This window comes from Symphalangus syndactylus, chromosome 3 (assembly GCF_028878055.3).
Source record: "Symphalangus syndactylus isolate Jambi chromosome 3, NHGRI_mSymSyn1-v2.1_pri, whole genome shotgun sequence".
NCBI lineage: Eukaryota > Metazoa > Chordata > Mammalia > Primates > Hylobatidae > Symphalangus > Symphalangus syndactylus.
The window spans coordinates 24,339,232-24,627,589 of record NC_072425.2 but is presented as its reverse complement, the minus strand read 5'-3'; the positions used below and the strand labels follow the sequence as shown (position 1 = coordinate 24,627,589).

The 288,358-nt window shown below is 43.9% G+C and overlaps 1 protein-coding gene across 12 annotated transcripts; it reads right to left on the bottom strand.

Annotated features, from left to right (window-relative positions):
• Nucleotides 1-75,248: 75,248 nt before the first annotated feature.
• CDK5RAP2 (CDK5 regulatory subunit associated protein 2) lies at nt 75,249-267,151 on the bottom strand. 12 transcript variants are annotated; one of them, XM_055271295.2, is made up of 38 exons: nt 266,899-267,151; nt 258,531-258,598; nt 254,876-254,943; nt 237,282-237,392; nt 231,905-231,981; nt 225,208-225,331; nt 222,221-222,375; nt 215,925-216,087; nt 214,694-214,747; nt 213,758-213,877; nt 210,254-210,346; nt 203,990-204,208; nt 172,941-173,111; nt 168,910-169,053; nt 158,514-158,614; nt 152,887-153,017; nt 151,262-151,371; nt 149,011-149,148; nt 141,758-141,853; nt 139,667-139,839; nt 134,689-135,106; nt 129,112-129,343; nt 124,849-124,971; nt 120,570-121,137; nt 118,471-118,703; nt 107,406-107,454; nt 104,512-104,681; nt 99,840-99,959; nt 95,836-95,952; nt 93,609-93,798; nt 92,791-92,912; nt 91,447-91,682; nt 90,387-90,465; nt 89,166-89,431; nt 87,086-87,229; nt 80,863-80,989; nt 76,114-76,160; nt 75,249-75,666 (listed from the first exon to the last, which is right to left on the bottom strand). In XM_055271295.2, exons 1-38 carry the CDS (start codon nt 266,952-266,954, stop codon nt 75,610-75,612), a joined length of 5,670 nt encoding a protein of 1,889 aa, XP_055127270.1. In that variant the 5' UTR covers nt 266,955-267,151; the 3' UTR covers nt 75,249-75,609. The 12 variants fall into 12 exon arrangements, with proteins under 12 accessions (XP_055127270.1, XP_063492117.1, XP_055127271.1 ...); XM_063636047.1 differs by lacking the exon at nt 90,387-90,465 and adding an exon at nt 155,009-155,125 and having other exon boundaries at nt 91,446-91,682; nt 266,899-267,146; XM_055271296.2 differs by having other exon boundaries at nt 151,262-151,368; nt 266,899-267,138.
• Between the last annotated feature and the right edge of the window lie 21,207 nt (nt 267,152-288,358).

Below are 288,358 nucleotides of genomic sequence, written 5' to 3'. Positions count from 1 at the left end.
AAGGTCGGTTCCAGGCATGCTCATGCTGAAAGACCTGTGGGACATGGTGGAGCATTCCAGAAGGAAAACTGAGGGGAGAGCTGGGCTGGAGACATAAGCAGGAGAGTTGACTCCATGGGAGTGAATGAAGCTCCCCACGGAAAGGATATGAAGTGACAAGAGGGAAAAGACAGACAGAGTCCTAAAGACCCACCAGCACCCAAGGACTCCCTAAAGGGCTCACACTAGCAGAATACATCCTGGAGATACTTCCTTATTTTATAGGACTTGAGGAAGCAAGCATTGTAATCACAACTGTTTCCAGTTTCTCTGTAAAGAGTTGAAAGGTTTGTCCTTATTGCCCAAGTCAGCCTGAAGCATCCCTCTCTTCTATTTGTTCTCTTCAACTGTTGTCTATAGTAGTGGGCCTCAACCTTTTGGGTACCAGAGACTGGCTCTGTGGAAGACAATTTTTCCGTGGACTGGGGTGGAGGGTGAATAGTTTGGGGATGATTCAAGTGCATTGCATTACATTTATTGTGTACTTTATTTCTATTATTATTACATTGTAATATATAATGAAATAATTATATAACTCACCATAATATAGAATCAATGGGAACCCTAAGCTTGTTTTCCTGCAACGAGACAGTCCTATCTGGGGGTGATGGGAGACAGTGACAGATCATCAGGCATTAGATTCTCATAAGAAGCATACAACCTAGATCCCTCGCATGTGTAGTTTACAATAAGGTTTCTGCTCATATGAGAATCTAATGCCACTGCTAATCTGACTGGAAGCAGAACTCAGGAGGTAATGTGAGTGATGAGGAGCGGCTGTAAATACAGATAATGCTTCGCTCACTCGCCCACCACTCACCTCCTGCTGTGCAGCCCGGTTCCTAAGAGGGTCCGTGGCCTGGGAGTTAGGGACCTCTGGTCTATAGCAAGCTCAGTGCCAAGGACTCCATCACATTTGTGTCCATTTCCCGAATACCTACCCCCAAGTACTGACCCAGCTCTCTTTCATGGGTTTCCCACAAATCCCCATTAAAGTAAAACAACAAAACCTTTCTCCAACCAGAAATGCTGAAGGTAACTGCAATACCCTTACAAACACTGAAAAATCTTCTCCCTCAAAGATGAATCCAGTCTCTTATTTTCATTTTAAATCTTGATCTCCTCCCCAACCCCTTTCCCCATCCCTTCAGCCATGAATTCATGACTCCAGCCTGGATAGCTCTTGACTGAGCACGCCAATGGTTGCAGCCATGGAATCTGAATTCATGGAGCCAAGTGATAGGGAGCCCAGCAGAGTGATTATGGGTACAGACCTGGGTGTTGGAAAGATCTGAGTTTTATCCCACTACTGTCATTTATCAGCTGTGCAACTTCAAGCAAATTACCTCCTGTCTTAATCTGTGCTGCCATAACAAAATACCCGAGGACCAGGGTAATTTATAAACAACAGAAATTTATTTCTCACCATTTGGGAGGCTGGGAAGTCCAAGATCAAGGCACCAGCAGGTTTAGTATCTGGTGAGGGCTCAGTCACAGCTTCCAAGATGGCACCTTGACTTCTGTGTCTTCCAGAGGGGACAAATGCTGTGTCCTCACATGGCGGAAGGTACAAAGGGCAAATAAAGACCTATCTAATTTGCTACAGACTCCTTTATAAGGTTGCCGATCCCCTAATTCCTTCCTAAAAGGTTGCACCCCTTAATATTGCTGCATCGGAGATTAAGTTTCAACATGAATTTGGAAGCGACACAAACATTCAAATCATAGTGCCTCCCCTCTCCAGACCTGAACTTCATCTGTAAAGTAGGAATAAAAGAGAACATTCCACTTAGGATTATTATTAGGATTAAATAAAATAACCATATTACTCAGCATACAATAAGCCCTAGGTAATTAATAAGTCCTAGGTAACTTCTTTGTTCTATCCCTAAAAGGTTGGTCTTCAGTCTTTACAGCACATTCCCTCACTTCACAGAGACAATTTAAAGACTCCCTTGACCTTGGGAAATCTGGAATTTAATCTTGGACGTGTAAGGAATGCTCATGGGTTTGGAATCAGAAAAATTCAAGTGAATTTAATCTACCTCACAAGTTTTGATACCTCTAATTATGCTTACCTCCCATGGTTAAAGTAGATAATAAATGAAAAGTGCCTATCTCAACGTCTGGCAAAGAGTATGTGCTTACAGCTGAAATTTCAATCAGCTTGAAAAGGCAGTAGAAAGAACTTTGAAAGCTCTATGGGAAACAGTGCTAAGAGGGAGCACATAATCCCGAGAGAGAATATAAAGTATTAAATAGATTGTTCTTTTCATTATGGCTAAATTTTCAATGTAAACTTTCAACTTTCAATGTAGCTAAACTAAGTTAAGTCTCTAAAAAATAATTAGCCCAGTTCATTAAATCAGGCTCACTCGACATGGGCCAAGGACAGTTTACATGGGTTTTGTTTGGCCTTGGATGTTGGCGTCCCTTCAGCAGAGTTATAGATAGTTTTGACATTTGCTTCTTCCGTTAAACAAGAAGTTGGGGAAAACACAAGTGGGGCAGGATGGGGGGCTGAGTGCAGAAAGAATTTTTTTTAACAGAAAAGAAATGTCATTTACAGAGCACTATCAGGCATCAGCATTGCAGGGAACAATTCGGATGGGGCAAATTAAGCAACTGTTCCCATGATTAACTGTCTCTGCACAGTCAGTCATGTGACGGTAAATCTGGGTTGAGTGGCAGCCATGTTAACAAACTGGAGAGAAGATTGATGCCCATCCGAGGCCAAGAAATATACAATCAAAGTGAAGAGCTCTTTCAGCCCTGCGCCAGTCAGAGTATAAATATGTATCACTGGCTTCTAAAGTGAGTTATGATTTCATTCTCCTGCTGGTACCTGAAACCTAGAGAGGGCATTTGTCTAGTCCCTGTATCGGGGGTGACAGGTATAGCAACGTGGTCACACAGGGGAGATATCTGCTTGGCAGATAAATCAGGCACAGTGAAGGGACCTGTTGTTATCAATTTGATCTTGGGGGAAAAACATCTCCCTGTACTCAGGCAGTATTGTCAGTGCATTGAATGGGTCCTTCCTTTACTGAAGCATTTGTAGGCACTGTTTTCTCCAATCTGTTGTGTGTCTGGATGAACTGGTGTGCAGCTTTCAATTTCTACACTTCTCACAAGATACCGTCTGGCTTGCCCACGAGGGTGTCAACACCTTGAGGGCAGATCCATGTCTGATGCCTCTGTGCTCCCATCTTTAGTGCAGGGGTTACCATTGCTTGTTCATTTGAAATGAACAAAAAGGTCAAGCCTGAAATCTAACCTCCACCAGCAGGAGAAGAAACACCTGAATAACAGCTCCAAGAACACAGAGTTTATTTTTCTGGGTCTCTGTGATGAGGTCCATGACCTCTGAGTACATCTTCAACATGCAGGGTTCATTTCTTCTCATTCTATTCACTGTCATCAGGCAAGTTTCCCTTCTGAAAAGTTTCCTCTCTGGAGCTTCCCATCTAACCACTGAAGTAACAAATTCCAAATCTCTACGTGCAGCTGAGATCCTTCTCCTGGGCTCTAAACCCATATATCCAGTTTTCTTGAGGATCTCTCCATCTGCATATCAAACTCAGCCTATCCAAAGCGGAGCTCAGCACCCTACATCTCTTCTTCCCACATCTTTGACATTGACATCAATCAATGACATTGTCACTGCCCCAACTGCTCAAGCCAGAAGCCCAGCAAGCATCCTTGATGCCCCCACACCTGACGTGACAACCATGATAAGTGGACTCTAGCAAGAAGTTAGACTCTTGTTTGAGTAGAGTGAGTCCTGGCTAGGACACTCCTCAGAGCTCGTATTCCTGAGATTTTTTTTTTCCCTGTATATTGACAGAGTGGACTTTGCAAGGATGAAGAGCTGACTCCATCCAGTCTCTAGAAAAGAAAAAAGGTTGAACCAAATGAGTGTTTTCCAAGCTAGCTCTACAGATGTCTTTATCTGTAGATGGAGAAACTCCATACTAGACGATCTTTGACTTTGAGAAAGGCTGCAGAGCTTTCCTCTGCTCCCTAAGGCCAACTCCCAGGAGGGAATTCCTTGGAGCCTCGTGTGCTCCCTGTCTCCCATACGGCCTCCAGAGACAGAACTTGAGGCTCTGCTCTCCTTTACCCAATTGTAGAAACCCAAAAGTTAACCCTGAGAAGGGACCAGATAGAGGGAGGGAGAGTAGCCCCGCAAGACGTTGTTTGGACAATTTCAGCATCAGCACATTGTGGTCAGAAGCAAGAGGCCCCCAGAGAGACCACTCCCTCCTAAACCTCTCCCTTTTTTTCACAAGGAAAGCCTGTGACTGGATGCTCACCTAATCAGGGTTGAGACCAGCTGAGCATTGAGGTTAAGAACGTACACAGGCTTTGGAGTCAGACAGATTTTTGGTCAAACACCAGTTCCACTGCTTACTCACTGTGTAACCTCAGGCCAGTCATTTTATCTCTCTGAGCTTCAGTTTCCTCGCCAGTAAGACAGTCCTACCTCATAGGGCTGTTGTGAGAATTAAGTGCAATTAGATATTTACAAGTACTTGGTCCAGTGGCATAAACATAGTAGGTATTTGGTAAGTGGTAACTATGATTTTACTGATGATCACAATCATCTTTCTGTTTTGAATTCTAAGTCCTTCCAGTCTTTGAAAGACTGTTTCAAGTCCTTCTCTTCCCGGAAGCCTTCTTGGATAACTCGTGTCCTGGTCATCTGAGAAGGAATTGGCACTTTCACTGAGCCATTTGCCGGGCCGGGAGATGGGGAGACAAAGATGACACACACACAACTCCCGCCTCCAAGCGAGTTACGTATGGTCCTAAGCAGAGTTCAAAGTCCCTACCCACCACTTCTTCACTGTGTGAAGTTCACTCTCCAGACGCTCAGATTTCTCATTGATACAATGGAGACAATATTCCTTACCATCATCGGTGGTATTGAGGATGGAAAAAAGCTGGCAGGCAGGAAGGCAGTGAGGAAAGGAAAGGAAGGATACATAGGGAGGGAGGAAAGGAGGTAGGAACTAGAAGAGAAGAAAAAAGGGAAATGTGAAGACCAATGCGCTCTGAGATAGGAACGAGTGGATGAATGGATGGATGAAATAATGAACCATGTTTCTCCCTGCCATCTCCAGGTCCCACAGCCAGCCTCCTTTTGGCCCACATGCAGGATACCTGCTGCCTCGTCTTTGTAGAGAGAGATTTCCTTTTCCCCCTCTTACAGCCCAATTTTCAATGAGGGAAACTTATTTGAAGGCCGCTGCTCCGAGAAACGACGTCATCGGACAGACAGCCCGCACCTTCACCCATTTACAGACATTAATAATACATGGCAAAAAGCTGCCGCTTTATTTTATTTTGTCCTCCAAGTCAAGCTCTTTAAATCAAATATTTAAGGAGAGAATATTTACTCACACATCCTCCAGGAAGCATTTCTGATCTTAAAGGCAAATGTGCACCACAGCAATGGAGGGCATGTAGGTACAACTATGGAGTAGTAACTCCTTTCGCTTTCACAAAAACCCTGCAAGGTGCTGCGTTTAGCATCACCAGTTTATAGATAAGGAAACTGAGGCTCAGAGAGGTTACATAAAATTTCCTAAGGTGAGTCAGCTCCTGAGCAGAAGGGCATAGATTCACACCCATGCAGTCTGACTGGAGGCCACAAGATTCCCGATTCATGGTACCGCCTCGCACCCAGCCTAGCTGTGAGGAGCAGGAGGTTGAGATTGATGGGTGAGCCGGCACTAGCCAGGCTAGAGGTGGGTACCCATCCTTGCTGGGGCATGCCACACACCTCTAGGAAAGTGAATGAGCATCCCATGTACTTGACATTACCCAGAGACAGTCAAGTGCAGGAGGTTCGGAATGTCTGCAGTGTGGGCAGGAGTGTGGTAGGAAATGAGGTTGGAGAGAAGCTGGGTTAGAACTGGAAAGACATTGAACACCAAGCTAAGGAGGTATAGCTTTATCCTTCAGGCAATGGGAAGCCATCAGAGAGTTAGGTGGGTTCAGATTCGTGCCTAAGTGAGCAGTTTGGGAGGCTTTGGGGACAATGGATTAGGGTGGAAAAATATGGCAGCAGGGATGCTGGTTATTATGATTTTGAAGCACTCCGATTTCTTGAGAACCTACTGTGCCAGGTCTGTAGTGTATTTTCTCTCTAGTCTTCACCCTGCGAGGCAGGCATAATTGTCCCCATTGAACAAATGGGGAAGTACAAAGGGCATGCCCTGGGGGAAGGTCCCTTCTGTGAGGCAGCAAATTAAAGCTGCTTCTCAGTTCCCTCCCAGGTCAGCCCCCTCAGTGACCGATGACCACCCCTAGTTCCCTCCTGAAAACCAAGAACTGACAGGGATATTTGTTCCCTCACACCTGCCCTCCGTGGGTCCTTCCTGAACACCTACTGTGTGCAGGCTCTGGGTAGGAGTCCTGGGCAAGACACACTTGCTACTGAATTAACCAAAAGGAAGCAGATCACTCTGAATCCTGGACTTGCAGCCCCAGTACCATCCCCACCCCCAACTCCTGTCCTGGGCTCACTAAGCAATTACATCCAGGCACATTAGTGGCCGCCAGCTCAATGCTGAAGTGTATGTTTCCTGCTACAGGATCGCTTGTCGCTGACTCTGCAAGGCCTGCTCTAAGTGCTCAAGAGCGGGGGAAGGGGCCTGGCAAGAGGGAGAATCAGCTCAAGAGTGGACTGCAGCCCTCCCCCCATGGAGCCCAGAGCCCCCCATATTTAAAAAGCAAGAGCTTCTGGAAAGGATTCAGGGTGGGGGGAGTCATGTTTAAATGCACTTTTAAAAGGCATAACATCAGACAATCTTTGCAAGCCACAAATGGAGAGAGGGATGGCCAGGGAAGGGAAGGGGTTCTGGTTAATGGAACAAACAGGAATTGGAGTAGAGAGCAGAATGGGGATTGTGGAAGAAAGCCAAAGCCCCTTTTTGCTTGGGACTAAGATGTCTCAGAGGGATTCCAGGTCTAAGGGACCAATCAAGTTCCATTCATATCCACATCCACATTTATTGAGAATCTACCTTGACATCAAGGTCACACGGGTGGCTGCCAGGATCACCTTGCAGCTTTGAGAATCAAATGACATTAGTTCTGACTCCCAACTCACCGGGCAGGTCAGAGACCCAAAGTCACCTCCTGCCTCCCCCTGGGCCTTCTGGGTGTAGGATTTAGATTTCTCCTGGTCTGCTCCGGCTCCTGGTGTGTGTTTCTGTTGCAATGACTCTGCTCACCAGCTACACACATGGTCCCTTTTCCATGCAGCCTCACCCACACTAGACAAACCCTAACCTTCTCTCCCTCCCCGACCAGCATCCCTGCCCCAAGAGGCTGGAAAGGAGATAGGGGGGCAGACTTTGCTGGCAACTTGCAGAATTCCCAGCCCCTTCCTGCACACACATCTTCATCCAAGACACTGCCCTAGGCCTCCTCTCTTCCTGTGTGGTCTGGTCCCAACCTCTGTCTCCAGCCTCATCACAGCCCATCCACTCTCTTGGTCCTGCCTCAGGACCTTTGCACAAGATGTTTGCTCTGTCTGCAATGCCCTTTCTCTATTCTTCCCCTGAAGAACTCCTACTCAGGTCTCAGCACAAATGTCACTTACTCAGTAAAGAATTCCATAACTCCCCAAGCTAAATAATATTTCCCATCCCCTATCCACCAGTGTGTTCTATTCCTTCATTATTCTTTTGCTTTATTGCATGTATTACCCTGTGTGTGTGTGTCGGTGTATGTAATGTCTGTCTCCCACACCAGACTGCAGGCTTCATGATGGTGGGGGTCACACGTCTGGTAGACGCTCAACAAAATGTGTTGAATGAATGAATGGTGTGTGTAGGATATATAAGTAATTTAAGAGGAGTGATAAGTATCTCTAACACATTGAAGGAAACTTCAGGAAGAAGGCAATGCCTAAGTAGGGTTTTGAGGTACAAAAATTACTCACTGGAGGGCTCAGATCAGAGAGCAGTTGCTGACACTCTTCGTTCTTCTGAAAGAGAAGAGCTTGAAGCCACAGAACAGAATAGGTGTTTGAGGGAACCACACATGGTGTGGTCTGACAGAGGATTTAAATGTGAGAGAAAAAGAGGACGAGGTGAAGCTGGAAAGATGGGCAGGAGACGAAGTTAGAACTTAATAACCAGACAACGAGGCAATGGGGAGCCATTGAGGGATTGTGAGCAGGAGAGTGATGGGATTAGAGACCTGGTTCCACTGGGGAGGGGAAGTGGCCAGGGAGGACTGGGCTTGGGACCACCATCAGATGGCTGTTGCAATGGCAGGACAGTGGGTAATTGGGAGACCAGGGTGTATGCACTGGGGTGAGGGTTCACCCAGGAGGAAGGCAGACTTGCTGGAGGAGATAGATGACCTGGTTTGGGACATGTTGAGTGGAAGGTGCCCAAAGTCATCCCAATGGAGATGTCCATGAGGCCATAGGATCTGTGGATCAGGAGCACCAGGGAGGTACCTGGGCCAGAAGTGCCAGTCTGGGAAGCCAGCTTGAAGGTGGCAGGTGGAGCCAAGGGCATGGGTGAGTGGACAGGAAAGATATCCAGAGGGATAGGGCTCCCTAGCTCCTTCCAGCCCCAACAATCATTGATTTTATGAGCACTGGAAGCTTGGTTTGAGAGAGGAAGGGGAGGAGTGGAGTTCATGCTCTCTGATCCAGACAGAGGAGCTGGAGGGAGCAGAGAGATGGAAGGGGCTTATTATCCTCCATCTCCTTGCACCAGGCATCACTCAGATTGGCATCTGATTGCTGGCACTAATGAAAAGGGCTGCCTGCAGCCTGGCAGCCTGTAATCAGGGGCTCATGGGGTTGGGCTGGGCTGCCAAAGGCCGCTAGCTCTGCCCCCAACCTCTCCAAACCTGGTAAAGGTTTGAACCTGATGCGTCTTCAGTGGCATGTGACTGGTCTGCAGTGAGGACTTTCTTCCCAGGTGCTGGCCCTTCAGAGGGACACTGGCCAGTGGAGTTTTCACTAGCAAAGGTTAGAATCTATGTTTCATGAGGGACAAGAATAGAACTAGTGTGCTGAGGCTGAGAAGAGGAAGTCAGAAATCCCAAGAGGCTTCCCAGGGCCAGGAGAGGAAATGTGAGGGGCAGAGGGTGGGGGGTGACAGTAGAAAGCTCCCTGTTGCAGTGAGTGAAGGATATCTTGCTATAAAGAGAATCCAAATCTTGAAGAAGAGGTAGACTAAGGTGACTCTTGGGGCCCCTTCTCTCCCTTGGATTCTAAGTCTTTACAATTCACATGCAACGTTTCTTTGGGATATCCATTATTGCATCTGATCCCCAAGGTCCAGAAAGTTCTACCTAGCATTTCAGCATATCACCTCAGTCTCAGCTACATTTGCCCACATTCCTGTAGCTGCAAGCATTCTGGAGCCACACATCCCCTTTAACCCAATCCTTCCAGCCCCTCCCTCTTTGCCCCCAAACTGTCCCCTGGCTATCCCATCAGTGTGGTCGTATGCAAGTTGCTTGACACCAAGAGAATGGAAGGTGAGAGCCCAGATTTCAACATTATGCAAAAGCTAATCAATCCTATCAGACTCAGTTAATGCAACTCTCTTGTGCTTCTAGCCATAGTTTTCTGCTCAGTGTTACCAGTAACCTCTGGGAAGACTGCATGGCCATGACTGCCCTTCTTTAAGTCACAGAGAATAATTCAAGATCTTTATAGGAAGGAGTTTTGTTGGGCTTCATTGTCATCCTCACAATGGGGTCCTAAGCTTGTGGTATTCCACCTACATGGCTGGACTGAGCTACTCTGGAAGATGCTTGTGGGTTTGACCTGACAGCATCTCCTACCTCCTGCCCCTTCCCTTTGGCCATGGATGTACTAGATGCCATGGGAAAAGCTCAGTGACCACACATGAGCACTGGCTTCCCCAACCAGGACCCCAGGTGGCAGGAGGCAGGCAGACAGGTGTATGTGCTTCTGACTCATGCCCACTTGCTGCCATCTTAGAATTCAGATCCCCCAGTGGCTGCTGAGGGGTAAAGTTGCTACCTCATAGGAGCAAAGTTTGGACCGTAGGAGAAGGAAGCCAGTAGAAAAATGCTTCTGCCTTCTTCCCTTGGGCAAACTGTTTGAAGCTATAATAGACCCTCTGAAGATGTCTTGCAAAGCTGTTATGAACTGCACAAAACTAGTCAATTCAGTAACACACTCCCTGGGATTGGCAGAACTTCTCTCTTGCCTCACTGCCCTTTACCCCATTCTTTTTTTTTTTTTTAAGACAAGGTCTGACAAGGTCTAGCTCTGTCCCCCAGGCTGGAGAGCAGTGGTGCCATCTCGGCTCACTGTAACCTCCACGTCCAGGGCTCAAGCAATCCTCCCATCTCAGCCTCCCGAGTAGCTGGTACTACAGGCATGAGCCACCATGCTCAGCTAATTTTTGTATTTTTTGTAGAGGCAGGGTTTCACCATGTTGCACAGGCTGGTCTCAAATTTGTGAGCTCAAGCGACCCACCCACCTCAGCCTCCTAAAGTGCTGAGATTACAGGCATGAGCCACCATGCCTGGCTTACCCCATTCTTACTTCCTTGGGATAGCTTTCCCCTGTAATGATAATACAGCCAGCCCTCCAAATCCACTAGTTCTGCATCCCAGATTCAAACAACTGTGGATCAAAAACATTTGGAAAAAACAGACAATAAAAAATTACAATACAATAAAAAATAATACAAATAAAAAGTAGAGTGTAACAACTATTTGCATAGCATTTATATAGTATTAGGTATCATAAATAATCTAGAGATGATTTAAAGTAAGTAGGAGAATGTACATAGGTTATATGCAAATACCATGCCACTTTGTATCAGGGACTTGAACATCCACAGATTTTTGTATTTGTCAGTGTCCTGGAAGCAATTCCCCACTGATATCAAGAAATGACCATATATAAATTGCTGCCTATGGTTCTGTTTCTTTGAGAATTTCAGTTGATGGGTTACAATGTGGCTGGTGAGTTTTTCATCCCTAGAAAGAGGAAATTCTAGAACAGCAATAAGAGACTCCACCTCATTGAATTTCCCTTGCAAGGCCCACCATGGAGTCTTCTCAGGTCCAACTTCAGTGACTTACAAGAGTATCATAGGTCATCTTCAGCTCAGGCTACTCAGAAGGGTATAGGGACACTGCTCACCAGCAGGATGGCATCAAGGGTTCCTAAACTACAGGAGCCCTTGAAGAAGCCCACAAAGCAATATGGCTCAAGTGCAGGGAGACAAGACCCACATCAGGCCGGCTTGAGAACCTACCCGCCCCACAGGAGCCAATATCTCTTGTAACAACTTCTGGGGCCAGGGTCATGGCACTCAGAGAAGCTCAAAAATACGGTCTCCTATCAGGTAACTCTCCCCAGTCACAAGTGGCTTACCAATAAGGGATCATTTCTGCCACAAGCAATACTGCCTGGTAACAAGGTTGACGTATCCTTTTTATCCAGTTACCAGGAGAACAGAGCTACCAAGTTAATGAAAGGTCAAATCTCATGCAAAATGGGAAAGTGCGTTGTTAACCTCTCACCCACACCACTCGTTACATGAGCTCCAGAGGTGTGGAGACTTGGCAAAGGTCTCAGGAGTCCAGGACAGGAAGTAGAAACCATCCTCGGTGTTTCACATGCAGGAAGGAATTTAATACAGGGGATTCACTAGACACAAAAAGGAGCTAACATCCAAAAAGCAGAAAGTCACTGCCACTGCTGCTGACACATCTGCTCTTACCGCTCTGAGCTGGTGAGTAGAACCTGGAATACTAACTCTACCTGCTACAAACATGCGTGTCTCTATAACTTTGCTTATGGGAAGCAATAGCAGGATGAAAATGGTCTCCTTCTCCTCCCTTTTGCCTTCCAAAGTTTCACATGAGTGCATCTCATCAGTGGAACACACAACTTACATTCAGACCTAGCTGCAAGGGAGCCAAGGAAATGCCATTATTCGATTTCCTGGAAAGTACATAGAAAAGGATGAGGATGGATGTTGAGTACCAGGTGAGATATTCAGTGTGCATAGCATATTAGTGGTAAATCCACTCACGATTCCCCTCTTCCAGGCCAGGCTTCTCTTTCCTTTGGCACTTCCTAGTTCATGGTCCTTTCTCTCTGAGCCTTCAAGCACTGCCCCTAGCCCTTCAAACACTCCATCTTCCCTCCCAGCACAACATAATGCAGTAGCACCTGAATGCCCAGCAGCAGAACTGTATGGGTCTGGGACAACGTGGTCATAGGAGGAAAGTGGTCAGATGTTCTTTCTTAAAGCAAATTGATCTTTTTTTCCTAGAATAATGCTCTTCCTTCATTGTTGGTGGTTTTATTTGTTTTTGGACTATTAGTAGTAGTGGCGGTATTACTATTATTATCACTAGTATTACTATTATCTCCTCTTCCCATACTCTCGAATCCTTAGTCTCTGCTTAACTTTTCTTAACCTTCACTCTAACATGGCTTTCAGTGCACAAAAAAGAGAAAGACCGGGAGACTTGGGCTGCCTCTCACTTCCTGTCATGGAATCAACCAGCTTGGGGAAACTTGTGAGTGGAGGTAGGGGCAGGGTTATCTCCTGGCCCCAAGATAGAGGAGGAAGAATATAGAATAGGGGAATTTGAAATCTACTTACTGCCAGGTCTGTATATAGTAGGCTTGAGCAACCAGTAACCCTACTGAAGAAGGTTGTATTAATGGCCCCAATTCTTCATCTATCCCTATATTATGACCCTTGGGCATGTAACTTTGTGGGATCTGCCTATTCCAAGGAGGGGAGGGGTAAGGGCAAATTCCCCATCCCATTAATCTAGGCTTGGGCATATGACTTACTTTAACCAATGAGATGTTAGCAGGCATGATGTGACTAACTTAAGTCTTGAAAAGCTACCTCTCTCATCGCCATGAGAAAGACATGCCCAAGCTAGCCCACTGTTCCCCAGGAGGAAAGGAAGAAACACACGGAACAAGCCCACTCTCAGCCAAGCCTGGCCTGGATCACCTCATCCCAGCCAAGTCACAAATCCATGAGAATGAATCATTATTGTTTTAAGCCACTGAGTTTTGAGCTTGTTATACCACAATTGTATATGGTTAACTGACCCACATCATGGGTCCCATCCTTCTTGTGCCTTCCCTACTGTCTCCCATGCACCCAGCAGCGGCCCCCACCTGCAGGAACCCTGATTTCAGGACTTGTTTCAGACAATGATTCTATTGGTCTGGAGACATCCTTTCTTAATTTAGAAAGTTGTGTAAGTTGGCACTGAGTATTCCAAGGAAGATGTTAGGCCTGAGGCCTTTCTTTCCTCACTATAATCCTTGGCAGACCCTATGTTACCTACCTGAAAAGGCCCACATGTGGCTGGACCAAAAATAGGACATTTTTGGAGAAGGCAATAAAAGTCTGACATATTGTTTAAATACTGTAAATATAAGTTCCAAAAGATGCATGCACTAACCAGATTTATCAATAATAAAAACCATCTCTGTGAGGATGAAAAGTGGTTGTCTCTGGTGAGAATAATTGCGGGAGGCAGCTTTTTCTTTGCTTTTTTAAAAAATCTTATTACTTAATTTTTAAAGCATGTACACATTATTTTTAATAAACAATAATTATTTAAAAAGTAACTTATACATATGTAAATGGTTATATATAGTATATAAAATATATATTTCGAGATATACTACATATATGTTTTTTATGGATGTATGTGTATATATATACACATATTTGGAAAGTCCTAATGTCATGAGAAATGGCAGTTATATAAGTTGAGTAAATTTGGCTTTATGAAAAACTGATTTTTTTAAATGCCTGCTATGGCAGGTAACTTCACTCCTGAATTATCTTCTTCAGAATTCAAAAACACATTTTATCTTATGCCAACTATATTCCTTTTTAAGTTTTTATGCCAGCCACCCTGGTTTACAATGAGATGTCTTTTTTATTCTTGCATTCTTCCCTGTATTATTTTTGCAAGGCTTGGCAAAATGGTTATGGAATGGACTTTCCATCAGTTATCATGATGTTAAGGGCACATTTTTCTGGCTCTGGTGTAAGAAACTTCTGCATTAAACAAATCTCTTCTTGCCCACAAATTTTGAAAATTTAGAGTATAGCTGTTTAGCTACAGTATCGTAAACCATGGCAAGCAAAGCTGCAGTTACTGAGGGCTTCCTACCCATTCACACGTGAGAGGGCAAACTGACCCCACCCTCATTCCGCTGATCTCAGTGACATCTGCCCCTCTGCTCTGGAACTTCCAGGACTGAGACCAAGGTTGGCATTCAAGGTGCTACTAAGAGTAGGTTGTCCTCAAGGCTTCTGAAGCCTGGCCCCTACTTACTTCCTCTCCTATACTTCACTCCAGCCAAATGCACCTTTCCAGTATGTCCCTAAACCATTCCTTGACTCACTCTTTCTTATTCCTAGATTTCCCTGACATTGTCACATGTCCAGATCCTTCGAGGTGAACTACAATAATAAAAACAGCCAGTAATTCGAGCACTTGCTATGTGCCTAAGTATACCTTCAGAGACTTTGAAGCAGCAAACACTTACTGAATGACATATATATTAAGTCCTTTGCATCCATTTCCATTTAATCTACACAACCATCCTCTAAGGTCCACCTCAGGAAAATGAGTGACAGAGTTTATTAACCTGCCCAAGGTCCCCCACCTAGGAAGGAGTGAATCCATACTATGAACTGGGCAGTTCATCATCAGAATCACATTCTTCTTAACGACACTATATTGGGTTCTGGACAGTCGATTGGTACACTGTAAACAATTGTTGTCAAGGAAAAAGGCTATAAACACCTCAAAAAGTTAAGCATAGAATTACCATATGACCCAGCAATTCCACTCCTGGGTATATATCCAAGAGAAATGAAAGCACCTGTCCACATAGAAATGTGTATGCTAATGTTCATAGCGACATTATTCACAATAGCCAAAAGGTGGTAACAACACAAATGTCCATCAACAGAGGAATGGAGAAACAAATTGGGGAATATTCAGACAATGGAATACTATCCAGCCATCAAAAGGAATTAAGTAATGATGGATACTACAGCATGAATGAACCTTGAAAGCATCCTACAGTGGCCCTGTCACTATAGGATGTTGATCAGGGAAGCTGTGCATATGTGGGGCTGGGGGATATGTGGGAAACCTCTGTACCTTTTGCTCAGTTTTGCTATGAACATAAAACTGCTCTAAAAAAGTAAAGTCTATTTTTTTCAAGTTGCTATATTAGTTGGCTAGGGCTGCCATAACAAAGTACCACAGGCTGGGTGGCTTAAACAACAAATTCATTTCCTCGTGGTTCTGGAGACTAGACATCCAAAGCAAAGTGTTGACAGCGTTGATTTCTTCTGAGGTCTTTCCCCTTGGCTTGTGGATGGCCACTTTCTCCCTGTGTCCTCATGGGGTCTTCCCGCTGTGTGTGTCTGTGTCCTAATCTCCTCTTCTTATAAGAGCCATCAATCAGGTCGGATTAGGGATCACCCTAATGACCTCAATTTAATTACCTCTGTAAAGACCCTGCCTCCAAACACAGAAAACTTCTGAGGTACTGGAGGTTAGGACTTCAACATATGCCCATAACAGTCATATATTATGTGATTTCTTTTCCATGAAATGTGCAGAATAGGCAAATCCATAGAGACAGAAAGCAGATTAGTGATCACCAGGGCAGAGAAGGAGGAGAGTGAGCACCGAATGAATCAGGATTTCCTTTGGGGGTGATGAAAACGTTCTGAAACTAGAGAGAGCTAATGATTACACAGCATGATGAATCATAAGCTGTACATGGGTAATTGTATGACCTGTGAACTTCACCTCAATAGAAACAGGTTAGAAAGAAAGGGGCTTCTCTGAGATTCCCATTCTTCCCCCTCCCTCGAGCCACAGTACAAGGTCTCTATGCCTCTTCACCCAGGGGAAGGCCCAGGGCACTGAGAGACCATGGGCCTGCAGTTGTCCTAAGTATGACATAAGATTCAGTCAAGTTTGCCAAAGACAGAAGGAAGAAAATGGCCCCAATTTCAGGAGGATGTAAATGAAACCAAAGCTCCGAGCAGAATATCAATCCAAAGAACCAACTGCTGTGTGTCTGAGACTGGCCAGGTGTGAAGTTTATTCCTTTGTTCTGGGCCCCTTGCCAGCACTTGCTGTGGAGGCTTTGTAAATGCGTCAGGCTGGCCCCATGCTCCAACCTTTGTTCTCTAAAAGGGAAACTGTTTCCCAGATTTTGCCTCAAGGTGGGGAGTCAAAGATGAGGGGTGCAACTACATGAGGAACATGAGCAGACTGTATTAATGCCTCCCTGGGGCTGCAGCCAGGGCCCCGCCTCCTCTACGGCCTCAGTGGGGTTCCATGTGGTCCTGGGTCTCCTTGACCCCAGTGCCTCCCACAGGACATGGAGGTGTTTGCTTTTTCACCTGCCTATCACTCAGCACTGGGAGGCCCTGGAGTGCAGGGATAGTGTCTCATTCTATCTTGGACCCCTGGTGACCAGAACAGGGCCTGAAACAGAAGAAATGCTCAACTGAAGTCAGAGGAAGAAAGAGAAGGTGGAAGAAAGAAAAGAAGGACAGCATTTGATAGGAAGCAGATGGCATGATTAGAAATAATTCATTTGATCTTGGGTTCTAATCATCCCAGGCCTGGTTCCCAGGTGACCCAGGGACCTGACTCCTCTCCACCGAGGGGAGCTAAGGCCGTGATGTACCGAGAGCCTTCAGGAAGCAGGAGGGCTGAAAGGTCCGTTTTTTATGTCATTTTTCTATCTCCAAGTTCATGAACCTGATTTGCTACATCAGACACTCCATCTCCCTCCTCCAACAGCGCCCTCACCCCAGTGACCACACGCTCTCCTGGGTCACCAAAAGTTCCCCTGAGATGAAGAACCCTGGTCCAACAATAACCTTCGCCCCTCACCATGTGCCCCAGAGGTAGAGTCGGAATCTGTGGATCCCAGGGAGGACCTTGAGTCACTCCTCAACAGCCCAAGCCTCAGCTCCAGACTTTCCTGGGAAGCCTTCCTCTCACTCCTTGCTGCTTCCTCTGTGCCTGTAACCAACTCCAGACTTGTTCTGCTCCTTCTGTCTGCATGACAGCCAATAAGTCAAGAAACAAGGAGTTGGAGCAAGGAAGGCAACTTTATTTTGGAAAGCCAGCAAACCAAGACGATGGTGGACTAATGTGCTAAAGAACCATCTTAAAAGTCATGATGCTCAAGCTTCTTTTATATTGAGAAGGGGTGAACAAAGAGGTTGAGGTCAGGAGATAACTGGTGAATATTGACATTTGGGCATCAGCAGGAGTCTCAGGAAGTCTGAGACTTCTTTGTCCTTGCTCGGGTCACAATACGCCCATAAATTTTTATACTTTTATTTTAAACTCTGGGGTATATGTGCAGGCTTGTTACATAGGTAAACATCTGTCATGGAGGGTTGCTGTACAGATTATTTCATCACCCAGGTATGAAGCCTGGTACCCATTAGTTATTTTTCCTGAGGCTTTCCCCCATCCTATCATTTTTTAACATGACATTGTTACTTGTGTGTATGTCCTCCTTATTTCCTCAGGGGTCACTTTTGGGAAGGGACTATTCTCATCCTTACTTTAAAGTTAAACTGCAAACTAAATTCCTCCCATAGTTAGCTTGGCCTACATGCAGAATGAGCAAAGGCAGTTAGTTTGTGAGGTTAGAAGCAAGATGGAGTCAGCTGTGTTAGATTTCTCTCACTGTTACACATCTGACCTCTTGTCTCTTTTGTAATGCCTCTGTCTTCTAGGCATCTCCACCTGGAGCTCCTCCAGGGACCTGGGCACAGGAGGCCAGCACATGTCCTGCCCCCACAAAGCTGCTCCTGATCCTGTGTTCTCAGCTGCATCTCTCAGTTCTCCCAGGTCCTGAGGTCACCTGCAGTGGTTCCCTCTCCCATTCCCATCATCAATCAATCACTGTATCCAGCTCATGATAACTTCTCTCCATCTCCTTCCATGTTCAACTCACCACCATCTTTCTCTAGAACCACATTAACAGGTCTTCCAACCCTAAAGCTTGCTCCCCCTACAGCCCACCACACTATATAGCCAGAGCAGGTTCTCCAACACGATGGTCTGACTGGGGCAACAACCTTCTCCTCTCGGACAAAGCCCAATGTCCCCAGCCCTCCACCACCTGGTACCAACCCACCCTTCTAGGCTGCCGTCTCCCTCTCTTCCAGCCTAGTCTCTTCCCTCCAATCACACTGCCTAATAATGATCTACCAGTTTCTCCCCATGTGAACCATCCTCTTCCATCCCTTTGCATGCACATTGTCTTCTGCTTAGAATATGTTTTCCTCATCTCTATCTAATAAATTTTTCTTCGCCCTAAAAAAAAAATCTATTCAAATATCAGCTCCTATGATGGCTTTTTCAATGTCACAGGCAAAGGTAGCTGCTTCTTCCTCTATTCTCTCATAGTAGAATGTAAAAAGCATTTGTTAGGAGCCACATCACAATGCACCAGAATTATCCATTTATGGTATTTGTCTCACCCATTAGAAGATAAATGCCTTGAATTCAAACTCGGAGTGCTCACATGCTGAAGAATGTGCCCAAGAATAGGGTAGGCGACACTAAGTATTTGTTGGAAGGAAGAGAGAGAGCGAGAGGAAGAAAAGGAGAGAGGAAAAGAGAAAAAGGAGGGAAGAAAAAAGAGGAAGGGAGGGAAAGAGGGAGGAAGGGAAGAAAATAAGGGGAAAAAAGGGGAAAGGAAATGCATAAATAGATGTACAGAAGAGTTTTATCTGCTCATTTGGTTTCCCAGACTTACTGCTGAAGAAATGAGTGCTTTCACTAGAATGGGCCAGGAAATCCTACTTGGTTCCACAGTTTTCCCAAAGAGATCCATCTCCAGAAGACCAAATAAAATACATTGTGTAGATTATATAAATTCAAATAAGCACAGGTTTTGAAGACTGGAAATTGTACAAGACTTTATTTTACAATTGTACAGACTTCTATGTTCTTACATCCTATCAGTAAGAGCCCAGAAGCGTTCACAGTGCAGACAGCATCATCCACCATCTTGGAAACTGAAGCTCTATGATGGTTTTGCAAGTATCTTACAATGAAAAATTTTGGGGGCAGCCCTGTCATGTGTCAATGTGTGCTTAACTTTGGATAGTTTGAAATAAAATTTTCTATGACTATTATTTATTGAATCTTTGCATTTTATGTTGGCCTCCTCATATAACCTTCAGGACGGCAATGGTGTTACTTTGTTCTGGGCTCCTAGAAAACATCCATCACTTGAGTTATGGAAAGAACAAATATCTACAAAGCACCTGCTCTTGGCAGACAGTGTTTCAATCATCTCATTAAGAAATCAAGGATCTGGGAAGCTGGGATCACACAGCCGGTGATGACAGGGCCAGAACTGGAACCCAGGTCGCCAGAGTCCTCCCATATTTTACCAACACCATGAGCTCCTAAAAGCACTTAAATTTCCAACATTAAGTCCTGTGTGTCTAACTCAGCGTAAAGCAAATGCTCTCTAGACCACATGGTCTTTATCTCTGGCTAGTCAAGGATTATATCTCAGATTGCCTTTTGGCATCTGCGCCCAGCATAGTGTCTTGCACATGACAAATGCTAAGTGAACGCCCATTGTTGGCTAGGAGATGAAAGTAGAGGGCCTAGGACTGGGAACTGGAAGACCTAAGTCACATGCAGTACTATCCACTAACTAGCTTTGAGTTTTAGCTGAACACTTGTTCTCTCTGTTTCACGGATTCCAAATCTGTGTTTGGACTCAGTCTTAAGTGACATAGCCAGATAGTCTTTGTTTAATCAACATATTGAGCATGTACTGTGTGCCTGAATGTACCACGTGCTTTTTATACTTTGACTCACTGATTCCCACACAAGATTGCAGGATTCCTTCTACCTGGAAGGGAAACCTCTTTGAGATCAATTGTTTTTTGTTTGCTTTGTATAAACTTGAATTATTTTCAAGTGTGACTGTTTTATCTCTGTGATGGTTTTGCAAGTATCTTACAATGCAAAATTGTGGGGGCAGGCCTGTCCATGTGTTAATTCATGCTAAACTTTGGGTAGTTTGCACTAAAATTTCCTATAACTATTACTTACTGAATCCTTGCATTTTATGTTGGAATAAAAAAATCTGGGAATGGGCCAAAAATATCTAGAAATTACTTGGTCTTTAGGGATATCTAAATGTAATGTGAAAAATGAAATTGCACCTGAAATGTGCTGTAATTCCTTTGTATTTTGGTCTTTTATGGCTAGTTCATGTGGAGCCCAGCTCAGTCATAGCACAGGATTGCTGTAGTGTCATGGGCATTAATTTTTCAGAGTGGAAGTTTGCATGTTTCATGTCTTGGGCTGATCTTGTGAATAGTAAAAATGAGAAAGTAGACCCCTGATTTTTTGAGGTATGTACCTGATGGCCTCTAAGAAACTGGAGGGTAATATAGTCAATGATGGCTCCGGTAAAAAGGAAAATATAACGCAAAAGGAAATTGATTAAAACAATGAGTTTCTACCTTGTACATTGCTGGTGGGAATGTAAAATGGTGCCGCACCTATGGACATCAGTTTGATGGACGCTAAACTTCGAATTACCATATTACCCAGTAGTTCCATTCCTAGGTATATACCAAAGGAATGGAAAATAGACACTCAAACAGATACTTGTATGCCAACATTTATTGCAGCATTATTCACAGTAGACAAATGGGAGAAACAATCCAAGTGTCCATCAACAAATAAATGGACAAACAACATGTGATATACACAGAAGTGTATATATGTATATAATGTGATACACTTATATAACGGAATATTATTCAGCTATAAAAAAGACAAACATATAAATTCACTTACATGAAATAGTTAGAATAGGCAAATTCATAGAGACAGAAAGTAGATGAGAGGTTACCAGGGGCTGAGGGAAGGGAGGAATAGGAAGTTATTGCTTAATGGTACATAGTTTGTGTTTGGGTGGATAAAAACATTTGGGAAACAGATAATGGCGATGACTGTACCACATTGCAAATGTAACTAATGCCACTGAATTGTACACTGAAAATTGTTTAAATGGCAAATTTTGTGTTATGTATATTTTACCACAATTTAAAATAAAATTTGGGAACAGAGAAGAACAGAACTAAAGAAACCCAAATATATATCTGTGGGCTGACTGGAAAAGGTTTGGGATTCTTGATTTATTTCACAGTTAAACTGCTCATGCTTTGTAATATGTTCATAGAATATAAATAACATTAGTGATTATAGAGTATCAATTTCTGTCCCATTAAAGCACTAAAGACTTTCTTTCCAGCTCAGAAGGAGGAGGAGGAGGGGCGAGAGGGGAAAGGTAATGAGGTTCCTGTGGAGAAAACTAGGGGAGACTTTGGAACAAAACCTTGAGCATGAGTATTTATCTGTATTCAACCACTGACTGTCATCTTTATTAGGCATTTGGAGATTCCTGAGCATGAGTATTTATCTATATTCAACCGTTGATTGTCATCTTTATTAGGCATTTGGAGATTCCATCTGTGGTATTGGAAATGTACACCCCACATCTGGACTTTAGCCCAAGGGCAAACTGTAGCAATTACCTGCCCCATGGAATGTGGCCTTTGTGAAAATTAGCACTATAGGGCTGCTCAGTAGAGGAGGAGTTGAAATTTAGATTTCAAGGAGTTAGGGCAGGTGGTTTCTCTTCCCTCCCAGCATACAAACCCCTATTTATTGTTCTGGTCAGAACTTTGCTCTTGATCCTCCAGAGTACACCAAAATACAACGGAAACAAAGGAGTTGGTCTCCCTCAGGTAGCCAAGTGGTGAGAAAATTTAAATTTAGAAGACATGGGGCCAGGCGCGGTGGCTCACACCTGTAATCCCAACACATTGGGAGGCCGAGGCAGGTGGATCACGAGGTCAGGAGATTGAGACCATCCTGCCTAACACGGTGAAACCCCGTCTCTACTAAAAATACAAAAAAATTAGCCAGGCATGGTGGCAGACACCTGTAGTCCCAGCTACTCGGGAGGCTGAGGCAGGAGAATGGCGTGAACCCGGGAGGCAGAGCTTGCAGTGAGTCAAGATCGCGCCACTGCACTGCAGCCTGGGCGATAGAATGAGACTCCATCTCAAAAAATAAATAAACAAAAAATAAAAATAAATAAAAATAAAAATTAGAAGACATGGTATGATAGTTAAAAACAAGTTGAAGGATGGCAATACCTAGAACAATGAGACCATTCACAGTGGTCAAAGGATGCTGCTCCCAGGACTGGCAAAGAGGGAGCTGGTATTGGGATAATTTACACTTTCTGTTGCTTTGTATACAGAATTACAGCAGTTCAGAGGATCATTATCCTAATGTTATTCACCCATAATGGTAGAAAAGTAGTGAGAAAGAAGGAAAAAATGCAAAGGTCGGGGTGGGGGTGGGAAGGAAAAGAAAAAACAAGGATAGATGAAAAAAGTTACAACCAAGTTCTTTTAATAGCGAGATAAAATATGTAAAAGGACACTTAGGGAAAGTGTGGGGAATGCTGTATGTAAAATATTGATCAGCAGGAATCTATGATTTAGGAGAGTGGAAAAGTATTAAGGTGGCTAGAAAAAAATAGTAGTTGGTAAATTCAGGAGAAAATCTGCAGATCAGTCAGATCTTGGAAGGGAGAAAGATGAAACAAGGAGAAAAAGCAAGCAGAACTGTGGAATCGTTACATTTTTTAAATCTCAAGAGGGAAGCCCACTTGGGAGAGACAGAAATCTCCATCAAAGCCAAGTACTAATATATCACTCCCTAGTGCCCTAAAAATAGAAAACCTACTTTACGGTAATGACATTATAATGGGGAAAAGACATAGAAATGAAGACACTGTGCATGTGGGGTATATTCATTTACTTTTGCCACTGTAACAAACCACCACAAACTGCATGGCTTAAAACAACACAAACGTATTATCTTACAGTTGTGGAGGTCAGAAGTCTGAAATTGTCCTCACTAGGCCAAAACTGAGGTGCTTGCAGGGCCACTTTCCTGCAAAAAGGAAAAGCTCTAGGGAAGAATCCCTGGCCTTGTGTTCTCCCCCTGCTAGAGGCCATCTGCACTCCTTGGCTCATTGCCCCTTCTTCCATCTTCAGAGCCAGTAGGACAGCATTTTCAATCTCTCTAACTCTGACTTCTCTTCCGCCTCCTTCTTCCACTTTTAAGGACGCTGTGACTACATTGAGCCCATCCAGAGCATTCAGGATAATCTCCTACTCTAAGGTCATATGATTAACAATGTTAATCCCATTTGCAACCATAATTCTCCTGTGTCACCAGGCACAGTGGTTCACACCTGCAATCCCAGCACTTTGGGAGGCTGAGGCGGGCAGATCACTTGAGGTCAGGAGTTTGAGAGCAGCCTGGCCAACATGATGAAACCCCGGCTCTACTAAAAATACAAAAATTAGCCAGGCTTGGTGGCACATGTCTATAGTCCCAGCTACGCCAGAGGCTGAGGCAGGAGAATAGCTTGAACCTGAGAGGCCGAGGTTCCAGTGAGCTGAGAGCGCACCACTGCACTCCAGCCTGGGCGACAGAGCAAACTATCTCAAAAAAAAATAAATCTCCTCTACCAGGTAACATAACATAGTTGCAGGTTCCGGGGATTCAGATATGGGTGTCTTTGGGAGAGGGTTATTATTCTGCTTCCCGCAAGGGGAACCACACATGGTGTAGTTACCACCATCTATATAAAGGTCTGGAGAGAAGTTTGGGAGGGACTGTGCCACAGAAAAAAAAGATATACAAAGAAAGACTATGACTTGTGGCCAACTTGAGCCTCCAGACTAGGGAAAGGTTTCCCTTCCAAATCCTGTCAATCTATTGTCCCTCCCCCTAGCTGTAGTCAGAGTCTGTTTTGAATCATAAGTTATGTGGTTGTGCATCCAAGTTGCCTAAGCAGGCTGACTCATCACCATCACTGCCGGAAGCAAATCCTTCTCAGTCAAGTCTGGAAAAAGACAAATACTCATCCTCCCAGGACTCCATGTAGGGAAAAAGTAGAGAAACCCACTGCTTAGATTATTCCCCTGCCCTTGCTGTCTTTCCAGAGGGTTGGGCCCATCCAGAGATGGGGAGTGGACCAGGAGTCAACAGTAGGTTTTATTGCTAGACCCTTTGTAAAGATGAAGAATCTAAAGCATAGAGAGATTAAGTAACTTGTTCACAATCAGCTGTCTAGTAAGCTGAGAAAAATAAAATTTGAATTCAGGTCCGTCTGACCACCTCCCTCCCCCCGCCCCAAAAGCTTAGTTGTTTATTCAACAAGTATTTAAGTGTTTACTATGGGTCTGCCTTTATATTGGATTATAAGACTCTAAATGTTTTTACATGACTTCAATTTAAAGGAGAGACTGGCATGTATTCAGACAATTAGATATAGCAGCATAGGTGTTTACAGATCAGAAAGCCTGGGAATAACAACTAACCCTGCCTTGTTAGCCAGGAAGGTTTTCCATAGAAACAGACATCTAAACTGAATCATTAGATTAGAAGAAATTACCCAGGTGAAGAGGTTAATAAAGTCATTCCAAGGAGAGGAAACAGCTTGGACAAAGGCAAATATTTAAGAGAAATCACAGAGTACATGAGAAACCACCAGGAATGGGTGAGGCTGGAGAGTATGGAGAACTGGAGGCTAGAAGGAGAAAAATATGAGAATCTTGGCTGGGGACAAAGGCAATGGTCAGGTATCAAAGGTTCCTGAATGTCTAGCTAGGTGCTTAGACATTCTCTTAATCCTGAGAGCCATGGAAAGCAAGTGGCATGATCCAGTCCACTCCAGGTTTGCTAAAGATCACCTCCACTCTGGCAGCCCCAGAGTGGAGTATGAATTGGGAAACAATCCTCAATCCGAAAGCCAGCTTAGGTGATTGTGGCTGCAATTCTGGTGAGAGCTTGGATTTAAGGTTTAGTAGAAGGATAGAGAGGAGTGAGTGGCAAGATATTAAGGATGGAGTTGGTAACACTTGGGTTCTAATGAGACATTGAGGGTGTGGGAGGTGAAGACATCTGGGATGATGTACCTACTTTTGGCTTGGATGGAAGGAGGTGTCAATCGCTGAGATACTAAAGACAAAAGATATTTGGGGCAAAGTAGAATGAGTTTAACGACAGGCCATCAAAGGCAAGCATTTACTCTCTCTGGCCTTGGACATGTCATTAACCTCCCCAAGTGCCAGTTTCCTCCTTCTTCAAATGGAAATAAATAATACACTTCCAGGGTTCTTGGGAGGATGAGATGAGACGGTGGGTGGGTTTTCATAGACTCTAGAGTGATGAGGAAGGGGTTATCAGATCAAAATGCCGTTCAATTCCGTCAGCTGAATGGAATGGGAGTCCTGTCCCTCTCTGACCCTTCTCTCTCCTTGTTGGGGCAAGCCTGCATTTCTGTGCCAAGAGGTTCATTCAGCACCTCGGAGAGTGACAGGGCCTGCAAGCCTGCAGCCTCCTAGTTCTCCCTAGTCTCCCTGGTTTCCCGGATGGGCGGGAGGGTTGCCTCTGAGAACTAACAAGGATTTGCATAATGGTCTCCAATGTCACTGTGTCCCAGTCCCCTGCCTGGCGCGCTCCAGGCACCTGTCGCTCAGGTTCACAGCCAAAGGGAAGAACTTGGACAGTAAGAAAGGCTGATGTTGACATGAAAAATGACAAAATATAGATCAGCTAGCAATTACCATTCCAGACGTGTTTGTTGTTCTCCAACCCTAGGCCCCCATATGCAGTGCTCAGAACAAATGTAAAGTTTTGCCAGGCCCCCATATGCAGAGAAGAAGCCGCCAGACCGGCCCCACTCAAGTTCACTACCATCCACTCTCATCTGAGCTTCACAATATCCCCTAGAGGCTGCAAGGGCTGGGGTTCTCAGTCCCAAATTACAGAATAAGAAAATAAAATTCTGAGAAAGAAATTACTTGACCAAGGTCACAGAGCTAAGAATCCACAAAGCTCTCATCTTGAATCTGGGACTGTGAGCTCCTGGTCCTGCCTACCTCTTTCCTGTACAAGTGCATTTATTTACTCAACTTTTTATTACATTCCAACATATGTGCCAGGCACTGTGTTAGAACTATTCCAAGTGTCACACACAGAAGCGATTAGATATCACACGTAGAGGAAGGGCATAGTCAGTACATGGTATTATGTTAGAAGGAATAGAAATTCTGCACTCAAGGTTTAGATATGTCTCTTTCTGTGTGAACTTGGGCAAGAAAATTCACTTACCAAGCCTCAGTTTCCTCATCTATAAGACGAGTGTAATATGCATAGTTACCACCACAAATGTTATAAGGATTAAATAACAATATGTGTATAAAGCATCTAACACAGCGCCTGACATATAACTGGCACTTGATGTTAATTTGTTAAATGAAACAATTATTAAAAAGCTTCATGGGAAAGGGAATGTTTTTTAAAAACAGGAAAAAGCACATAACTTGTGTTAATGTTTATATGCTTTGTGGTTCACGGAAAACAGGTTGCTTAGACTTGAAAATGTTAGACTCAGGGGCTTATTTACCCTCTGAATGAAGAAAAAAAAGGGTTTGGGCTTATTAAACAAAGTTTATGGGAAGGCATTGTTTGGACTGACCAAACCAGAATAGAGTTACTCAAGCTGGGTGCCATGCAATCAAACTTTGTGAGCCAGTTTTCATAAAAACTGGAGATTCACAGAAACCTTTTGAATTTGATGGTGGTGAAGAGTCATCATTTTATATTTACACACAGACTCGAATAAATAACTTCAGCACGCAATAGCCCTGAAGAAAAAAATTTCCTCTAGAACCCAGATTGCTCTGTGGAAGAACTTGTAGACAATTGAATGATTCAACTCATCATCCTGCCGTGACACTAGAACAACTATAGTTTAGCTAATTATGGAAGAGGGAATATTTCTCTAAAGGAAGATAGGATAATGGATGCTCTACAGAGAGCACTTCTATCCCCAAAGTCTGTACTTTCACTTACACTAAGTACTAGGACTCTGTCTAACACTTATGCTTTGGCCTGAGAGTAAAAAGACTTAGGCTGTAGTGCCAGCTCCATCACAGATGAGCTGTGTGACAGGCAAGGCAACTAAGATTCATTTAGTTTCTTCATTTTGAAGTGGTGACAACAACATTGTCCCAAGAGCAATTGGTCTACCTAACTGTGATTCTCCCAAGATGAATTTATCCAATATATGCTTATTTAGCACCTGTGTATGCGCCATTCTCTTTTAGGTGATGATATTCTAATGATTATTAACTAATGTTTGGATTCTGCCCCCAGAAGGTTCCAATCTAGTGGAAGAGGTAATGTGTAGTAGATTGTATTATTGTTCAAAATATTTACTGCCCCTCCCTGCAAGAGGAGTATGACTTGAGCATACTGACTCACTTTTCTGATAAATATATGCAAAGGTGATGATGTCTCTTTTGAGAAGAAGCTTTAAATTTTATTATGTGATTGCTCTATACCTCTTTTTCCTGTCCCCCAAGACTGGCAATATTCTAAGTAGGGTTGCACCTGGAATAAAACTGGTGTGGGACAGAGCCACACTTGACCTGTGATAAACATAAAAGCATGAGCAATAACTTAATCTTTATTCTAAGTCACTGAAATTTGGGGATTATCAGTTACTGAAGCATAGCTTGCCCTATCCTAACTGACAGAAATTAATACTAGAAGGGGAGTGATGACCAAAAATTAAAAGCCACTAAAACTATAAGGCATTCACTTCAGAGCTAATAAACAGGGCATCAGGAAAAAATTCACTGGAGGCCATAAAGAAGGTACCAATGATATGCAGTGCTGAAACATCTAGTAAGATTGTTTTTCTCGGCCAGGCGCGGTGGCTCACGCCTGTAATCCCAGCACTTTGGGAGGCCAAGGCGGGCAGATCATGTGGTCAAGAGATCGAGACCATCCTGGCCAACATGGTGACTCCCCATCTCTACTAAAAATACAAAAATTAGCCGGGTGTGGTGGCGGGCGCCTGTAGTCCCAGCTACTCAGGAGGCTGAGGCAGGAGAATCACTTGAACCCTGGAGGCAGAGGTTGCAGTGAGCTGAGATAGCGCCACTGCACTCCAGTCTGGTGACAGAGCAAGACTCCATCCAAAAAAAAAAAAAAAAAAAAATTTCAACAACTTGGAAGGCAGAAAATATACGAAATGAACTTGTGAATTTAGGTGAACAGTTTGGGAAATCCAATATTAGTAGCATTCTTTTGTTGTTATTGGTTGCACTTGACAAACCAGTTCATGAGCTCAGAAAATATTTGGCCAGTTTGGTAACAGAAATGAAAGAGAATAGAGTCCAAAAGTCTAGTATTTGCAAATGGAAGATGCAAGTGCTTTCCATTTCCAACTGGTAATAGAAAAAACTTAGAAGTCCTTTGAACAGCAAAGATTGATTAAAACACAGTCTATTGGTAAAGACCAAATCAAGGTTGTGATCATTACAGCCTTTATTAAAATCTCTGAATTGGTTGAGGTAGTACCCAGTAATTCCTTTCTGTTGGACAAAATGGCTCAGGGAAAAGAGATTAAGAATATGGTTCTTCAACAGAAGCCTGAGGCTCTCAAAGTACCTGTAATTAAAATGAGAAAGATGTGTCTACGTGGAGTGTAGGTGTGGCCAATGGTACATAGCACTAACCAAAATGTTGAGTGAATTGTGCGAGTGATAGAGCCACCAACTTATACTGAAAGACATTGACTGTTCAAGATGTGGAGTAACTCATAGGCACCCAACCTTCCATGGGCAAGAAGCAGCCTCAGAAAGCTGATTTTCTGGCTGCATAGTATTCCATGGTGTATATGTGTCACATTTTCTTAATCCAGTCTATCGTTGTTGGACATTTGGGTTGGTTCCAAGTCTTTGCTATTGTGAATAGTGCCACAATAAACAAACGTGTGCATGTGTCTTTACAGCAGCATGATTTATAATCCTTTGGGTATATACCCAGTTATGGGATGGCTGGGTCAAATGGTATTTCTAGTTCGAGATCCCTGAGGAATCGCCACACTGACTTCCACGATGGTTGAACTAGTTTACAGTCCCACCAACAGTGTAAAAGTGTTCCTATTTCTCCACATCCTCTCCAGCACCTGTTGTTTCCTGATTTTTTAATGATGGCCATTCTAACTGGTGTGAGATGGTATCTCACTGTGGTTTTGATTTGCATTTCTCTGATGGCCAGTGATGATGAGCATTTCTTCATGTGTTTTTTGGCTGCATAAATGTCTTCTTTTGAGAAGTGTCTGTTCATGTCCTTTGCCCACTTTTTGATGGGGTTGTTTGTTTTTTTCTTGTAAATTTGTTTGAGTTCATTGTAGATTCTGGATATTAGCCCTTTGTCAGATGAGTAGGTTGGAAAAATTTTCTCCCATTCTGTAGGTTGCCTGTTCACTCTGATGGTAGTTTCTTTTGCTGTGCAGAAGCTCTTTAGTTTAATTAGATCCCATTTGTCAATTTTGGCTTTGTTGCCATTGCTTTTGGTGTTTTAGACATGAAGTTCTTGCCCACGCCTATGTCCTGAATGGTATTGCCATGATGAGTTCATGTCCTTTGTAGGGACATGGATGAAACTGGAAAACATCATTCTCAGTAAACTATCGCAAGGACAAAAAACCAAACACTGCATGTTCTCACTCATAGGTGAGAATTGAACAATGAGAACTCATGGACACAGGAAGGGGAACATCACACTCCGGGGACTGTTGTGGGGTCGGGGGAGGGGGGAGGGACAGCATTAGGAGATATACCTAATGCTAAATGACGAGTTAATGGGTGCAGGAAATCAACATGGCACATGGATACATATGTAACAAACCTGCACATTGTGCACATGTACCCTGAATCCTAAAGTATAATAAAAAATAAATAAATAAAATTTAAAAAAAAAAAGGAAAAAAAAAAAAAAAGAAAGCTGATTTTCTGATGCCTTTTTCAAAGGTAGCCAAAAAGAACAATGAAAAGGGAAGGATCTCCCAGGAAGTAGAAAGCCATAGAGAACACTAGAAGGAGAGCTAATCCCAGGGAGCAAAACCAGAACACTCCCCATCCTCAAGGTAATGAGCACTCGTGGCATTCACCCAGCAAGAAGGAAGAATTTCTAGGAACCAGTGACTGCTGGGTACCTCCCTCGCTTCCCCTTTCTGAAGAGGAGTGTTGATTGCAGTTATCCTGTCTCTGATCAATCATTGTACATCAGAAGTGTAAGGAACAGAAAACTTGTTTCCAGCTCATAGATCACCAAGTCAAGAGGACTCACATCCAGACCTGAAATAGGGGCAATCTCATGACGCTGGACTCAGTGCATGACACTGTGACTCAAAAAACTTGTAACTTGTCTACCTTAGGGAAGGAGTGGATTCAAAAGGGAAGAAAGTGAACGTTTGTGACAAAGAGAAAAGGATGCAGTAGATATGTTATTACTCAAAATGTTCACTGCCCCTTCCTGAGAGGGGATATTTTCCACTCCCTTGCCATCAGGCTTGGCCATATGACTTGCTTTGGTCAGTGAAATGTGAGCAGAAGTTATATGTGCCTCATCCAAGCGGAAGCTATAAAGAACATCCTGTAGCCTAGTATATCGCTGTTCCTCCCACCATGAGACCAGCAGAGACCCAGATGGAGGCCTCTGCTTTAGCTGGATTCAAACATAAAGATGACCTGGGTCAGGGTTGAGCTGATCTATGATGATTATGTAATATGAGCAATAAAGAAAGTATGTGGTGTAACTGAATAAGAATTGGAGGTGGTTTGTTACTGCAGCCAGATCTAGCCTATGCTAAGTGATACACAAGGTATGTAAATAACGGGGATTAGAGAAGTTGGAGATGTTGTAATAAAAGACCAAAAGAGTGTCAAAGAAGATCAGCGGAGAAAGAGAAAATTCCTGCTAAGAAGATCAGGGAAGACTTCAAGAAGGAGGTGGCATTTGAGGTAGGTTTAGAAAGATCAATAGGATTTGAACACGTGGAAATGGAGAGAGACTCTCTAGAAAGAGAGAACAGCATCAATTCCCCACCAACGTCGGAAAATTCAGGGCATGGATAACTTTCTCAAGGAAGAGGTCCCAAGACTGATTCTTGGGGGTCTGTGAGTTCTTACAATGTTATTTTAATTTTGTCAATAATTCATTTGTATACCAATCCTTAAAACAAGTTTGATAATATCTTTAATTTTATAATCTTCTTCTAAATAGACTTTCTGCATCATCTGGATGGCCACATAGTTTTGGCTTGCCCATTGTGTCCTTTCATCTGGTTGATCTCATTAAGTGATCAACTGAAGTGACAACATTTGGCTTTTAATGCTGAACACTAGAGGTGTATTTATGAGGATCAGTGAGCTCTTCAGTTTCAGAAGCATTGGCTGGGACCAAATAAAAACATAGAGAGCCAGTTTGTCAGAATGTCCAAGAAGAGGCAGAAAGGTTGGCTGAAAAGATACACAAGAGCTGGATATTGAAGGCCCTAAACACTAGACTGGGGATATAATTTTTCAGTTGTCCAGATTCAAACAAAACAATCTCCATTTTTCAGACAACAAAACGCAAGAACCCTCTATGTCACTCACAAGCAACAGTGTATGAGAGTCAGGGAAAGCCTGAGTTTGGCTGCAGTAACAAACAAGCATTCATTTCTCCCATGCACTACGTGTTTCTTACCGGTTAGCTGTAGCTCTGCTCCACCTAGTCTCCCCTCCAGGTCCCAGGCTGATGGAGCAGCCTCTGTCTATTTGGGACATTGTCACTCACAATAGCAAAGATGAGAGAAGACCAAACCACATGCTGGCTCCTACAGTTTCTGCTTAGAAATGGGGCATGTCATTTCTCTCCATTTTTCATTAGTGAGAGGAAGTCATGTGACCAAGTCTGATTAAAACCAGGGCAGAGCAAGGAGGAGCAGCAAATATGTGTGGGTTACGATGTCACCTACCACAGTGAGCCAGAATTTGGGATGCACTCAAAGTCTGCACTTCATGTAACCACCAAAGCTCACACAGGATTTGATTTTTTTGGTTCCCGGAGGCATGAAATCATCAAAGGGAGGGAAAAGTTGAGTCCATGACATGGCATCAGCTGGACCATGGCTGTGCAAGCAGCATCCCTCCCAGGGTCTCTTCATAATAAACGAATAATAAACATTCTACTAAAGTCTTTAAACGGATAGAGGAGTTTAATTATAATAATTTGATTTCAGAAGCAAAAGCTGCTTTTATACAATTACAGTGAGGCAACTTTTAATTAACTTTGGAAACTTTCTTTTGCTTAGAAAATCTAATTAAAAATACGGAACTATTAACATCACACAAGAATCAGGAGGGGGCAGAAATAATATTGGGAAGGTATGGAAAAGAGACATAGAAAAGATGCCTTTAGGGGGTTAGGGTCACCTAAGTTTCCCAAAGCATTCAATAGTTCCTGTCCCTCCCTAAGCTCTTGGAACACCAAGGGAAGTTTTTGCCAACAATTGCTCTGTGGATTCCTGTAAGCAATGGGATCTGATGAGAGTCCTGCCTTTTCTTTCTTCTACTTTCAGGACGCGCCCATTTCTGATGTAGGGAATATGGGGTGGGGAGGGGGATTAGATCTGAGGGTCAGAGGAAATTTCAGAAAGTGAAATGACACTAAAAATTAGCCCCTCCTCAGAGGGGACAGCAGGGGACAGTCTGCTTACTTTGCAACTTACCTACTCCTAACGTGTGCCCCAGGGGATAACAGCATGATCTCAACCACAGTGGTCCAAGCTCCAGCAGAATCACCAGGGAGCTCGTCAGAAATACTACACTGAGGGCCGGACGCGGTGGCTCACGCCTGTAATCCCAGCACTTTGGGAGGCCAAGGCGGGCAGATCACGAGGTCAAGAGATGGAGACCATCCTAGCCAACATCGTGAAACCCCATCTCTACTAAAAATACAAAAATTAGCTGGGCGAGGTGGCACATGCCTGTAGTCCCAGCTACTCGGGAGGCTGAGGCAAGAGAATTGCTTGAACCTGGGAGGCGGAGGTTGCAGTGAGCTGAGATCGCGCCACTGCACCCCAGCCTGGCAACAGAGCGAGACTCCATCTCAAAAAAAAAAAAAAAGAAAAGAAAAGAAAAAGAAAAGAAATACAACACTGATTCTTGGGCCTTGCCCTAGATCCACTGAGTCTGAATGGGCATTTGTTGTTTGATTGGGATATTTTTAAACTTTTAAGTTCAGGGGTACATGTGCAGGTTTGTTATATGGATCAACTCGTGTCACAGTGGTTTTTTGTACAGATCATTTCATCACCCAGGTATTAAGCCCAGTACCCATTGGTTATTTTTCCTGATCCTCTCCTTCCTCCTACCCTCCACCCTCCACCCTCCCATAGGCCCCAGTGTGTGTTGTTCCCCTCTATGTATCCATGTGTTCTCATCATTTAGCTGTCACCTGTAAGTGAGAACATGCGGTATTTGGTTTTCTGTTCCTGCATTAGTTTGCTAAGGATAATGGCCTCCAGCTCCATCTACATTCCCACAAAGGACATGATCTCGTTCCTTTTTATGTCTACATAGTATTCCATGGTATATATGTACCACATTTTTTTATCCAATCTATTATTAATGGGCATTTAAGTTGATTTCGTGTCTTTGGTATTGTGAACAGTGCCGCAATGAACATACGCATGCATGTGTCTTTATGGTAGAACAATTTATATTCCTTTGGGTATATACCCAGTGATATATATGGTTTGGATCTGTGTCCCCACCCAAATCTCATGTCAAATTGTAATTTCCAGTGTTGGAGATAGGGCCTGGTGGGAGGTAATTGGATCACGGAGGTGGATTTCTCATGAATGGTTTAGCACCATCCCCTTTGTGCTATTCTCATGATCGTGACTGGGTTCTTGTGAGATCTGGTTATTTAAAAGTGTGTGGCACCTCCCCCCTCACTCTCTCTTGCTCTTGTTTCCCTCTGTGTGAGACGCCTCACTCCCACTTTACCTTCCACCATGACTATAAGTTCCCTGAGTCCTCCTCAGAAGCTGAGCAGATGCCAGCGCCATGCTTCCTGTACAGCCTGCAGAATCATGAGCCAATTAAACCTCTTTTCTTTATAAACTACCCAGCCTCAGGTATTTCTTTATAGCAATGCAACAACAGACTAATACACCCTGTAATGGGATTGCTGTGTCAAATGGTAATTCTGTTTTTAGCTCTTTGAGGAATCGCCACACTGATATCCACAATGGTTGAACTAATTTACACTCCCACCAACAGTGTATAAGTGTTCCTTTTTCTCTGGAACCTCACCAGCATCTGTTTTTGTGTTTGTTTGTTTTTTACTTATTAGTAATAGTCACTGAATGAGCATTTGAACTTGATGCCCAGGTGATGGCTATACATGCCAAGGTCTGAGAAGCCCCGGGCGAGGCCACAGTCATCTCCAAGAATGATATGCCAACAACCTGCTACAGAAGTCCTTGGGGCATTGTCTAGAAAGCAGATCTCCAGGCCCTACCCCAAGCCTAGTGAAACAGAACCCCTGAAGTTGGGGCTCAGGGACCCACATTTCATACAAGATCTCCCAAGAGATTCTGGTACACACTAGAGTTTGGGACAACTGACATCTTCCAAGGGACTCCCTGCTTGAGGTCAGGAAGGCTGACTGGCTGGTGAGTCCTTCAACTTCTCGGCCTCAGTTTCCTCAAGAGAACAGCACCCATTCTCAGAAGTTTACTGAGTGTCCACTGAGAAAGTGGATGGGAACTGCTGTGTAAATGACAGCTGATTATGTAAATCTGAGTGTTCTTTGCTGAAGGTGATGTTATCATCCCAGGCTGGTTCCACTGAAATCACAGAGACATTAGGGGGTTAGGAGAGCCATTTGGGGGGGTTAGTAGACCAAGATTCTAACCTGAATTCACCACCAACTTACTACAAGGCCTTCAGCAAATTAGACTACCCTGTCTGGTCTCAGTTTCTCAACTTTCTCACCACCAAGCAATAAAGTTGTAAAATGTGCAGGATCATCTAACCAATCTTTGAGACCTCCTAGGGCCCTGGAATCTGTCATTTGCCCTGTAGGTGGAAACCACCTTCCCAGATGAAGACAGAGGCAGAGGGGTCTCTGACAAGAATGGCTTCAAGCCCACTGGGGGCTTTAGGAAGAAGGGGCTGCCTGTTACAGACATGCATGTTATAGACATGTGTTTACAAATCAGTCCCTGGCGTTCTTGGATTCTTCTGAAACTCTAGAAACAAAACCAGAAGGAAAACAAACAAACAAAATTGATTCTCAAGTGGCTCAGAATCCCCCAGCCCACCTGGTCTTGTGCCTGCCCACCAGGCATTCCAAATACAACCAGCTGACCCAGATTCCTGAGCCAAAGGGCCTCCATTGGGGTTGCACGGGGCAGAGCAGTCGGGAGGAACTTTAATGTTACACTGACCCCCTGTGGAAGTCAGAGGCAGCGCCGCTGCTCCCACCTCCAGCAGCCCCTCTCCCCTCCCCCCATTCTCCCAACTGAGCACTCCTGACAGCGGCCCCCGACCCTCTGAAGGAGGACCACCCACCAGCTGCCGCCTCTGAGGCAGAGACCACTGGCCGAATGCAAATGCATCCTGGGGAACCCCCGCCAAGGTCAGACAGAGGACAAAGGGAGGTGCTATGTCCTCCCTTCCAGCTCGCTGCCACCCACCAGCGCACCGTCTCCTGCCTGGACGTCGCTCCCACCTTGTCAGTGGCCTCCCAGCCCCCGCATTCATCCTCCTTTGGGGCGAGGTCTCTTTCCTGCTCAAATGCCTTCGCCAGCTTTCTGTAGCCTAGGGATTAAGTTCAATCCTTGGTCCGGTTCCAGAGGTCACCAGGATCTAGTCCCAACCTAACTCTTGAGCCTCCTTGCCCAGGCTCAGAGAGGCCAGGAGCACCCAGTTTTTCTCTCATCCCAGCTTCCCACCTCGGGCTGCCCCTCTCCCTCCTGACACCTCCCCGCCTGCCCCTGTCTCCTCTTTCCAGTCCCTCCCAGACTTCAAAGCACAGCAGAAATGCTGCCTCCCGGAGACACCTTCCCTGGTCACTCAAGCTCCTTACAGTAGCAGGTCAGAGGCCAGCTTTGCGCCAGCTCCTCCTGCCTCTTGCCAGATGTGCTTCAAGTCACTTCCACTCTCAGAGCATCAGTTTTCTCAGACAGAGAATGGAGATAATAACCCCAGCCCAGCCTAGCTCAGGGGACAGGTACTGAGATGTCACAAGATAATGGAGAGCTCTGAAAATGGTTAAGTATATGCCTACATTACCTGATGTTACAATGGTTTATACCATGGTGGGTTTTGGGGGGTTTTTTGGGTTTTTTTGTGTTTTTTGTTTGTTTTTTGAGATGGAGTTTGCTGTGTCACCCAGGCTGGAGAGCAGTGGTGCGCCCTTGGCTCACTGCAACCTCTGCCTCCTGACTTCAAGCGATTCTCCTGCCTCAGCCTCCCAAGTAGCTGGGGCTACAGGCTTGTGCTGCCACACCCAGCTAATTTTTGTATTTTTAGTAGAGACGGGGTTTCACCATGTTGGCCAGACTGATCTCAAACTCCTGACTTCAGGTGATCCACCCCCTTCGGCCTCCCAAAGTGCTGGGATTATAGGCACGAGCCACCATGCCCGGCCCTGTACCTCGTTTTGCCTTGCATCACGTAGGGATTTTGTTTCACACACTAACTGCAGATAACTGAGAGTGGCCACTGGAGCCAGTGAACGGCAGAGTCAGGCCTGGGACCCCGAGGTCCAACTCTGTGTTAGACGCTGGAGACACCAAGATGTCCGCAAAGAGCCCTCCATCAGTGAAGGAGACAGATTCATGAGGATTACACTTCAGGTTGATGAGGGCTGGGATAGAGGTAGACAGGCACCTAGCAGGGCCCTGGACCCAGTCCCTCGTGTTAGGAAAGGCTTCTGGAGGAGGTGATATCTGAACTGGGACCTGAAGGACCAGGGTGTGTTAGCCAAGAGAAGAGTATGAGGATGGGCAGGAGAGCTACAGTTCTCTGCGTGCAATGACCACAGTGCGGGGACAGATACCTTAAGAGTGCAGTGTGGCCAGCAACGCAGTGGGGGCCTGATCATGCAAAACACTCCAAACATGAGCACAATGGGCCCTCTGCCAGCTTCTAAAGAAGAAAATGATATGGCCAGATTAGTATTTAGATTGGTTCAAAACCTAATATCTGAGAAGCATTCCTCTGACTTCAAGATGCATGGCATATCTGTGACTGGAGACAGGGAGGAGCCAGAGAGAGTGTGAGGCAGTCATTCCAGCCAACAAATTCCCCATCTTTGGGCTCTGATCAGCAAAGGAAAGCCCCACTTAATGCTGCAAGGGGAAAGGCCTGCAGAAATAAGGGAACCACAAATACACTCAGATTCACAGGACCCAAGAGGACCTTAGACATGGTCCCTTCCAAATCCAGCTCCCAGCACCTGACTTCTCCATCCTTCAGCCTCTGCGTGCCGTCATCCCGGGTCAGGGAACTTGCTACCTGCCCAAACAAAGCATTTCCCAAGGAGAAATGTACCCCCAAAGCATATGGGGATGATGGAGACGTGCTGAAGAAAAGGCATTCTCTGAACCATGAGCCAAGAGACGTGGGAGTTATTAGTGCTCAAAGCCCAGAATGGTGAGCGCGTGTCACTCACTCGACCTCCGCCCTGTTCTGCCTGGTTGTGCTACATTCCCCTGAGAACTGCAGGCATGAGATGTCAGTGGAAAGGAAGAATAAAACCCGCCAGCATGAGGCCCCAGGCCAATGGCCATGGCACTCACAGGTGACTTGGGCCAGAGGACACAGAATCCTGTCGATGAGAGTGGGCTTCCGGAAAGGGGAGGTGGCAGCAGCATCCTCAAAGGTGAGTTTCAGAAAAGTCCTTCCGATGTGAAGAAGAGGATGAGTGAGAGGAAATAAACCAGCTGTATGACACCAGGGAGTATTTACTGTGTACCAGGCCATGCCCTCATACACCTTTCACATTTATTAACTCACTTCCTCCTCACCAGAAGCGAATGAAGCAGGTACTTCTATTATCCCCATTTTCCAGATGAGGAAGCTGAGGCCCAGAGAGTTTAAGGAACTTGCCCAAGGCTACCCAAGACTAAGTATGCAGAGTGAGTGGACAAGAGCCAGGCCAGCCTCAAGGAACAGAGCCAGAGCGTGTCAGAGCCCCAGAGATGGGGCTGCTTGAGGGGTAGGCGGCTCTACCTCGTGAGGCTGAGCTGGAAAACAGGACCCAGCCGGAGTTTCCTGCTCTGCCATTCTGCAGCTAGATGAGCTCTGGCAATGGATGTCTCCTCTCAGTTTTCTCAGCTGCAAAATGGGCATGATGAGCCTCATCAGCCAGACCTCTCCCGAGGATGAACAGGAGAAGGAACGCCCAGCCCAGAGTAGGGACCCATGAGGGCTCCTTTCCTTCCCTCCCATGCAGGCAGCCTACTGAGCCCCATGGGCACACAGTCAAATATCAGGAGCTGGTAGTCAAGAGCAACTCCCTTCCGCTGCCGCGTTTCCTGCCTCACAGGCTCATTCACTGCCCTTACCATGGAGGACACCATGGCCAGCATTTAAGAATCGCCCTGGGGTCTCATTGTTGTGTGAAGTGGAATCGTGTTGTGGAGGACATTGTTCATCCCAGGGGGGAGAGGCCCCTCTCAGAGATCCAGGAGTGCCTCTCTCAGCCTCTCCCAGGAACAGCTGTGCCTCCTTTGGGCAACAGCAAACAAGTTGTAGATGCTCATTTTACTCTTTGCTTTAGCTACTAGGGAGCTGAGCCATGTATACACTGTGATCATCCAGCCCTACCAGTTTCCCAGTACCCACCGAAAGGAAAAAATGTGGAGGTCTTTTCTACCAGTGCAGATGGCTTCCCAGCGTACATTTTGGGGAACAAACACTCCCTTGGGTACATCGTATGTTGCTATACTTGTTTACTCCTAGCCCCAATTACCTTATGCTTTTATTCCCCCAAAATAAAAATACACACATGCCATTTGAAATTCCACCCCCTCAGAGATGAATGTTCATGTGAACATTTTGGTGGACCTCCTTCTAGATGGGCATAAAATGAAAGTATAATTTTATAAAAACAACATCATATAATTGACTTAACTATATGTCATAGCTTTTCATGTCAATGAATATAAATCCACATGACTGCACAGTATTCTATAATATGGATTGCCATCATTTATTTAGCCAGATTCCTGTTTCTATGTACTGTAGGCTCTTTCTCATTTTTGGTCATTATAGAGCAAGCAGCCATGGAATTCCTGGTGCGATTATTTCTCCCATTTGTGTGATATTCTTCCTACAAAAAATTCTTAGAAATAGTCTCATGTTTTAATCTGACAGTACTGTTTGCATTTTGTAAGAGAAATATTTATAAAATAAAATAATGATATGTTTGTCCATTTATCAAAATAATAGAATATTATTTTGCCATAAAAAAGGGATGAAGTACCGATACGTGCTACAACATGGATAAACCTTGAAAACATGCTAAGTGAAAGAAGTCAGTTGCCAAAGACCGTATATTGTATGACTACATTTATATGACATGCTCAGAATAGGCAAATCAAGGACTACAGTAGAATGGAAGCTTTGAGGATGATGGCTAAAGGGTATCAGGTTTTCTTTGGGGGAGATGAAAATATTTGAAAATTGATGGAGGGGTGGTTGCACAATTCTGTGAATCCCATTCAATCGTACCACGGAATTGTACAGTTTAAATGTGTTATTTGAATGGTATGTGACTTGTATCTCAATGAAGCTGTTACAAAAATAAAGAAAAAATAAACTGTAAACAAATCTCCAGGAGCCTGAAAGGAGGGAAGAGGCCTGTGGGGGGACAGTGGAGGGAGAGGGGTTGGCATCGCAAGGTTCCTCATCCTGGGAAAGAAACCAGGAGGCTGCATCTCGGCCCCATATGCCAAGGCGGAAGCAACAGTGTCAGGAGAGTCCCTCTGATGTTGAGGGGGCCCGGGAGACATCTGTAGGGCCTCCCACCAACCCAGATGGCTGTTCCCAGCCCCACTTTCCCAAGCAATTGGCTCCCACCAGCTCTGAAGGCTGTGACACAGGCGGAGCCTTCTCTGGCACTCATGTGGTAGATGACGAAGCTCTCTGATTACAGCCGCCTTTGATCATTTCCCTGAAAGTCACTAATAAAAGCCAGGCAGCAACAAACAGAAAAGAAGAGGAGGGAAAAGAGCTCTTCAAGTCCCAGTGGCTGGGAAGGGTGGGAGGAGAAAATAGAAGAAGATTGGGCTGAATTTTGGAGATCACCCGGGGGCGGCTCCTAGTGGAAAGTGGGTATAGCCAATAATTCCACCCGCAGCTTCACACTGGTATCTGCCTCCGAGTGCCTGGCAGATTCTACCATCTGCACTCCAACAGCTGAGAGCACAGGGCAGAGGGCAGTTGGCAGCCACAAGATGCCAGGTAGCCCGCATGCTCCCCTCTTTTCTGTCACCCTCCCAAGAGCCTTCCCCACAGTCAGCCCACTCAGGGGGTAGAATAGCACCTGGGTTTACAGTCCAGGGGGCCTCCAATCCCATTGCCTAGCTCCAGGACCCTGAGCAAGTGACTTTCCCTCTCTAAGCCTCAGTTTTCTCACCTATAAAATGGGAGCGATGGCCACAATCTTCGTCTTATGTCCCTGCATGTTATGAAGATCAAATGAGCCACTAGATGAGTCCCTGAACGCCAGACTGACTGCTCCAGAATCCCTGTGGATACATACTAAAATACAGACACCTGGGCCCCCACCCCAAAGAAGAATGGTTCACTGGAAATGGAGTGGGACCCAGGAATCTGTATTTGGGAGGAAAAAGCTTTTCTAGCACTTTTGGTGGGTGGCCAAGCATGGGAGACCTCTACTTCGCAAACCAACAGATGTGGCCTCTCAGTCTAAGAGGCAGAGATCTGCCATCAAAGACAGTGCTGGTTGATCCTGGTGAGCCCCTCTCAACTGGGCCAAGTTACTTTCTGACTCTGAGCCTCAGTTTCCTCACCCAGAAAGTGGGGGCTTTCACCTCTTTTTCAGGTTTCATAGATTAAGGACATGAAATGCTTAGCACATCGTGGGTCTTCAACAAATGGTAGCTGTTATCAGTTTGTTGTTGTTGTTTGTGTTTTGTTTGTTTTCTGAGATGGAGTCTTGCTCTGTCTCCCAGGCTGGAGCACAGTGGCACGATCTTGGCTCACTGCAATCTCCGCCTCCCTGGTTGAAGTGATTCTCCTGCCCCAGCCTCCCAAGTAGCTGGGATTACAGATGCTTACCACCACACCCAGCGAATTTTTGTATTTTTAGTAGAGACAGGGTTTCACCATGTTGGCCAGGCGAGTCTTGAACTCCTGACCTTGTGATCCACCCGCCTCGGCCTCCCAAAGTGCTGGGATTACAGGCGCTCATTGAGCCACCACTATCAGCCAATAGTAACTTTCAGGAGTGGGATTCGAACCCATGCCTCCAGGGTAGACCGCGACCTGAACGCAGCGCCTCAGACTGCTCAGCCATCCTGACCAGCTTGCTGTTATTAGTTTTATGTTGGCTGATAATTTTATTATTATTATTATAGACCGTTAGTTTAAGTTCAGCTTACTCAGAGCATAAACATCATCATTTTTGTTGTCCTTTACCTAAAATTTTTCCTTAGTCTTTTTTTTCATCTCAAAAGCAATGTATGTTCGGTGTAAAAATTCAAACAATCTGGAAGCATTGAATCCCACTACTCACAGTTCAGGGCATAATCTTGCAGACATTTCTCTATAAACAGGAATAAACATTGCTTTCATTTTATACACACACACACACACACACACACACATACAATTACATTGTACATTATGGGTTATGCTGAAACTTACTCTTTTTTTCCACTTAATCTATCATGGACATCCTTTCATGCCAGCATGTTGATCTATTGACCTACAAGCTAAAAAGTATTCCATTAAACAAGTGTACCATGATTTATTTAACCAGGCCCCTTCTGATCAGCATTTAGGTAGTTTCTGATTTTTCAGTCTTAAAAACAAACCACCAATGCCCATCCTTCAACATTCATCTTCACACCCTTGGGTAAGCATTCCTGGGCATCCATCAGGTACCAGGTGCCTAATACTTAAAATGTATTTATCTCATTTAAACCTCATCATATCTCTGCCAGACTTGACAGATGAAGAGACAGAGAGTCGGGGTTTTAAGTCACATGCTTCTGTTCACATAGCTAGTAAGGGGCAGGGCCACAGTAAAGCCTGTGGTTGGTTGATTGCATTGGTAGCCCCCAGTCTGGTTGTCTCTCTGCTTCCCTGTTCTTTGGTAGACCCTCCTCTGTGGACTGTCAGTGAGGCCATATCACTTACTTCAGCTAATCAGGCAGTAGCAAAGCAGATGCAAGCAGAAGTTTGAAAAAGCATGTTTGAGCTCCCTCCCTCTGACCCCTGTTCAGCCATGAGAACAAGCCCACACTAGTCTGTCAAAGAACAAGAAAATACGGAGAACATCTCATCCCAGGCCATCGTAGACCAGCCAGCCCCCAGCCCCACCTGCCAGCTGATCTAAGACACACGAACAAATTCACCCAAGATTAGCCAATCCATCCCAGATCATCAGAACAGCACAGGTGACCTGTAGACTCTTGAAAAATAATCAATAGTTCTTACATTAATCCACTGAGTTTTGGTATAATTTGTTATGCAGCAATAACTAACTGATACAAAGCTGAACTCTGACTCACAATCCCTATTATCTCCAAGATCCCACTGCCTTTATTAAGAATCAAAACCTTATACATATCTCCTTATCAGAGAGTGCTATTTTTAAAAATCCTACATATAGTCCACATGTAACAGACACTGTGCTGACAGACCTGGAAGCTCAAGATTAAATAAGATATGGCCCTGCCACAAGCAACTGACCGTCCAGAGAGAAAGAAACTAAACAAATGATTATTGTGTACAGACAGGAACCTGGAACTCAGAAAGGGCCTCCAATTGATCATAATCACATAGCACTTTAGTGACGAGGAGGAAACCCAGGCTTCCTGACCCTACTAAATCCAGAGTTCCTGGGACCACTCAAACCTTCAACATCTTTGAGCACTGCTAAAAGTTATGTGCCCACATCCCCACCCCTGGCTACACAGAGCAGCAGCCCCAGAGAGAGCTTTTTCCCAATTTACCGAGTCTGGTAGAAGAGCTCCAGTTTCCATCTAGGGACATTAACTGCAAATTTATATTTGAGGCCCTGTGTGCAGTTTTTTATGCATCCTTAAATACCAAAACATAATTACCAATGTCAATACATAATGTTTATTTCTTTCAGAACCGACATTTTAATTTTCCCAAGCAGGCGGGAAAAATGATATGCATAAAAATAATGACAAATATTAAAAGTCTCCCAAATATGTGACCGAGATCACCCGTGTAATCCTAAATTTAAATGCACCCACGATCACAGCCACATTAAAGGTCTGATAAGCCAAATTAGGTTCCACGTAAGCATAATTAATCTTCTTTTTCAATGAAGATATTACATTAATTTGAATCCCAAAGGCCTTTGGGAAATTGAATTATATAGATAAAGCAAATATTTGACCTTTTGCAGATAATTACTATTTTAAAAAATTCACAATGCAAATGAACACCAAGCAAACCTTGGGTGTTACCTGGCTCTGCTGAAATAAAATTCTTTATAAATATTCAGCAAGCGAAGAGACAGGTATTCTATTCTATTCAGGCTCCCAGCTTTTTATTTCAAATTTGGAAGCATAAAACTCCAGCCAGGGGTCCTGATGTTTATTAACAAATAATTGAATGAAAATTGGCCACGACTGATTATGTCAAATTTGCAAATTATCTGTTATCATTCACAGGTCATTACATTTCAAAAGATAGTAAGCAATGAAGGCTCTTTTCCTACAGTGATGATCCCAGGGCCAGTGTTAAATGGGGCTAAGGCTTGTTGAGGTGAATGACTCGCCACTGTTAGAACAGTCCTTCTGTCACCTCTGAGCCAGGTCCTTGGGTCCCTGGGCAGAGTGGGAAGAAAAAACCTGCATCAGCCCCACCACCGTTCCCTTTTGGCATGGAAGAAAAAGCAGAGGCCTAAGACAAAATCTCGGTCCTACAGCTCATAACCTGAAGGACACTGGGCATCTCTGGGCTGGGTTTCCTGGGCGGTTAAGGAGGAGAATCAGACCAGTGGTCATGACCCATGGGAATATGAAATAAGATCAAGGGTCTTGAATGCTAATGCCTCAGGCACAGTCTTCAGAGTTGGACAAACTTGTGTTTGCATTCTGGTTATCGCACTGATGATCAGGCTTCCTAAGTTTTCCGATCTGTATAATGGGTCTATGACACTGTCAAGGTATCCTGAGGTTCTTATGAAAATGAAATAAGAGCTGGCAAGATGCTGGCAGAAAGTAGGTGCTAAGCTGCTTCTGTGCACTCCCAAACAGAGAATAACTGTGGTGCCTCAGTCCCCTTCCCAATTTCAAAATATACAGCATCTCTGAAGCCTGAAGCAGCACTCCTTGGGTCTAGAAAGACAATCCCTCCCAGAGACTGTTCCTGCAGCTTCTGGTGCTAACCCCTCTCCAGAAAGATGTCACTGCTGCTAATGACTAAACAAACACTGCTACTAACAACTAACACTTGAATGCTAGCCTGTGCACTGTTCTAAGAGCTTTGCATGGATACTTCACTGAATCCTCTCTAACCGTTGTGTAAGGAAAGACTGCTATTATCCCCATTTCACAGATGAGGAAACAGACCCAGAGAAGTTACAGAAACCCCTGACCTGACAGCACCAGGGCTCAGGCCCTACACCCACAACATGTGGGACTGCCATCTGCGCAGTCCAAGAGGCCAGGCCAAGGCCAAGCCACATACCACTGCCATCATGGTCCTGGCCTCCCCTTCCTCTCTCAGTGGACACAAAGATATGAACTCACCCCTCTCCAAAAGCAAAGGCCTTTATGTCTACCAGTCCACCACGGCATATGCCCCAGAGTCTCCGCTGGCCAGGCATGCAGCTCCAGGGGCACTTGTCCACGTGACACAAAAGGGCTGGCCTGAGGATTTACCCTGTCCCCTGTACCATCAACACTGTAGGACGGTGTCTGCCTCTGTTTCTTTCTAAGACCGAGTTACGCGGGATACAGATGGCCTGAGTTTGGATCTAAGTAGTGCTTCCACAAAAAAAGCAGATGCAGGGAGAGAAAGGCAAGAAAGCAATAATGATGCTTTCATGTAGCCACGCCGCTGCAGAGCAGAGCGACCTGCTTTGCCTGGGCGCAGCTAGGCTTTCAGAAGGGACATTCTGCCCTGGCTTTGAAGGATGAGTGAGGGACACTGAGCCGGCGGGGAAGGGCATTCCAGCGGAGGAAGCAGCGGGAACAGAGAGGGAGGTGCATAGAACAAGTATAGGGGTTAAGGGACAGCCTCCCGCCAGCACCTGAGTCATTCTTTATGTGAAGGTTTCTGGCCCCAGGCTCCCCTTAGCCAGAGCACTGCCTCCAGGTCCTCGGCCTTACCTCTGTATCCGTGGGGCTAGTAGGATCCAAAGCTGGCCCTGACTCAGAGCCAGGCGAAGGGACGCATTCTCCCCAAAATGGTATTCACCTTGATGTTCCAAGCTCTGTCCAGGGCATCATTCAAAGGCCCCACTCTGAGGATCTACAGGAAAAGAGGATATTGACCTATTGAGATTAGATAACAAAGCTCCATCAAACCTACTCCCTTCCCCCAGCCCCATCAAGGCAAGTCCAGAGGCCTCAGCTCCTTGGAAGTGTTTACAAAGTCATCTTCCCCGTCATTATTACACCGGAGTTTTCTATTTATCTGATTACAGCAGCATTGAATCTGGCCAGGTGAAATTAAATTTGTGTATTTCCGCAATCATACAATCTTCAGACACTTAATGTCCTAGTCCCAATTAGCCTGCCTCGATCGAGAAGGAGGGGGAGATGTCCTTAATGACAAGAGGGGAATAAACACTCAGAGCCTGGAGTTCTCAGTGATTGACCAGCTGTTCTGAAATGAAAATCCAGGGCCTTCCCGGGTACCAGGAGGAGAGCCTCCTGGGCAGGGATGTGCCAGAGGAGCTCTGGCTGCAGTGGGCAATTTGGTGCTCCCACGATCTGGGGCAGGTTCCTGGGGTTAGGCCTTCAAGCCTGGCAGAGGCATATCCACAAGGAGATATTTGTCTTGGGTCAGGCAACCACTTGACTGTAGATTGCCAGGTAAGCACCACAGCCAAGAAAAGAATCCAAATTAAACCGCAGATTGTGCCTGGACCCACTGCAGGTCCTCATCTGCCCAGCTCCTAGCACTGGTGCTCCTGCAACTTCAATGATCTCACCAAACACTTTGCTGGTGGCTTCATCTGAACCCTTAGCTTTGATGACCATCTAGACCTCTACATGGTCTTCACCCTGGACCTCTCTGAGCTCCAAATGCAGGAAGCCAGGCCTCTGGGCATCTCCACTTGGATAACCAAGATGACTCCAACTGGTTAGCAGTTGGAAGTCAGCATTTTTATTTATTGAGAGCTGATATATGCCGGGCACTGTTCCAAGGACCTTACGCAAAAAGAATCCTATAAGGAAGCACTGTAATTACCCCCTCTTACAGATGAGGAAACAGTTTGCCTCTCTTTTTTTTATGAGATGGAGTCCTGCTCTGTTGCTCAGGCTGGAATGCAGTCGCTCAATCTCAGCTCACTGCAACCTCCGTCCTCCGGGTTCAAACGATTCTCCCGCCTCAGCCTTCTGAGTAGCTGGGATTACAGGCATGCACCACCATGCCTGACTAATTTTTGCATTTTTAGTAGAGACAAAGTTTCACCATGTTAGCCAGGCTGTTCTCGAACTCCTGGGCTCAAGTGATCCACCTGCCCCGGCCTCCCAAAGTGCTGGGATTACAGGCATAAGCCACAACACCTGGTCAGCCTTTCTATATAGAAGATTCTCAGGAAGAAGAGAAAGTCAGCGGGCCACAACCATTTCTTCTCCGCTCCGTAGATGCTGGCCTGTTGCTTCAAAGGAAATCTGAAACCAGCCCAACTTGTTTCTTGCTGAGCTGCCTCTTCAATATTTTGCTTTTTCCTGTCCGGATTCTTGCAAGCTACTTGTTTTTACTTTTTTCCTTGTATTTCAACACATAGTCCAGGATTTATCCAAGCCTGAGTCTCCTTCCACTGGCTTCATCAGGAAGGAGGGGGCTTTTTTAACCTGCACAGCTGATCTTTAATTTCTGCTTTGCGGGGGTGCAGTGGCTTTTCCCTGTAATCCCGGCACTTTGGGAGGCACATGCAGGAGGATCACTTGAGCCCAAGAGTTCAAGACCAGCCTAGGCAGTATATCAAGACCTTGTCTCTACTAAAACTAATAATTTAAAAAAAATTAGTCAGGAGTGGTGGCATGCACCTGTAGCCCTAGCTACTTGAGAGGCTGAGGTGAGAGGATCACTTGAGCCCAGGAGTTCAAGGGTGCAGTGAGCCTTGATCACACTACTGCACTCCAGCCTGAGCAACAGACCAAGACCCTGTCTCAAAACAAAATTTTAAGGCTGGGTGCAGTGGCTCATGCCTGTAATCAAAGCACTTTGGGAGTCCCAGGTGGGTGGATCACCTGAGATCAGGAGTTTGAGACCAGCCTGACCAACATGGCAAAACCCCGTCTCTACTAAAAATACAAAATTAGCCAGGCATGGTGGCACGTGCCTGTAATCCCAGCGACTCAGGAAGCTGATGCAGGAGAATAGCTTGAACTCGGGAGGCGGAGATTGCAGTGAGCCAAGATAGCGCCACTGCACTCCATCCTGGCAACAGAGCGAGACTCTGATCCGAAATAAATACATAAATAAAATAAACAACATTTTTAAATTTCTGCTTTGGGGCTTCTAGTCCTGTTCTTCCTCAAGAACCACCATAATATCTATTATTGCCCCCAAAGTTTCCGTCTTTATCCTTGTATTCTGCCTTCAAAGAGAACTTAAGATCATCCTCTACAACACTGATTTGATTTTCCATAAGGTCGATTTCAACATCAATGTTTCCAGGGATGTTGTAGTGATTCTATAGCCTTTTAAATCCTTGTAATCCTTCCTTATCCATCTCTCTTTATATTTCATCGAAGTATCTGTTCATCTCGGCTTTACCCTCCTTATGATTTTCTGCTCCAATTTCTTAAGAGCCCAGCTTCGAGTGAAGGTCCACACACAATTCTAACATTTTCTTCTGGATCTGGAGAAAACACTTCTCAGAAGTCTAGCCTTTTCTGAGTTTTGAACAATATTCTCATTCATTCATCCAGCAATGTTTTTTCATGGATCCCAAACCATTGCTTCAAGAAGAATACAAAACAACACTGACTTACTCATCCAATATTTACTAAGCATCATGATGTCCCAAGCACTGCACAGAGTGCCGAAGAGGCCCCACCACACCTGCCCCACCGTCACAGATCTTCTCTGACTCTGTCCTCCTGAGAGCCTCTGAGGTGCCGGCTCCCAGGCTAGTTTACAGAGGCCCAAAGGCTTCCATTTGATACAGCTCTTCTAGAAAGAATCTTTTCCTGGCTCTTGACTCTCTTTGAAATATTGAACTCACCCAAACTACAATCCCCAGAATGCCCTTACCTGATTCTGGATACCCACTGTCAAGAGGTCTGACTACTCACTGGCCTGGAGAAATATGAAATTTGTTTCTTGTTGATCTGTGCTATTGACTGAATGTATGTACCTCCCTCAAATTCACATGTTGAAGCTTTCATTCTAAACAAATGGTATTTGCAGGTAGAGTCTTTAGGATGTAATTATTAATAGGTATAGATGAGGTACTAAGGGTGGGGTCCCCAAGATGAGATTTGTGGGGTTTTCATGCTTTGTTTTGAGACAAGATCTTGCTCTGTTGACCAGGCTGGAGTGCAGTGGCTCAATCGTGACTCACTGCAGCCTTGACCTGCCTGTCTCAAGTCCTCCTCCCATTTTATGTTAGTTCTCACACTGCTGTGAAGAAACACCCGAGACTGGGTAATTTATAAAGGAAAGAGGTTCAACTGACTCACGGTTCTGCACTGCTAGGGAGGTCTCAAGAAACTTACAATAATGGCAGAGGCAAAGGAGAAACAGGCACCTTCTTCATAGGGCGGCAGGACTGAGTGAGTCCCAGCAGGGGAAATGCCAGACACTTATAAAACCATCAGATCTTATGAGAACTCACTCACTATCACAACAGCATGGGGAAACCACCCCCATGATCCAATTACTTCCACCTGGTCCTGCCCTTGATTATGGGGATTATGTGGATTGCAATTCAAGGTGAGATTTGGGTGGGGATACAGAGTCAAACCATATCACACCTCAACCTCCCAAGCAGCTGGGATTACAGGCGTGCCACCATACCTGGCTATTTTTTTTTTCTTTTTGTAGAAATGGAGTTTTGCTATGTTGCCCAGGCTGTTTCTCGAATTCTGGGGTTCAAGCAATCCTCCCACCTTGGCCTCCCAAAGTGCTGGGATTACAGGCATGAGCCATTGCACCTGGCCAAATTCATGTTTTTATAAGAAGAGGAAGAGACCCATGCCCCTCTCTCTCTCTGCCATGTGACGATATGGCGAGAAGACAGCCATCTATAAGCTAGGAAGAGAGCACTTACCAGGAACTGAATTGGCCAGCACCTTGATCTTGGATTCCTCAGCCTGCAGAACTGTGAGAAATAAACATCTAAACATCTGTTGTCTAAGCCTCACAGTTGGTAGTGTATTATAGCAGCCCTCTGACTAAGACAGTCTAGGTGGAAGTGCTTCAAGGGCAGGGACCTGATCTGTCTTCTGCACCTTCCACAGACCTACCACAGCCTTATAGATGCGCCATTGAGTCCTAGATGGGACCTGACTGAATGCTCTAATCATGCAGGGGAATGAAAAGGTGACATTTGCTGTCCTTTTTCAGGTCTGGATTTGCACAGCTAATTCCCAGGAGATAGTTCTCATCTCCTTGGGGACAGAGGCAGCTCTCTTCTTGAGCCCTCCCTCTCCTTAGCTGTTGAGGCAGAGACCAAAGAAAATGTGGTCAGCCTGGATCCTGCAGTGAGGAGTGGAAACTGAGAGTAGCCGACTCCAAAGTCAAGCACATTTGAAGCACCACCAATAGCAGCGAAGAGAGGCGGCTGCTGATAGACAGATCCCAGGCCTCTGCCTCCTACACCAAAGCTCCCTGCACTGCACTGTGACCTCCCTACTTTGCTCTAGTGCTTGAGATCTTATCAGAACAGAACTAGCAGAGGCTTGGGCAAGGCAATGATTAGGGGGGAGAGAGGGAGAGAGAGAGAGAGATTGATTTGTGGTCAGTAAGAGAAGCAATTCTTAATCTTCTCAGAGTGAGGAAGGTGATCCATACCAGATGGTTAGGATACAGAAGGCCAAGAACTGGCACGGTTCCTGCCTTTGAGGAACGTATATAATTTAATAGAAGAAAAAAAAGAACAACACATAAACAAAGAAAATGTATGCATGCATATTTGATTATTTTAAAGGTGCACCAATTCTACATGTTTTATAGCAGCACAGGCTGGGCTGTATGGGGTGAAAGTACATGAGGTCTAGAATTTGTTACTCAAGTGCATCCCTGGGGACTAGCAGAAACAGTTTCACCTGGGAGCTTGTTAGAAATGCAAATGCTCAGATTTTACCCCAGGACTACCAAATCAGAATTTGGAATTTAATGAGATCCTCAGGTGATTCGTTAGCACATTAAATATTGAGAATCACTTCTCAATATTCTACATGTTCTAACATGTAGAATCACTTCTCAATATTTAATGGTGGTGGGGAGAGCTAATTTCACAAAGAGAAAAAGGAAAAGAAATCAGGGGAAGTAAGGCAAGTAGAGAGGAATATTGATAGCTGTTATATACCCAAAATATATATATCATTCTATTATAAAGATATAAGTGGCCAGGCACAGTGGCTCACGCCTTTAATCCCAGCACTTTGGGAGGCTAAGGTGAGCAGATCATGAGATCAGGAGATCAAGACCATCCTGGCTAACAGGGTGAATCCCCGTCTCTACTAAAATTACAAAAAATTCGCCGGGCGTGGTGGTGGGCACCTGTAGTCCCAGCTACTCGGGAGACTGAGGCAGGAGAATGGTGTGAACCTGGGAGGCGGAGCTGGCAGTGAGTCAAGACCACGCCACTACACTCCAGCCTGGGTGACAGAGCGAGACTCCATCTCAAAAAAAAAAAAAAAAAAATATATATATATATATATATATGCATGTATGTGTATGTTTATTGCACCACTATCCACAATAGCAAAGATATGGAGTCAACCTAAATGTCCATCAGTGATAGATTGGATAAAGAAAATGTGGTACATAAACACCATGGAATACTATGTAGCCACAAAAAAGAATGAGATCATGTCCTTTGCAGAGACATGGATGGAGCTGGAAGCCACTATCCTTAGCAAACTAACACAGGAACAGAAAACCAAACACCACATGTTCTCACTCATAAGTGGGAGCTGAACGATGAGAACACATGGACACAGGGAGAGGAACAACACATACTGGGGCCTATCGGAAGAGGGGAGAAGTGGGGAGAGGGAGAAGTTCAGGAAAAATAGCTAACGCATGCTGGGCTTAATACTTAGGTGACGGGTCAATAGGTGCAGCAAACCACTGTGGCACACATTTACCTATGTAACAAACCTGCACATTCTGCACTTGTACCCCAGAATTTAAAATAAAATAATAAAAAAGAAAATAAAAGAGGTTGAATTGGCTCATGGTTCTTCAAGCTGTATAGGGAATCGTAATGACTTCTGATTCTGGGGAGGCCTCAGGAAACTTACAATTGTGGTGGAAGGCAAAGGGGAAGCAGGCTCAGCACACATAGCCTGAGCAGAAAGAAGAGAGAGAAGAGGGGGAGGTTCACACACTTTTAAATGACCACATCTCATGAGAACTCACTCTCACTATCACAAGAACAGCACCAACAGGGAAATCTGTCCCCATGATTCAATCACCTCCCAACAGGCCCCAGCTCCGACACTGGGGATTACAATTCAACATGAGATTTGGGTGGGGACAGAGATCCAAACCATATCACTGTTGAAACTGGATCATGGGCATCTGGGATTTCACCATACTAGTCTCTGCTTTTGTATCTGTTTTAAAATGTTTGAAGTAAAAAAAATAAGTAAAAATGAACCAACGAATTGACAGGGGAAAGCTGAGCAAACCAGGATCCAAGACAGCAGAACTTACCGTGGGACTTCTAGAGAGGCTAAAAGAAGGTCCAGGCTCCAAGTCACTAATGCCAACAGCTGTGCTGACCTCGGGGCTGGGGATGGCATCAGGAGATTTGTCAAGGGGCTGCGTTTGGGATGCTGGGGATACCTGCAGCCTTAGAGAACAGAAGGCACTAACGACAAGCAAGATGAATGAGAAAGATGCAGCTCTAGGTGAGATTTCTGGCATTCCAAAGATAAACAGAAAATTTTGTGCCAGGCGCAGTGGCTCATGCCCATAATCCCAACACTTTGGGAGGCCGAGGCAGGCGGATCTCTTGAGGTCAGGAGTTGCAGACCAGCCTGGCCAACATGGTGAAACCCCGTCTCTACTACAAAAAAGAAAAATTAGCCAGGCGTGGTGGCAGGTGCCTGTAATCCCAGCCACTTGGGAAGCGAGGCAGGATAATTGCTTGAACCTGGGAGGTGAGGGTTGCAGTGAGCTGAGATTGCGCCACTGCACTCCAGCCTGGGCAACAAGAGCGAGACTGCATCTCAAAAAAAAAAAAAAAAGAGAGAGAGAGACAGAAAAATTTAAATGCTTCTGGAGAGCAAAAACACCACCTACTAAGGTTATCCACCCTACCGAATGCTGTAGGAAAGAGCAAGGCCTCTATCTTAAATGCCTAGGGCTGCTGTAATCAATGACCACAGACTTAATGGCTTAAAACAACACAGATTTATTGTCTTACAGTTCTTGAGGTGAGAAGCCTGAAATGAGTTTCATTAGAGAGAAACCAAGCTGTCTGACTGCACACCGTCCAGACGCTCCGGAGGAGACTCCGCTTGGTTTCCTGGCCTTTTCCAGCTTCTAGAGCTGTATTCCTTACATTCTTTGTCTCCTGGCCTCTTCCTGCTTCAAAGCCAGCAGCAGCACAGAACACTGCTTCAGTAGTCACGTCATCTTCTTCCTTTCTAGATGAATCTCCCTCTACCTCCCTCTAGGAAGGACACTTGGGATTACATTTAGGGCCCTCCTGAATAGTCCAGGATAATCTCTCCCTCTCAAGTTCCATAATCACATCTACAAAGTCCCCTTTGCCATATAATGTTCACAGATTCCAGGAATTAGGACCTGGATATTTGAGGGGACCATTCAGCCTCCCACAGCTTCTAAATTCCAAAGAAAAGCAGTTTTACCCAGGGTTCTATAGTTCCACAGTTTGGAAAACAGTTCAGTGGTTCATCAACAAATTAAACATAGAATTACCATACGATCTAACAATTTCACTCCTAAGCATCTACCCAAAATAACTGAAAGCAGTCTGGGCACAGTGGCTCATGCCTGTAACCCAAGTACTTTGGAGGGCCAAGGCAAGTGGATCACTTGAGTCCAGGAGTTCAAGACCAGCCTGGGCAACATGGTGAAACCCCATCTCTATAAAAAATACAAAAAAAAATTGGGCATGGCCTGTAGTCCCAGCTACTTGGAAGGCTGAAGTGGGAGAATCACCTGAGTCCAGTAGGTTGAGGCTGTAGTGAGCTGTAATTGCACCACTGCATTCCAGCCTGACCCTGTCTCAAAAAAAAATAAAAAGAATTGAAAGCAGAAACTCAAACAAATACTGATACACAAATGTTCACAGCAGCACTATTCACAATAGCCAAAAGGTGGAAACAACCCAAATATCCATCAATTGATGACAGGATAAATAAAATGTGGTACATCCATACAATGGAATATCATTCAGCTGTGAACAAGGAATGAAGCACCTATACATGTTACGACCCGGATGAACCTTGAAAACATTTTGTTACATGAAGAAGCCAGACACAAAAGGCCACATGTTATATGATTCCCTTTATATTAAATGTCCACAACAAGCAAATCCACAGAGATAGAAAGCAGATTAGTAGTTGCTGGGGGTGGTGAAAGAGAGGAATGAGGGGTGACTGCTTAATAGATGGAAGGTTTCCTTTTAGGGTAAAGAAAAAATTCTGGAACTAGACAGCAGTGATGAGTGCATAATATTATGAATGTGCTTAATGCTGCTGATTTATACACTTTAAAATCATTAAAATGGTAAATTTGGCATTAAAGAGAAAAAGAGTAGACACTGGAAATAATGATATCTAAGGATAAGTTAAGATCAAGGAAAGTGCAAACCAAATTATAAGAGAATCTGCTGACCCTGATGTTTAGAACATTCCCTTTGAGCAGTAAGGGTTTCCAGACATAGAATTGATTACATTCTCGTCTCTACAGGCCTAATCACATCACTTGGTTCTGCAGTGAATATTTCCATAATCTAAAGTATATAAATGATATTTTTATTGGGCTTAAAATTTTAGAACTAACCTATAGAGAAATCATGAAAGACCATTATGGTAATAGAGTGAATATAAATGTCATGAACCTTGACAATGTAAGAATAATTATTAAACAAGAATTGGGTGCAGATGGGAAACACAGAAGAAAGTGTAAATATATGGACTTCTTTATTTTTCATAGCAGAGATCAATACTTACAATCCAAAAGAAATAAATCAAGAAATAGTAGGTTATTAAAACTTAAAAAGGCAATCAGTAGAAGAACTAAGAATAATGTCTGTAACTGCAAAATTCAGTAAAGGACAGGAGAGTTGGAAGGCAATAGAGTGTGCTCAATTCCTCAACTTTCTCAGCAGAGAGGCAACAACTATGTCCAAAGAAGGTGAGTCAAGAAATAGAACTATATTTGAAGCTTCAATTGTTGATAGACATCTGTTTTTGTTTGGTGAGAACACCCCTCTTTCCCTGGGGATACCCATTTGCATGTGTGAGGTAGGGCAGACCTGCCCTTGTGGCCACAGGAGTGGTCACATGACTCATCCTGGCCAATCAGAACCTTCCCTGGGACTTTTTCACCAGCACTGTTAGGGAAGATACTGACTTTAGGCTAGCACTGTCAAGTCAGGAGAATGGCACCCTGGGGCTTTCTGTATCCATCTGCCTGCTACTGGACATGAATCTGCATATAGACTGAAGCAACATCAGAGGTGATGACATTATTGAATCCCTGGATGTGCCTGAAGCTTATATTATTCTTCAGATTTCTGTTATCTTACCCATTGAATTCTCTCCTACCTCTTTTTTTGAGACAGACTCTCACTCTGTCACCCAGGCTGGAGAGCAGTGGTGTGATCTCAGCTCATTTGCGGCCTCAACTTCCTGAGCTCAAGTGATCCTCCCACCTCAGCCTCCCAAGTATTTGGAACTACAGGCGCATGCCACCAGGCCTGGCTAATTTCTGTAGGTTTTTAGAGACAGGGTTTCATCATGTTGCCCAAGCTGGTCTTGATCTCCCAGGCTCAAGCAGTCCACCCATCTCAACCTCCCAAAGTACTGGGATTATAGGCATGAGGCACCATGCCAAGCTTGAATTCCCCTTTCACTTAAAAAAAAAAAAAAAAAACGGGGAAAGCCATTTGGCTCATATGTTCTGCTAATGTGTGGTGCTAACCCAGGGAATCTTCGAGGAAGAAGAGGAGTTCACCAGCAAGGAACTCCAGGAAAAGGTGTTAGAACCACAGCCCAAATGGTGACCCTAAGGCTTTCAGGATCAGGCCACCAATGTTTTTCAGTGGCCAGAACATCATCTGGTAGAGTGATGGCCACAAGGGGTGTGACCAAAACTCGACATTGGGATGGCCAGCCAAAAGTCCAAATCCTGCTAGGAGCAATGCAACTTGGACAAAATTCTTAGCATCTCTGACCTTAGCCTCCTTCTTACCAAAATAGAGATAATACTATTTATCCCATGGGGTTGTTGAGATGGTGAAATAAAATAGGAAAAGGTACTTTATAAACCCTCTGGGGTTTCATTTTTTATGATGATTAGTTCAGTTCCTTGGTCAAACTACTTCTGTTCTCTGACCACAGATTGCATCCTACCCAATTCTGCCTAACCACCCCACAAATATATGCCATAATTCCCAAGTAGTAAGGGTGAGTGAGTGTGAATGACTCACTGCAGGCCCTTCCAATCACTGGAAAGAAAACAAACTCCCCCAGTGATCATGGGTCACTCGGCTACAATTGCCATCCTTTTCTCCTCCTGCTTCTCCCTCTTCTTCCTACTAGGTATTTGCTCTTCCGGTCCTTTCTTCCTTTAACTCTATTTTGCATTTATAAATGCCACCCTCAGCCAGGCGCTGTGGCTCACACCTGTAATCCCAGCACTTTGGGAGGCCGAGGTGGGCAGATCACAAAGTCAGGAGTTCGAGACCAGCCTGGCCAACATAGTGAAACTCCATCTCCAATAAAAATACAACAACAAAAAAATTAGCCAGGTATGGTGGCGGGCACCTGTAATCCCAGCTACTCGGGAGGCTGAGGCAGGAGAATTGCTTGAATCTGGGAGGTGGAGGTTTCAGTGAGCTGAGATTGAGTCACTGCACACCGGCCCGGGCAACAGCGAAAGACTCCGTCTCAAAAAAAAAAAAAGAAAAGAAAATTTAAAAAAATAAATAAATGCCATCCTCATGCAGAAACAGGGGATTTTTGAGGGAGCAGGGTACGATTCAGGTGATCTGTGCCTCTGGATATGGTAAGAAAAACCACCGTAGAAGGAATAGTAATGGCTTTCCACTAAGATAGTGTCACTTGTGAATTAAGTGGTGTCAGGCTCCTTTTGTAAATTTTTATGGGTTTTTTCTTATTATAAAAGTAATATTGTTTTTATAATATTTTTATTGCAAGTAATATAAAGTAATATTGTTTATTACAGCAAACATAGAAAGATAAAGAGGGAAATAAAAGTCACCCGCAATCCAGATTTAAACCCTGTTAACATTTTGGTGGACTCTGTTCCATTCAGTTTTACTAACACCCCTGAAATTATATCACATATTGCATCCTGCTTTCTCCATTCAACATTATATTATGAGCATATCTCCACTTCATTAAAAATTCTCAAAGATTTTTTTTGGCCAGCATCGTACTCCAGAGTACCAAAATCTATTTAATCAAGCTCCTATTATTGAATATTTTAGGTACTTCTAGTTTTTCACTACTGATCACTCAGCATAAATGTTTTCATCAGTTCAATAAGAGGTTTTAACCATTTGTATGCATTGTCATAGCTGGCACATTTAGCCTTGCTGCTCTCTTCGTTCACAGTAACACATCCAGGATGCCAGGTGGCCAGTCCCAAGGGTGCCAACACCACCCACACACGAGACAGTCCCCCTTCCCCAAAGGCAAGGCATTTGCCAGACCTCCTTGGCCTTCCTTGCTTCCAAACCTCACTGAAGGCCATGCCAGTTCTCCCTGATAGATCTCCCCCAAGTTGTGTGTCTCTGGCAGCAGAAGCTGTGGTCTCTGCTCTGTTCTCCTAAAAGGCTCTGGGTTCGTTATGCAAATAAATCCCCTCCCTCTCAGCTCCCAGTTCTAGAAGATAAACGTGTAGTTTTCTAAATCCCCCCAGATCAGGTCTTCCACTCTAACCCGAGTAATAGGTGCCTACTGAATCTGCATAAGTGAGCCACTCCATCTGTCTTCCCTACAAGGGAAGAGGGCACTGGAGGAGGTTAGAGGGCCAGGGAGGACCAGCCAGAAAGATCCTGGAGCGAGTGTCCCACCCTACAGGTCAGGAGATGGAGCTCACACTGGGGGAAGGGTGGCATGGCTCCACATTCACACCTTTCCTCACGATCTGAGCCCGTCCCGCAGAACATATCCACCACATTCCATTATTCCAGGGTCCGGGCTAGGAAAGAGGGAACATGGGCTCTAACTGCAGCTCTGCCACTAGTGTCCTTTGTGATGCTGGGCAAGTACCTTTCCCTCTCTGGGCTGTCAGGAGGGGAAGGGTGACCAAATGATCCTCAAAGGCCCTCCAGGGTCTGATGGCTGAGCTTGAGCCCCACAAAGAATATTCTACCTGCAACAACATGTGGTGAAGGGAGGCAGCCTGCTTCCCAGAGTCTACCTGAGGCAGGGGCTGTGCTGAGGGCTACACCCACTTCCTCCTCCTCAGCCTTTCCATCAAGGGCTCTGGGGCATGAGGCTCACAAAGCACCTTGGAAAGCAGTAGGCTTGAGGCCAAAAGGTGAGGTGGAGACAGCTATCTCCACGTCCTCCCACAAACAATGGGAATAATGGTCACAGGGCCGCTGGGGGACTTGCATGAAATGATAGAAGAGGTAAAAGTTTCAAAGAGTGAATGCTCCTTGTCAGGAAGACCCAGGAGCCAGCTCAAAGGGTCTTCTGCTGGCCAATCTTAGACAATGTGGGCATCAACATAAGGAATGATAGTAATGGATTGTAAATCACAGACTCAAATAAAACTGTGAGTCTGTACAGATGGAAATAAGTGAATTAACTGAAAAGTTAAATTGAACGTTTGATGCAAAAAAGGGATATTGTCATAGTTTCAAAGCACTCCCACAAAATAATTACTAATTACAAAGATAAAAGAAGTAACAGACACCATCTACATCAAGTGATCAAAATGAACACCAGTAGTAATGCAACATATCCAAACTCATACAACCTGGTAGAAGGTACTGAGACGAGGTATCACTTCTGGAATATGCTTCCTAAGAAGCATGACCTGGATCTGATTGCGAGGAAACATCAGGCAAACCCCAATGAAGGGACATTCTGGGAAATAATGGCAAAAATGCCAAGGTCATGAAAGTTTAGAAAAGAGTGAGGAACTGTTCCAGGCTGAAGGAGCCTAGAGATGGCTACATGCAACACTTGTGATACTGATCCCGGAAAGAGTGAGGAACTGCTCCAGGCTGAAGGAGACCAGAGACATGACGGCTGGATGCAACACTCATGATACTGATCCCGGAAAGAGTGAGGAACTGTTCCAGGCTGAAGGAGACTAGAGACATGACGGCTGGATGCAACCCTTGTGATACTGATCCCGGAAAGAGTGAGGAACTGATCCAGGCTGAAGGAGACTAGAGATGGCTACATGCAACACTCGTGATACTGATCCCAGAAAGGACAAGGAACTGTTTCCAGGCTAAAGGAGACTAGAGACACGACAGCTGGGTGCAACATACATGATACTGACCCCAGATCCTTTGGCTGTAAAGGACAATTATTGGGATGTTTGGGGAAACCTGGGTGGAGTCTGAATTAGACAGTAGCAATGTATCAATGTGAATGTTCCAATGGCAATGGTTGCTGTGGTAGGCAGCCTTTGAGATGGCCCCCAGTGAACCTCACCCCCTGTATTCACTCCCTTGACTGAGAATATGGCAGAAGAGATGGGGAGTCACTTCCAAGAGCAGTTTCCAAAAAGACTGTGGTCTTCTTGACTGCTATACTGTGGAAAGCCCTAAGAGGTTTTCCCATCATGGTGATGAACAGAGGCCCTCAGCCAAACAGCCCAGGAGGAACTGAAGCCTCCTAATGACCAGCTCAGTGAGCTTGGACATGGGTCCTTCAGACCCAGTCAGGTCAGAACAACCGCAGCCCTGGCCAACAGTGTGACTGCATCTCATGGGAGACCTCTAGCCACTGGTTAATTTGTGCCTGTGAAACAATCAATGCTTTTTGTTTTGAGCTGCTAACTTCGGGGGTCATTTGTTACACAGCAATAGGTAACTAATACAGATACCCATTATTATATGATTATGTAGGAGAATGTCCATATTTGTATGAAAGACACACTATTCAGGTGTACTGAGGTATCAGATGGCACATAATTCTCAAATGGTTCAGGAATAGAAAGTTCTTTATCCCATAGCTGCAACTTTTCTGTACGTCTAGGATTGTTTCAAAATTAAGACATCTATTGTAAAAAGCAGCAGTGTGCCCTAGGGACATGAAGGAAAGGAACTCCCTTCTGGAAGGTCAGCACTCAGGGTACAAAGGAGTAGACGTAGCAGTGGGACTTCACACATTGTGGTCTCTTTCTGAAATACAAACCACCCTCCTGCCTTAGACCCTTCAATGACTCCTGCTGTCCTCAGGATAAAGCCCGACTTCCTGAGCCTGGCATTCAAGGCCACCAGACCCTCCCTATGGATGGCACCCAGCCTGCCTCGTGCATTCCCTCTACCATGTCACACTCCAGACAGTGCCCATGCAAGCAGCTCCCAGAGGCCATGCTGTTTCTCCCCTTTGTGTTTTGCTCTGCCTTGAATGCCCCACTCCCCCTCTTTCCTGGACAATCCCTAACCAACCTCTGAGACTCACCTTAGGAGCCACCTCCTCCACATCCCATGTGTCATCAACCCCCTCTCCTTCCCCAATCACAGCACAGCAAGTAGCACATGTTGTAAGGAGGATCCATCTCCTCCATCTGACTGTGAGCCCAGCAAGGGCCAAAGCCCTATCCAGTTCCCCAAAGGCACTCAGCACCCAGCCAGCCCCAGCATAGCACACAGTAGGTGCTCAGTTTTAAGAGCCCACAGCCTGACCAAGGCATGGTTAGGGATGAGAGGCCCATAGTCACACTCCATGGGGACCACCCACGCCAAAACTCAGAGCAGTCCAGCCTGGAGTCAGTGTTGGGGGCCCCAGACACAAGTCCCCAGAAGTGGCCTCCCTGCCATGAGCCCTTAGACCTGGCACTGCCTTGCAAAGGCCCCTGGGGATTTCAGACCCTGCAAAGGAGCAATTTGTACTTCAGGCTCGCTAATGAATCCCTGAACGAAGGAATTAATTACTGTCTGTCAAAATTAGACTTCTCCCTTCCTTCGAGATACATCTTCTTTTTATTCTTAATTAATTTTTAAAATTACGACGTCAGTGCAAAGTCTGATTTATCTTACTTTTAGCGTTATTTCTCTGATAAGCAATTTCATTTTATGCCAGGCGCCCTCCTCAGCACCACTTTGTCACGTCAGCTCTCACTTCGAGGGGCTGTGGCAGACCTCCCAGAGCAGGCACCGGAGGCCTCAGATGAGCTGCTCCCCCTCCTGGGCCTCAGTCTCCCCGCTGAGAAATGAACACATGGCACTAAACAGCCTCCAAGGGCCCTTCCGGGCTCATGATCCACTGTTCCATGAGCTTATCCCTCCCTCCATCGCAGGATCTACATGAGGCTTGTGGCCTCACGAATGCACAGCCCTCGAGCATTTATCAGGGGCTTCTGCACTCTTCATAGCACGGACCGCCCCCCCCCCCCACAAAAACCCTTTTAAAGCCAAGCCTGTCTCCCCCACTTTACAGGTGAGGAAACTGAGGCTCACAGAGAAGAAATTGCCAGGACATGTTGGAAAAAATGCTCCCAACCCAGGCTCTGACTCCAGATCTTCACCCTGGCACCTAGATGGGGTCTGCTGCAAATGGTGACTTGGGGGCCTGTGATTGGACCTAGATGCTGCCTGGGCAGGTCCTACGCGACACCATTTGAGTCTGCCCAGTGCTCTGGTAAATGTCTCCCCCCTCCCACCCTTGTATGGAGATCTGCTCCCCTTAAGTCAGCTCCCCACACCCTGCCCTTGTCAGGAATCCAGATGAGAGGCGCTCGCTTCACCCAGGACCCTACTCTCAGCCACAGGGGTGCTTGCTGGGTAGGCTCACGACTCGGTTGGAGCCAACTGGCTCCTTCCCTGGGATTGTTCTCACAGCTGCAGGCAGAGAGCATTCTCCTCACTGGTTATGAAGCTGAGAATGTGTGAGCATGGGCCGGGCCTTGTGGCTCACACCTGTAATCCCAACACTTTTGGGAGGTGAGTGAATTCCTTGAGCTCAGGAATTCTAGACCAGCCTGGGCAACATGGTGAAACCCCGTCTCTACAAAAAAAATACCAAAAAAAAAAAAAAAAAAATAGCTGGGCATGGTGGGGCATGCCTCTAGTCCCCGCTTCTTGGGAGGCTGAGGTGGGAGGATCGCTTGAGCCCAGGAGGTGGAGGTTGCAGTGAGCCTAGATTGTGCCACTGCACTCCAGCCTGAGTGATAGAGGGAGATCCTGTCTCAAAAAAATAAAAATAAAAAAGAAGACAGTGTGAGCATGGATGCTGCTCCGCTAGTGTGGCCCCCACTCCCAGCCCACCCAGGAGAGATGTGAGTCGCCCGTAGAGGTACGGAGCACTGAGTGGCATGGAGAGGTCCTGCTTCCAGCCCCTTCTGAGGCTGTCCCCCCCTTGCCCCTCCCAGTTGGTTACACAAGACACTTAAAGCCCCTTCAAGGTCTAACTTCCTTTGAATGGGGTTTCTGTCACTTGTTACCCAAGAGTTCCAAGTGGTATGATTGGGCTCATAGAGCTGGGAGAAAGGAGGAGCTCAGCCTGATGTGGCGGGAACTGTCTCCAGTGGATTGATGCTAAGCCCGGTGGGGGAAGGGGCTAGAAGTGGATGTTCTGCAACCTGGAGATGACTTGTCCCTGCCTCACCCCAGGATGAAGCCATGGGTATACGAAGTCCTCAGTCAGGCTTAGGCCCCACTGCCCATCCGGGCTCATCTCCCACCCTGCCATCTTTCACGCAGAGTCTCACCACAGCACCCCGTCATGTCTCGTGGGGGTGGGATCTCACCATGCTTCTCCTTGCCTCCACGATTTTGCATACTGGGCCCCTAGGCCAGCCCCTCCTACCACCACCTGCCTACTTGTTATAGACAACACCTCCTCTGGAAGACCCCTCTGGACTCACCACTCCTTGGTCTGCCGTGGCAGTCAGCCTATTGCTGCTCATAGCACCTGAACTGGTCCCCTAGGATGCTGTGAGCTATTTAAGGACCACATATCAGCCTCCCCAGTGCCCAGCCCTGGGCCTAGCACAGAGAGAGTGTCACTCATCAACAAATATCTACTGAGCAGCAGACACCATTCTAGGTGAGCAACACAGAGGAGTCCCTGCCCTCATGGAGTTTATAGTCTATGGCAGGAAAACATGACCAAGGATAAGCGTTACACATACAAAAATCACACAGCACAAAGCCAGCTAAGTGGCATCAGGTACACAGGGGCAGGCTGGGATTATGAATAGGGATGGGAGGTCAGTGTAGTCCTGATTGAGACGGTGACGTCAAGGAGGTGAGAGACTAGATCACGCAGATGTCTGCGGAAAGGGGATTCTGGCAGAGAGAGCGGCCAGTCTTTGAAGCAGAGGATGTCGGGTGTGCTTAGGGAAAAGCAAGGGAGCCCCACGGCCAGTCTGGAGGGAGCGGAGAAGGAGGGGAGAAGGGCTGGTGGCCCCTGGGAATGGCAGGCATATTTGGTTAAGAAGCTCAAGAAGGTCTTGTTGAACAAATTGAATTGAAATTTGAAAAGATTCTTGTAGTCTAGGTAGCAAGAACTACATGAATAATGAAAATGGGGGAATGTCAGTGAAATTTCATGGCTATACGATCAGAGCACAACTGGCGGGAGGACGTCAGGGGAGTTCTGAGAAGCAGTGTCTCCAGCCAGGATGCGAGACTCGTGTCCACCTTGGGGGCAGAGAGGGGAGCAGGAGCACAGGCGGCAGAGGCTGGATTCGTTTCCTAGGGCTGCTGGAACAAAACAGCACACACTCAGCAGCTTGGAGGAACGGAAGTCTACTCTCTCGCAGTTCTGGAGGGCAGAGGTCTGAAACCCAGGTGTCAGCAGGGCCGTGCTCCGTCTGAGGCTCGGGGTGGAATCTGTCCCTGCCTCGTGGCCATCTTCTTGCTGTGTCTGCATCTTCACGTGGTGCTCTTCTCTCCTGTTTCTCCCGTTTCTTGCAAGGACACCGGCCATACTGGACCCAGGGTCCACCCTGCTCCAGAATGACCTCATCTTAACTAATTACATCAGCAACGACCCCATTTCCAAACAAGGTCACATTCTGAGGTACTAGGGGTTAGGACTTCACCATATCTTTTGGGGTGACACAATTCAATCCATACCAGAGGCTTAACCTCCCAGGGACCCAGTGGGTGACTCTGGTGCACCGCTGGGCCTCTCTGGGCACTGGTCTGTCCCCTTGTAAGACCAAGAGGCTGACATGCCATCCCTCAGGCACGCAGCTTGTGTCTCTCCGGCTCCTTTGGAAGAATGTTCTCTCCTCTTCTCACTGCACCACCTCTGATCTCCAGCGCAGCAGCGTGGGGACAGGAGCTCAGATGATTCCTAACTCTATCTTCACCACAAAACAAATATTTTGAAAAGCCTTTTGATGTCACTTTAATGGAGTGTGGAAAACACCATTCAACCCCCCGCATTTTTAATTTCATCCTTTTTGCTATTTTTTTCTCTTTTAAAGCTTGTATTTGCTTTCATGTTACACGTTATTTATTTAGTTGCTTGTCAATTAGTGTCTATTCTCCAAGCGACAAGCACATTAGCAGCTACAGAGATTGGAATTAAAATTCGCGGCCCAGTTGGTGCTACAGTAGCTGGGCCTACCCGACTGAGAAAACAGCACCTCTTTGTCATTTCAAAAGATGACCTTCCTCTCGCTTCTTCCTGTTTCTGGCTTCAGATTTAATTCCTACTCACTCCTCCGTGGTCACTGCACGGACGCAATGGCTTTGAGACAGATTTTTTTCAAATACACAAAGGAAGATGTGGGCTCCCGTTAACAGCAGCCTTTGATGATGGTTACTGTAAAACAGGAGTCAGCTGGATTTGAATAACACACTCTAAATTGCCAGTCTGGGGATTCTAACTCAGACAGCCTAATACTCCACGCCTCCACTCAGCAATTCAGCAAACATTTAGTGAGGTGACATGACGTAGTAGAAACAGTCAAACAGACCCGGCTCCACTATCAGCTCCTCGATTTACTGGGTACGTGACTCTAAGCAAGTGGATTAAACTCACTGAGCTTTATTTATTCTTCTGAAAAATGGGAGAATTAAACCCAGCCACACAGGGATGTTGTACAAACTGAGACTGTGTGTAGAGCTTTGCAATCCGAGCTCCCACGTCTGACTCCTCCAACGAACCAGCGGCATTTGCTTACATGGGTTAATCTCATGGCCAGCAGGACTTTGGAGAAAAAGACCGATGAACCTGGGGCTCCATGGCTCTGGGGTGGAGAGAGGAGGAGACTGTCCCCAGCCCAGCCCAGGCCTAGATCTGACCGCCTTTCACTTCAAGGCTGCAGGCAGAAGGCAGAGGAGCTGTGATAACCCAGCCCAAGCAGGGTGGCTTCAGAACCCAACGACAAGGCAGGCAACCTGGGAGAGCAGTATTTTCTCATTTTCTGTTCTCAACATGCTACTGCACAGATCCAGGCAATGGAGGTATCGGGATGACTTTTCTCTGCTTACATCCCCTTTCCACTAGGATCCCCTGTCCTGTCCCCGCCCAGTTAGATCCTAACACCAGCTCCCCTCTACCACCTTCCCCTGCCCCCGCACTCCAGCCCTATTTGCCATAACACATTTCCCCTCTAACAGAGGAGACCGTGGGCTTGTTTATTACGGGCGTCCACTGCTAAAATCTAAGCAGGGGTCTTTGTTTTATCCCAAGGGCCCAGGACAGTGCCTACTCTGTAAATATTTGTGGAAAGATGACAACTGCAGGTGATGGGGCCTGACTTAGGGCAGGGCGGGGAGATGCAGTGAGGAGCACAAACCAAAGCGATGTTTAGGAGGAAGGCATTCTTAACTCGCTCTGTGCAGCAGGAGCCTCAGGGGCTCTTTTCAAAAACAAGAAGCCCTGCACCTTGCCACAGACTCATCACAACGCAGTCTGTGGGACCAGAATTCTGATCCTCATGCTGACAAGTCCCTGGTAATTCCAACGCAGCCAGAGTTGAGAACAGCCAGGGTTCTCGATGCAACTGAGATGGAGAAACGCAGGCTGAGAAGACACGAGTGCTGATCCCAGCTCTGCCTCCAACTCGGGGTGTCATCTCAGGCAAGCACTTGCCACACTCAGGGACTCATTTTTCCCATCTGGACCAGGAAGGGGTTGAGGCACTGGTGTTCACGGGATGTCCCTTGAAGCCCTAATGTTTGGTAGAGAGACCTCAGAGTGGGGGGTGAGGCTTAGTGGGCTCCCAAGCACTCAGGACCCTGGGGGGCCCATCTTGGCTTGCCCTAGAGCTGACGCATCTGCTTTGTATATTGGGGTTCTACACAAGATTTCTTTCTGAACAAAGGGTTCCAATTCACAGGTGTTTGGGAACCACAGACTGGACACTGGCTGGCACTTGGGAGATGCTAGCGTTACCAGCTCTGGCCTCAGGGCTTCACCTTCCCTGTCTGTCTAATGTGGGGTGAACCCAATCACCCCAAAGTGCCTTCTCACCTGGGAAGTTGGGGTATTCCAGTTTCATGGTAGCAGGAGCGTTGGGAGGAAGAAAGGGAACTGGGTGAAGACAGGAGACAGTGTCTGCTGAAGGACAACTACCATCACCCAACATAACACTCTAATGACGGAGTCTTTTATATGAGAATAGACATTATGGAGCACAGTTCCATCAAGTGAATATAATAGACTTATTTTATATTACAATGCACACTGTAATTACACATTTCAATAATTCCTTCAATACATTACACAGAAGCATTCTGAAGTAATGGAGTCTTGGCACCATATATAATAACGCGCCTAAAGGGAGACCCTGTGGGTGGTGACAGGCCTCCCAGCCGGCAGGGAAAAGCACAGCCTCCTCCAATCCTGGGCCATGTGGCTTCTCACTCTAATCTCTGAAGACTCTCTGGAGGAAGTCCTTGGTCCAAGCATCTGCCCACTGAGAAGAAATCCCTTCTACAACATCATCAACAGCTAGCAGGCAGCCTCTGTAACATATCTCCAGGGATGGGGAGCTCACTACCTCACAGGTTTTATCTATTCAGTGGCCCCTGTCATTAGGAAATTACACACTACAAGCATATGCATATCATCTCTAAATTCATATGATCAAACTTGTACTGACTGAGGCACGAGATTCATTTGCCACTGCTGTCATAACAAATTAGCACAAACCTTGTGGCTTAAAACAACACACATTTATTATCATCTTACAGGTCCATAGGCAGAAGTCTGACATGGGTCTCGCTGGGTTAAAATCAAGGAGTACGCAGGACTATGCTCTTTTTCTGGGGCCTTTAGGGGAGAATCTGTTCCCTGCGTTTTCCATCTTCCCGAAGTCACTTATGTTCCTTGACTCATGGCCCCTCCCTCTGTCTTCAGCCACTGTCTGATCCTTTCCCTGGTGTCACATATCTCTCTGGCCACAGCTGGGAAAGGTTCTTCTCCCTTAAGGAATCACGGAATTAGAGTGGACCTACCTGGATAATCCAGAAAGATCTCCCATCTCAAGGTCTTTAACTTTAATCACCTCTGTAAATTCCCTTTTGTCATATAAAGCAACATATTCACAGGTTCCGGGATTAGAGTATGGACATCTTTAGGGGCTGTTGTTCTGCCTACCACAGGCGCTATTTTATCAATACAATACCTAACATATTGTGACTTCCTCTTCATCTGTACAAAGGAGATCATACCGCTTTATGGCATTAAATGTGACTCTACACCTGTAGTGCCTGGCATATACATGTTTGATGAATGGCAAACAAATTCAGTGAACTGAGGTGAAAGTATCAATGATATGATCTACTTTGTCAATATCCTTCCTAAAGCAAGGCGCAGGAAATGATCACAAGGCCCACAGAATGGTTAGACAAGTCATGGAGGTCTGACAAGAGCCAGATAATTCACCTCTCTTGTTTGGACTCTGTATCTCTATTAATGCAGCCAAGGCATCATTAGCATTTTAGGCTTCTTTGGTCTCAGTTAACTTAGTTGCTTGTAGTCAATTAAGATCCTAAGACCATCTCCAGTTACAAGGGATCATACCCCGTTATAGGGAGCCAAATTGAGGCATAAAGGGTGAAGCCCCAGAGGTGATGCCTGAGGTAAAGATGAGTAGGAGTGAGTCAGGCCCAGGATGTGGGAGACGGACATTTCAGAACAGTAGACGCAGGTGCAAAGCCCAGAGCTGCAGGATGCAGAGGAGGTGCTCTCAGGGGCCTGCAAGAAGTGTGGCAAGAATAGCAACCTCATGGATGGGGGCGGGGGAGATCACCAAGGACAAGCCCCGATCTATGGGAGATGAAGGCCAAGGTCAGATGGGAAGGCTTGGATGCAGTGGAGGAGTGGGGACTTGGTCTTGGGAGGGTTTGCAAGCAGAGAAGTGACATGATTGTCTTGCAATTGAGAAGATCATCCTGGATGTGGGCAAAGATAGTGAGGGGTGGGGGCGTGCACAGGAGGCAGGGAGACCCCCTGAGAAGGCTGCTGCCTTTGCCCAGGCCAGAGATGCCCAGGCTGGCTGCAGGCAAGCGGCGTAAGGAGGAGGTGGACATGGAGAGGAGAGGAGAGGACAGAGTGGAGAGAAGAAGGAAGCAGAATCCGCTGGGCTGGGGAAAGGACAGGATGGCCTGTTGCAGAGCCTGGAGGAGCTCTGAACTCAAAGACAGGGAACTCTCCAGGGAGGGGAGGCTTTGGTAGAAAAAAGGAGGTGTCGTTACCCCCACCTTAAAGGTGAGGCTGGAAACTTTGGCTGGGAGAGTTCAAATCACCTCTGTTTCTGTGACACAGCCCGTTGCTAGGCAGTTGCTTGGACCACTGTCCTGTCTCCAGACAGAGGAGCTGCCTGCGGCTGGGTCACCGGCTCACTCTAGCGGTGGGGCCTGGAGACTGCATGTAAAACAGGAGTCCCAGGTAGTCCCCGGGGAGGCCACCCCCATGGCCCCGTCTTAGTAGAAGGCCGGCTTCCTTTCTTGCCATCAGCCTTCCTGCAACAGCAGCGAGAAGAGAGTGGGCTTCTGTGTCCTCAACAGCCATGGGGCTCACTGCCTGGGTGATGACCGAGTCCCTCACCCCCTCCCCTGACTGGCCTCTGTTCTAGAGTTTTCTTTCTGCCTCCTCCCAGCGCTTTCTCCTTCATCGCTGGAATAATCACCATTGTTTTCCCAATGCCACACACACAAAAAAAGGCCCAAATCTTCAGTACCTTGTATCCAACCTCCTGTTTCATGCCCCGGCCACACTCCACTACCATGGGTCCCTCAGTGGCCTCCATGCCTTTGCACAGGCTGTTTCCTCCCCCACCCCAACCCTGTAGATTCTGCCCACCTTGAAAGATGCAGTTGGCATTCCATACTGTTCCATACTTTCCGTACTGCTTTCTCTGTGGAGGTGCCCACACCACTGGCTGGGCCAGAAACCTGCAGCATGGACCCTCTCCTCCTCACCCCCGCCGCCAGGGAGCGCACACACTCACTCACACACACACACAGACACACACACACACACACACACACACACGGGTCCCCAGGTCCTCATAAGTATCCCAAATCCACCCTGCCTCTCTGTTCCCAGCCCCTGACCAGGTGAGGACACTCCAGCCTGCACCCTGGACACTCAGCAATGTCCCCCAACCCCTTCCCAGACAAAAACCTACCCGTGCCTCCCCTGCTCCTCCCAATGACACCCACCCGCCTCAAGCTGCCACTGGAGGCACTGCCTATGCCACTGACTGACTAAGCTCTAGCCAGACCAATGCGCCACTCACAGACCCTAGTCCCTGCTGTTTCCTCTGCCTAGGAGCCCCACCCCCACCCCTTCTCCACCCCACAATTCCCAGTTGGCCTTTTCTGCTCACCCAGGGTCACCCCAGGACACCTTCCCTGCTCACCTCCAAGGCCGAGTAGGAGCTCATTTTCTGGGTGCCCACGGCCACTTGTGACCATTTATCACGACCACGGATCACCTGTGTGCTGGCCTGTCTCCCATGATTGACTGGGAGTGCCTCGGGGGCCCGCAGGGCTCTGGCAGCTCTGGGAGCTCTGGACTTGGGTAGGTGCCAGCAGATGTTGAGTGTGTAACTGTGACTGTCTCCAAACACCTTCCTATGCTGAGTGTCCACACCTCGCCCACCTGTGTCTCCCTCTCACACCCACTCCACATTCTCCAGGTGGGCTCCCAGCCACTGGCTTCCACCACAAAGGAGCCCTGGGCCTGATCACTCTCTGTCTGTGGCCCCCAGCCCCACCATCGTTTTGGCTGAAGAGGAGGGCGAGGCCAGGGCGACCTCATTCTCTTATTTCTCTGTGTCTGCCCACACCGTTGGCCAGTGTCACACACGAGCTGGGACCACATGCTGCTCTGTTTGGAACGAGAAGGTGGCATTAATACAAACAGAGGATCGTTTTAGACCTGAAAACGTGTAATTAAGCTCTCCCGTGAATGCCTGTTAACAAGGACGTGCTTTCGCATTTGAGAGACGCACGTGTGGGAGGGCGCTTGGTAACCACCATGCACTTAGTCCCATTGTGATCCAGTTGGAGGGGTGAGCCCTACGCAGTGCTGCCCTCTCAGGTCAGGCAGGGCCGGCAGCTTCCCAGGGAATGGGGTCAACAGGAAAAGAGCGGACTTGGGCAACCCTGAGGACAAAGAGGTCTAAAAGGTTGAGTCAGAAGAAACTCCAACTGCCTGCCTCCCAGCGAGGATGAGACCCCTCTGGGCCTCACCAGGAGCAGGGCTGGGCTTTGGATCACTGGCAGGAACCGCCTGAGTGTGCCCCAAGTGGAAGCAGACGCTGCCAGTGTGGGCTGCACTCCAGCCTGGCCAGCCGCCTGGGCACCCGCCGTACTAAACTGCACTCCCACGCAGCGGCAGGTAGCTGGGCTCTGCAGCCTGTGGGCCTCCATCTGAAGCTGTGTGATCTTGGGCGGGTCACTCTGTGCCCCAGTCCTTCATATGAAAAAAGCAGTCCCTCCCACCCAGGGCTGTCACGATGACTGCCAGGCTCCCAGGACCCCAGGTCTAAGCAAATGTTCCCTATTCACTATATTACTTGTCTGTTCTCCCGACCAACCTGAGTTCCTCCAGAAGGAGGCTGGCGAAGCTTTGGCAATGTTTGCTGAGTGAATATATTTGCTGGCCCTGTCCCAGGCAGCGGCGCTGGTGTGGTGAGCAAATCACATGAGGTCTGTGTTCTCACAGAGCTTCAGGTCAATGACAGGGAGAGGAAGAACCCAAAGTCACACAGCGGCCAAGTGCCAGTGAGGGGGGATCATCACTCTCTGATCATGCAGAATAGGGGCTCCTGATCGGGAAGCTGTCTCTGACTAGCAGGAGAAGCCAGGGTGAGAGCATGCTAGGCAGGGTGCAGCTTGTGCAAAGGTCCTGTGGACAGAGACAAAAGCCCTAAGAGACTGGAGCACAGGGAGCCAAGAGGGCAGACAGGGGGGCTCAGGGAACTGAGGGCTTGCTGACCACACTAGGTGTGGTGAGAGGCATCCCATATTTTAAACAAGGGGGATAATATGATTTGCTTTGCCTTTTAAAGAATCACTCTAGCTGTGGTATGGCAGACATTTGGAGGGGTGGGTGGATGTGGGAGGCCAACTGGAAAGCTATTACAGTAAGCTGTCCAGGTGAGAGTTAATGGTCACTTGGACCGAGGTGGCAGTGGAGATGAATGAAGCGATGGCCTTGGGAGATACAAGTGGAGAGAGTGACCCTGATCATGGATGGGATATGGAAGGTGAGGGAGGAGGTGCAAGGATGTCTCTAGCAGGTGCTGCTGGCCAGAGGCAGACCCTTCACTGAGGTGAACAGATGAACCCCAGCAATTGGGCCATGTCTGGGCCTCACAGTTAGCCATTGTATATCTTTCCACATCTCATAATTTTTGTGAATAAGGAAACTGAGGCTTGGTTCCACTAGAAGACCCCACCTGGGGAGCCTGGGTCTCTGGATCTGCTCACCCCCACCCTACCTGGCACCCATCTGTGGCAAGAGGTAAACAGGTCTAGCCCCTGAGGCAGAGTCCGCAGCTTCTCAGGAGATGGGATGAGTAATTTTGATAATTGCATTTTTGAGTTAGCCTTAAAATATGGCCAAGATTGAAGAGGCAATTTGGCAGGGCCGGATCCCCCAGGCAGGTTTCTCGGCTTCCACAATGCCAAGAATTTATTAACGAGATCACTCTTTCTCCCTTCCACCACCCATTTACAAGCAGTTCTCGGGGCTGCTGTGTTGAGGAATTCAATTGTGGGTCTCTGGGCCCCTGTTCTGGTCATCCAGAGATGTTTTGTTGGAAAGGGTAGAGTGAGAATACTTCGATTTGTAACAGGGAAATGGGGCAGTTTTTCGAAGACATGGCATTTTGGGGGAATACTCATAAACCAAGGGACATCAGGTGTTAACAGACTCAGGTTCAAATTCTGGCTACATCCCTCAGTCTTCTCATTTGTAAAATGGGTGAGGTAGTGCAGATTACTGAGATGCAAGCGTGGCTACTGCTATCTCAGGTGAGCGCCGGCCTGAGGGGCGAGGATTTTACTCTCCAGGACCCTGATAGGGACATCGGGAGGTAGACCTCGGAAGTGAGATCAAAGCACCATTTCCAAGGTAGGGCAAGCAGGGGGCCCTGGGCCTGTCTCCCAATCCTTCTCTCACTATATATTCAGTCCCTGCAGCTGTTTCTCTCAGGTGCAGCTCCTCCAGCACACGTGGTGATTAATTTCACTGACGGGAAATTGACGCATTTTCTGATTACTGCTTCAAAGCCTCCTGAATTCAGCTGCTGGTAAAATTAACTCACCAGGGACAATGGAGCTTTTTCCAAGGTCCAAATTGTCTTATTTGCAGAGTTTGTTCTTGGCACTAATCCAGCCCAAACAAACCAGGCTGCTCCTCCACCTCCCAGAAGAGGGAGGGCCTTCACTAGCCCAAGGTTGAAAGTATTTTACGTGACTCTAAACCGGGGGATAAAAATGCACTTTGTTTTAGATTATTGTGTTCCTGAAAAGCTGTGGGTGACCTGAAGCAAATGGCCAGCTGGGCTCCTGGAGCCCCTCCTCTGCAGGTCCTGCTCCAGGCGTGCCTGGGTTCACCAACCAGACCGGCCTGGGATGTACCAGAATCCAATGTGGATCTCTCCTCCAATCCCTCCACCCCAAGCCCTTGCCAATGACCAAGTTCAGCTCCTATGGGCTGTGCACTGACTATGTGCCAGGCAAGGTAGGACTCTTCCCCTGTGGGGACATCTGAGCCCAGGTCTGACTTCCAGGCCTTGCCTGAGCTGTATCTACTACACTGTACAAACTACTCCCCTCCTCCCCACTGCCCCCGCAACCACACATGCTTACATTTGTGCACATCTGCCTGGAGGGTAAACGCCCTGTCAGCAATAGCTTAAGCATACCCTTAGAACGACCCTGTATGGCAGACACGTCTTAATGTTGTTCTGAGCTAGAGAATCTAGGAGTGGCCAACCTGGAGATTTGTTCCTTGTTTGTGAGGAGTATCTGAGCCCCCCAGCCCATCTCATGGGACACAGGCTTTACAGGGAACTGAGGCCCTGAGTTTTGGGTTAAAAAAAGGTTCCCAGGTAGAGGTCCTTGGGGGAAGGTTAAGTGAAAATGCTATATAAACTGCATGCTGTTTATAAGTGGTGGCGGTTTTCCTGCCCCACCTGGGCCGTGGGTTGTGTCGTTCAGCCGCTGCCACTGAACCATCCGTTTCTATACGAAAAGCAGTTCTCCTGTCCAGCCTGCCGCCTCTGGACTGTTCCCCTGTATGTAAGCCCCTAACAAAGCCCACATCCTGTTTGCTGGCTCTGTGGGTCTCTTCTCAGGCATCTTGAACCTGGTGCCTCCCCTACTGAGGTTAATAGGGGTTTGGCACAACACAGCCACAGAACTTAAAACAGTACTTTAAAACTTGCTTAAGACCAGCCACTGAGACACTGAAGAAGAGTCACCGATTTGTGGAAAGGGCCTTGTTCAGCTGCTTCCACAATTTGAGGCTTCGAACTCCTTAACAGTACTGGACAAGAGTAACTCTCACTTACAGAAGCACGAGACTCGGGACTGGAACCAGGCCTCCCGCTCCACAGCGCCACGCCGACCCAGCGCCTCGGCCGACCCAGCTTCTGTTTAGGAAGTCAACTGTTATGACTGCTTGCAAAAGGCACTGCAGTGACATTATGGCTCAATCTGAGTTTTCACACACTGGTACGTATTCTACCGAGGTGCCTCTGTGTAAATATTTCTCAGGAAGAGCACAGATGGCAGGAACCCAAGCAGAAAGGGTCTGTACTGCCCACTTGCCCCGCCCCTCTCTTACTGGATGGGGAGACAGGCAAAGTGGCATGAGGCCACTCCCCGGACTCCCAGCCAAGGCTGCTGCACCCTACGCTTCCAGCAAGTGCAATCCCATCTCCTCCCCTCACCATCGTGTCTGGGGAGCTGGGCGCCAGGCCAGGTGCTGGCAATTCCGTGGTCAACACAAGCCTCTGCTCTCCAGGGGCTCAGAGGATTTGCACAGTGGTGTGCGGGCTGCGGGAGCAGAGGTGGGGCATTTCACCTAGTATCGGGTCAGGAGAGGCTTCCCCAAGGGCAGAAAAAATATTTCTAAAGGACCATTCAAAGCTAACTAGAAAAAGAAAGAGTGGGAGGAGCATGTCCAAGAGGGCGCAGCCTGGGTTAGACCGGGGAGAACACTGTTCCGTTTGCCGGGAACACAGAGTGGAACGGGAGGAGGCGAGATGGGCAAGGAGCTGGAGGTGCCAGCAAGGCTTGTAAACCTTGTTAGCGGCTCTGGCTTGGATCAGAGGGTAGTGGGAAGCCGCTAAAGTGTTTTGGCTGGGGGCATCTTGGTCAGAGGCAGCGATGTGGATGGCTGATGAAACACCCCTGTCATCACAGGAACAATGCAAATGCCACATCCCAGCTCTGGGCCTCACTTTGCTCTTTGCTAAATCGGGAATGGCACCACTGCAAGGGCTGCTGCCCAGTGGACTGTGAGATGTGGAGCACACACCAGTGCCCATGGCCAAGCTGCACGGAGGTGCTCTTCTCTGGACACTTGAACGAGCTCAGCAGTGAGCCATGTGACTCGTGGAACCCTGGCCTGTCCCACTTGGGATTTTGGGACCTGGGCTTTGAGGCTCCACACAAAACAACACAATCGTCAAGGTGAAATGAAATGAATCATTTAATGAGAATCTTCAAACTGCGGCACTGGCTGAGTACTAAGCAAATCCAGGGGAAGACGTGAAGCCCACCAAGGCGCACAGCCTCAGCTCCGGTGCCCGCCCCTGATCTGAAATGCAACATCCAAGAGCTCGAGGCCTTTTTACCACCCGTTTGTGGAGCACCTGCACCTTTCTGACAACAACTCTCAAGCCAACTTTCAGAGAGAAAACATGAAGGGAAAAAATAGATTTCCTTTGGCCAGACAGCTCTTTCTTCCTCAATAAATAGGAACCACACTTGGAACAAAGAGACAGCGTGAGCTCGGTGGGGGAAGCACAAGCTTTATTGGCTGAAAGTTCTTCTCAGGAGCCTGGTCTGCTGGGACTGCATGTTCCTGGATGGGCTCCCCCAGGCCTAAGCTAGGAAAAGGAAGAAAAAAAAGGGGGAATTTTAAGTCCAAAGGAGCTTTCTGAAGTAAGACCCCTGACAGAGGTAAAAGCGAGACTGTTATTCTCAAAGTGCTTTCAAAGACATAGTTTGGTCAGTAAATATTTACCTAATAAAATGACGATGAGATCATACTCCATTCATTCAAGAAATATTCATCAAATGCCTACTATGTGCCAAGCATTGTTTGCTATATTTCTTACTGGTAAAAATAGCACACAAATTTGAAACTTAGAACCCCTACTGGCGACAGGGCATGATAAAACACAACTTTTCATGCACTGCTGGCAGAAACAACTCTCTGAGGAGGACATGTCCCCTGGTTCCACCTGCACCTTCATTTTTCAAGAGGTCCCTTCTGGCCCTGCACCCCTCCCGACCTTCCACTGGCCTGCAGTGAAAAGACTCAAAGTGCATACCTCCAGGTTTCCTCTGGCCTTCCGAAGGATTTTGTGGGTTACGACCACTGAGGAGAGAGCAAAGAATGCAATGATTAGGGGCATGGATATCCAGGAGAGCCGTGTGAAAGCCAAGCGCGGGGAGGATAAGCCCCACCCCAAAGAGCTCAGACATGTAGACAACATGAGGTCTGAAGCATCCAGACCAGAGGGAGGTATGAAGGGCCCACCTGACCCATCACACACCCCAGGGCCAAATAACGCATCAACACCACCTCTTTGAGGCCCCGCTAAGCCACCACCTGACAGCGATGCAGAGGCTACATACAGCACGCTATGCCGGTTCACAGAAGACACTACAGCTCTGCACGGCCACCTGGCGGTCCAGGTATCCCTCAGGCTCACTTCTGTGGGCCAGGGAGGGCAATGGTGCTGGGACGGTAGAGGCCTGGGCCTGCCCAGCACTCTTTAGTTTCCTAGGCCCTCTGGGAAGCAGCTGTGGGAAGGGACTGTGCCCCGATCAGGCAGATCCACATATGAGGGTCCAAGTTCTACAAAGCCAGGTTTTTACCCAGCAGCTCTTAGAGCCAGCTCCAAATGGCCTAGAAAAAAAACCGTGGGCATGCTGCTTCTCCTTTGCCTGCCCTTTAGCTGGTGGAATAGCCCAGCCTGATTCCCCTGGGCAAGTCACATTCTGCCTGGACAGGAGCTGGTTGGGTGGGATGGTTTCAGAGGTCCCTGCTGACGCTGACGCCCAGAGCACTGTACTAGACAGATCCCCCGTGTATCAGAATTCCCAGGAGGGGCAGGCGAGCCCTGGCTTTCAGAAGCAACTGTAAAGGTGGGCATTTTCTTATCCAACACAAACTCCAGCAGTGGCAAGAATGCCCCTCTTGATCAGTGTTCTGAGCCTGACAGGGAATCTGTTCTCAACAGGGCTTGGTGAGGGTAAGATCAGCTTACTCCCCACGCTGGGAACACCAAAGGCTTCTGGAGCTACGCCTTTAGCCAACAGTGCCAGAGGCTGTAACAGACTCAACACCCAACACACACAGCCTGACTCCCCAGTGGCTTCTTCAGAATAGGTGTTATGTGGTGGGCTTGAGAAAATATTGATTTCTTGCCTCACGAAAATTTCCATCTGGAGGTAATGGAGTTTATTTGCAATCTGTGACACTGGGGACGGGACAGACGGTGTGGACTTTGTTTTTGGCGAAACAAAATGACTTTCAGAGGTGGCCACTGCTCCTCTACCCCCAGTCTGACCTCCTGCTGCAGGGCGAAGTTCCTGACATGGGGCCCTGGATATGTTTGGGGAGTCAGTCCTAAATCCTCCGACACTGTGTGCAAATGGGGGTATGTATCTGGACGTCTGCATTTTTCCACAGAGAGACCACAGCTTTCTCCAGATTCACCAAGGGGCCTGAGACCCAGAAAAGATTAAGTATCACAGCTGTGGAGATTAAAGATGATTGTGAAAGAACACTCCATGTCCCTAGAGAACAAAGCTCATGGCAGAAGAACTAAGGATCACCTGGCTCAAGCTTTGAGGGGACCCCTACTGCCATGTTCCAAAGCACAGAAATCCCCACTGCAAGGAGAAGACCGAGGAACACAGCGACAAAGGACTTGTCCCAAATCTAGACTGGCTCCAGCACAGAGATGGGACTCAGACGCGGGCCTGCCCAACTCAGTCCACGGTTCTCAGCAGAGTGCTGGGAAGAAGGTACCGACCTGAGCTGAGCAGTGTTGACCTGGTGACAGGTGGTTTCCAACTGTGGCCTCACTGAATACTCCCCCACCCTATGGGGCAGAACTACTGTCCTCGCTTTGCAAATGAGGACCTGAGGCTTGGAACTGAGGCAGCTGGTTCCAGGTCACATGGCCAGTGAGTGGCCCCAGGGCATCAGGACTCTTAGGGTCCCACTGGGATGCCCTTTCCTTACTTTCCCCTGTAGACTCTGAGAAGGTATGGTGTCAGTTTGACCAGGTAGCAAGCAGCCCTGGCCTTTGCTCTTTCCCATCACCATGAGGGGACGGAGGAAGAGGAGGTGCTATGCCAACTTTCACCTAGTCCCTTTAGACCCAGAGCAGGTCTGTGAAGTCCGCAGGGCTTGGAGAATTTCCGAGGACCTGATGCCTTGGGATGAGCTGCAGAGCCTGGCAAAGGAGGAGTTGCAGGCCCGGGTCAGCCACCAGCTATGCTGCCTGGAGCAAGCCCCTCACCCTGCTCTGGCGGAGCCTGCTCTGTGCCAGGCCTAGGAGATATGGAGATGGACAACACCAGCTCAGGAGGGGAAGTGCTATGAGACATCTGCGGCTCTTCTTACTATGAATGATTTGCCACCTCCATGCATAGGATTTGGTCTGGCCTAAGGGAAAGAAAGAGGAGGGACTGGTTGAGCATCTCCTCTGCCCCCGAGACTGTGCTGAGTACAATACAGTTTAGGTAGCGTTATCATCCTTATTTTACAGATGAGAAAACTGGGGTGCTTTTTATAAGGTTGCTATTGAACCCGGGCCCAATTAGTTAGTCTGAGTCCTTTGGAACTCATGTCTCCAGTTAGAGATGAGGAATCGAAAGCTTAGGGTTTTAGTCTAATGCAGGTCACACAGGAGAGTGGAGATCTGAACTGTGCTCAATCAATAATTCCATGCTCTCTGACCTAGGACACAGGGGATCTGGGTTCTAGTTCTGTCCTTTTGACCGACCACAGTACTCAACCCATCCAAGCCTACTTCTGCAATTTCCTCACCTGTCAATAGGGTTAGCTACCTGCCCTGTGACTGTTCAGGGCCAAAGGCTGCTAAGGAGGAGAGATACCCGTGCAGAAAGTTCTGCCTTTCTCTAGACCTGTGCAGAGCATCGCTTCCCATCCCACTGCTGTTCCAAGAGTCTAACCCAAATATTCCACAGCTGCCTTAACAGGACCACAGCTGGCACTGTCTCTCTCCAGGTTCCCCTCGGTGCTCTTTTTCTCTACGAGTGACACGAAACCCTCAACCAGAACCCCACAGACATCCACCACTCTGCCAGGTTGACCTCCTTACAATCTTTCAAAACCATCCCCTCTCCCCCACAGTCCTGACCCACTGCCCACCTGGGGGACTGCTGCAGCCCCCAAAGAGGTCTTCCTGGCCCCTGGCCCCTCCAAGCTCAGCCATGGGATCTTGTAATACACGCATGGACCCCGCCAGTCCCTGCTGCTCGTCCTGGAGTCCTGTCCACAAGGCTCCTTGAAACCTGGTTCCTGCTTCTCCCTCTCACTCATCTCTCAGAGGAAAACCCTTTGCACGTCCTAAGCATGTCCCTGAGCACTCAGTTCTCTCCACCCCTGGGAGCACACCAGCAAGTCCACAGGGCCATCTGCCAGAATCCTATTCCTGCCCCTTCGCTGACAAACTCCTAGTCATTCTTCAAGACCCAGTCAGTCTTGAACCACCTCTCAGGCCTCCTAGGATGCACTCAGCACATCGTCCTGCAGCTAAGCTCTGTGTCTCCCCCATTAAGCCCACGACCCTCACTGGCAAAGACTGTCTCGTTCATCTCTGTCCCCAGGACCTGGCGTAAGGGGCAAAGAACAGGAACTCAGTGCCTGCTCAGTGGCTGAGCTCCTCTCTTTTGCAGTCCAAACACTGCCAGTCTCACAGAGTCTATTTTCAAAAGGTTCCCAGGGGTGGCTAAGGAGAACTCCTACTTGGCAATAATCCCTGTTCTGTGCTTCTCAGAAATGCCCCAGAAATGTTGGACTTTCACAGGAGAGCCGCACAAGACAGGCTGGCACCTCCAGAGAAAAAGTGCTGCAGTCAGCAGTTCTCCTAAGACAGGGAAATTGACACACACACAGCGCAGGCTTGGCCAGGGCCATGTTGCCAACAGGCACTAATGGAAACTCAGCTACCGCCTGCTCCTCTAAATGCAGCGGGAGGGAGTGCTGAGGGTTTAAACAGGGAAACGGAGCTGCTCCCAAACAATCTCCAAAGTGGCTAGATCAGAACCGGGACTGACCTTACCAAAGTTACTTAACTTCACCAACCCTGAGTCTCGGCATCTGCCTTGAGGAGTATTTCTCAAATCCACGCCCTCCTCTGGATCCCCAGCGTCCTAGCCACCTTTCCTGTCTGCCTAGTGAGTCAGCCTCCCCCTCACTGGTGGAGCAGCCACCAGCGAGCCATTCTTGCACACAGATGTGACAGGCCAATCCTCTGCCCTGAGCCTGCCACCTACAGTCTTTCATGAAGTACTCCCTGACCCCCAATACCTCCCACCTTAATTCACTGTTTGCAGCCTCTACCCCACAGGGACTGGTTTTGGTTTCTCACATACAAAACCTTATTTCCTGCCTTTGTGCCTCTGTCCATGCTCTTCCCCGAGGGACTGCCACTCCCCGCTCCATGGGACAACGTCTGCTTTCATTTCACACTCAGCGAGGTGGTCACTTTGTCTAAGACGCCCACCTCGCCGGGACAGAGTGAGGGCCACCCAACTCCCATCCCAGAGCTCTGCATGTTCCCATCACTGCACATGCCACATGACTGTCTCCCAGTGAGACGACAGTCCCTGACACCAAGGGGCCGCTCTACAAAGGTGTGTTAAGTGAATACATTTGTCTATGTGAGTCAGAAAGGATGGAGTATGAAAAGAAGCCCACGGATAGGAGCCATGATTACAAACCATCTGGGCTCCAAAGTGGGTAATCCAGGGCAAAACTGGGAGCCCTCGGAGGCAGGAAGGGGTCAGGCATAGCGGCCACCCCCACACTCACTCACATTGATCAAAGATGATTTTTTCCTGGCACTTGCTCAGCTGCAAAAGCTTCATGGTGTTTTGCAACTTCTTTTCTTGTTCAAACAATTTTTTATGTAGTTTGGTGACCTCTGCCTTCATTTCTCCAATCTAAAGAGAAGAGAAATTAGAAAAATGAACAAAGAACATAAAACATCATGTTACATAGGAAGAATTACAAAGCCATATAAACAGATGATGCTCAACCTCACTAGCAAAAATATTTGAATGGAAACTAGAAGCCTTTTCCTGACAACCAGGAAAAGGCAAAATTGGACAAAACTCATCGAGGTTAAGGGGAAAGCACCTCGTGACCTCTGGTGGAAGTGCAGGATGGCATGGCCCAGCGAGAACGCCCTGGCAAGATCTACCAAACTGAGATGCGCTTAACTCTTTGCCCCAGCAATTCTACACGTTGGCATTTCCCCCAAGGAATAATAACATAAGCACAAGAAGATGCCTATGTACAAGGATGTTCGTCTCAGCATTGCTCATGGTAGGAAAAAATAACCTGATTTCAGTATAGATCTGGATAAATTATGGTACTTACATATAATACAATAATTTTGCAACTATTAAAAATGATGTTGTAGAGCTGTATGTATTGATATCAAAAAATGATCACAGTTAGTGACAAAAGAGCCCAGAACAACACGCCCTGTATACAAGGCATTCCTGTTCCACAAAACTGAATATAAACGCCTACATCCATGGATGTGTATATTGAGATGTCATCAAAATGTTAACAGCAATTCTCTCCATGAGATTTGATTTCAAATTGAGTGTTTTTTTCTTTTACAAAAACTATCATGCTGATTTTAAAAACTTTTCAATGTTTAAATCTTCAAAAGATCATATAAAAGTATTATTAGGAAAGTATACTCCATTAGAATAAACTCTTCTGGTTTTTCAGAGTAAACTCTGGATGGGTGGCAAAACCAAAGTCCCCAGTGCTCCAAGGTGAAATACACACACGGCGGAGCCCTCTGAGCCAGTCTCCACCAAACCAGCTCCCGGGGGAAGGACACTCCCTTTCTGTCAGAAAAGCACCATGGCACAGGCTGCTCTCTGCTGTGCCAAAACACTTCTGCTTCCAACAGGAGAGCTGGTGAGTTGTCAGCTCACAACGAGTTACTTTAGTTTGTTCCCAAACTTGTTTATGGTAGCTGTACTTGTAATCAAATTGCATAATTTAATTAAATATTAAGTAAGCCCATGAAATATGTGTATTAAAAGAGAGAACTGGTTGTATGAAAACTAACATATGCTTCAGGAAAGACTTGATAAAAGCAAGTCACTAAAAAACACATTTCTGGCAAATTAGGTGTGGGTGAGACAACTATAAAAGATGTGGGAGGAACACAGTCTAGAAGAATTCTATATTCAAATTGCTTTGCAAGTGTCTAAGTTTTCTCTTCATCTTAAAGAAACAGAAATTGGAAGTGACAGACATACATTATGGATGCAGTTTATGAAAGAAAGAAGATGTGAAACTCCAATCAGCAGACCCATATTCAAAAGAAAAGGCCCTGGCCCTACATCAAAAGAATGGCAAATGAATGTACATTTATCTGTTTTAAGTTAAACTAAAATGTTTAAGGTACGTATCATTTTTGATTCCCTGACTTAACCTACTTTTAAGATTAACCAGTCATGTCAGGTACAAGGACTTTGACAGTTCTTCCCGAACACATCCTAATTTTAAACATTAGGTTTGCTTTGATTCTTTTCCTTGGGGCTAAGAGCCCACAAAGGCTTAGGTTCTGGCCATGGCTCCAGAGGCCACACATTCCAGGACAAAGTCTCTCTACAGCCAACGCCTTAGTCCCACATCTGTAAAATCAGAAGAATCATCCCTGACCCAGCTATCACACTGCAGTAGAGTGAGACTCAAATGAGATAATGGAAGACAGAGGGAATGATCATTTCCAACTCGGCCTGGCTGACCCATTCCTTGTTCTAAAGTCAGCTCAGGTTTTGCCTCTTCCAGGAAGTTGACCTGGCACTTCTTTTAGGCTGGCTACTGCTCCTCTGGGTGCCCCGGGGCTCATTGTCTCCCCATCACCGCCCATGGCACACTGGAGTGACTGGTCCTTTACTTGTTTGCTTCCTGTACTGACCACATGCTCATTTCCTCCCTCTAACCACCACTGTCTGGCGCAGAGTAGGTGCTGTGACACCATTTACCCACTCATGGTGGATTAATTTTCACTGGTGCTCTCCTAACACCCTGTATATATTCTACCCAGTACTTACAACAGGGAATTTTAATTGTTTACATGTCTGTTGTTCCCCTGCATTCAAATCTTCATTTTTATAGGATGAATATTCCATGGTAGCAACAGCAGGGGCTCAAAGTACAGCTCCATCACTCCCCAGCTATATGACGCTGAAGCAAGTCACTTAACCTCTTGGAGTTTCCATTCCCACCTCTGGAAAAAGGGAAGAATCACAGCTAACTCCCTCAAGATTTCTGCAAGGGATCAAATGAGACGCTGGGTGTAAGCAGCATGCCCAGTGTCTGCAGGAGGTCATCAGAACAACCCTTCCTGAGGGCCACAGAGCTGCAGCACTGAAGCCACTCCCTCCCAGGAGGCCTCAGGCTTCCTCATCAGTGTTCTGCCTGACTTCGGGGACAGGAATTTTTGCTTGTTTTCTTTTTATGGTGAAAACAATCTCAAACATTTACAAAAGCAGAAAGAAGTGGATAATGAACGCCCAAATGCCCATCCAGCTTCAGCAATGATCAATTCATGGCCATACTTATCTCTACCACATTCCTGCCCATCCTCTCCCCAAGATGATTCTGAAACCAACCCTAGAACCCAATCGTATCATCTACAAAATATTTTACTAGATCTCTCTAGAAGATTTTTTTTTTTTTTTTTTTAAATAGAGACAGCATCTTACTATGTTGCTCAGGCTGCTCTCGAACTTCTGGCCTTAGGTGATCCCTCCACCTTGGCCTCTGAAAGTGCTGGGATTACAGGCATGAGCCACCATCCCGGCCATAAAAAGATTCTTAAAAAAAAAAAAAAAGAGAAAAAAAAAAAGTCCAACACAGTATCATTATGACACCTTAAAAAAAAGGCAGTAATTCCTTAGTATCACCACATCCAGTCAGTGAACACATTTCCCTGATTGCTTCATAATTTTCTTTTCTAAACAATAGGTTCAGTTCAGGATGCAAATAAGATCCATGTTTTGCATTTGATTATCTCTTGAGTTTCTTTAAATCCAGTAGTTCTCAAACCTACCTAGATGGCTGTAAAAACAGACTACTGGGGCGCACTCTGAGTTCCTGATTCAGTAGGTTTGGTGTAAGGCCTGAGAAGGTGAATTTTTGACAAGTTTCCAGGTGATGCAGATGCTGCAGGTCCAGGGCCCACACTTATGGGAATCACTGTAAATCCATGGGGTTCTCTCCCTCTTTCCCCACGCTGGATCCTTTCTTACTAGGATGAAATATGTTCTAGGCTCATACTATACATCTCCTGCCCCAGACCTAGCGGCAAGCCATTTTTCCAAGGAACCCTAGATCCCTTTAGCGGGCAAAGGTATCTAGAGACCATAATTTGGGCATCAAGGGCACTCACTGGTGCTAGAACAGACATTGTTTCTAAAGCCTTGTATGTTGAGAAGTTCATAAAATTCTTTTAATGGATGATAATACATCACAAGTTCATACTGATATGTGCTATTCAATTTAGGATTACAGGGTTCTCTGATTTCATATCTCTTTTTCCTTACAGTAAAAAATCAGTTCCCAATAAAATTAACAGTTATTTGTTTTATCTTATAATAGGAATATAATAATTCAGAATATGAACATCAATATTATTACTAACAATATAACCATTAACAAGAGTTTAAATTTTTTTCTTGCCCTTAGAATATTTCTACTAGAAATGTGTGGTCAAATTATTGTGCTTTAGTCATTGAAATGCTTCCTTTTTGTGTTCTTATACCTACATTGCCATATACAGTAAGGTTTGTTTTATCTTGCCAAGAATTTTTAGAAACTGTTTTCTCATTTTGATTTTTTTATAATTATGTAATGCATTTATATACTTGCTAAGTCAAATCTACAAAACAAAGTCTATTCAGAGAAATCTACCTTCTATCTGTTACTCCAATCTCTCCCCTCCCATTACTATATGTAGCCTGGTTTGTTATTGTTTATCCTCCATTTTAAAAAATTATTATAAACAAGTATGTGTGTACATTTTTATCCCTCCACACAACTGGTGCACATGATACACACTTTCCAGGGCAGTCCAGACTACATGGGATGGTATACTAAATGTAAAAGGCAATTAATAACACTCAAGAGAAAACCAGGTAGTTCAAAACCCCTGGGTTGTTGGGTGAAAACTTGGAAATGGAAATCAGCATTACACACATTTCACACCAAGCAAAGGCGCTGTATGAAACACAGCAGTGACAGAAAAGTGGCTAGAGGCAATTTAACACTACACAGAGGGTATGTACCCCAGCAAACACATCGGATCATCTCAAAGGTCCTTTTTCTGGCGCCACAATTCCATGACATCAAAGTGAGCATAATCAATTACTCGAGAAACCTTTGCAAGGAAAGGGGTACTCAGGAGCACCAACCACTCCTGGAATGATTTGCAAGTAGGGAAGAATTAATGTGGCTATAATTTTTTTTGTGTATATATATTTTATATATATGTGTATGAGCTGTATTTGTGTCTATTTAACAGTTACTATGATGTGCTAAGGATAAAAACATTGCATTAAGGGTCAATTGTTTAGTTCAGACATGTTTATGTTAAAATCATATGAGGCAGGTACTACTTTGGGTGTATAGAAAAAAAATCACTGGTTCATTCAAAAAATATAAATAAAACAGACACTGTCCTCTGAAGGAAAATAGAGGAAGACAGACATTAAACAAATACACAATTATAATTTGTTGAAAGGCTATGATGAAACAGAAGAGGATGCTATGGTGGAGGAATCAGGGAGCCCTCTCTGACTCTGGGGTAATATTTAAGCTAAGACTTGAAAGGTGAGAAGGAGCCAACCAGAAGCAGAACATGGGACACTCCAGGCAGTCAGGCCATCTGTGTCACCTAAGCCTAAGATGGAACAGGACTTGGTGGATTAGAAGAAGGGAAAAAGCAATGTGGGGCTGGACCCCAGTGAGGCTCAGCCTTCCTCCCTGATACTCTGTCTCCCACCTGATACTGCCACCAGCTAAACGTGGGCCAAAAAAAGATTTTTCTATAGAATGAATAGTTATCAATTTCCCCGAGCTTAGTGTATCCAAACTTTGTCCCCAGGATCCCAAAAGTGAAATCTTAGGACAGGCTCATTAGAATCTTCAGAGTAGAGAGAGCTGCCCCACCAGCTACTTCATGGTCATGTTTGAGAGACCTGAGAGCTGTCAAAAGGGGTTTAACTAAATGAGATAATGACAAAAAATGTAAATTTCCCTTCTGCCTTCCTGCTGGCCTTTGGCAAGAACAGATAGGTTAGATAAACAAAGGGGGAAATATCTATCACGCCACCAAGCAGAGAGTTCTAACTCTTCCTTAACCTGCATGTCCCTTCTTCCAGGGAGGTTTCTCTGATTTAGCCAGAGTGGGTGTTCACCTTGTCATGACACCACATGTATCCCACACACAGAAATCAGAGGACAGCTTCTACTCTGCCTGACTCCTGGTTTGGAGCCTGTCATTCCTAAGTAGTTAAAACAGATTTTGAACAAGGTCCACTCTAATATGATGATGAAAGCTGTCGATAGGAATCAGAAGGTCCAGAAAAAGGCACCTAAAATAAAAGAGATGATGAGTAGAAAAGAATGAGCTAGTCCATGAGGACAAACTGGGACTTAAAGCCTATAAAATAAAAAAATAAACATTAGGTTCCAATATTTATGCTTTCAAACAAGCTCTAACCTTGACTAAGTGCCTCAGCTCCCTGAGTCCTGGTTTCCTCATGTGTAGAACGCAGACAGGATTCTACTCAACAAAGACATGCTCAGACGGGTCATGGCTACAGGAGTTTGGGATGGATCAAGTAAGAACACGGTGAAGCCATGGCAAATAGTGCCATCGCCTCCCTGATACATACCCCAAATGGTGGGCACATCTGCTGTGGGCCCCTGCTTGGCTGAGGAAACTGAGACACAGGCCTCAGTGGCATCCTTGACCCTCTGAATCACGTGTCACCACCTACCTGCTCACAGTGAAGGGGGCACTGGCCATCCTCGGGGAGTGAGACTCTCCAGAGAAGCTTCAGCCGCCTGTAGGCCTCTTCCAGGGTCAGCTTGGCTGTGCTCACACTGCTCACAAACTTGCTCAGTGGTGCTGGGTGTGGACCCTACACAGGGGGGATATGAAGGCTATTACGTGCAGTCTTGAAAAAGATTTTAGACAAGCAAGGCTTAACGTGCAGCATAAATCTCCAGACTGCAGGGCTTCTGTTTCACACGCTGAGCAAAAGCCTGGTACCATATAACACCAATTTATTGTTCTTAAAGACTGGTGAATTGTAGATCATGAGAGAACTTCAGTGGTGATTTTAGCCCAATCAATAACCATGATTAATAACCACCATGGTTAATAACCACCAGCATTAACTATAGTTACTACTCCAAGTAAAGGGCCTGTGGGAGGGCCATTCTTACCGTTTGGCGGCCCACAGAGACCCACCCAGAGAAAATGACACCAACAGCAAGCAATAAATGGTTTGCCTTTACTGGTCCCTGTTAAATGGCCCTGCTGTAGTGAATATGATATCAGGGCCTTGTACTGCTGGCAGAGCAAACTCAAATTGGGAGGTATCAAGGGCACAAGAAAATTATGTATGTGACTCAGAAAAGGGGAAATACAAGCCCAGAAATTCGAGACCACCCTAGGCAACATAGTGAGACCCCCATCTCTACAAAAAATAAAAAATTAGCAAGGTGTGGCAGTGCACACCTGTAGTCCTGGCTACTCAGGAAGCTGGGATGGGAGGATTGCTTAAGTCCAGGAGGTCAAGGCTGCAGTGTGCCATAATCATGCCACATACCCCAGCCTGGACAACATGGCCAGACCCTGTCTGGAAAAAAAAAAAAAAAAAAAAAAAAAGAGAGAGAGAGAAAAAAGACACACCCTTTTTAGATATCAAAGTAACAAAAAAAAACATTATAAATGAAAATATCTGGTCTGGGCACAGTGGCTCACGCCTTTATCCCAGCACTTTGGGAGGCCGAGGCAGTTGGATCACCTGAAGTCAGGAGTTCAAGACCAGCCTGGCCAACATGGTGAAACCCCGACTCTACTAAAAATACAAAAATTAGCCGGGCATGGTGGCAGGCGCCTGTAATCCCAGCTACTAAAGAGGCTGAGGGAGGAGAATCACTTGAACCCAAGAGGAAGAGGCTGCAGTGAGCCAAGATCGCACCACTGAACTCCAGCCTGAGCAACAGAATGAGACTCCATCTCAAAAAAAAAAATTTTATATATATACTGCCAGGCATGATAGCTGATGCCTGTAATCTCAACACTTTAGGAGGCCAAGGTGGGAGGATCATTTGAGCCCAGGAGTTCGAGGCCAGCCTGGGCAACAGAGTGAGACCCTGTCTCTAAAAAAAAAATAAAAAAAATAGCCAGGTGTGATGGCACACGCCTGTGGTCACAGCTACTTGGGAGGCTGAGGCAGGAGGATTGCTTGAGCCTAGGAGGTGGGGTCGAGGCTACAGTGAGCCATGATCACGCCACTGCACTCCAGCCTGGGTGACAGAGCTAGATCCTGTCTCAAAATAAAAAAACACAACAACAACAACAACAAAACCTCAACAAAGACAAAAATGTAGTGAGACAAACGTTCATGAACAGAGATAGAATTGTTTCAGAAAGTAATGGAGCAACAGTTATCATCAAAAGCCCTAAAAAGTTCACAACCTTTGAACTAGTAATTCCACTTCATAATGGGTGACAGCCAGGTGGATGGGCAGATGAATGGACAGACACACCAGGGTGCAGATGGAGAGAAGAATGAATGAGAGACCAGATGTACAGAGGCCCTCATGGGAGCAAGACGGCAGAGCCCATGAAGCAGTTGCAGGAATACAAGGCATGAACCCCACCAAACACAGCCACCACCAACAGTCCCCAACACTGGACCTGACCTCTGAGCTCTCTGGGGCCACACTTCCTGGTCCCTCTTCTCAGGGTCCTAATGAGGACAATTGCGCCAGTTGACTCCCCTACCCCTTCCACCGACACTCCCAGGGAGCAGCTTGTGCCCCCCAGCTCTGTGGTCAGGTTACCTTTGTTCCCAGCTCTTCACTTGTGGAGCTGGGAGCCTCTTGGGTTTGAATGTCCATTTCAGCAAGGAGCCTCTGTCCCTGGCCGATCTGTTTGAGCAGGGCCTCATAGTCCTCAATCAGGCCCAGGACGTGGCGGCCATTCTTGCTGGCCCACAGGTGGTGGCCAGCGACCAGGCGGGACACACACGGAGTGCTAGTTGCCGAGCTGCCACTGTCGCAGGAGAGGGAGTCCACGTCATTCCCAGAGAGTAGAGGAGTCTCTGAAACTGTAAAATGAGAGGTAGGATGTAAAATCTGTTTCAGGTAACACTCTGCGTTCAAGACACTTACGATGTTGATGCTAGCTAGGAGGGCTAGGAGAGGCCCTCACACCCAAATGCCACCCAACACAAGCCCAGAGGGGAAAAGAGGCATGGCTCCTGGACCTCTGTATATTACCCCACACTGGGCTTACGAGTCATCTTTTAGGAGAGGCTCAAGTCAACTCAACCAACACATCAACCACCCACTCGGCAGAAGACCCCAGATTCACAAGGATGACTCAAGCTGGTGCCTGCATTCCAGTAGCCCACAGTCTGATCAGAACACAGACACTGCAGAAGGTGCAACAGCAGAGTGATGAAGGGCCAGAACCAGGAAAAACAATTATCTGTGCAGGGAGGGAGAGAACAGGGAAGGCTTCTGAGAAGGAGCAGCATTTGAGCTGGAATGAGCAAGTAGCAAGAATTACACGAATGATGAGTCATGCTGACCAAGGACAGCAGCAAAGGCATGTCACAGAGAAATGTGCATTCATGACGAGTCCTGAGGAAATGGGACTTTTACTGGCAAAGAGTGGGACAAAGGGGGTCTAAAAGTCACAGTGAGAGGAAAGTGTGGGCCTGTCTGCAGGATGGTGACCCCTGTGTGGCTACACCAGGGTAAGGGATAAGGCTGGATAGGCCCACTGGAGCTGGAGGGCCTTGAAAGCCTCACAAAGGTGGTCACAATTTTAATCTAAGGCAACAGGGACCCAAGGATGTTCTAAGCTTGGTAACACCTAGGAGTGCCTTAACTGGCTTGAAAGAGGAGATCACCAGCTGGGGATGCTGAGAACTCAAAATCCCAAATCCTTGCCAAATACCCTTCTGAGTTGGGACCAGGGACCCCCTTTTCTGCAAGTTAAAAAGTCTTACTGTCACATCCAATTCTGCCACAGTTACCAAGACTTCAGCTTTGTACCTGATTTTGGTGTCACTGCCTGGGAGGAATCAAACAGATCAAATGAATTATCACTTTCCATGGGATATTTGTCACCATCCACAAAATGCAAAATACCAGAACTGTTAGTTTCACTGTTGTCAGCATTCAAGAGAGAACTGAATGAGAATACAGTCAAGCCCCTCACATTCACTTATCCATATACACACAGCATTCCTTCAAATCTTCATTGGGCCTCTGTCCTGCCAGGCCCACCTCTGTGGGACACCAGGGAGACAGAGTGACCAGGCCCAGTCCATTCCCTAGAAAAACTCTCAGCAGAAAAGTAAATAAGCAATTTTATTTTAGCGTGATCGAGGACAAGGGAGGGAAACACAGGCTGTTGGGGCTCAGGTGAGGGGCACTACCCCCAACTTGGCTTCCCAAAGGCTAATACCCGTTTTAAAACCTTATGTTTTAAGACTGATTGTGACTGAGCTATGGTAAGAAGGAGGGAAAGAAATGCCAGGCAGCACAATGGGCAGGTGAGAGGCAGACAGTGGGACAAGGAGTGGAATCATCGCTCAGGGAGAAATAAGCAGTTCATAGACCCAAGACCCAGGGTGCAGGGAAGGACAGAGTAGAAGGCAAGGCCAGAACCAGCAAGCAAATGCAAAACAGATCCACTTTTTAAACCTATCAGGATGATTTTCAGACCCTGAAAGACACTGAAAGCCAGATTAAGATGTTTAGGTTCCCTTCTAAAGGCAGTAAGAGAAACTAAAAGAAATTTCAGCATCAAAGTGATGCAGGCAGGACTAAATGGATAGGAGGGAGCAAGGCCAGAGGCACTGAGGGTGTCTGGAAGTCCAAATTCCACTTCCCTGAGAATCAAGATGCCTCAGATGGAGATTACGCCAATTTGCCCAAGGTGACGGCTAATTAATTAGCAGTCAGGTCCCCTGGCTCCTAGGGTACAGCGTGTCAGCTATCAATGGAAAGGCACCTCTGTGGGGCAAAGGCGTCATTCAGAAGTTTACATGTCACACACAGATGCTCAGAGCTGCATTCTCAGCAAGTGGGGAGAGACAGGGGCAGTACCGTGTTTGTCAGGCTGAAGCGGCACCTCAGGGATGGACACGGCTTGGACAGCCAGAGTGAGGGCTCCTTCCTGTGCCTTCTCTGCCCCCCTTGCCAGCTGTTCCTCGAGCCTGCACTGCAGAGTGCTGCTGATTTCGATGCTCCTTTCTAGTTGCAACCGCAGAGCCTGGATCTCCATCAGGAGGCTGTGCAGGTCCCTGAAAGGATCCTGCCCCTTCCGGCCTTCTCCTGACGCCTCTGCGGACATGTGCAAAGAGAAGCCCTGACATCTTCCACAACCAAAGGGTCAGCCATCGAAGGAACTCAATCGCATTTTACACCCACCACCACCATCGCCCTCCCCCTTCCTAAGAACTAGGTACAGTTTAAAATAACAACTTGACTTTAGAAACAAAAATATTGGCAGACTTAATTGCTGCTATTCCCCAGGCTAAATAAGAGCTGGAAATTAATTTTCGCTTCTGGCCATAAAGGCCTAGCAAATTGCACACCAAACCTCGAAATTATGTCTAGTAGTAATAAAATCTATTTGGGCTAGAATTATAGAATGAAAGGGGATGATTTTAAGAGCCACACTATATTAAAAAGACACAACAGCAAGAATAAGAAAAGCAAGTTGAGGAGAAAATAAAAGCTGTGAGATGACCCCTTTCCAGATAAACTTTCAACAGAGAGAAACCATCTGGAAAATTAGTAAAATAAAAAATAAATAAATAAATAAAAACAACACCTCACCACACCTCAAAATTGATTCTGAAACATTAGACCTTATAGTTGAAGCACTCTGAGCTGGTATCTCTCCTGGGATACAGAGAGCACTGAGGCCAACAACCATCCCCAGAGCAATGCCCAGCACATGAGAGGTGTCCATAAATGTTTGCTGAATGAATGGGCAAAAAGTAACATACACTAGCAGGACGATTATAATAAAAGTCATTTCCTGGGTGCCTACTACGTGTCAGGTATCATGCTAGGATGCTTTTAATAAATGGTCTCATTCAATTTTCAGCACAATTCTCCAAACAACAGGTACTGAGAGACATGTTTTACAGAGGTAGGTATGGGCTCAAAGGGTGAAGTGGCCTACTGAGGGTCACACAGCCGGGAACAAGGGAGTGGGAACCCGGACCTCAGCTGGCCTGGGTGCTGAGCCTCAGTCCTTCTATGTTTCCTGCTGATCCTTCAGAAGAAGAATGGGTCAAAGTGCTGGCTTCAACACCCATCCACTCTACCCACGAGGCCAGAGTGGAGAGGGCTGAGCTCTGCCCTCCTGTGCCTACAGCCAGCTGTCGGTGGGCTTACAGCCCAAAGCACAGTAGCCTCAAGGTGAGAAGGGCTTCAGTACCTCTCAGTCTCCTGTGCTCTTCATCCAGCTTCTCATACGCCTTCAGCTCCACTCGGAGGGACTGCAATAGCTTGTCATTCTGTGACAGCAGCTGCTGCCTCAACTTCACCTCCTCCTGCACCCTGAGAAGGCCCCACAGGCATGAGAAGGATAGGTTAATTCTACCTTAGGGTAACTTATTCAAACCCCACAGAGCAGGCCTGTGGGGCATTCACGTGTGCCGACAGGAACAACTGAAACGTGGAACCAGACAGGCTCAAAGAGGGAAACAGCAAAAGGACAATTGGTGTGATCCTTTTAAAACCGATGGCAGATCCATGCCACTCCTCTGCTCAGAATCTCCCAGTGGCTTCTCATGCCACTCAGAGGAAAACCCAAAGTCCTCACGCTGACTCTGCAGCCTGATGTGATTTGGCATCCTGCCAGCCCCCTCTCTGGACGCACTGCCCTGCTCTGTCCAGCACAGGCCTAAGCCACTTTGCCTCAGGGCCTGCGCCCGTTCTGCCTGAAATGATCTTTCCCAGGTAGCTGCAGCACTCACCTCCTCACTGCATTCAGCTCTCTGAGCAAATGGCATCTTTTCACAAAGGGCTTCCCTGACTCACCATCGACAAAAATCAGCAACCCACTGCCAAGCCCTCTCCTCCTTACAGGATCTTTCTCCATATGTTGCAGGTCCACCAGACATACGATGTGTTTGTGTCTACTGCCTGCCACTGTGCACTAAGGCAGAGGCCTGCGTGCTGATTCCACGACTGCAGCCCAGTGCCCGGATGCGTGGTACGGCCAGCAGGCCACCAGGGAAGCACAGCCACTACCTGCTCAGCTCCTGGCCGCTGCGGTGGACCTCCTGGATCAGCTGCTGGTTGTGTCTCTCCTTCTCGCTGCCTTCCTTCTGCAGCCTTTCATTTTCTTCCTTCACGCTGGCATACTCCCGCTGAAGGTGCTCCAGGCTCGCGCTCTTCCTGGAGAGGCACTCTCGTAATTTGTCATTCTCCTTCTGTTTATCTGCAAACACAAAAAGGTGCCGCTGAGAAGGGCCACCATTTGTTTTTTCCAACCTTATTATATAAATACAGCACTTCAAGAATACAAAAAAGAATGAGATTCGATCTGGCATTTATGATTTTGGCATTCCAATTATCTTACACACTTTGGGCAGATAAATTTGTCAACATCAAGGCTGCAGATTAAACATCACTGGGATAAAATGGGCCTGTTTAATTTTCTATTAAAGAACAGACCATGCAAACCTAGTTACTTTGCCTTCACAGAGCAAACAGTGGGTAGGAAGTACAAAGGAAAACACAGGGCCCAGAACTTTGGGAACGGGTGCTGGCCTGGCCACAGGCCTTCTACCAGCCTAGCACCAGGAGGCCGGCAGGGCTGTGCAGATGGCACCTTGAGGCCCATTCACTCCTCAGGCTGAGGACAGCACCTCTCCTGAGGAATAAAATACACCGAGAGGCACAAGAGACACCGTGGTCAAAAGCAGGGGGCTGGGGGCAGAGAGGCCACATTCAAGAGCAGCTTCTCCATTTACTGACTTCATAACCTTGAGTGAGGCTCTTCACTTCTCCACGCCTGTTTCCTTACATGTGTTATTGTGTGGATTCACTGAGCTGCCATCTATAAAGGGTTTATCACAGGGAGTCAGGAGCACTCTGGGGGCTGGAAGCTCCATAAGGACGAGTTGCCAGCAGTGCTGGTGGTGGTAACAGCTGACCTGCACCAGCACTACCTGTGCAGGTGTGACATTAGGGCCTTCTCATGCATCGCCTATTTCATCTCCAGGGCCAACTTCCAAGGCAGGCACTATTATTCTCCATTTCCCAAATAAGAAACTTCCCTACGGTCACACGGCCAGTAGGTGGCAGAACCAGAATTCAGACTCAGTCTGATTCCATTCTTAACCACGACAAGATAATTTCTAAGCAAGAATTCACCTCTTCCCTCAAGCGCCAGACACATCATGCTGCCTACCCTTCCTGAACGGCCTAGACTCTCCTCATCGCTAACCCCTAGGATGCTGTCTGCTCTCTTCCTTCTATTTAAAAGGCCCTGGCTCCTCTCAATCTTCAGCACCTTCGCTAAGCCCTCCTCATCCTCCGTTCTTGAAGGCAAGCTTTTCCTGAGTCAGGATGCCTTTTCCAGGGTCCTGCAGTTCCCAGAGGCTAACTTTATCATGGCTGAGGTTCACACTGGCCTGCCAAGATTGTTTGGCTGTCTCTCTCATCAGACTATGAGCTCCCCGAGGAAAGGGATGAAATCTCATCCATTTCTGTATCACAGTCTACACGGCCCTGAAGTAACACAGGAGACAGGAAATGTTTGCTGAGTGAATGAATGACAGAGGCCCCAATTTCATCTCTTAAGCCAAAAGGAGCATCAATATCCTTTTAGGAAAAGTGGGATAAGCTGGCCCAAGTTCTAGCTCTACCACCTTCTAGCTCTGTGACCACAGACCGGGCAATTTCCTAGGCCTCAGTTTCTCACCTGTCAAATAGGGCTAATGATACCTCATCCCAGCATTGTTTTCAGTAGTGAAAGATAATGTAAGTGAAAGCTCTTTGGGAGCCAAGCTCCAAATAGAAGGAATTAAGACAAGGGATCTTTATAAGAAGTACAGGATAAACTTTGCTGATAGTAGGAAGTCACTAATTGAGATTTTGGCAGTATTATATTTCCAGCCCTTCCTTCTTCCACTGTGAACTAGGATGAGAGACACGTGGCTATAGGGGAGATGAGTGACAAGCAAATAAAGTAACATTTACTGAGTCCCTATTAGAGACACTGTGCTGAGAGCTTTACACCGTTCAATTGTCACAACAGCCCTATGAGGTATTCCTGAACCTCTCTGATTCCAGTATTCTCAGCTATAAAATAGAAACACCTCACAGGGCTGCTGTGACAATTAAATGGTGTAAAGCCAACACAGAGCCACAGGATTCATACTTAGGTTGGTCAGACTCCAATGCCTGCATTCTTTCCATGACACAGAAGGCTTTGGCATTCCAGACTTCCAGTGACTCCTTTAATTCTTACCTCTGGATCCTTTAATAAGCATTGCATTGAGGGCCTGGTTCTGCTTCCTCAAGAAATGAATTTCTGATGTTAGAGAACTATGAAGCTCTGAACCAGAAGCAAAAATGTTTGTAGAACCTATAAAAACACACATAAAGACTGATTTATAAACAGTCTCCAGATCAGAATAGGTGGAACTTTCTAGAAAACAGTTTTAAACAAAGAGTTAACAGAACATACAATGAAAATCCCTCCTATTAACTATGTTTGGAATTACCAGAGGCCAAAGAGAAATGAGAGTAAGCTTGAAAGAGGGGGCAGGAAGGGCTCTCCCACATCTTACCTAAGGGAGAACAAAGCAGAAGACCTGGGCCAGGAGCGGGGTGAGTGACTGAGAGTCTTCACCTTCACAGATGTCTTTCCCGAGGTCAAAATTCATATCCAGCTGCCTGCCGGACCTCACCACTGAGGCAGCTCTGTCACTCAGTCCACAGAACCAAAGCTGAACTCTTTATCCTTCCAAACCTGCTCTCTCTCACCTGTTTCCTGCCTCAGGAGATGGTATCGCTACAATCCCTAACCTAAGCTAGAAAGGTGGGAGCCATCCTAAACCCCTTTCTCTTCCACTGCCCAATCAAGCAATCACGACTGCTGCTGCTTCCTCCAAAATGCTTCCGACACTGGCCTCCTCTTTTCTGTCCTAAAGTTCAGGCCTTATCACTTTGCTGTCTAACCTTGCCTCCCTGCTATTCTGCCAATGGGGTTATTATCCTAAACAAAGTCCATTTAAGTTACTCTCTACTCAAAAACACCTGATGGCCCACCATGGCAAAAGACAATCACAAAACAAAACACAAGGGCCAACTTCTCAGTCTGGATACCTCTGTTTCATAGATAACATTCACATTCATGGCCGCCCTCAGGAAAGCGCCTACTGTGTGCAAGGTGCCTTCTCTATGTGGCAGGCAGATGCTTCCCTCCCCGTCCTCCACACTCATGGAGTCCACTTGCTACACCACAGAGCCAAAATGCCAGATTCCCGCTTTCCTAGCCACCCTGCAGTGAGGACATGGTCACGTGCCACCTCTGGCCTATTGGGCCTGACAGGAAGTCTGCTGGGGGCTTCTGGGAAAGATTTTCCACCAGGGTGAAAAGAGGACAGGAAAAAGCCCCACCTTCTTCTTTCTCATGCTCTGGACACTGTCTGTGGAATGGTTGTAACTACTGGACACTGTCTGTGGAATGCTTGTAACTACTGCAATCATCACAGATACTAACCCAAACTCTGCTGTCACTGAGCTATAAACCTGCCTTGGAACTCCCTGCCTCTGGGTTTCTTGTTACGTGAGAAAACACAAATCCCTGTTGTTACCATCAGTTGCTACTCCCATTCTGTTGTCTGCAGCTGAAAGCATCCTGGCATACAACTGAACACCTATCCTATTCAAACTCCTTGTAGGGAAGGTACGGCATCAGTTCTCCAAGGAGCTGACAGTCCTTCCACTCTATAGCACTATCTTTTTCTCATGTTAATGATTCACTTACTGCAATGTTATCTAATTGTTTTACTCACTATGTCTCTCCCCACCATCTTCCTCCACTCTCCCCTGCAAACTCTGGTATCTTTTCAGAGACACCTGGGTTTGAATCATGGCTCTGGCTTCTTAATAGCTGCGTGACCTCGGGCAAATCGCATCACTTCCCTAAGTCTCCATTAACTCAATAAAAATGATTGATGTTATTGTTACTACTATTACCATTTGTATTACTCAAAGAATTAATGATAGACTGGAGCCAAAATAGCACTGGAAAGTAATGTGAACAAGCAGGAAAAAATCTACAGAAGTCTACCACGACCAAAGCTAAGGTGGTAGCTTTGGAGGCAGTATTTCTTGGCAAAGAAATAGGCCAAAGAACTGTTCCTGACCGGCCTAAACCTGAGCTAGCGAGGTCCACTTCCGATGCTAGGAGGCCAGTCTTTCCTCTGAGGGTCATTACTATCAGCCTGTACAACTGGTGATAAGCTGGAAGCTCTAACACAGGAGAGGTCGGTTTTTAACAGTATTCCACCTCGATATAGTAAGAAGCCATACCTTTCTCAGGCCTGCTCCCCAAGGTAAACAGTTCACAGCAGGGGGAGGCGGAGCCACTTTTATTCCTTTGTCTTTTCAGACATTGTGACAACATGGTGAGAACAGCACGTCTTTCCACCAGTGTAAATACTTTATGAATGCTTTTGTAAACCTTCCCGTCAGAGTGAATTACTCTCCAGAGCAATTGTCTGCTCCATTGTAGCTGGTGGCCATTTAAGCCCCCAAATAATTCTATAATTGGATTTGCCAGGGAAAATGTAAAACAGAATGAATCTAATTCAGGCATTACCAAGAGTGAATGTGAAGGGCCCAGGCGTGTATTTCTTTCCTGTGTTTGATACAACTAATAACTCAGATCAATCAATTTCCCTGAGGGTGAGGGGGGTAGATGCAGGAAATGGGCGCAGTGAGCCAGAGGAGGGAGGGAGGAGGGAGAGGGCGAGATGGAGCCATTCGGTTTCCCTTGCAAGCTGCAGCATGCACAGTACTTGGGAAAGATGTCCCTCCCGGCTGGTAGCTATGATGGCTAGAGAAGAATGAGACCTGGACAAGGGTCCAAGGACTCGGGTGCTGCTGCCATGGAGCTATCTTTCCAGAACTCAATTCTACCATCTGTAAAAATGGGAATGACATTAGAGTCCCTGCCCATTGCAGAGCTTTGCAATGTTATACAGAATAAAATAGTAAAATAAAATTGATAATGATGATAAAGGCAACCATTTACTGAGTGAGGCACTGAGCAAGGCCCTACTCATAACATTGCCTCATTTAATCTCGCAATGACCCTGTTCTGTGAAACAATTAAGACTGGGAGAGATGAGCATATTGCTCAAAGTCACAAAGCTAATAAATGGGACAGCAGGGTCCACACTCCGGCCAGTTCAACCAGACAAACTCGGGCTTTTCTGAGTGTGCCAAGCTGCTTTCAAGATACATGCTTTACGGAATGAGGAACTCTCTCTAGAGCAATAAGGAAAGATGTCCAAGATTTACTGCTCCATGACAAACGGATAGAATCATGGATATAGAGCATGTTACCTTTGGGATGAAGAGAAGAGTAAGAATATATGCTGGTATTTGCATTTTAAAAAACACTGTTAAGGATACAGAAGAAAAACAAGAAAAGACCGGGCGCGGTGGCTCACGCTTGTAATCCCAGCACTTTGGGAGGCCGAGGCGAGTGGATCACGAGGTCAGGAGATCGAGACCACGGTGAAACCCCGTCTCTACTAAAAAAAATACAAAAAATTAGCGGGGCGTGGCGGCGGGCGCCTGTAGTCCCAGCTACTCGGAGAGGCTGAGGCGGGAGAATGGCGTGAACCCGGGAGGCGGAGCTTGCAGTGAGCCAAGATTGCGCCACTGCACTCCAGCCTGGGTGACAGAGCAAGACTCCGTCTCAAAAAAAAAAAACAAACAAAAAAAAAAAAAAAAAGAAAAACAAGAAAAAAGTGGAGAAGAAGGAACGGAAAACAGGGTTAATGGGTAAAGAATGGAGGTTTTTAATTTTTGAAGCACGTGAATGTCTTAACCTATGCCTTTTGGGGGGGTGGGGGAGAATATTTTTAAGTTCTTCATGGATGATCACCCTATTCGGAGCTAACTGTGTTTATGCAGCAATACGTGTGATCTTTAGACTGGCATGTGAAATTTACCAGATTGCTAAAATGCTGATATTTTTATAATCCGTTATAGATGAAAAGACAATATATTGCTTTGTTTTATCTTAAAATTCCTATCTATTTCTCTCCAGCTTCCAAAGTTAAATGAGATGCCAGTCACAATTCAGGATGCCAGAGGCTGGCAGACTTCTCCAAGATGGAGAAATGAACATTTATCAAGCACCTGCTTTGTACACAGATGCTTACTCAGGCAAATGTGTCACAGTGAAGCACTCACAGACATGTACAGTCCTCTAGGAAGGTCTTTCCTTACCTTGATCAAATTCAGATCCTTGCCGTTCCAACTGTTTCCGTAGCTTCTCATTTGTTTTAATAGATTCTTCTAAACGCTTTCTCAAAGTTCGAATTTCCTGTATGTGTTCCATTAATAAGTCTACAGAAAGGAAGCAATTTTTAATTTAAAGTCTGAACCCCCAACAAATTGAATAATTTATGGATTATGCAGGGATCCTGAAATTCCAAACAGTATTGGATGTATTAAGATGGTTAGCAACTGGCAATTCTTTCCTAGGCATGGGGAGGGTGAGCTATTTCCCACAGCCCACAGACACACTTCTATAATGATTCTCTGCAGCCCTCCATGAGGAAGATATTTTACACCACACAGAAAAAATTATATTCCATACAATTTTAATGCTAACTCTAATGTAGCCTTTTATTCTTCTAAATATCAAATATTAATTTAAAATCTTCCTTATGGTGAAACTAACAGATCACTTTCAAGTCTGCTTGAATTGCCTGAGAGTTGATTAAACTACCTTCATAATGAATCCAGATATTTTCGAGACTAATTTTTTGAAAGGAATATGTTATCCATTTATCATTACTAATTTAAGACTTAAATAAAGCAAAACAATGCTAGTGAGAATGGTAATAAGAAAAGTGATCTCAAGAGAACATCTGATTAGCATGAGTATAAATGTGTATGACCTTTTGGGGCTACTTCTATAATTAGCCTTAGAAAAGTTATTTTCCAATGTCTTTTACCAAATAATTCAACTCTTAGGACTCTATTTATAAAGAGACCACCAGAGATGCTGACAAGCATTTGCCAGAATGGAGGAAAAGGTTCACCTTAGCACTGGATGTAACCATAAGAACTGAAGTAACTCCAAATGTAACTGTAGTACATTCATGATGATGCAGTATTACATAGCTATTAAAACTATGTTATGAAGACTATATATCATAAAAAATACATTATACTAAATCTTAGATCCAAGATTGATAACATAATCACAACTTATAGAAAAAAAAAATTCAGTTTCTCCCATACACTCACTCAATAATCAACACAGAAGACTTCTGTGACCAAATGTGAGGGTTTTTTCCCCCACAGACTAAGCAAACAGTTCTGCAGCAGACACCAGCCGAGTGTCCTCTAATTCAGTTGGACCTGAAGATAGCGTCAGATCCACAGGTTGAGGCTCAGTCCCAAGACTGCCCCCTCCAACAACTTCTGATGCCAATCGCAAGCCCCCAACTGTTTCACCCAGGCCTCTGACCAACTGACTAAAAATTTGGTTCCCTCACCCGCCTCCTGGGGTTGGATTAATTTGTTAGACCAGCTCAAAAACTCAGGGAAACATTTGCTTATGTTTACTGGTTCATTATGAAGGATACTGCCAGGAAGACTAAATATATACTTCACAATATCACAGAACTCTACTTAAAAATCTATACAGACAAAGAAAGACACAAATATGTGAAAGAAGGAAATATACCTAAATATTAATAGCAGTTGCCTTTAGGTGGCAGATTTTAGATTTTTTCAAAAATTCTATATTACATTTTAACATAATACTTACTAATATATAACATTTTAAAATTTCCAAAATGAGCATGTATTTGTTCAGTCTGCCACATCTCACTTTAACAAAGAAAGAAGAAAGCACAATTCCAATCCAGGGGTAGGTTTCTAGAGTCAGTGTTTAAAGCACCATCACATTAAGTATCCAAAGGCAAAACTAATGTCTTTAATTTATCAATTAGGGTATACTCAGTATATCTTAGTAATGTTTGTTTTAAAACATTACACTAATGTTATGACCCAGTTTTAATTCCTCCAAAATGACTTTCATTTAAAAGTAGCACAATGTTACAGATCTTTTCCTAATTAAATAGTAATTTTACCACGAATTTGAATGTTTATGAGACGACTTAATTCCCAGACCTTCAGCTATCTCCTGCTAATGCCAGAAGTGTGGCAAGTAATTTGATGCAATGTTGTAGCTCTCGCTGCACCACAGCACGGAAGGACTCTTGCCTGCAAAAAGCTATTGGCACCCACGGCACTGCATCTCCACGCTCCTTAAACTGCTGGCGCCCATGGCACTGCACCTCCCCACTCCTTAAACTGCTGGTGCCCACAGCACTGCACCTTCAGGCTCCTTCAACTCCTGGCGCCCACGGCACTGCACCTCTGCGCTCCTTAAACTCTGGGCGCCCAGGCATTGCACCTCCGCGCTCCTTAAACTCCGGGCACCCACAGCACTGCACCTCCCCACTCCTTAAACTTCTGGTACCCGTGGCACTGTACCTCCCTGCTCCTGCCTTGGTGCCCTGCAAATCTTCTTCCAGCAGCTAGTCAGGTCGGAGTCAGTCAGGAACTTTTCTGTTTGACTGCAACCTTCCTTGCTGGTTTATCCAAGTCACACACTCATGACTGTGAGAAGGGGACATAAATGCTTAGCAGCAATCAAAACATGCCATCTTCCACTGAGTCTTTAGCCAGGAGGCGGAATCATCACTTGGGCTTAAGGAAACATTCCCAGTTGAACTGGACACTACTTATTAATTATGCAGCCAAACTGAAGAGAAGGAAACACTATACTAGCCTTTATAAAATGGGAGAAAAATCTCTCTCTCTTAGAATAATGCCCTTTTGACAAATGCTAACTTTTTTAAAAACATAAATCCAATAAGCAACCACAAAAAAAAGTGTGTATCTCTTGCCTAGCAGTTCCAATTTATAGAATCTGCATTAAGAAAAGCCCCCAAATAAGGGAAAAGCTTCATGTTCACAGATATCCCCTGCAGCATTGTTTACAATTGTGAAATCTGGAAATGACTTACAAATGTTCAGCGACAGGGGAACAGAAGGAAAACTGCAATTCAGCCACTCAATGGACTGTTCTAAAGCCACTAAAAATGATGTTATGTAACAACATGTCGGAAAGTTTATGACAGAATGTTAAGTGAGAAAAATACTAAATTATCTGTCTACCAAATCATAAATATGACAAAAGACAAAAGAAAAACTAGATGCAGAGAGCAAACGGCTGAAGACACACCAAAAAAGATGATGGTGGGCTTACTGGGATGGCTCCAGGGAGCACTGCCCCAGTTCAGGTAACCCACTAAGAGGGCATCATAAGCCCAAGGTCATGGGTCCACAGAGGAGTAAGAAACAGAAGAAATGCCTAAAAGGTTCTACATTAGAAACAGAACAAGGTTGGGGTGGTGGACAGGGCGAAGGGTGGAAAAAGAGGGGCAGCCAAGAGGGAGCAGAGGGAACTGCCTAGTGAAAATAATAGGGATCTCAAGAGTTCCTGTTTAAATAATTTGGGTTGCTACATTGTAAACACCACTTTCCTTCTGGTTCCTCAATCAAGTCTGCACAAAGTCCTCGTAGGAGTGATCTCTGGGGAATTCTTGGAAAATCACTGAGTTACACATTGAATGGATACAATACAGAAGAAGTGGCACTAGGGACAGGGAAACAATTTTTGGTGTGACCTAAATTTGGGAAAGGCAGAATGCAGAGCCAGAAATGACCAAGAAAAACCAAGTACTCAGAAACTCACAAAAACTGCAGAGAGATACAGCCAGAAATCCAAAGAAACTAGGTCTAGATGACGCTGCTGGAGGACCCCAGCTGATACCTCAGTTACGCCAACAATGTGGACTTCACACTCTAGGTATGTCTTCTGTCTTCAAACTGGGCTCCTCTGAGTCCTGAGTGTCCTCAAGAAGACTCAGAGGCCATCACGGGACAAAGGCACCACACTTATCTCTTTTACACACTGCATGGGGCCGCTGTGAAAATTTTCACCTGCTAACTCAGTCCATGGTCGGAGGCAGAACAAAGGTGTTATGGACTGAATGCTTGTGTCTCCAAAATTCCTATGTTGAAGCTCTAAGTCCAATGTAATGGTATTAGGAAGTGGGGGCTTTGGGAGATGATAGGACCATGAGGGTAGAGCCCTCACAGTGAGATCAGTGCCCTCATAAAACAGACCCCAGCTCTCTCACCTTCCTTCTTCCATGTGAGGATACAACCAGAAAATGGCAGCCTGCAACCTGGAAGAAGGCCCTCACCATGCTGGCTGTACCCTGATCTTGGACTTCCTAGCCTTCAGAACTGTAAGAAATAAATTTCTGCTGTTTATAAGTCACCCATTCTGTGGCATTCTGTTACAACAATCCAAATAGCCTAAGACAAAAGACCTGACCCAATGGGCCATGGGTCACACTAAAGGAAAACAAAGTAGATTCCTACAATCACAAATGTTGTATTTATATAAAAATATCAGAACAGGGGGCTAGATACTCTTGGGCAAATCAAAGCAGAAGAGTCTGAATTGACCCTGTCTTAGGAGGAGTTTGAAAGAAACAACAGGAAATTAGCCAAATCTGCACTGACATACAAGTTCAATGACACACAGCCTGCAGGAAATGGCAAGTCATATACTAAGTCGTCATTTAAAAAATAAAAATGACTTTTCCCCAATCGCCAACACTTTCAACAACCATAGCTTTCTATAGTGATAAATGATACTCTGAATGACCAGCATTGGCCCTAATGAGATCTCCTTTCATCAGAGAAATATTCAAATGTCACCACACTCTGCTTACTAAGGTAAGATGGCAAATTATTGTTTTAATCAGGCCATGTTTAAAATGCTTAATGAGGCTTAGCTTACCTTGAGAAAAATTGTTCACCATAACTGAAGTCTTCTCTGTCTCATTATCTTGCTTCTGGTCTTGTGAGAAGGACTTTTCAGAAGTTTCATAATCAGAGAGCGCATGACAGGCTGAAGGCTCAGGAGATTCAGGTAGAAGAAGTTGGTAGGTTAAGTTGTCTTCCTCAATCCTTAACCATTGAGATTGAAAGATAAATCATCTCCCATGCTAAAATCCCAAGCCAGGACTATGACTTATGAATACTTAGGATTACTTTACTCTTAGTAACTCCCCCATGTTTGCAACTTCAGTCAGACCTTTTATTTCCCTACAGCATTAAGCAATGACATTCTAAAAGCAAGAAAGGCTCAGTGGGCTTGAGTTTGGAGCCAACAAGGGGAAGCAGGGGATTGTGCCTGTCCCACAGCCTGGCTTACAGGGGAGGGACCCAAGAGGACTTGGGTCAACGGCAGCTGTTTACCAAACAACCTCTCTATACCAAGCATTTGAGATTTTAGTTGGGCCTCACAGAAACCCTTTGAGGTAGGGATTACTATCCTCATTTAGAGTGGGGGAACTAGGGCCCATCATAAACTGGCCCATTGTCTCATGGCTTGGTCAGAGGCACAGTTTAGACTTCAACCAGGCCTGCCTGGCTCCAAGGCCCCAGGAGAATGTGAGAGACCAGCCCAAAACCATGAGGTGGCCTATGGATTTAAAAATCTCAAAACTCTCACGGTTCCCAAGCAGGTTTCAATATCATTATTCTAGCAATCATCTGGTTATTAACCTGTATTTCCCAAGGACCACCTAAGCCATGAGAAAAAAAAAAAAAAAAAAAATGCTGTGAAAAGCCCACATGAATCTCCATTAGAGATAAACTCCTTAATTGATGCTCTTTTTTCTCCCACATTTGCCTATTACTTCTTGTCAACAGCCACAGTCTTATTATTCATGAGCTCAGACAACAGCAAAGACTCCAAGGCTGCAATGCATTAATTGACAGGTAAACACCTGATGCAACTTTGCCCAGACAGTGTGATGGATGCACAGGCTTGCTGCTGGCTTGCAGAAGTGCAGCATGGGCCAAGGGCACCCACTTAATTGACTTAGAAGTGGCCCGTGTTAAGCTACAGTTGAGAGAGGCAGAACAGAAGGAAAAAAACAAATCTGTCAGAAATGAAAACGAGTGGCACATTGGTTGAGGAGGCTAGAAGAGGTTCCATCCCTCACTCCAACTCCTTCTGCAGGCAACCCCAGCAGTCTTCCTAAATGGCCAATGTGATCATGTCTAGTCCTAGCTTACCTTCCTTCAAAGACTCCCTACTTCCTACAGAATAGAGTTTGGACTTTTAACACAACATTTGAGGACCAGCCCAACAAGACCCAGCCTGCCTCTCCAGCTTTGACCCTCAAAGGGACCGTGTCTCCTTTGCCTCAGGCTTGGACACTCTCCTGACAGCCCCCAGCCCCTTCAACTCTCACCCTTTAGATCTCAGCTAAGAATGGCCCCACTCTGGGAAGCCTTCCTTGCCCTCTCTAAAGCATGCCAGTGGGATGTGATCTACTATTATAAGAATGGAAGTGGAGGATTGAACTGGGAGGGATCTTTGACAATACTGCAGTGGGAGAAGAGTATTTCTTTTAAATTTGCAAAAGCCCTGATTAAAACGTCCTCCTGTGAGCTGTGATACCTCTCTGCCTACTCGCTCTAATGATGCAAATGCCCTTCGTGATGCCAATAAAATCTACAAGTCTGCACCCTAGACTGGTCTCTATTTTATTCCCAGAAGCCCAAAGGACCACATCATCTTTAAAGAAGAGGAAACTACACAGCAACATTAATAGCATTCAGAATCTTTAACAACTAAATAAAGGAGGGCAAGACCTTGGCATTTTCAGTTGGCCATAGAGACAAGCTAAGAAATTATACAATTCATGTATTCCAAGAATATTTTCTGAACTCCAACTACATGCCAGCAACTTGGAGCTGGAGCAGGTAGAGATATTCAAGACATAGGCTTTGCCCTCAAAAGACAATGTGGAATAACAGGAAGAGGACATGCATTGGATCGAGTGTGACAGATTCAAGTTCAAATCCTAGCTCTGCTTCATAATGGCAAATATGCAACTCTGACCCACAGCTTCCTCATCCTAAAATGGTTACTTCAAACTTTATATGGTGAGAACTAGTAAATGTGAAATGCCTACAGCAGCAGCTGACACACACCAATACCTAGTGAACACTAGCTAGCTCCTTTCCTCTTCCAAGGAATTCTGGGAATAGAAAGATAAATGTGGAAAGCATTACAATACCATGTGGTAAATGCTGTAATGTAATTATGTCCAAGTGCTACGGCAAGAATCACTGACGCTGGGATGTGGTGGAGAGGGAGGGTACTGGGGAGAACCAGCTTCATTTACATTTGAATGGACTCTGAAGAATGATTTTCAAACTTCAAGAGGAAAAAGGTGGAGTGCACAGCCATGGTGTGGAGAATAATACAAAGCCACATAGGACTAAAACATGGGGTACATCAGGGGAAGGGAAGCAAGGAGAATGGGCAGGGGAGAAGAGAACTGGGGTCAGAATGAGAAGGGCCTCAAATGCCAGGCTAAGGAGTCTGGAGTTTATCTTGCAGGTATCTGGGAGCCAACAAATATGTCATCTGGTTCAAATCACCTGATAGAAATGACACAAGTAACCTGAAATGAATGAATGAAAGCAACAGGACATATGGCATGAGCTCTTGGTTTTGTATGGCCATTTGTCAGTTCCATAGATGTTTATACCTTATTTACAAGAAGCAGGAAACAAACAGAACAGGAAGGAGCCAAAATATTTTAAAAGCTGGCAGGTAAATCAGACCTAGAAAGTCCTGGGAAGTCTTCTTAACAAATGTTACACACTCACCTCTCCATCAGTTCATTCTGGGTGTTCATTTCCACTCCAACTGATTTTCCTGGAAGCAGAAATCACATCAAGAAAGAAGGAGAAAAAAATGTTTTTAAGTGTTCCCTAATAATTTCCTGCTCATACATTTGCAGAAGCACTATTCCACTTGTTTAAACGCTCTATAACAATCCTGGATATTTAAAGTAGGATTACCAAGAGTACAATTCAGACTATAGACTTCTCCTTTATCACTGCATTGACACTAGTTCTAGGTGACAGCACTGAATCTAAAAAGCAATCACAAGGTATTGCTGGTGCAGGTTTTTCTTTCTCTCAAACTCTGATACTAACAGAACATATGCTCATTACGGAAAATGGGTAACAGAATCAAAAAAAGATCAATATCCTGGCACTCCCACAGCCAAGTTACTGGATTTCTTTCCATTCTTTTTTTCATGCATTTTGGCATGGAAGATACCATATTACAACATAATTTTTTCACTTAGTACATTATTATTATAGCCATTTCTCTTACTAAATTTGCTTCTGAAACATCATTTTTAATGCCTGCGCTAATATTCCACTGTAGGCGTGCATTACCACAATTTTGCCAGTTCTCTATTTGACACTTAGGTCATTTCCAAATTTTCACTTTTATAAACAAATAAAATAAGCATCTTTGTGCATACAGCTTTATCTGCATTTTAATTATTTCCTTAGGAAGGGTCTCAAAAGTAGGATTAAAACTAGGGAAAGGAGTACATGAGTACAGCTGAAAAACCCACTGTCTACAGCAGGGGAAATGATTTTTAAAAAGTGACAAAAGAAAACAAAATAAAGCTCAGAATGTAGCTGGGCAAAAGATGCTCTGCTCTCTTCCTGCATGTCATCATTTGCTGCTTGAAAGGAAGCACATGAGCCTAGATTTCAAAGAGACTAACAACTTTATTTTAAAAATACTTCAGAACCCTGGAAATTGCAGGCTGGGATGAGCTCTTTGAAGAAACTGATGCGTGGCTAAAGAAAAAAACAAACTCTTCTATAGTTGTACTTGAAAAATGAGACTATAATTAAACTGCACCCACACATGCAATTTTCAAAACTATTCCTAAAAGGAAAAGTTCTCAAACACCACAGTACAGAGGAAAAGATCACTAAATCCTTGCACATTTGCTTTAAGTCTAGAAGTTTCCACCTACAAACTCACACGGCTGGCTGGTATGGTCATCCAGGTTCTCTATCACCCACCAGGCCAGCCACCTGGGCACCAAGAGTCAGTGCAACATGCTAAGTGGTAGAAAGTCACCTACCACGGCAGGGCACTGTCACCATCAGAAAGGAGTCACACAGGCCTGAGTGACCAGGCACCAGGGCCTGAGTATGGCTGTTTAATATCTACTATCTCCTTCAGGCCTCACAATGATCCTATGAACATGGTGTTAGTACCTCTGTTTTAAAGCAAAGAAGTGGAAATCCAGGAGGTTTAATGTTTCAACTCTCCCTTTGTCTGATCACACTCTCCCTTACTTTACTACATTTTATAGTTAAGCAAGAGAGATGGAGATATCCTTATAACTACTTCAATCACAAACCTATGCCTCTTGGTTACATCCTGGCCAAAAATGGCATGCTATTTTGGCTTCTTGAAAGGTAGATAGAGGTTGACAGGCCTTCATCAGTGGATGCTCTCAAGACTCCACATTTCTGTCCTCTACAATCCTCTTCAAGGGGGAAATCCACACCTGACTGAGTCAGATTTCAAGACCTTTACTGGAAGAACCAGCTTGTAAGACCATCCCTAATGGGCAGGGACAACTGTGTGTTAAAAGAACAGCTTAGTCAACATTTTTCATCTCATACCTGCACTGGGCTGCTTACCAACATTCAGCAGATAAGACTGACCCTACAGACCCTGAGAATGGACCATCAGTGCCAGCCCAGCCTCCCAAAAAGCTTAGGACTTACTCAGGTACTAACCAGGCAAACAAAGTAACATGACATTCTGCTTCACATTCTGACGGTTCATTTTTTTTTTTTTTGAAATGAAGTCTTGCTCTGTTGCCCAGGCTGGAGTACAGTGACACAATCTCAACTTATTGCAACCTCTGCCTCCTGGGTTCAAGCAATTCTCATGCCTCAGCCTCCTGAGGAGCTGGAACTACAGACACACACCACCACGCTCAGCTAATTATTTTTTTGTATTTTTAGTAGAGACGGGGTTTCACCATGCTGGCCAGGCTCGTCTCGAACTCCTGGCCTCAAGTGATCCACCTGCCTTGACCTCCCCAAGTGCTAGGATTAGAGGCGTGAGCCACCGCACCTGGCCACATTCACATTGTTCTTTAGTTGTATATCTTCCTCAGGAACTTCACAGGGTGGGGACCCTTGGTTTGGGGCAGGCTTTAAGCATTCCAGGTCTCCAGATCTTAGACCCATCAAAAATCTCTCCTCCATTCCTAATCAAACCCATGACCACACCAGGATGTGCCCTGATGCCACCAGCAGCATGAGTTTCCCCTTCAAATAAGAGACCCTCGAGGAGCTTGCAACAACTCAACAACAACTGTATTCCACCCGTTCACCTATTATTATAACAGAATTCTTTAAAACCAAGTGACAAATAGTTACTGTAGGATTCACAGGGAGATCACAACAACTAATGCATTGAATTTCTTGGTGGAAACTGCCCTCACACAGGTAACAGGGTACCATCTGTCTGGCTATTCAAAAGCTTAGGATGCATGACATGAAAATGCTGCTCCCATCTCTCAGGCAAATCTTGCTGCTACGCCTAAGAGTTGTGTAGTGTGAGGCAATAGAAGGACTTCATCTTTTCAAATAAAAAAATCTAGTTATCCCATCCATAACTGAACAAGCAAGAGAAGACTATTATGCCAGACAAACTTATAACTGGTTGACCCAACTTCAGTTTCCTCTCTGCACTGATCCATTCTGTACAGTGCTTAAGAAGCCTCTTTTGAAACAGTACTTCCCAGTTCAAAATCCATCAGTCCTACAGACTTAACTTCAAATTCCATAGCCTGGCATCTCCTACATGACCCAGATGTTTCTTCCTTTCCACTTCTCTAGTAATTGGTAGAAACTAATTCTATTTTAATATGTACAGTGCTCCACCCAAGTTCCTGTGCCAGACACTGAGGATACAGAGATGAATGAGGAGCCACCCTATCTTCAGTAAGTTCACCTGAGTGGAAAGGGTGGACCCAAAAGACAACTGCACTACAGTGCTGTGATAAGGGGCCGCAATGGATGCTGTGGGAAGGCACACAGAGGAGACAAACAGAATCTGGCCCAGACCACCAAGGAACATTTAGGGCAGGCGGCAATGGAGCTATATCTTTGATGGAGGGAAGAACTGCTTTATAAAGGTGGGAAGACACTTAAGGGGCTCTAGGGAGGGCAGTTCCAGGGATTCTTAGAAGGAAAAACCCTCCATTTTCTCTGAAAGCCTGGATCACTCTGTTAACCATAACATGCATGCCCCCTTATTATTATTGTCACTGTAAGCCAAAAAGTATCTGAGACAGATCTCAACCAGTTTTGAAGTTTATTTTGCCAAGGTTATGGATCATGACAGGTGACATAGCCCCCGGAGGTCCTGAGAACATATGCCCAAGGTGATTGGGTTACAGCTTGGTTTTATATGTTTTAGGGAGACATAAGATATGAATCAACACATGTGAGGTACACACTGGTCTGGTCTGGAAAGGCAGGACAACTCAAAGTGGGTGGCGGGTTTCCAGGTCATAGGTAGATTCAAACATTTTTCTGATTGGCACTTGGTTGAAAGAGCTATTATCTAAAGACCTGGAATCAATAGGAGTGTCTGGGTTAAGGTAAGGGGTTATGGAGACCAAGGTTTTTCTTATGTGGATGAAGTCCCAGAGATGGCCATCCTCAGAGGCAAATATTTCCTATTCAGATCCTTAAAAGGTGCCGGACTCTCAGCCAATCTCTTCAGGATCAGAAAAAGACCTGAAAAGGGAAGGGGATTCTCTACAGAATGTAAGTGTTCCCCAAAAGAGACAGCATTTCAGGACCATTTCAAACATGTCAAAGAAATATATTTTGGGGTAAAATACTTTGATTTCTTTCAGAGCCCTGCTATCTGTCATGTGATGCTATAATGGAGTCACGTTAGAGTTTGGTTTCTTATTGCTACAGAGTCTGTTTGGTCAGCCTAAGGATCTCTTTTAATGTTAATACTGGTCAGTTGTGTGCCAACTCCAAAGGGAGGAGAGTATGAGGCGTGTCTGACCGCCCCCCACTTTGCCATCATGGTCTGAACTAGTTTTTCAGGTTTTGTTGGGTTCCCTTAGCTGAGGGAAGGGTCCACTCAGCCAGCTGTAGGATTTACAATTTTAATTTTAGTTGACATATCTTCCTGAGCTCCCACTATTTGTCAAGGCAGGACACCCTTCAAATCAGGACTGTCTATTGGGTTTTTTGTTTGGCCAGAAATTTAAAAATGAAAGAAATCAGGGGTGTCCAATCTTTTGGCTTCCCTGGGCCACACTGTGTCTTGGACTACACATAAAATACACTAACAATAGCCAATGAGCTTAAAAAACAAAAAAAAATCCATAATGTTTTAAGAAAGTTTACGAATTTGCATTGTGCCACATTCAACGCCGTGCTGGGCTGCATGCAGCCCGTGGGCCATGGGTTGGACAAGCTTAAATAATGTCACTTCATCCTCACAAATATCTCTATAAGACAGGTACTGCTCTCCCCCATAGAGGAAATCTGGCCCTTCAAGGGATAAATGACCCACAAAGCTGGGATCTGAACTCCAGTCTGTCTGACTCCAAAGGTCTTGTTCTTTCCAACCCAACACCCTTGTGACAGCCTCTATCACAAACTCAGATGTGAATATCAAGCACAAGCTATAAACAAACCGGGGGTGGGAGGGTGTGGAAAGAATAAATTTTGCTTCCACTTCAGGTGAACAAAGAAAGTTTCCTGGAGGATAGGCAGAATTTCTCTAAGTGGAAAGGGAGTAAAAGTCTTACAGAAAAAAATAATGGTTTGAATGGAATCATGGAAGAGGGGAAATGCAAGGTCTGGCCCACAGAAATGTTTGACCAGTGCATCCAATTTGATAGGAGTGTGAGAAACATGATATCATGGTGGTTAGGAGGGTAGACAGTGAAAGTGAACTACATGGACTCAAATTCAGACTCTGCCACCTCCTGTCTAACTTAGACCAAGTGAATTAACCTCTCTGTTCCTCATTTGTTAATAAATGAGGATAATAAATAACACTTCCTCTTAGGCTGAGAACAATGCCTGCCTGGCATATTGCAAGCACCCAATAAAGATCAGTCTTTCTCACTTCCTCATTGTTTCTCCTTCAACTTCTTCATTATCATCATCATCATCAGAGAGTGGTGGGCTGGCAAAGGCCCCTGGCAAAAGCCGCTTCCAGATTGGAAGGCCTTGAGAAGAAACCAATGTTTCAGGTTCACTTCTGTCGGCAGAGAACTAAGGCAAAGGATTCCAGGAGCTATCTTTGTTCATGTGGTGAGCTCACTGATCAAACTGTCTTCTTTGTACCTTTCCCAGTTTCAAACACAGCTTACTCAAAAATACCTGCAGACAAAATACCACCTGCCTTATTCATACAACTGCTCTTGGGAGGCACCAAGAACAAGGGTACAGTGGAAACTCTGGCTGCAACACCAGTTCCTGATCTATTTTGATCCCAGCCCTCTTGGGAATCTAAGTTATAGACCCTCACCCCAGAAAAATGTACATACTCACAAAATCTTGCAGGTTTCCAGATCCAAGGGAGAGTCCCCTTATAAGCATTAAGAAACCGCACTATCATCCTAATTCTTGGAGCCTACCAACCAAACATTATTAAAGACATAGCAAAGATATGCACAAAGATTCCAATACAGTGTTCTTTATAATAGCCCCAAAATGGGAACAATCTGAATGTTCATCTAATGGGGAATGATTAAATAAATTATGGTACATTTATACAAAAGAATGCCCTGCAGCCACTAAAACTTACAATGTATATTTATTATCTATAACTGAACAAAGGGAGAGGATGCAAATAGTCCCATTTCTATAAAAAATACACATATGAATAAAAAAGGTCTGGGCATATATACTCCAGGGTATTCACGCTTTGTTGTGTGATGCAATTATAGGAGTATCTGCTTATCTTTTATTCCACAGTAAACACGTATTGCTTTGTATTAATTTTTTTAAAGGCTATATTTAAATTTTTAAGAACTCATGCTATGAGACTGCCTCAAATATAAAACTGTTTTACAATAAGCTTGTTTCATAATTCAAGAGCCAGACCCCTTATATGAATCCAAGAAAGAGCTACCTCTGTGTTACATTTTAGTCCCTAAGAAAAGGAGCTGTGGTGAGGTTTCTGGGACTTTTATGCTTTTTGTAGGAAAAAATCAAGTTCTATGTTTGTGTTATCTGCTAAGCCTAAAATGCTTCGTCTGCCTGCAGAACCGACAAATAATAAGTAGGCTCTCCATGGGCGTGTCAAGGTAAATAACTAAAAAAATAAATCAAGGGGAGTGGCTGGATGAGGGAAGGAAAGCAGCTGGTGCCAGAAGCACCCTCTCTTAGCTCTCCACTTCCTAGGGCCTAGAGTGAGAGCCTTCAAGAAGAGGCTGACAGAAAACGACTTGGGCCTGAAAGATTCGGCTTTATCATGAGGACCCAGATATTTCTCCACTAATAAAATGAAAACTAGCTTATTTAGAATACCCTTAGCTAGAAGGAAGTAGGTTTTTATAAAGCTGGGAAAAGTCAGGTCCTCCTATATACCCTGGTCCTCAAAAGTCCTGGGAACTGGTATTAGCAAAACCAGTCTACAGCAGGTCTAAGCTGCTGGGCCCTTTGGAAAAGCTGGGGGAAAACATTCACTAGGCCCAGATGGGTAAACTATCCCATGTTCTATCCTGGAATTAAATGAACTACGTGGGCCATCATAAACCATCTACTTTGTACATATGAAGACAAGAGGAACAGAGTCCAATCCTGGTTCCACCAAGTCAGTTGTGACTTTGAACAACAAACTCTTATTTGTTAAGTCTAAGTTCCTCACCTGAAAAACAGGCTGTTCTGAGGATTAAGCCCCAACTCACAGCAAGTACAAATACTAATAAGCACTCAGTACATAAGAACTATGCACCCAGCATTGAGCCAATCCAAGGCTTCACATCCATAATTTAATTCGTACAAAGACTCCACCAATTAGGTATTAGAATGCTAAGTTTACAGGTGAAAAAAGAAACTAAGGCAAGGAATTAAGTAAATTTCCCAAGGTACACAGCTTACAAGTGGGAAGCCAGAGCTCTAATCTGGCCAGCCCAGCTCCAATGACTGCATTCTTCACCACTAGGCCCATTTATTTAAATAGGTAAGGTTATATCTCTATGTCTCAGTTCATCATCTATAAAACTGAACTAATACATTGTGCTTCCAAGGTCATTGTGAAGTTTAAATCAAATAACCTATATGATGCCAACTATAATACAAGTAGCTCTAGTAGGAAAAGTTTTTTGTCCAGAGACCTGATTTAAAATCCCAGCTCTGCCATTCACTCCATAAATGGTCACAGATGAGTTGCTTACTCTCACTGGGCCATACTCTCCACAACTGTAACACTGGATTCACTGACTCACTCATTCATTTTTTCATTCTCTCAAAATACGTGTTGCATGTCCACCATACACCAAACGTTATCTATATCCTAGCACTACAGCAACAAACACAACAGACAAGATCCATGCACCCTTGTAGGGCTTACTTTCTACAGGGAAGGCAGAATAATAAACATATAACATGCAAGATGGTTAAGATGGTTATGGGTGGTAAACACATAACATGCAAGATGGTTGTGGGTAGAACCGAGGAAAATAACGCAGGGTAAGGGGAAAAGGGAATGTCAGTGATAGGCAGGGGTGCCTTGCTATTTCATAAAGAGCTGTCAAAGAGCACCTTGCTAATATGATGACATTCGAGACAAGGCCTGAAGGGATCAGGGACACCAGAGAGAAGAGAAAGTGCAAAGCCCCTGAAGGAGGAGCCGGCCTGGGCATGCTAGAAAAACTGCAGGGTCAGTAGCTCAGGAGGGGAAGCAGGAGAGGGTGGGGCGGCAGAAGTAAGGAGAGAGCGCGGCCAGGGCGATGGTACAGGGCTTTGCAGGCCCTTTTCTGGACTTTTACACTGAATGAAAAGGAAAGGCTTTGATTTGGGGGCAGAGATGGGACATGATCTGATTTACATTTTTAAAACATCCTTGATTACTATGTGGAAAATGTACTACAGTGAGACAAGGATGGAAGCCCAGAGGCCAAACAGGAGAGACCTGCAGCATCCAGGTGAGATAAGAGAAGCGAGCTGAAGCGGTGGCAGCAATAAGGTCGTCAGGACTGGTCAGGGATGGAAGACGCGCAGAAGGCAGGGCTGCACAGAGGCAGCCAGGGAGGGAGAGGAGAACTGAACTCTCAGTGGCATCGTCTGGAAGCCAAGTGAGCCAAGGAGCGAGGGATCAACACGTCAAATACTGCTGCAGTCTGAGCAAGATGAAGACTGAAAACTGATTCTTGGATTTGGCAAAGTGGAAGTTGTTAGTGTCAGGCAAACTGTTTCAGTGGAGGGGTTGAGATAACTCAGAGTCCAGTCCCAATGGGTTTAAGAGAGAAAGGGGACTGGAAAGCAATACTAATGGAGATAAAGGAAAAGGACAAAAATAATGACTTCACAGTTTTGACTCTGGAATCATATTAATGTTATACATATTCAAAAAATTAAATCAATAAAAATAGAGTAAAAAACTCTAAAATTGAATACAAATAAAAGCAAATGAATCTAATTGTGTTTCAAACGACTAACCCAACAACAGCTGTACAAAGAATGAAACCAAACAACTTTTAAATTCAAGAACATACTATAATATATTTTTAGCCTACAAACAAAGAGAACTACTTCAATAAACAAATCTTGAACTCCTCCAGTGGATTTGTTTTTCACAGGGGAAAGGGTGGAGTAATTCTGGAACTATGTGCATATATTACAGAACTGAGTAAATCAGCAGATATGGTGATGTTGTCAGAGCCAGGGTTCTTACTGTTGGAGAAGGGAAGTAAAAATGTGGAAGCGGGAAAAACAGGAAAGAACCCAGTGAGTCTGGACTGGAATTAAAGGCACCATTGTGAAGTAATGATTTTTTTAAAAAATAAATTACACATTTACACACACACACACACACACACAGCCTGCTAAAGGGCCTAGACACAATGATACCCTCGTAGCAATGAACACACCTAGCACCAAATCTTGGTTGTTAAATATCATTACTCACTAAAAGGAATCAAGGCTCTTGGAGAAATGGCTCATTCAGAGCAGGAGCAGTACAGGATGAGCATGGAAAATCTATTTTGTCCCAGAAAGTAAGGAAGTGCTCCCAAAAAGATGGAGACATGTCAAAAGAAACTGCCACTTACCAAATCTGGTACAATATAATATGAATGTCAGAATGGATAATAGTCCATTGAATAAAATAAGAATCTTCAAGCCCACACTGATCATAAACAAGAAATATATTAATAAAAGGAATTTAATAGAGAATGCATCCTTCTAGTACATGCCACCTAATATAAATGAAGAAGGAATGTGATTAAAAAATGTTAGTGTTAGAAAAAACTGTCATAGGAACATTTGACTCAGACAAGAATCATCAATATATGGTAAAACTCATGGTAGAAGTTTGAAGAGGAAGAGAATAGTTACAGAGTAACAAAGTATCTTCTACAAATTACTCATTCATTACACAGGTTAATATAATTTACACTGGAGAAAACTGACAGACATTACCTTAAGGAAGTGATCAAAGTTAATATCACCAAAAATGGGATTAATATTGTGTGCCTCTTTAAGAAAATACCATAAGAACAAAATAATCTCTTATGTAGCATTCCTGCCAAAACTGCATAGCCAATCTAATCTAACCAATCTAATCTAATCGTGAATTGAATCTTGTGGAAAGAACAGATGACCCCAAAGTGAGGGGCTAGCCTGAACTATTCAAGTATGTTCACATCATGAAAAGAAGAAAGGGTGAGGAACTACTCCAGATTAAAGGAGACGAGAGACACATGACAACTAAATGTAATGTGGGGACTGGATCCCGGATCAGGATCAGGATACAGAACAAACTGTCGTAAAAGACATTATTGAATTAATTATAAAAATTCAAATATAGGCTGTATATTAAATAATAGTATATTAGACAACACTATTTCTGATTGTGATAACAGTACCATGGTTATGCACGAGAATGTCCTTGGTCTGAGGAACCACACCCTGAATTATCTAGGGAGAAAGGAACATCATAGCATCAATCCACTCTCACAGGGCTCAGAAAGATAATAATAGAGTGTGTGTGTGTACAGACAGGGAAAGATAAAACATATGTGGCAAATGCTAACAACTGATGAAGCTGGGTGCACAGTAAATGCGAGTTCTTTGCTGTAGCCTCAAAAAAAATTATTTTAAAAATTTTACCTAGCACATAGCAAAGGTTTCTTTCATCCTTCCTCTGGCCATCCTTAACTCTTCGATATGCTTTTTAACTGATAAAAATTTTGCTTGGTTGACTGGATTTTTTGCTTGCCAACATTTAAAACACATGAGTTTTCACACACACACAAAAAAAACAAAACAAAACAAAACAAAAAACTCATCTTTTCTGGAAAATTTGTAAGATGCAAGAACTGGCAACCATGTGACCACTGCTGAGTGAGAGGCAGTGCCTTCTGGCTGGCTTCACTCATGTACCTTGCCAGCCTGGCCCCTGAGGCGTCTAAACTGGACTCCTGGTTTGTAACAGTGCCAACCACAAGCCATGTGGAAGTGGTCACTGGGAGGAAGCAGCAGCCAGTGTGGTTCTGCTGTCACCTCATCAAGGCAGAGGGGTGAAAGATAAGTAAGGCCAACGAGTTAGCTCCTCCTGTGCCCCTCCAAGAAGTCCTGGGTCAATTACTGATGTCTTAGGACTCGCATACCTCACCCTACTTACCGTTGTGAAATAGCTTTTCCAATTTCTCCAGCAGCTCAGCACATTGATTCAACTGTTCCTGGAAACCCTCGGCCACGCAGTAATCCACATCGCTGGCCTGCAGCAACTCCTCAAATGCCTTAATCATGGTGTTCATGTGTTGACGGGAGATGACACAGATGCCATGGCCATCCTTAATCTGCTGCCGTTGAAGGGAGAGCTCCCTGGCTTGGGACTGAACTAATGAATCGTATCTGATAAAAGAGGGGAAAGAAAATACTTGGACCATTTTAGAATTGAATTTTTGTGACCTTAACATTAATTGGAAAAATGACAGAGTACAATTTTTAAAAGCCTGCAGCTGTACAAGTATATATACTTTTAGAAAAATTGAAACTGTACAAGGTCACCCCTTCTTTGATTTCACACAGCCAACAAATGCTGGAACAAAGATTCTTCTGCAACATTTTTAACCTTATAAAGCCCCCAATTAAAGTATAGATTGGCAAGGACTCAGGCAAACAATTAGTTTCCATACACTCTTCAAAAATACTATTCTGAATTGTAGAAACAAGTGCCCCAAGGGTCAGAGGATCTACCAAAAATTTTCACGAAGTGTGATAAAGAAAGTGTACCACAAAGAAAAAAAGACAGGACTCTCTCCTCCCGAACAAAATGTCACTGAATAATCATGATGCTGACTACCATTTACTGAGGGTCTAGGACCTGTCAGTAACTGAATTCAGTGCTTTATATGTTATCTGATCCTCTGTCTTCCAACAAATGTATAAATGTCCCCTTTTACAGAAGAAGAAACTGATTGCAAAGCTAGTTAAGTGGTAAAGATTTTGGATTCAAACACAATTCTCACTTTGAAGATCATTATGCAATATTACCTTCTTACTGCCATGTGCCATCTTTTCCTGTGTGAGCCCATAAGAGAAAGGCACTGAGAAGTACACAGGTTAAGAGAAATGTGTCTCATGTAAACTGGCCACAGTAACCTTGCACCAGAGAGTAGCTTGGCAAAGATGTTGACACTTCAGTTCAATGTAATTTTCTCCTTCCTGGAAATGACAACACTACATGGGCTGGCAGTCACCATCAACATAGTGTGTGCACATGCAGATTACATGATACCAGCATTAAAGGTGGGGGCCAGTATCATATGAGTACTGGAGTAACATGGGTAAACATGGGTAACTCATGAGTAACATGAGTAAACATGGGTACTGGAGTGGGATAATGTGGGCTTGAACCCTGGCAATGGCTCTGACCAGCTCTGTGAATGTTCTCTGCCAAGTCACTGCAGCTGCTTTGAGGCTGTTTCCTTACCTATAATAACTAGTTTAGGAATACCTCCTTCTCAGGTGATTTTGAGGATTAGATAAGAAAAGTGCCTAACCAGGGGCCTGAGACAACAGCCTTTCAATAATTACAAGCTTCCTTCAATCTCACTGCTTGGGAAGTCTTGAAAAATTCATCCTGGCTCCTGACAATTCAGAACAATGTGTTTGACTCAAATTAGTGACAAATGAAGGTCAACTTCACAAATGATCCCATTTTTGCCGTATCTCATGAAGCAAAACTGTATATATCTATGCCCATAAAGCATGATCTTCATGAACTAAGAATTCTTCTCTTTCCACACAAGCTTATTTCTCTAAGATGACCTCAAAGAGTAAAGATATGGAAAATATTTATATTCCTCCTACCTTGCCTAGACATCAGTTTTAGTTTCACAGCACAGCAAAAACCAGTAACAGAGTCCAGGAGTACACACTGCAGTTCAGCAAAGGCACTATCACTCACCAAGTGACTGGTATGAAACCTTTACCCTGAGCCTCCAACTTGAGGAGGGCAAGATCTGCCCTGCAGCTTTCCAGAGGACCCAAGACTCGTAACGGATGTTCACGTGCGTGGTCGCTGTTCCTCTTCTTTGTGGCCTCACCTCTCACTTCTCCACAGGACCTGGCTGCCTGAACCCACCATCAAGCCTTCCCCAGAACACACTCTACCCATCACAGAGCAGCGTTCTCTTTTAGCTCATGGGCTCCCACCTAGTGGCAATACTGGGGGACTACAGGCTTAAACGGGGAGATGGCAGAGGTGGAATGTACCTGGAAGGTGAGAGATCTCTGAACTTATTCTGCAGATTATGGATCTCACTGAAAAGTTGCATGTTCATATTCTGCTCCTTCTGCAGCTCGTATTCCTGTTCCTCCAGCATCCGGTTCTCCAGCATCCGGCCATCAATCATCTCTGGGGCCAGCGGATGGAGAATTTTCATGTGTTTCACATATCGCACTTGGTGCAAACTTGAAAAGGTCATTTCTTCCTCATCAGAACCGCTCTTGGGCTTGCTCAAGCCATCCTGGGCCCCTTCTGTCCCACACAAAACTGTAATAACGGCCTCACTGCACTGGGAGTGCTTTTGAAGCTGAAATATGAAATTCTGGTAGCCTTCCAGCTCAGTTTCCAAGTCACGGATTTTCTGTTTTAAGTATTCTGTCTCATTTGAGGTCTTAATGCTCTCTGACTGATCAGTCCCCATCACACTGACTTTAGCAGAAGGCTGACTCTTGGAACTCAAGTAAGTAGCTATTGAAGTTGGGCTCAGAACATCTTCAGGATTTTCTTTGCATGATGGCAAGCTGGCAAGGTCATCAGGTGGGCAAATCTCAGAGTCTGAAAATCAAATACATTTATGTCAGTATCTCTTTTACTAAAATCCAACCCCTCTCCTTCCTCAGAGCCATAGCCAAGCCAAGACCACTGCAGTGGCCTAACAAGCCTCCCTGAAAAAGGCCCTAGTATTTCCTAACACATTTCCCTCAAAAGGCCTCCAGTCTTTCCTAACAAGCCTCCCTCAAAAAGCCTCCAGTCTTTCCTAACAAGCCTCCCTCAAAAAGCCCTAGTCTTTCTCTCTTACCCCTCAGTTGTTCTCTTCCTCAGAGTGACTGTTCTAAAAAGTAATTTTAACCATGATAAACCCACACACACAGCCTAAAATTCATCGACATTCCCAGTATCTACATGAGACCTTCCATGATCTAGTTCCAGGCAACCTTTCCAGGAATATCTCTGGCACCACTGTGGAGATTTCCTACAAAATTAACCATGATTCCCTGCATATAGCGTGCTGTGTCATGCCTCCATGCTTTTGCATGGGCCGTGCCCTCTGCCTGGAACACCCTCAGCCCTCTATTCTACTCCTACCTAATGAACTCTTTCCATACCCAGATCTAATTTTCCTTCCTCTGCAAGCCCACTGCCAAACTATGCAAAAGTCACAACTCACTGTGGTTCTGTAGCACCTTATGCATATTACTCAAGACAAATATACTATGTGCTGGGTGCTAAAGTAAAAATTATAAGTGGCTTATTTATTGATTCACATAGCAATTCGTTATCTGAATGCCGCTCTCCCTCACCAGACTGCATGTTTCTTCATAGCAGAGATGTGGCCTTTCATTTTCACATTCTCAGTGTCTAGTACAGAACCTAACCCAGACCAGAAGTCAGTGCCAGTGTGAGAAATATTGAGAGATTCTGTGAAGCAACAGTAAAGAGTGGTAATTCTGAATATCCACAACACGTGACAGTCTTCTCATTTCCATGTCTAACGGCTTCCAGGAGATGCCCTGACATCCTCTTTAGTGAGGTGTTTCACTCACTCACAACACTGCCAGGAAATATTTCCTTATAGCTAGTAATAGCTAAACCCTTAGAGATGCAGTCAAACTTATTTGAGAAGTGGACTGGTACAGCAGAAAGAATATGAGGTTTGAAGGCCACAGAGCCTGAGGCAAGTGACTTTACTATCCAAGAGCCTCAGTTTCCCCTGTGTCTAAAATGTGGGAAGAGATGTCTCATATGGTTGTAGTGTGGCTTCAAGCTCAGGCCTGACTCCAGAGCTTCTGTTCTTAACCACCATGCCACACTGCTGGCTGCCCAGGGAAAGTCCCGTTCAATATAGAGAGCTGTCTGAATACTTAAGGGGCAGCAGAATGTAGTAGAAAAGCCGGTCTTTGAAATTCAACAGACACAGTTTCAAACTCTGGCTCTGTCACATAGGCAAGTTACTTGACCTCTCTGAGCTTTAGTAGCTTTATCTGTAAAATGGAAAGAACATCACTGTGAAAAGTTGAATGTGTGTGTTTTTAGGGATTATATGGAACAAAATCTGCAAAAAGAAAAAAAAAGGCTAGCACAGTGTCTAGCACACAGTAGTGAAGGAATCCAAGTAACATAAACATCCTCTAACCATTCCAAGATAGAAGGAGATGCCCTTCACCGGAGGCGTGCATGCGAAGGCCAGTCTGGAAAAATGCTACAAAAGCAACAATGTGGGTTGGACTGGGTGACCTAGGAGATCTCTCAGAGAGATTCACACACAAATCCTCGTCAGACTGCATGTCCCAATTTCTGGTTCTGCAATCCACTCCTTGTGACTTGATGTACACTCTTGTCTCTGTTCATGATGCAAATACCATAAAGTATGGCATTTCATTTCAGAAAGCAGCTGCTACCTGACCTAAAGGAAGCATTCCTAATATAGTATTTTTGTTGTACACAATTTGTTATGATAACTAGTCAATAAGAGCCTTGAGGGTGGAGATTACGTCATCCATGTCTGTTTCTCCAGTATCCAGCATAGGGTCTGCGACAGAGAATGTACTCAGCAAGTATTTCTGGCTGAACAAGAAAGAGAAAGGGGAGCTGGGGAGGGAGATATCTCTCAATAAGGCTTTTTTTCCAGTGAATCACTCTCCAAGACAAGAAATTATCTTTGCTGTAATAACCTCATGATAATAGAATTTGGTCTGTACTTCACGGCAAGAAGCGTGTTCACTCATGGAAATAAAGATTAGTTCCCAGGACTTTCCTTAAATAATTATGAGGCATCACTAGTATACCCATTTTACAGAAGAGGAGGTTGAGGCTTAGGGAGCTTAAGAATTTGCTCAGGGTTCAGGGTAGGTAAGCAGTAAAGCCCTTCCTCAAAGCCTGGCAGTCTGCCTCTAACACTCTGAATGCTGCTTCCCGAAGTAACACTCCCGCAATCGAATCTCCTGTATCACGGTGCATGAGCAAAGAGAGAGAGAGTTCTTAACCCTCAACGTGAAGGCCAAGATGCCTGTAAAATCCTTTATTCACATCCCAAGTATCTGTCAAGGGCCTTGTGAAAAAGAAACAGCAGTGAAGATGTCACACGCAGGACCCAGCCTCAGCTGCGCAACAATTAAAAGGTGGAAGTTCAGGCAGATGCAACTCATGTACAAAGTTCTGGAAGCACATTCAGAAAAATGAAAGACATTCAGTAATGAAGGGAAGTACTGACAGGGAAAGGGAAGCTGTCAATTAGTTAAGAAGTCTGTATTAAGAACTATCAAGAAGAAATCAAAAGATGTCCCCAAGACCATTTATGAATATTTGCATTATAAGAAATACTATAGTTCTACAACTTTCCACAATTCAGCTAAGGGGGACTTTATTGCCTGGTAGAGTAGCTTTCTACTCAAAGCCCAGACCATGCAGAAGCATGTGACCATGTATTCACTGCAGTGACTCTGGACTTTGCAAAAGTATACACCACCGGGAACAGTGTATATACCACAACTCAGTATTTTTCCAGAGACTGATGTCCCCATGGCCATCCCATGACAAATTTAGGATTCTTGAGGACAATTATTTCTAACAGAGTGAACTGGATCTGGATTAATAGTGATTTTTTTTAATGAAGGGGGAAAAATATTTAACATAAAAAGACTGTAGGCATTTGTTCATTCTGGTTGAATGAGAACATGAGTATTTGTTATATTATCTTTTGTGCTTATGTATGCTTCTAATACTTCATAATTTTAAAAAGAAAGGAATACAACTTGCCTGTGCCCTCACCCACATCTCTGCACCTTTTCCACTGATCTGCCTGGCAAACCCCACAAACCCAGTCTCAGCCACAGGCTCTCCTCTGACCCACTCCTCCTGGGCACACGGACCAACACTGAGCACACCTCAGCAACAGGCAGCCCCGCGCTGAATACCGACAGGCTGTTGGGATAGTTGTCTCCTCCAAGCTGTGGGGTCCCTAAGAGCAGGCTGTGTCTTTTCATGTTGAACCACCAGAACCGAGCCCACTGCCTGGTAGAGAAGCACGCTGACGCATGGACGGGTGGGTTCTGACGTCCTACTGTACCTTGACTCTTCTACTGCTTACCAGCTGGGTGACCCTGGGTCAATTATTTCTTAAAATCTCAGCTTCCTATGTGTTAGACTGGAATGATAATAATGCCCTGAGAGGGCTGCTATGGGCTTAGTAATAATTTTTAGATAAAACATCCAAATGGTGCCTGGCACATGGAAGCTGTTCAATACAAACAGGGGTTGAATTCTGACCGATCTCGTAGCTTGTTTGCTGATCACTGTCCATTTCCTTGTCTCTCCAGACAGAAGATGTGGTTTTAATTCCTTTCTGCTCTCCTGGGCTGTGCTGGTAGGCTGCTCCCACAGGGGGCTGAGCTACAGGCAATCACAAAGAGAAAGAAAAATAAATAAAACTGTAAGACCTGAAACTTAGCCAAGCAACTGAGAAGAACACAAAGATACAACAGGGAAAATAAAAACACTGGGGAGGCAAAATGCAATTTATAAGATAAAATTAATCTATCGAGCTGCCATAACAGGACATAAAAAGCATAAATAGACTGCAGCTTGTCTGAAATGGTTTAAGTTCAGGCTCTCAAAAAGCTGAGTGAGAAAATGTATTCTATCAATTCGTGCCCATTTTTCCCAAGAAGAGAGAGGCCCTAGGGTCTCCCAGGCAACTGTTTGAGGTAGCACCTGGAGTTGAGGCACCCTGGTATCTCAGTAAAAAATAAAAACAGTATTGAGTGCAAATGGCAAGCTAGGAGCCAGCATGGTGGCTCATGCCTATAATCCCAGCACTTCGGGAGGCTGAGGCAGAGGGGCCACTTGAGGCCAGGAGTTCAAGACCAGCTTGGGCAATATAGCAAGACCCCCATCTCTACAAAATATAAAAAATTTAAATTTGAATTTAAAAAAATGGCAAGCTATGGACAAAGTGCCAGGGCCTCTGTTGAGCTGAGTTACCTTTGCCATAAAATCTTTCCTCCATGAAGGTCCCCACAACCCTGTATTGATTTCGTTAACCGCCACCTCCCCCAGCCCACACCAGACGGGGAGTTCTCAGAAGGCAGAGACTGTATCTGATTTATTTCTCTCCTACCCCCAATGCATGAGGCTGGAAACATAGCAGGTCCTCAGGGAATGTTCAATGAATGAATGAAAAGATGCCTGGATGATGGTTGAATGGATTAGAAGAAGGAGATAAGGAGATGGTAAGGGAAAAGCAATTCTGCCAAAGGCCTTCTTATCTGGAATCTCAACTATGGTAAACCCAAAAGAAAACCTAAAATTAAATGGAACATACCTTTGGCTATGGATCTTCATAAAACCCATACAAGAAGTATCACATACTAGGCTTTGTGAAACAGTAAAGAACATGGGCTTTGAAATTAGGCAGGCTGACTCCCATCTAGCTAGAAAAGTTAGTCACAGTGTGACTGTAGCCAAGTCACTTTTATCTCTGAAACTACTGCCTTAACTATAAGATGGTGGTAATTTCTGTATCTGCCTCAAAGGACTGTTGAGAGAACCCAATTAGATCATGTACTTAGAGTGTATAGCAAGACTCAGTAAATAATAGGTGCTTGTTTTATTAATACCACAGTATGTCCAAGACTCCAGAGTCATCTCCAATCCCTGACCCACTCTGGAAATCCTCTAATCTGATGCAACCTCCTGCACTGGTACTCAGTCCCTTCATTGGCAAGTCCCAAAGAGCATCAATATCCTCCCTGAACATTCATCTCTCCCCGTCACTCTGAGTGAACTTGGGATGACCCCAAGGACACTGCTTCTCCCTCAGCCTTCAAAGTTGTGGTCATTTCTTTCCCATAGCTCTCATATCATGGGCCCAAAGTGTATAAGTGTCTTTGCTCCTCACTGTCACTTCTAGATCATTCTCTCTCTTCCCTGAAAATTCCACTTTTGCAGCTCATGCTTCCAGACGATACCACCAATGACCCCACTTTACTGTAATCATCCATGGTCCCCTGAGTCACTGAATCCCTTGCGGTTCGGTGACAATGTGGCTCCTAACTGCCTTCCTTCTCTACATTGCTTTACGGTATAATTCCTCGGGGCTGTCCATGCTTGCTGTCTCCAATCTCTCTCCTGCATTCTCTCTCTGCAACCCATGCCAATCAGGCTGCATCCACTCCATGGAAACAGCTCCCTTCAAGTACACCAATGACTTCCACATTGTTAAATCCCAAAGCCAATCCTCAGTCCTTGTCTTACCTGTCCTATAGCAATATCTGACACTGCTAATCCCCTCCTTACTCAGCTCCTAGGAAGTCACCCTCTCTTGGATCCCTCCTACCTTCACTGGCTGGTCTTCTTGGTCCAACCTTTAACCACCAGAGAGCCTTGGTTTCAATTCCTGGACCTGGTTGCTATGGCTCCAAGTCATATAGCTTCAAACAGTACCAAATATTGCTATTTCCTAACTTTGTATCTCTAATCCAGACCTCTACCCTTGACTCCAGACTCGTCTGTCTTCAATTGCCTATCTAATATCTCCACCGGGATGGTCAACAGGCATCTCATAGGTCCAAACCAGACCCCTAATGTCCCCCTCATGCTTGCCTCTCATGCAGTCTTCAGTCTTTCTCATCTCAGTGAATGACAACTCCATCCTTCCAAAGGTTCATATCCAAAGTGATGCTTTAAAGCAGAGGTTGGACCACCTTTCTTTAAGTCAAATAATAAATACTTTAGGCTTTGCAGGCCATAGAGTCTCTATGCTAACTACTCAGTTCTGCCATCAAAGCACAAAAGCAAACACAGACAATATGCAAACAAATGGGTGTGGCTGTGTTTCAATAAAACTTTATTTCCAAAAACAGGAAGTGAACTGGATTTGGCCCACAGGCTGTGGTTTGTCAACTCCTACTTTTTTTTTTTTGGAGATGGAGTTTCGCTCTTGTCTCTGCTCACTGCAACCTCCACCTCCCAGGTTCAAGCAATTCCCCTGATTCAGCCTCCTGAGGAGCTGGGATTACAGGCATGCGCCACCATGCCTGGCTAATTTTGTATTTTTAGTAGAGATGGGGTTTCACCATGTTGGCCAAGCTGGTCTCAAACTCCTGACCTCAGGTGATCTGCCCGCCTTGGCCTCCCAAAGTGCTGGGATTACATGTGTGAGACACTGCGCTCAGCCTGTCAACTCCTACTTTAAGGCTTCAGTCAAATCATGACTCTGCTGCTCAAAACCCTCCAAAAGTTTCCAATCTTACCAAGTAGAAGAGTCCTAGAATGGCCTTTGAGAGCCTGCCTTATCTACTGCCTCCCGGACCTCATCTTCTACAACTCTCCCTTTCCTCAACTCCACTCCAGCCACACAATTAGCCTCCTTACTATTCATCCATCTTCCCCTGTTCACAGCAGCACCAGGGCCTTTTTGCCTTCTTCCTAAGATGACTAGTGCACTCATTTCCCCTGTTTCCCTTCAAATGCCACTTCACCATGGAGGCTCTCTAGCATTCATGACGTGAGCAAATCCTGCCCCTCCTCCACATTCCCCACACCCAAACCCTGCTTCGTTCTTTTCCACGGCACTTATTTTCTCACATGTTGTACGTATAATTATCAGCTTTCTGTCCTCCCCCCGACCCTACACGCACACAAGAATATAAGCTAAACAAAGACTTCATCTGCTTTGGTCACTCCTCTCTCCTCAGTGCCTAGAATAGTGCTTGGCACACAGAAGAAATGAATAAATAAAAGATTACTTTTGTTGTTCTTGTTATGGTGCTGCTGCCATCTGCTTACAGAAGTTCAAAATTAGGAGTCAACATATGCACTTCTGTGGATCATGAGCCCTGAGAAAATGATGTAAAATGCTACTTATATGCTCACCTCATCACTCTGTGGGAGGGCCCTCTGCTTTCTTCAGATTCTCAAAGGGTTAGTGGTCCAAAATCTCTAAGCACCACTGTCCTAGACTAGAGGACGCCACTAGACACACTTCCTCCAAGTCTCTGGATCCTAACTATTTAGGTACATTTTAACACAGGGACTGTTGTCTTGCCTCCCAGGAGAGCAGAGCCAGCAGGTTCAAAGAGGGTGGGGAAGTGGGTTACTTCTAGAGGAAGACGCAAGGTTAGTAAGGTTTAGAATTATCCCCAAGTTGGCCTGGACATTACAGAGAACCCTGCAAAGTGGACCCTCACTTGCATACCTCTGATGCCACACTCCAAAGGTGTCCACAGACAAAGCCAAACACAACTGGGGCATCTGCAGACAATCCTTAGTGAAAGCAGCAGTGCACCCTCAGACCTATGAGCACTACAATTTCCCTTTATCCAGACTCCAGAATAAAATGAAAGCAATGGATTCATTCTCCTTATTGTGTTCCCTCTGTTGTGCATTTGTCAGGAGTCAAGATTAATCACTGCAATTCATGAAATTTATACTCAAACTTATTGCAATTCTAAACAACAAGGTTGACATTTCAAGCAGTTCTATTGAGCCGTTTGTCTAGCTCACAGGAAATACATTTTTCTTGGTGCTTACCATTCAGCAACGTTTTGTCGGGCGTTGGCCTCCCCTCTATCACTGCTTCAGCCAGAATTAACTTTTGGTGAAGTTGCTTATTACAAGTTTTAAACTGCTTCAGCTCCCCCTGCAGCTCCAAGATCTGGCTCTGCAGCTGCGTCACCACCTCCTGGGTGGCAGGGAGACGATACATATTTCCTAATGACCGGGATGGTTTTCTTAGGATTGGCAAGCGGGACTTCTTAGCCTCCTGAAAACACACATATGCAACAATGAATACACTTTGAACACACTTCCTTTGGTTGCACAGTCAACATTCTCATGCCAGCCTTATAAAACGGCATTCGAACTGGCTGCCCAGACTTCTCGTTCCTATAATGGCAGCTATGTTTATCCACCGGCCAAAGAGCTTGTATCTTGGCAGGTCCCTCCTCTGATCATCAAGGGCCAAGCTTCTCCTCGCCACCCTCCTGGCCCTGGCCTATTGTCTCTCTGGACAATCCAGACACTCCATAAATGGCAGTTCTTCTTCCAACCTGATCTTCTGGGAAATGTTATTTTGTTCCTTATCTATTTCCTCGTTTCCCAAACATTCCTCAGTCTAATCTAGTCTGGCCTATCAACCCCTGCTAGTCCCCCAGAACCACCCCTTACTTTGGTGGCTACTAAGTTGCCAACCCAGCGGATATTTCCCAGGCTCAGAACTCCCAGACATCTTCATTCATAATGACTCACGGGCACTACAGATTCAACTGAAAATTCAACTCTTCAGCTCCATCACCCCATGTCTCTGCTGCAAATCTATGCCACTTCAACAATCTCTGTCTTGGTGAATCACATGACTATCCATTTACTACACAATCTAGAACCATGGGAATGATTTTTAAGTTTCCCTTTATTCTTGTCACCCACTTTCACCATTCATCAGGGTCCATTAATTATAACTCTCAGGCTGTCTCTCAATTCTTTCAACTCTTCTCATCCTCCACTGCTACCACTCAACTCCAAGATGCTGTTAGTTCTCACCTAAGTCATGGCAACAGTCTCCTGGGTGGTCTCCACACATTCACTTTTGCCCTCTCTAAGTCACTCTCCATGCTACAGCAAAAAGACAAACCTACTACTCCTCTCTTCTGCCTAAAACTATTTTAATTGCTTTCCAGTTCTCTCAAGACAAAGGTCAACGTCCATACCACAGCCTACAAAGTCCTGCAGGACCTACAGCCTGAGTTATACCCCCTTCCACTTTACCCTGCTCCTCAGCAACAATGATCTTGGTTCCTCAAAATGCCTTCCTTCTACCTCAGGACCTTAGCATATGCTGACTCCTTTGCCCAGAACACTTACTCCTTCCTACTTCCCCAACTAACTCTAAATAGCATTCATTAAAACTCAGCTCAAATGGGCCTTCCTCAGGAAAATGGGCCTTGATTTCCAAGACAAAGGCCGGGCTCCCTATTAGATACTCACTGTCCCCTACATATCCCCTCAGAGAACATTAGTATCATTTTAATTAAATGCCTGTGCAATTATCTGTTCTTTGTCTATCTTCTGCACCAACCTGCAAGCTCCAGGGTTAAGAGGCTTTGCATATCTTGGCCATACTCTCTGTATAGCTTCTAGCATAAGAACTAGTACACAGTAGGTAGGTACTCAACAACTATTTGTGGAATGAACATATAAACAATAACTTAAGAGGCCAAATGGGGGTCTCTTTCAACTGGGGAATTTTAAACATTCAAAAGCTGGGAAGAGGGACTTAAATCCAGACTATATTTAAAGAAATACTACAACTCAATAATAAAAACAAATAATCCAATTAAAAGATGAGGAAAAACTCTGATAGTCATTTCTCCAAAGGAGATACGTGTATGGCCAATAAGCATGCGAAAAGATGCTCAACATCATTAGTCACCAAGGAAAATGTAAATCAAATCACAATAAAATACCACTATTTCATACCTATTAGAGTGGCTATAATCAAAGGACAACAACAAGTGTTGATGAAGTGGAGAAACTGGAACCCTCACACACTGCTGGTGAGAATGTAAAGAGGGTACAGGCGCTTTAGAAAACAGTCTGGCAGTTCCTCAAAAAGATTAAACATAGAGTTACCATCTTACCCATCAATTCTACTCCTAGGTATATACTCAAGAGAAATAAAAACATTATCACCCCCAAAATTTGTACATGAATAGCAACATTATTTCTAACAACCAAAAGTGGAAACAGCTCAAATGTGCATCAACTAATGAATGTGGTATATCCATATGGATATACTATGGAATACTGTTTGGCAATAAAAATAAATGAAGTACTGACACATGCTACAACGTGAATGAACCTCAAAAACAGTATGCTAAGTGGAAGAAGCCAGTCACCAAAAACCACATATGGCATGACTCCATTTATATGAAATAATCCAGAATAGGCAAATCGAAAGAGACATAAAGTAGATTCCTGGTTGCCTAGGGCTGGGGTGGGCGAGTTGAGGGGAAATGGGAAATGACTGTTAAGGAGTACAAGGTTTCTTTTGGGATGATGAAAATGTTCTAAAATTGCTGTACAACTCTGTGAATAGACTAAAAAAACCCCACTGAATTGTATACCTTAAAGGGATGCATTGTATGACATGTGAATTAAATCTCAATAAGGCTGTGTTTTTTTAAAGTTTTTAAATAGCAGAGGAGAAGGAACCCAAGAGGAAAACAGAAAATATTTGGGACCCAAGAAATGAGATCACTGAGGTCTCTTAAGAAGGAAAGAAGAGTAAGGGCCCCTTCTTGAACATTCTAGGATATAAAATGCTTTCAAGCATACTTTCCCATAATCCTGAAGTAAACTCTGCATTCCCAGAACTCACAGGATAGGAGATATTATCATTCTTACTTTCCAGATGAAGAACCGAGATGTCAAACAACTAGTCCAATGTCACAGTGCAAGAAGGTTCAAGAGTCAGACCTCAGACTAGCTCTTCAGGGTCCGGTGCTCAGTTCAGAAAAGTGAGATGCTTTCTGCTCTGAAATTCCAGGTTAAGAGGAGAGAGCAGGTTCAAGGATAAGAACAGTTTGAGGTGGCAAAAGGAGACCACGTGGGAGGAGGTGGATGCCTTAGCAAAGAGGGCTGGAAAATAACAATCATTTGCTTGGTCCTCAGTCTCCACCAATCTTTATTCCTGGATCCAAATCTGTGTGTCATATGGCAGCAGCAAAGATATCTGCAAGTGCACAAATGCCAAAGCCAATTTCAAGTTGGAAGACTGCCGTCAGTCAACCTAATGCTTGTTCTAAAATAACACCACACAAAATGCTACCTTATGGACTCTGAACAGAGTCCCACCTACCACATTATTAAAGATGTCACATTGGAACTTCTTCCTTGGGAATGGAAGGGAAACAGGAACTCACACACTCTGAGCTCCTACCATGTACAAGGTACTGTACTAGACACTTGCCAAAGGCTCAAAGCAGGTAAGTGGCCAGGCCCGATGCAAACACATGTATATCAGTAAAGTCCATCCTCTTGTCTGTAACTAAACAATTGAAAGGATACCTGGTCTCCTTGTTTCTATAACTAAACAACTGTAAGGATATCTGGTCTCCTTGTCTCACCCTCGGGCTGCAGTGATGTTCCTTTTAACAGGATATCAGAGTCTCCTATTAAAAGAGGTAAGCCATAGGATTATCAACTCCTTAACTACCAAAGACCACAAAAAATATCATTAAATTTCCTTCTACTCTGCACAGACCGGAGGCCATGGTGGTGATGGGAGGGCTCTTCTCTCCCAGAGAAAGGCAAGTTTATAATATCCCTGTCTGCATTTAAAACCAGACTTTAGTTTATATCCCTGTCACTCCACTTACCAGCTAAATCACTCTGCATAGTTTTCTGAGCCTTTTAAAAGCCTATATTTCTTCATAAGTAAAATGTAGGTAATACCTACCAAATTCATACTCTTAAGAATATTAAATGAGATTATATATATATTACATATAATACATATATAATATATATATACACACACAGAGGAAGAGAGTATCTAGCACAATCCCCAATAGATACTAAAAATAATAATAAACAAATACGGTTTCCTACCTTTTGAAGACATAGCAAGAAGATTAATTTCAAACTAAAAAAAATACATGTTTTAATATATTTGGGGAAATTAAGTCCATTCAATTCTCCAGTTTTCCTGAACACTGGGTAACATCTCTCACACAATGAAAAATTCAAACAAAAAACCAAACAAACAAAAGACATCTAGATTTCCTGATATACAGGTACAAATTGAAGGAGCTGGGGCAGATGACAGCATTTCTATTCTAGCCAAACTGCACAAATTTGCATTTCTAGTACCGTTAATATAATGGCAGTCTCTCTCTCTCTCTCTCTCTCTCTCTCTCTCTCTCTCTGGCTCTTTGGTCTCTACTGATATCTTTAGAAAACCCTTTTCTAGAAATTACAGTTTTGGTGCATAATTTAAAACAATCAAAAGCAATTTTGCTAATGATATATCTAACTCTCTTTTGTATGCACAAAAGCAGTAATTTAGTGGTCAGAAAATAAACTTAATTCTCCATTCTGATGCTATAAAGCAGTGTGTACAGTTGATTTCTCAAATACAAAACACCCATCAGAAACAAGAATATCAACAGCCTTCACCGAACCACATTAGAAACACGACCTATTTCCTTCTCTCCCAGAACACATCTCCCTTCTATGGGGATTCTTGGCCGTGAGGGGGTCAAGCCGTGACCTCAAGAGGATTTTCATAAGGGTCCAATCAAACATTGCCAAAAGAATCTGGTTTTAACAATCTGGCATATTTGATAGGATGTGCAGGGCTTAAAGACAGTATCTAAGCTGAAGGAAAATCTACATGCAAACATTCACTCAACAAACCCAGGTTGGAAGGTAGCCTGATCCAGGGAAAGGGTGTGGCTGTGCAGTCAGGTACAGTGGGAGTCCCAGCTCAGCCCCCTAACCACTGGTTAACAACAGGAACATGGGGTACGGCTTCCAGATCTTTCATGAGTGTTGTCAGGATAAAACAATATAGACAAAGCCCTCAGAATAATACCTCTCCTACACAAAGTCTGCACAAGATACAACCTAGGTTCTCATCCCTACCCCTAAAGTCAGGTTATAACAATTTGACTGCAACTTGCAAAAGCAAATGTTCATCAATACAATGAAAACTGTATAAATTTTGGGACATCTCCACAATGCAGCCTTATGTAGCCATTATAAGGAAAGATGTTCCTCATAACATGAAAGAGACAGCTACAGACAGATGTATAAACAAGACCTCACATGTGTTTTTTCTAAGGAAAACACATAAATGTCACAATATATAGATAAATTAGATAGGGCTGAGATGGAGGAAGAGAGACAGAGGGAGTGAAGGGAAGGAGAGGCAGGGGAAGGTCAGTGAGGACACGCAGCTCTGGGTGGAGGCCAGGGTAAGTGCAAGCAGAGGGAGACACTGGACATTCTCGTCATATAAATGGGAAAGAAGTGGTGAGATTAAAGGTGATTTTCAAAGTTTTTTGTATGGATAAAGTAAGTACATAATTATTACATGGAAAAACTTACTCTGTTGGTCCCTCCAGGGAGGGAAAGGAGGGCAGCCTGCCACCCAGGCACCCCGTGCAGGTTCTCTGGCCGATGCTCTGTGCTGAGTGCATTCTTGATCGGTTTCTCTCCCCAAGCCTCTCTCGTTGCTTCGTGCTTGAATCTGAGCAGGTCGCCCTCTGTGGCCACAGTCTGCACTGAGGCATCTTTCAGGCCTACCTTGGGCACTTCACCTGCCTTTACTAGCTGGGCCTCACAAGACAACTTCAGTTCATCATGTGGCTTGGAAAATGAGTTGGTTTGGACAAAACGTACAAGTTCACCTTTTTGCTTAGGTGTCTTCTCAGTTTTACCATCAAGGTGTTCTCCAGAAACTTCCTGCTCTGTCAAGAATAGTTGTCCCAGAAGCAGTTCCTGCACCACTTTCAGAAGGTCTGGCCTGTTTTTCCAAAAGGGAAGGAAGTGGGAGAACCAAGCTTTCTGCTAGGCCTTGTCCCCTAGCCAGTATCCCAAGTTATCCCCACCTACTGTTGCCCAGATTCCATCAAAACTAAATATAATGTGTACCCACAACGTGCCAGGACCCACATCCAGTATTTTATCCTGTGTAACCTCACGGCACCCAAACAAGGCAGGTAACTACCATGTCATTTCATGGATAAGAAGAGTAGAATTAATTTGACACAAGGTACACAGCAAGTGAGTGGGCCACATGAATATGTGAATGCAGGCTGGGCCCAGGTAGAAACAAACAGGATTATAAAGTGTCCATGACAATTGCAGGGTCCTCCCTGACTCTACCCCGCCAGCCAACCTCCTGGCCCTGGCCCCATTTCTACATCCAGGGGCAAGTATGGCTTTAGATGAATCTGGCCAACCTGGCTGGTCCATCGATGACCTAATCCATCTTGGTGCACAACGGGTGCTTAATAAAGAGGTGTTAATGAAGGGCTATTTGTATACGGGCATAGTAGAAAGTGTATTGGCTTTGAAGATGGATACAAATCCCTTCATATTCTAACTCCGCAATTCTCTGCAAAGAAGATAAGTATTCCTCCACAAGACAGCTATGAGGATTAAAAGAGATAGTGTATAGGCAGCATTTGCTTTTCATGTCCCTTGCCACATACGCTTGGCCCACCTCTGACTTCAGCTGCTGCTGTGTGGACAGTTCCCATAGACATAGGCCCACCTCAAACACCCTCTACATCTCTGCTGCCTTGGGGCTTTTTCCAAAGCTCTATGAACAAGCCAGTAAAGCAGTGTGGAAGTGTGAAACCGTTTCCATTTCTGGGGAAACTCTCAACCAGTGAGAGAAGACAGCTGTTGGGTAAATGTCCCAGTCTCCCATCCTTCAGATGGACCACACAGGCATAGTATATACAGTCCCTCAGAGAGTCCCAGCAGTAACCGGATCATTACTGCACCCTTACTGGCTTTGCTTTCATTCCTGTCTTACTCTCCCTGAGCCCTCATTCCTGCTCCCTGATGTCAAATCCCAAGTAAGTCCCTTACACTCTAATCCGTATCTCAGGCTCTGCTTTCCAGGGAGGCAAAACTAAGCCAGCATGTAAAACACCTGGAATGGTGCTCGGGTGGAATAACTCAAGAAGAGTCCCTTGTGTGTTTCTTGTGCTGGGCACTGCAATGGGCACTGGGGATACAAAACTGTCCCAGGAGGACATGGACCGGTTTTAGAGAAACATATGTAAACAAACTATGAGGGTTACAGGGCAACCATCCCAGAGTGCCCCAGACTGAGGGTGGCAGGGAGAACGACGGCAGAGGGTTTCTAACATCAATGAGAGGCAAGCCTCAAGGAGGGGAAATGGAACAGTCTAAGCATGGAAAACAACATGAACAGAGTCAAGCAGCGAAGAAAGGGTGAGGCTGGAAAGATGGGCAAGGAAGAAACAAAGAGTCCTATACAACACGTTAAAAAAAAAAAAAAAAGGAAGACCACTGAAAGGCCCTGCAATGGACTGGGCCGGTCACACACGTGCTTCAGAAAGGTGACTCCAGGCTGGGCATCGTGGTTCACGCCTATAATCCTAGCACTTTGGGAGGCCAGGGCAGGCAGATAGCTTGAGCTCACGAATTCGAGACCAGCCTGGGCAACATAGTGAAACCCTATCTCTACAAAAAAAATACAAAAAATTAGCCAGGGATGATGGCATGTGCCTGTAGTCCCAGCTACTCAGGAGGCGGAGGTGGGAGGATGGCTTGAACCCAGGAGGCTGCAGTGAACTGAGATCGCACCACTGCACTCCAGCCTGGGCAATAGAGCCAAATCTTGTGTCAAAAAAATAAAAAAAAAATCAAGAAAGGTGACTCTGGCTGCTGCTGCATAGAGAATGGACGGAGAGGCCTCACACACAAGGAGCTCCCCCATGTTGGTCTAATCACAAGAGGAATAACTGCAAAATATGCATACCTAAAAAATAGTGTAAGGTACACTATAGGGCTCAAAATCAAGACAAAAGTATCCAAAGATCAGAAACGGGAGAAAACTCAGAGCTGTAAGAAGACGGCTATTAAAAAGACAACTTAACAAATGAGAGAATTCACAATTGAGGAAACAGAAACAATAAAGCAATCTGAAGGATATTTTTAAGTAAGTATGTTTAAATCATCTAAAAAATAAAGGGAAAAAAATTCATAAGAGGGAGTTATGAAACTGGGACAGAAAATTATGGGAAAACAAATGGGGGAAGTGGAGAGACCAGCTGGAAAGCTGTTGCTAACTCCCGTGAGAAAGAAAATGCAGGTCTGGGTGAGGTGGTGGCAGTCATCAGAGAGAAGGGGACAGAAGGTCCTCATTGGTGTTAGTTCTTTTTTCTTCTCACTTCAGTTTCTACTACCTGCTCTATTTCTAGAAACCTTGTGAAAGAGTCAGGCTGTACTCTACAACTCCTTTAACATACTCCGACCTTCCCTTCCTCCGATCTTTGCTGCCACTGGCAATGACAGGCACGCCTGTGTGCCTTTCCCACTGAGCCCTCTGAAGGGAGGGAGAAGACCCTCTGCATATCCAGATTTCTATTACCTAGATGGGGGCAGAGTCAACTCCATTTAAATAGCTATAGCACACCAAAATGGGGTTAACAACAAAATTTAAACGTACGGTACATTTTTCACCTCTAATGTGAAATTATCTAGACAACAGAAACAATCTCAAACTATAGTAAACCCAGACTTTTAAAATATTTCTGGCATTTCAAGCTTCAGGAGATGTTAAACTAAATTTTCCTTTCTTCCGCCTCTTTAACGTAGATAAAAAATAATGACAATTGTTATTTGGCTAGCCAAAGGAGGACCATTACTCACCACCAAACAACACAATAAAACCGAGGAAAAATACTTTACAAATGGATAGTAAAAGGTGGTGAAACAGGCCATTATAATATACTAAAGTGGTGGTGCTATTAAATAAAATATTTCAAGTGTTATTTTGCTAGAAATCTGAACAGCAAATTCATTAAGCTATCACTGTAAGCAGAACCTTTTCTATGGTTCAGTACAAGAGACTTCTCAGAGCCCAGATATCGTTTATATCCCCTTCCTGGGCATCTGTGCCATGAAGAAGGTATAAGGGGAGAGGAACTCACATTTCCTAAGCACTTACCATATGCCAAATCCTCTAAATACACTGAATCCTCACAATAAGACTGTGAGATGGGGATTTTTTAAAAGCCCATTTTACAGATGAAGAAATGGGCTCATAAAGGTTCAGGATCCCCCAACCAAGTGTCAGAGCAAAGATGAGACTCCAGACCTTTCTGACTCCCAACTATCAGTTGGGGCTGAAATGCTTCCGTTGCCAGAGAGGAGCATTCCCCCTGACCGCCCAATTCACCACGCTCCTACCACAGCCCACTGCACTCTCCCTGGTTCACATCACCCAAGTACATTCCCACATGGCCCTCAGACAAAAAGTGTCTTTTAACTCTGAAGTAAAATTTGGGACCCTGATGTTTAGGAAATCCTCCATTTCTCAAGCACCAACTACTACAGTCACATAACTACTTCTGATAATAAGCCAGAATTGCCACTGAGTATGTCTTCCAAGAAGACTCAAGCTAGAAAAATAGATGTCAGGGATTGGGGAGGAGTTAGCCTTGCTGAGCTCACAAAAACAGAATGCTTCAATCCTGGTTTTTAGCTGAGGAAATGCCCGTAAGGCTTAGTCCATCAATGATACAAGAAATACTAGGGTTCCTGGCTCTTGTCAAGAGTCATGGGCAATCATTACTGCTCCACTTCTCTATCTATTCGGGAGGAGAAGTGAAAGCTGTTATTGAACACGCACCACACCACATGCCAGCCATTTTTCTTAAACGATTTTTTCCTTACTCCCCACAGCAACCCTAAGAAGTAATCAGAGAAATTGAGGCACTGAAAGATAAAACCACAGCTCTTCTTGGTTCCAAAGCCCAAGCAGCTGTTATGGACGGACTAGGAAGAATATGAAAGGGGGAAAAATCACTCCTAAAGGATTAATTGAAAAAATACAAATGTACTGAATGTTTCTCCTTTTTTGTTTTAAGGAAAACAACCTGTAGTATCTCCTCACATAGGAATGGCTCCCAACAGACATAATGAGAAGAGAACTTTAATTCAAGCTCAACAAAAACAGCAGAATCACAACTACAATGGTATTTTTTAAGCTGTTGTCGAAACTGGAAGAGATTTCGGTAGGGCTGATTCCTCTCGCTGACAGCAAGGAAGCCCTTTCTGGGGCTCCCAGGAATAATTCTCAAAGAAAGCTTTCTTTCTCCTCTTTATAATGGGCTTACATGAGGCTTTGCTGATGTCCCCTCACAGCCACTAGCATGCAGCCTAATTACTTAATTGCAAGACTGGCAAGATTCCTTCCAAGCCATTTCAGGAGCTCTCTCAGGTAAATTACACAGCACTATCATCTAAACCCATTTAGCAAAATGAGTTTGTTCTCCCCTAGAACTAGAGAAACAAAGGAATGTCTGGGCCCCATGTATACCTGGATTCCAGTAACAATATGGCCTTCTCATTCAACAAAGGGGCAAGCAGGTTTATGAACGCGCCTTCTTCTAGGCAGTCAGGTGCGTGGGCCCCATCACAGCCTGAAATCTTAGACTCCGTGTGCCTTAAGTATCCATTTTTGCAGCCTCCTTTGGAAAAGTCTTTCATAATCTGCAAATAAAAGTATTTGCTCAAATAATGGAATAAGGAGGAAGGGAAAGGGATGTGTGGAGAGAGGATGGAGATACAGGGTAAGTGAGTAAGTGCAAAGAAGCCAGACACACTGAGCCAGAGAGAAACAGAAAAGGGGGAGGAGAAGGAGGAAGAGAGAGAGACACAGGCACGCAGGTGCACACATACTCACTTTAGCGCAGGGAGATGTTCTAGAAAGAGGATAGAGATGTTTACAGCACTTCTCCTCACCCGTTCCTCACCTATAAAATGGGGGTAGTAATGGTACCTCCCGAGGTGGTTAGGAGAATGAAATGAGACCACCTCAGGTGACATGTCTTACTCACTACAGGTGCACACTGGAAATGTGTTCTCCCACCCCTACGGCCCACTCCTTGAAAGTTCTTCCTAAGAAGAGTATGGAACCCATGTCATGATTTGAGTGCTTATTATATTCTTCTTGCAACGTATCCTCCTTATTATATATCAGAAAGCTGACTTACTCTTTTCAGACACATATTGTTTAACATGGCTTTGATCTTTCTCATTAGGAAGGTAGAGAGTTCCTAATTCCCACGGAGATGTTATTTACGGATCCATCTTCTTGGGTCACTGAGGGTCCCAGAGGAGTGGTACCAAAGATACATCTAGTTAAAGCCTGTACTGGGCATGTCTTTGAGGTGCTGCAATTAGCATTCTTTCTCCCCTATTCAAAGCTGTAAATTTCTTCTACCAGTCTATAAATAATTCCTCTTGACTTCATTACTGCTGGTGATATACACACTAGCCATCACCCCCATCTCTCCACACTGGTGAAATGATTAAGATTTTTCAATGGAAGACAAGACCTACACAAATGAGTTGTTATTTATAGGGTCTTCTTTGCCACCAATCTAGTTATTAAATCCAATAAGCAACCTCCAAAGAAGGAAACGTCTAGAATAATAAAAACAATAATTATTATTTACTGAGCACTTATTACATGCCTTTCTATTTAAATATCATAATCCTAAAAGGAAGTATTACTATCCTCATTGACAAGGAAACTCAGGCTTAGAGGTTAAGGTTACAGAGATAGTAGTGCCAAAGCTAAGACTTCGAAGGAGGTTGATCTGGTTGCAAAGACCCCACTTTTAATTACCTTGCTTTCTAAAACTATCTACATTTTAAGATCTCCCATTTGTGACTCCACAAACTTGAACACCCTGAAGGCCAAAAATGCCAAATCTGTAGCATCTTACCCCAACCACATCCCAGTCTCTAGGGTTCTTTCAACCTTGGACACTGCTTGGAGTCTCCTACTTATTTTATGAGTTAGAGGGTTGGAGACTGCTTGCTCCAAATGTTCAGTATCAATGTGATTGGAAGAGTGCTCTACGTGTACGGGGTTGAGATTCTCACAATGCCCAAATGACAGTAACGTGGGTTCCAGATGAGGAGATTGCAGACAGCCCCTAGGAAGGGGAGCTAAGTTCCATCAGTAGGTCTTTACACCTCAACCAAATGATCTGGTAGTTCACACAGTCCAGAAACAAGGGTTCTTATCCCAACTCTATCACTGACTTGCTCTGTGCCCCAAATAAATCATCAGTCCTCAAAGCCTTCAGTTTCTAATTCATAAAATGGATTGGATTAGATCACTAAAGATTTGTCCAAGTCAAACATCCAATGCCTGTTATTCTACTATAACAAGCCTATTTTTATTTGCATAAGTTTTCATGTTTCATGACTGGCTCTGTCACCCAGTTTGTAATTTATAAGAGGAAAGAGACCTAGTCTTTGCTTTCCACTGGCACATGAAAGGTATACGATACAGGCAGAATGAACAGAAAACCCACTGGACTCATTCCAGACTCGAAGACTGATTTGGACATAGAGTGGAGTAGATGAAATAAGGAGTTAACTGCAAGGTTCTTACCTCATTACTCTGCTGCAAATGCTGGTCACTCAGGAAATTATTCTCGTCATCCTCTCCAATTTTGATCGTGTCCTCGTCCTCCTTGCTAGCCAGAAGCTACGTGGAGCATGGAATGAAGTGAAAATGCAACCCAAAAAAGTATGCAGCATGAATATGTATGAATAAGTCAGTGATGTCTTTTTTTTTAATGCAAAACAAAAGGCAAACAAAAAAAGAGGAAGAAACAAATGCCAAAGCCATGAAATAAAAATTAACCAAAGTTAGAGTTGCTAGTTGTGGCGAATCACACACAGCTGCCCGGATCAAGCATAATTTAAGGACAAATTCCCCAAGAAAATAACTAAAGGCATTTCCCCTTGCCCTTGTATGGCCCTTCCTGAGCTGCCGTAAATTAAATATGCTGTCTGTTATGCCACTGCCTCTCCTGCCTTTACTAAATTCACTTTCAGATTATATAAAAGTAACAAAATTTTGGAAAATAGCTATTGATGGAATTGAAAATATCAAACAGCAAAAAAGTAATAAATGAAATTTATGGTGTGCCCAATTTATGCATCACTTCTATTTAGCACAAGGCATAAACCTCTTCTTGTTGGACTGTCACACATCTGAGATGGACAGTCCTGGCAACACTGTCATTTTGCTGACAGAAAGTCCTCATCTCTAATGAGAAGAGTATCACGCTTGCCTGACAATAACTTTATGCTTTTGGAAATGAAGGACAGTTATTTATAAAGACTGCATAAATCCCTAATGCTTCAAAGAAGTGTAAATCCCAAAGCTTCTGAGTTCTACAAAATGGACGGTACAAAGTTCTCAAGAAAGCCAATTCTCAGCTCTCCAGAAAAGCAAAAATTCTAGTCATGGGGCACCTGAATTAACCAAATTAAAAATGAGAGAAAAGGTGGCCAGCCACTCCCGGATAAGGAATCAATCAAAGCTATGTCAAAATTATACCAAACCTTATCTCACCAATAAAAGAGTCTGGCCAGGTGCAGTGGCTCACACCTGCAATCCTAGCACTTTGGGAGCCCTAGGCAGGCAGATTGCTTGAGCCCAGCAGTTCAAGACCAGTCAGGGCAACAGAGTGAGACACTTGTCTCTACAAAAAATACAAAAATCCACCAGGTGTGGTGGCACATGCCTGTAGTCCCAGCTACTCGGGAGACTGAGGCAGGAGGATCACCTGAGCCCAGGGAGGTCGAGGCTGCAGGGAGCCATGATCACACCACTGCACTCCAGCCTAGGCAACAGAGTAAGACCCTGTCTCGAAAACAAAAACAAAAGAGTCTGCACCGAAGGTGCTGACAGCACTGAGTATTGGGTCATTTGTTGGGCGTGTTGTACATGTGAGATACCTACGTTTCTAGCTCAAATTTTATTTCTGAATCCCTACATTTAGTCAATTATCCCCATAGTTCTCCAGCCCAACTCTCTGTTTTTCCTTTCGAGGAAAAACCTTGTTTTGGAAGAAAAACAAAACAAAGGCAACTGAGTTCAGTTTTTATAGAAACTTCCTGGGGTCAGAACATGTTCAATCTAACCATATCCAAATCTGCAATCAGGATCAAACAGAAGTGATGATCAAAAACCACATCCTACTATACTATCAAGCATGAAACAGACTAGACATGCAAAAATATACCTACTGAGGCATAAAAGTCTATAAATATGGGTAAGGAACCCTCTTTCTCTTTTGGCTTCTTCCCTCATTACCATAACATTCTCAAGTGATAAACACTAACTGGAACTATCAAACTTGTTGGTGGGAATATAAAATGTTTGGAAAAAGTATTGGCAATTTCTTATAAAACGAGTAACCCTATGACTTAGGAATTCTACTCATAGGTACTCATCAAATCTAAAAAAAAAAAAGTATGTCCCAACACAGAATTGCACATGAATGCTCATATCACCTTTTACCCAAGTGTCCATTAATAGCAGAATGAATAAACAATTGTAATACATTCATGCAATGGAATACTACTTGGCAATAAAAAGGAACAAACTTAATGCACTAACAACATGGATGAATCTCAAAAACAATGCTGAGTAAAAGAATATATACAAAAGAGAATATACTGTATGACTCCATTTATATGAAGGTCTAGGCAAAATTAACTCATAGTGGGACAAAATCAGAAGAGCAGCTGGGGTGGGACTGGTTTTGGACAACAGAGGACATGCAGGCTCTTGATAGGGGTTTGCCTTACACAGGCACATACACTTGTAAAACTTAGTGAACGCAGGCTTACAATTTCTATAGTTCATTTAACTATAAGCATTTATTGAAGATATGCATACTGAAGTACTTAGGGGGAAGTATACTGATGTTTGCAGTTTCAATTAAAATTTATTAGAAAGATGAGACAGAGTGATGATGGGCAGGTGGGAAATGTGAATAGAACCTAGGTGGTGAGTATATGAGTATTCACTGTGTCTGAATTTTTTCATAATAAAATATTAGGTGAAAGTCTTTCCCATCTTTTAAAAAACAAAACAAAACAGGGCCAGGCATGGTAGCTCACGCCTGTAATCCCAGCACTTTGGGAGGCTGAGGTGGGCAGTTCACAAGGTCAGGAGATCGAGACCATCCTGGCTAACATGGTGAAACCCCATCTCTACTAAAAATTAAAAAAATTAGCTGGGCATGGTGGTGGGCGCCTGTAGTCCCAGCTACTCGGGAAGCTGAGACAGGAGACTGGCATGAACCCAGGAGGCAGAGCTTGCAGTGAGCCGAGATCGTGCCACTGCACTCCAGCCTCGGCGACAGAGCGAGACTCCATCTCAAAAAAACAAAACAAAACAACACAACAACAACAACAAAAGTCTCCCTCTGATTCCCCAACAGCTCTGGCCACTCAGTATTCTCTGCCTCTCTCCAAGCTTCTGCAAGGGGTCTGCTCTCACCTTCTGCAATGTGGCTTTTACTGCCCAGGAGAGGTCCCCAAAGACCTTGTTGTACTAATGAAAGATGAAATCCACATGGGGTTAGGAAGGAGGCATGGAGAAGCTCCTCCCAGACTCCTGAGGATCTGAGAAGGGTTTCCCCTAAGTTTAGCTGAGCAAAGAAAGTATCATTAACACATCATTCCAAGTTGAAATACGAAAAGCGTCAAAGCTATTCTGCATTTCCAGAACCACAACCATGCCAATGCCTGATACAGTTAAATAAAAATTAACTTTCATTTCTCTTTACCTCTGCTGACTTGGTCAAGATTAAAAGTAAACTCTCAGTTTCCAGGAATGGTCAAGAAATTAAATGTTATGGACATAGAGAAATGTATTTCATGCTACATGCTACTTACCCATTTCAAAGATACAGAACTAACATGTCAGAAAGAACTGAGTCACTATACCTGGCTCGGCTTCCAGCCCTACCACCACTAAAGAAGCAACCTCCAAACCTCTAAGTGTCAACTGGCTCTATCCTCATTTCATCACTTCTCATCACTTCTCTATCCCCTGCAAGCTGGTTTCTGTCCCCCTCACTCTAATGAAACCGCTCAGGTCATGGGACTCACAGGAAGTTCTCAGTACTTTTTTCTTTCTTGCTTCTCAGAGTGTTCGACACTATGAAACACTCCCTCCTTGAAACCCCACGCTGTTACTCTGCACTCTACTGCCTCTCCCCCTGCCTCTTGAGCTATTCTTTCTTCATCTGCTTGGTAGCTCCCCTTTCTCCTCCAGGGAGAACTTCCCTTAATCCCCAAAGTGAGGGCTGGGCACCTGTCTACAACTCCCTTGAGACTCTGCATTCACTCCATCACAGCCCTCACCACACTCTGCCACAATTGCCCCTCTGCTTCTCTGGATTACATCCTAGATAGGGCGGGGACATGTATGTGCTCATAGTTTTAACATCAATGCCTGACGCTCAGTAACACTGCTGAACAAATAAACAAATGAATAAAGACTTTTTTCAAAACGAGACCTAGAAACAAGTCGTTTTCAGGATTACCTCTGGTCTTGCTACTCAAAGTGTATTCCTTAGGGCAGCAGAAGCATCATCACCCAAATTTGTTAGAAATACAGCCTCTCAGGCCCCATTCCGGGCTTACTGGACAAGAATCTGCATTTAACAAGACTCTCAGGAAATTTACGTGCACATTAAACTTCAGAAGCACTGCCCTATGGTGTTGCTAAACAATTCTACACAGAGTCAGAAGAGGGTTATAGTCCCATCTCCGCCACTAACTTACCAAAAAAAAATAAAATAGCTGTTTTACTGAGTGCCTACCATATGCCAGAACTGTGCCAAGGGCTTTATAAATCATGTAAAACTCATAATAACGTATGAAGTCAAACTGTTAGAAAGTTCCTCCTTTTAATGAACTTAAATCTGCTCTGACAAACCAGGTTTGTTGTTACTATTAACAGAATATTTAACAAGCACCTTCTACTTCTGAGAATCATTTTTGTTCTTTAGAGTCACATAAGATCTATTTCTTGTCAACATGACAGCCCTACAAATATCTGAGTTCAATTAAATTATGCCCCTTTGTCCAGTTTTCCTCTCTACGTCAAAAAAAGTTAGTTTTCTAACCATTCTTAATAATGACGATATAAGTAAATAATAATAGTAACTAACCCTTTCGAGCCTTTGCAGTGTGCCAGGACCTGTGCTACATGCTTTCTTTACACAGAGCCTACACTCAGAGGGCAGGTCCACAAGCTACACAGTTCCTGGCTTTCTATGCTCACCGTCCTGACTACACTCTGCTGAAATCACTCCTCTACATCGATTTTCAACCTAATTCTCTTATAATGCATGAAAAACCAGCAAACAAATATGAGAAAATAGATGCAACCTCTTTAGAGATTTTTTTAAATGCACACAGCAACAACAGGATACCTGTTCTCAGTGTTTTGTTTGTTTGGTGGTGTCTATGTGAACTACCAACAGGCAGGAACTGAGCACCATGGTACCCAGCTGATGACGCTCTACACCAGGGCCAGCATCTTAGAAAGAAATCTGACAAACTCTATCAGGCCCTTCAAACTACTTACAGTCTTTTACACATTAAAAGTTGTTGGGGGGAGGGGGAAAATAAATAAATAAATGAAAATAAATTTTATGCCTATTGCATATTTCTATCTGTCCTTTGGCCTACTAATGACACATATCTGGGAATCAACTCTAAGGAAAAAAAAACCTCTAAGCACAGAAAAAGATTTGTGTCCAAAGACATTCATTAGGAAATTAAAAATGGCAAATCACTAGAAATAACCTACATGTCCAACAGTAGTGAGGCAGTTAAGTTTCAGCACATTCATAAGATGGAATGAGATGCTATAACATAATGGCAATTAGCAAGAACAGGAGACAAAGCTGCATTCCAGGAGAGATGTGTGCATCCACATGTTCATACACACAAATACAGAAGGAACACTTCCAAATGTTAATTAACTGTGTGCTTGTTTTAAAGTGACAGAATTAGGGGTAATTTATTCTGTTTTCCAAATGTTGGGGTAATGCTATGGGTTAATTAAATATTGGAGAAAAATACTGAATTTTAAAAATAAAAATATATTTGCTTTTCCCCCCTCCTTTTCTGATTTATAGGCTCCTATAGAACAGGAATCATACCCAGACCTCACTTTGCAAGTCATGCTGCTTGGGAAATGCTGTGGACAATATATGCATTTCTGGTTTGTTTCTGCTTTGTTTCTCACCAAAGGAGAACCACGCGTACTCCCAGAGAACCGCAGGCTCCGCTCTTTCCCATCTCACCCTCATCCTAACTCCATCTACTCCCTCAGCCCAAGATTACAATGAGCACATCACCTTTCCCATCCCATTCTGGGGGATGACGGGGAGCTGTGCTATAAAGAACAAGGCTATTCATGGGGAACATCAGATAGAAGTACAATATGATAAAAGACTCAACAAATCTGAGTAGGCTGATATTGAGATCTTAGGGTGGGAAAAGGAAAAAGCCTTTTTCTCCAAAGGACATATGGGACATTTAACAGATTTTTTTTAAAGGACAAATGAACAAACAAAACACGCCATTTGTGTCTCAATGAAGTTGGTGAAGAATGCTGCCTTGGAGGAAGCAAATCAGACTTGTTTCTCCCTAAATGGATTGCAGATATTCTTGGTTTTCAAAATTATCTAGAGTCCTGGAGGCTAAGATCAATAATGTTCCCTCTCACAAAGAAAGAAGATGGCCAGAGTGCAGCATAAATACTTGTGAGCATTTCCCACTTTCAAGGTAGGGGGAGACAGCTTAAGGCTGACAAATCTTTCCCAAGAAATGACGTTGCAATGAATGTGAGTTCTCCATTTACCTGGCACTCCAGGTAGAGCAGAAGACAACCCCAACCAGGAAGATTCCAGTTTCATATGTGAGGGCCCCAAGTACAAAAAGGCCCTACTACTGCACTTCATGGGAGAGCAGTTCTGGTCTTCCGAAACAATGATAACACGCACATGAAGCAAGGTGCTTCCTACCTGAGAGTCAGGCCAAGGTAGGGAATGAAGAGGGAATCAACATCACAACTTCAGGGTCCTCCCATTGTGCAGCCCAGGTCCCAAACAGAGAAAATCAGAGCCAACAAATCACAAAGATCAGCACTGAGACCCAGAAGTCATCAAGGTGAATAAGGCTTCTTTCCTCTTTTTCCCGGGTGGGTCGTGTGTATGTCAGTTTTTCAATGTTAATGTATTCATTAAGGCTGCATCCACACTACTCAAATTATCTGGGTGGTTTGGAAACTCTCCAGATCCCTCTGAGACCACAGCGCTCATTCAGATGTGTGCCATCTGCAGCACAGGTCCCAGGGCTAGACCAGAGTCAAAGCATCACAGTATATCGAATGTGTCCGTGGAGACATGACTCGAACCTGAGGAAGCCTGTGGACAGAACTGCCAGCCTAGTGGGGCTCTCAATACCCAGTCCACAACAAAGGAAATTTCAGTTAGAGACCTCCCCAAGAACAGATGCAGTCTTGAAAAACCTTTCGAGTTGTTATACATACATACATATATATAAACATATGGTTTGTATACATACATACATATATATGAATATATGGTTTTGATGGGTTTTTTTGAGACAGGGTCTCGCTCTATCCCCCAGGCTGGAGTGTAGTGGTGTAATCACAGCTCACTGCAGCCTCAACCTCCTGGGCCCAAGTGATCCTCCCACCTCAGCCTCCCAAAGTGCCAGATTACAGGCGTGAGCCACCATACCAAGCCGATTGTTATGTTTTTGTAATCAGCACATGACAACAAAAATGTTTCTTACCTCTGTTTGTTCTGTAGATGCAAGTCTATCTGGAAACGCATTTCCCTGGAAACTCATGCAGGAGAGATCAAAAATGGTTTTCTTCAGGTGCTGGTTGTCTGTATACAGCTCCTTCACTAGCTGTATGAGGTCACTGACCTAGGAGGTAAGAACAGGGAAAGGGCTGTCTACCCAGCAAGAGACTTCAGCTTCCCGGGGCCACAGCCCCAGACAGCCCTATTAAGCGACTCTTTGGCACCACAGTTACGGGGAATCAGGCTGATTCTAGCCCTCAGGATACCCTGCACACAGTGACAAAAACACTGGCTTTAACATCTGGCCTACCAGTATTTTAATTCCAGAGCCATCACTTTAAGGCAAAAAGATCCTGGGCAAACTACACAATCTAAGCCCCAGTTTCCTCATCTGTAGCGCTACTATGAGAACTGAACGGGATTGTGGTCACAGTGCACTAAGGTCCCTGGCATGGTCTAAGTGCCCAGTCAATGACAGCTAATACTATTTCTCTCTCGCACTTGAGACCCTCTGGAGGAAAAGTCTCCCAAGGCTAAAGTTTCTGAAACTGTATCAGAGTCTTACTTTTCACTAGTGACCTCCTCCTTTGTACACCTATCTGGCAATACCAGTAATATTAACAGTTGTCAATTATGAAGCAATTTACAGCTACTAAAATACTCCTACAAGCTTTAGTCTATCACTCCTTGCAAAAATCCTGAGGAGGTGAATAGACTAGTGTGTCTATCTCCACTTTACAATGAGGACATGAAATACAAAGAAATTTAACTGTCCAAAGTCCCACAGCTGGGGTGTCTGGAGAACTAAATGAGATAGAACAATGGCCAAAGTGCCTAACCACGTGTGAAAGAGCAGCTGCCTCTACACAGGCAGAGTTAGACCTGGGTCTTGAGAAGCCAGACACAGAAGGAACGAGCAGACACCACCTTGGTTTCCTGCAGGCTTCAAATCCCAATGGCCAGTAATTTTTCAAGGCTTCTTGATGGAAGCAATTATTGGTTCTTCAAATAACATGGAAATTCCCACCCTGAGTATACACAGTAGACATCCAATATATCAAAATATGAACAAAAATGGGATCTAATCCTCAAGGAGGTTCTAGTAGGAAGAATAAGATATTCTGATTTACTAAGTGCCAACCAAGTGAACTACCTCCTGGCCTTACCACAGCCCTAGTAGGCACTAGCAGCAGCTATTATCATCTCTATTTTCTTCATCTTTAAAAACAGCTGCCTCCATACTCCTTGCCCTATTCCTCCCAAAATACCCAAATTTTTATTCTCCTTGCTATTTCTTTGTTCTGTGCCTTAAACAGGCTGTTTTCTCTTTCTCTGCTGAGAAAGTGGAGACCTGGGCAAACTCCAAATTTGTCCTTCAAAACCCACTTCAAGTCTCACTTCTGCTGAGAAGCTTCCCCTGATCAGGTGAGCTCACCCCGCTATCTCCCATACAGGCAATTAGCCTCTCCTCTGCTATTTCTACACCTTGTACAGCTGCCCATACAGCAACCTTGCACCTCATATTGCAATTACTTGTTTACATGCCTGTCTCTTCTATCAGAATGTAAATTATTCCAAGACGGAAACTGAATCTCAGTTACACATACATGATAATTTTATAATAAATTATACGGTCTCAAACCTCCTATTCCTAACAATGTTTTTCAGAACCTTGAAACACTAAACCACTCTAACCATGTCACTGATCAACACATTGAAGAAACTTTCCAGTTTAAAAAAAGATTTATTGATCAAACCTGGAACGTTATTCATTCAAAATGCATCTATTATTAGCTCCTATATGTGTGCCAGGCAATGGGAAATCAGAAATAAGTAAGACATAATCACTAAGTTTAAGATGTTCACAGCCTAGCAAGGAAGTATAGACAAATAACCAGATAATTACAGATCAGTAAGAGAAGGACATCGATTTGGATTAGGTACAAAAAAAGAGGTGAACAGCCTGACGGAAAAGTGGCTAACTCTAAACTGAGGGGCCAGAGAGCTTTTCCTCAAGGAGATCAAGCCTGGCTGGGTTCTCAGGCCTGGGGAGTTTATCAGACATGAGGGAAGGTACTCCAGGTAACGGACACAGGAGGGGCACACACAACAAGGCAGAGGGGAGAGGGAGGAAGGAGAGGGGCCTTCAGAATCTTAACCTCTCATGAGGAACTCAAGATACAACAAACAATCTAACAAAAAGAAAAGAAAAGCACTAAAAGTTAATAGGTCAATACCTTTTTCTTAAGTTCTTCTTGAGAAAAATGTTCCACTTGAAACCGATTGTTTTCTTCAAGGCAAATACTTAGATAAGATGTTTGATCAATATAAAGTGAAAATGATTCTTCTGCCCAAAAAAAAAGGTAGGGAGGGGGAGGAGAAAAAGATTATCAGAAACAGATCCTCCCAAGACTGATCCCAGTGCAATCCATCCAAAGCAATGTGAATGGGGGAGGTGGGGCGGAAGGGAGCATAGTACACAGAGGGGACTTAAGGCACCACCTTTGGAGCAAAAGTAATTTTCCCTTTCTCAACAGGCTGATATTTCAATGTATGGTTTCATCGTAGGCCGTAGGTTTTCACTGTGGCCAACTGTGAATTATAATTTGCATATCAAGTATTGTGCCTGGAGACCATTCTGAATGGCACAAGAAAATGGTGATTTCAGTTTAAATGAGGGACTGATTCTGTTTAGGGGAAAATGCAGAAAAATTAGATGTGACCCTCAAGGGTAGAACTCAAGGGAGATAAAAGTGTCTGATCATTTTTTTTACTGGCCCCAGAGCCCTCATGGGAAACAAGCACACTAAGTGCAGAAAGTGCCTGCTAGTGCTAAGATAGAAGAATCTCTGGTCACCAATGTAAGGATCTGCTTCCTTTGCAGCAAAGGTCAATTCTAATAGGAAGGGGAGAAGTGGGGGGGTGGGGGGGAAGATGTGTGTATATGTGTACTGAGCAAGGCATATCCACAAACAGTATCTCATTTAACACACATGTGTAAGAGCTGATACATCTAAAATACAGTGCAGAATACTAGAAAGAGCTAGACTTAAAGGAAGATGCCCTGGCTCAAACCTGGGCACGTCAACCCCCAGCTGAGCCTTCGTTTCTTCATCTGTAAAATGAACTTAATACTTACTCTACCTAATGAGATGACTGTGAGGATCACAGGTGAAAAGTTAGGCGCCTAGCACTGTGCCTTGTACACAGCAGATGCTCAAGAGATGTCAAACCTAACCGCTGTTATTACCAATTTTTACCATATGTGTCAGCCACCAGGCTAGAGATACAGAAGGGAATCAGATACCAACCCAAACTTTAAAGGGCTCAAGTTCTACCAGGGGAGAGGGTCAAATCTTAATATTACTGAGATGAATACAGAAAACATAAGTCCCACAGGACCCTCATCTTGTAGCCCTCCCTTAATGCATATACAGCACTAAAAACAGTGCTTCAACCTGAAACAGCGTCTCATCCATATGTGTGTGCAGTCTTGGGCTCTCTGCAGTAGGTGCTGTGGTAGGCAGTACTCAGATGTTCTGGGCAGCGAGGGCTGCAATCCCCCAAAAAAGGGGATTGCAAGTGCCCAGGAATATTTGGAACTAGAAGTATCAAATGATGCAGAAAACAGTAGAGGCAGCAAGGAAGCAATCCTGCACCTGACCTTCTGCAGAATTTAGTACAACTTACTGGGCTCTTCTACTAGGAAGGCTAACATTAGCATGGTCACCACAAAAAGGATCTCCAAACGAAACCCCGTGTATGCTTCATCCCTTAACAAATATTTAGGACTCTCCTGAATTTCAGTCCATGCCCTCCAAGTGGAAAAACCAAAGAGAAGCACATACAATAAAGTGTGTACCTTCCCGCCTCCGAATTTCGCGGATCTGCTCCTCCAAGGTCTTCCGCAAATTCTGATATGAAAGCACATCCTGCTCCAGTTGCTTCCGCAGGGCAAAAATGTTGTTTAACTCAGCCTGCAGGTTGTTGATACTTGGTAAAACAAGACACCAGAAGTTTTAAAAAACAGACCTGTTTGCACTTTTAGATGCAAAGCCCAGAAAGCCTTCCTGTGATTTTTATGTCATTTGTGTTTTTTTCTGGTTATAAAAGTAAATAGAGGTTTACTATAGAGAATTTTAAATACAACAGTATAAAGAAAACAAAAATTACCATGCTCCTACTACCAACTAACACACGGCGGACTGTATTTCCTTCCAATCTTTTCCCCTATGCGTAATTCACATGGCTGAAATAATACTAGACATACAATGCTGATATGCATTCCCCGCTTCATAATTCCCTATATTTTTAGGAATTATTTGCAAATATCATTTTTAATGACTATATAATATTAAACCAGGTGAATATCCCACCACTTACTTTAACTCATCCCCTATTAGTGGATACTTGGGTCATTTCCAAATTTTTGCTATAGGTGTAACTAGGTGAAAATAATGTAATTCTCCAGTCCAGAATGTGTCTCTGTTCTCAACAATGCCCCAAGAGGGCTTGGGTATAGAAAGGGAGGCTCCCCAGGGCCTGAGTGTCACTTGGGCACCCAGGCTTCAGAAGAAAGGGAGACAGAGGACTCCTGCTGTGTTACTCCTCAAAAAAGTCATACTGGAAGTAAGGGTGGGGGACAGGTGGGAAGAGAAAAAAATAAAGGAAGAGTGAGTCAACAATAAGAAGGAAAAAAGGACTAATCTATTAGGGGCCAACAAAACTCCACTGTGGTGGGTTAACCACTCAGAAATGCATAGTATGAGTGGATGTTTATTCTGGGAGAGGAGATATAGTGCTAAGCTGTACAGAGAGCTTGCATGGACTAGAAGCCCAAAACCCAGAGGAGACCAAGAAAATGCACAACTCCCAGAATGTGCATTAATCTTGGGAAAACGTGTCCAATAGAACTTTCTCCAGTGATGGAAATGTTCTATATCTTCACTGTCAACTACAGTAGCCACTAGCTAAATGTGCCTATTAAGCATTTGAAATGTGGCTAATGTACCAAGGAACTGAATGTTTAATTTTATTAAACTTACAGTAAGTTTAAATGTAAATAGCCACATGGCTAGTGGCTACTGAACTGGACAGTGCGGATCCATAAGAACGGCTTTGGACTCCTACTGATGTGGAAATGGCAGAGATCAGAATCAGTTAAATCCAGCTCTCAGAAGAACAAGGAGACCCCAGCTGACATCTGAATGGCATAAATAATGCTTTACTGTGCATCTCTGTGCTTAAAGCCTTGTTTGACATCCAGGTTATTTTCTTAAGAAAGATTCCCAGCAATGCAATTACTGGGTCAAACTATATGAACATCTTTAAGACTACTGAAACACATTAACAAATCAGAAAGGCGTCTTTTTTAGATACCAAGAGATCATTCTCCATCCAGCATCTATGGTTCTCTAAAAATGTCCATCAATGCCATGAAATTATCTGCAAAAAATGAATGAATATGTGGATTTTTCTACAGAGAGGGCCTATAAGCTTTCATCAGATTTTTCAAAAGGGATCAATAGCCCCCGAATGGTTAGAGGCAATTGCTCTAAATATGTGTGCCAGACTCCTCAAAGAAGCCCCGCTTCTCCTTCAGAGACTTCCAGCTCCATCCATCGAACTGCACACATAAATCAACACACATTGGAAGGAAAATAAACCATTATGTCTAATCTTCTATGCTTGCTGCTTTGAGGACAGTTCATTGTGAAGCAGTCTTCACGCAAGGGAAAGGGCCCTACTAGCAACTTGTACCTAGTTCCATTTTAAGACAATCATAATGATCAATTTGTAAGGCTGATGAAAAACCTCACAGAGATGTCACAGCACAGCACTCACTTGGATGCAGTCATGCTGCAGAGGCATTTAACCAGGGAGAGAAAAAGAGACTGTTTTAGAGAAGCTCCTGTGATTAGGGATGGGGAAAGCTAACTGCTTCACTCCCTCTTCCATTTTATGACAAGGTAAGAAGTACACACCTGCTGCTCCTGTGTCTGTCATTTATGTTTTCCCAACTTGAGAATCTTTTCAAGGTGTGAGGAGTTGGGAGAACAAAAGGTGCTTCATTCAGAAAAAAAACAAAAACCTTCCTCTTCCTGGAATTGGGGCGGGGCAGACAGGAGCAGAAACAAGGAGTCAGAGAGATTGAAGCTCAAAATAGCACGCCACCACTACTGGGCAAGCCAGTTCAACTAACTGAGTCCTGATTTCCTCGTGCAAAATGGGGATAATAATACCTTTGCTTTGCGATTGTTTTGAGGAATAAATGAGATGTTACATGGGAAAGACATTAGGATGGGGCTAACATATATGAGATGCTCAACAAACATCATTTCCTTCCTTCCACATACTCCAACAACTCCCATACAGAAAATAATATTTACGAGCCAAGATTGCTGATTTTCATGAGTTACAGCAATGATAATCATCTGGAGATGATTTTGCCCCCACCTGCCAGGGGACATTTGGCCATGTCTGGAGACATTTTTGGTTGTTACAACTGGCATGGGAGGATCAGGTGTGCCGACCCTCCCATGGTAGAGGCCAGGGATTGTTAAACATCTTACAAAGCATAGGACATGCCCTCATGACAAAAAAATTATCCAGCCTCAAAGCCTCATACTGCTGAGGCTGAGAAATCCTGAGTTACAGGGAAACTGTGCTAGTCCTCAAGATGGGGAGTGTATCAGCAAGAACCTGGCTTGGAAGCCAAGACGACCTAAGCACTGATAATCCTTCACTGCGGAACACCAGGTGTCTTAGAATGTACATTTCCACTTCTGTAATTTGGGGATAATCCACCAACTTCTAAGTGCTGCTGTGAAGAATAAACAGTAAAAGTGAAAGGATCAGCCACATTCTTGCTCACAATGAGTTTCCTCCCTTCTTGACCTCCCTTTCCAGTTTTAATCACAGTACATCATCTGTCTCCAGGGTCATCCACCTTTCCTGCCAGTTTCCAGAGTGAACAGTGCTGGAGTTACAGAAGGGAGCTCTACCTTCCTTAGCCCACATTCTGCCCTCTGGATATGCCAAGGTCTGAGGATTCAAAAACTTCCTGTAAACTAAGTTTACGCATGATGGAATATTGAGCCATATGTAAGCTTTTCATGCTGTCGTTATTCTTAAGAAATCTTACCATTTACTGAGTGCTTACTACATGCCAGGAAGTATTAGGTCTTTACACAGTGTCCTCTCTAGTTTCAACACAACCCTGTAAAGTAGGTAGACATCTAAGTAGGTAGGTAAGTAGGCAGACCAGCCAATCTCAATTTCACAAACACACTGAGGCTCAGGGTGAGAAATTATTTACCCAAGAGCTCAGGGCTGCTGAGTGGCAGAGCTGAGATGTGGACCCAGGTCTATCTCCCACTAAATGTATTACAAGTCTGAAGATGAACAGGAAGGCTTTTAAGAATCCTTGTTAGTCCTGGTTAGTCTCTGTTAGTCCGAGTTAGCCCTGACCCGCCTCAGTCCCATCCAAGTTTTCATTCATTAAGAAAGAGCCTGTGAAACTAGGGAGCCCCTCACGAAGCTGAGAAGACTCAGGGGCAACCATATCCACCCACAAGGCCTCTCAGTACCCAGAATCAACCTGGCTCCTACCCAGAGAAGCTGCGCGATTGAAATGAAATGTGTCTACTCCCTCTGTGAGTTTCCACACATGACTCAACCCCCCGTGCCCCCCACCGCTTGCTCCCCCCACCCACCTCCCCCTACACCACTCGCCAAGTGAAAATGACCAGCAGCTGAGGTTTCTTGAAAAAACTCACTTTCAGAGAGCGACGCCTACTCCCAGAATTTCAGCAGCATGTTTTCATTTTCCCTAAACTCATTTCCTATGAAAAAATCTAGAAATTATCTCATAATTTAGAAGATCAACATGGCAGGGAGGGGCATTCCTGCACAGAACATTTCCCAAGTGCCTACTCTGTACCAGGCCCTGGGGAGCAGAGACAGTAAGGTGGGACCCCTGCCCTGAGGGAGCTCCAACACAGGTGAGGAGGCAGAGTAGGCACAGACGGCTACACAAGGTGACCTCCCCATGCAGGGCAGAAACACAGAGAGGCAACTGTTTTGGGGATTCGCTGGGCTGCCTGACAAAGGTAACATTCAAGCTAAATTCTAAAGGACTGGGAGGAGACAAAGTAGGGGAAAGGTTGGGAATAGAAGGGTAGGAAACACAGGTGAAGGTACAGGCAGGAACACACAGCCCAGGGAACGATAAAGAGCTCGCTATGGCGAGAGCAGAGGACATACGAGAGGGAGAAATGCGGGGTGATTCTTTTTTAACTTTTCATTATAGAAAATTTTAGACATATACAAAAGGAAAAAAAAAAAAAAAAAAAGCTACTGGTGAACCTCTCCCCCATCTACACATACCCAGCCCCAACAATCAGAGAGTCAGGGCCAATCTTGTTCTTTTGATATCCCCACCCACTTCCTCAGCTTCTGCACTGTTTGGAAATGAATCCCAGACATCATATCCTTTCAACTGTACCCATCCCACTGTGTAGAGAGCGGTGACCAACACCTGTAATGCCAGCACTTTGGGAGGCGGAGGTGGGTGGATCCTGAGGTCAGGAGATAGAGACCATCCTGGCTAACATGGTGAAACACCGTCTCTACTAAAAATGCAAAAAATTAGCCAGGCATGGTGGTACATGCCTGTAGTCCCAACTACTTGGGAGGCTGAGGCAGGAGAATCGCTTGAACCCGGGAGGTGGAGGTTGCAGTGAGCAGAGATCCTGCCACTGCACTCCAGCCTGGGCAACAGAGCAAGACTCCATCTCAAAAAAAAAAAAAAAAAAAAAAAGGATTTCTCAATTCTAAGAAATCTTGAGGCCAACCCTGCGTGTATAGATACGTGGACAGAGGCCCAGAGCAGCACCTGCCTGTGGACACAGAGCTAGAAAGTGGGAGAGCCAGGGCTAAAACAAGGCCTCTATCCTAGAGTTGGCTCTCCCCACCACAGCTTACTGGCAGCAACTCATTTCAGCAATTCTGCAGAGATAGGGAGACTTGTTTGAGTCCCAGGGTTCTGTCATTTGACATGTGTGTGACTTTGAGCAAGTCACTTACCCTATCTTAGTTTTCATAACTTTATAGAAAACAGGGATAGCATTACTATTACTTCACAGAAAGGCTGTGAGGATCACATGAGATAATACACATAGAAGCACTTTCTAAATATATAATAATTTTTAAAACTTGAGTAATCGTGATTTTAAAACCTGAGTAATCAATTTTGCTGCCAAAAATCAGACAATTCTTGATAGAAAACAGGTACATGTGACTATTAAATAAGGCAACCACCACCCAAGCTTTATAAGCTCCATAAGCAAACTGGCAGGGCTTTGCTGGCTTAGAGATCACCAGCACTGATTGAAGGGGTGGGTGCGTGGGTGCGTGCGTGCATGCATGCGTGTGTGCATGTGTGTGTGTTCGCATTCACATGTGTGATGTCCAGACAGAAACCCTTACCTGTCTGATTCCTGCAGAGATTTGACGAGATGGGTATAGATGTCCTGCTCTTTCTTTAAGACCTGAATCAGCTCTTCATAGTCTGATGATTGTTTCTTTTCCTGGAAATGACAATGGGCATTTGACATTAAGGGAAGAATTTTGAAAGAGTACAACCTTATATTATGCAAACATATGTAGCTAGTCCCGGTTTTTTTTTTTTTTTTTTGAGACAGAGTCTCGCTCTGTCGCCCAGGCTAGAGTGCAGTGGCGCACTCTCGGCTCACTGCAAGCTCCGCCTCGCGGGTTCACGCCATTCTCCTGCCTCAGCCTCTCCGAGTAGCTGGGACTACAGGCGCCCGCCACCTGAAGCCCCGTCTCTACTAAAAATACAAAAAATTAGCTAGTCCCAGTTTTTAAAACCAGACGAAGGTGAGAGGCCCTGTGCCTGGCTCTGGCTCAGGCCACAGTCAGAGAGCACCACCTTCAGGAGGAGTGGGGAATGACTGCCCATCACTCATCCCAGAACAAAAGCTGAGGGCTGAGCTTCCAATACTGCTTCCAACAGCTGCTAGGAAGACGCATCAGTTATGGGATTAGCCCATCATGAGACTGTCATCCCTCAGAGCTGCTGGTCATCGTTTTTACAACACTACAAAAAAATGTCTTTCCGTTCACTGTTGCTCCAAAGAAGAGAAATTCACAAACCAAAACCTGGCAAGTACTGGGGACTAGGGATTTAGTTACAGTCAAGTAGAAGAGGTCAACTGAGGCATTCTTGGGAGGCATCCAGAACACAGTGATGATGAAGAGATCTGAGTTGGATCTCTGCCACTTACTGGAGGTATGATCTTGGGTAAGTAGCTTAACAAAACTCTATGAGCTTCAGTCTCCTCATTTATGAAACGGGGATGTCATTTTATGAACTCACACTCACAAATGTGAAATGTTTTAATGTTCAAAATTTGGTTCTGCCACCTACCAGTTCTCAGACTCTGGGAAGTTACTTACTAGGAGCCTTGGTATTCTCACCTGTAAAACTGGTGGACAGTTACCACTGCCTTATGGAGTTATGGAGCAGATGAAAGATAAACTGTGTACTGTAAGGAACCAGGGATACCTGGAGAAATGGCTGATTCCCGTATTAGGACAAGGAAAATCAGGAACAATAAAAGATATGTGTATAGCATTTTATTGTGCCAAAAAATGAGGAAGTGCTCATAGAACAGTGGTTGCCAGGGGCTGGAGGGATGAGGATATGGGAGATGTTGGTGAAAGGGAACAAAGTTTTAGTTATGCAAGATGAATAAATTCCAGAGATGTAATACACAGCATGACGACTATATGTAACAATACCCTGGCCAGGCACAGTGGCTCACACCTATAATCCCAGCTCTGTGGGAGGCCAAGGCGGGGAAAATCACTTGAGTCCCAGAGTTCAAGACAAGCCTGGGCAACATAGTGAGACCCCGTCTCTACAAAAAAGTAAAAGATAAAAACATTCACTGGATATGGTCGCATGCGCCTATAGTCCCAGCTACTTGGGAGGCTAAGACAGGAGGATCCCCTGAGCCCAGAAGTTTGAGGCTGCAATGAGCTAGGATCATGCCACTGCACTGAAGCCTGGGCAACAGAGCAAGACCCTGAAATAAACAAACAAACAAACAAAAAATACTGTATTTTACACTTGAAATGTGCCAACAGGGTAGATCTTAGGTTTTTTCATCACAAAAAAAAAGGTAACAATGTGAGATGATAGATATGCCAATTAGTTTGATTATGGTGATCATTTCACAATGTATACATATATCAAAACATCTAGTGTACCTTAAATACATGCAATTTTAATTTGTCAATTATAACTCAAAGCTGAAAAAAATGTTTAAAGAAATGCTTAATGATGGAATGTTGTCAAAAGGACACACAGAGCCAGTTTGGAAAGGCTCCCACAAGCCAAATCTGGGATGATTTGAGCACTGAAATAATGAGTAATGGTTTATAACCCACTGATAATAACTGATAGTAACAGATTATAACCCACCAAATAAAACAGGAATTCATAAATTCATAACGATATGAATAGGAGGGAAAAAGAGTAGGTTTTTCTTTATAGAAAAATGATGACTAATAAATGTAGAAAAAATGATGGAATTAGAAAAATCACCCTTCGCCAACTATCACAGTAATAAATAATTCAGCCAAGAAACACAAAAGGATGCTAAAACTAGTAGGTAACAGTTTGAAGATCAAGATGTTTACATAGACTGAAAACACCTCCCCCAAAATACTTATTAAATACAAAGGGAAAAAAGCATAAATAGACAGTCAAGACACCTGGCAGACACTATCTTGATAAAGCTATCAAAGTTAGCATGGCCAGTAATGGGGCAAATCCAACTGTGTACTATCAGACAGGACACGATGAGAAGAACATAGCATCGCTACCGTGATATTCCTGCCAAAGATGCATAAACTGAATCAGCAAGAAAACACCAGACAGACAACCCAAACTGAACGGACATTCTACAGTATAACTGGCCTGGGCACTTCAAAAGTGTCAAGGTTATGAAAGTCAAGGAGAGATTTTAGAACTGTTCCAAAGTAAAGACTAAAAAATCAAGACTATTAAATGCAAGGCATGATCCTGAATAGGATCCTTTTGCTGCAAAGGGTGTTATTGAGACAACTGATGAAATTCAAATGAGTCTGAGGATTAGAAGGTAGCAATGAAGGAAATCAGTCTAGGCTAATTTCCTGTTTGTAGTGGCTGGGCTGAGGTTATACAGGAGAATGTTCCTGTTTATAAGAAATACACACTAGCACATTCAGAGGGGACAAGGCTTCACATTGGCAACTTTCTCTCAGAAGGCTCAGAAAAAATATAATCCTCTTATTTTAAAACTATTTCAAAATAAGAAAAAATGTTAAAATAAAGTTAATACACACAGAATATCCAGCACGATGCCTAGTACCAACTAAGTGCTCTCAAAATGCTGGAGGCGGATGTTCGGCTAGTGAAGAAATTGGGGCTGCAAACAGTCTTTGTAGTTCACGTTGACTTGCGTTTTCTCCTAAAGCTAAGATACCACCTACGACAGGGGTTTTCAACCTGATTAAAATCTACAGGCTGAAGGAATATGAGCAAGGGAAGAAAATTACATCTCTATTTCCACTAACCTCTAACTGAAATTTAGCACTACCTTCAATTATGAATTGAAGGAATACTGCTATTGCTACAAACCATAGTAATACTAGTGGTATTACCTTGACTTTGTCATCAAAAGAAATAGTTATTTTGTATATGTTGCAGATATCTCAAAATATTCATTCTTATCACTACTTCATAACTACAGTAGTTACTTATACTCACCACCATATCTTACTATTTAACATATTAATAAAGAAGCACCATTTCCATAGCATAATTTTTTTATATTTTGATAACCTAATTTCAAAATATTTGGTTTCCTTTAGAATCCTACACACATATTGTATGCATTTAAATATTTTTTCAAGATAGGGGTCTCTGGCTTCAGTAGATCGCCAAAAGGATGCAGAGGGCAAAAAAGGTGAAGAAGCCCTGATCCAGGAGAACACTATTGTGCTTCCAATCCTGACAAAACAAGGCCAAGGCACCACCTGTCAATTAAAGCTTTTAAATGCTAAACCACCAGTCTGGTCATGATAAGTTAGTCATCCAGACTGCTGGAAATGTCAGGCCCTTTTGTAAATGATGCCACATGTCACTGGCACAAGGAGTTCCCAAATGTCTTTTGTACACAACAACAGTATCATGTGGGATTCTCTCAGCTCCCACCTGCACACAACCACGTGTGCAGCCAGAGGACCTCAGAGAAGAGTGGGGAGGATTTAAAGAGGACATGAAGACCAAGGAGGCTCTTCAGGGCCAGTATGTCAGCCACCATGCTAAGTGCTTTCCAGGTATTTTCTCATTTAATCTTCACAACAACCCAATGTGCTTACGTGTTACTACACTCCCCATTTTAGAGATGAGGAAACTGACACACAAGGCTGTTCATGGTCAAGGTCAGGATGGTGAGGCCAGGTACGGGATTCAAGGCCCATGCTCTTCAGCCCACCAATCACTGCCCCAAAACAGATACCTTAAATATAATGCATCTGGGTGCTTGGCAAGAGTAACATCATCACTGTCAGCCACACAAAGGCCAGCCAAAGAAAATAAGAAAAGCCAGTAACAAAATAAGAAAATCTACTGTTTCCTGAACACCCAACATGAGGGGGGCAGTGATGATTAAGAGTGTGTGACTTTATGAACTAGGCGACCTTGAACAAGTTACTTAACCTCTCTGTATGTCAAGTCAATATTCTTTGTTTTCTTTCTTTTTTTTTTTTTTTTTGAGATAGAGTCTCTGTCTCCCAGGCTGGAGTGCAGTGGTGCAATCTCTGCTCACTGCAACCTCCACCTCCTGGGTTCAAGCAATTCTCCTGCCTCAGCCTCCCAAGTAGTTGGGACCACAGGCGCATGCCACCACACCCGGCTAATTTTTTGTATTTTAGTATAGACAGGGTTTCACCATGTTGCCCAGGCTGGTTGCAAACTCCTGAGCTCAGGCAATCCGCCCACCTGGGCTTCCCAAAGTGCTGGGATTACAGGCGTGAGCCACCATGCCTGGCCTGTATGTCAATATTCTTACCTCTAAGTAGTGGTAATAATTCTACATATGTCCTGGAGTGTTAAAGAGATTAAATGAGTTAATCCAGACAAAGTTCTCAGAATGATGCCTGGCTCGAAGCAAACACTTGATAAATGTCAGCTGTTACTATTATTCTTACGCTCCAAGTGCTATACTAGCTACGGACATATTATCTCTGGTTGCCACAGCATTCCAGGGAACTTCCCATTTTTCAGATGATGAAACTGAATCTCTGGGAGCAGAAGTAACTTGTTTGAGTCCACTAAGCTAATAACTGGTAAAGTCAGAATTTGTGCTTAAGTATGTAACTTCAAAGCCAACCAAGAAAAGTTGGGGGAAAAAACAATAAATATGGATTTCTGATGGATGGCACAGAGACTCCAGGAATGTATGCATGTGGGACCCAGTATCTTAACAGGACCTCTGCAGGCTGGCTCTTAGTCCTAGAGGAGGACAGCACACTGCCTGCCACACCAGGGACTGGATATCAGTTCAGGCTCTTTTCTTCTTTCTGGCAGCTATTCCAAAGATTCCTCAGAATTTTCAGGCCACCACTCTCCTCAGCTCCTGCCCTCCTCCCTTCCTCCTGCCCTCCTCCCTTCCTCCTGCCCTCCTCCCTTCCTCCTGCCCTCCTCCCTTCCTCCTGCCCTCCTCCCTTCCTCCCGCCCTCCCCCCTTCCTCCTGCCCTTGCATCTCAGTGGAACTGGGAAATCCCTCCATCAGAGTCCCAGGGGAATGCCTATCCCCCGAGACCCAGTGCTGTCCTTTACCACTATCCACTGGCACATTCCAGGGCACTTTACAGGATCTGCTCAGGCCAAACCTCATCAGGAAGCCCTTCCTTGACTGATAAAAATGCCCTCCTCCGGCCCCCAGAGCTGGGGTGCCAGCCACCTGTTTATAAGGCTGAGGGCTCCTGGCAAGCAACAGTGTCCTGAGCCAGGCACAGTGTCTGGCACAAATCAAACGCTGCCACAAATACTTGCTAAACTGATGATTAAGTAGGTAAGAGGGGAACTCAGAGACCGATATGAATCTTAAGAGCAGAGATTCCTGGGGATATTTTGCATAATGGAAGTCAGAGTGAGTCAACATCTTCCTAGAAGCAAATTGCTTACCCATGTTAAATAAATGAACTCTTTGAAGCCATTTGGGTCCCATTTCATCAATCACCTATTCCCCTGCGTTGAATCATGCCCCATTAGAATGAAGTCATTTGGCTCCCTCAGCAGAGCTGACAAACCAGTAGATATCCTCGGCACACAGGCAGGCGGCCAGGCTGCCCAGAGGGGAGTCATGAGAAGCACCTGCTCAGCAGCAGCAACCAACCCCCACTCTCCCCTCTCCACCCAGCCCCTCCAAACAAAAAGCAACCCAGACAGGAGGCCTCTCAGTGCAGAGAAGACTCATCACTGCCGCACATCTGCTGTGTGTCTGGCTCTGCGATGTGTTCTCCATGGCCCTTGGAACGACCACCCCGCTCATCGCATTCCCCTGCCTCACCTGAGAACTGTCCCTAAAACACAGGGGTGAGTCCCAGGAAGACTCCTCTCCTTTGTGACCCAGGCCCGGGCCCACTTGCTAAACCAGTACAGTTCTCTCCCAGGAACTGAGAGATTTAAACCAAGACACCAGACAGCTGGGAGTCTCTGGGTCTGTGTCATGTCAATGACAGAGCCCTAGAGCCTGGGACTTCCGCGATTGAGGTCCATGGTGCTGCCCCAGTTTCACCATCCCCAAAGCGTGGCAGCTCAAGTCTTGCCTGACATCTGTGACAGCCTCAAGTCTGCTCCCAATCAATATTCCCTTTCATGGTGGTTGTGCTCAAACTACCCAATGTGAGGTTCTGTGGCTTGCAACCAAAAGAACCTTAACAATCCACTTCCATTATTTCTAATCCTCTCAAAAGGCAGGCATGTAATTGCCCACTTCACAGATTAGGAAAGTGAGTTTCAGAGGCATTAAGAGAGCTGCCCAAGATCACAGAGCTAGTGAGTAGTAGGACTGGCATTCTGACACCAAAGCCGGGCATTTTCTACTTTACCATAGTTTCCTTAATGACTTGAAGGAAACACATGTAATGTGCAGACCACATCTAAAAGACAGCAGACATGTAACGAGAAGGCTTAATGGATCACTTCTTGGTAATCAAGGCAATTTAGAGGCCTGGTAGATAGACGGTGTCTATTTCAGTAGCTATGTCACAGCCCTGCAACAAAGACATTAATTTTAATACTCTGAAAATTCAGCAGCGATGTCCCAACCATGCCAATAACCAAGCTATGAATCTCCAGCTGCAGTCAGTTAAATATGGTCAGTGTGTTTTACTCTCTATTCTTCAATTCCCTAGTCATCTAGCATTGATTCTCAGGATCACACAATGATTAGAAGGAAAACAGACTGCCCAGAGTCTACGGAGACATGATCATAGCCTCAAGTTCTTTCTAGAAATGGGCAGAGGATAAATTCTAAACCAACACAAAATAGCCAAGGGCACAGCAGAATAAATTCACATTTTCTACAAAGAAAGAACTACGATCTGAAAAGCACACCTTTCTTGGGGCCGGGGGAGTGGGGGGTATGACTGTAAGGCTGCAACAGTTGGGATTTCTTAAAGTGACACCAGAAATTTACAATTCTTAAGTGATCACTTCAAATTCCTTTGTTGCTGTTGTTTTGGTTTTTTAAAGAGACTGGGTCTCAGCCAGGCACGGTGGCTCATGCCTGTAATCCCAGCAATTTGGGAGGATGAGGCAGGTGGATCACTTGAGGTCAGGAGTTTGAGACCAGCCTGGCCAACGTGGTGAAACCCTGTCTCTACCAAAACTACAAAAAAATTAGCCAGGCATGGTGGCACCATGCCTAGAATCCTAGATAGTTGGGAGGCTGGGATGGGTGAATCACTTGAACCTGGGAGGCAGAGGTTGCAGTGAGCCAAGATCATGTCACTGCACTCCAGCCTGGGTAACAGAGCAAGACTCTGTCTCAAAAAATAAATAAATAAATAAATAAATAAATAAAGTGACTGGGGCTCACTCTGTGACCCAGGCTGGAGTGCAGTGACACAATCGTAGTTCACTCCAGCCTCAAACTCCTGGGCTCAAGCAATCCTCTTGCCTCAGCCTCTTGAGTAGCTGGGACTACAGGCGTGCACCACTGTGCCAACCTAATTTTTATAATTTTTTTTTTTTTTTTTGTAGATGCTGGGGTCTTACTATGTTGCTCAGACTGGTCTCCAACTCCTGGCCTCAAGCAATCCTCCTGTCTCAGCCTCCCACAATGCTAGGATTACAGGTGTGAGCTATGATGCCTGGCCAGTAAATCTCTATCTACAATTTGCAATTCATCTTGTAGAACACAATTAAAGCCTTTGCTAAAATACTTAGGTATTTGACATAGTAATTATTTTTATTATACTTTAAGTTTTAGGGTACATGTGCAGAACGTGCAGGTTTGTTACATATATATACATGTGCCATGTTGGTGTGCTGCACCCATTAACTCGTCATTTAACATTAGGTATATCTCCTAATGCTATCTCTCCTCCCTGCCCCCACCCCACAACAGGCCCCAGGGTGTGATGTTCCCCTTCCTGTTGACACAGTAATTTAAATGTCACTGGGATCTGAATATTACCAAAATGCCCAGCCTGTAACTTTACATCTGTGGTCATATGAAGTACATCACCCAGCACAAAAAAACTAAAAACAAAATAAAACTGAAATTAAATTTTAAAATACGCAACCTGTCCAATAAATTCACAAACATTTTGTTCAACATTTAGATACTTTTTTTTTTTGAGAGGAGTCTCGCTGTCGCCAGGCTGGAGTGCAGTGGCACGATCTCGGCTCACTGCAACCTCTGCCTCCCAGGTTCAAGCAATTCTCCTGCCTCAGACTCCTGAGTAGCTGGGATTACAGGCATGCGCCACCACACCCAGCTAATTTTTGTATTTTTAGTAGAGATGGAGTTTCACCATGTTGGCCAGGATGGTCTCCATCTCTTGACCTTGTGATCCACCTGCCTCGGCCTCCTAAAGTGCTGGGATTACAGGAGATACTTTTTACATGACTAAAATGTGATTCAAAATAGCATTTTAGTTTAACTTACTTAATATATTCAAAGTAATGAAGGTATTTCCATCTAAAATAACCTGATGAGCTGCTATCTTGGTGTCAGACTATGCCTTATATTATAGGTTAATGTGAATCTTAGCCAACTAAAGTTGGTCAAAATCTAACTAAATGCTAGTTAGAATCACAAAATATTAGCCCTCTGAGATTTGGTTATAAGACTTGCCCCAGGTTACGTAAGTGAAATGACAGAGTCGACAGAGAGAAATCCAGGCCTCCAGATTGCTGGCCCAGCCCAAGGGCTCCACAAGTCCATGCTGACGCTCTCAAGAGAAACAGCAAAATGCAAATACACAAATGGTCAGAATTAAGAAACAGCTCCAACTGTTCAGCCAATGATACCCCCAGGACAAGCTCTGATACTGAGCTGATACACAGCACAGTGGCTAGTATTGGTTGCTAATATACTGAAATACTTCTACACCAGTTGGAAAATAAACCCTGGTCTATCCACTCCAACCACCCTAGCTGCCCTGGTCCCTCCCTAGGGACCTCCCCATGAGGTCCCTAGTAGTTTTTAAACTACAGGGTTGGTGCCTGGCACAGGAGCAGGCCTCCAGGTCCCCACTCCAGCCCTAGTGCCTGAGTCTTTTCTGAAGGCTGATGCCCATGCTGTACCAGTTGTTAATTATTTTGAGAATCACCCTTCACAAACCTGCAAGTCACAATCAGAGCCATTCATCAGAAAACTAATTTGCGTAAGAGTTCTCTATCTTCCAAATGTATGAACTTAATTTAAGTCAGGCTTTTCTTTAAAAAAAAAAAAAAAAAAACCTGGCCTACAGTTAATTCTTTTCCTTTCCTTTCCCATATCTGGCTGCCTGGTTGCATTATCCATTCATTCACTCAACAAATATTTACACAGCCAGGCAACAGGCTGAACATTGGGATTCGGAACATGTGCCAGTTCCCTACCCCAGAAGTGCCTGCCCATGGTGCTGTACAGGATCCCAGGTGAGGGGAAGCAGAAAGGTAGATCCTGTAACTCCAACACATAGAGTAAGTGCCATGATAGAGGGGTGTGTAAAGTGCTGTGAACCAGAGGAAAACGGACTCCAGAGAGAAGGTGACACTAAGATGGCACCTGCAGATGTTCAGGAGTTAGCATGTAAACAAGGAGGGAAAAATCATTCCAGGCAGATACAACTACATATGCAAAGGCACAAGGAGGTACAAACATGGTGTTTTCAGGAATCTATAAGAAATTTGCTATTGCTGGAGACGAAAGAAAATGAGATTGGAAAGATGATTTGGGGCCAGATAAGGAAGGGCCTGCTGTGCCATTTTTTGTGTGAATTTAAACAGGAACACTTACAAAACACTTGGGATTACATAGTTCTTAAGAGGTGAGCCCTGATAGAGCAAATGAGGCTTCTGGTTTAACAAGCTATGATTTCTCAGTTTTCTGTGCAGTGCAAAGACTAATATTCATTGAAGGATATTAATCTGTAACGTGGTCGGCTAAGAACTCCTCCTCCTACCTGTTGTAGGCTCAAATATCAACAAGAAGCCATTTGAGGATCTCTAGATCAAAGGAGTTATCAAATATGTTTCAAAAAAGTGTATGAATCCATTCACATGTGAACGTCCAATTTCAGTCAAGCTTACCTTAGAGACGATGGTTTTGCTGCCTGGTGACCGTTGAGAAGAGCACTTTTCTGTTATTAAGCCTTCATTCCTGAGCTCGAGATCCTCTGCAGCCATTAAATAGTGGTTCTGCTGTATTACTTCCAAATCTTTTTCATTGAATTTCTAATGAAATAAAACAAATTCTAAGCAAGTTGTCATCAAGAAAAAAAAATATTAAGAAACTGTCCCAAACTCCTTAAGGAAAAATGTTTTATTTTTTCATAATACTCCTATATCCCCTACATAATTTTCATCATTCCACAATACTAGGCAATTACAAAACTGTTATGCAACTCCATTTCTATGCTATTACAACTTGCAGAATAGCTGAACGCCAGCAAAGCAGAGCCAAGGATGGTGGCAGTCGCTACAAACCGTCCTCGCTCGCCACCACTGTGACTACCTTCCAGTGGGTGTGGAGGACAAAGGCAGGCTCTGACCCAACAGACCTGGTTCCAAACCTAGGTGCATCCTGCTCAGGGTGTGATCTGCTTCCAGTCCTGCAGGCTCATGGGGATGATTACAAGACCTGCACATCAAGACCCAATGAAGTCTTAGTCTCTCTTGAAATGTTATAAATTTGATAAAACTTGAACTGTCCATATCCAAAAGGAGACCTGACTCCCAGGAAAAAAAGCCAAGACTGCAAATATTGCTTTAGGGTCTGGTCACATGTGAAAGGCTCCTTCATGATCACACACAATACGATTCCACTGGCTGAACCCTTCAGAAGATCTAACATCCAACAACACAACAGGATGAGAGACCATACCTCTAGTCTTCTGCATGAAATCTATTCCTAACTATTTAAAATCCTGGTAACTCCTGAACTGGGATTCTGTCCACTCTTGTCAAAAATTAAGCATAAGAACCACATCTTATTCCTAAGCACCTAGCAGAATTAATTTATCCTTTCAAATTTTTATAAGAAATTAGGTGAACACAAACAAAAAAAGTAGAGGCGATTCTTTATAAAAACTCATTGAACTGTAATAGAAAGAACTAGAAATCAAATAACCAATACTGACTTTCTAGAATTGTCACAATACAGTTGTGCTTAAATTACACTATTCATTTTCATTTTTCTAAAGTCCAATTATAGATATATATAGTTTAACAGTCAAATAGTACTAAAAGCTTACATAGAAAACGGTGTCCTCTCCCTCTCCGCTCCTCTCACCTCTCAAATCCCACTCCCAGAGAAAAACAACTTTCAACTCTTTAGCTATTTCTTCTGCTATATACCTCCATGTTTCTATATTACATTCCTATTCTTACATGGCTTGGTTTCTTAAGTTTAGATTTTACCTACTGGCTCCTGCCATAGAAGTTTAAGGATTCAGCTCTTACATCCTCTGTCCCTCAACCCTTTTCCTAATAATATCCCAATTTCAGTTAAATCAATATTCTGCATTTACATTATAGCCACGCAGATACTGCTCATAACTTAGCCATATGGTGTTCCATGATCACACATCAAAAAATTGACCATCTGCATTTTAGTTTCTTAGAGAAATCCCAACTGAACTCCTCCTCAAGAGTTCAAATCTGGGCTTTCTACATAAGCAGCTCAGCTCTCATCCCAAGACTTCCCTTCACCACATGCCATGTCAATTCCCTACTTTCTGGAACCCATGTTTCTCTCTCTTGGTTATTCTCTCCCATTTGGTGATTCCTTTCTACATATTGAATCATCCTACAAGAGCTTCCTGCAAAAGAGTACATAGAAGGCAGATGATTGTAGGCACCAAATGTCTGAAAATGCCTTTATTCTGCCCTCACACTTGCTAACAGCTTGGCTGAGTATAGAACGCTGGATTGGAAATAACTTTTCCTCCAAATCTGAAAGCACTGCTCTTCCATCTTCTGGTTTCCAATGTTGCTGCTGAGAATTCTGACGTCATTCCAAGTGTGGGTTCTTTGTATGTGACCTGTATTCTCCTCTCTGTGGAAGCCTTTCAGGTCCTCTCTTTAGCCCTCTGTTCTAAAATTTCAAAATGACACACCATGGGGTATGGGTCTTTTCTCATTCTTTGTGCTAGAAACACAGCAGGCCCTTTCAATGTAGAAATAGTTGTCCTTCCATTCTGGGGAATTTTCTCCTATTACTTTGAAAACTTCCTTTCCTCTGCTTTGCCTGTTCTGTCTTTCTAGAACTCCCATTAGTCATATTTTGGACCTCTTGTATCAAGCCTCTAGTTTTCTTAATTTTCTCTCCCATTTTCTCATCTTTTTATTTGTTTAGTCTATTTTCTGAAAGACTTACTCAACTTTATCTTCCAACTTTTCTTACTCTTCTTTTAAACTTTTTTATATTTGCAATCATACTTTCAAATCCCAATAGGTCATTCTTCTTTTCCAAATATCTTTTTTGTCAGAGCCTTATCTAAAGGAGTTATAGCCCTGAATGTTTGGACTTTTAAAAGGTGTCTTGTTTTCTCCTCCTTGCATGTTTCTATTTCCTCTACATACCTCTGTTCTGTTTGGCCTCTTTGTCTTTCGTTTTGTTGTTTTTTTTTTTTTTTTGAGAAGGAGTTTCACTCTTTTTGCCCCGGCTGGAGTGCAGTGGCACGATCTCGGCTCACCACAACCTCTGCCTCCCAGGTTCAAGTGATTCTCCTGCCTCAGCCTCCCGAGTAGCTGGGATTACAGGCATGCACCACCACACCCGGCTAATTCTGTATTTTTAGTAGAGACGGAGTTTCTCCAGGTTGGTCAGGCTGGTCTCAAACTCCTGACCTCAGGTTATCCGCCCACCTCAGCCTCCCAAAGGGCTGGAATTTCAGGCATGAGCCACCACGCCAGGCCATCTTTCCTCCTAAACTCTTTTCTCCTTTTTGATAAACTCAGGCGATCCACCTACTTTTAGGGGTTAGAAGTGCTCAGCAGCTCTGAGAGTATGGAAAGGACCTGTCAAAGGTGGCCTCACAGCGAGGTGCGCAGGTACGGGCCCAGGTATTTTGCTGGAGGACCCCCAACTGTCAGCATCTTTCAGTTGTTTCTCCCCTCCGAGGCATCTCACTGCTGGGCATGCACACTTCCACTCCCTCCCTGTTTTCACTTAAGTGGTCACTCCTGCTTTCAGTTACATCTGGTGACCCCATGGCCAGAGCTTCTCTGGTTTAAGGTCTCCAGAGGTCTCCTGCTAGTGAGGAGAGGGTCACCTATAACTGCTTAGAATTACAGCCAGTCTCCCATTTTTAAAGTTACCAGGTATAGCCAATGCATGCTATGCCTTTCTGGGGTTCTGCAGCATAAACCAGCTTGCTTCTTCTTGGCCTTTTGTCCCAAAGGCATGTAGCTGTGTGGAGAAATCTGAATCCCATGCCCTTAACACTTGCCCATCCACTTAGCCAAATTATATTTTTCTTTCTTTTTTTCTTTTTACCTCTTTTGTCTACAAGCCACACTTATCCAAAATTCTGTTGACAACTCACACTTGCTATTATACCTGCTTCTATTCTCCTAGTTTGTCCCTGTGGGTTTATACCTTTTTATTCTTTCATTGTTATTTTAATGAGGTTTCTGTAGGAAGCAGAGTTAAATGCCTATGTTTACTCCATCATGGTTATCTGTTAAGTCTGAGGTGAATTTCAAAAATTCATGACATGATCAAACGAGAAGGCTACTCCTAAAGAAAAAGGAACAGTTGGAGGAAAAGAACAGGGGAGTGAAAGAGCATGGTATAAGTAAGTAACAGGAAGTATTTGCAGTAGAAGAACCTCAGTGAAGTGGCCTGAGCACTACGGCAAAACAAGCCAGAGCGTGAATCCAGGCTCTGCTATTTAGTCGTCATATGACCCAGGATATGTTTCTTCCCTTCTCTGAGTTTCTGTTTCACCACACTTACCTCTCTGGTGGCTGAAGCCCAAATGACATAATTAAAGCTCTAAAGTATTCTGAAACATAGCAATGATTACTGTAATCGTAAATATTTCTGCAAAAAAATTATTTTTTTAAAAAATCAACCCATGCCAAATTAAAAAATTTAAATACAAAAGTTATAGTACCTGAAGCAACACGTCCTTTTGATTGGTACTTTCTGTTAGATGTTTGATCACTTGCTCTTGATTGTGCAATTTTTTATTGCTTTCACTCAAAAGACTCTTGTAACGATTTTCCATTGCTTTCTCTCTTTCATTCACTTCATTGCGTAATTTTTCAACTTCATTTCTAAGATCCTACCAGAAGAAAATGAAAAAATGGAATTTACTTGACAAAAATTTCAATCTCTTATGTGTTAGACTTGCTAAATTACTGCTACAAGACAGCAAGATAATAGATGTATTTAAGGGAATATACAAGTGTATATTTAAATCCTTCTCAAACTCTTACAAAAACCACTATAAGAATAATCTGAAATTTGGCAAAAGATTTATGAACAGATATTTATCACAACATTATTTAAAATGCTGGAAAACCAGAAAGAAGCTAGATAGTCAACAACAGAGAAATAATTATAAAGAGTACAGTATTTAAAAAACACACACCCACAATTATGAGTCAAAACAAACCAGAGTATCAAACTGTACAGATAACAAGATGCTCATTATTTTCTAAATGTTAACACAAATGTCATAAGGCTATGAGGTAACACATCAAAACAACAACAGTATATCTAAGTAGAGGAAGTGTGGGTAATTTTCCATTGATTTTTTACTTATTTATTTTTCTAAGTTTCCACAATTTCTAAATAATCCTGGCAGGGCGCGGTGGCTCACGCCTGTAATCCCAGCACTTTGGGAGGCCAAGGCGGGCGGATCACGAGGTCAGGAGATCGAGACCATCCTGGCTAACACGGTGAAACCCCGTTTCTACTAAAAAATACAAAAAATTAGCCGGGCGAGGTGGCGGGCGCCTGTAGTCCCAGCTACGTGGGAGGCTGGGGCAAGAGAATGGCGTGAACCCCTGGGGACGGAGCCTGCAGTGAGCCGAGATCGCGCCACTGCACTCCAGCCTGGGTGAAAGAGCGAGACTCCTCCTCCAAAAAAAAAAAAAAAAAAAAAAAAATCCTGTATTACCTTCATAATCAGGAAAAAAAACTGTCTTAATACCATTTGCAAAGAATTTATAATAACATAAAAAAGTTCATGTTATTCCCATGTTATAGAAAAAGGAAAAAAAAACCATATACAGAATGATTGTGACTACCTTTAAATATGTACTATTTGTAATACTGAAGCACTATTCATAATAGCAAAAGGCTGTATACAATCCAAATGTCCACCAACAGAGGAAAAAACTATGGTACATTCTCACAATGGAGCACTCTTAAGCTATAAAGGAAAAGGAATGAGGACTCTTTCTCTCTATAAATATACTGCCCTAAAGTAATCTTCAGAATATTTTGGTTAAGTGTGTGTGGCAGCAGCAGAGACCCAGGAGAAATAAGTATGGATAGCATACTGCCATTTATTTAACCATGAAACAAATTAAATGACTGCCTATAAGATATAAGAGAGAACAAGGTAGAAGGGACGAAGATAGAGACTGGAACTCATTTTACATACGTGACGTTGCAATCATTTAAACGTTTATACAATTATCTTAAAAATAAAATAAAATCCCCTAAAACTGAAAAAAGAGCAAGCAAACAAATGAATCTAACTTTGTAACCAGTTAACTGGTTAACCAAACAGACAGAAATTATTTCAATAACTTTGAAGCAGAATCATTTGTACATCCCTAGTGGGATATTTCTCTAAGTACAAAAGAGGTTGTAAAAAAATCTTAAACTGTTTTTAGTAATTATGTTATAAGTAATGATATTGGTAATGTTATTCTGAAACTGTGTGAGTATATATAACATATATATTTATTAAACAATTATTGTCATAAAACCCAAAACTTTAAGTAGAAAAGAAATACAAACATAAAAGAAGTTAAAACTTGTCACTCTAAATTTGAATTTGAAATATCAATATGAACTTCTATTTTCTGTCATTTCCTTTCACTAAAAAAGGCTAGAATTGGTGTCCTCCCTGGTATCCAGACTATAGTCTCTAAATGCCTTTTCCTATAAAAAAGAACAGGGTTCTTCAAAGCAGTGGTTCTAAAGCATAGTCCCTAGAACAGCATAATCAGTGTCACCTGCATATATGCAAATACATTGCTGGTTCTGAGGATGGAAAGGGGACTCAGACCTAGAAATCAGGTAGGCTCTAGGAGCTGGAAAAGGCAAGGAAATGATTCTCCTCTAGAGCCTTCAGGAGGAACGCAGCCCTGCCAACACCTTGATTTTAGTCCAGTGGGACCCATTTGAGACTTCTGACTTCTAGAATTGCAAGATAATAGATTTGTACTGTTAAGCCACCAAGTTTGTGGTAATTTGTTGCAGCAGCAATAGAAGCTAATAATACAGTCACCACTGGAGGATTCTAGGGAACTTGTTTTCACTTTCCTGTATGAGCTGCACCTCAGGGTAACTAAATAGGTGATGAAAAACCAAGTTTCTCTTTATAGACGTATTCAGCTATAAAAGAAGGAATAATGAAATCAAATTATCACCATTTGCAAATGATCAATAGCTAGTAACATCAGAAAAAGACGGACTATCAAATATTTGAAAGTACAAATGACCATTTATGATGTAATCTTGCCAAAAAATTTAACCTGAATTTGACCATGCATCTTATCTAAACTACCACTTTACTAGAAACAGTCAACAGAGAAATAAGTCAAATGACGTTACAGAAACAGCAAAATCCACAATGTGAAAAACAATGTGAAGAACAAACGACCCAACATATTCAACAAACAAATTACATGGCGTAAAAAAAAGGAGGGAGAACCTGCTTACTTATTAAACAATAAGTTGAAAAGTTGGCCTGTAATCTGAGCACTTTGGGAGACGGAGGCAGGCAGATCACTTGAGGTCAGGAGTTTGAGACCAGCTTGGCCAACATGGCGAAACCCTGTCTCCACGAAAAATACAAAAATGAGCGGGGCGTGGTGGCACATGCCAATAATCCCAGCTACTCGGGAGGCTGAAGCAGGAGAATCGCTTGAATCCGAGAGGCAGAGGTTGCAGTGAGCCAAGATGGCACCACTGCACTCCGGCCTGGGTGGTACAGCAAGACTCAGTTGAAAAAAAAAAAAAAAGGAAAGAAAGGGGAGAATGAACTCTGCAGAATTAGTCTGAATTCATGATCACACACACACACAGAATTGGAAAGACAGAAATATACATGTTTGTATGCATGTGTAAATACACATATTTCAGCTCTGTACACTGACAAATCCTAGAGGCAATATCACTCCAGTAGTAATGAGGATACCTAACATTCACATCTTGGTTTCTAAATATCATTTTCCAATAAAAGAAACCAGTGTTTCTTGGGGAAATACTTGATTCCAGGCCTAGAGCAGGGGAAATATAATACGAAATGAGCCTAGGAGACCTTGTGCTCCTAGAAAGCAAGGAATTGCTCAAAAAATGAGGAGTCATATTGAAAAGGCACAGGAATCAATTTGAAGGAGCTCCCAATGGCCAAATCTGGGTCAATTTGAACAATAAAATAAATAATGATAGCAATGGCTTATAACTTGTAGAGTAAAACAATATCTGCAAGTCCATACTGATAGAAACAAATAACTAAATAATAAATGCAGGAGGAGGAAGAGGACAGCTCTTCCTCATGGTAGACATACAACTAATGAGAATAGAAGGAAAGATAGAAAAAGAAAATAACAACTAGGTAAACACCACAGTAATAACTGTTGCGGGTAAGAATCACCAATAGATGCTAGAATTCTTCAAAGTATGACGAGAAGCAGGATATTCATATGGTCTCAAAAGATCTCCCCACAAAATTAATTATAAAGGGAATAAAATAGTGGCTTTATAGTGAAGAAACCCAGAAAATTCCACTTTAACTAAGTGACTAGCACTAACCTCATCAATAATGACAGATTGACCTTACGCACCTCCAAATACAATACACTAAGAAGAGCACATCACTTCCATGCTATTCTTGCCAAAAACACATAACCTCAATCTAATCATGAGAGTGTTGGGAGAAAAGCTGAGTGTTGGGAGAAGCTGAGGCAGGGCTTGATATCTGACACAATGTAAAAGAGTCTTGGAACATGTCCGGGGTTCAGGGTCTAAAACCCCCTGTGGCCTTTGGAACACCAAGCTCTGTGCTAAAGGGTGGAAGGCTACCCTGACGCACCATAATCTAAGCCCAGGGCATAAAACCCCTCGTGGCTTGGATAGAATCCAGGGCTCAGGGCATAAAATCCCTTGTGGCTCTAGAATGTGTCTAGACTTGCTGGCTCCTTGCTCCTCGCTCTCCCAGGATGAATTGTATCTTGAGTTAAAAGAACCTGCTCTCCATTATCTCAAGTAGCAGAACATGTTCCATATGCCGCAAAGGAAATGCTAAACCGTCACAGCTGTAGATCATGTGCTTGCCCTTTCCCATATTCTCATCACCTGTTTCTTTGTTTGATCACCAATAAATAGTCTGGGCTTCCAGAGCTCCGGGCCTTCGTAGCCTCCATACTTAGTGATGGCCCCCTGGTCCCACTTTCTCTCTCAAAGTGTCTTTTCTCATTCCTTTGACTCCAACGGACTTCGTTGCCCCCCACGACCTGGTGTTGGGTCTGATCACCCCAACATGAGAGAAACACCAGACAAGCCCAAATTTAAGAACATTTCACAAAATAACTGACCAGTCCTCTTCAAACCAGTCAAGGTCATAAAAGACAAAATCTGAGCAACTGTTCCAGACTAGCCAAGACTAAGCAGACATGACAATTCAATGTGGATCCTTCATGAGATCCTGAACCAGAAAAGGGTCACTCATGGGAAAACTGGCAGAATATAAATAGAGTTTGTAGATTAGTTCATAGTGTTGCATCAATGTTAATTTCCTGATACTGGTAAGTATGCCACAGTTATGCAAAATGTTAACACTACAGGATATATGGGAACTTTCTATATTGTTTTTGCACCTTTCCTGTATGTTTAAAATTATTTCAAAATAAAAAGTTTAAAGAAAAAAAAAAAAAACATATCCATGGGTGTGGTGACTCACGCCTGTAATACTAACACTTTGGAAGCCCAAGGCAGAAGGATCACTTGAGCCCAGGAATTTGACACCAGCCTGGGCAACATGGCAAGACCCCATCTCTAAAATAAATAAATAAATAAGTAAATAAAATGCAACGTATATACCTTGTTTGGATCATGATTTATCTTTTTTTAGAGACAAGGTCTTACTAAGTTGTCCAAGTTTATCTCAAATTCCTAGGCTCAAGCAATCCTCCCATCTCAGTCTCCCAAAGTGCTGGGATTACAGGCATGAGCCACCAATCCCATCCTTGGACCATGATTTAAACAAATTATTTCAAACAATTGTTTTTAATGAGACAATCAGGAAAATTTAAACATTTATTGGTTATTTGGTAATTTTAAGAGATTACCACCCTTTTTAATGTGAAAATGGTACTTTTTAAAACATAATGAAATACTGATAAAGTAGTATGTCTGGGAACTGCTTAAAATAATTCAGTGTTGAAAAGGAGGGAATGATGGGGAGGGCAGAGATGACACAAGATTAGCTCTCAGTTTATGATGGCTAAAGCTGGGAGACAAACACATACGGGTTCAATGTACTATTCTCTCTCCTTTTGTGGGTATTTGAAATTTTCCATAATGAGCAGGGTTTGTTTTTTTTTAAAGGTACTTATTAGAAACCTGCAAGAAGTATCAGAACACATGATTATAGATGATTTTCTTAATTGTGTTATTCTTTTCTCAATTTTAAAATATTTCACACTAAGCAGACACTACATTCATAATTGGTAAAGTAACGTTTTTTAAAATGCTTTAAAAATTGTTAATTTTTTTCTTGGGCAAAAAGATGATGATGAGATTGCCCTAAACCTTTACTCCAAACAGCCAGACCAAGAACCTATCATGAATTATAAATGTCAGTAAACAGAAATTCAATTCTGGAGAAGGAAATAAAGGGTTTTTTGTATTATTATACAAATGATACTAAAGCAACATTAACAGAATTCTAAAGCTAAAGAATAAAAACATTCCCCCAAAATACAGTCATGGCAATATATTAAACCATTTTCAAACAGTAGGTGCTCCTTTCAGTTCTTGTCCATCTGCAGCCCTAATTTTTATACAGTTTTAAGTTTGGTATGGACTTTACCCATTTCACTTTACTCCATTATACTATATGGCCTACAAAGAGCATAGAGCAATTAATGATGACATAAAAGAACAATTAAACAAAAAGAAAAGTTTAAGAGAATAAAGTCAAGAAAAGTTTTTTGTTTTGTTTCGTTTCAAGTACAGAGATGAGAATGGTCTAGAGAGCTGCTATAATACGGAGCTTCCAACTTGGCTCTGCTCATTCTTTTAGTCTAAAGGAAAGGCAGGACAGGTGGCGAGGCAGTGCCTGAAGTGAAAGATACCACATGATCATTACGCTGAGCAATTTTAATGCATATCTCTTAGGTCACTTAACTACCTTGCCACTGTCACCAACTGTTTGCTAGTACAGAAAATACAAAAAAGAAGAGCTGTGAGCATAAAACAAGTTTTTTTTTTCTAACTTCTGATTTGTTTTCTTAGGCTAAATCCCCAAAAGTAGAATTACTAGGCCCAAGGGTAAGCATGTTTTCAGAATTCTTTCTACAAAGTGACAAACTTCCTTCCAAAAAAACAGTAGCAAAAATGCAATCACCAAGTGGGAGTTTTTTGTTTCACCACATCCTCACCAGCACTGATACTTTCTTAAATGTTTGCTAATTTAATTGGTATAAAAAGGTTCTTCACAGGTGTTTGAATTTGCATTCTTTGATTGCCAATCATGCTTCTATATATTTGACTATTGTCTGAATTTCTCCTTGTGCAAATTGTCCTTGTCGGCCATGAATGAAAATAGTTTCAAGGACAGTCATAATGAAAAGCTGATCTCTCAAGAATCACCCAAGGTATACAGACAAAAACATACACACACAAACTCATTTTCCCCCTACATTACAAAATCTACCAGGGCAAGGTCTAGCTACCATACTAATGCTATTAGAGAAGAGGCTGATTATGAGGGTTCACCTTTCAAATGGGTATCATCATGTTTTTGCCTTCCTGATTGTGTTTTGCTGGCCGGTGACTGCTCAGAAACAGTCAGTACCACCAGGGCCAGAAGAGCGGCTGTAGCTAAAGAGTGGGTACTGAGTGGAGTAAGGGGGGGCCTGGGAATTCCCATACCTGAAAATTCCTACACCTGGGAGCTCCCACATCTGAGTTCTATTAATAGATGCTACTGTGTGTCAAGCACCTACCATTGTTCCAGGCAAGGTGCTAGACACTTTCATAATGACGCATTTACTCTTCACAACATACGATGGCCCACAAGGCCCCCACCAGTTGGACCCCCCTGACCTCGCTGCCCTCTTCCCCTGTGGCTCTCCCCAGCCAGTTCTGCTCCAGCAACCCTGGCTGTCTTGCCATTCCTCTTACACACCAGGTCAGAGCCCTTATGCCTGCTGCTCTATCTGGAAAGTTCTCCAGGTTGCTCCCTTACTTTCTTCAAGTGTGTGCTCAACCATCATCTTCTCAGACCAATCTTCCCTGACCATCCACAATACTCTCCATATTCCTTCCCTTCACCATTGTGCCCCATGGCACCTCCTAATATAGTATTTAATTTATATGTGTATTTTGCTTGCAGTTTTCCCACCAGAATGCAAGTTCCATGAGGGCAGGGAGTTTTGTGTATTTTGTTTGCTGCTATATCTCCAGCACCTAGAATGGTACCTGGCACATAGCAGACACTGTGGCAGATTAAACATAGCCATAAATTATTTGACTTTCCTTCCATCAGGAGGTGTGGAGTCTATGTCCCCTCCTATTGAATCTGGGCAGTGTAACACCTGCTGTGACCATGAGAATATGGCAGAAGTGACACCGTGTCAGTTTCTGTTCTTTCCAGCCATCCCCGACAAGGTACCAGACATATGAGTGAAGAATCATGGACCCTCCAGCCCACTCCATCCACCAGCTGAAGACCATGAGTAACCTGGGCCACATGGAGCAGAAAACCCAGCTATGCCCTGCCCAAGTCCTTGGCTCACAAACTCATGAGGTATAATGAAATGATTGTTGTTTTGGGGTAATTTGTTATGCAGCAATAGATACCCAGGAAAGCACTCAATAAGCATCTGTTGGATGACTGAATTAATCAAGGAATGAGATGGATGGGACTGCTCTCATTTTATGAATGAGGAAACAGGCTGAGACAGGTAATTTGCCTAAGATCACAGTTAGCAAGGGACAGCACCTGCCTTATTCCAGGTCTCTCTCATTCGAAATCTTCTCAGTTCGCCTCCACACCATGGTTTAGATCTTTTTTGCATGACTCACTAACGCTATGATGCCACTCCACTTAATGTATATCTAACACTCACTTTTAGAAATCTTCCCCTGAAAAATGCTGTGAAGAATTACTATAAAACCTCTGTTAAGCCAGCCATTTAGGTACACCTTTAAATTCACAATAAATGTGTATGTCATCCTAGAAAGATCGTGCATACCCATTAATTCTAAAAATGTTCATGTATCATGCTGAGTAAAGAGTGTGCACTTTTCCTGTGCACAGTAATTACATGTCCACTTACCACATTTCCGAGATTCAGTTTCCTCCTCTATACAAACGACTATCAGACCCATATTTCGATGTCTGGTTCAAATTCCAGTGTATGTATGTGTATTCAGCAACCATTTATTCCATTCTCCTTTTAATTTCCTTTTAATTTTTAATTCAGCTACCTAGGTTAAGAACGTCTTACATGGCTTAAGTGATAAGGGCTACTAATGTGCCACATTTCTCCCACAAATCCCCTAACAGAGTTGACAACGTGAAAATGACCTATTACAGAATTCCATGAAGGACATGTAGTTTTGTCATTCCCCAAGATTAGGAGTTATTAACCTAAGGACCATTGACTGGGCCAGGGATCCTATGCAAATTTGTGTGCATGTACATTTGGGGTGGAGGGGGGATCAGCCCCACAACATCATCACGACCTTGGGGAAAGTAGACCGCTTCTCTTATTTTACTCATTAGTTATGGAAACCACCATTTACTGAGCACCAGCTATGAACCAAGCACAGGCCAAGGCATTTTTACATAAAGTATCTCCAACCCTAATGACTGCCTACATGGTAAATATTATTAGTCCTGTTTTTACAGAAAGAGAACTAAGGCCCACAGAGGTTGAGAGATTTTCACGAAGCTTTACAAAAGCTCTAGTAAGTTCTAGTGCTGAAATCCAAACCCCAGTCGGTGTGACCCCAAATTCTGTGCTTTTTCCACCCAAATGCACTACTGTTAAGGCTAAAGAAAACATAAAACCACTCTGTGACACAGGCTTCCACTAGCCAATAATTTCAATACCTGAAATTAATTTATCATTTCTTAAGGACTTGGATTGATGGACTCTCTAGCCTGAGACCGAGGCCCTCCTTCTAATGAATGGGGCAGAACCAAGCACCTTCAACCTCATATGAAGAGCAGTCAAAGAAGGTTTAAAGTAAAATGACCATAAGGGGAGGGCAGGTTTGTGTGCAGAGGTGGCCCTGAAGAAGAGTGGCTGCCATGGCAACACAAAGACGCAGACAGGCTCATGCACTTGCCACCAGTGGGGTTCTAATAAATGTTTTGGGGAGGCATGGAAACAGCATGTCTTGCCTGAGTACAACAATCAGAACTGAAAATTGATCATCTTGGGTAGTTTTTTCAAACCTCCTTCGATATTCCTGGACTGTGAAAACAGACAGCCCTAGTCTTAAATCCTGCCTCTACTGCTAACTAGCAGTGTGACCAGAGATGGATAACTTAAATCTTTCTGAGTGTTTCCTTTCCGGTAAATGAAGATAATAATGCAAACTCCCAGGGTCCTTGGAGGTCTGGAGGAGAGAATGCACAATGGGTGCCCAGCATAGAAGCTAGTGCAGAGCAAATGAAGCCATCTCACCTCTCTCTGTCCCCACATACAACTCCCAGGCTGATCCTCACTACCCGGTTTCCTCACATGGCCATGGCATCACCACCACCACCCCCACCCCACCACAAGGTTCAGCTCTTGCCCCTCCCTCTCACAGTCACCTTGTCATCCGACAGTTAACCCATGCCTCAAGGTGCAGCACGCCCTCAACATAGAGCACCTGGGAGATGAAAAGCGAGGATTGGGTGCTTTTCATCGCCAAGAGTATCCAAACAGTGCCTTGTCCATCACTCCTGCTATCCCCAGAGTTCTCAAAGGAGTTATACACAACAATAGCAGAATGGGAATCAAAGTACAATTCTGTGACAATCTCATATCCAGATAAGTGCTTTCTGATAAAATTAAGGGTTTGGAGTAGTTGATGTTGTATATTGTTTGGGAAAAGAGAGGGTGTATGCAGCTTAGGGAGCTGCCCAAGTCCTCTTACTCAAGTAGAAGTAGAAGTGCACAAAGATGACTGACAAGGAAATGAGGGAGTCGGCCTGCCCAGCAAAGGCTAGGCCTGGCTACATCTGGAGCAGGAAAGCAACAGAATCTGGAACTTGGGTTCTTATAACTCACCCATTAACAAGGATGGCCCCCAAAATATCCTGAACTCTCATCACTCAGATTAGTAACTCCTCATTCCTTAATTAGAAAGGACGAAGGGTAGAAGCTGCAGTACTAAGAAAGGTATTCCTCTCGCCAGACAGCTCCCTACCCCGCATCCCACTGCCTCTGCCTTCTTCAGAACTCAGCTCCCAGCCAGTCAGCTGCAACAGCTTCCTAACTGGTCTCGCTGCTTCTGAGTTCACCCCACTAAACCACATGTAGACCTCTGATCATTATGTCTCTGCTCGGCATCCTTCAGTGACTGCAAGTTAACTGCAGAATGAAGCTACCCTACAAGGAGTCTACTCAAGGCTTCTACCAGTGGGCTTCAGCTTACATTTCAGCTTTATCTGCAACCAGTCCTCTTCATCCAACCACTTCATTAACATACTTTCAGGCTCTCTGCCTGTATCTACCAGTCCCCTCCACCTGGAAAAAGTACAAATTCCCTCCAGTTCCACCTAGAGAAAGCACGCTATCCTTCAAGGCCCAATTCAAGTGCCACCTCTTCCACAAGGCCCAATCTGAGTACTCAGGCCATCAACAATCATCCTCATAAATACCACCCAACATTTTCTTCTACAAACTCTATGACATTTAGGAGAGTGCTGGGCACTTTACCCATCACCTCACTCAACTCTCACAACCCTATGAAGCAGGTACAGGCATAGTTCATTTCATTGTGCTCTGCTCTACTGCACTTCACAGAGATTTTGTATTTTTACAAATTCAAGGTCTGCAGCAACCCTGCATCAACCAAGTCTGTCAGCATCACTTTTCCAACAGCATGTGTTCATTTCATGTCTCTGTGTCGCCTTTGGGTAATTCTTGCAATATTTCAAACTTTTTCACTATTAGTATCTGTTATGGTGATCAGTGATCTTTGATATTCCTATTCCAATTGTTTGGCAGGGCCTCAAATCACACCCATATAAGATGGCAAACTTAACGGATAAAAGTGTATTCCAAGTGCTCCACCAACTGGCCATTCCTCTGTCTCCTTCCCTCTCCTCATGCCTCCCTATGCCCTATGATACAACAAAATTGAAATTAGGCCAGTGAATAACCCTATAATGGCTTCTAAGTGTTCAAGTGAAAGGAAGAGTCACATCTCTCTCACTTTTTAAATCAAAAGCTAGAAATGATTAAGCTTAGTGAGGACGACATGTCAAAAGTCAATATAGCCAAAAGCTAGGTGTCTTGCACCAGTTAGCCAAATTGTGAATGCAAAGAAAAAGTTCTTGAAGGAAATTAAAAGTGCTACTCCAGTGAACATATGAATGGTAAGAAAGCTAAACAGCCTTGCTGATACAGAGAAAGCTGTGGTCTGAATAGATCAAACCAGTCACAACATTCCCTTAAGCCAAAGTCTAATCCAGAGCAAAGCCTTAACTCTCTTCAATTCTATGAAAGCTGAGAGAGGTGAAGAAGCTGCAAAAAGAAAAAACAAAAATTGAAGCTAGCAGAGGTTGGTTCCTGAGGTTTAAGGAAATAAGTTATCTAAGTAACATAAAAGTGTAAGGTAAAGTTACAAGTGCTGATGAAGAAGCTGCAGTAAGTTATCCAAGAGATCTAAGCTAACTGATGGAGGTAGCTACACTAAACAGGTTTTTAATGCAGATGAAACAGCCTTACATTGGAAGAAGATGCCATCTAGGAGTTTCATAGCTAGAGAGGAGCAGTCAATGTCTGGCTTCAAAACTTCAAAAGACAGGGTGACTTCCTTATTAGGGGCTAATGCAGCTGGTAACTTTAACTGGAAGCCAGTGCTCACTTATGATTCCAGAACTTAAAAATTACGCAAAATCTACTCTATCTGTGCTCTACAATGGAACAACAAAGCCTAAATGACAGCACATCTGTTTACAGCATGGTTTACTGAATATTTCAAGCCTACTGTTGAGACCTACTGTTCAGAAACAAAGATTCCTTTAAAAATATTACTGCTCATTGACAATGCACCTGGTCATCCAAGAGCTCTGATGGAGATATACAAGAAGATGAATGCTGTTTTCATGCCTACTAACACAACATCCATTCTGCAACCCACAGATCAAGGAGTAATTTTAACTTTTCAAGTATTTAAGAAATACATCTGTAAAGAGTGATTCCTCTGATGGATCTGGGCAAAATAAATGGAAAACCTTCTGGAAAGGATTCATCATTCTAAATGCCCTTAGGAACATTTGTGATTCATGAGAAGGGTCAAAATACCAACATTACAGGAGTTTGGAAGAATTTGATTCCAACCCTCATGGATGACTTTGAGGGATTCAAGACTTTACTTCACTGCTAATGTGGTGGAAATAGCAAGAGAACTAGAAGTGGAGTCTGAAGATGTGACTGAATTGCTGCAATATCATGATAAAGCTTGAACAAATACAGAATTACTTTTTATGAACGGGCAAAGAAAGTAGTTTGTTGAGATGGAATCTTCTCCATCTCAAGATGCTGTGAACGTTGAAATGACAACAAAAGACTTAGAATATTATGTAAACTTAGTTGATAAAGCAGTAGCAGGGTTTGAGAGGACTGACTCCAGTTTTGAAAGAAGTTCTATTGTGGGTAAAATGCTACAAACAGCACCACATGACATAGAGAAATATTTTGTTAAACGAAGAGTTAATCAATGTGGCAAACTTCGAGGGGTGGAGCCAAGATGGCCAAATAGGAACAGCTCCCGTCTCCAGCTCCCAGCCCCAGCGACACAGAAGATGGGTGATTTCTGCATTTCTGCTTGAGGTACCGGTTTCGTCTCACTAGGGAGTGCCTAACAGTGGGTGCAGGGCAGTCAGTGAAGCGCACTGTGCGCGAGCCGAAGCAGGGCGAGGCATTGCCTCACTCAGGAAGCGCAAGGGGTCAAGGAGTTCCCTTTCCTAGTCAAAGAAAGGGGAAACAGACGGCACCTGGAATATCGGGTCAGTCCCATCCTAATACTGCGCTTTTCCAACGGGCCTGGAAAACGGCACACTAGGAGATTGTGTCCCGCACCTGGCTCGGAGGGTCCTATGCCCACGGAGTCTCGCTGATTGCTAGCACAGCAGTCTGAGATCAAGCTGCAAGGCGGCAGCGAGGCTGGGGGAGGGGCGCCCGCCATTGCCCGGGCTTGCTTAGGTAAACAAAGCAGCCAGGAAGCTCGAACTGGGTAGAGCCCACCACAGCTCAAGGAGGCCTGCCTGCCTCTGTAGGCTCCACCTCTGGGGGCAGGGCACAGACAAACAAAAACTCAGCAAGAACCTCCACAGACTTAAATGTCCCTGTCTGACTGACAGCTTTGAAGAGAGTAGTGGTTCTCCCAGCACGCAGCTGGAGATCTGAGAACGGACAGACTGCCTCCTAAAGTGGGTCCCTCACCCCTGAGCAGCCTAACTGGGAGGCACCCCCCCAGTAGGGACAGACTGACACCTCATTCAACTGGGTACTCCTCTGAGACAAAACTTTCAGAGGAACTATCAGACAGCTGAAATTGTGGTCTCACGAAAATCCGCTGTTCTGCAGCCACCGCTGCTGACACCCAGCCAAACAGGGTCTGGAGTGGACCTCTAGTAAACTCCAACAGACCTGCAGCTGAGGGTCCTGTCTGGTAGAAGGAAAACTAACAAACAGAAAGGACATCCACACCAAAAACCCATCTGTACATCACCATCATCAAAGACAAAAAGTAGATAAAACCACAAAGATGGGGAAAAAACAGAGCAAAAAAACTGGAAACTCTAAAAAACAGAGCACCTCTCCTCTCCAAAGGAACGCAGTTCCTCACCAGCAATGCAACAAAGCTGGATGGAGGATGACTTTGATGAGTTGAGAGAAGAAGGCTTTAGACGATCAAACTACTCTGAGCTACGAGAGGAAATTCAAAACAATAGCAAAGAAGTTAAAAACTTTGAAAAAAAATTAGAAGAATGGATAACTAGAATAACCAATGGAGAGAAGGGCTTAAAGGAGCTGATGGAGCTGAAAGCCAAGTTTTGAGAACTACGCGAAGATTGCAGAAGCCTCAGTAGCAGATGTGATCAACTGGAAGAAAGGGTATCGCTGATGGAAGATGAAATGAATGAAATGAAGAGAGAAGGGAAGTTTAGAGAAAAAAGAATAAAAAGAAATGAACAAAGCCTCCAAGAAATTTGGGACGATGTGAAAAGACCAAACCTACGTCTGATTGGTGTACCTGAAAATGATGGGGAGAATGGAACCAAGTTGGAAAACACTCTGCAAGATATTATCCAGGAGAACTTCCCCAATCTAGCAAGGCAGGTCAGCATTCAGATTCAGGAAATACAGAGAACGCCACAAAGATAATCCTCGAGAAGGGCAACTCCAAGACACATAATTGTCAGATTCACCAAAGTTGAAATGAAGGAAAAAATGTTAAGGGCAGCCAGAGAGAAAGGTCGGGTTACCCACAAAGGGAAGCCCATCAGACTAACAGCTGATCTCTCAGCAGAAACTCTACAAGCCAGAAGAGAGTGGGGGCCGATATTCAACATTCTTAAAGAAAAGAATTTTCAACCCAGAATTTCCTATCCCGCCAAACTAAGCTTCATAAGTGAAGGAGAAATAAAATACTTTACAGACAAGCAAACGCTGAGTGATTTTGTCACCACCAGGCCTGCCCTAAAAGAGCTCCTGAAGGAAGCACTAAACATGGAAAGGAAAAACCGGTACCAGCCACTGCAAAAACATGCCAAATTGTAAAGATCATCGAGGCTAGGAAGAAACTATAGCAAATAACAAGCAAAATAACCAACTAACATCATAATGACAGGATCAGATTCACACATAACAATATTCACGTTAAATGTAAATGGGCTAAATGCTCCAATCAAAAGACACAGACTGGCAAACTGGATAAGGAGTCAGGACCCATCAGTGTGCTGTATTCAGGAAACCCATCTCATGTGCAGAGACACACATAGACTCAAAATAAAGGGATGAAGGAAGATCTATCAAGCAACTGGAAAACAAAAAAAGGCAGGTGTTGCAATCCTAGTCTCTGATAAAATAGACTTTAAACCAACAAAGATCAAAAGAGACAAAGAAGGCCATTACATAATGGTAAAGGGATCAATTCAACAAGAAGAGCTAACTATCCGAAATATATATGCACCCAACACAGGAGCACCCAGATTCATAAAGCAAGTCCTCAGTGACCTACAAAGGGACTTAAACTCCCACACAATAATAATGGGAGATTTTAACACCCCACTGTCAGCATTAGACAGATCAACGAGACAGAAAGTTAACAAGGATATCCAGGAATTGAACTCAGCTCTACATAAAGTGGACCTAATAGACATCTACAGAACTCTCCACCCCAAGTCAACAGAATATACATTTTTTTCAGCACCACACCACACCTATTCCAAAATTGACCACATAGTTGGAAGTAAAGCTCTCCTCAGCAAATGTAAAAGAACAGAAATTATAACAAACTGTCTCTCAGACCACAGTGCAATCAAAGTAGAACTCAGGATTAAGAAACTCACTCAAAACCGCTCAACTACATGGAAACTGAACAACCTGCTCCTGAATGACTATTGGGTACATAATGAAATGAAGGCAGAAATAAAGATGTTCTTTGAAACCAACGAGAACAAAGACACAACATACCAGAATCTCTGGGACACATTCAAAGCAGTGTGTAGAGGGAAATTTATAGCACTAAATGCCCACAAGAGAAAGCAGGAAAGATCCAAAATTGACACCCTAACATCACAATTAAAAGAACTAGAAAAGCAAGAACAAACACATTCAAAAGCTAGCAGAAGGCTAGAAAAAACTAAAATCAGAGCAGAACTGAAGGAAATAGAGACACAAAAAACCCTTCAAAAAATTAATGAATCCAGGAGTTGGTTTTTTGAAAAGATCAACAAAATTGATGGACCGCTAGCAAGACTAATAAAGAAGAAAAGAGAGAAGAATCAAATAGATGCAACAAAAAACGAAAAAGGGGATATCACCACCGATCCCACAGAAATACAATCTACCATCAGAGAATACTACAAACACCTCTACGCAAATAAACTAGAAAATCTAGAAGAAATGGATAAATTCCTCGACAAATACACCCTCCCAAGACTAAACCAGGAAGAAGTTGAATCTCTGAATAGACCAATAACAGGTTCTGAAATTGTGGCAATAATCAATAGCTTACCAACCAAAAAGAGTCCAGGACCTGATGGATTCACAGCTGAATTCTACCAGAGGTACAAGGAAGAACTGGTACCATTCCTTCTGAAACTATTCCAATCGATAGAAAAAGAGGGAATCCTCCCTAACACATTTTACGAAGCCAGCATCGTCCTGATACCAAAACCTGGCAGAGACATAACCAAAAAAGAGAATTTCAGACCAATATCCTTAATGAACATTGATGCAAAAATCCTCAATAAAATACTGGCAAACCGAATCCAGCAGCACATCAAAAAGCTTATCCACCATGATCAAGTGGGCTTCATCCATGGGATGCAAGGCTGGTTCAACATATGCAAATCAATAAATGTAATCCAGCACATAAACAGAACCAAAGACAAAAACCACATGATTATCTCAATAGATGCAGAAAAGGCCTTTGACAAAATTCAACAACCCTTCACGCTAAAAACTCTCAATAAATTAGGTATTGATGGGACGTATCTCAAAATAATAAGAGCTATCTATGACAAACCCACAGCCAATATCATACTGAATGGGCAAAAACTGGAAGCATTCCCTCTGAAAACTGGCACAAGACAGGGATGCCCTCTCTCACCGCTCCTATTCAACATAGTGCTGGAAGTTCTGGCCAGAGCAATCAGGCAGGAGAAGGAAATAAAGGGTATTCAATTAGGAAAAGAGGAAGTCAAATTGTCCCTGTTTGCAGATGACATGATTGTATATCTAGAAAACCCCATTGTCTCAGCCCAAAATCTCCTTAAGCTGATAAGCAACTTCAGCAAAGTCTCAGGATACAAAATTAATGTACAAAAATCACAAGCATTCTTGTACACCAATCACAGACAAACAGAGAGCCAAATCATGAGTGAACTCCCATTCACAATTGCTTCAAAGAGAATAAAATACCTAGGAATCCAACTTACAAGGGATGTGAAGGACCTCTTCAAGGAGAACTACAAACCACTGCTCAATGAAATAAAAGAGGATACAAACAAATGGAAGAACATTCCATGCTCATGGGTTGGAAGAATCAATATCGTGAAAATGGCCATACTGCCCAAGGTAATTTATAGATGCAATGCCATCCCCATCAAGCTACCAATGACTTTCTTCACAGAATTGGAAAAAACTACTTTAAAGTTCATATGGAACCAAAAAAGAGCCCGCATCACCAAGTCAATCCTAAGCCAAAAGAACAAAGCTGGAGGCATCACGCTACCTGACTTTAAACTATACTACAAGGCTACAGTAACCAAAACAGCATGGTACTGGTACCACAACAGAGACATAGATCAATGGAACAGAACAGAGCCCTCAGAAATGATGCCGCATATCTACAACTATCTGATCTTTGACAAACCTGACAAAAACAAGAAATGGGGAAAAGATTCCCTATTTAATAAATGGTGCTGGGAAAACTGGCTAGCCATATGTAGAAAGCTGCAACTAGATCCCTTCCTTACACCTTATACAAAAATTAATTCAAGATGGATTAAAGATTTATATGTTAGACCTAAAACCATTAAAATCCTACAAGAAAACCTAGGCAATACCATTCAGGACATAGGCGTGGGCAAGGACTTCATGTCTAAAACACCAAAAGCAATGGCAACAAAAGCCAAAATCGACAAATGGGATCTCATTAAACTAAAGAGCTTCTGCACAGCAAAAGAAACTATCATCAGAGTGAACAGGCAACCTACACAATGGGAGAAAATTTTTGCAACCTACTCATCTGACAAAGGGCTAATATCCAGAATCTACAATGAACTCAAACAAATTTACAAGAAAAAAACAAAGAACGCCATCAAAAAGTGGGCAGAGGACATGAACAGACACTTCTCAAAAGAAGACATTTATGCAGCCAAAAAACACATGAAGAAATGCTCATCATCACTGGCCATCAGAGAAATGCAAATCAAAACCACAGTGAGATACCATCTCACACCAGTTAGAATGGCCATCATTAAAAAATCAGGAAACAACAGGTGCTGGAGAGGATGTGGAGAAATAGGAACACTTTTACACTGTTGGTGGGACTGTAAACTAGTTCAACCATTGTGGAAGTCAGTGTGGCGATTCCTCAGGGATCTAGAACTAGAAATACCATTTGACCCAGCCATCCCATTACTGGGTATATACCCAAAGGACTATAAATCATGCTGCTATAAAGACACATGCACACGTATGTTTATTGCGGCACTATTCACAATAGCAAAGAGTTGGAACCAAGCCAAATGTCCAACAACGATAGACTGGATTAAGAAAATGTGGCACATATACACCATGGAATACTATGCAGCCATAAAAAATGATGAGTTCGTGTCCTTTGTAGGGACATGGATGAAACTGGAAAACATCATTCTCAGTAAACTATCGCATGGACAAAAAACCAAACACCGCATGTTCTCACTCATAGGTGGGAATTGAACAATGAGAACTCATGGACACAGGAAGGGGAACATCACACTCCGGGGACTGTTGTGGGGTCGGGGGAGGGGGGAGGGACAGCATTAGGAGATATACCTAATGCTAAATGACGAGTTAACGGGTGCAGGAAATCAAAATGGCACATGGATACATATGTAACAAACCTGCACATTGTGCACATGTACCCTAAAACCCTAAAGTATAATAAAAAAAAAAAAAAAAGCTTTAAACATATAAAATAATACTGTATACTGTTTCTGCACAAATGCATATGTAGGAGGAGCATAAAAGTATAAGCAAGGGCAGACTAATTTTAAACTCTTGCCTGAGATAAGAGAATATGTTACTGGAGGTTTAACGTTCAGTTACTTATGGGGTTGAATTTTATTTGAAATGTTTTGTTTTTTAAACCAAGGGAAACATTTATAAGTTTTTGGTTAAATGATGTATATTTTTCTATGCCTGAGCATTTTATTGATGAAAAGGAAAAATAATCTTATGCTATTTTGTATGTTTTTAAGTGTACATTATATGCAGTTGTCTATGTGGATATATACATATATCTGTATACACAAAATATATAGCTTAGTTTTATACTTAAAAAAAATATTAACTTAACATTTGTTAGTCTATAGTTTATAGTAGTTCCCAACATTATTCAACCTTTGAAGACTTTGTTTCTTTATCTGTAAGGAGGAGGTGGTGATACCATTAATCCCCCACCCCACACTGTTGGGGAAATCACCTGAGGTTACAAATGGGAAAGCACTTGGTAACTGTAATTTCTGTTGCTTTTCTTAGTCTCGGAGAAGAATTATTACCAATGTCAACACAATCACAGCTTCTATTTACAGGAAGACAAGCCAAGAATTTCAATCCCTTGTCCCTCTCCCAATTAAATCATGGATGCAGATTGTTCTAAATCCATCGCAAGGTCTGGGTCTGAAGATCCAAGTTTGAGTCCCAGCTCTGTATAATCTTATCAAAGCCTCTTAATCTCTTTGGGTTGTAATTTTTTTTTCACAAATACAGATGAGATAGGTAGATTCGTAGGTAGAAAAAAAAAAAAAAAAAAAAAAGTGGCAAACTTCATTCTTGCAGCAACCAACCACCCTGATCAGTCAGCAGCCATTCACATTGAGGCACGACCTTCCACCAAGAAAGACTACAACTAGCTGAAGGTTCTGATGATCATTAGTATTTTTGGCAGTATTTTTAATTCAGGTATGTATGTTGTTATTTTAGACATAATGCTGTTGCACACATAATAGGCCACAGTATAGTGTTAACATAACTTTTATATTCACTGGAAAACCAAAAAATTCATAAGACTTGCTTTATTCCAATCCCTAATATCTCCTGAAGGTTGTCTGTACTTTAATTATACCCATTTTACCAATCAGAAAACTGAAGTTCAAAGACTTCAAGCAACTTAACCAAAGCAACATAGGTAAAAAGTAGTGGAAGCAGGATTTGAAACCAGGTCTACCTGTATTCTTTTTACTCTACCAGTGGTTTTACAAGCCAAATCCAAGAAGCTCTAGGATTAGGAATACCCAAACCTGATTGGATATCAGTACCCTCTAACTACATGTTCTTGGGCCTTCCTCTAGAAATTGACTCAGTAGCTTAGGGAAGACCACAGAAAATTATATTTTATTTCAATAAAAAAAAGCCACCATCCTAAGGAATCTGCAGAGCCCCCCTGGGTGCATCTGTTTTATTTGCTTCTGAACAAAGGGTTTATACAGGAAAAAAAAAAAAAAAACCCTACCCTACACCTGACTACCGCCTTGATTTAAAGTTAGTGCTGCCACAGCAAGACCTGTATGATGATGTCAACTAATGGCCTCAATTTCTACACTAATGGGCAATTTTCCCTTAAGATTCACAGGTGCACTCCAGACCAGCACTGGGCTGAGAGCTGCCTCTGCATGGCAGGGCTCTCTTAGAGCAGACTGGCTGATTAAATATATATATATATATGTGATAAAGTGGATTGTTTGAAAAATAACATGTCCTAAAATCTTAGAATCACATTAGAAATGAAAAGCCAAGCCCTCACACTTCCTCCTCCAGCCAGCTAGTTTTGTTTTATCTCTGGCCAGATGGAGAATGAGAAGGTTCTCATCCATCAAATTTCCACCTTATCAGGTTTCACTGCAAGAAAGCTTGTCAAAGTGCTCAGTGGTTACCTTTAAATATACAAAGGAAATTTCTCCACAGTCTTAATGAGGAAGAGGTACTCTGTGATGTAAGGAGAATTTCCAGAATTAGTAGGTGAGAGCAGTGTTCAAGCCACGTTTTGTGGAGCCTCATTGCTCCTGGGGGCTGTGGCGGAAACAGATGATGCGTGGAGGTGGGTGCCAGGCCTCCTACCTCACTTCACCCTGAGCAGCTCCACTTCTGTGTTTTCTCTCCATAACAGTTCATTCAAACAAATAATTCATATGCTGGGGGAAAAAAACTTGGAGGCCACCAGAACGAAACAGTCCTTGGCATAGAGAACTAACAAATATGTGCCTCACCTAACAGTATGGTGCTAGCTGTGATGACTGCACAAGTTCTGAGCAAAGGGCTTGATGTAGCTTTCACCAGTTGCCCCCTCCTCCAGCCCCACTCACTGTTCCCCATGAGCCAGGCTCATTCATGGACCCCAAACCTTGGCACAGGCCTTCCTGCTACCAGGAATGCATTCGCACCTCCCATTCCCCCAGGCAAACAGCTACCTATCCTTCAAGTCTCAGCTCAAATCCACTTCCTCTGTGAAGCCTTTCCTCCCTCCCTCTCTGGTCTCTTAGCACAGTTCCATTCTCTGTGCTTCCAAAGCATTCGGTCCATTCCACTATCAGGACTTATCATGCTATATTTTAATTAGCTCTTTGTATTTCTATGCTATTTCTCCACTAGATTCCTTCAGAGGCTGTGTATGATTTGATTCAGTCCTGTACTCCTAGTGCCCAGGACAGAGCCTGGCACAGAAATGATAAAATGAGAGGGTGACATAAGGGAAAGTCTCCCTGTTTGTGCCCCATAGAGATTACAGCAATTCCATATGAAAACTGTTGGGGACAGCCTTTTAAAACAGCTTTAACAGCAGCCCCAGGTGTGAGCCACTGAGATTCTCCAGAGTTTCTCAATAGCAGAGTGCTCCGACTCCCTTCCTATAGGGATCAATCAGCTGGAAAGGAACAGACAAGCACTTTCTTCAGAGGAGAGGTTACTGTTGATCAAGGAAGAAATTTATAGCTTTGGTGACTTGGCTGGTAAAAGGGCAGACAACATTTATTAATCAACACCGTCTGGTAGATTCTAGCAGGTGATGGTTTGTCATTCAAAGTCCTGAGCCAGCACCTGCCACACAATTAAAAGCAGGAAAACAGGAAAGAAAAGAAGGAATCAGATACACTGAGCATCAACTTCTCTGTGCCAGGAACCACGGTAGGCATTTTCTCACACATTACATTTTACTATTCATTTGTTTAATCCTAAAATAGATATAATCAACCCCACTTTAGGGGAGTGAACATAAGTTTAACGAGTTTAAGCTGTTGGCTTAGAAGTTAAGCACTTGTAAGTGAAGCTGAGATTGCAACCCAAGTTGAGAACTATTTTCCGCTATTCCAAAGATGGCCACCGAAATTACTACGTTTCTAGTGCCCAAGGCCAAGGCATCATCATCAAAATAGCTACCAATTATTGATCATTTATGATGTGGCAAGTATTATGCTAAGTGTCACTCCCTCTCTCAGATAAACCTAACAACTAATCGCTATTATTCTGATAAGAAATGGGCATACTGTGGTTCGAAGAGGCAAATTTGCTGGTTCACAGTTCAACAACTAGTAAGTAATGGAGCCAGGACTCCAAACCAGTTTGACTCATGTTTCTGCCTTCAGGCTTCCCCCAACATAGGTCATTTAAACTGCACATTATTCTATAAAGACACCAACTCAAAACCTTCACACCTAATACACACATATATAAAAATATTTTTTTTTTAGGGCAAGAGGAGCTTTGGCCATTAGTAAAAAACATAGTAACTCAGATCTGTGGTCTTAGCCCTAACCAACCAGCCTGTAGAGACACTGTCTCCAAATGCCATGTTTTGATTCTGATTTACCAAGAGATGTTCTAAATGCTGTCACAATCTCATTTGGAGATATCCATCAATGAGTACATGTGAGAACTGGGAGGTTCAGGCTGAACTACCCTGAAATTAAACCCACTCCTGTCAAAGCACATGGGATTAGCCAGCTGGGTGACAGGTACGACTTTAATTAGATTTTTGGGCTTTAGCCAGCAAATGCATCCCCACAGAGCTAAGTGCCCAGGTACTGATGCACACACTTGTCAGGGTAGTGGATGACAGGTCTCATAACAGATGAAAGCATTCTGAAATAGTCTGGGGAATATGGCTAAGGCAATGTCTAATATATGTTGCTTATAAAGGAGAACAAAAAAACCTTAGCTTGCTTCTCTCCCACACCCACCCTGAGTAGAATACCAAGCGCCTGAACCAGAGAGAGTGCACCTAAAATAAAAGATTTCTCTCACCCTTCACCAAACACACACATTCATGCACATGTGCACACTCACACACACTAAAAGGAGAGCCCAGGTCTCTGGGCTCTGACAATGTATCAAACTCAGATGTATGAAGGCAGAGATGTGAGGGTCCAACCAGCATCTCTGTTACCAACCTCAGGAGTAGGACACTTTAAACATCACAGTTAGGGCATAGACTTGGGAACACTGGGTTTTTTGTCTGTTTTTGCAAAGGTCTCCTGAGTTTCCTTGAAGGGATATGGGCCCCTTTGGCAGCAAGGAGGTATACTACAATACAGGGGACCTATCTGTGATCCTCACTTTTTGACCTTCTTCATTGTAAATAAGATTCCCAAAGTAAAAACCAAAGCTTGTATTCACCAGAGCCTAACAATATCATTACAAGTACTCAATAAATGTGTTGAATAAATAAAAAACTGCAAATTACAACACATGCTGAGTCAACCGGCACTAGGTAACTGCAATCACTGGCAATTAAAACAAACATGCAGAACTGACTCTCGGGGCTCAACTTCTCAGTGTTCATGCACAATCAGACACAGTGAATTCATAAGCCTCTGATCCAAGCTCAATTTTCAGCAAAACAACTGCCTCCCTACAAAATGCTAAAGAAGAGGCACAATGAGACAGGCAATAAATGTTGTTGGCACGAGCAAAGGATGGTTTGATCACATCCAAGAGTAATGGTTGGCTTACCATCAAAATTCAAGGAACGCTACAAAAACCAGGACTGCTTGATCTGGATCCTGTACATAGGCTTTAGGTCAGGGCTCATCTGTAAAACAGGGCTGCAGCATTTCCAACTGATTTTGTAGTTCTTGTCCAAGAAAAGAGAATAATGGGAAACAGCTAGATATAGTCCCAGGGACTGAAAAGCTTCTACTTACAAGCTTAGTGACTTGGATAACATTGATCTGGCCCCATGCAGAATTGCTTTTGTTGAGTGGGGTATTGTTGAAGATGCTATAAACTGCTCAAAGTACTTTTTATAAAAGCCCACTAGAGGCAATTCTTTCCTTGGGCCTCAGTGCCAGTGAAAGCTGTCCTTTTACTTGACATGTTCATCTTACAGACACTGCAGACTTTGTAACTGATTTTCTCTTTTTGCTTTCCCTGCCAGGAGCTACCAGTTGAATTGTAAGTCCCCCTCTTTAGCACAGTGAAGGATATCACAACATGCTTTTATTTTCTTTTTTGGGACAGTCTCGCTCCGTCGCCCAGGCTGAAGTGTAGTGGCACGACCTCGGCTCACTGAAATGTCTGCCTCCCAGGTTCAAGCGATTCTCCTGCCTCAGCCTCCCAAGTAGCTGGGACTACAGGCGTCTGCCACCACATCCAGCTAATTTTTGTATTTTTAGTCGATACAGGGTTTCACCATGTTGACCAGGCTGGTCTTCAACTCCTCACCTCAGGTGATCCACCAACCTCGGCCTCCCAAAGTGCTGGGATTACAGGCGTGAGCCACCACGCCCAGCCACAATGTGCATTTTTATATACTAACTCTGGGCCAGGAGCAGTGGCTCACACCTATAATCCTAACACTTTGGGATGCCAAGGTAGAAGGATTGCCTGAGGCCAGGAATTCAAGACCAGTCTGGGCAACATAGCAAAACCCTTTCTCTACAAAAATTTAACAAATTAGCCAGGTGTGGTAGTGCATGTCTGTAGTCCCAGCTACTCAGGAGGCTGAGTCAGGAGGATTACTTGAGCCTGAAGGTTTAAGGCTGCAGTGAGCTAGGATCATGCCACTACACAACAGCCTGAGTGACAGAGTGAGACCCTGTCTCAAATGAATTAATTAATTAAAATACTCACTCTGGTTCTATTTTGCTAGTCACTTTTATTTTTCCTGAACCCTAAAGCCTTTATTTTTAATTTCATTTAATCTTATGACTTTCTATAAACCTCTGCAAGTATTTCTGAAACACAAAAAGGAACAAATTACAATGTTTACAGCTTCAATTAGCCAGAATACTTCAAGTTGGGTGTTCTTGAGAATGTATTATTCTGGTCTGTTGAAAAGCTGAAAATATACCTATCTTCCTTTCTGCCAAAAGCACAGTATTCTCAACATAATTACTGATGGTTTGGCATAGCAACAGTGTAGTATCTTAGCAAAGTCCTGAAATTAGATAGAGTCCATAGACTTGAATCCATGTCACATATATATCACCTTCTACGTAAAGACAGCCGAGCAATGTAAATTCTGAGGCACAGATTAATCTGTAAAATGGGAAAAACATTTTCTATGCCCAAACCCAAGGCTGGGAGCATCACGTGGGCACACAGGCAATCTTTGTAAACTGTAAAGTACAATCTACACCTGAGGATCACACCTGCTTTATTTCTACCACTCTGCATAGCAGTTTCCATTACCAAAGAGGACAATGAGGATTGAGCTGAATGTGAATTGAGAACAAGACTTGTGTTTTGGACATTGTTCATACCAATGTTTTCTTTATCCTACCTCTGGGATGCAGCAAAGTTTGAGTGAACATGAGAGGGACTCAAAGCTGAACATCCTAGAGTCCTCGTGGATGACGCATTGAATACGCACCAAGTCAAGCCCTAGAAGCTACACCTGAGCATCCCCATTACAGAGAAACAGGTTCCTTTTCTTTTTCCCCTATAACCTGACCTCTCAGAGCCTGACTTACATGTTAAGGAAAAGCCTTTTCCCATCTTGTTTCCTGGCTTTCACTCAGCAATCCATCCTCTAGACATCCATCAGACTAGTCTTTCTAAACTGCAAATCTGATCCTGTCAATCCTCTCACTGGCATAGCCAACCCCTACCCCACCAGGGGCCCCTTGCCTACACCTCAAGTCCAGGCTCCCAAACTCTGCATCCAAGGCTCTCCACAAGCCAACTTCCCTCGGGTTCATCTCCTGACACATCCCTAGAGGAACCACCCTTTACTGCAGCCCCAAATTCTTCTTCCCCAAAATCACCATACCCTCTCCCACCTCTAAACCTTAGCCTTCTATACAAAACCCTCCTCTCCCTTGCCTATCTATTAACCTCTAGCTCAAACTTCAGAACCAGTTCAAAAGTTACTTTCCCCAGGAGCCTGCTCTGGTCCTGCAAGCCACTTCCTTTCTCTGTGCTCCTGTGGTTGTTTGTTCATGTCTCAATTATGGAATTTTCTCCTTGTCTAGTAGAGGGCTTGCACAAAGTGTTCAATGTTGCTGAATGTATGAATGGATTCCTTGCTTTTGCCAGGACAGAAACAGAGACCACTAAAAGGTCTAGGTTTTTCTGTCTGTTTCAATCCAAAAGCAACACCTGTGGCAGCTGGTGAGTGGGAGGCACTCCAGTTAAATAAGGAGCCTAGTTACCAGAAACAAGCTGGTAAGCTATGCAAGGCTAGTGTGTTATGCTCCACCTGTGCATTTATCCTAGCACCATAAGGCAAAGACATCACCCCACCATGTTTCCTCAGGCTCTGAGAAGGCCAGTACTCCCAAGACCTGGTGTAAAACAGTCATGTGAGATGGACACATCAAATTCTTAGACTATAAGCAAAAGGTAACTAGAGATACAACTGTGATGCAATATCTATGCAAAAAGAAGGAAACCATGGCCATATCATCTTGTTGGAAACATGTATGTAACTTGATGTGTAAAGGTAGTCATGAAGAGATGCCAGGAAACCTGAGTCACTGGCATGTTCACCTGAGGAGAGCATTTAGAGTATACAGCTGCTTTTGGTCTGCCCAGTGCCCTGAAACAAAATACCACTTTCTCTAGGTACCTGCTCATCCCCTTGCAAACATGTGGTTCTAGGGGAGGCTGCCAATGATGTTATACACACACACACACACCCTTCTGCCAAGGCACAATGAGCATGTGACCCAAATTGGGATTCTCAGTACATCACCCGTCTGGCCATCCTGACAAGAAACCAGCCAGGGCAGCAAAGTATGGGAGTTCTTCTTCCTCTTCTGCAATAAATCAGGAAGTTGTGATCCCAGCATGGCTGGCAATGAGTCCAACCACTTGGAACTGGAGTATGGATGCAAGAAAAAGAAGCCAGCTCTGAGACAGAGAGTCTGGTCCTGGTAGTGTTCCAGTGCCCCTGTCCTTCCAGCAGTTTAGTTACACAAGGCAATCAAGTTCCCTTTCTGCCAAACTTAGTTCAAGCTAGGTTTCTACCACTCACAAGAAAGTCCTACCCATAGTATACTCACCCCAATCCCTGCCCTATTGCCATCATAGTCTCCTTCCATTCCTTGCCAAATACCTCCATATGAAGACATATACATGTTATGTAGGAATACATCTTTTTATCCACAGCAGCCCAAAATTCTTCTAGAAGCACCAGAGTTTACACAAATAAATTATGAAACCAACAAATAATGTCTAACAACAGAAGTATACCTAAGAAAATTACAGTATATACGCTTGAGGTAATGTCATACAGCAATTTCAAATGATTACAAAGACTAAGTTAGGATATAAAAAAACTACATATTATACATTATCGAGAGAGAGAGAGAGAGAGTGTGTGTGTGTGTGTGTGTGTGTGTGTGTGTGTGCGTGCGTGTGTGTATCACCCCCTCATCCTCGGTCATCCAAATTTTACCACACAAATATTATAATGGCAGTAGGGGATGAGGGATAATTGTTTTAAACTAAAAAAAAAAGGTCATCTAATAGTGAAGGATTTAAGAATTGACTATGAAACATGCAGCTCTATAAATGGACCCTCTGGCCAGCCTTTACCTCATGTATATAAAGTCACACTACTCAAATCTGACCCATTTCATTCTCAAGTGTCAGCCCCTCCTAGAAGATTTCCCTGACTACCACATCACACAGGATCTTTTGCATTGAGTACAGGTTATATTAATTAACTGTGGATTTTAAATTGTTTTGCATTTTGTCTTGTATAACATTTTCGTCTCCCTTAGAAAAATAAAACTTTCAGGAGTTACGTATTGTAATTCCATTAGTATCTAAGCCATATACATTTTGTGTTCAATAACATTGAATAAAGATGAGAAACAGGTCTTTTAATAACATGCAACAAACTAGTGCACTCTAACATTGCTGGTGGCAGCATAAAATGGGCCAGCCTTTTGGACAATTTGGCAACATGATTAACCAGTATAAAATATTGGCCAGGTGCAGTGTCTCACACCTGTAATCCCAGCACTTTCAGAGGCCAAGATGTGAAGATCACTGGAGACCAGGAATTTGAGACCAGCCTGGGCAACACAGCCAGACCCTGTCTCCACAAAAAATAAAAATTAAATTAGCTGGGCATGGTGGCATTCACCCGAAGTCCCAGCTACACAGGAGGGTGAGGCAGTAGGATCCCTTGAGCCCAGGAGTTTGAGGCTGCAGTGAGTTATGAGCATGCCATCGCACTCCAGTCTAGGCAACACTGTGAAACTCTGTCCCAAAAAATATGTATGTACATATATACATAGGCACTATTTGACCCAGTAATCTCACTCCTCAAGATCTATCCTAGGGATTTCAAGAGAAAATACCCTTATGTCAAAAGATGTTCATTGTGGCATTATTTAAATAGCCAAAATGTCCAAACAAAGGAGATTATTAAGTAAATCACGTGAAATATATTCAGTGAAAGGGTATGCATCACAATTCAACATGATCGTTCTGGAGCCTACACCATGAGATGGTGCCTATGATAGACTAAGTGATCAAAGACAGAACAGTATTTAGCCTCTGATTAGACCAGGAGCCCAGGTGCACCAGGACTGACGATCGTACAGAAAATCAGTGAGAGTTACTTTGCTAGGGTAGTGGAATTATAGATACCATTTTCTAACTTTTCTAGATTTCCTTTATTGATCCATTAATGTTTGTTAAAATTTTATTAAAATATACAAACAATTGCATTTCAATTCTTTCTTCAGTGTTAACACTGGGATTTCAACTTCTGGATCCTGGTGTCCCTATCAGCAGCAGCCACCAGGGAACTAACCACTGGTACTCTTTTGAGTCCTCTACTCTAATGACTGCCTGGCCCAGGATCTCAGGCAGACAATTCAATTAACCTGCATGGCAATGATCACTCAGACCCGGACCCCAATCCTACCTGATTGCAACAAGGCTACGTATCTGGATGTGACTCTCAGGAGGGATTAAATTAAAAGACACTGAATATTTAAGTTTAAGTATAATTGAAATTTAACAGGTCTACCAAATTCAGAAAGGATTTTTAAATGCTAATACCCAATGCTAAATAGAGTACAGTCATAAAAAAGATCACCTAGAGAAACCTGGTATAATCTTTCTGTAGAACAATTTGAATATATCTATACAACAGTCCTTAAAATATTCATACTCTTTGGCCCAGTTATTATACCTCTATCAGGAACAATCGGTGAGGTGCGCATGGTGGCATGTGCCTATAATCCCAGCTACTCAGGAAACTGAGTTGGGAGGATCACTTGAGCCCAGGAGTTCAGGAACAGCCCAGGAAACAGAGTGAGACCCTATCTCAAAAAAAAACAACAGCTGGGCGCAGTAGCTCACGCTTGTAATCCCAGCACTTTGGGAGGCCGAGGCGGGCGGATCACGAGGTCAGGAGATCAAGACCATGGTGAAACCCCGTCTCTACTAAAAACACACACAAAAAAAATTAGCCAGGCGTGGTGGCGGGCGCCTGTAGTCCCAGCTACTCGGAGAGGCTGAGGCAGGAGAATGGCGTGAACCCGGGAGGCGGAGCTTGCAGTGAGCCGAGATCGTGCCACTGCACTCCAGCCTGGGTGACAGAGCGAGACTCCATCTCCAAAAAAAAAAAAAAAAACAACAAAGAATCAGTGGATAACGATTTAAGTACAAGGATGTTTGCTGCAGAAGTCATAAGGCAAAAAAAAAAGTAAAATAATCTAAATGCCGTTCAAAAAAGAACTAGTTAAATAAACTGTAATACAACCAAGTGATGAAATATTATGCTGGCACAAAAAAAATTGTTTTTGAAGAACATTCATGACATGGCAACAAACCAGAGAGAGAACATTAAACTTAAAAAAGCACGATACAAAACTGTATTTTCAACTTGACAACAACTCTGTGTGTGTGTATATGTGTGTGTGTGTGTGTGTGAGAGAGAGAGAGAGAAGGAGAATAAAAGGAATGAAATACCAAATAGATCAAATGAAGCTGGTCATTTCTAGGTACTGAGATAAGAAGTGAAATATTTTCTTAAGTCTTCTGTACTGAATATCACCCTACAACCAGACACAGCCACATAGCCCCAAAAGCACTGTCCACTGTGTCAGAAGGGCAAGGCAGTACTCACACGGATGGTGCAGTCTCCTTTGCTCTTCTCTCGATGGGCTTCCTCCAGGTCCTTCTCTAGTCTCTCCCTCTCCTGCTGCAAGTCACTCAGCTCCTGGGTGATCTTCTTAATGCTTCTACGCAGTCTGTGGTTCTCTGTACTCTTGGTGAGGTTTTGTGAGCGCAGCTCAGCCGAAAGGGCTTCCTTTCCTGATAGAGTAGCCTCATAGTCTTCAGACCCCTAGAAGAGAAGGCAGAGAAGCAAGATGAGCTAATTTTCATACCTCATGAAACAAATCAAGAAACCTGGGCTCTTTTTCGCCTTGGGGGAAAAAAAGAAAAGAAAAAGATTAACACAGACAACATTCAGAAACCAAAGAAAAAATACTAGGAAGATTTTGGAATAACATAAAATAATGTTTCTTATGATGTGGATGTTAAGGAAGAAAAGGCTATGGTTGTATGAAAGAAGTATTTTCTTAAAGGACCAGAAAAAAAGCACAAATTCTCAGCTGGGCACGGTGGCTCACACCCATAATCCCAGCACTTTGGGAGGCCGAGGCGGATGGACCATGAGGTCAGGAGTTCAAGACCAGCCTGGCCAACACGGTGAAACCCCGTCTCTACTAAAAATAAAAAAATTAGCTGGGCGTGGTGGTGGGTGCCTGTAGTCCCAGCTACTCAGGAAGGTTGAGGCAGAGAACTGCATGAACCCGGAGGTGGAGGTTGCAGTGAGGCCAGATCGTACCACTGCACTCCAGCCTGGGTGACAGAGCGAGACTCCATCTCAAAAAAAAAAAAAAAAAAAGAAAGAAAGAAAAAAGAAAGAAAAGCATAAATGTTCACAGTAACTGTCTTTAGTTGGGTGGGACTATAGTTAATTTTTTTTCATCATAACTCTGTATTTTCAAATGTTCTAAGGTAAGTGAGCATGTTACTTTAATAATGGTTTAAAAAACAATTTAAGTCATTTTTAAATGGTAGAAAATGAAGACCTTCATTTGAAAATGTGAAAGTTGTCAGAATCAGAATGGAGTCATTTGTGTTTAAAAAAATAAAAATAAAACAAAAAAAAACAACCTTGACAAATAGATTCGGGTATATGAAGACAGATTACTCAGGCATAAATGCCTCAGAACAAAAACCATCACAAAAGACTCTGTAAAAACCACAACCTTGCACAAAAGCCACTGCAATCCTACACAAAAAATACTTCTGCAAGGACATCTGTCCAGCAACTGCCCATCCAACCTAGGACTGGTGTCATTCTTGTTATTGATCCTTGTAGCCAAGGACAAGTATCTCAATACGGTTATGTAATTCTCCTTTTTCTTTAAAAATCTTTGTCTTCCTTAACCTCCCTAAATATGCACATAGCTATGGCACATGTATTCCCACTGCCATGTCCTATTCCTGAATAAGTATCATTTTCTTTTTGAGAGATTCTCTCTGTTATTTACGTTGACAAAAAGCAGAGATATATCTAAGCACTTGCAATGTTCATCCACATCAGAATGGCTCAAACCCAGATTCATTTGGAGAAAAAAAAAAAGGTGGTCAGCATGCTAGTTCAATGGCCAGCCTGAGAGACTGTAATTTCAGCAAAGTCCATGGGCAAAATAAGTCAAGAATATGTGGTATTTCATTAATACACAGTTAACTAAAGAAAATACATATGATTATCAAATATATACACACCTGTGAAATGGGAAGTAATGGCCTCTATTTTTTTAATTATTATTTTTTCCTTCTTTTTTTTCTGAAAGCTGGTTTACCAGCATTCTACTAAACATAGCATATATACAGAAAGGTACACAAATCATCAGTGTATAGCTCAACAAATGTTCACAAACTGAATACACTCATATCAAGAAACACATCCTTGGTCAGGCATAGTGGCTCACTGCCTGTAATCCCAACACTTTGGGAGGAATGGTCTCTATTTTCATATGGTCGTTGTGAAGATTAAATATGATACACAGGCTGGGCGCGGTGGCTCACACCTGTAATCCCAGCACTTTGGGAGGCTGAAGGGGGTAGATCACCTGAAGTCAGGAGTTCGAGACCAGGCTGACCAATATGGTGAAACCCTCATCTCTACCAAAAATACAAAAATTATCCGGGCATGGTGGCATGTGCCTGTAGTCCCAGCTACCCAGGAGCCTGAGACAGGAGAATTGCTTGAACCCAGGCGGCAAAGGTTGCAGTAAGCCAAGATTACGCCACTGCACTCCAGTCTGGGAGACAGAGCGAGACTCTATCTCAAAAAAAAAAAAAAAAAAAAAAAAATATATATATATATATATATATCATATATCACCTATATGAGCTATATCACATGATACATCTCATATGTCATGATATATATCATAGATGTATCATATATGTATCATGTGATATATCTCGATATATCTCGAGATGTATCATATATGTATCATGTGATATATCTCATGATATATCTCATATGAGATACCTCTCATATATCGTGATATATCTCATATGATATTTCTCATATGAGCTGTATCTCATATATATCTCATATGAGCTGTATCTCATATATCATATGAGATATATCATGAGATGTATCTCATATATATCATATGATACATAAAGTGCCATTTCAGTGGGTATAACATGAGAAATCTAGCTCCACTTTTCCTTTACCTGCTCCATTATCTTTCATTCCCAATCAAAAAATAATAGAGGTTCCACAAACCAAAAGCTATATATAATAACACTATTAACCAAGAATTTGAAAAACAGACCAAAGTACTCTGTTTTTGTCCAAATACCACCTAAGGGTGAGCTAACAACATTTACTGTGCCCAGGCACACTTTCTTATTTAAACCTTGGGTGATTATCTAGATTTTGCAATGCACAAACAGGCTGGAAGAGCTCAAATATCTTGCCCAAGGTTACAGTTAGTGATATGGTTTGGCTGTGTCCCCACACTAATCTCATCCTGAATTGTAGCTCCCATAATTCCCACATGTCATGGGAGGGACCTGGTGGGAGGTAACCGAATCATGGGGGCAGGTTTTTCCCATGTTGTTCTCATGACAGTGAATAAGTCTCATAAGTTCTGATGGTTTTATAAAGGGCAGTTCCCCTGCACATGCTCTCTTGCCTGTGTCATGTAACATGTGTCTTTGCTCCTCCTTCGCCTTCCGCCATGATTGTGAGGCCTCCCCAGCCATACAGAACTGTGAGTCCATTAAATCTCTTTTTCTTTGTAAATTCCCAGTCTCGGGTATGTCTTTATTAGCAGCATGAGAATGTACTAATACAGTTAGAAAGAGCAGAGTCAAGATTCAAATCCATGTCCCACTCCATGTTCTTCCCAGTAAAAATAATGTTACCTCCATATAATGGACTACACTCAATTGTTCAAAAAGATTGAGTAGCACAGAGCTAAATATGCACACACCCCCATACACAAACAAATGAATGCATGTCAACTGCTAAAAATCTGAATAAGGTCAAAGGACTGCACTAATGTCAATGTCCTGGCAGTGATATTACATCATAATTATGCAAGATGTTACCTTTGGGTAAAGAGTATAAAGAATTGTATATGAAAATCCACAATTATCTCAAAATAAAAATTAAAAAATAAAAGACTTGGTAGGTCTATACACACTGCCATGGCAAGAATGTCAAATTTTAAAAAATGGTCATGGAAAAAAATACATATTATGATCCTATTTAATTTTTTAAAGTGTATATGTATAATGCATAAATATGCATTAGAGTCGAGGCACAGGGTCAAGGCAAGAGGTGAGTTTACTGATGATTTCTATCAACCTCTCACTACTACTCTAAGTACTTTATAAATTTCCTACAATGTGCATTTTTACTTTAATAGCTGGGAGGATGCCGTTTCCAATTTGAAAGTTTTTTTTAAAATGAGTATGGAGGTAGCAGCAGCCAGCCCACACTATCACCTTCACAGTGAAACCAGGGATTAGAATTCACACCTCTGTGCTTCTGAACTTTGGCAATCACTTCAAGAGTTTAAATATCACCTGCTGTTGCTTCAGTGTCAGGCTTGATGCCAACCCTGTGAACGCTGGCTATTTAACTCATGCTGCAATTGGCTCAAATCACATGATATCCCAAAAAGACCCCAACACATGGGGAAAAAATGCATTTACAAGTATCTGTGCACCATTCAAACTATGTATACCTCACAATGAGATAGCCAATAAAGGTGTATCGTGTGCATTTACTCACACACAATCAGAGGAGTGGAGAGAACATAGGCTTTGAAGACAGACTTGAGTTCAAGTCCTGCAAATACTTGCCGGTTTATAAATCTGCTACCTCCTTGGGCAAGGATTAAACGAGGGTTCTCTGAAAAGCCAACCTGACATGTATAACCTGAAGAGTTACAACAGTTCCTGATTTCTGTGTGCTGCAAGATAAGAAACTTGACCAACACTGTACATTGTAAGACCTCAAAACTCATTCTTAAAGTCTTTTTACTAAGACTGGGGTTATTAAGTTAAATGTATGTAATAAATCTGGGTAACATTTAAATGTATAAGATTCCTTTCTTTCCTTTAAGGCCTGTCATAACAAGTAAAATATCACAATGTTTATACCGGTCTCTCTGGCTATCAGCAGCCAACAGATTTTTTCCCAAGCAATGGAAAACATAATTTTCCTAAGAATTCAGCTTCTGAAGCTTGTTATTTTCTAGGCAAGGAAAAAGAGAAACAGTCTAAAGTGTAATCTTAGCTCCATTTCATCAACCACTGTCAAAACGGTGAGAGAAGGCAAGTCTGAGATTCCAGAAGCAAAGATTTGTCTATGTTCCTAGCGTACCATGATTTAAACCAAATCACTTCAATTATTCTTATTGTGAACTAAAGCTCTGCAAAAGATAAGGCATGGGATATGAATCTTGGGAATCAGTCTTAAATCAGATTTAACTTCTAACTTCTACGTTACAACCAAAAGCAACATCAGTGCAAGGGGTGGGAGGCGGAAGCTTTAGGCAGTATGGACTTTGATGATGAAACTTTATTGATTTATTATTAGTGATATGTATAAGCTGTATAGGAAAACGAGAAACATGAGAAGAAACACTTTAAAATAATTTAAAACACGAAATTAAAATGAGGAAGAAAGAGGGGCTGACCAGCAGGAGTCCTTGTAGTACAACATCGGGGGGCGGAGGGAGGAGGGAAAAGGCAGGTCAAAAACATCAAGGTCTGGAAAAGAAACCTGGAAAGGAGCAGCTGGGACCAAAGCAGCCAGGTGAGGGAGATACGGGATGACAGTAAAAGCACAGTCTTTGGAGTCAGATTGGCTCTGGAGTCAATCCTAGCTCTATTACTTATCAGTTCTGGGACCCTGAGCAAGTTACTAGAAACTTAACTTGGATTTCCTCAGCAGTTTAAAAAAAAAAAAAAAAAAAAAAGGATATTAATAGTACTTACTTCATAGAGCTGCTGTGCAGTTAACTAAGATAATCTATGGGGAGCACTTAGCAGGCCTTGGCACATAGTATGTGTTCAATAAATGTCTCTTGGTATTATTAGCAATTACCACACTAAAATTTTGGCTCTGCCACTTGCTAACTGTGTGACAGTGAATAAGCTACACACCCTCCTGAGCCTCAAAACCTCACAAATACGGCCGGGCGCAGTGGTTAACTCCTGTAATTCCAGCACTTTGGAAGGCTGAGGTGGGTGGATCACTTGAGGTTAGGAGTTCAAGACCAGCCTGGCCAACATGGTGAAACCCCGGCTCAAGTAAAAATACAAAAATTAGCCAGGCATGGTGGTGGGCTGTAATGCCAGCTACTCAGGATGCTGATGCAGGAAAACTGCCTGAACCCAGGAGGCGGAGGTTGCGGTGAGCAGAGATTGCGTCACTGCACTCAAGCCTCAGCAACAGAGGGAGACTCCGTCTTAAAAAAAAAAAAAAAAAAAAAAAAAAAAAAAAAACTTACAAACACAAGAGGGATGATTACCTTTCCCACAGGCTGGTGAAGATTAAATGAGATAATCCACATATCTTGCATTATTACTTAGCACAGAGCACACTCAGCACTCCTAAATGTGGAGGTATTTATCATTATCATATTGAGGAGGGGGCTGGAAAAGCTCCCAAATCTGGTAGAGAATTTCCCTTTAATTAGACTGAGCAAATTCTATCACTGAAGACCACCCACAGTTTTCCTTATTAAAATCACCCAAGTTCTTTCAGCTGCAAAGTCCTCACCTCATCAGGGGTCAGCATCAAAGAGACAGCCACTTAAGCCAAGTGAACACTTACCTGGAATTCCTGGGTCTGTGCTTTCTGCAGGGCCTCTCTGGCTTTAGCAAAGGCAGCACTGAGCTTTTCAATTTCAGAGTTAAGTTCTTCAACCTGGGGAAAAATAACGAATACCAGCCAAGTATGTAACTGGGCTCTCCTCTCTGCACAGCCCACATGCTTCTCCTGCTCAATTGTGTCGTGCTTATAATCAAGGGCTTTGTAGTCAGAAGAGATCCGAGTGGGATTTCCAGTTTAGCTGTTTACTAGCTGGATAATTCCAGGCAAGGTACTTAACATCTTTGAGACTCCATCTCCTCAACTGTAAAATGAGGATACCACCACTCACCCAGCTATTGTGTTGTTAGGGTTAAATGAGGTAATATGCATCGGTGTTAAAATAATGCCTGGCTCATACTGTTACTATTATTATTGTCCGTATAGATGACCTACCCAACTACCTAGCCTGGGTATTCCCCAAATTCCTCATCCTCCAGTGACTTTCTCCTACACCCTGGAAGTGGCCATGAACCACCGTGGCCACACCCTGGACTTTGCCAGCACCCAGAGAGGCTCCAACACCAGTGTCCTGACACACTGAAGGCCTCTGATCTCAGTTGGGCCTAGAACTCCCCACACGTGATACAATGTTGACTTTTTTTTTTCTTTGAGACAGGGTCTTGCTCTGTCACCCCGGCTAGAGTGCAGTGGCTGATAACAGCTCACTGCAGCCTCAACTTCCCACGCTCAAGCAAGCCTCCCACCTCAGCCTCCCAAGTAGCTGGGACCACAGGCGCATGCCACCATATCCAGCTACTTTTTTGTATTTTTATTACAGACACAGTCTCACCTTGTTGCCCAGGCTGGTCTCAAATTCCTGGCCTCAGGCGATCCTCTGACCTCAGCCTCCCAAAGTGTTGGGATAAAAGGCGTAAGCCACCATGCCCACCATGACTACTATCACTAGGCGGCAAATCTCTGCTGCATCTGACACCGGTGATCATTCAAACTCCTTAGCAACACCACCAGTTTCCTGGTTAGTGTCCTACTTCTGCAACCATTCCTTCTGTCTCCTTTGTGCATTCCTCTCCCTATTCCTGAAATTCTGATGTCCTCTGCAGTCCCATCATCAACCTTCTTCTTTCCCATTCTATACTCTCCTTGGATAAGTAGGTCAGCTCTCAGAATCTTAACTCACACCTGTACACAAGGGATTCCTAGATTGGCCTCTTCAGGATTGAGCTCTCTCCAAATTTTAGGCATGCACATTATCTGCCTCCTGGACCTCTCATCTGGATGGTCCATGGGCTCCTCAAAGTCAGCATTTTCTAAACAGATTCATCACATCTACTGTTACCGGGGGGTCCTTGCTCACAGAGCTCCCAAGATGGTGGCGAGCCGCTTCCCAGATGGTGGCAAGCCTCGTGTTCTCTGACCTGGGGTTCTTGGCCTCACGGATTCCAAGGAATGGAATTTTGGGCCATGCGGTGAGTGTTATAGCTCTATTAGAAGCCGTGGGTCACAGAAGAGAACCGTGAAACCCAGTGACTAGTGTTCGGCTCGATTAGGACGAACTCAGGCACTTAGCTGTGCAAGAACAGTGGCAAGCCTTTAGCCCAATCGGGAGTGGCAATGGGCGCCTCGCTGGATCAGGAGCACAGCGGACACCCTGCCATATCCGGAGGGATGGAAGTCAGCGGCGGGTCGGCGACAGCTGCAAACGGCAGTGGTGGACGGCGAGTGAAAGCTCAGGTCGAGCCGTAACAAACATGGACCAGAAGAGTGCAGTTGCAAGATTTAATAAAGTGAAAACAGAGCTCCCATACAAAGGGAGGGGACCCAAAGGGTGTTGCCGTTGCCAGCTGGAATGCCTGGGTTTATATTCCGATCCTTGTCCCTCCTGCTGTGCTCTCAGGCAATAGATGATTGGCTATTTCTTTACCTCTTGTTTTTGCCTAATTAGCATTTTAGTGAGCTCTCTGATTGGTCGGGTGTGAGCTAAGTTGCAAGCCCTGTGTTTAAAGGTGGATGCGGTCACCTTCCCAGCTAGGCTTAGGGATTCTTACTCGGCCTAGGAAATCCAGCTAGTCCTGTCTCTCACTACCACTGTCCCAGATCTTGCCATCAACCTCTATTATCCATGCTTTGAACTGAATCAGTGGCACCACCATACCTCTAGTCACGCAAGCCAGACACCTAGAAGTCATCCTTCACTATGCTTCTCTGAAGTCCTACATCTAATCCTCAAATTTTCCCAACCTTATTTCTAATGACTTTGAATCTTATTTCTTAAATAAGCCCCTCCCCCTCCATTCCTACTTGCTGTGCCCACTGCTCTAATTCAGCCTTTCTTGGCTCTCACTGGGGCGCTCGTCTCCCAGCCTCCATTCTCTCCCTCCTGCAATTCACTCTCCAGATAGAGCCAGAGACAACTCCAAAATGAAAATGTGCTTAAGAGTTTTCAGTGGCCTTAAGTGCCACTTAAGCAGCTCAATAAGATTAGTTTCCCCAACCTCCACCGGCTGGCCACTTGAAGAAGCTTCACCTTCTTCTCTTGCCTCCTTTAAGTTTTACACTTTGTGCTCTGACAACTCCAAACTGTCTGTGGTGCATATGGGGTCTCTCCTAAGTAAACGCCTTGACCAATGTTCTCCCTTTGTCCAAAATGGCATCCCCATCCCTGCCTTCCTTCCCAACTAACTCCTACTTATCCTTTAAGATGCAGCTCAGGCACCTTCTCCTCTAAGCACTGCTCCCCACATGCAACATCCACACCTAATCTGGATCAGGTCCCCTTCCCTCTGCCTCCCCAGCTCCCTACACTTCCCTCAATCACAACCCTCAACACTCTTTCTTCCCCAATAGACTTGCAGAGCTGGGTTTTCTTCTCTGTGTCTGTTCCTTGCATAGCTACCAGGACACAATAGATTGCCACAGTAAGGACAAGAAAACAGCACAGAACCATCAGCTACACCTTGGATTACAAAGGCAACAATCAGGTAGCTCTTTCACTGGCTCACAGTCATGGCCTTGCTTCCCAAAACTCCTTTATCTCAATTTTCTGTTATCCCTCAAAAGATTAGACCTGCAGTGTCCACTACCCACATGTGGCTCTTGGCACGTGAAATGTGGTTAGACTGAATTGAGGTGTGCTGTAAACACATCTGAACTTCAAACGCTTAGTTCTGAAAAAAAAAAAAGTGTTGACTATCTCATTACTTTTACTGATTATATGTTGAAATGATTATGTTTGGGAGGGATATATATAATTAAAATTAATTTCACTTGTTTCTTTTTACTTCTTTTAATGTGGCCACTAGAAAGTTTTAAATCACATATGTAAATCATATGATATTTCTATTGGACAGCACTGGATTTCCGGTTGACTAGAGGATCATTTCCCCACTTTCTATACTACCTCAGCTCTCTTACAAACTTTTCATCTAAAGCTAAAAATTCAGGGTAGGACAGGCCAGTCATAGAAGCTAATAAAGAAAAATCTTACTTCAAGTGTATCAGACATACCTTTTTTTCCTTTGATTTTAATGCCATGGTTAAACCCTGAATGGCTTTATCCCTCTTTAAACTATTTTTCTTCTCTGTAGCAATTTCTCTTTCCTTCTCTCTCAGGTCCTCCTCAAGTGCCTAAATTAGATTAGAAAAAGATTCACTAAGTTGATGCGTTCCAACCAAAATGCACTGTAAATATATCTTTAAGAGCACACTCAAATGCAGTTATTCTATCTTATTCCTGTCAACCTGTGATTAATGTTTCCAAGTGGAGCTGAACATAGTGGCATCAGCTCCAAGTTACTGTGTTACCGCTCCCGGCAAGAGGGCTGGGTGAAGGGAAGGGGATCAATCAGTTAAGACGATGACAGCTATTCCTATGGGAAGGATTCCAATGCCTTCTGGAATTTGAATACAGTCACTCAGAGTCTTTGAAACCATACCAGGTTATTTGGGAGAAATAACAGATCATTAATTTCATTCCTTTTGATGGAGACTGAACTATATATTTATAGTCTGAGTTCATTTCTAAAGATAATCACCACCGCTCTCTTCCGGGCTGTTGTGAGGATCAAACAGGATAATGGATGTGAAAGCACTTTCTAAGCTGGCAGGCACCACACAAAAGCCTCCTGCTGTGAGAGAGGAACCATGGCACATGGACAAGTCCAAATCTTTGCTCTACCTCTTCCTAGCTATCTGCTCTTAGGCAAGTGACCTCACCTCTCTGGGCCTCAGGTACCACATCTGTAAAATGGGAATGCCTACTTCACAGAGTTATTGCAAAGATTAAGAAACCCTTTCTAGAGTACCTTATGCTTGACTGGCATACAGTAGCATTCAATGAATGACAGCTACTGTGACACAGAATTATCTGTTGCACCCAGAATAAAACAAGAGGCAAGAATAGGCTAAATCTTCAATATGTTTTTTAAAATTGTATCAACATACCTGGATCCTCTCTTCAAAGCTGTTTCTCTCCTTCTGATGCTCCATTTGTGCAGCCTAAGAAAAGCCATTAATTGGTGTCAAAAAGGGACGTGCAATCCAACAGCTTCTCCAGAACAATTAGAATGAGCACGTCCTTGTCGTTTACTCACTTCCCCCACTGCTGTGGAACTCATTAAAACAAGTGTCCCCTCCCTCTCTCCGTCCCACCCAAAGCCCCGCCTGATTTGAATGAAGAAAAATGTGAAGACAACAACCTACCCTGGTTGATCACCAGCCCCACAGAGAGTAAACCACAGTGCTGCTGAACAAGACGAAGGCCTACTAGAGGGCCGTGCCACGGAAGTGGGAAAGAGAGTTAAGAGGAGGGGCAGGAGACAACTGTGGATTACAGATGCAAACGAACTGGCAGGGCTACAGCATTCACTGCTGTGGTAGGAACACAGGCCCTGCTTCATGAAGAAACCAAGACTTTCTGTGAACAACCAGAACATCCCCAATGTGAACATACCACATGCAGCAGCTACTCCAACAAGAATGGAAGGCCTGGACTTAAGACCTACCTGTACTTCCCTGGCCTGCCCAACCTCTTCAAAAGAGCTTGCTGGGGAGGCCGCCTAGGGCGGGGGGCAGGAGTCCAGGGAGGGTTTGGGGTCAGCTACTAGTAACCCGTCTCTTGGAACCTGGAAAAATGTAACAATTCCTCTGAGCCTGAGCCTGTTTCTAAACTTGACAAGGAGACCATGAGCTCTACCTTGCCAGGTGGCTGGGAGGATTGAACAAGGTGGTATACTGAACCCCTCCTGTACTGCCAAGCCCGATACAAGTTAGTCCTCTTCCCACCCCACCTCTCAAGTTGCAGACCAAAGTTGGCCTCATACCTACTTCTAACCAAAAAGGCAAGATGGAAAATAATGCACCACAACTGTATCCTAAGAAAACCCAACGGATGAAAATAAAGTACCCAGGTAACAACAAATCAACACATGGTAAAACAGAGGTAAGCAGGTAGGGACTGGTTTTCTTTAACCAACTCTTTATAGGAACAGGAGGCTGAGAAGGAAAAAGAACGCCAGGGCCCCTGACAAAGGCAGTTTCTGCTCACTCCTCAGCTGACAGGGGACTCATATTTAGAAGCAGGCTGTGTGTGAACCATGAGGACTGAATGTGCATTCCATCTCCCACAGAAGAGTCTGGTTGGCTAAAGTCCCCTCTTCATGTCCTGTCACCTCACCTCAGTTTCTCTCTCCTTTTCTTCCCTTGGAGCAGCACAAAGTCCTCGGAGCTCTCCAGATGACACATTCTCATCAGGAGATGCCATCTGAGATTTCTCCTCTTTAAGGCACTGAATTAAAGCTTCTTTGCTCTTCAAAGACAGCTTCAACTCCTCAATCAGTCTAAAACAGAACAAAATTTAAATATTAATTCTAAGCTGTTCTCTTAGCTCAGTGGAGCTGGAGGAGGAAGGAAATGGGGCCAGATATCTTCAAAGTAGACATATACCATGGCTGAACACAAACAGAATCACATTTTGCAGGTAGGAGATTAAGCGCCAGAATTCGTGTGACATTAACTGGTCCCCTACCTGCCTCCAGCCTGGCTCCAGTCAATTCAACTCTGAGCTTCTGGACTCTAGCCAAGCTGTGCTCCTGTTCAAATACCTTTAACGGCCCCCACCAACAGCAGTGGACTACTAATTCTTTTAGCCAAGAAATCCTCTCTCCAAAAGAAATGTCACTGAAACCTAAGCAAACAAAACCAGTGAAGCAGAGCTGTTCCGTTGAGTGTGGAAAAAACGGAATGTCTTGCCAAGGCTTCTCAGGGCAAAGTTTAAAAACACTGACTTTCATGATAAAACCAAGCCAAATGTCCAACAATGATAGACTGGATTAAGAAAATGTGGCACATATACACCATGGAATACTATGCAGCCATAAAAAATGATGAGTTCATGTCCTTTGTAGGGACATGGATGAAGCCGGAAACCATCATTCTCAGCAAACTATCGCAAGGACAGAAAACCAAACACCGCATGTTCTCACTCATAGGTGGGAATTAAACAATGAGAACACTTGGACACAGGAAGGGGAACATCACACACCAGGGTCTGTTGTGGGGTAGGGGGAGGGGGGAGAGATAGCATTAGAGATATATCTAATGTTAAATGACAAGTTAATGGGTGCAGCACACCAACATGGCACATGTATACATATGTAACAAACCTGCACGTTGTGCACCTGTACCCTAAAACTTTAATAAAAAGAAAAGGAAAAAATAAAAAAATAAAAAAAGGTGAAACTCCTTCCCAGGCATTCCAGGTCCTAGGTCTTAGGGCCTACCAGATCAGAGGGCCCTGCCGACAGCTTCAGTCTCATCTCTCACAGGAAACCATCGCCCTCTCCGTCTCCACTCAGTAGCCTCACTTCCAGTTCTCTCCCAAAGCCAGACTGTTTCATACCTCTACACCTTTGCTCACGCTATTCCTTCTACCTAAAATGCCCTTCCCCACCCTACCCCCACCTCACCCCCCCCCACCTGACAAACACCCATTCATCCTGCCAAAGCTAATTAAGCATCACCTCCCCTCCAGGAAGCTTTGCTACCTGCAGCCCTAGTGACCCCCTCAGGAACAGCTGAACACATCCATCTCTGGGCTGTGTTATCAAATAACACAATATAATTACCAAATTATCCCATATCAACTGCCCCTTGGCCATGGCAAGTAATTCCATCTCTCTGAGCTTGTGCCTCCTCAGCTACAAAACAGGGGTGACTTGGGATTGTGGACTGGAGACAAGCTATTTAAAACAATCTTGCACCACTCCTGGAATATGGTGGAACTCAACAAATGACAGTTGTTATAATTATTACTTTTTCTTTTAACATGCAACAATTAGCCTTTTGTCAGAAGACCCTCAGAATAGCCTTTCTGCAGCTAAACCTAGAAAGCAACTTAGTTTGGTAGAAAGAACAAAGATTTTGCAGTCAGACAGAGCTGCCCTAATGAAGCACAGCTTCCCAGGATGAAGGTAAAGAGGGAGACAAAGGTAACTAAAGCAACTAGCAATGCACTAGGAGACAGGATGCCAGGCAGCACCAGTGCAATACCCCAGAAAACCTGGAAAGAGGTGTAAGATTGCCCTCTAGGGGTTCAACTTTGAAATCGTCACATAATCAATGGGAGAGGTAGTCACCGAACTATATACACTTAAAATTGAAGCACTGTGTTGTATGTAATTTATATACCAATAAAATTGATTTTTTTTTTTTTTTTTTTTTTTTTTTTTAGTTACCTTAAAGCAAGTTCTAGATAGGGAATAGAAAAAGTAGGCAGGCCTGGTGGGGACTCCCGTGGCCAAGCTGGAGCACCAAGCCCATCTAAGGGGAGGGGTAGCCTCAATCCAGCAAGATGATACCCAGGGCTGCCAATCTCCTAGGTTTTAAAGAGAAGGTGGAAATCCAGACTTCTGCATGAAATTCAATTTTTTACATATTGGCAACTAATTCACACTTTAAAAAATACTGTAAGCCAAACAGATCATATCTGTTGGCATATTTGATCTGCAGGGCTTCCCAGTATTAACTGCCTTAAAGACACAGAGCAGCTCAAAGGCCAGATTGAAGGCAATAAAGTAGCTAAAGCATGCACCTTTAAAAAGGGTGGTGGGAGCCCAGAAAGATATTGGCAGAGTCCATCCACTTGAGGGGTCCCTGGGCCCTAAAGATTCAACACCTTGCCCTGCCCAACAGTGAGTCAATCTGGGTCGCAGATCTGGATCCATCTCACCAGGGCAAAACCAAGGACTCTGGCTCCAGTTCTCTGCTAACCAGCTGACCTTGACTTAGCTTCCTAGGCAGGCCTGCCTTCAGGGAGGGAACACACTGATCCTACACACCCAGGAGAGTTTCACCACAAAGAGGGCCACACCCTGAGCAAAAATCCAGAGCTGGCATCTGACTGCTGCATTGGTCTCTGGGAGTGCACCTGGGACACAGCTATCCCTGAGAGACAGCTGCATTCATAGGACTGACACGTTGGGTTTTGGTGCCTCTCCAGTCAGACCTATGGGAAATCCCAGGAAGATGCCGCCTTTTAGCAAAGCTCTGATCCGACATCCATGGAGACTCTACTACCTAGAACACAGTAAGTACTTGATACACGTTAACCCTTCCCAAAGTCCCCCTTCCAAAAAAAGATGAGCAATCAAGCTTCTGTGGCACATGCTAACAGGACCACTCTCATCTAGGATCACCTTAAAATGTGCCAGGCTCTGTACCTTTATGTGCTGTTCTATCTGCTTGGCAAAGCGTCCTCACCCAACTCGGAGGACTCTTTGTCTGACAAGCCCTCCCCATTCCACACCCAGGCAGAGCTGATCACACCTTGCTTTTGTCACAGCACGGAACCCTGGGCTCACCTCTATCACAGCATCAATCACGACATATATTTTTTTAACATCTATCCCCTCCCACACTGAGAACACCATAGAAGCAGGACAACGTTCAGCTCTGCATTCCCAGCATGCATTCCCAAGGCCACACTCAGTAGTTGGTTAAGGAATGAATCTATACTTCCTTTAATTCGAGCTTTAATCCATACACCCAACCACATCCTAGACTTTACTCACTGAGGCTCATAGGCCCTCAAACCCAACATGTGCCAACTGAAGGTATCATCTTCCCTCTCCTTCCACCCAAAAATATTTCCTCTTTTTCCTTTTCCCCCAACAAAATTCAATAAATTGCACCACCCCACAGCTTCTCATGCTCAAAACCCTGTCTCCACTAAAAATATAAAAATTAGCCAGGCTTTTTTGGTGGCGGGCAACTGTAATCCCAGCTGCTCGGGAGGCTGAGGTAAGAGAATCACCTGAACCTGGGAAGCAGAGGCTGCAGTGAGCCGAGATCACGCCACTGCACTCCAGCCTGGAGGACAGAGTTAAGACTCCATCTTAAAAAAAAAAAAAAAAAAAAAAACAACGCCTGGGCAAGGGTGTATCACTGTAGCTTTTCCCCTCATCCCCCAGATCCAGTCAGTCACCAAGCCCTTCAAGCTCATCATGTCCACTGTACCTTCTAGCCTGTTCTCCTCCATTCCCAGCTCTGTCACCTCCACCTTGGTCACCATCAGCTCTTTCCTGGATTTCTGCATCAGCCTGAGAACCAGTCTTGTACCCAGCCCCAGTGCCAATCCATTCCCCAAGGGCAGGCAGAAAGACCTTTCTAAATTTAAATCTGATCTTGTCATTCCCTGAAGCCCCACCTTTAACTCTTCGGTGGCTTCTTGTATGCCTTTAAGATAAAACTCAAATTCTTCAATAAGGTCCATGTTACCTACCCTGCTTCCCTCTCCTCACCTCTTCCCCACTCCTTTCCAGAACACAGCACTCAGGCCAGGCTATGCACCCTCCTGTGCCTGAGTCCTGCCATGTTCCTTCTTGCCTCTCGACTTTCACTCGCACTGTTCCTTTACTTCCCTTTCTCTGTCCAAGTAATTCTTCCTCTTCCTAGTACTTCTCCCAAGAAGCTTTTCCTAATCCCTCTAAACTGAATTGGATAAATATGTTAACCTAGCATTGATCCTACTTAGCCCTTATCATCCTGCTCCTCCCTCCACCCCTCCCACCCTGCTGGATGATAAGCTTCAACTCAAACAATGAGATTCCTGGGGAGAGGAACCCAGGCTGTATCACTCCTTCTTACATTCTCATCACCACTGTGCTGAGTAGAAGATGCTCAGGTAATATTTGTTGAATAAAAGGTGTAAAGATCCAACAGAACCAATTAAATGACTGCTCAGCATCTGTCAGGACACTCAGAGGGCCTTTTCTATTCACTCTGCCCCAGGATCTCTTTTCAAACCTATCCCAAACCCTCTCCTTCCCCTTCACAGGAACCAGGAATTCTGCCAGTCTTTTCTTCTTTGGTGGCTGCTCACATACTCTATTCCCTGGGTCCCCTACTCCCAGTTTAACTGCTCCAGACCTGTAGCTCCCCCAGGAAGACAAGCCCATAAGCCTTCTAACGGCTTCACTGCTGATGGGTTGGGAGAGATACAAGGGAACATGGAAATGATTCTGTGGAATTCTCACAGTCTAGTGGCTCCATGGGTGGTGCCTGGAAAGGTCAGTACTCTGGGGGGAGGCTCAGTAGGAGGGCACGTCCCAGGGAAGTTTCTCTTCCTAGCCATGAAGTCAAGAAAAACACAAGGTCTCAAATGGGTAAACTGAGATGATAGATATTCACTCCACTGAGGTCCATGGGGAACCCAGTTTCCTCACTCACCCTGAAATTATTAATCATAAAACTTTCATTTTCCAGATCAAAGCTAAGAAAAGATTGCAGAGCACCAAATAAATGCTCGCACCTCCAAATGCTGAAGCTAGGGCACTTACATGGAGACATGGGCTCTCCCTCTGGGTCTATTTACTTCTCTTTTATAGATAATCCTATCCCAAGGATTAGGATTTGCTCATCTGATTTTCCAAGCAGCAGACTCCAATCTCCACAGGTGGTACCAGGCAGAAGTAAAAGCAGACAACAGTTGAGGAATCGGGCGGTTAGGCCAAGCACGGAAACAACACAGTAGTGCTCATCAATGCACGGGGCAGGCAACAAATGACCAAGAAAAAGGAGCCAGTCAGTATCCTCTGAAACAGATCATTTGCTTTAGAACAATTTCTATGAAATTCCAAACAAGCTTGGCTCTTCAACAGATAGGTCACAGGTTAGCCAGCAGTTGGACTTATATTTAGTTAACCTTCCACTTAGTGACTGCCAAAATAAGGCAAGAGTATCAAAATGTAAGGTTTATGGTAAGGAATAAAATCAACTTTCTCCTGACAAGTTTTTACCAGAAGTTTGGTTGCAAAATACGATGGGCACTAAAGACTGCCTAAAGGACATATCAACTATCCAATAAACTAGAAGGCACCCATTTTATCATGGATCATCAAAGAGCTCCGTATTTGGTCTACACTGTTTTATTTTTGACACCTTGCCCTGTACTTATTTGCGTCTTGGGCTGCATTAAAAGATATGATGGAAAATAAGTCACATGAAATTCACTGTTATTTCTTGTGGGGACAGTCACTCACTGTTCACTTTGGGAAGAACCACAAGAGAAATTTCCTCTGATAGTGCCAAGTAAAACTGGGCTTCTCCTGAGTTACTAGCTTGTTCTACCTCATTTGCAATGTGAATCTTGTCTCTACCCTTTTTCCTTTGGCTCCCAGGAAGCTTATGTGCAAAATCAAATGCTAACTTTAGTATCTGAGTAGAACTTTTCAGCATGAATGTCTGTCGGTAGACTATCTCTGACCTCATATGACTATGCTATTCCTATTCTCTTCCTCCTGATTTTATCCCTAGTTTTCTATGTAACTGTGTTGGACTTGTTCCCGTTAGTCACTCAAGTCCTGTGGAGGACATGGGGAGAAGGGAGGTATAAAAGGGAAGAAAAGGGAACAATTCTTTCCCCACGCTGCCAGATAATGTGATGTCAGGGTACGACAGGGACAAGAGCCAGACCTGTCTTTCTCATCCAGGACCAGAGCCATCGCCAAGTCCCCCTCGTGCATCTTCTTCATCTCTGAAAGCTTGCTTTCCAAACGCAACCGAAGAGCCTTCTCCGTTTCTGCCCCTGCAAAGGCCTTTTCCAGTTCTGCCTGGGCGGCTGTCACATCCTAGAGTTAAATTAAATGCATTTGATGCAATTTTTCAATACAATTGGGAACATTTTGAAAGGAAATTGGATTAAAATATAAATATTTATGACTTTTTCTCCGGCACATTTCCCCTCCCTGAATTGTACTATACATGGAGAGAATCAGTAATAAATACATTTGCCAGCCATTTTTCCCTCTTGTATCCTGAAGGGTAATAGGCATTTCCAATGGAAAAGACTCAACTCTGTAAGAACTGTATTTTTGGTTTTGAAAAATCAGATCAATATTTACAGCTTCAAGAAGAACAAGGAGAAATGCTCCTCTCAATAATAAACATACATAAATTCCAAAGAGTCACCATAATTTCCATACAAATTCATCCTACACACCCCCACCACCCTATTTTTTTAAGATAATGACTGAACAATTCTAAAGTACATTTTCTATATCTCCAAGGTGATTTAGTTGGCAAAGAGAAAAAAAAAAGCCAAAGCCAACTGTATGTTCTTCCCAAGAGGTCAGAGAAGCCAACAAGGAAATTATCTAAATCATGCAGGTAGTGTCTGTGTTAGGGAAAAAGGCCCTTGTGCTCATGAAAGTGACCTGGGAGTAGATATGAATCTCCAACTACTCACACCAACTGCCTCCAATTACATCACAAAGATAAACATCAAACAGAATTGGGTTCAAAACCCAGCTCTCCCACATATGTGCTGTGTGACCTCAGGTGGTTGCTAAACCTCTCTGAGCCTGAACTTCCCAATCTATAAAATAGGGATAACCACCATCCTATCAAAGAGCTACCATGAGTCTCCATCAAACGCTTGTTCCATCACAGGAAGCTCAGAAAGAAATGTTGGCTCCCTCCTCCCCGCCCTTGCCCTCCACAGTGCCGCCCCCACCACTACCTCCCCAAGGGGCTTCCTGTCACTCTCAATGAAAGCTGAAAAAAATCATTTATCATATTCTTAGACAACAACAAAGCCTGTTATTTACTAAATGCCAGGCTCTGAGCAAGGAGCTTCATTCGTATTATCTCCCATCTGCATCCAACCCTAAAAAGTTATATCCTAAGACAGTACAGTATAGCAGTTTGAATGCAGGTCTGAAGCCAGACTACCTGATATTTACTGCCTGTGAGACCCTGAGCAAGTGACTTAGCCACTCTGTGCCTGTTTCATCATCTGTTTAAAAAAAAAAAAAAGAATGAGCCGGGCACGGTGGCTCAAGCCTGTAATCCCAGCACTTTGGGAGGCTGAGGCGGGCGGATCACGAGGTCAGCAGATTGAGACCATCCTGGCTAACACGGTGAAACCCCGTCTCTACTAAAAACACAAAAAATTAGCCGGGCGTGTTGGCGGGCGCCTGTATTCCCAGCTACTCGGGAGGCTGAGGCAGGAGAATGGCGTGAACCCAGGAGGTGGAGGTTGCGGTGAGCCGAGATCGCGCCACTGCACTCCAGCCTGGGGGACAGAGAGAGACTCCGTCTCAAAAAAAAAAAAAAAAAGAATGAATGAAAAAGGATGACAGAAGTATTCACCTCACAGAGGTTTATTGAAAAGGTTACCTTCCTGTCTATCAAGAGCTTAGAAGGATGTCTCACACAATGAAATGGTAAGCCCACAATAAATTGTTAATACCACAGTTATTATGACAATTACCACTGCAAACCAGGTATCACTGTCCTCGTTTTACAGATGATGAAGCAGAAGCTCAGGGTAGGCAAATACCTTATCCTAGGTGATAAAGCTAGTAAGTGACATAGCAGAGACCTGTCACCCCAACACATGGGAAACCACTTACAGGGAAAAACAAATGAACCAGTAAGTTAGATCTCATAATTACATTTTCGCTAAAATTCAGAATTTATGATCAGGAGAACCTTCATGTGGTTCTAGTTCTACCACTTCTGACCTATACTACTATGTTTCTAACCCTCTCCAAGCCTGTTTAAAACACAGGTATTTTGGGCCTAATAGCTACATAACCCCAAGAGGACAATTTAAGGGCCGATATGAACATCATAAATGGAAAATTGTAAATTGCAAAATACAGTGCCTGCTCTTTGTATCCAGAAGTGCTTTTGGTGCCATTTCTCTCCATATCTAAAAAGAACCAGAGTTTCAGGTAGAGAAACTGTGATAAAACAAAAGATTTCAAAGACCAAGAATTAAATAGTATTACTTAATACTAGCTTAAAATAGATAAGGAGACAGGATTTTTTAGCCAGGAAACATCCTGACTCCCATCACAGTGACAGGAAATACCTAACTGAGAGTAAATAGAAGAAGTGACATGCAGTGCCTAATAGAGAAAAGACATTCCATGAGCACCGGCAGGATGGCTGGAGGGAAGCCAGATACCAGGGACCAGAGCTGGATGGACACGTGGTAGACTAAAGGGCAGAGTCTGGTTTCAGGCTTGACTAATGTTAGGTAAGTCATTTCCCGTCTCTGGCCCTCAGCTTCCACATCTTTAAAATAATGGGGCTAAACTAGACAATAAGCAGAGTGGTGCTGTAGGAAGAGCATGGGCTTTAAAATCCACATAGTTAAACCCAGGATTAAACCTATTAGTATTAGGTTAAGCCTATTACACGAGTTAGTACTTCTCTCTGTATCTCAGTGATCTTACACAGAATGAGGACCACAAGGGACAGTTTGTGGGTAAAGGGGTTATAAATTATACATATAAAATGCCTGAAATGGGGCTACAATCCAGGAGATGCTCAATAAGGGTGGCTGTTGTTTCTGCTGAAACTGATGGTTTATAAAAAAAGAAACAAAACTGTGCCAGCCTATTATTAATCCACTATAAGAAATACACTGCCCTCAGGATTTCCAGACTTGCCTTTTCTAAAAGGAGTATTCTTTTGGTTAGGAGATCTTCCACCTGCTGCACCTTCTTTCGAGCATCTTCTTTCACCCGCTGGATTTCAGAGCCACCTGCTTCAGCTAAGCTCTCAACCGCTTTGCTGCAAAAAGAGGCACAGGGGTAAAACATGCAAGAGTGATAGTCTGATGGTCATTTCACAGCCCCAAAGAGACAAGCAATATTTGTTAGTCATTTCTCCCACAGACCTGTGCTGAGCTTCTTTTTCTTTAGCTTAATATTTGTCATTTAAAAACACAGATAAGAAAAAAGTAAGAATCATCCATAATCTTGTCACTCAGGATAACTAAGTCAACATTTTAGCATATAGCCTTTCAGACATTTTCTACAAAAAAGAACCATTTAGTACACATCAGTGAATTGATCTTATTACTTAATATACTATAACATTCTTTTGTGTCAATAAATAAAAGTCTATATCATCATTTTTAAAGGCTGCATATTAATTCAATGTATGAAGTGTACTATAGGTTACTAAATCAATTCTCTATTTTTACAACATTTAAATTGTTTCTCATTTAACACATTGTAGCTGATGATACTCAAAGTTCTGAGAACAGTGCCTGGTACAAAGTAAGTATTCAATAAATGTTGGTGATACTGTTTACTGTAATAAGCAATGTTATGACAAAAGCATCCTTGTATGTCTACTATTCAGTGACTTCCTGAAAATTGATTTCTAGAAAGGGAATAGCTGGGTCACATGGTAAGCCCACTGCTAAGATTCTAGATAGCTACTGCCAAATTTCTCAGCAAGGGGCTTCCAACAAAGTACACTTCCACCAGTGGTGCAAGGAGGGCAGAGAGCTGGTCTGACAAACCAACGTGCAAAGGAGCAGTATGCAACGAAAATAAATCTGCAGGAGTAAAGGTCTGTATACTTCATCTTCTGCCAACTGAAGGGAAAAGCATTTTAAATGCATCAGGATCAATCTGTTTGCACACTAGCTACCACTTAGGGCATAAAGAGGGGAGATTACACAAGCAGCCCGTACTCCGTGTTACTCTAACATAAAACACAGAGCACACACTGCTAGAGCACCACGGAATATTCTCTCCACATGACTGGCAGTGGTGGGAATGGCACACCCAAATCAGACGCAGGACTATAACCACCGATGCCAGAAGATAAACAGTGTCGGACATGACTCTGTAAGACTGTATGAGCAGTCCTCATCAGATTTCTAAAATGATTGCAGGTTTCCAGAAAGCAAAATAATAAAGGAAATGCTTCCACCTAAGGCTGGTTTCTCAGAAAAACTCCAACAGAACAAATCTATTCACCAGCAGCTTCCCATGCCCTACTTTAAAGATATATAAAATTTTTCCAACTGAGAGCCATGTGATCAGACACTCACATGTACAAGCCATGTGAATTTTTTACTGAGAACAATGGAAAGTCAAGAGGGCCATACTTGTTGTCCAAGTCTCAAACATGAGTCGCCTGAAAATAAAGACTTTATTAATATCTTTTTTCTTTTCACCAATAAAGCTTCAGAAGGCCCCAGTGTCATATCATTTTAATGGAATTCAATGTGAACAACTGGAAAGAATGAACATGGGCTCTGAAGCTGGACAGATCTGCTTCTAAATTTTTACCCTATTATATCCTCAGTGCGACTCTGGGTGAATTACCTAGCCTCAGTAAATTACCTCCCACACCTCAGTTTTCTCGTGTGAAAAATGAGATGATTACCTCTCAGAATTAATGTGCTCACACATGTGGGCCTGTTCCTCTCTGATCGGAGTGCTCTGCACGCTAGCCCTTGGCCTCTGAGGCCCACACAGCGCTGGCTCCTGCTGAGCTGCTGTGAGAGGCCTCATGCTACCCTCTGCTGGGGTCTCCGCTGGCCACAGCCAAGGCGCCCATTTCCATTTCCTGATTAACACCATTGAATGCCATCACCCCCCACTCCCAGGGCTCATTTTTAGATCACTGTCTTGAATTCACAGTGATTCACAATCATTTCTATCACTCCTTGAGGAGCATTTTTTATACACGGCCAAAAGAATTCTGGACGAGAAGCCCTTCCTTCCCGAGCCTTGGCTACAGGATTTCTCCAGGAATGAATTTTTGCTACCCGCACACCAAGGTTTGAGGCCTGGGGCTTTATAGAGCCTCCTCTATAAAATGGCTCACCTCTGCTACCCCTTTCCCTTACCCCTCCACCCTGCCCACCAGAGTGCAAATATGCCGTCTCCCTCCTGTCAGCCCAGATCTAACCTTTGTGTTTTGCCGTCTGAATCACATACATTGTCAAGAGGCTGATTACAATTTTTAACAAGTACTATTATTATTCAGTTTGTTTGAGTTTTAGTTATACCAGTAAAATATATTCCCAATAATAAATGTTCCAACTTTTCATTTATCATCTTTGTGTTTTACAGTTTCTGTGGCAATGAAATTTATACTCAGTAGTATGGTAAAATTTTCCTCTACTAATGGAATTATTATTTTTGTTTGTGTTTTAAAGCTACAGAGATAAAATTTACTCGCAACAATATGACTGCTTTCGTTTTTAATGTCCCTTTATTATAACTGATAAATATAACAATGGAAAACCAGCCAACAAATATGTTTATTTCACAGCAAGGCACAGCATACTCTGAAGCCAGAGCAGCCACTACACGTTTCCCCACTCCTCAACCTTTGGTTTTCCCTCCACTCAAATGGGAATACTGACTGCCCACATAACTGATCAAATGCAATAAAGCCTGTCAAGCGCCAGATGCAGGATGTGGAACAGAGAAGGATCTCAGTAAGTGTTAGCTCCCTCCCTCGACCCTTTCTTTCCGTGCAGAATCTGGGCTAACACACAAGGTGGGCAGCAAGACCTGAGGAGAGGAAAGGCTGAGAGAAACTGGTTTCATCTAGCTTTCCACCCAATACAAGAAAGCCAGATTCTATAAATGCCAGCCTCACTACCCTTTTTAATCCTCCACATTTCCCCTGGATTCTTTTCATTCTAATTATGGTTCTTCAGGAAAAAGCAGGGGATTTTCCTGTGGCAGATGTCATATCCTGTCCCCACACCCCACCAAAAATCCTAACACTGAAAAGGGGAGTTGAGGGTATTATATTAACATAGATATTTTCCATCAACAAGTATCCACCATAGACATACTGCTGGGTGCTAGGAAGCTAGGGTTAAAGAGAAAAGCACAGCCAGGCATGGTGGCTCATGCTTGTAATCCCAGCACTTTGGGAGGCCAATGTGGGGGGGATCACCTGAGGTCAGGAGTTTGAGACTAGCCTGGCCAACATGGTGAAACCCTGTCTCTACTAAAAATACAAAAATTAGCCAAGCATTGTGGTGCATGCCTGTAATCCCAGCTACTCGGGAGGCTGAGGCAGAAAAATCAGTTGAACCCAGGTTGTACTGAGCCAAGATTGTGCCACTGCACTCCAGCCTGGGCAACAGAGCAAGACTCCATCTCAAAAAAAAAAAAAAAAAAAGAAATAGGCACACCTAGTGGTTCCATGGTGGATACTGTCATTGAACAGATACATAGATACTGTGTATATACCAATATACAATTATCTACATACAAAAATTTAAAAAGAACATGGAACCTAGTGCTGAACTAGAAGTCAGCGACTTAAGTTCTAATGCCAGATGTAACCTTCCTGGCTGGGAGTCATGGCCCTTCCCTTTTCCTGGCCTACAGTCTCTCCTCTGTGAAATGGGGGTATTCCTCAAGACTTTCCCTGCTCCCAGAACAATGATGGAATGTAAATGGAAAGTGTTTTATAAACTAAAAAGTGTTACACATACGGTATGATCATTCTGTACCAGCAAAGTCCGTTAAGAGACTGATGTGGGCTAGAGGAAGCCATGCGCGGTTCCAGATCTGAAGCTTTACAAAGGGCTGAGCAATGGAAGGCATTTGGGCTGGGAGGAGATGAGAGGGAAGGAGGTCTGCTGGGGCAGAGTTAGAGCAGCAAAAGCAAGAACATTTTAGCATCCATGAACTGTGTTTGGAATAGAGTTGGTAGAGAGGAAGCTGGAGCAGTTGGGTCATCGCGAACATTCTTAAACAGAGCTCATGACCTTAACCCCAGACAGGAATCATCACTGACATCTCCCTTCCCATCCATCACCAAGGCCTGTTGATTGTGCTTCCCAAATGTCTGATTCACCCAGCTACTCTATCACTCACCTCTCACCTCAACCACTGGACTAGCCTCCTGACTGGTCGCCCAGCTTCCACTCGCGCTGTCTCTACAATCCACTTCCCACCCAGCATCCAGAATGACCTTTTCAAATACAGAACTCTGATTGTGTCACTTGTTTAAAACCCACGACTGCTTTCCATGTGATTTTAGGATAAAGACCAAAATCTCTAGTGTTCTAGACTTCTCATATTCCCTCAGACCTATACATTCTCTTCTCCTTGAACAGTTTCTCTACCCATTCAACTGGTTAATTCCTACTTATCTTTCAGATCTCATCGCAAATGCCACCTCCTCAGGGACACTTTCCCGGCTACATAGCCACATCTATATATGCACTCCCCTACCTGGCTGGGCGCAGCAGCTCACCCCTGTAATCCCAGTACTTTGGGAGGCTGAGGTGGGCAGATCATGAGGCCAGGGGTTCGAGACCAGCCTGGCCAACACAGTGAAACCCCATCTCTACTAAAAATACAAAAGTTAGCTGAGCATGGCGGCACATGCCTGTAATCCCAGCTACTCAGGAGGCTGAGGCAGGAGAATCGCCTGGACCCAGGAGGCGGAGGTTGCAGTGAGCCGAGATCACGCCACTGCATGCCAGCCTGGCAGAGCAAAACTCTTGTCTCAAAAAATAATAATAATATATATTTATTTCTCTACCTATAAATTCTCATAGCTCACTTTATTTTTCCTCATAGCTCTTTCCCCAACTTGTGTTTATATATTTATTAATCCAAGTATTTTATCACCATCACTCCCACTAGAATGTGAGTCTCATGCATCTGTTTGCATCACCACCATATCCCCAGGAACCTAGTCCACTGCAGCACACAAGAGCCACTTAATAAATATTTTCTGAATAAACGAATAAAGCTAGTCAGACCACACGAGCCTGAGCAGTTTGGGAAATATACACATATAAACATGTGCACAAGCCTCCAAAATACTCAATCCCATGTGTTGCTATGGAGGAGTGTATGCAAGCCTTTGTGAGCTGAGGTTTCCATGTGTATGAGCTTAACTAAAAACTAGTCCAAGCCAAGACCTGCAGCAGGTAGGGCACTGGGTATGAAACAGACCAAATTCCATTACTGATCTTCAAGCTTGATAAAGTAGATTTGCCTCCCTGCCCAGAAAATAATGTACTTCAAAAAACAACAACAACAACTTGTTAATCTGGTGATATTTATCACTTCACTCATTCATTCAGAAAATACCAAGTGTGCAAGTTCAGCATAACCCGGAGAAGAAGCCTGGGACTGGCATCCTCTAGTCTGCTGAAAGCCAACAGCAGGCCAGCTTCCAGCTGCTGGACCCTGTGGCAATGAAAGGAATTACAATGGCCTGGCCCAGAGCAGTGTAGCCGTGCCCTAAACCAAGAACTCCATGGTCCTGGCCTACCACACCCAGCAGTAACTCTATTGCCAGGACAAATGAAGCATTTCCACATAAGCTTCTGGCTAGGATCCTCGGTGAGGCAGCCCTGGAAAGTCTTATTCCCCTGTCACAGTACAAAACTTAGCACACTTTGGTATTGCCACTTTACCCACAACACCCTCCATCACTGTACCTTCCTGGCATGTTATTTTTCACAGGTGTGATGGACAGCTCACCAGTCTCTGATGAGCTCTTGGAGTAGAGGGGTGGAGGGCTGTCTCTTTTCAGATCTTCGGACAGATGTTAGATTCGAAATACTTGTGTATTTCACAAGTTACTATGTAATAAATGTTTATGAATGAGTGAATAATCAATTGATTCACAGACTGTATTTGCTGAACTGTGTTTGTTGTTCAATATTTGAATAAATGAAAATACTACTTTTCAAATGTTTTTTAAGGAGAACCTCTCTCAAGCAAAATATTACGAGGATCCCTAGTACACTTAACAGATCTTAAAGAAAAAAAAAAAAAAGACAGTTAACTCTGGCTGAAGCCCCATCCTCTGTCTCCCTGCCTCACCCACCAGGACCCCTTCAAATCACCCCAGGCTTTTACAACAGTAAGAATGAACTACTGATGTAATCAACAACATAGATCAATCTCACAAATACATTGTTGAGGAAAGAAGCCAGACACAAAAGAGAATCTACTATATAATTCCTTTTATATAAAGTTTAAAAACAGGCAGAACTAACAGTGGTCAGAATGGTAGTTATCTTTAGGGGAGAAAGGTGAGTTCTGAGAACACAAAGAGGGCTTCTGGGGGGCTGGCATGCTCTGTTTCCTGATCTGGATGGTAGCTCCACGGGTGTGTTTGCTTGTGAACATTCACGCTGTACACTTAAGATCTGTTCATTTTTCTATAAGCATGGTATATCTTAAAAGCCTGTTGAAAAGTAAATAATTAAGTAAAAACAAAAACCTCCTTGCAGTCCTCAGAGTCCAGATGGAAACCAACTGTCTTAGAAAAGTGTATGGCTCTATTTCACTGACCAACCCAGTGTAGGCGACTTGCAAGCTTTCAACGGATGATGGTACTCACGAAGCTTTGATGAGCAGCCGCTCTCTCTCCTGGAGTTCCCGCTTCAGACTTTCTACTTCCACCTTGAGCTCAATGTTCTACAAAACAAGATTAAGAAAGAAAAGAAACAATGTAAAGGCACATGGATACATATGTAACAAACCTGCACATTGTGCACATGTACCCTAAAACCCTAAAGTATAATAAAAAAAAAATAATAAAAAAAAAAAAAAAAAAAGAAACAATGTAAAATACGGGACCTATGAATGTCAGCAATGGGGAAACTGCTTCCAGCACAGACTGACTATGGGATGCTTGTAATAGGCAGATGTTAGATTCAAAAAACCCTCATTAGCCTCAGGGCACAGGGAAAAGGGAATTATTAAACACTGGTGGCCTCAAAAGAAAGACCTGGATTTCGTGAGACTTGGAACAATTATGTAAATGCTCCAAGCTTCTAACAGCCAAAGCATTCAAATATCAAGGCATAAATGTCATACAAGGAAGGCTGATTTAAAAATTGTATGCCCTCCACCAAGCAAATTTACAAGCAATTCTGCGGTGTGTTTTTCCCATTCCAAAGCAATTACTGGTGGTTGTTTACAATCATGCATGTGGTGGCTGTAGCAGTGGGAACGTGTTACAGCTTAAAAAAAAAATAAAACATGTGGATGGAAAACAGGAGGCCACATCATGGCGTGTGTCATTTCAATATAAGATTTCAGGGTTCTCACTTGAAAGCTACAACCACATGGGGCAAGCTGTCTATAAGGAGCACCACAGCGTTCTCCAGCCAAATGTCTTCCTCTTAACTGACTGGAACAAGGGGAGTCACACACAGCCTTGGGCTTACAACTCACGTTGAGAATCCAGGGCAAATGGAATTCCCTATGAGACAGTGCAACTATAGGCGTGCAGTGCCACGCCCATCTTTTTGTTTGTTTGTTTTACAGATTGAGTCTTGCTATATTGTACAGGCTGGTCTTGAACTTCTGGCTTCAAATGATACTCCTGCTTCAGCCTCCCAAAGCACTGGGCTTACAGCTCCTTTTTTATTTTAATAATCCATGCCAATTTTATATTCTACTCCATAATACATGTGTTTTTTGTTTTTTGGTTTTTATTTTATTTTATTATTATTATACTTTAAGTTTTAGGGTACATGGCACAATGTGCAGGTTTGTTACATATGTATCCATGTGCCATGTTGGTTTGCTGCACCGATTAACTCGTCATTTAGCATTAGGTATATCTCCTAATGCTATCCCTCCCCCCTCCCCCCACCCGTTTTTTTATTTTTTTGAGATGAAGTCTTGCTCTTGTCACCCAGTCTGGAGTGCAGTGGTGTGATCTCAGCTCACTGCAACCTCCACCTCCCAGGTTCAAGCAATCCTCCTGCCTCAGCCTCCGAGTAGCTGGGATTATAGTAGGTGCCTACAACCATGCCCAGCTAATTTTTTGTATTTTTAGTTGAGACGGGGTTTTGCCATGTTGGCCAGGCTGGTCTTGAACCCCTGACCTCAAGTGATCCACCTGCCTTGGCCTCTCAAAGTGCTGGGATTACAGACGTGAGCCACCACATCCGGGCACATGTGTATTATTTAAACAAAAATATTTCCAGGCCGGGCGCAGTGGTTCATGCCTATAACCCTAGCAGTTTGGGAGGCTGAGGTGGGTGGATCACTTGAGGTCAGGAGTTCGAGACCAGCCTGGCCAACATGGCAAAACACTGTCTCAACTAAAAATACAAAAATTAACCAGGAGTGGTGGCGCATGCCTGTAGTCCCAGGTATTTGGGAGGCTGAGGCAGAAGAATCACTTGAACCCGGGAGGCAGAGGTTGCAGTGAGCCAAGATTGCACCACTGCACTCCAGCCTAGGCGACAGAGCAAGACTCCATCTCAAAATAAAAAAAAATCATTTCCAGTAAGATTTACCGTCTCACAGAATATGCCTCCCTCCTTTCTGGCAAGCAGCCCTAGAGAAGCAAGTACTTCGGGATGAGAAGTACAGCCATGACAGTAAGGTCATGGGTGTGTGAACAAAAGGACATGGGTTTAAATTCTGTCTCTACTCTCTACCAGGAGGAGACCACAAAGTCAGTGGCTACTCACTTACTCACTCCTTCACGTCACAGAAACTTACCAAGCACCTGTGAAGGACCGACCACAGAAGACACTGAAGTGAACGAGACATGCTAACGTGGAATACAAAACTAGAAGCACAATACTGTAACTGTCCTTAGACATGTAAGTCCACAGGGTGAGGAAGCAATGCTTCTCCTTTCCAATCCCTCAAGTGTCAAAAACAAAACATAAAAGCTCCCATGACGTGGGGGCTTTAAGGACCAAATGAGCTAGCAAATGAGAAAAGCCTCGGAGACAAGGCTCAAAATAGGTTATCTTCTTCACTGTCAAACAACAAGAATTGAAGAAGTCATCTATGAGGCAGAACATTTTCTTGAAGAAAGTGATCTTTGCAAAAAGGACACTGGGTGACAGTGTATAATATCTTCAAGGGTAATTTTGTGAAAAATGCAGAAACATCCTTCAAACAGAGGATTCTTTTTCCAGCTCTCAGAAGGGTGGAGAGCTTCTATTTATGAACTGATATAATATACTCTACGTGCTTCACTTTCTGATGAACCAACAGGCACTCCAATTTATATATTTAAAAGAATGAATACTAACATGTCCATTCGGCTATTTTTATCAAGCCCAACATCTCAAGTTATAAACTTATATACATAATTGTAATTTCCAAACCAAAAGTCAGGGCATCTTCAGAGCATAAAATGGAATATTATGAAACTATAAAAAAAGGCATCTTAGTGCAATGGCTCACACCTGTAAGTCCCAACACTTTGGGAAGCCAAGGCAGGAGGATGGCTTGAGGCTAGAAGTTCAAGACCAGCCTTGGGCAACATAGCAAGACCCCATCTCTACAAAAAGCAAAAATTTAAAAATGCCAGGTGTGGTGGTGCATGCCTGTAGTCCCAACTCCTCAGGAGAGTGAGGTGGGAGGATCCCTTCAGCCCAAGAGTTCAAGGTTGCAGTGACCTATGATCACGCCACTACACTCCAGCTCGGTGACAAGAGTGAGATATTGTCTCAAAAACAAAAAGAATAAAGAAATTCATTCTTAAACTACTATTAAAGAAAGATATCCAAGATATCATTAAGTAAGGCAAGGCACAGTGCCTCACACCTATAATCCAAGCACTTTGGGAGGCAAGGCAGGTGGATCACTTGAGGCCAGGAGTTTGAGACCAGCTTGGAGAACATGGCGAAACCCCATCTCTACCAAAAACACAAAAATTAGCCAGGCGTGCTGGCGTGCACATGTAATCCCAGCTAATCAGGAGGCTGAGGACAGGAACTGCTTGAAACTGGGAGGCAGAGGTTGCAGTAAGCCAAGATTGTGCCACTGCACTCCAGCCTGGGCAACAGACAGAGACTCTGTCTCAAAAAAAAAAAAAAAAAGTGAAAGAAAGATATCATTAAGTGAAAAATATAAGGTGCAGAACAGAACATGTTTGCATTTATGTAAAAAGAAGATTTATACACATACACACACACAAACACACGCTTGCTTGTACTATATACACATAAAATTCCTCTGCATAAGCAATCGATATTTACTAGATCTAGAGGACCAGGACACAAGGGTGGAAGAGTCTTTTCAGTGTATATCTCTTAGGCTTTTTGAATTGTAAGCCATGTGCACCTATCCAAAAACTTACACTGAAGAAAGGGGCAATGAAATCATGTCATCTAGTCAGACAGCTGAAGTGGTATAGTACAATGAGGTTGGAAGACCTGGGCTCAAAATCCACCTCACATAGTAGATATATGACATCAGGTGGGTTACTCATCTTCTATAAGACTCAGTTTCTTCCCCTGTAAGATGAAGATAAACTCCATGGCATAGGACTGTCATGAGAATTACAGTAAGATGCAAACATACAGATGCCCAAGACAGTGCCTGATAGAGTTGGCAATTGACACGTTTTGTATTCCTAACACCCAATAGGTTCTTTTTTTTTTGAGACGGAGTCTCGCTCTGTCACCCAGGCTGGAGTGCAGTGGCGCAATCTCGGCTCACTGCAAGCTCCGCCTCCCAGGTTCACGCCATTCTCCTGCCTCAGCCGCTCCCAGCAGCTGGGACTACAGGTGCCCGCCACCACACCCGGCTAATTTTTTGTATTTTTAGTAAAGACGGGGTTTCACCATGGTCTCGATCTCGTGACCTCGTGATCTGCCCGCCTCGGCCTCCCAAAGTGCTGGGATTACAAGCGTGAGCCACCGCGCCCGGCCACACCCAAGAGGTTCTGAGACGCATGACCACCATACTCACATATAAACTGCTTTAGGCTATTGGTTTTCCTTTAAAATTGTGATTGCATCATCACTCCCTTCCAGAAAAGGGGACATCCTCATTGTCTTTCCACCCCCAGAGAGAAGAAAAAAACTTTCATAAGGGACAAAGAAGCTTTTCAATTCTTGAAAAGGCTCAGAAGTACAGCACAATCCCTCTTCAAGACAAGTCAATTTAAGTTCATCTGCTGAAACTCAAGGAGAGTTCTTTTTCCTCCTTCAAAAGTTTCCACTGGTGCAAGCTTCAGAGGAGAAAAGTCAGAATAATTCCCAGGCCAAGGGCTAATCTACTAGAAAAAGCCAAGAAACAGGCACTGAAATATTGTTTGTACTCATGTCTTTTCAAGAAAGCCAAGTTCTTTTTTCAGTTTTCAGAACCAAGGTTTGTTTTCAGACAAAGATCTCCAGGTCAAGACTTCAAATGAGCATAGCCTTTTCTTCTGACAGTTACAGGCAAGCACACAGGAATACCGAAGAGTCCTATCACGAAAAACTGACAATCCTAACTTTGGGCTGCCAAAGGAAGCCTCAAGAAGATGATAATTGTCAAGCACTGACTGTGTGCTGGAGCTTTTCATCTGTCTTCTCATTTTAATTCACACAAATAACCCTATGACAAAGAGATTATCACTTAATTCTGGAAGCAAGCCCCAAGAGCTAAACTGACTTGCCTAAGTTACACAAGTTAGCTGGTAACAGTAGAATTCAACTCCAAAACCATTCCACCATTCCACTGTCTATTTCTAAAGAACACGTAATTATAAAAACTTAATTGAGGTAAAAAGTAGTGAATCTGAATTCTGATTTTTAAAAGAGAGTGAAAGACCTTCTTAAAATTAATCGTGTACCCCTTTGCTTAATACTAAAGTCATCCTAATGTCTTTATGCTCCCCATAATCAATTGAGATTAAATGAAAGCATCTCTATTCATGCTAACTCTGAGAACAAATATTAATCAAATTTCTGCTTGAAATGACAATGAGAAAAAACACAAGGGACAGTAATGAGAAATGGGCCACTCACAGTTTTGTAGATATGTTCAGTGGGGCCATGAAATTCCTGTTGCATTCTTTCCTCAAGGAAATAGATGCGGAGCTTTAGGTTAAAGTTTTCTTTCTTCAATTCAGTGATTTGCTGAAAAAAATCACAGAAGGGTCATCAAAAGCAAACAAAAGACAGAGGGTCCAACAGATAGTACATACATTAGTCCCTACAGATTACGAGGCTACAAAACTGATTCAAATGTTAAATACTAGAGAAAGCTTATTTTTGCTACCATTCTACTAACCCAGAAGAATTAAGTGGTTCCCACTAGCCAAAGTTAGTACAATTTGAGCATTAAAATGAATAATGACAGGAATGAATAATGAATGAAGAAAGAATTCAAAACTCCACACTGATAAGGAGAAGAAAAGGAAAAGAAGAATCTCTTCTTTTCAAAAGAAATCCAGTTAATAAATGTAGAATACAAGGAACAGAAAATCACTATTTTACAACCTCTATAGTAATGATTGATTCAGGTAAGAATCAGCAACACTAAAAGCATTAGATGAAAGATCACTACAGAACATAATATTCAGACAGTCATAACATATCACCCATAAATGGCTGATTAATTACAAAAGGAAGCGGTACCCTTACAATTTAGAAAACTTGTGAACACCATCTTAACCAAAAAAATTCATCTCTTATCACCATTGAAGGGATAAACTAACATCATTTTCCTCCTGAAATAAATCAATGAGAGCAAAGAATTCCATCCAAAGTTCTTCTCTCTATAACCTTTAACCTGTAACTAATCAAGAGGAGTCTACAGATAAATCTAAGTTGAAGAACATTCTGCAAAACAACAGAACTGAACTCTTCAAAAATCTTAACGGCAATTCTAAGGCAAAAATGTTTGGTGAACTCTTCTAAATAAATGGAGGCTGAAGAGGCATGACTACTAAGTACAATAGAATCTTGAATTTTTTACAAGAACAACCATATGATGATACCTGGGGAAACTTGAGTAACAATTTTATATTAGGTAATAATATTATGATTTTACAGGAAAATGTCCTAAGAAAGAGACACATGCTAATGTACTTAAGAGTGCTGTGTGCAAAACAAACTACCATCAGAGTGAACAGGCAACCTACAGAATGGAAGAAAAATTTTGCAATCTACTCATCTGACAAAGGGCTAATATCCAGAATCTACAATGAACTCAAACAAATCTACAAGAAAAAAAACAACCCCATCAAAACGTGGGCAAAGGATATGAACAGACACTTCTCAAAAGAAGACATTTATGCAGCCAAAAGTCACATGAAAAAATGGTCATCATCACTGGCCATCAGAGAAACGCAAATCAAAACCACAATGAGATACACCAGTTAGAATGGCGATCATTAAAAAGTCAGGAAACAACAGGTGCTGCAGAGGATGTGGAGAAATAGGAACACTTTTACACTGACGGTGGGACTGTAAACTAGTTCAACCATTGTGGAAGTCAGTATGGCGATTCCTCAGGGATCTAGAACTAGAAATACCATTTGACCCAGCAATCCCATTACTGGGTATATACCCAAAGGATTATAAAGCATGCTGCTATAAAGACACATGCACACGTATGTTCATTGCGGCACTATTCACAATAGCAAAGACTTGGAACCAAGCCAAATGTCCAACAATGATAGACTGGATTAAGAAAATGTGGCACATATACACCATAGAATACTATGCAGCCATAAAAAATGATGAGCTCATGTCCTTTGTAGGGACATGGATGAAACTGGAAACCATCATTCTCAGCAAACTATTGCAAAGACAAAAAACCAAACACCGCATGTTCTCACTCATAGGTGGGAACTGAACAATGAGAACACATGGACACAGGAAAGGGAACATCACACACTAGGGCCTGTTGTGGGGTGGGGGGAGGGGGGAGGGATAGCATTAGAGATATATCTAATGTTAAATGACAAGTTAATGGGTGCAGCACACCAACATGGCACATGTATACATATGTAACTAACCTGCACGTTGTGCACATGTACCCTAAAACTTAAAGTATAATAAAAAAAAAAAAAAAGAGTGCTGTGTCATGACGTCTGCAATTAACTCAAATGAGTAGAGACAGGAAAAAAAGAGATAAAGCAAATACAGAAAACATTAACTGGTGAATCTAGATGAATATACATGGTTGTTCACTGTGCTATTTTGCAACTTTTCATACGCTTGAAATCTGTCACAATAAAAAGTTGGGGGAAAAAAGAATATATTAAGAAAAAGTACATTTACTGAGAACCTACCATGTAAACAAGCACCAAGCCAGATAATTTATATACAATATCTCAATTATTAAAGTAACGCTGCAAAAGTACTGCCTCCACTATATACATGATCAAAGATCACGCCAGTAGGGGAAGAGCTGGGATTCCTATCCCGCTGTCTGACTCCAGTAACTATGATCTGTCAAATCAGCCTCACTGCCTATAGAGAAAATTCCTGATTTTTTTGGTTTGGTTCATCCAGTAAACTTTTCTGTGCAGTCTAACTTAACTTCAAGAACAGATATTAGCCTACACAGTAAAGCAATTCCTAGTATGTTTCTATCACCGTGTTTAAATAGCTAAATGTTCTCCAAAATCCTCCAACATCCCCAGGTTCTCCCTCTCTGTTTCACTATTTTTAAGTCTCTGCCTTTGGGGGAAAAAAAATTCCTCTCCTTACCCTGTTATAAAGAGAGTGGCAGAAACACAAGCTAGGAAGGGACTTTAAATTAGTCCAGGATGATGGTTACCTTTGGGGAGGAAAAGTGCATAGTGCTTGGAATGAGCCACAAAGCAAACTTCTAGGGCACTGATAATGTCCCATGTCTTGGCTTTGGTGATGGTCATAGGGTATGCTCCTTTTTTGATAATTCATTAATCTGTTCACATATGATTTGTGGGTATGCCTGCATGTATGTTACACTTCTTTTAAAGTTTTTTTTTTTTTTATTTTTTAAAGATGAGGTCTTGCTCTATCACCCAGGTTGGAATGAAGTGGTATAATCGCAGCTCACTGCAGCCTCAAACTCCTGGGCTCAAGGAATCCTCTCACCTAAGCCTCCCAAAGTGCTGGGATTATAGGTACAAGCCATCACACTTGGCCTCATTTTTTAAAGTTTTTAAAGTCAAATAGTCTGCTTGTCTATGGTTAATATGAATTATTAAAAGTCAATTTGTCCATAGTTAATTATAGTATGTCAACTCAATAGAATATGATAGAACCATAAAGAAGAATCAGAGACCACATTGTGCACTCATAGGAAATTATGTCCAAGATACGTTGTTAAATAAAAACACTATAACATGGAACATTATATAGACAGGTTACTATTTTTTAAAAGGGCAGGGGATATGAATATATAATTATTTACTTGATATGATAGTATGCATCTAGAAGTACACTGTATATTTGTACCACATAAATTTCCCATAAATAAATTTAAAGTAATAAGAGATAAATGCAATATTTGAGACTCTCTGAATTGTGAAGCGAGTGCTGATGATATTTACTAAATGCAGTGTGTCTGTCCACATTATAGTTCATGCATCTGTTGTTCTCTTTCCATTCTCAAAGTCACTGTTCAAGCTCAGTTCTCAATGGTAAGGCAGAAAGATTAGTGGCTTTGGAGGCAATATTAAGTTCAATCTTAACTCTCTTTTATGATGCAACCTAGACATGCTACTTCTTTGAGCCTCAGTTTCCTCAACTTTAAAACAGGGATAATAAAATCAATCTCATAGGTTTTTGAGAGAAGAAAATAAATGAATTTGACGATTTCAAAATGTGAAACTTTTTTTTTTTTTTTTTGTTGAGACGGAGTCTCACTCTGTCACCCAGGCTGGAGTGCAATGGCGTAATCTTGGCTCACTGCAACCTCCGCCACCCGGGTTCAAGCCATTCTCCTGCCTCAGCCTCCCGAGTAGCTGGGACTACAGGCATGTGCCACCATGCCCAGCTAATTTTTGTACTTTTAGTAGAGACGGGGTTCACCATGTTGGCCAGGCTGGTCTCAAACTCCTGACCTCAGGTGATTCTCCCACCTCGGCCTCCCAGAGTGCTGGGATTACAGGCATGAGTCACCGCGCTCAGCCTCAAAATGTGAAACTTTTAAAGTCAAGTGACTAAAATTTTTGCCACGTGCAAAATCATGTACTAAGACATAAGACAACAATCTTAAAATGAATGGAAAGATAGAAAGTCTCAGTGGAGAAACAGAGGTATAAAAAAAGAATCAAGACCCTGTCCCTACAAAAAATGAGATACCATACACACCTATTAGAATGGCTAAATTTTCTTTTTGGGGGGGCGGTGGGTAGACAGAGTCTCGCTTTGTTACCTAGGCTTGGCACGATCTTGGCTCACTGCAACTTCTGTCTCCCCGGTTCAAGTGATTCTCTTGCTTCAGCCTCCCACAGGCACATACCACCATGCTTGGCTAAGTTTTTGTATTTTTTTTTTTTTTTTAATAGAGACGAGGTTTCACCATGTTGGCCAGGCTGGTCTCAAACTCCTGACCTCAAGTGATCCGCCCACCTTGGCCTCCCAAAGTGCTGGGATTACAGGCGTGAGCTACCCCGCCTGGCCTGGCAGATCACTTCTCTGTGGACCTCAGCTTCCATATCTGTTAAATGAGAGGACTGGGCCTCCCAAAGTGCTGGAATATGTGAGCCACCGTGCCTGGTAAAATAAAATTTTTTAATTGATAATACCAAGTACTGATGTAGAATAAATGGTGTTCTCATACTCTGCTGATGGGAATGCAAAATGGCACAGACACTCTAGATATAGTTTGGCAATTTCTTGCAAAAAAAAACTATACTTAACATGTGACTCAACAATTCCACTCCTAGGTATTTATCCTAGGGAAATGAAAACCTATGTTCACACAAAAAACCTGTACATAAATGTTTACTGCAGCTTTATTAATAATCACCAAAAGCTGGGAGAAACTCTTACGTCCCTCACAGTGTGAATGGATAAACAGTAGACATCCGTATGACAGAACAGTGCTCAGCAACTATGAAACACACAACGTGAATAAAATTCAAAGACATTATGCTGAGGCAAAGAAGACAGTCTGAAAAGATTACATACTGTATGATTCCATTTATATGACATTCTGGGAAAAGCAAAATTACAAGGACAGAGAACAGGGCATTAGTTGCCACAGGCTTGGGGTGAAGAGAGGATTTGACCACAAAGAAGTAAAAAAAAAAAAAAAAAAAAAAGGGAAGTTGTTGGTATTATGGAACTGTTCTATATTCTGATTGTGGTGATTACATGTGCCAAGAACCGCATGCACATACAAAAAACTACAATCATACATACGTACATATAGATTACAATAGTGATTACAAGCGAATATACATCTGTCAAAGTTCATCCAACACCTAAAATTGGTGCATTTTATTTTATGTAAATTATATCTCAATAAAGCTGATTTTTAAAATAACTAAAATGAAATAGGGCAAAATGTGAAAAGCTACACTTGGATGCTAGTACATCTTCACACATAAACATTAATCACGTATTTTTTTCAGCTTTTTAAAAAATAATTTTTAATAGCATATCATATTCTTTTTAGTAAATACTTTTTTTTTTTTTGAGACAGTCTTGCTCTGTCACCCAGGCTAGAGTGCAGTGGTGCGATCTCAGCTCACTGCAACCTCCGCCTCCCAGGTTCAAGCGATTCTCCTGCCTCAGCTGGGATTACAGGCGTGTGTCACCACACCCAGCTAATTTTTTTATTTTTAGTAGAGACCGGGTTTCACCATGTTGGCCAGGCTGGTCTTGAACTCCTGACCTCAGGCGATCCACTCGCCTCAGCCTCCCAAAGTGCTGGGATTACAGGTATGACCCAGCACACCTGGCCCATAAATACAATTTTATGACCAAATGAAAGAAAACGATAAGCATATTTCGCATTAAGTATATTTTCAAACTATCTACCCTTGGCCCTCTTGTTAACACTTAAAGTTTCAATTTTGTGGTTAACAAGAACAGCACAAGAAACAACTGGTAGGTTCATTAGCACCTCCTTTTAAGGAAACAGCACATAAAACATTCATTCAAACAAAAACGACTACCCCGCCAGATGCTTCCTATAAAGAGAAACCTTATTCTGTTACTCAGCTACCAATGAAATATTTATGGAGGTTGCTTAGAATGCCACCATTGTACACAATGCTAAAATTCTTAGCAACACTTGAAAGGATATTTGTCCTATTTATAGGTAAAGAAATTTTTGTATATGGCAAAGGAAAATATGCCTTTAGAAGGTCACAGCAAACGCCAGACAGTCCCAAATGAATAAAATGAAATACAAGCACCATCTTTTCCACCATGGTCAGTTCAGTTCTCTGCTCAGTACCACTTCCCTCACAGTTTTCTCTGAATACCACTACCAGGCTGGACTGGGGATCCTTCTACATGTTTCCACACACTCTCTACTTTATCAGAGCAATGACCATACTGCACTGTCCTAGCTGGATACTTGACTTTCTACCCACCCCCATCCCATAACCACCTTGTGCGCTCTAGACTGTAATCCAAGAGATGGTTACTAAATAGCCAATGGTTGGCAGAACAGATGGACAGACACATTTAAGAATTTCTTGGCCAGGCAGGGTGGCTCACACTTGTAATCCCAACACTTTGGTAGGCAGAGCCAGAAGCATCACTTGAGCCCAGGAGTTTAGGACCAGTCTGGGCAACACGGTGAAACCACTTCTCTACAGAAAATTTTTTAAAAATTAGCCGAGTATACTGGCACACACCTGTAGTCCCAGCTACTCGAGTGGCTGAGGCTGGAGGATCACTTGAGCCCAGGAGGTCGAAGCAACAGTAAGCCATGATCATGCTACTGCACTCCAGCCTGGGTGACAGAGTGAGACTCTGTCTAAAAAAAATTTTTTTTTTTGGACAGAGGGTCTCACTCTGTCACCCAGGCTGGAGTGCAGTGATGCAATCTTGGCTCACTGCAACCTCTGCCTTCTGGGTTCAAGCGATCCTCGCTGCTTCAGCCTCCCAAGTAGCTGGGATTACAAGTGCCCGCCCCCACACCTGGCTAATTTTTGTAGTTTTAATAGGGACGAGTTTTCACTATGTCGGCCAGGCTGGTCTTGAACTCCTGAACTCAGGTGATTCGCCCACCTCGGCCTCCCAAAGTGCTGGGATTACAGGCGTGAGCCACCATGCCCAGCCTAAAAATTTTTTTAAAAAGGAATTTCTTGGCTGGGCATGGTGGCTCACGCCTGTAATCCCAGCACTTTGGGAGGCCGAGGCAGGCAGATCATGAGGTCAAGAGATCGAGACCATCCTGGCCAACACGGTGAAACCCTGTCTCTACTAAAAATACAAAACTTAGCTGGGCATAGTGGTGTGCACCTGTAGTCTCAGCTACTCCGGCGGCTGAGGCAGGAGAATGGCTTGAACCTGGGAGGCAGAGCTTGCAGAGAGCCGAGATCATACCACTGCACTCCAGCCTGGCGACAGAGCGAGACTCCGTCTCAAAAAAAAAAAAAAAAAAAAAAATTTTTCTTTAAGGCAGTGTGATGTAATAAGATCCCCCTTAGACTTCAGACAGATCTGGTATACACCACTCCCTGGTTAAACCCTCTATTAGCTCTTTTTTCCATCATTCTTAGAATAAAACTCCCTGCCACTGCCATAAAGTGCTGTATCATCTGGCCCCTGTCCACCTCTCCATCTTCATCAGGTATCATCTTCTCCCCGTTCACAATATTCCAGCCTCGGGCCGGGTGCGGTGGCTCACGCTTGTAATCCCAGCACTTTGGGAGGCCAAGGCGGGCGGATCACGAGGTCAGGAGATCGAGACCACGGTGAAACCCCGTCTCTACTAAAAATACAAAAAATTAGCCGGGCGTGGTGGCGGGCGCCTGTAGTCCCAGCTACTCGGAGAGGCTGAGGCAGGAGAATGGCATGAACCCGGGAGGCGGAGCTTGCAGTGAGCCGAGATCGCGCCACTGCACTCCAGCCTGGGTGACAGAGCGAGACTCCGTCTCAAAAAAAAAAAAAAAAAAAACAATATTCCAGCCTCACTGGCCTCCTTTCCAGTCCTGAAATAAGCCAAGCCCTTGTCTGCCTACAAAGCTCTTTCTGTAGCGTCTGCCAGGGTGGCTCGGTCTCATCCCTTCCACCTCAGCTCCAATGTCACTGCCTTGGGGAGGGCCTCTCCAACTACACCATCTAAAGTGGACCCCATCTCTACGAACCTAACCAGCTCACTCTCTAATGCACAGCTCTTACTTTCTTGCTAGAATTTTTCACAATCTGTATTTGTCTTATCTCTTTGCGTGTTTATTATTATCGTGTTTATTACATGAATATAATCCACTTAATCTTTCATGGCTGTTTCCTCTGAGGTTTTAACAAGTATCTAGAACACAGTAGACATTCAACAAATTGTTAAATGCATGAACAAATTAATGAATAAATACAATCCAGACCACTTTACTAGCTGTATGGCCTTACTGAAGTTCACTTTTCCTACATGCCTCAGTTCCTCTATCTATAAAAAAGGAATTATTATAACCATCTCAAAAAGCGAGCCTAAGAATTAGAAGAAATTATTAGAATGTTTAATATAGTGCCTAGTACAACATAAGAATTTAAAACATTGTTTTTCTCATATGTACTTCTCCCTTTAAGAGAAACAAGAAAAAAAAAAAAAACTTGAGGTGGAAAAACTGAAAACAGCTTACAATACAGTAGGAATAAATACCCAAAATATAAAACCCACCAAATATGACTTGGAAACCTGATGCTCAAAAGGAAGCTAATGCAAGGCTGTATTTGCCACGTTCCAGCCCTTGGAAGCCATGTGTTACTGTGGAAGTGCAGCCATCTGAAATGGGAAACATCTCAACGTGACTACGGGGTGGTGCTTTCTGAAACTGGAGAAGGGCCCCACCTTAGCGGCAGGAAAAATTTTGCAGGAGCTACTACTCAGTCATTCTGGCTTCCTCCTACTCCTACTCTCTGTCAAAGCCTCCCCAGCCTGAAGTTCCAACTAAAAGTGAAGAAAAACCAACAACATAAAAAGGAATCAGGGCAACTCCAACCAGCCCCACCTCAACTGAAATCTAAGCAAAGTGCACCTAACTCTGGCTATCCATTTCAATGGCTCGCAAGAACCTGGGCCTCCAAAGCTGAGGCTCACCCTACCAAATTATCTTTCCACCCAAGACAGCAAGAGCTAAGAGCAAGAGCTCTTGGGCCAGCAGGAACAGACTCAACTACCAGAGCTGCTACTTTTGTGTTGTGTGACCTTGGGAAAATTATTTAACATCTTTGTCCAGTGTCGGCTCATCTATAAAATGAGGATAAAGTCAATTCCCTCACAGGGGTGTTGTGACAACTAAATGAGCTAAAGCACCTGGCAGAGGCTTGCACTTAGCAAACAGGAAACACACGACAGCCTTAAAAATCATGTAGAGTGAAGGCAACACCAAGGCGCTAAAGGGAAGAGATCTTCTCCAACCCGCCCATATTGCTGTCTCAAGGCCTGTGTTCTCCACTCACTATTGACCAGGAATGGTCTGTGCCAATCCTGGCTGTTGCTGACCCTGTGATTATGCTCCACTTGCCAGCCTATTCACAGTCTCAAGACAGTATGGCATCTTTCCTCCATGAAGTCATCAATTTTTAAATTTTTACATCTAGGGAAGTATTCTGGTCTGCATACATAGATGGTGGTATTGTCTTTTTTTTTTTTGAGACAAGAGTCTCGCCCTGTCACCTAGGTTGGAGTGCAGTGGCACGATCTCAGCTCACTGCAACCTCCGCCTTCCGGGTTCAAGCGATTCTCCTACCTTAGCCTCCCAAGTAGCTGGGATTACAGGCACATGCCACCATGTCCAGCTAATTTTCTTATTTTTAGTAGAGACACGGTTTCACCATGTTGGCCAGGCTGGTCTCAAACTCCTGACCCCAGGTGATATGCCCGCCTCGACTTCCCAAAGTGCTGGGATTACAGATGTGAGCCATCGCACCCAGCCGATATTATCTTAAATAATGGTATGTGTATACACACACACAGAGTAAAGCCTTTTTTAAAATGAAAAAAAAAATTCACTTCTCAGGCCCTCAAAAAGCAGATCTTTGGGCCACAATGAATTTTTTAAACTTTTTGAAAGTAGAAAAACTGTTAGACCTCACCTAGCATAACAAAAACCATGAACTTGGCTACCCAAAGTTCATCTCTAGTAAACAATACTGCATGTAAGATAATACTGCCTACAGCAGCTAAGTGAGGTAGTAAAGAGGGGAGGATACTTTGGAATCAATTTCTGGTGCTACTCTCCTTGGTGTCTTCAAATCATCAAGAAAACTGTTACTAGGTAAGTATCTTATAAATAATACTGGAGAAATAACAGAATTTTTTGTTTAAACAGGGTCTCTCTCTGTCACTCAGGCTAGAGCGCAGTGGCTCATTCATGGCTCACTGCAGCCTCAACCTCCTGGGCTCAAGCAATCCTCCTACCTTAGCCTCCCAAGTAGCTGGGACCACAAGCACACATCACCATGCCCAGCTAACTTTTTAATTTTTTTTGTAGAAATGGGGTCTTACTTTGTGACCCAAGCTGGGTCACAACTCCTGGGTTCAAGCGATCTCCCTCCCCTGCCTTGGTCTCCCAAAGTGCTGGGATTATAGGCGTTAGCCACCACACCCAGCCTCAATAACAGAAATTTAAAACTGAATCTCAAACACCAGTTGGAATTTAACTACCTTATGAAATCAACTATTTTCATATTCTTTTCAACCTTTGCTCATGAATACACATTTTTGCAGAATTATAACATAAGTGAATTTGCATATTCCATTGCTTTCATTTAATATTTAAGTATTTTTCATATTGTGGCAGAATTACACAAAACTATCAGTTGAAATAACTGCACTACATTGCGCTAAAGTGATTCACAGTCAACTGTTTAACCATTTCTCTGCTGTGCACTGATGGACTCAGTGTGCTCTCATGGAAAGTGACCAGCTTTACAATCAGAAAGACCAGGCTTGAATTTTGCCTTCTTTTTGCTTCTCAATCACAATAAGCTCATTGGCAAGTTGTTTAATCTCTCCAACCTCAGCTTCCTCATCTGTGAAATATCCTCAACACACACTTGTCAAAAGCAAAGAGATAACAAATATAAAATACAATTTCCCTTCCTTCCAGTTTTTCACAATTATACACAATGTGGCAACAAACACCTTCATCAACAGAGCTTTATTCCTTCTACTGGGTTGTTTCCCTAGTATCAATTTCCCCAAAATGGATTATTGGGCTCAAGAGTAGTTTTATATTTATGACTATCAAAATCTCTTCCCAAATGGCCTTCAAAAAGATTGTAAAAATTTACACTACTCAGCCCTCCATCTGGCCAGGTTTTTGGAGGGCACGGCCAGGACATGCAGAGAGAGGTACGGGAACCCAGAGCGTTCAATCCAGCAGGCCATCCCACTACACGAACGAACGCCTGTACTTAACACTTTTACCCCACCAGCCGTGAGCCCTACTTGATTCCAAGTACTCAACTCTGCAAAAACCCCTAGCACTGTCAAGCTATATGTTGTGCACAGAGCTCCATGGAAAGTGGCTATGACACTCGCTCTGCCAGCTACAGACCTGGCCTTCAGCCACTTCCACTGAGCGGCATCCCACACAATTCTTACACTCCTGCCATGTTCTAAGTTCACCCTCATTCTTCCACTCTTAGCCTCACCTTGCCCTCATTACTGCTTGCTTTCCTGACTCTGGCCCTGCATACCCCCATCCTCATTATAAGCTGTCTGCCTAGATGTGTCTCTAGGTATATCTCCTCTCCAGCCACTTTAGTAACAATAACCACAGCAGCCGCCCTGTTTGCTAAAGATCTGGTATAGCAGGCACTATCCTAGCATGTTATTTACTCCTCACCACAAGCCTCAGATAAACATTTTTTCCCAGTTTTACAGACAAAGCAACGAAAATTCGGAGCTTTAGTATTCCATACAAGGTCACACATTCATTCAATCAACAAATATTAGGTGCCTACGATTTTGTTAGGTTCAGCGTTGAGTACCAGACATTGAACAGAGACACATGTTAAGCAAGTACACTAATAAAGAAATAATCACAAACTGTCACAAGAGTCATGGTGGGAGAGACAGGGCACTGAGTACTTGCTAGAAGACAGAATCATGAGTTGAGAAAGGAGTTAGGGGTAGCCTCTCTAACAAGGCCACATTCAAGCTGAGGCAAGAAGGTCCAGGGGCCTGCCATTCAAGGAAAGGGAGAAAGGGCATCCAGGCAGAGGGTGGAGCATGCACAAAGGCCCTGGCACTGGGACAAGGTGGGTGTGGCTGAGGAAGAGCAGCCTGTGTGGCTAGAGCAGTGTACGATGAGGAGAGGAATATGCTGAGTTCAGAAAGACAGGAAGCTGCCAATCACACAGGGCAGGTTCTCATGGACCAAGGTTAGGGATTTTATTCCAAGGTCAAAGAAACATCACAGAAGGATGTACAGAAACTGAACAATGATGGGGCAGAACCCAGGGCAGTGGTTGTAGTCAACAGAATCTTTGCATTAGAGCAGACATCAGCATTTATTGAGTACCCTCTATGCACCAAGCATCATGCTAGGTGCTTTCCATGCCTTACCTAATTAATAACTGAAGGAAAGACAGTAGTAGCCCCATTTTACACATGAGGTTTTAGAAGCAACCCATTTAAGGCCACAGGTCAGTAAGTGGCAGGGCCAAGCCTGAAACCCAGTCCTCATCATTCTCAAATCCATGTCGTATCTACACACCATGGTGCTTCTGAAAGCTTCAGGGCCATACAAGTGGGCCAGCGGTGGAAGGCGAGGGAGCTATGATCTGGTAGTAAGTAACTCACAACATATTATAGCAAATTTAAATATGCAAACCTCCTAGTGAAACCACAAACAAAACACTCAAATTTGACCAACTGCCTCGGCTGAGGCCAAGAATTTTCAACAACAGGAATAAGGGCCTCAATGCAAGAATGCCAACATCTCAGGGCAGGTGGGTATAAGAACAGAACAGCAAAAGATAAGGAGATCAGGTGTGGAGAGGACACAGGCAATTGTTTCAGCCACACCTGGCTAAGAGTTCTTTCAATTCCTTAGGAAGCTGCCAGACATAACAAATCCTATTCCACAGTATCTATTGTTTATTGCATGTAAGTTATGCTTAATATCTCCAACATCCAGAAATTTTATTTCTAGGAATCTACCCTTAAAAAAAAAAAATCACTCAGCAAGGCATGGTGGCTCACGCCTGTAGTCCCAGCACTTTGGGAGGCCAAGGCAGGCGGATCACAAGGTCAGGAGATCAAGACCATCCTGGCTAACATGGTGAGACCATCCTGGCTAACACGGTGAAACCCCATCTGTACTAAAAATACAAAAAATTAGCCGGGCATGGTGGCATACGCCTGTAATCTCAGCTACTAGGGAGGCTGGAGCAGGAGAATCGCTTGAACCCAGGAGGTGGAGGCTGCAGTGAGCCAAGATCATGCCACTCCACTCCAGCCTGGGCAACAGAGAGAGACTCTGTCTCAAAAAAAAAAAAAAAAAAAATCACATAACTATAAAAAGATATATGCACAAGGAGATTCATCACAGCTTTGTTTATAAAAGTGAGAAATTAGAAACAAGTTGAAATGTCCCACAGTAAGGTTAAATAAATTATGGCTCAATCTATCCCTTTTAGTAAGCCTTTATTTAATATTACACAGCCAATAATAATGCCATCCATCAGTATCGAGAATGGAAAGTTATCCATGTCATTCCCTGTCAAAAGCCAAGATTAAACTCTTCCACATGTTCATAAAGATAGCTACTTGGACAGCATATGTTGTACCAGATTCTGGGTCTTCCCTACTCACCCAAAAAACATGTTTTTTAAAGGGAGAGAGAGATACTAGTGTCCAGAACAAGTCACAACAGGTACAGGCCTTCACAAAATGCTGCCTCCGTGAGGCCTCCTCTGGTCTAGGGAGGGAAGACCAATAAGACAGGCTCCCATAGAAGAGCAACTGATTTACCTACTTCCTACCATAAGGCCTGCCATACAGGTGATTATACCCTCAGCTAATGAGGATATTAGACAATGGATTACCAGTTTAGAGACCAAAAAGAAGACACGAGTTTTCACATGCCAGAGTGAGTACTTGCACAGAACAGTCAAATGAAATAGAAAGGACTTCCTTTGATAGAAGACCTGGGTTCAAAGCTGAATAAGTCCCTACCCCTGTCTGGGCTTCAGAGTCCCTACATGTCAAATGAAAGGACTGGAAGAGATGATCCCTAGAGCTCCTCCAGCTCTGAAATTAACTCCATTCTAAATATCCCTTCATTCCATGCCCTTAGCTCCACATTCCTCCCTTTGGGCCCACAACACCACAGCAGCCTTTTAACTCATCACCTTACCACCAGCCTTGCTCCCCTCCAAACACTTCTCCTCATAGTCACCAGCCTGGTAAGCTTTTGAAAGCACAATTCTGGTCATTTCCCTCCCCAGATTAAAATCCACTGCTGGCTCCCTTTCATCTTCACGACAAAAACCAAACAAAGCAGTGTAACATTCAAGAACCTGCAGGAGCTGGCCCCTGCCTGCTTCAATGGCCTCACTTCTCTCAGCTCCCCTCACACAGCCTCCTTCCAGCCAAAGAGAACTTACAACTCCCTGAACTCCTCCAACCCTGTCATGCATCTCTCTACGTTTGCACATGTGAGTCCTTGTGCCTGGGATGCTCCCTAGCTCTCCCAAATTGACCAATCCGTACCTGTCCCTAATGACCCAACTCAGGCAACATCTCCTCCAGGGGCTTCTCTGAACCCCGAGTCATAACCCCTCCTCTGTGGCCCCACAGCACCTTAGACTTACTTCTGTCCCTGCACTATTTTCCTATCCATCTTCCCAACCAGACTATGAGCCTCTGGACAGGGGGACTTACCTGGTCTTAATCCACTGCAGATTTACCCTGGCAGAGAGCCTGGCACAGTGGCATATATATATATATATGTGTGTGTGTGTGTGTGTGTGTGTGTGTATATATATATTTTATTATTATTATACTTTAAGTTTTAGGGCACATGTGCACAATGTGCAGGTTTGTTACATATGTATCCATGTGCCATGTTGGTGTGCTGCACCCATTAACTCGTCATGCACAGTGGCATATATTAAAAAATGTTTATTAAATGGATGAACTCTGAGGAAAACCAGAAGGTGACCTATGTGTTGCCAGCCCCCAACTAAATGCAACTCCTGATGGTTAGGTATCAATCATCTGAGACTAGAATAGGACAAATCATGAGTTTCCACTTTAAACCCAAAGTAAGTCAGCCCCCTCTTTAATACGCATGCTCTTAAAATTAGTTTTAGATGCCAAGAGCAATTCCTATAAGCATCCCACAGAAAGTTCAGACTACCACTACATAGAGATCACGCATTTTGTAACTCAGGCCAAATGAAAAATTTCAGTGACTCATAAAGACCTGAAAGGGAGACATCGAGAACAGTGTGTGGCCATTTCAATTCCGGCTGCAGAATTTGCTCCTGAAAATGCTACAATAAAAAATATTAATGCCATAAAAACCTAACAGCAGCCAAAGGACTACAGTCATAAAGAAAAAAACATAAATCCTAAAACATGTTGGCATAGAAGGCTCTCCCTCACCTTCAAGTAAAACAGGATTTAGGTCATCAAGAACACATCTGAACAAGGAAAACTTGAGTCACATGGCAGAGTGGAAAAAAAAATAACAGTAATTATAACAATAACAGTAAGAAAGGAAGAAGCAGTGATGGCAAACACATAGAATGTACTCTGTGCTCTGCAATATTCACTCATTCAATCCTCCTAACAACCCTATGAAGTAGGTACTGTTATTATGCCCACTGTTAAAATGAGGGAAGTACAGAGCAGTTAAGTGACCGGCCACAGGGCACCCAGGAGAAGTGGACAAACAAGCAGCCTGGCTCCAGAAGCCACGGGCCTTAGGCAGCACAGACTGCCTCTGAGAACAATTTTGCCACATCACATCCCTGGGCCTCAGTTTCTCCTATATATAATAAAGAGAGTTGTGCTCAATTCTAGGATTCCTTTCAGTTCAATAAGCAGATAAAAGATGTGAAGCCAAAATTCTAATATTCTGTGAAACTTCCCAATTTCGAAATAAAATGTAAAACAGTGCCCTTCAAAAATGAAATAACTATCTTGCAGAGCCGCTTTAATATTAAAGTAACATATACAAAGAGCTTTGCACTTAAAGTGCCCAGCTCAGACCAAGAGCTCAATAAACAGCAGCTGTTATTACTCTTATGATAAAACAGGAACAACCATTTAATAGTACAGCATATTTTAATTATACACGATGTAGAATAATCAAATCTCATTTGTTTGAGGCCCCAGACCCCACAGCATAGATCGAGTTGTACAGCTGAAATTATAACAACTCAAAGCTCAGAAATTACTTGTTTCCATTAGAGATCTGACAAGTCATTTCTTCAATTGGTCACTGGTGGTTTGCAGGTAACTATTAGCAGTAATGAGTATTCTAAATTAAATCCAGAGACAGCACCACTCTGCTCTGTAAAGACAACTGGGGAGAGAGAAACATAATTGTGGAATGTCCTTCTCTCTGTGTCCTCCATCTTCTCTCTGATAAATATCTCTTGTGTCTTGCATAGTATGGATTTCATTTGCTTACAAATGAAGAAGGGTCTAATTCTTCCCATGATAAATGAGAGCACTGAACAGGTAACTTGTTAAAGAGAATTGGAATTGGGAAAATAACCTTATTTTCCTGTTACTTGACAACAAACCCCCTCTGCTAATAAATGAAAGACACAATGCTGGAAGACATTAAGCACTGAAGCCAAATCTATCACCAAGTAATCCATTCTCAGAAAGAAAACTACACAGTACTCGGTACAGGCTACTCACATTTCATTCAACAGCAACAAAGATAAAGTCTACAAAATGCAAGGGGAGGCACAATGCAGTGGAAAGAATAATGGCTTTGGAATTAATAAAAACCTGGATTCAAATCCCAACTCTGACACTAATATATTATATGACCATAAACAAGTCTCTCCTAGTCTTAAGATTCCTTACCTGTAAAATGGGAATCATACAAAATACCTCAAAGGTTGCAGTGAGCATCAAATAGGGGACCATAAATGACATGGCTTATAGTAATAGTAAGGCCCTTGACAAATGTTAGCTCCCCTCAACTGTGCAACATGGGAACATCCTCACCTTTAGGACACCAGAAAGACACCAAACTTGAAAACCAAAGTTGAAAACCAAAAGTTTCACCCAAAGTTGAAAACTGCTGATCCCGTCAGAACCTATATTTGGCCCTGTGTAAAGGGCTGACTGCATGTGTACGTAAAAGTCTCACAGAAGATGTCCATGAGACATGGCACCCCTCCTACCTCTGGCATCACCGAACTTAGATCTCAAGAAACACAGCTTTCCTGGGTCTGGCTGGACAGTGGCAGCAGACACAATTTGTTGGGGACAGTAATTTGGTATTTCCACTTACATTTTCAAAGTCCTTCATGTTCCGTGCTCTGGTGGGAGACACTGTTTCTTCTGACACATTTGGGAGCACTGTAAAAAGGTAAAATAGAGGAAAACGTCACAGCACGCAAACTGCCCAGTGTTCCTATTGGGGAATAAAGCCCAGAGAGGAAAACAGCATGAACTACTTCCACAGTACATATGGCTGGTACTTGCTGTCTGTTGTGATTTACTGATTTTACTCCAGGGAAAGCTCTAAACCATTAATTTACAAATTACTTAAACTAACCCCAAAGTAACAATGTGCACTTCAGAGGATGAACCCAGCAAACACATCAAGCATTTTGCAAAGCAGACTGTCCTGATATATACTTCCTTATTTCATGAAATTACCTTACTGAACAGTGTCATCTTCTCATGTCAGTAATTACAACAAAGCACATCTAACTGACTTGACAGCAGGGGTTGGCAAACTTATTCTTAAAACGCCAGACAATATTTTAGGCTTTGTGGGCCATACACAAAGTCTAAAATCTGTCACAACTACTCAAATCCTCTGTTGTCACACAAAAACAGCCACAAACAATCCATAAACAAAGTGGTTGTGTTCCAATAAAAGTTTATTTTCAAAAGCAAGCAGTGGACCGGAAATTGCTGACCTGTTTTAAAGACTGTGCCAATATCCAAATCTCTTCGCAGCATCTTTAACTGAACAAACATGTATTACACACCTACTCAGTAGCAAGCCCCATCCTGTGTGCTGAGGAAACAACGGTGAAGGAGACACTAATCCTGCATCCAAGAGGTTCCCTATCGAGTGGGCAGGATGGAGATCTAAACTAACTGTTATCAGGCTGAATAAAGCCCGTGGCACTTTGTAGGTGTTCAGTAAATGTGTGCTGAGTGAGTATGTTCATTCTTCCAAAATATATGCAGAGAGTCCACTTTCTGCTAGGCCCCTTTCTAGATGTGGAAACATCAGGAAACAAACAAATGCAGCCGATAGTCTAGAGGGAGGAAATACAATAAACAAAACAAAAGGACAACTGCATAATATGTTAAAAGGTGATAAATGCTATGGTGAAAAATAAAGTAGATAAGGATAGGAAATAGGAGGCATGGGGTGAGGACTGCCATTTTAGGTAAGGTGGTTAAGGAAGGTCTCACTGAGAAGGTGACATCTGGGCAGACTTGAAGAGAAAGGACCAGTTACCTGGGGGAGAATTCTCCACATTCAGGGAGAAGCCTGAGGTGGAAGCATGGTCCCCAGTGGGTCTGGGGAACAGTCAAGAGGCCAATAGGCTGGAGTTCAATAAACAAAGGGGGACAGCAGGAGACGAGGTGAGAGAGGTAAACGGGGACAGACTGTATACGGTTTTCAGGATCTTCTAAGGACTCTGAGGAGCCGCTGAAAGGTTTGCAGCTAAGAAGTAAGATGATTCGACTTAGGTTTCCACAGGCTCCCTCTGGCTGCCTTTCTGAGAACAGACTGTAAGGGGCTTAGGAGAGAAACAGGGAAACCAGTTAGGAGAATATTGGGATAATCTAGGCCGCAGATCATGGTGGTTTGGAGTAGGATGGAAGTATAGGTGGGTGAGAACTAGTCTGATTCCGATACTTTAAAAGTAGCCAACAGGAATAAATGAAATGAGATGAGATGAGATGAGATGAAGTGAAATACACAATGTTGAGAGAGGAAAGTACACCTTAGCCTGGGGAGAGCCAAAAAGGGTGGTGAGCTTTGAGCTGAGTCTTAAAGAGGAAGCAAGCAGGCACTGGGCAGATGAGGAACAAAAGGAAGGAGAGACACCCCAGGTAAAAGCACAGAGGTGGGAGCGGGCATGGTGTTCAGAAACCACTTAGCAGAAAAGAGGCTAAGGAGTGGGCAGGGCAGACTGTGAAGGGCATGCTGGTTTGTTTTCCTGTTCCTCAAACGGGCCATGCCCTCACCTGTGTCTGGGATGCTCATCCCCTCCTTTTTCCTTACCTACATCCAACTTATTCAGGTCTCTGCTCCATATCAACTTCTTGGGAAACTCTAGCCTGACCCACCCCCACACCAGAGGAAATCTCCCTTTAATCCCCTCTCACAGCACTTGACACGTCTTTGCTCCTGACACTGATCATACCATTTCTCATAAGAGTTTGTCTGTCTTCTCAGCTTAACAGTAACCACATTTGATGTTGAATTTTAGCACTGAGCCCAGAGTCTGGCATGAAGCAAATGTATGCTATCGGCTAAATTAAGAAAATAGGCTGGCCGGGCATGGTGGCTCATGCCTGTAATCCCAGCACTTTGGGAGGCTGAGGCGGGCAGATCACCTGAGGTCAGGAGTTCGAGACCAGCCTGGCCAACATGGTGAACTCTGTCTCTACTAAAAATACAAAAATTAGCTGGGCGTGGTGGCGTGTGCCTGTAATCCCAGCTACTCGGGAGGCTGAGGCAGGAGAATTGCTTGAACCCACAAGGCACAGGTTGCGGTGAGCCGAGATCACACCACTGCACTCCAGCCTGGGCAACAGAGCGAGACTCCATCTCAAATCAGACTTGTTGGATTTTGCATTTGAAGTAAAAGTTGCCAATGAGTGCAGTGGCTCATGCCTGTAATCCCAGCACTTTGGGAAGCTGACGCAGGTGGATCGCCTGAGTCCAGGAATTCGAGACCAGCCTGGGCAACATGGCAAAACCGTCCTACAAAAAATACAAAAATTAGCCGGGTGTCGTGGCGCACGCCTGTAGTCCCAGATACTAGAGAGACTGAGATGGGAGAATCGCTTGAGTCCAAGAGGTCAAGGCTGCACTGTTCATGATCGCACCTCTGCACTCCCAGCCTGGGTGACAGGGCAAGACCCTGTCTCAAAAAAATAAAAAGTAAAAATAAAGTAAAAGTTAATAGGTTCCTCAGGAAAACATGAGGGTGCCCTGTAAGTTAAGGGATTTTCCAGTAAGAAACCCTGGGACTCTTTTCCTGTCTGCTCCAAAATCTCCCTCCTTTTGCACATATCTCAGCACTGTGGAGAAGAGAAAAAAAAAAAAACAAGTCAAAATATCTTAGAGATATTTTGCAAAAACTAGCACTACCCACAGAGATGCTTAAGCATTCACTTTTTTCAGAAATAAAAATTATGAAGAATGCTTAGCTAGACCCAAACTGCAAAGTCTCCTCATAATCCAGCTTAAACACAATACGCTACTTATTTACTCAGCGCCGTCTCCTGTGGTCTAACCAGCTATTTGTCTCCAAAGGGCAGGCCCGTGTAGGAATGCGGGGCCTCAGCCGGCAAACAGGATCCAGCAGCCTGCCAGGAAGGCCTTGGCATGCTAGAGTCCAGATGGCAGCTCTCCTGGGCCTCCAGCCACTGGCCTAGCCGCCAACTCAATGTCCAGCCTCCGTGCAGTTGTTCAGTTCAGCAAACGCTCACTGAATCCCTAGAGCTTTAGTAGCAACAAACGAAATTCATGAAGTATGGCCAAAAGGACAACAATTCCTCTAGTCCAGTGTTTATGAAAGGAGGTGGACAGCAAATCAATACATACAAAAAATACTGAGCACCTACTGTGTGCCAGTTCACGGAAGCCTCTGGGCCCCAGAGATATGAAAGTTCAAGATGCTCACAGTCTAATGTCTACTTTCCTTGTTCTTTACTCAAGAGAATGCCTGGTTCTGTGTACTTACCACTATTTCCCAAGCCAGCACTGGGGTTGATGCCATCCAGGTCATCTGGTACATTGGGAACAAGGCCACTAGGAGAGAACACATGAGAAAAGAGATGAGCTAATGTTTGAACAACAGAGACTGTTAAGACCGTCTGGACTGCACATGACAATCATCCCATGGCCGGGAGGGACGCACACAGCTGAGCTACCTATGAGGCATGAAGCGCAGAGGTTAAGAACTCAGGCTTTGGGGCTGAGTTCCAGCTCCAACACTTGATAGCTGAGTGACCTTCAGTAATTTCATTCATTCAGTCATACATCAAATGTTCTGTGTTCCAAATATGTGCTAGTGGCAGAGGCACTGTGACAAGTACAAGCTACTTATGTTTCTGAGTCTCACCTTCTTAATCTGGTACATGGGGATACCATGCCCTCCCTGTAAAAATTAAATTCGTTCATGTATATAAACACAAAGCACATAGTAAGTGTTCAGTAAATGGCAACTATTGTTGTTGTTACTATTATCATTATGACTATTAATATGCGTATCACCACCTCTGGGAATCAGACACCAATTTAGATGCTTTAAGAATGTCAAACAATGCAAAATTCACTGATCCAAGAAGTTGTCCTGGTTGAATTACATAAATACCTTCAGTGAGGATCTGGAGACATTGAAAGAAAACTAACCCATAATAGGAGGTGTGGTGTGACACAAAAGACACTACCCTGATCTATTCTAAGCTCTGCCATGTATCTCTCTGAGCCTCACTTTCTTCAATTGTAAAAGGAGAACAGCAGCTACCTCACAGAGTAATTGGCAATTAAACAAGATACAGCAAGGTATCAGTATATTGTGGGTACTCCACAAATGGGAGCAAAATACCATGTCGCCTTGAAACCTACAGTGCTTTACAATTTATAAAAGATTTACCATCATTAGAATTGCCTAATTCCCTGAGGGTGCACACATTTTTCAAAGGAAGGCCCCAAGGCCCAGACAATTTTACTGTCCTAGCCAGGGTCACATGGCAGTTCTGTGGAAAGTCAGCTCCAGAAGCCAGGTCTTTTATGTCCAACCCCCATGAATACTTCCCTATCCCACACTGTAAAGTAAGAGTTGATGGAAACTCAGCTTGACTTCTTGGCAATTTGCTCTTTCCATGCCTCTAAATCCAAATTCATTGTGCTCCTAGGACAATTTTGCCTGACCACCAAACTTTGGAGTTGGAATGTACCTTCAAGATCAAAAACAGGCAAAAAATTGGAAACATACAATTCCAACATCAAGAAAATGATCACAAAAAAATGTGTCCAGGCAGGGTGCAGTGACTCATGCCTATAATCCCAGTATTTTGGGAGGCCAAGGCCAGTGCATCACTTGAGATCAGGAGTTGGAGACCAGCCTGGCCAACATGGTAAAACCCCATCTCTAATAAAAATACAAAAATTAGCTGGGCATTGTGGCAGGTGCCTGTAGTCCTAGCTCTTGAGAGGCTGAGGCAGAAGAATCACTTGAACCCAGGAGGCAGAGGTTGAAGTGAGCTGAGATCACACCACTGCACTCGAGCCTGGGTGAGACTCTGTCTCAAAAAAAAAAAAAAAAAAATTAAAAAAAAAATGTGCCCCCTATAAAGGTAAATGAAAAAACGTAAACAGAATATGTCCTCAATTATGAAAACAAATATATACAGTACATAAATACTGAAGTCACCTCAAGTCCGTTTTGGAAATAGGTGGGCTATAGCTATATAACGAGACAAAGGAAATACACTGAAATATTAAAAATCATCATTAGTAGGGAAATGAGAGGTCTTCTTCCTTTTTAATGTTATATAATTCTCAATTTCCTCCAATAAACATCACTAAAAGGACAAAGTCAATTTTCTAAACTGAATTTTAAAAACTAAAATCAAGTTCAACCATCACCTTTTGCAGATGGTGGTCCAGAAGCCCAAGGTCACAACACCAGGTTATTGGCCCAGCTCGGCCTAATGTCTGTTCCTACATTCTCAATCTGGGGTTCTCTCCACCAGAGCCATTACATTAACTCCCACTGGCTAAAACTGACCCTGAATAACTCAAGCCAAGATCAATCACAGCTGAAAAGTACCTAGCAAACAAAGCCAAAGATTCTGGTCTTAGACAAGCTTCCTACAGGCAAACACTGAAGTTTGAAAAATGACATCTGACATCCCAACTCAGACAAAACCACTATGTAATGCAGAAAGTTTTGCTTGGATCCTGCCAAATTTCCACTCGGGCTTTACCTACCCACTTTTAAAATGCTATGAATCTCTGTCATCTGCACCCTCCAGTCAGTTCCAACTACACCTCCAGCCCCAAGCAGCTCCCTCTTTCCATTCACTTGTAGCCTTATAATTAAGGTTGGGGCTGAGGGAGACTCACTAGAAATAAAAACAATGTGAGCAAAACAAAAGGGCTCAGATATGATCTTATTCCACAGACGAAAAGACTGAAACCCAGAAATGGGTTAGGAACTTATTTGCTCAAAATCACAAAAGTTAGTGGCAAAGCCGAGCCCAAAATCCAGGATCCCAGTGCCTCTTCCACTTGCTAGCCTGTGTGTGGACTGCCCAAAGCTCCTATATAAATGTGACACATGGTGGAGTACCAGTTTCCTCATGTGCAAAATAAAGCACAATCTAAGAAACCTGCCCTTGTATGGGGCACCCATGCTGCACAAGCACCACATTCAGCACAGGACAGGCAGCCTTCCCTTTCATCCTCACCACAGGATTAAAGTCCATTTTCTAAACTGAATGTTTGAAACTAAAATCAGGTTTAATCCTCACTATAGTCTTTCTGCAGTTCATGGTACTTTTTAATGTTGCCCTTTTTTTTTTTTTTTTTTTTAATGAGGAAGCAAAGACCCAAAAGTTAATAGGCTGGAAACTCCAAGCCAGCCTGACTTTAACCCCCTGCTGTGAACCTACACCACCCTGGTACCCCTGACGCCTTCCCGGAGGTGGGGGGTGGCTGGGGGGTGGTGGTGGTAAGGGCCGAATGGACTGAGGCATAAGGTTTCCATCACTCAGCAAGGGGCACAGCCATCATAACGACTGTTTCGTTTTGGTTTGGTTTTTTGGAGACTCTCACTCTGTCGCCCAGGCTGGAGTGCAGTGGCGTGATCTCACCTCATTGCAACCTCCGCCTTCCGTATTCAAGCGATTCTCGTGCCTCAGCCTCCCAAGCAGCTAGGATTACAGGCATGCAAAACCATGCCGGGCTAATTTTTTGTACTTTTAGTAGAGATGGAGATTCACCACGTTGGCCAGGCTGGTCTTGAATTCCTGAGCTCAGGTGACCTGACTGCCTCAGCCTCCCAAGTGCTAGGATTACAGGCATGAGCCACCGCACCCAGCTGTAGCAACTGTTGGTGGATAATTTTTGAGTGATTGAATGGACCTTCACCTGAGCTCCACCACCTCATCCTCCTATCTTGCTCTATTGCTACCGAAAAGGAGTGACCTCTTTCTTTTTTTTTTTTTTTATTTTTTTTTTTTTTTTTTTATTATACTTTAGGGTTTTAGGGTACATGTGCACAATGTGCAGGTTTGTTACATATGTATCCATGTGCCATGTTGATTTCCTGCACCCATTAACTCGTCATTTAGCATTAGGTGTATCTCCTAATGCTGTCCCTCCCCCCTCCCCCCACCCCACAACAGTCCCCGGAGCGTGATGTTCCCCTTCCTGTGAGGAGTGACCTCTTTCTATGCCTACATATGCCAGCAACAATTGTCCACTCAAACCACAAGACCCAAGGGGACTGTCTCCTTGACAAATTGTTTTATGAGAGTCATGGATGAGACCAGACACCACAGTCCGACAACGATTACACGAACAAACTCACTTTTGTCTTTTAACAACCCCTTTTTCATGCCATTTTATTCTTAGAGAAAAATATATAAATTTAAAAAAATACAGATAAGCCTAAAGTTCCCCTTGGCTCCTCTTCGCTCCCATCTAGTACCCGCCTAAGAGGTAATCAGTGTTTTCAAAAAGACCTATAACTTCCAGATCTTTTTATGTGTTTTTACATAGATAGTTTTAATTTTGCTGCTTAAAAATAAAACACATGCAATCAAACAGTATATATCATGCTACAACATCCTTCTTCTACTTAATATGCCCTCAAGATGTTTTCATGACAGTACAAGTAGATATGCCTCAAAGTTTTTAACTCCTACAAAGCTTTCTACAGTGGTGTTCTTCAAACTTTACTGACCATGAGCCACAGAAGAAATATTACTACCCTTCATCCTTGAAATGTTTTCTATTCTGTTCTACTTTTCTAAATCCTGGTTGCAACCTACTAAATTGAATTTCATGAGCTACCAACGGGCCACAGTCTGAAAGATACTTTTGAAAGGATGTGTATTTACCCAATCGCCTACTGATGATAATTCAATTTGTTTCCAAGTTTTTCTTTTACACGCAATGTCATATGAATGTCCTTATAAGGTCCCGTATGCACAAGTATGAGGATTTCTCTAGAATAGATGACAAGAAGTGGAATTGCTGGGTCAAAATATATTCACGTTTTTTAAATGGACGATGGATTTGAATATACATTTCTCTGAAGAAAGTGTACAAATGGCTAAAAGGCACTGCCTTCTCTGAAGAGCAAGGTGATAAAGCCAGTGATGCCTTCTGGGCCCAACATGTAGGCCCCAGGATGTGCCCATAGTAGATGATCCATGCCAGTTTGTCAAATTAACTCTAAGTCCTGACTTTTTCTCAAGATGGAAAGTGGAATGAGAAATACCAAATATCAAAGGAATAGAATATAGCTAAAAGGCACATGGAAAGATGCTCAACACATCAGTAGCCATTAACCTGTAATCAATACCACAATGAGGGCCAGGCGGGGAGGCTCACTCCTGTAATCCCAGCACTTTGGGAGGCCGAGGCGGGCAGATCAGGTCAAGAGTTCGACACCAGCCTGGCCAACCTGGTGAAACCCAGTCTCTACTAAAAATATAAAAATTAGCCGAGCATGGTGGCATGTGCCTGTAGTCCCAGCTACTTGGGAGGCTGAGGCATGAGAATCGCTTGAACCCACAAGGCAGAGGTTGCAGTGAGCCGAAATTGCGCCACTGCACTCCAACCTGGGCGAGGGAGTGAGACTCTGTCTCAAAAAAAAAAAAAAAAAAGATACCTACCATGTCACACTCAAAGGATGGCTACAATCAAAAGGACAATAAAAATATCGGTGAAGGGCAGGCATAGTGGCTTGTGCCTGTAACCCCAGCACTTAGCAAGGCAGAGGCAGGAGGGTCACTTGTGCCCAGGAATTTAAGACCAGCCTGGGTAACAGAGCAAGACTCTGTTTCTAAAAAAAATTAAAAAGAAAAGCCTTAAAAAGGAAAGAAATTCTGACACATACTACAACATGCATGAAACCTGAAGACACAATGCTAAGTTAAACAAACCAGTCACAGAAGGATAAATAGTGTATGAGTCTACTTATATGCGACACTTAGAGTAGTCTAAATCATAGAGACAGGCTGGGCGCAATGGCGCATACCTATAATCCCAGCACTTTGGGAGGCCGAGGCAGGCAGAACACTTCAGGCCAGGAGTTCAAGACCAGCCTGGTCAACCTGGTGAAACCCCGTCTCTACCAAAAATACAAAAATTAGCCAGGCGTAGTGGGGCATGCCTGTAGTCCCAGCCACTAAGTGGCTGAACCACGAGAATTGCTTGAACCCTTGGAGGCAGAGGTTGCAGTGAGCCAAGATCACTCCACTGTACTCCAGCCTGGGCAACAGAGCAAGACTCTGTCTCAAAAAAAAAAAAAAAAAAAATCATAGAGACAGAAAGTAGAATGGTGATTGTCAGAGGCTGGGAGAACAGGGGAATAGGGATTACTGTTTTAACAGGGACACAGTTTCTGTTTTGCAAAATGGAGAGTTACAAAGATAGATAGTGGTGACGGTTGAGCAATAATACAAGTATATTTAATACAGCTGAACCATGCTTTAAAATGGTTAAGATGGAATGTATGCAGTATCTAGGTCCTGCAAAGGCAGGGAGATGAGGGAAAGGAGAATTATTTGCTGATCTGTTGAGTAGTTAACGCTGGGTCACACACTGAGCTAAACTTTTTAAGATTCATTTTAATCCTTATGCTACTAACCCTAGGCTTTATACCAACCCCTTTTACAGATGATAAACACTGAGGCTCACAGAGGATGAGTGACTTGCCCTAGATCAAGGGGTTGTTAAGTAGCAGAACTGGGATTGAAACCCAGCTAGGCCTGGGACCCCAAAACCCAAGTGTCTGGCCAACAAGCACTGAAATGAGAATGGCTATCAGAGAGAATAATAATGGAAGTCATGATAACGGCAATAAGCAGCACTAAAAGTATAAAGCAGCAGACTGTGAAGAGCAGATTTATATTTAAAAAATAGTTCTCAGGCCGGGCGCGGTGGCTCACGCCTGTAATCCCAGCACTTTGAAAGGCCAGGGCAGGCAGATCACGAGATCAGGAGATGGAGACCATCCTGGCCAACTTGGTGAAATCCCATCTCTACTAAAAATACAAAAATTAGCCAGGCATGGTGGTGCACTCCTGTAATCCCAGCTACTCGGGAGGCTAAGGCAGGAGAATTGCTTGAACCCGGAAGTTGGAGGTTGCAGTGAGCTGAGATCGCGCCACTGCACTCCAGCCTGGAGACAGAGAGAGACTCCCTCTCAAAAAAATAAATAAATAAAAAATAGTTTTCAAACTGTAGTATAAAAAACTATTAGAGGTGCAAAGGACAATACAGGAGAGAAGCCATACTCCCAATATATTGGGGCAGTGGACATAAAATAGATAGAAAAGGGCATGATGAAATATCACAGGACCCAATTAGACAGGACCTGCAAAGCATGTTAGTCTGTGCCTGATACATGCAGGTTCTCAATAAACAGAAAAACCATTTGTCCAGGTTTACCCAAGATAGGCCCTATTTATGTCTGCTGCCCGGGCATAAATATTAATTATTTTCACTTTTCCTTTTTTTTTTTTTTTTTTTTAAAGACAGAGTCTCACTTTATCACCCAGGCTACAGTGCAGTGGCATGAACACGGCTCACTGCAGCATCAACCTTCCGGGCTCAAGCAATCCTCCTGCCTCAGCCTCCCGAGCGGCTGGGACTACAAGTGCATGCCACCACGCCTGGCTCATTTTTGTATTTTTTGTAGAGATAGGATTTCACCATGTTGCTCAGGCTGATCTCACACTCCTGAGCTCAAGAAATCGGCCCACCTCAGCCTCCCCAAGGGCTGGGATTACACAGGTGAGCCACCGCACCTGGCCCTTTTCACTCTTAAAAGTGTCCCAGTTAGCATAATAAATACCACAGTCATCCTTTCAATTAGGATCTGTTGACTAAAAGCAGCAGCTTGTCCATAGGAGAGCTGGATAAACAGTGCAGGTTCTCAGTCAGGGTTCTCCTCCTCTTCCCTCTACTCACTCTCCAACCAGGAGTCCAGGACAACCACAGGGGCCAGCCATGGAGCAGAGTAGCACTCTATTAGGCCTTCCTACCAGACCCCAGCTCCACCAGCAATGGGGACTCCCACAGTGTCTTGGGCCAGGTCCATGGGAGGCCACTCTTGGCCATTATTCCCTGATTCATATCACCTTTGATGACAATAGTAATAATAACACTAATGGCAACACAAGATCATTTTTTAAGCACTGATTATGTGGCAGGCACTACACCTGCCAAGCTGATGGCTCGACAGGCATCACCTCTTTTAATCCTCACTCCAAATCTGTTGGGTGGATATTACTAGCCCATTTTACAGATGGGAAAGCCGGTGAAATCACTTTACCAAGGTCACACAGCTAGCCAGTTTATAGGGCTGGATTTGAATACAGTTTTGTCCAACTCCAGCCAAGGCTCTTAACCATTGCACTCCATTGCCTCCTGGGTGGCCACTATGTGACCCAAAAAGCAAAGTCTGGGCATACGGGATACACTCTCCATAATGAAAACAAACCCTCAAACCAGAATGAACCATCAGGTGCCCTCAAGGTCCCTGTTCTCCACCAATCCCCACTAACGGGATACTCCAAGTGGCCCCAACCTCGTCCTACTCTTTCGGAAAACCCCTTACCTGTTCTTCACACCCTCTACAAAGTACGTGGCGCAATGCTACATGCAATTGTGGTACAGGTCGGGGCTCCCAGCCCTCCAGAGTGTCAGCTGGTGGGCCCCCCAGAGACCCTCTCCGAAGGAACCCACCCCACACACTGCCCCTGGCCAGACACCCTCAAGAGCAAACCCCAAGGCCACGTTAGAGCGAAATCCCATCAGCTGGAACCCCGGCCCGGTTACCACGACCACCAATGTCCCGGCCGCACCTGCAGCCGCTGAGCGTCCCGGGGACGGTGACGTCCTCTTCCAACACCGAGTCCATCACTGATACAGAGGTGGCGGCTGCGTTGGTGTCTGTGGCGGCGGCGCCACTAGTACCCCCCGCGGTAGCGACCCGCCGGGCTCCCCGGGTCCCCGCCCCCTCCACCCCAGCTCTTGTTCAGACTCTGGTGGCGCCGCTGGAATTCAAACCACAGACGCCGCCATCTTTCCCGGCGCTTCTTCCTACGGAAACGAGGCGGGGTCACCGAGGCGCACGCAGTGAAGCCGGCCGGCGGGCGCCAGAGGACGGGCAGGGAAGCGGGGAATAGGTGCCATCTTAACTAAGGGCATAGCAACCGTGCTTATGCAAGCAAAAATAAGAGAAAAAAAAGACCGGCTGCCATTTTTTGTGAGGGCACTCAGGAAGAGGCGAGGGCGGGTGCCATCTTTGTTGAGGGCCAAAGCGGGCCCTAGTCCGTTAATTTACGCGGGAGATGGAAATGAATACAGCCCCTCATGAATCCTCAAAGTTCCTAACCTCGTGTTTGCTTTTCTGGAATAATGACCCCAAAACTTTGGGATTTGACCTTAAGTTGAAACTCAGATAACTGAATGCTGCCTTGCTTTGGAAAAATCCTACGTGCGGAATCTCAAGGCAAACAGTAATTTGCAGACTTAGTTGGAAGCAAATAACTCATTCCTATGAGCCAGTGGTCAACAGCACTCCCACTCCAGTCTCTCACCTATTAGTCTTTTATTACCATTAGGACTCAAAGGCACCTGTGGTCAGAAAACTGAGGGCCAGCGAGAGGAAAGGACTCTCCCAAAGTAATTAAGTATTGACAATGTCTTTCAGCTGGAGCGGGGGTCCGCAGCTCCTGCCAACTAGATGAGGGCTCTTTGCATAACCCTGGCTGCCTTTCTTTTTTTTTTTTTTTTTTTTTTTTTTTTGAGATAGGGCCTCTTCGCCAGGCTGGGGTGCAGTGGCGCGATCTCAGCTCACTGCAACCTTCACCTCCTGGGTTTAAGCGATTCTCCTGCCTCAGCCTCACGCCACCACACCTGGGTAATTTTTGTATCTTTAGTAGAGACAGGGTTTCACCATATTGGCCAGGATGGTCTCAATCTCTTGACCTCGTGATCTGCCTGCCCCAGCCTCCCAAAATGCTGGGATTACAGGCAGGAGCCACAGCACCGGCCCCTTGGCTGCCTTTCTTAAAGCACATAGCAATCACCAAACACTTAGATAATCTTGGCAGAGCTTAAGCAAAGAAATCAACCTTCCCCTCCTCAACTCAGTGTTGCTCCTTCCTCTGCAGGCCCTTGTGAGAGCACCAGATGAAAATAACTTGAAATGGTTAGTGAGTGGATAGATAGTGACTTTCCCAGTAATCTTGAACAATTCCCCTTTCACCCTCAGTTTCCTCATTTTTGTTTTGTTTTAAATAGAGACAGGGCCTCACTATGTTGCCCAGGCTGGTCTTGAACTCTTGGCCTCAAGCAATCCTCCCACCTTGGCCTCCCAAAGTGCTGGGGTTATAGGCCTGAGCCCTGCACCAGGCCCTCATTCTTCAGTTAAGTAATTAACCAATTATTGATACTTTTCAAAAGAAGCCTTCCCTAGTCATTTAATCTAAATCAAGCCACTTCTTATATGCCTAGCAATGCAAATTATTCCTTTGTGGCACTTACCATATTTTGCAATTGTGTGTGTGTGTGTAAAATCATTTTTTAAATGTCTTTCCTTGCACTAGACTGGAAGCTGCATGGGGCAGGGACTACATTCTGAATTGTTCACTGCTATATCCTCAACACCTAGCACTATGTCTGCCACTCAGCAGCTATTTGAAAATGTATGTTAAATGAGTGAATGATTCAATCAATCAGTCTGCAAATAAGGCCAATACCTATCCTGCAAGGTTTTTGTGAGAATAATCAGAGATACTTTTAGGAGCTCAGTCAATAGTAATCCTGTGTATCCCAGATTCATATTCATTCTCTCTCTTTCTCTCTCTCTGTCTCTCTCTCTCAGCTTTAGTGAGGCTTCCAAAGCCCACAATTCTTTGCCTGTCCCCCTTCTTTCCCTAGATCTTCAACCACACCCAGAATTAGCAGTGATAAAAGCATGAAAAAGAGGGAGAGCTTAGCACACCTGGTGCACTGCCCCAGGAAAGGGGCAGTCCTTGAAGCCCAGGAACCAATATTCCTTGCCAGTAAGTTCAACCCATGAGATAGGTGTGTCCAAAAGCAGGGAAGTTGGGGTGTCAAGATTCCCACCCTGGCTCTGCCACCAACTCTGTGATCTTTGGCAGATCACTTTTTTTTTTTTTTTGAGATGGAGTTTTGCTCTTGTTGCCCAGGCTGGAGTGCAATGGCATGATCTCGGTTCACCACAACCTCTGCCTCCCGGGTTCAAGTGATTCTCCTGCCTCAGCCTCCCAAGTGGCTGGAATTATAGGCATGCACCGCCACGTCCGGCTAGTTTTATATTTTTAGTAGAGGCAGGGTTTGTCCATCTTGGTCAGGTTGGTCTCGAACTCCTGACCTCAGGTGATCCACCCACCTCAGCCTCCCAAAGTGCTGGGATTACAGGCATGAGCCACCCCGCCCGGCCTGGCTGATCACTTCTCTGTGGACCTCAGCTTCTACATCTGTTAAATGGGAGGGCTGAACCTCTCAGGGTCTCTCAGGATGTTACAGCTCTGGAGGTAATTTCTACATTTCTTTCTTTTTTTTTTTTTTTTTTTGAGATGGAGTCTTGCTCTGTTGCCCAGGCTGGAATACAGTGACGTGATCTCAGCTCACTACAACCTCCTGGGTTCAAGCGATTCTCCCGCCTCAGCCTCCCAAGTAGCTGGGATTACAGGCACCTGCCACCAAGCCCAGCTAATTTTCGTATTTTTAGTAGAGGCGTGGTTTCACCATGTTGGCCAGGCTGGCCTCGAACTCCTGACCTCAGGTGAGCCACCCACCTCGGCCTCCCAAAGTGCTGGGATTACAGGTGTGAGCCACTGTGCCCAGCTTCTGTGTTTATTTCAAAGCTACTAACATACAACCAGCTCTCTCCTGGGGAGGGAGGCTAACACTTCCCACATGAAGGAACTAACTTTGCATCTCCAGCCAATGAAAACTCTTGAGAATATAAACAAGGAGGAGAACTTACACATTTTGAGCACGTCTTATATGTCGCTTGTTCCAGGCATGTTACATGCACCACCTCATTTAACCCTCCCAACAACCTTCTGCAGGAGGGCTAGTATCTGACTTACAATTGAGAAGACTGAGGCTGCAAAAGGTAAAAACTACTTACTGAAGGTCCTACAGCTGGTGAGTGTCAGAGCTGGAATTGAGACCAGGTCCCTTTGAATTCTAACACCTTGATTGTTTCAAGCAGCCTGTCATCCCCATTTGGGTTTCTCTTTTGCTTTAGAATTTAGTATTAAGAGGTGAGGTCTACATCCAGACGACAGTATTTAAGGGTTATGTTCACCAGACTCTACTCCTTGGGAAACTGCTTCAAAGTGGCTAAGAGGTGAATCTTAGTATGGGCAGTTTACAGAACTGGAAGTCTGGACACCTGGATTCTGACTCTGGAAACTCCTCCCATTTATCCTGTGACCTGGGGTTGCTTCCCCTTGCTACACCTCGATTTTCCCATGTGTAAAATAGGGAGGACAATGCTGAGTTCACATGGTTGCCTCATCTCATTGAATACCTTGGACATTATTGAAGAAGAAAGAACCTGTGAGGAGTTGGGTTGTTTTTTTAATTTATTTAATTTTTTTTTTTTTTTTTGGACACAGGGTCTTGCTTTGTCAACCAGGCTGGAGTGCAATAAGAGTGATCATAGCTCACTGCAGCCTCCACCTCCCAGGCTCAGGTGATCCTCCCACCTCAGCCTCCCGAGTAGCTGGGATCACAGGCAGGTGCCACCATGCCAGACTAATTTGTTTATTTTTAGTAGAGACGGGGTCTTGGTATGTTGCCCAGGCTGGTCTCAAACTCTTGGGCTCAAATGATCCTCCCACCTCAGCCTCAGAAAGTACTGGGGTTATAGACATGAGCCATCGCGCCCAGCGTAGGAGCTCTCATTATGATTAGTCCATTGCCTTGTTCAGCATGACCATGTCCCTGGGTTGCATGCTAAACCCTTTAGTGAACCTAGAAACTGAAAATAGAATCAATTGCACAAAGGAAAGGCTATTTGGAAGTTGGTTTTCCTGCTACTGTAGTGGTTTCATGGTCAGAGACAGAGGCCTTTGTCCTGTCTCTGTCTCACCATGATCTTTCTGCCAAGCCTAGAGGTGACGTCACTACCACCAGCTGTTTGGGCTATCTGGGGCTATCTCCTTGACAACAGCCACCCAACCACAAAGCTGGCATTATTATTTCCTCAGACAAGGTCATATCAAATGGCTGGGAGGAAGTAGCTTGCAGTCAGATGTTTTTCATTTGCGTGGAACCCTCCTGAAGCTTTAACAGATCAAGACACTTGAACTGCCATTACTAACAGCAAGAATAACTTTTTATAGGATCAATATATGTGCAATGCTGCTACTTTGCACTCTTCCATTTTATCCTCATGATGCTGTGAAGTGAATTGGGGTGATCGCCCTACTCTACAGAAGAAGAAACTAAAGGCTCAGAGAGGGGAAGAGATTTCCCAAAGATCACACTTTTTTTTCTTTCCTTCTTTCTTAGCTTTTTATTTAGAAATAATTTCAAACTTAGAAAAAAGTTGCAAAAATAGTACAAAGAATTTCTAAAATATTAACATCTTCCACAACCATAGCACAATTGTCAAAAATAAGAAATTACATTGATACAATACTACTTATTACAGATCTTATTTAAATTTAATCTTTTCCCATTAATTCCCTTTTGCTGGTCCAGGATCCAATCCAATATTCCACATTGCATTTACTTGTTACATCTCGTTACTCTCCAGTCTCTGACAGTTCTGTCTTTCACGGCATTAACATGCTTTTTGTTTTTGTTTTTGTTTTTCTTTTTGAAACACAGTCCCACTCTGTCACCCAGGCTGGGGTCCAGTGGCACGATCTCAGCTCACTGCAACCTCTGCCTCCCAGGTTCAAGTGATCCTCCCACCTCATCCTCCCAAGTAGCTAGGAATACAAGGCATGCACCGCCATGCCCAGCTAATTTTTGTATTTTTGTAGAGATGGAGTTTTACCATGTTGGCCGGGCTGGTCTTGAACTCCTGACCCAGATAATCTGCCCATCTCGGCCTCCCAAAGTAATGGGATTACAGGTGTGAGCCACTGCACCCAGCCAGCATTGGCACTGTCTAAATGTTGCCAGTTATTTGGTGGAATGTTCTTCAGTTTGAGTTTGTGTGGTGTTTTCTCAGGATCAAATTGAAGTTATGCACCTTTTTTTTTTCAGAGACAGGGTCTCACTCCGTCACCCAGGCTGAAGTGCAGTGGCACTGTCATGGCTCACTGCCGCCTCTAACTCCTGGGCTCAAGTGCTCCTCCAGCCTCAGCCTCCCAAAGCCCTGGCATTACAGGTGTGAACCACCGTGCTGAGCCCAGGTTATGCACTTTTGACAAGAATACCACAAAAGTGACATACCCTTCCTTGGTTGCATATCAGGAGGCACAGAATGTTAATATGTATCATTAGTGAGTGATGTTAACACTTATTTCTTGACTAAGGTGGTGCCTGCAATAAAATTACTGTTTTTCCTTTTGTAATTAATACTAATCTTGTGGAAAGATATATGAAGCTGTGTATTCAGTTTGTATACTTTCACCCACTAATTTTAGCATCTATTGATAATTCTTACCCAAAACAATTTTCACAGTAGTATTTGCCAATTGGTGATTCTCTATTTTCATTATCCTTTCTATATTTATTGGAATTCTACTGTAAGTAAGGAAGAGCTTTCTCTTCTCCCCCATTTATTCATTTATTCAATTCTTGATTTACATCATTATGGAGTCATGGATATTGGTTTATTTTATGTGTTATAATCCATTACTATCATTATTTGTTGCACAAACTGTCCTAGATTTGGCCAAGCTGCCCTTCCTTTTTTTTTTTTTTTTTTTTTTTCAGAGTCTTGCTCTGTCCCCAGGCTAGAGTGCAGTGGCACGATCTCGACTCACTGCAACCTCCGCCTCCCAGGTTCAAGCAATTCTCCTGCCTCAGCCTCCCAAGTAGCTGGGACTACAGGCGCACACAATCGCACTCAGCTAATTTTTGTATTTTCAGTAGAGACAGGGTTTCACCATGTTGGCCAGGATGGTCTCAACCTCTTGACCTCGTGATCTGCCCACCTCGGCCTCCCAAAGTGCTGGGATTGCAGGCATGAGCCACTGCGCCCGGCCCAAGCTGCCCTTCTAAACCATGGCCGTGCTGAGATTCAAACCCATGCCTGTCTGGTCCCACAGTTGGCAGTATTTCTGGCTCACGCGTCTGCCCCCTTGCTCCCAAGACCTCTTACCAACCAACCCTCAACACCAGCAGTCCTTATTAGGGACCAGTTCTCAATTAGTACCCGCTGCCTTCTCTGAAGAGCAGGGTGATAAAGCCAGTGATGCCTTCTGGGCCCAACATGTAGCCCAAGGCTGTGCCCATAGTAGATGCTCAATGCCAGTTTGTCAAATTAACTCTAAGTCCTGAGTTTTTCTCAAGATGGAAAGTGGAATGAGAAATACCAAATATCAAAGGAATAGAATATAGATTATTGGACTAGGGATGGTAACACACATCAACATAATATAAGATTAATACCAACCTCCCAGTTCAACTTTCTGGGCCTATTTTCTTATCTGTATGCTGAGTGCATTACACTACAACATTGAGGCCCCTTCGGCTGTGATGTTCCACGAATAACTAAAATTAGCTACCATATATTAAGCTCTTTGTATGTGCCAGGTACTGTGTTATATACTTTGCATTCAATCCTCACAATAACCTTATGAAACAAGAACTGATTATGCTCTAACTTTATGGTTGACAAAACTGAAGTACAAAGAGAAGAAACAGTTGCCTGGCCATTGAAGGGGATCAAAATATGCCATCCCAACCATATGCCACTTTTGCATAAGGATTATTTTGAGCTGAAGACAATTGAGAATCAACAGATGCAGAAAGAATTTTCTGCCTTCTCCTTTTCTACCCTGAAGCAGGACATAAATTTCCCTTTGTGAAGATGTGCCTCCTCCTTGTCTACCATTAGTTTCCCCCATATATTCCCTAATCACTTCCCCGTGATTTATCGGCCTTGAAACTCAACACTCCCTTCTTTTGTTATAATGGGATAAAAGCCCTGGAGCCTAACCACTTATTTGAGTTTCACTTCTTCTTTTCTATGAACTCTTGTGCACATAACTATTAATAAAAATTAATATGCCTTTTCTCCTGTTAATCTGTCTTTTGTCCATTTAATTCACAGAACCCTCAGGTACTGAACCAGACAGGTTAAAGAGAAAGTTTTGCCCCCTGACACCATCCACGTAGCTCAGTTGTGGAGATGGGATTTGAACCCAAAATTCATCCGAAAGCCCATGTTCTTAACCACTAGGCACTAGGCCATAGTGCCGTTCACTGAATACCTGTCCTCAAGAAGCTAGTGAAAATGCACATACATAATTATAAAACAAAGCAAAACATTTTAAATGCTTTGTTGATATAAGAAAGATAACAGGGCCGGGCACGGTGGTTCACGCCTGTAATCCCAGCACTTTGGGAGGCCAAGGAGGGCAGATCACAAGGTTAGGAGATCGAGTCCATCCTGGCCAACATGGTGAAACCCCGCCTATACTAAAATACAAAAAAAAATTAGCTGGGTGTGGTGACACGCACCTGTAGTCCCAGCTACTCGGGAGGCTGAGGTAGGGGAATCGCTTGAACCTGGGAGGTGGAGGTTGCAGTGAGTGGAGATCGCGCCACTGCACTCCAGCCTGGTGACAGGGCAAGACTTCATCTCAAAAAAAAAAAAAAAAAAAGAAAGAAAGAAAAAGAACAGTGAGATTCTAGGATCACAGAGGGGATTAAGTCATTCTGATTGAGCATTTGGGGAAGGCCGTTTTACAAGTAAGACCTATACCCTGCAAAAGCAGGATAAAAACCTGTACATACAATTATGTGCACTGGCTCCTCATGTTTGAAGGCCCACAGAGATCAGATAAAATCCCTACTTGATGCAACTATTTAAAAAGCCCGTGTCACATTCTTCATCCCTTGATTCTACCTCACAACGGCTCTAAGATAAGTTTGTTATCATTCTTCTACTGATAAGGAAATTGAGGCTCAGAGACATGAACCGATTTTCCCAAAGTCACACAGCAAGCTAGTGACAGAGAGGAGCTTGGACCTCCATTTCCTGATTCACAAAAGGTGGTTCCTGAGCTTTTTGAAACTTGCAGGAGCCAGAGATATGTCCCATGTCAAGATCTCCTACCTAAATTGATCATCCTCAATACCGTGGCCACATCCCCACCCACTTAAATCCAGGGTCTGGCTAACAGAGATCTAAAAGCTGCTGGAAAAATTATCCTAGGATGCCAGAGAGTGCTTTCAAGCACCCTCTCCAGCTGCACATTGAATATGTAAAGTAGCGATAGCTCTAGGCAGAGAAGGATAATTGAATTAATCAACTGTCTGGACATTTTGCAGATTAAAAGAAGAACTTAATGTCTTGTGACTTGTAGGAGGGGACGGTAAACTTTGCATCTCCCTTAAATACAGTGAATTCACATTGAGAGCACAGAGCAGGATCTAGAGAAGGATGAACACACTTGTGGCAGCTGCAGTGCCTCCTTCCTTAAAGGGATAAATGACAGTCCCCTTTTCCTTGCATGTGTCCTCCTGTGTGACATGCCAAGTACACTGCACAGGCTGTGCCCTACACAAGCACATCCACCAAAGGAGAGGTGGAGGCTGAAATTGTGTCCCTGCTGTGCTGGACAAGCTGTGAGTTTATCCCAAAGCAGGGATACCTTTTTTCTAATTCACACAAAAGAACTACACATGCCAGTGACTCTTAGAGTCTAAAATATACTTCCTTCCCCTTCTCTGTGAGTCCTAGGGTCCTCTAAACAACAGTTTAAGAGAAAGTTTTGGGACCCAGTTTGGGTAGATTTCCCACCTCTGGACTCCCAGAATACCTTGAGCTTATCATCATTGTGACATTTAGGTCTGTAATTGTTAACTTGGCTGCCACATTGTGAACTCCTTGAGGCTAGGAGAGGCAATGCCAATATTTTATCTTCACTTCGTTTTATTTTTTGAGACAGAATTTCACTCTTGTAGCCCAGGCTGGAGTGCAGTGGCATGATCTCGTCTCACTGCAACCTCCACCTCCCAGGTTCAAGCGATTCTCCTGCTTCAGTCTCCCAAGTAGCTGGGACTACAGGTGCGTGCCACCATGCCCAGCTAATTTTTGTATTTTTAGTAGAGACAGGGTTTCACCATATTGGCCAGCCTGGTCTTGAACTCCCAACCCAAGTCATCTGCCCACCTTGGCCTCCCAAAGTGCTGGAATTACAGGCGTGAGCCACCACACCTGGCCAATGTTAATATTTTAAATCAACTTTATTGAGATAGAATTTACACAAAATAGGTGTACCCACTTCAAGTATACATTCTGGTGAGTTCTGGCAAACTTACATACTCATGTAGCCATCATCACAATCAAGAGATACAGAATAGCAGGCTGGGTGTGGTGGCTCATGCCTATAACCCTAACACTTTGGGAGGCTAAGGTGGGCAGATCACTTGAGGCCAGGAGTTCGAGACCAGCCTGGCCAATGTGGTGAAACCCCATCTCTACTAAAAATACAAAAATTAGCTGGGCATGGTGGTGTGTGCCTGTAATCCCAGCTACTCCAGAGGCTGAAATAGGAGAATCACTTCTTGAACCCAGGAGGTGGAGGTTGCAGTGAGCTGAGATCACACCACTGCACTCCAGCCTGGGCTACAGAGCAAGATCCTGTCTCAAAAAAAAAAAGGAAAGAGAGAGATAGAACAGAGCTCTCCAACAGAACTTTCTTGGATGATGGAAATACAATATTCTAAATCTGCACTGTCCAATATAATAGCCATTAGCCACTTGTGGCTATTGAACCCTGGAAATGTAGCTATGTGACTGAGGAATTGAATTTTTAAAATGTTTATCTTTTTTTTTTTTTTTTTTTTTGAGACGGAGTCTCGCTGTCACCCAGGCTGGAGTGCAGTGGCGCGATCTCGCCTCACTGCAAGCTCCGCCTCCCGGGTTCACGCCATTCTCCTGCCTCAGCCTCCTGAGTAGCTGGGACTACAGGCGCCCACCACCATGCCCGGCTAATTTTTGTATTTTTAGTAGAGACGGGGTTTCACCGTGTTGGCCAGGATGGTCTCGATCTCCTGACCTCGTGATCCGCCCGCCTCGGCCTCCCAAAGTGCTGGGATTACAGTCGTGAGCCACCACGCCCGGCCCTAAAATGTTTATCTTAATTAAAATTTAAATAGCCACATGGGGCTAGTGGTTACTGTATTAGCATAGATAATGAAACATTTCCATCACCCCACAAGGTTCCTTGTGATACAGTCCAAGTCAATCTCCTTTCCCCCTCAGGAAATCACTGTTCTTTTATTTTTTATTTTTTGAGACGGAGTCTCACTCTGTCACCCAGGCTGGAGTGCAGTCGCGCGATCTCCCCTCACTGCAAGCTCTGCCTCCTGGGTTCACGCCATTCTCCTGCCTCAGCCTCCCAAGTAGCTGGGACTACAGGCGCCGCCACCACCCCCAGATAATTTTTTGTATTTTTTAGTAGAGACGAGGTTTCACCGTGTTAGCCAGGATGGTCTCATCTCCTGACCTCGTAATCTACCCGCCTCAGCCTCCCAACGTCCTGGGATTACAGGCGTGAGCCACCGCGCCCGGCTTTTTTTTTTTTTTTTTTTTTTTGAGACAGAGTTTTGTTCTTGTCGCGCAAGGTGGAGTGCAATGGCGCGATCTCGACTCACTGCAACCTCCGCTTCCCAGGTTCAGTAATTCTCCTGCCTCAGCTTCCTGAGTAGCTGGGATTACAAGCGTGTGCCACCACACCCAGCTAATTTTTGTATTTTTTAGTAGAGACAGGGTTTCACCACGCTGGGCAAGCTCGTCTCAAACTCCCGACCTCAGGTGATCCACCCACCTCAGCCTCCCAAAGTGCTTGGTTTACAGGCATAAGCCACCGCACCCGGCCTCACTGTTCTACTTTTCCTTATTAAAGATTTGTCTTTTCGGGCCGGTTGTGGTGGCTCAGACCTATAATACCAAAACTTTGGGAGGCCAAAGCAGGAGGATTGCTTAAGCCCAGGAGTTCGAGACCAGCCTACTCAATATAGGGAGTCCTCGTCTCTACAAAGAAAAAATTAAAAATTAGTGGGGCATGAGATGGCAACGATGGGTCACGCCTGTAATCCCAGCACTTTGGGAGGCCAAGGTGGGTAGATCACGTGAGGCCAGGAGTTCAAGACCATCCCGGGTGACATGGTGAAACCCCATCTCTACTAAAAATACAAAAATCAGCTGGGCATGGTGGCACATGTGTAGTCCCAGCTACTCAGGAAGCTGAGGCAGGAGGATCCCTTGAACCTGGGAGGCAGAGGTTGCAGTGAGCCAAAATCACGCCACTACACTCCATCCAGCCTGGGCAACAGAGTGAGATGCTGTATCAAAACAACAACAAAAAAATTGTTTTTTTTCTTTCTTTCCTTTGTTTTTTGTTTTTTGTTGTTTTTTGTTGTTTTTGTTTTGAGACAGGGTCTCTGTCGCCCAGGCTAGAGCGCAGTGGTGCAATCACAGCTCGCTGCAGCCTCGACCTCCTGGGCTCCAGTGATCTTCCCGCCTCAGCCTCCCGAGTGGCTGGTACTACAGGCACATGCCACCACGCCCAGCTAATTTTAGTATTTTTTGTACTGATAGTATTTCACCATGTCACCCAGGCTGGTCTCAGACTCCTGGACTCAAGCTTTTTTCCAGTCTCAGCCTCCCAAAGTACTAGGATTACAGGCATGAGCCACCATGCCCAGCCAAGATTTGTCTTTCAACAGTTTCCTAGGACTGGAATCATGCAGTACATACTGTTGTGTCTGGCTGCTTTGGAGAGCAGGAACTTTTAATTCTACACCCTCTGGTCTATTATAGTGCCTGGCAGATAATAGGTGTTTAATAAATACTGAGGAAAGAATTAATTAATAAATCTTAACCAGAATTAATTATCTTACTCTGAACACCCTTATCTTCCCACCGAATAGAATACAAGAATTAAAAAGGTCGCACAGAGAACATTTAACTAAACTTCTTGGATTTACCAGTGGAAAAACAGATCCAGATGGATTCAGCGGCCTGCCCAAGTTCCCTCTACAAGTGCATAACAGAGCAAGAATAGGCCCAAAATGGGCAGACTCCCAGGCCTGTGCTCTCCTCACTTCACAATACCAACTTCCTACCCATTTCCCATAGGCAAATATGGCATTTGTTCTTGGATCCCTGTGGAACCATAGAATGCCAACAACATGTCACTTTGCTTCTTTCAGCCTCCTGTGGTTGCCGTCCTGGCCACAGACCACTCACTGAAAACACAGAAACAGCAGCAATTCAACTTAGGGAGGTGTCTGATTTCATTTAAGTATACCCAAAACCCAAAAGTAGCCTTCCTCAAATACTGGGCTGTAGATTGGTTTTCTAGTCAGGAAGCAAACCAGCTGGTACCTGATCCAATTCTCCACTCACTAGAGATAGAAAAACATTGCATTTTTTGTAAAGTTTTTATTAAAAACCTCTTTTTTTTTTTTTTTAGATGGAGTTTCGCTCTTGTCGCTCAGGCTGGAGTGCAATGGCACCGTCTCAGCTCACTGCAACCTCTGCCTCCCAGGTTCAAGTGATTCTCCTGCCTCAGCCTCCCGGGTAGCTGTGATTACAGGCGCATTATCACCACACCCAGCTCATTTTTGTATTTTCAGTAGAGACGGGGTTTCACCATGTTGGCCAGGCTGGTCTTGAACTCCTGACCTCGTGATCCACCTGCCTTGGCCTCCCAAAGTCCTGGGATTACAGGCATGAGCCACCGTGCCCGGCCTAAAGACCTCTTAAGTAATAGGGAGAGAGGAAGGGAACTATTCATTGTAGACCTTGCATGTGCTGTGATGCTTCACATAAGGTTTTCACTTAACCTCGCTGCAACCCTAAGAGCTCAGCATCAAGACCAGCCTGAGCGACATGGCGAAACCCCATGTTTAGTAATAACTAAAAAGTCATTACTTTTATAGGTAATGGCAACAAGATGAAGAGCCATCTGTTAACTTGCCCAAGATCCTACAGTTGTGAGGCCTGTGCTAGAAACCCATATCTCTCTGCTTTTGAAATGGGAGAGTTCCCTGATCCCTCTCGCAGGATGTGTGAAGGCAGGTGTGGCTCACCTGTTTGGTCACTGCCGCTGCCCAAACCCCTGAGGGGAGGGGGAGCACACAGACGGACAGTTGCAGGAGCCCAAGTGGGCATGTGTTATAGTGTGCCCTTTTAGCCCTCCTACCCGTGGACGGCTTGAGTATTAACAAGCTCAATGGACCGTCTGCTTTTTCACAAGGTCAGAGGGCCAGTGTGATAGCTTTCTGTATTGTGAGCTCCTGCCCAGCATCCTGGAAGAATCAGGTCACAAGCGGGCTTGAAGGATGAATGTGGGGTTTTACTGAGTGGCAGAGGTGGTTTTTAGAGGGATGGATGGGGAGCTGGAAGGAGGGATGGAGTAGGAAGATTATATTCCCGTGGAGCTTGGCCATCCAGTGGTCAAACTCCTCTCTGACCACCCCCAACCAAACTCCTCCGGGCATTCAGACGTTCCTCCTCGTCTCTTTCTCTGTTGCATCACTCCGTGGTTCCTCTGCTTATCTCACCTCCTCGCCTGTTTGTCTGCTTCTGGAGCCTGGAGTTCGGGGTTTATATGGGTACAGGATAGGGGATGTGGTGGGCAAAAAGCAACTTTTTGGGTGCGAAAACAGAAATGCCTGTTGCCACTTAGGGCCGCAGGTCTCCAGGCTTGAGGGTGGGGCCTTTGCCAGGGACCGCCCTCTTCTATTCAGTAGTTCCCTGTCTCCTGTCCATATCACTTTCAAAGCTGATGCTTTTTGTACTGTAAGCTATTATCTTTTAGAACCAAGAAAAATCGATTTTATGTTGATGTTCCAGTATGCACCTTTGACTTAGTAATACAGGTAAATAATCTATGTTGTTGTTTGTTGGGCAGCTCATAGCTAAACTGGGTGCCAATTGCTAACTTAGCCTTTAGCCTAGGTTTTCTGGTATGTTTCTGCTTCCTCCTTAGTATACTTAACTGATACTTTAACTCTTAATTTAAGGGTTTAATGATCTCTACCTTTTAATACAAAAAGTTGAGATACAGATTATAAGTAAATAAAATTCTTTACCCAGGACAGTACCTGTTAACATTGAAACCTTTTCATTTTAACTGAAGGAAATTCAAAATGTAACTGTTGCCAAATTCCTTGTTTTCAAATTTAAAGGCCTCTCCATTTCAGACAATTCCACTGGGATTAATGGCCCACTGGAGTCTATACAATTTGCTTAATTACCCTAAAATTATTATCTTGACTAAAGCAGAATCTTAATAGACAACATTAATGTTTTTATCCTTGTCTGAAAGAATCTCATCTCTTTGCAAAAAATAGCTTCTTCAAATGAGGCTGGATAATCCCCCTAGCCATGGTGATTAAAGGTAACAATGGCTCATTTAGAAAATGTTTTGGGGAAATTAAAAAGCTGAGATGAAGCCTGTTGGTTCTGCAGGCTAGTGAAAGTGAAGGCAGGAAGGGGAGGGCACCAAAAGCATCCATATATTGGACTATATTTGCTTCCTACTCAGTCAGCCCAGGCCGCAGAGTTTGAGGACATGCATTCAGGTCTGTGAGCGTGATCTCTCTCTACACCGAAGGAATGAGCTTCATCAGCACCATTCCATTGAAGGGAATTTTGTGCTGTATGTTCCCGGGGTCACTCACAAACATCCCTACTTACAAGTGACTTGATGCTTTCCAAAATAACAGTTATTGGGATTTCGGTTTAAGTTTGCAGTAATTCAAAGCCTACAGACTGCAGTATACTTACACACCTTTATTGTACTTATGAGTGTAGAAACTGTGATACGGCTGATTCACTTATTCATTTACTAACATATAGTGAGGGGTGTGTGTGTGTGTCTGTGTGTGTATGTGTGTGTGTGTGAGAAAGAGACAGATAGGGCCTCACTCTGTTGCTCAGGCTGGAGTGTAGTGACAAGATCATGACTTACTGCAGCCTGGACCTTCTGGCCTTAGCTGGGCACAATGGCTCATGCCTATAATCCCAGCACTTTGGGAGGCCAAGGCAGGAGGATCGCTTGAGCTCAGGAGTTCAAGACCAGCCCTAGCAGCATAGCAAGACTCTGTCTCTAAAAAAAATTAAAAATTATTTGGGTGTACTGGTGTCCACTTATAGTCTGTCCACTTGTAGTCCCAGCTACTCAGGAAGCTGAGGCGGGAGGAACACTTGTGCCTGGGAGGTCAAGGCTGCAGTGAGCCAAGGTCACACCATTGCACTCCTGCCTGGGTAACAGAGTGAGACCCTCTCTATAAACAAACGAAAAAAAACCTCCTGGGCTAAACGTTTCAATCTTCCAAACATACAGTTGATTCCTCTTGAGGGGCTTTTCCAAAGTCACTTCATTATCTCAGGTGTGGTCAACAGGGGCTTATTATAAGTAACAAAAGTTGTTCCTTTCACCTTTATCACCCTGGACCTATTACAAGAGCCAGGGACAAAAACCAAATATAACCTAAGATGCTACTACAGCTCCTATCATTTAGAAACTTGTACAAAAGCTAGGAGCTAGACAAAGACCAAAATATATATTTCTTTTTTTTTTTTCTTTTTGAGACAGGGTTTCGCTCTGTTGCCCAGGCTAGAGTGTAGTGGCGCAATCTCAGCTCACTGCAACCTCCATCTCCTGGGTTCAAATGATTCTCCTGCCTCAGCCTCCCGAGTGGCTGAGATCACAGGCGTTCACCACCATGCCAGGCCATTTTTTTTGTATTTTTAGTGGAGACAGGGTTTCGTCATGTTGGGCCATGCTGGTCTTAAACTCCTGGCCACAAGTGATCCACCCACCTCGGCCTCCCAAAGTGCTGGGATTACAGGCGTAAGACACTGTGCCCAGCCTATATTTCTTATTATATCACAACACACAAGAGTATCATCATCATCATCATCATTTTTATCATGAATGAATATTGGATTTTGCCAAATGCCTTTTGTACGGCTATTGAGGTAATCATCATATTATTTTTATTTCTCAGCCTTTGTGAATTACACTGATTGATTTTTAAATGTTATACCAAACTTACACTTATGTGATAAACCCCAGTTGGTACTGAAGTACTATTTGTGCGTGTGTGTGTGTGTGTGTGTGAGACAGAGTCTTGATCTGTCACCCAGGCTGGAGTGCAGTGGTGCAACCTCCACCTCCTGGGTTCAAGCAATTCTCCTGCCTCAGCCTCCCACGTAGCTGGGATTACAGGTATGCGCCACCACGCCCAGCTAATTTTTGTATTTTTTGTAGTAGAGACGGGGTTTTGCCATGTTGGCCAGGCTGGTCTCGAAGTCCTGACCTCGGGTGATCCGCCCGCCTTGGCCTCCCAAAGTGCTAAGATTACAAGCAGGAGCCACCACGCCCAGCCTTGAAGTACTATTTTTTAAAGTGCATTGTTGTACTTAAATTTGCTTGAATTTTCTTAGAAATGTTTCTGTCTGTATTCATGAGAGGCATTGGTCTGTAGTTTTCTTGTTATGTCTTCTTTTTTTATTTGGATAATGCTGGTTTCATAGAATGAGTTGAGAAATATTGCTTCTTCTTTAATTTTTCTGGAAGGGTTTGTGTAGAATTGGTAATATTTCTTTAAATATTTCTAGAGTTCACCAGTGAAGCTATCTGGACCTGGAGTTTTCTTTGTGAAAGATTTATTTTTTGTTTATTCGGAGACAGGGTCTCACTCTATTGCCCAGGATAGAGTGCAGTGGTGCAGTCACGGCTCACTGCAGCCTCAAAATGCTGGGCCCAAGTGATCCTCCCACCTCAGCTTCCCAAATAGCTGGGACTACAGGCATATACCAGCACACATGGCTAATTTTTCTTTCTTCTTCTTTTTTTTTGTAGAGACAGGGTCTCACTTTGTTGCCCAGGCTGGCCTCAAACTCCTGGGCTCAAGCAGTCCTCTTGCCTTGGCCTCTCAATGTGCTGGTTTACAGTGTGAGCCACCACACATGGCCTGTGAAAGGTTTTTAACTATAGGCCAGGCATGGTGTGGCTCATGACTGTAATCCCAACACTTTGGTAGGCCAAGGCAGGCATATTACGAGGTCAGGAGTTCGAGACCAGCCTGGCAAGCATGGTGAAACCCCGTCTCTACTACAAAAAATACAAAAATTAGCCAGGCATTGTGGTGCACACCTGTAATCCTACTACTTGGGAGGCTGAGGCAGGAGAATCGCTTGAACCCGGGAGGCAGAGGTTTCAGGGAGCTGAGATCGCACCATTGCACTCCAGCCTGGGCAACAGAGCAAGACTCCATCTCACAAATAAATAAATAAATAAACAAATAAATAGTTTTTAACTACAAATTAAATTAAATAAAGGTAATATGGCTACTTAGGTTATCTATTTCTTTTTGAGTGAGCATGGTTTGTGTCTTTGAAGGAATATGTACATTTCACGTAAGTCATCAAATTTGTTGGCATAAACTTCCTTTATTATCCTTTTTTTTAGACGGGTCCTTGCTCTGTTCTGTCACCCAGACTGGAGTGAAGTGGAGCAATCTCGGCTCACTGCAACCTCGGCCACCCAGGTTCAAGCGAATGCCTCAGCCTCTCGTGTAGCTGGGACTACAGGTGCAAGGCCTGGCTAATTTTTGTATTTTTTTAGGAGAGTCGGAGTTTTACCATGTTGGCCAGGCTGGTCTCTCAAACCGCTGACCTCAAGTGATCCCCCCACCTCAGTCACCCAAAGTGCTGGGATTACAGGCATGAGCCACCATGCCTGACCCCTTTATTATCCTTTTAATATTTATGGGATGTATAGTGATTTCCCCTCTCTCATTCCTGGTACTGTTTTTTTCTGTGTGTGTGTGTTTTCTCCCTCTCTTAATTTTTCTGATCATCTGTCTGGAAGTCTATAAATTTTATTGAATTTCTCAAAGATCTAGCTTTTAGCTCCGTTTTTTATTTATGTTTTCTATTTTATTTTTGCTCTTGTCTTTGTTATTTCCTACTTGCATACCTTGGGTTTATTTTGCTCTTCGTTTTCTAGCTTTTTAAGATAGAAGCTTACGTCATTAATTTGAAGTCTTTTTTCTAATACAGACATTTAGTACTCTGAGCTTTTCTCTAAATACTGCTTTAGCTGCATTCCACAATTTTGAAATGTTGTTTCATTTTCATTCATTCAAAATGCTAATTTTTTTTTTTCTTTTTTTTTTTTGAGACAGAGTCTCACTCTGTCACCCAGGCTGGAGTGCAGTGGCATGATCTCGGCTCACTGCAACCTCCGCCTTCCAGGTTCAAGCAATTCTCCTGCCTCAGCCTCCCGAGTAGCTGGGATTACAGGTGCCTGCCACCACGCCTGGCTAATTTTGGTATTTTTAGTAGAGACGGGGTTTCACCATGTTGGCCAGGCTGGTCTCGAACTCCTGACCTCAAGTGATCTGCCCATCTCGGCCTCCCGAAGTGCTGGGATTACATACCTGGCCTCTATGACTTACTTTTTTTTGCTCCACATTGTTTTTGTGATTCATCCACATTGATGTATATAGCTATAGTTCATTCATTTTCCATGACTGCATAAAATTCTGTTCAAAGTATATGGATAGACCACAATTCTTCTACTGACAGACATTTGGACTGTTTCCAATTATTTTGCTATAATAAATAATGTTGCAACGAAGAATTTGAAATGCAGCTTCTGGTGCACATATATGAGTTTCTCTAAATTATATACCAGGAGTGAAATTACATGTACATCTTCAAAACATATCATTTTTCTTCATTTAACTTTGATTCAGTTTTTAATAATTCTCCCTAATCCCTCTTAGTGACTGTATGTTATCTCATCAAGTATATGCCCTAAACTACATCTCTATTCAATTTTTTTTTTTTTTTTTGAGAAGGAGTCTTACTCTGTCTCCCAAGCTGGAGGGCAACGGCACGATCTCGGCTCACTGCAACCTCTGCCTCCCAGGTTCAAGCCATTCTCCTGCCTCAGCCTCCCAAGTAGCTGGGATTACAAGCATGCGCCACCAGACCTGGCTAATTTTTGTATTTTTAGTAGAGATGGGGTTTCGCCATGTTGGTCAGGCTGGTCTCGAACTCCTGATCTCAAGTGATCCACCTGCCTCAGCCTCCCAAAGTACTGGGATTACAGGTGTGAGCCACCGTGCCAGCCTACATCTCTGTTCTTGAACATCTAGAATTTATCCCCAATTTTTGAAACTTTATACACCAGTCTGAAAAAAATTTTGTGAAGTCTCTGCTTTTTAGGTCATTTCCTTATGAAGATTTCCTAGAAGTGGACTTCCTGAAATAAAGACCAAGTTACCAATTGTGCCAATTTACATTCAGTGGGAGGATTTTGATTGCTGAAAAATGAAGTAATAATCATTCAATTAGTTGTTTATCCTTTAGGGATCATGTATCTTTTTTTTTTTTTTTTTTTGGAGACAGAGTCTCACTCTGTCACCCAGGCTGGAGTGCACTGGCACAAACTTGGCTCACTGCAAACTCCGCCTCCCAGGTTCAAGCAATTCTCCTGCCTCAGCCCCCTGAGTAAGTGAAATCACAGGCGCCCGTCACCGTGCCTGGCTTAATTTTGTATTTTAGTAGAGATGGGGTTTCATCATGTTGGCCAGGCTGGTCTCAAACTCCTAACCTCAGGTGATCCACCCACCTCGGTCTCCCAAAATGCTGGGAATTACAGGCGTGAGCCACTGCGCCGGGCCGATCGTGGATCCTTTTGAGACAGTGATTAAAGTATGGGTCTTCTCTCCAGAAAAAAAGAAACACAATTACATCAATAAACAAAACAGCATGAAATTTCAAGGGTTTCTCAGAACCTCTGAAACCTATGTAAAATTGACACCTCTCTTGAATAAGAAATATTATCCTATCCATTGTATAGAATTTTTCTTGCCATACTTCAACAAATAAGTTCGCATACCAACTCTTGTATTGTCAACTACCTTTTGTACATAAACCATCACTTACTGAGCACCCGCAATGTACCAGCAACATGCCAGATGCCAGAGGCAGAAGAATAAACGCTCCTGATTTCAAGGAATACAGAGTTCACTGGGGAAGGCACAAACTAATAAGTATTTATCATAAAACATGTGCAGTAGTAGAAGTATTCATTAGGCAAAATGGAGGTACAAATTTAAGAATTGATCAACTTCCTTTTATCAAAGGTTTGCAAAGAATGAATGAGCATTCTCAAGGATATTATAGGTAGGGGAAGCAGTACCAGTAAAAGGAGGAAGACATCATATAACCTGGCATATGTAGGAAATTGTATGAGTTTAACACGGTTGAATTGGAATAGTAATTAACATGGGAAGAGCTGAGACTTTTCCTTCTTTGGGTCAAAGATTGAAAGAACCAATACCGACATATACAATTTCAGCAGTTTGTCTGACAACACAAAGGAAACCACAAAAGAAGATTTCCTCCCAAATACTTCCTTTATTACCCAAACCTACTCTTATTACATACAAAGAAAACATTTTGCCTGTTTTCTTTTGCAACTGTTTGAAGTGCAGTGTTCCATTAAACAGACAAGGTTTAAAATCTACTTATGATTAATACAAACAAGCAGCGCATTGTAAATGTAACATTGTCTGATGGCTTTCATTTTGTACACAGAAGTACTAGAAAGCCTGTACAATTACTACAATAATTCCTCCTAAAATATCCTTGAAAGACTGACTTATAGGTAAAACTACAATTTTAACATTGATTTAGATAGAATGTTGATTTTCAGCCTGTCAACACTCCTAATGCTATCATCTCATGAAAAACGTTTTTAATTCAGCTTAACTTATAAAATATAAGTAAGCACACTGTTACTTTGAAGTTACTGACTTAATTATAATGGAGCATGTGGAATTTTCCTAAAACATAGATGTCTTATACTCCTATGGAAAATGAATACAACCAGTTTTGATAATGCAACCTCGCAAATGTCCTTACTTGTTTGTATATATATACTTTCTCTTGAAACTGTAATTTGTTTAGATTTCTGCCATGCTTATGCTTTTCCCTTAATACCCAATTCATATACATTACAGAACCACATGTATAAACATAAGGTGTTTTTTTTTTTTTTTTTTTGAGACGGAGTCTTGCTCTGTCCCCCAGGCTGGAGTGCAGTG

What these genes read in the sequence shown, in the direction of transcription:
- CDK5RAP2 (XM_063636047.1), bottom strand. Translation starts at nt 266,954, where the DNA reads ATGGACTCGGTGTTGGAAGAGGACGTCACCGTCCCCGGGACGCTCAGC. An exon ending in GAATACTCCTTTTAGAAAAG is followed by an intron (nt 222,376 to 225,207) that starts GCAAGTCTGGAA and finishes ATTTAACTCTAG; the next exon opens with GATGTGACAGCCGCCCAGGC. An exon ending in CATCTACAGAACAAACAGAG is followed by an intron (nt 141,854 to 149,010) that starts GTAAGAAACATT and finishes TGCTCCACGTAG; the next exon opens with CTTCTGGCTAGCAAGGAGGA.